This window comes from Leiobunum rupestre, chromosome 7, assembly GCF_980474605.1.
Source record: "Leiobunum rupestre chromosome 7, qqLeiRupe1.1.hap1, whole genome shotgun sequence".
NCBI classification, from domain to species: Eukaryota; Metazoa; Arthropoda; class Arachnida; order Opiliones; family Sclerosomatidae; genus Leiobunum; species Leiobunum rupestre.
In genome coordinates this window covers 46,142,866-46,424,162 of record NC_143390.1, presented here as the reverse complement: position 1 = coordinate 46,424,162, position 281,297 = coordinate 46,142,866, and the positions used below count along the sequence as shown (strand labels likewise).

General features: G+C 34.8%; 3 protein-coding genes across 11 annotated transcripts; 1 reads left to right on the top strand and 2 right to left on the bottom strand.

Moving 5' to 3' along the window:
• Positions 1-10,465: 10,465 nt before the first annotated feature.
• LOC149936540 (uncharacterized) lies at positions 10,466-12,615 on the bottom strand. Of its 3 annotated transcripts, none has more exons than XM_090152785.1 (6): positions 12,183-12,615; positions 11,924-12,108; positions 11,565-11,868; positions 11,189-11,497; positions 10,663-11,121; positions 10,466-10,589 (listed from the first exon to the last, which is right to left on the bottom strand). In XM_090152785.1, exons 4-5 carry the CDS (start codon positions 11,433-11,435, stop codon positions 10,808-10,810), a joined length of 561 nt encoding a protein of 186 aa, XP_090008911.1. In that variant the 5' UTR covers positions 11,436-11,497; positions 11,565-11,868; positions 11,924-12,108; positions 12,183-12,615; the 3' UTR covers positions 10,466-10,589; positions 10,663-10,807. The 3 variants fall into 3 exon arrangements, with proteins under 3 accessions (XP_090008911.1, XP_090008912.1, XP_090008910.1); XM_090152786.1 differs by having other exon boundaries at positions 11,946-12,108; XM_090152784.1 differs by having other exon boundaries at positions 11,952-12,108.
• On the bottom strand, positions 11,974-14,450 carry LOC149936539 (uncharacterized). Its single transcript, XM_090153688.1, has 5 exons — positions 14,210-14,450; positions 14,012-14,146; positions 12,875-13,947; positions 12,183-12,260; positions 11,974-12,108 (listed from the first exon to the last, which is right to left on the bottom strand). The coding sequence occupies exons 1-5, from the start codon at positions 14,355-14,357 to the stop codon at positions 11,974-11,976; spliced, it is 1,569 nt and encodes a 522-aa protein (XP_090009814.1). The 5' UTR covers positions 14,358-14,450.
• Positions 14,451-96,723: 82,273 nt separating this feature from the next.
• Positions 96,724-272,700, top strand: grh (grainy head). Of its 7 annotated transcripts, none has more exons than XM_090180608.1 (17): positions 96,724-96,871; positions 186,841-187,146; positions 201,066-202,638; positions 219,731-219,897; positions 230,370-230,461; positions 231,559-231,629; positions 241,536-241,647; positions 242,817-242,911; positions 243,024-243,080; positions 255,809-255,910; positions 261,824-261,890; positions 264,013-264,131; positions 265,685-265,779; positions 265,846-265,946; positions 267,868-267,977; positions 269,216-269,280; positions 270,812-272,700. In XM_090180608.1, the coding sequence occupies exons 1-17, from the start codon at positions 96,795-96,797 to the stop codon at positions 270,927-270,929; spliced, it is 3,327 nt and encodes a 1,108-aa protein (XP_090036734.1). In that variant the 5' UTR covers positions 96,724-96,794; the 3' UTR covers positions 270,930-272,700. The 7 variants fall into 7 exon arrangements, with proteins under 7 accessions (XP_090036734.1, XP_090036737.1, XP_090036735.1 ...); XM_090180611.1 differs by having other exon boundaries at positions 230,370-230,467; positions 265,712-265,779; XM_090180609.1 differs by having other exon boundaries at positions 230,370-230,467; positions 267,892-267,977.
• The last annotated feature ends 8,597 nt before the right edge of the window (positions 272,701-281,297 follow it).

Genomic DNA, 281,297 nt, shown 5'->3' with positions numbered 1-281,297 from the left:
TCAATTAAACCAAAATTTCGTACTCTATTAAATACGCTTCCGATAAAGCTGAAGGTCTAATTTTCAATAAGGCGTAACAAGTGTCGGTGGTTCTGTGGTAGAACGTCCGCCTGTCAATCAGGAGGTCTCGGGTTCAAATCCTGCCCAATGCGGTCGCAAATTGATACTAAGACGAATACCGTGTACAACTGGTGGAAACCCTGCCATTGGACGTTGAGAGGTAGCATTACACTCAGTACTCGGTCCGTCCCAAAGTCATTAAGAAGAAGTTGGAGAGAAAACGCCCATATAAACACAACAGACTCAACATGCACAACCATCAGAACACAAACACAACAAATTCAACACTCACAACCTACGCGTAAACATTACGGTGAGCGAAAAAACACCATCCAAACCAAACCGCAAATGCATCCGTTAACGCTCACCGTCACACGGTGGTTTTGCCAACCCTTTGAGAAACTGCGTACGCAGTGATTACACTTTGCACCGAAAATGCGAACGCGTTCGCAGGCCTGACAGACCCACAGACCCACAGACAGACACGCTGGTTGTATAACCCCTCCTAGGTGTTAAAATGCGTTTTTGACAGGTACATTGCACCTATAAGAGCTCAATTACAATTTTGAAGGTGTTACTATGTCATTTTTGAAGTGTTCAATAACATCGTTTATTAGTTAAAAAACCATGGAAAAAAGTGATGAAGTTTACAGCACGGCAAACCGGGCGCAACGGTAAAATGATCGAGACAATTTACAAAAGACGTTCAGTATAACTAAAGCAACGCAGCACCGAACCGCCTACACCTAAGACGTAATTTTAACTGCGATTGAGAGCAATAATGGCCGGGCGTTTTATACCGAAAACCACGCGCGACGAAAAGTATTCTTATCTGCTAAAAAACAGAATGGCGGAGAGATAAAATATGTATGAAAAACTCTCTGATTATTGGTAGCTTAAGAACAAAAAATACCTTCAGAATCTCATTTTTCTGAAGTGATCACCCTCGATGAAGATATTAGAGGTTTAGAGCTTTATTTAAGCCGTAACAGAGTACACCCCTTAGAATCAGGGCGGCTCCAAATGGAGCACAGCAAGTAATTACAAAATAAAAATTGAACAAAAATAAACTATAAATATAAGGAACGTATCTATATAAGGAACGTATCTATATAAGGAACGTATCTATATAAGGAACGTATCTATATAAGGAACGTATAGACGAGCGAGAAGCAAGCCAAAGTTCATAATAATCATCGGACCAAACTCAAGTAAGAGAAAGCACTGGTAGAATCGATAACTTCCTTCCTAACTTTTAACGTCTATGACCTCCAGCAGGACAGGATAGATTGTACAGTTCTGGGACACCAGTTCTCTGCCTCCAGCCCCAACACGACCCCGAGGCTATGGACCTGATTCTTCGTCCTCCACTCATCAAATAATTCATCTTGGGCAGTACCTGGACAAGATAGGATAACATGTACCAAATCCTCACTGGGATGTCCACATAGGAGGCAAGCTGAGGAAGAACCATCCAATTCATATCTCCTCGTTCCAACGAGAATCGACCCTGTACGTGCCTGGAAGAGAAAACCACCGCTGAACCTACCGTCGTAGCATGATTCCTTCGCTGGCTTCTGTTTGTGTAAAGCGTACACCGACAGACTTTTCTTTCCTTTAACAAGAGCACGCCAATTTTGCTGCCCCGCAGCAGTGACTTCCCTCACAACTGTCGTAACCCACTCGTCATACGTGGTAGCAGTACCCCGACGGGTCCCAATGCCGTAGCTACGGTCGAGTTGCGCAACTCTCATTGTCCATGCAGTTGGATAACCGTTGGACCTGATAAAGTCTATCATTATTTTTGCGATTCGAGCTTCTGGCATAAACTTTAAACCGCCCAAGAACTTCAGCTTGTTTTTATCCTCCTCTGTTCCATAGAACTCCAGCCCATTTCACCCTGAACTGCAACGTTTGCTGCCATTGGCCCTGTATTGAGTGCAGTGCGTCCCACCTCACGCTGCACGCGCTCAAAGATCTTATTAGTTGGCTTGGAGTAACAAATAACCTCGTTGGCATATGTAATCACTGGGACTGCCACGCTCTTACACAGAGTCCGTCCAACAGAACATTTATTGTACGACGATTCCGCCAAATTCCTTACCATCCAACGTAGCTTATTACACTTCCCGATTTTGTCTTTTTCCATTTGGGCAAGGTAAGCTTCCTGGGCCATCAAAGTAACTCCAAGGTAAGTATATTTAGTAACTCTTTGCATAGGCTTGCCTTGTAACTGATATCCCGGTGAGACGGTAGACATAGGGCTTGTACTCAAAAAGTTGGACTTGTCGATACTAAAGGTCAAGCCACGTCGGGAAGCAAAACTTGAACAAATGTCCAGTAGCCTACACATGTCCGTATGATTATTCGCAAAAAGCCCCACGTCGTCGGCGTAGAGTAAGCATCCCAGCTTAAAGTTCGAGTGAAGTCCATGAATTTCCGCTCCAACGTTCGCTTGTCGGATTTCAACGGCAAGATCATCCAGATAAAGAATAAACAGCATAGGTGACATCGGGCAGCCCTGGCGTAAGCCCAAATGACTCTCGACCCTTCCTGTGCACTGTTAAAAAAAAATTGTTCCAATTTGAACAAATCGCCGTTCAGAAGGTTGTCCCTGTAACAGAACGCCATTTCGTTCTAATATGAACAAAAAATATTCGTTCGATAAAGAACGATGGTTGATGGTTCAATATTGAACTTAGATGTTCAAATTAGAACGTTTTGTCGTTCGCGGTGGAACGCTTTGTCGTTCGCCGGGGATCATTTTCTTGTTCGCCGCGGAACGCTTTGTCGTTCGCGGTAGAACACTTTGTCGTTAGCCGTGGATCATTTTCTTGGAATGCTTTTGCTTTATCGTTATCGAATACACAGAGTACATAAAGTTATTGCTTTCAACGTTATAGCTCATGTCTCCTGCCGGCGGTTCATCACGCGAAATTAATAAAAGTAATCTAACCTCACCCATTGCCCACATAACAGAAAAGAAAAACCAGGCCTAAAACTAGATTATTTGAATTTAGTTCCAACCTCAACTACAACCATCTTATTAAGCTTGAAATATCTACCACGACAGTGATATGCGTTAAATAAATAAAGCCTTTTCATAGCGCAAAAGATATTACATTTTACGCCGGGAGTAGTGGCTCACTCCTGTAATCCCAGGCGTCCGGGAGGCAGAGTTTGTGGATGGTCGTGTGAGGACGACTACCAATTCCCCAACGGGTGGTCGGAATACTTTCGCCACGGGTGTCCCCACCCCTGTCCCCACGTATCCCCCCGTTGGCGTGGCCGTTACACATATCTCGCCCTGTTTAATCAGATGGTGTTTCGCCGGGCTCGCGGTCTTCTCAGACTCAATCAGCCTTTCTTCCTTGAATAAAAAAAATATTTCATTCACACTGTTCATACAACTTCATTACAACATGTTCTAACTCACCCTGTAAACTAGGACGTTGCAAAAACCGAAAACGGAATTTTCAACAAATACTTGAGCGGAGCGAGATGCAAATCCGGTGGTTAATTAGGCTTAGATTAATTAAACTCAAGTAGAGAAAGGAAAGCGAGATAAATAATTTAGTTTTTAAAGATTACTCTTTATTTCAATTCGTTTGCATTAATGAGTGGAGAAACAGTTATAAGATGCGGGGAACGACTTGCCGGTGTGGAATCTGAGGTCGACGTCGACGTGGCAAATTGTTTAAATGTTCTTTTACGTAAAATTTCAAAGTAAATTTTTAAACGTGTTGTTTTTTTTTAAATAAAAATATAAATTTCAAAACTCATTTAAACGTTTTGTTTTTTTCGGTCAATAAAAATATAAATTTAAAAATTCATTTAAACGTTTTATGTTTTTCGGTCAATAAAAATATAAATTTCAAAACTCATTTAAACGTTTTGTGTTTTTCGGTCATTGTCAGCTGTTGAGTCTTTTTAGTTTTACACGAGCCTAGTATAGGATAGAGTAAAACTCCCGTAGCCGCTACGGTCCCCGCCACCGACGCCGCCGTTCGCTAACACGCCGTTTTCGAACGCCACGGTAGGATTCTCACCGTCCGCAATAACGTCGTTCTCTTACGCCACGGTAGAATGCTCCTACGCTCGCGCTTTAAACCAGAGAGGGAAAGGCCGTAGAAAGCTAGCCATATGCTGCTATAGTTATACCAGCTTTTCATCCCTAAAATTCACGCGGTTTAGACAACCAACAACCTTGCAAGTCAGGCAATCGGGATTCGGCGATCTTCTGGCGTTTCCGTCTCTGGCGTTTGGGCGTTTTCGTTCGCACACTGTTTCCGCAACAGCGCTTGCCTCGCGCTTCCATTCGGGTGGGGGAGGGTAAGATATGGCGACTCTCCCACCGAGCGCTCCTATCTATTGTTGGCGACTCTTCGGAGCCCAGCCATTCTGTGGAATTTGGGAACTATGCTATCACCTTCCCTGAGCCCCTAGGTGTGAAGGGAGGGGAGGGGGCGGTATGGGTTTTCGTAAGTGCATCTCTAAACGTGGTGAAATCGCTTCTGTTGGTTTTTTAACCCTTTAGCCCAACCACTCTGGGTAATTTTTGAAATTGTCACCCCTATATTTCCCACAAACATATTTCGAGCGGTTCCCATATTACCCACAAAAATATTTCGAGCGGTTTTTCTCGACCGTTTATTTTATTTGTTCATGTTTCCGTTACCGGTTATACTACTATTCGTGTGTTCGTAAAGCTTTGCTCGAGTGAAACTATTATTTGGGACTGCCGGGCCCACTTGTTTCCCCTCTCGTGGCTCCGTCAGACAGCAATTTTCTGGCGCCGGCTCTTCTGGAGTCGTTTTTCCCCCCAACACGACCGATTAACCACTCTTTCCCTTTCGACTCGTTTTCCGAAACCCCACTTTTTTTCCCCCCAATTCATCGCAGTGAGAGAATACCAATTTTTTTTAAAGCGCGGAACAATCACCCGTTTTTCCCTCTCGAGTCGTTTTCCGAAACGCCCCTTTTCGTTTCATCCAATAGCTTCTCTAGGACCGGACAGCCACTTTTTCTGCCAGTTTCCACAGTGAGAGCTACGCTCAATAAATTACTACGAGTAATAGTTTAATCAACCAGTACACTAACTTAAAACAACATAATAATGTACGAAAAAGCAACCTATAACAAAGCGCACTCTAAACCACTCATTTATTACTTTATGGATGTTATACTTGTTTGTTACTTTTGGCCATACTAAGTTTTCCGCAAAATAGTGTCACACTTATTTGTTACTTTTGGCCTTACGACAGTTTCCGCAAATATAGTGTCACACTTATTTGTTACTTTTGGCCTTACGACGTTTTCCGCATAATAGTGTCACACTTATTTGTTACTTTTGGTCATACGTTGAAAGTGTCCAGCTTATATGTTAGTACATGTACATGAAACCAATACAAAGAAATTCATATAGGATTGTGTGTAAACCTGTTCTAAGGGGAACGATCTCCTAGCTATGGGAACGAATCTATTCTATTGTTAGTTTACAAGCTTTCCTCCAGAGGGCGAAAGAGCATTCGTTCTTATTTGAACGAAATAAAATATCTTGAACACACCGTTCTCGGTTACATACCTTTAGAACGCTCTCGTTCATTTTTGAACAGACTGTTCTAAGTTGAACGTCTTCTGAACGAATTTTTTTAACAGTGTGGTAATACCGTCCAGGCTGTAGGTATAGTTACAGTGGGTATATAAAATAGAGATGTCATGCACTATTTCAGCTGGGAGACCTTTTGATAACAGACTTTTCCACAGGAGTGACCTATGTTCATTAGGAGCCGCGCACTTGTCAGGCCGCATATCACCAGGCACCACAAATGCGTCACCACAGTCCCTTTCTATGGAGGCAGTTAGTTCTTCCTCTATATCACGCATATATTCAACTATTCGGCTCGCTATCGCAGATTTTTCGGCCAGAAGAACCCCAGATTTCGAAGAGATTACTTAAGGCGTAATGGCTGATCGTCTCGGACCATCTCTGGCATATAGAATTCACGGATTCCCCTGAAGTGCTAAATCTTGTTGAAAACATCCAATTATGCTACTCTCTATTTCTTCGAAGTGAAATGTTCTTCAAATTTTTCGCCATATTTTTCCAAACCGATAATCCGTTCACAAATCCATTAGTTCTAATAACTTACATTAAAAGAAAAACCACTGTTTCATAGTGAATAGGTTTAAAATATTTGTATTTAAAAATATCAAAACGACTAGTTTTAACCTTGTCACTATGCAACAGTGGTTTTTTCTTTTAATGTAAGTTATTTAAATGAATAGGTGTTAGAACAACATAAAGAATTAGTTCTACTACTTAAAAAATGACTGGAACAAAAGCAATAAACTGGATTCTTTGCAACTGAATATTCAGCATTTGATATTTGGCGTATCAAGAAGAAATTAAACCGCGACTTTACCTACCAATTAAAGTTTTAGCTAAACTAATATCCGCACTTCTTTTAATTTGGCGGTAAATTTCACTCGTTTAAAAATTAATTTATCGTCATTAAAAAAAGATACAATTTTACGACTGATATTTTTGAGTATATTTAAACTTGATCTTTCAAATAGATCCAAGTTTTACCCAACATGGACTTTTCCTTTAAAATAAATAAGTTTCGACTACAATCGTCTTAAATCAATAGAAATTGACTAAAATAAATCTGTCAAACTACCAAAAGTGATGAAGGACCAAAAGTAGATTAACTGAAGAAAGACTACAAAATAAGGTAAAGTAAAAACTAATTTTATTCAATTTTATTAATGTTTCTCAAATTACCCCAAAATGTTATAATTTTACCACATTATAGACGATATTAGTTTTATAACACGATTTAATCCAATTTTAAACATTTTAGGTCATTTTACCCAATATTTTATCGTTTTACAAAAATGTAGCAGATATTAGTAGTTTTAACACAATTCTACCCATTTTTTGTCATTTGAGCGAATTCCGGTTATTTTACCCAAATTTTAACATTTTACCCAATTTTAACACAATTTTATTCAATTTTATTAATTTTTGGCTGTTTTACTCAATTTTCTCAAATTAACCCCAAAATTTTATAATTTTACCCCATTTTAGACGAAATTAGTTGTTTAACACGATTTAATCCAATTTGAATCATTTTAGGTCATTATACCCAAATTTAGTTTTTTTACCCCAAAATTTATCATTTTACCCAATTGTAGCCGATAATAGATGTTTTAACACAATTTTACTCAATTTTTGTCATTTGGACGAATTTTTATTATTTTACCCACATTTTATCATTTTACCCCAATTTGATTATTTTACCCCAATTTTATCATTTTACCCTATTTTAGACGATATTTGTTGGGGGGTGTACTGGGGTGTAGTGCCTCGAAACACACAACTAGCTGAGGGCCTGCCTGTAAGGCGGGCTTCTCGGCTAGTCTATATAATAAAACTCTTTTCGTGGTGGTTTTCTCCCTCGCCACTGAGAAGAGAGGCGCCGCTGTCGGTGTGGTCTGCGGATCGGACTGGGGATTTCCGGACAACCATATCACGTTCTCTTTCCGTCTTTCACCCGTCGGTTTTCTCCCTCGCCCCTGAAAATCGAGGCGCCGCCGACGGTGCGGTCTGCGGGTCGGACTGGGGGTTTGTGGACAACCATATCCCGTTCTCTTTTCGACTATAGACAGTGGTAAGTCGGTTCTCAAGGAGTCGTTTTCTGTTCGTCATGAGGGGAAAGCAAATCTGCCATTGAATACAGCGGGTTTACAGGTAAGTTTGGGACGAGGGAAAAAGGCGAGTTTTTTGGGATTTTCGCGGGGGGAAAAGGGAAAGGAGTGCCTTAGTGGGGGAAAGGCTACCACGGTAATTCTCGCATGGCGAAAAGGGGAAGGCGTGCCTTAGTGGGGAAAAGGTTACAACGGTAATTCTCGCTTTACTGGGTGGGGTTTGGGACGAGTGTTTTTGAGTAATTTTGGTGGGGAAAAGGGTACCATGGTAATTCTCGCATGGGAAAAAGGGGAAGGGAGTGCCTTAGTGCGGAAAAGAGTACCACGGTAATTCTCGCATGAGAAAAGGGGGAAGGAGCGCTTTAGTGGGGAAAAGGGTACCATGGTAATTCTCGCATGGGAAAAAGGGGTAGGGTTGTCTTAGTGTGGAAAAGGGTACCACGGAAATTTTCGCATGGGGAAAAGGGGAAGGGCTGACTTAGTGGGGAAAAGGGTACCATGGTAATTCTCACATGGGAAAAAGGGGAAGTGGTGTCTTAGTGGGGAAAAGGGTACCACGGTAATTCTCGCATGGGAAAAGGGGAAGGGGTGTCTTAGTGGGGAAAAGGGTACCACGGTAATTCTCGAATGGGAAAAGGGGAAAGGGGCGCCTTAGTGGGGAAAAGGTTACAACGGTAATTCTCGCTTTACTGGGTGGGGTTTGGGACGAGTGTTTTTGAGTAATTTTGGTGGGGAAAAGGGTACTACGGTAATTCTCGCATGGGAAAAAGGGGAAGGGAGTGCCTTAGTGCGGAAAAGGGTATCACGGTAATTATCACATGGGAAAAGGGGAAGGGCTGCCTTAGTGGGGAAAAGGGCACCATGGTAATTCTCGCCTGGGAAAAAGGGGGAGGGGTGTCTTAGTGGGGAAAAGGGTACCACGGTAATTCTCGCATGAGAAAAAGGGGAAGGGCTGACTTAGTGGGGTAAAGGGTTCCACAGTAATTATCGCATGGGAAAAAGGGGGAGGGGTGGTGATGGGGTGGATTGACTATGGGGACAAGGTACCATGGAAATTGTCGCATGGGAAAAGGGGGGGGTTGGGGTGGTTCTACTATAGATTTTTGGGACGAGAGAGATACGAGTTTTTGATCAAAACCACAAGGGCCTGCCCGTAGGGCGGGCTTTACGGCTAGTCTATATTATAAGGAGCGCTTGGTACATTGGTCGTACGTCCGAGCTTTCTGGAATGTTTGCTTAGTCTGTCATGAAGCCAAAGGTGGGGCGGCGAAGAGAAGTCCAGCGCGGGACGGAGAGAGAAGCTGCAGCCTTTCGCTTCGTTAGTGGCTCAACTATAGCCTTTTTAGTGTTTTTGCTTAGTCAGTAAGTGTACCAAAGGTCTTACAAACCGGGCGAAGACAAAGGCGGCGCGGGACAGAGAGAAACCGGGATTTCCTTTCACTTTGTCACTGGTGGTAGTTCGACTAGCCTATAGGCAGAGATAGCGAGGCGCCAACGACACATGGGAAAAGGGGAAGGGCTGCCTTAGTGGGGAAAACGGTACCATGGTAATTCTCGCATGGGAAAAGGGGAAGGGGAGTCTAATTAGTGGGGAAAGGGTACCATGGTAATTCTCGCATGGGAAAAGGGGAAGGGGTATCTTAGTGGGGAAAGGGTACCACGGTAATTCTCGCATGCGAAAAGGGGAAGGGGCGCCTTAGTGGGGAAAAAGGTACGACGGTAATTCTCGCATGGGAAAAGGGGAAGGGGTGTTTTAGTGGGGAAAAGGGTACCACGGTAATTTTCGCATGCGAAAAGGGGGAAGGGGTGTCTTAGTGGGGAAAAGGGTACCATGGTAATTATCGCATGAGAAAAAAGGGAAGGGGTGTCTTAGTGGGGTAAAGGGTTCCACGGCAATTATCGCATGGGACGTTCGGGCTTTGGATTAGTCACTAACGAAATCGGGACTGCCTTACCCTGTTAAGCCGGCCGAGTGTTAAAATCTGCGCGTATGGGTAGTGGCTCCTCTTTTTCCACGCTATTCTGTGGTCGAGAAAACCTATTAGCTCGGTTTCTCGGAGTCTTTATACTTAGTCAGGGCAGCAGTAGGTAACATTGTCAAATCTGGGAGGAGGAATGCGGCAAGCTTTTCGACACTCCCGGCCTTTCCGCCGTTCTGCGAGGCGAGGCGGTCTCTTCAAATTTTAAAGGACGAGCGTATTTGTTTCTGTTCGTCAAGAGGAGGGAGCAAATCTGCCATTGGGTACAGGGGTACAGGGGGGTTTACGACGAGAGAGAAAGAAGAGTTTTTATGTTATTGTTGCTCGGGAAAGGAAAAATAATTTTAACTTTGTACGCTTATTAATCTTAAAAGTAAGACCTTGCGGTTACGTTAAAATGTTTTGGTGGTTAGGAAAAACCAACAATAAATTATGTTAACTGAGACTATGTTGCCTGTACCCTGTTCGCCTCGTGATTGAAAGGGCGGGATTGTTGAATTTCAATACTTTTGTCCTTATTTAAATTTATTTTTACATTTACAGTGGTTGAAATTAACAGTGATTCAATATTTAAATAGCTAGATTTTGCAAGGTTAAGTCGTTTCTGTAAGTTTCGGTATTAAGAAAATACGTTTTATCAGAAGTATATAATATACTTTTATTTTATTGGTTTTAAATCTACAGAATCAATAAAACACTTTGTAAATAGGGCATCATAGTGCGGTTGCATTAGATAACAATGTCATTCACAAAATTATGTAGGAAAAATACATTTTAGTGACCATTTTCCAACATGTAGGTGGTCCTTAAAAGGGCCGTTTTTTTGGTTATCCTCACCTAAACAGTAAGCAAGGTTTTAATATGATGATGAAATTTGCTTTACCAAACTAACAGCTAATACTTGTCTTACAGGAAAACTATATCCATTCCTTGACTATCCAGATGTACGAAGGGTTTATATGGTTAGTCTACTCCTTCTGCAGCGGAAAATGCACCCTGCCACGGAAAAAGTGTGCTCTACGTTGGCACTGGAGGCTGGAATCCCGAGGATTCATCTAGTCAACTTCGCTAGGGTTGGGTACTTTCCCCGATGTGATCTCCAGTATTCTGCGGGGGTCGCACTCCACTGGCTGGTTGGCCTCTTCTAGATATCGTGCCAACTCTGAGCGTTCATTGTCTTTGGAGTACGTTCGCTCTTCCCTGGTCCAAGCTGCCCATACTCGGGTCCATAGACCATTTGTAGACTGAATCAGCTCCTCCTGGCAGATGGGCAAGTATTTGGATAGATGTCTCTTAGCTGCTCTCTCGTCCACAGACCGGAAAATAGGGTCTCCATCGACTGTGTTCCAATCAGCGAGTGGAAATGATTCTGTGAAGTTTGATCGTTGATTACGTTTCTAAGAGAAAAAGTTTAATGCGGGATAATATTTTCTTACCAGGAAATAGCTCCATTTTTCCCTCCCAAATGCAGGATTTCAGGAGACCCAGCAATTCTTTTTTAAGCTCTCCGAAGAAGTGAGCGGTGACTGCCAGCACTTCGTTATATACTAGAAGAAGTTGCCCAATGACGAGATGGGCAACTGGCTCTTTCTTTGGAAACACATCTGTGGCCGTTTTGATTGGTTTTAACAGCCCCAAGATCTCACTGATTTGCCATTGATGGTCTTCCGTTGGGAGGGCCATCTTTATGTAATTTGGCCTACTGGAAGCTTCGACTAAGGTTTCCGTGAGAGCCTGTCATATTCCTTATTAAAGAAATAATAATATCGTAATTAGTGAATACACTTGAAAAATGATAATGGTGTAATCTACCAAAGTTAATCGCTCCATCGTCGTACATATGGAGTTCCATCGAGTTATCACTTGAGCCTTTAAATAGAGCCCCTGTGGACTTTTCTCGGAATACCTCGCTCCACTTTGGCGAGTGCCTCAAGAACGTCACCCAATCATTGACCAGCTTGATAATTGAGTGCGCTATTGGATCTTCTTTAATTGCTAGTAATTTAATTTACTACGAGTTGTAGCGAATGGCCCACGCAATGCGTTCTTATCCACGTATCATGGAGTTTTGGCTCACCGCTTCCCCTAGAAAAAGGCCCAGGTGTTGACTCGTCATCTGCGGGTAGAAATATTTGAAGCGTTGTGTCCCAAGCCATAAAAGTTTCAAATACATATTAGGATAATCTTTTTCACATCTACCAAGAAGATGAAAAACTTGCAGTCATCTAAAGTCCACGCTTGAAAGCTCCAAATCCAACCAATCAGGATACTCTACATCCCAGGGCTCTTCAACAATGTCCAACATGATGATGGCCTTGGTGATAATGGAAGCGTTGTCAGCGCACGCGCAAGAAATCTGGAAATTAAAATTATTTCTATATTTATATCTATATACGTATGTATATATATATTTTAAATAGTAGCTCTTACCAAAGAAGGCTCGAGACCGGTATCAGCTAGAACAGCCTTAATTTCTTCCAATATTGCCTCGCCAGTATGACTTCCTAACTTTTAATTATCTTATTTTAATTAGAACAAGTCTAGATTTTCATTAATATTGTTATTATAAAGATAAACCGTCCATAGCTTTAGAATATATTCAGAGTGAGGTGTATGTAGCTGTATTTTAATCATTTTTTTTTATTAGTGAATCTCTCAATGCTTGAAATTTTCAAGTATGTTGGAGAAAGGGCATTTGAAATTTTTCCTTTCAAACAAGGAAGATGGTCTTGTTCAAACTAGCCGACCAAATAGAGAGCCACATTCATTAAAGTAGAAATTTAAGCATGATGATGGAAAACAACAAGAAAGTGATAAGATTAAAATAACTACTATTTTTAACTATTAGAAAGTGATAGAAATAGGACTGATACCAATTGGTATAGTTAATATTTTAAAAATTTGCCAGAAAGTATTATCTAAAATGTTTTTATAAAAGGTGAAAAACAAATACACTTCTTCAATTAAATTCATTGTAAATTTACAAATGTATAATTAAATTCATTTGATATAAAAGATGAACTGAGAACTAATAATTAAAATGGATTCATAAAAAACAATTGGTATTTTGAATTTTAGTCTTGAAATTTGTCATCTGCCAGAATTGGTTTAAGTAAATTAACTAAACCGCATATGACAGTAACAATTTCATCACAGTAAGGAGCTAAATCCAGGTCAAATTTATCATTTAAAATTTTAAATAATTTAATTCTTTGTATGGTTCTTTCTACATGTACACGAGCAGATGCTATTTTTTGATTCTTACCACTTTCTTCTTTAGTGAACTGAGATTTTTTCCTCAAAAATGGAGGAATATGCAAAACAATGCCATTAGCGGAACATTCTTCTTCGAAAAGAAATCCTTTATCAACCATAATCGCATCTATAAATTGTTCACGTTGGTTTATGACATCCTTGTCAGTGACTTTACCTCCCCAGGGATTGCTAACGAGCGTGGTCATGCCAGAAGGCGAAACTCCAATCAAAATCTTTATCGTTTTTGTCCCTTTATAGTGACTGTAGGTAGCCACTCTGTCATGAACTGCGTTAGGTTTCATCATAGGTACCTCTGAACAATATAATGCAACGAGAGTGTTTTTAAAGTCTTTAAAACATTTGGGAAAATTAGCCCTGATACTTTCTAAACTTGGCCAAAATATATTTGTTTTTAAAATTTCAAAAAGAGCGCAAAGTGTTCTTTTAAAGTATGTTGATATTGAACGATTGGAAACTACAAATAATGAAGCTAAAGCGTCAAACGACAGATTAGACTTGAGCTTCATTAGCGTTAATAACACACGGTCTCTCACAGGCATAACAAAATCAGCTAGGTCATTATGGTTTTCTAGTCCTAAAACCTCATTTGAAAGACTATCAAATAGTTCTTTTCCAATGCCAGTAAGAGAAACAAAATCGCCATTAGTCATTCCATTACTAGAAAGTCCAGTTCTTGACGTTCCAGCTTCTTTCTTGCTTTTATCCAAATAAACTTGAATTCCAATTGAAGATTTCGTAACTTCTGGCAAAGCCTCATGAACGTTAGCGTTTCCGAGTTCTTCCGATGCTAATTGAGCAAGAATAGCCAAGTTGGAAAATGTTGAAACATCAGGACTTTTATGAGGAACTTCAGTATTCAAATTATCAGAAATTATCCGAGAATTTTTATCACCAAATGATGATGACGCAACAGCTTCACCTAGAAATAAGTCAGATAATTAAAATCTATTTGTTTCACAAATAATATTATTAAATACAAATACCATTGGAGCAATTTGCACAACGTTTAGCTCTTTCTTCTTTTCCTTTAATGACTGTGGCTTCGGAAATTGACCTACATGGCAAATTTGTACTTGGTATGGCACTGCATTTTAGACGTCTTCTCACAGTTTTCCCATCTAGATAAGATATTTTAATTATTATTGGATTTAAGTTTTTAATAAGTAATATTTGTCTCTCACCTTTTCTTTCTAAAAAGTCTTCATCTTTGAAGTGTGCACTGCAAATCTGTGCCCATTTACTAGGCCTCTTCCCCGACTTTATCTTATTCAACCAAAGGTTTAAAAGTTTCTCCTCATTCGGGAAATTGTGAAAGGATAAAAACGACATTTTCTCTTCGTCATTATCCTTAATTTTAATCTTTTTAAGTGCGGTATTATAACAAAAAGGTACAGCACAATTTCTGCCACCCCTAGGCTTAACTTTCGCCATGGCAATCGTTTGTTTTTGATCAGCGAAGTGAGCGGGAAAGCCCGCTAACTAGGGTTACGACTGCAGCGCCACATATACCCGTTTCGCTTAGTTAAATAATTATATCTTCGAATTTTTAAAATTTTTATTTTTGATATGACAGAATTTTATAGATTATTGTTTGTCTGATATATTTTTAATTAACCAAAAATTGTATTTTTAGAAATTATACTCTCAATATCTCTGGCAGTACCTACTTCATATTAGTTAATAATAAATAAAAGTTTATTAGTTTTATCATGGTTTTATCATGAGTTTGCCCATGGTTTTATTAAGGACTCTAGGAGAGTAGGTAACGTAACTATTGTCAATTATCCCTAGCTTCTGTAACCGAATAGTATATTTATTCACCGTGAATATGGAAGTTCCTACTTCTTTTAAATAATAATTTATTCGTTTTATTATTTAAAGTAAACAATAGTTTATTTGTCATATAGTTTAATATAAAACTTAATGCAGTTTGAAACGAATTAAATATCGGTGTATTTAAATTAAATCAAATACCTAGTTTAATGCAATTTTTAATTAATTAGATTAGCTAATTAACATAAAGAGACGCAATTGTTATTTTCGGGTAGGGGTAGTTATAAACGTTTTGCTTACGCGGCTTCTTGTTTTTGAGAACATGTCGACAACGTTCTATAGATGGCGCCACGCTCTCCATATTTCGGTAAAAATAAAGGTTCCTATAAGTACAAACGAGCTATAACATTTTCTTGATAATTCTTTTGAAAACGTTTGGTATTATTCTTATTTTAAACAAGTGTTTAATTTTCTTCAGTTATTTTTAAAATTAGTTGTATTTCTACAAATATCCAGGCGCATAAACCCATTTTAAGGTCTTAATTAAGGAAAACATCTAACCCTGCAATATTGCTTTTCGTCCCAAAAAATGATAAAAATTTACAGCATAATCCAACAGCAAAGCAGTCGTGAAACGTGATGAACTAGGAAAAGGGTCTTATCGTTTTAAACGATTCTAATTATGTTTAACAAATAAGATCAAGCGGTTAAATATGATTGAAAGGGTCTTGTTCCGTATTTTCCCAACCGGGTATTCTTTATTTTATTACAACGTAAATTCCCTACGATAAAGAAACAACAAGCGATTATAATTTAGCTCGGAAAAATGATTTTTAGAGCCGTTAAATTCAGAAATCGTGATCTCTCGGACATTGAATGTAAAACGATGAGGTGAAACAAACTGCTCAACAATGACGTTTACCAAAACGCCCAACTCATTTTTATTTTGTTTTTCTATAATAATTTTAAAATTATAACGAATAAGACGCCTTGACCCATATCGAAATAAATGCTAGTGTTAGAAGAAAAATGATGGGATTTTTTTTACTCTTTAATTTTCATTGTTTTACTTCCGTGACCTCAAGATTGAAATAGGGGGCGTTGGGGTGTAAAGTTTGAGTCGCGGTTTCCACGTTCGTGTGATGGCTCTGTGGTGTGAAAGTGGATAATTTCGTGAACTTGTTTCGCCAGTATTGGGGTTTTTTATGGGTTTGAGAATATATTTGAAGAAAGGTGTCCTATGACTTGGGATAGCTGACCTCATGTTTTTATATGCTGTACCATAAGTGGATTATAAACCTAAGTATGGCTCAGTACGAATTCGGTTAATGATAGTCTGTCGTGGAGTGATTGGGAAATAAGAAGTTTCCGAACAAGAAACTCGTCCCTTCCTACTCTTTCCATTGGCAAATTAGTTAGTTAGTTTGATGGCGAGAAATACGAGCGTACACGCGTTTAGGTTTGATATTCGGAAAAAACTAACTTCTGAAATGGAGCCAGTGTTTATAATAGCTATTTTTATCTTCCGATTCAATAATTCGTCATTATTTTCCAAAAGTAAGAGTTATGTACACGTTTTAAAGCATTTCAATTTTCAATAGGCCTTGGCTAGTCCGTCGAAAAGGCTGCCAGCGGACCGTCGGCGATATACCGGGCATCCTCCAAATACTAGGAGCAGTTGTACAGGCTAGGGACCAAGATTTTTCGGCCTAAATCAGAACCATTTTTTAGAAACGGAATAAATAGGAAATAACATACTAAGCATGGGGTGTTAGTCACTGCGCGTGCGCAGAATGGTTTTACGGAAGTTGTATCTGCAATGGAACTATTGCAACGCTGGCTGGTCAAAAAATGGTTGCAGCGACACCTAGTTTGTCCGAAATGAACTACAATTTCCTCTTTTAAGCCTAGTGTTTCTAATCGATTTGTCTGCTTTAATTTAATTTCCAGTTATTTAAATAATGTGAAAAACAGGAGATAAATTCGTTATCTGAGGTTATCAGATTTACAAAAATCGTTGAATTTATTAGGTACAAGCTAGAAAAATAAGATATCTGGACGTGTCAGCTCGAAGCACTTGCAAATAGTGAACTGGCACACTTACGTCAATACTAGTTATAAACTTATGGTTCGTGCATAGGCGTATTTTTAAACTTTTATGGGAAACCAATTGGACTACTTTATCTGCTTCCAAATCAGGCTAGTTATTTTTTAGTAACTTTTATCGTAAACTCCGAAATTGCAGCTCGTGTTGTCTCGTCATTATTTACTGTTTTATCGGCCGGGATTTTCACATTCCTCAAAAAATTCGCTTTTACGCTAAGCTGAAGTAAACGTTTTTATTAAATGTCAAATGCTGAAACCTTGAACTGTCTTTTTTACACGATATTTTATACTCAGTTGCAATCTTAGACAAATTAATCGATATTTCTTTTGAAGAATTTCGAATTTAAACTATTTTAAGTTTCTGTTTATCAGTGTTGCCTTTATACGATGAAATTAAATCAATCGCGTATTATCATAAGTAATATAATAGAGCTAAGTATTACCTCAAAGCATATTTTTTAAATGATTGTCTGTTTCGCCAATGACAAGATAAATCATAAGGACTGCCAATTCTCCACGTGTTGGTACAAGGTTTTGGTACTACCAAAATTCCGCCGTTAGATTAGTTTACAGAGCAGCCAAGGCCTAATCGAAATTGAAATAAAGATTACTTAGGAAACATTTTTATGAATTATTGAATCAAAACGTAAAATTGGATATAATTAACACTCGCTTATTAGGTGATATCATAAATTGCAAGGTATACTGGGTAAAATTTCTTTCGGGAAACATTTGAGTGCCATCAAACGGTAGAAACCTTTAAAAATAGTCACGTGGTTATAAAATTGCTTTAAAGTTTATCGTTGAACAGTTACTTCTAGCTTCATTAAATAAATCTTTAAAAATTTAACTTTTAAAGAAAGTCATACTTAAAATTTAGCGGTAAGTTATGTTTTTAAATATTTATACTTTTTTAAAAGAAAATAAATTAATTTGTTTAATTTAATTTAACGACGACTCGGGCATAAGTATTAATATTGTGATAATTGTGACTATAAAATTGTGTTCTTACTTTACTTATGGTATCCTTTAAAATAAATTTCTTTATTAGAATTTATGATCCCATCTAAGACTGTAACTGAGTATAGATTTTATTTTTCACTTTTTGCGCATTTCGCCATTAGCCGAAATGTTTGCAAGACAGAATAACTAATCTCTTCGGAATTTACTTAAGGTCAAGGAAACGAAGCTAGAAGCCTTTCTCGTACCAAGAATTAATGGACGTTAGCAAGGAATATGTGGCTGCTACCACAGACCAACTACCCCAAGAAGGACTTGCAACCACCAACAAAAGGTTAATTAAAAGTGACGCGGCATTTCAAATCAAATCAATTCAAATCAAAAGTATTTTATTATTTAAGAGTTAAGTCGGTTGTCAAAGGGCCAAGTCTTCAAGCGACTTATAGGATCACACAGAAAATAAGCTTCGTGCGTAGTTTAAATTTTGTTCATAAGTATCGCCGCCTACCGACCGAGTTTTAAATTGAAAATATGAAAGCTGTCTGCTCGTTCAAAATTCTCTCTGCACAACAGCTGAAAGTATCAAGCGAAAAACATTGATTATCAAAAGTCGTCTGCTATTTCTTCACATATTTAGTTCGCGGATATTAAGGCAGATGGCGCTATATGTCGTGTACGAGCCAGCTTCTACAATACATTTTTTATTATCGCGCGTGCACGTGAGAATTATTCATTTTACAAAAATTAAACAAGGAAGTCATGCACGAGCCAGCTTCTACAATACATTTTTTATTAACGCCTCTACTTGCCGTGAGATGGCGCGTCTCTTAAAAAAGCCGCATCACATTCGGGACATAAAAAATTGAAATTATCACCAGCGATACCTGTCCCTCTTGGGGTAGGTGGTTTATGCTGCAAATAAATCTTCTGTTTTCATGATATCTCGTTGATATTCTCCACCTCAACGGATAGAGATAGCCAGTGACCTTATTACAGTGTCTTCCCCCTCACACGGGAAAGGGGGGAAATTTTACACTAGGAAAGGTGAAGGGGCGTGGTTTGCAACGAGGGCATCACGAGGCATACTTTCCGCGCTCTGCCGAATACATTATACTTTGAAATAGTGCTCGGAATTGTTTATTCGTTATCCACAAATTTTCCGATTTATTAAAAAACGTTGGTAAAATTTTTAACTTATTTAATTATGTTTTTTACGCAACCAAGCATTTATTTGAATAAAAGTGGCATTTATTTAAATAATTGTTTGTTTAATTTAAATAATAGGCTTATTCACTTTCGATTATTTAAACATTTTACAATTTTTATTCAACTATTCGTTATTTAAATAAATATTATTTAAATATCGCCGAGCTTATTTTATTCTTGGGGAAAAATTAATCCCGAGCACTACTTTGAAACCTCTGTACTTAGATATATTGAAAGGCTAGACCTCCAAAATGGGCTCTGAATTCAAGAAAGGTGTCGTGAACAAAGGTGGGATCGGCTTTACCCATTGTTCTTAGGTTGTAATTTTGGCTTTTTTTTCTTGTGAACGCTGTATACGCAATTGGCCCACTCCTTGGTAACATACATTAGTGGTGCCGGACCCATCCCAAGAAAAGACACCGCAACACACCCATGCTTTGATAATTATCTTAAATAATAGCCGAACATTTTTCGAAGATATTCCCTCGCAAGATGGTTACTCCAACTCTATACACGAAATCAATGTTACCTTAGACAACTTAAGTGGTTAGCACTTAACATTAATAAACATCAGAGTAAGTTCATGGCCTTAGTAACCCACAGATAAAACATGATCTCTTACGGACTTGGCACTCAAACCTAGTTAATTTACGGTGAAAAATTTCCTTTTTTGTCCAATCGTTTGTCCTTTTTTTGTAAAATCATTTTCAAAACAGGGTTTCCATGATTTTTTTTTATGTAAAAGCGGATGTTATTACCAGTGAGGTGATAGAGGTACTTTAAGATCAGTAAGAAAATATTTTTATGAAAATACAATTTTTAAAATGACGTTATAGGGTTTAAAAGTCGCTCGATGACTTAGGCCAAGGGTATTAGCCTAGCTGTTTATTATTATTATTATTATTCTTATTCTTACCCTACTCCGAAATCCCGGAACAAGCGAAAATAAATCTAATAATATTTAAGTAAGTATATGCATAAATTTAATAATAATAATAATAATAATAATCAGCTAGGCTAATACCCAAGGCACCACCTTAGGACTAAGTCGTCAAGCGACTTTTGAAGCCATTAATTCAGGTGGCCGGGTTACAATGCGTAGGAGGGTGGTGGCAAGCCCTGCATGCCACGCGTTCGAGCCAACAGCTCCCTACACTAACTATTACTATTTATTATTGTATTTCGCATAAGGGTGCCAATAATTCTTTTAATAAAGTAACGTGGCCTTCTTGTTTAAATGTGGCTCTTACTTTTACAAGTCTACGAGCGCGCGCTACAGTCGCCAGAGAAATATAGGTTTTTCTAGCGCTCGTGCGAAGAATAAAGCTGGGTCTTATGACGTAAGAGCAGCATTTTAACAAGATCACTTTTAATTTTATAAAATCAACTATTGTCTATCTTACACGTGTTAAATTTTACTGCTCAAGAGCCATTTCAACGATGACCACAAATTGTTTGTAGATTGAAGACTAAGTTATTAGTATCTGCTCTTTGTCTCGATTTTCAGTAACTATTTCGATTATTAATTAAGTGACACACTTATGGGACATAATTTATAGAATATGAAAATTCGTTGATATTTTTAAAAGGTTCTGAGAACGTAAAATATTGAATAAATTAAGATAGTTAAGCAACGTTCAGACTAGTGCTTCCAAAGGTGAACAGGTTATTCAGATCTTAATTTTCAGATTTCTGAAGATAACAAGTTAGATCAGGTTTAACTTTTATATTCCCACTACAGACCAATCAGATTTAAAATTGTATCTGATTCAATGTCTCAAGCCGATCTGATAATATCTGAACGTAAATGAGGAAAATCTGATATTTAGAGCTTTCCATAAAATGTTCGTTACGGTAATAGGGGGAAGGAAAACTGTTTTTGCAAGGAGGATTTATATCAACGTTATATATATTACTCCTTGTTTTTACCCTCGCTCTGTATGTCGTCTGCAAGTATTTACAAAACACGGCGAATGAAAATAAATCCAAGTGATATTAATAAATTTGTTATATCAAATGTTTAAAGTATAAAAGTATTTCGTTTACTTAACTAGTCATAAAAGAGGATTTAAAATAACGAAAAATTTAGCAGGGTTTCAATTATGTTAAAGAGTTGATGTTTATAGCCTCAGGTAAAGATTGTTGTTTATCATAAAATACTAGCTAATAAATATACTTTCACAGAGTTCATATGAGTATTGAAATAATAATTCATTTAATTAGTTTAATTTTAGTGGATGACGTAGAAAAACACCGTGAAAGCACGTAGAAATATTTTATGGAAAGGTCTATTATTTTCTCGGTTCAGAACTTCATATACCCCAACTTTGAGCTCGGGGTTTATATAAGAAATATCCGTTTTATTTGTTTTTATCCATCACCGAAAATTATCTGAATAAACTTAATTTATGGATATTAAATCTTTTTAAAACCGCAAATAATATCCATAATTAAACAGTTAAAGCAAGTGTCAGCAGATGTCGCTAGCGTCGAGCTCAAAACAAGATGCTTAAGCTACATTTTGACCCAAAAGGCGATATATATAAGTACCCCTCGCGTTGATTGACTCGTTTTTAAATTCGACAAGAACTTAAATTATAGTAAATTTTAGCAATATATTTTATATGGGATATATTATTTAGGTTAAAGTCCACTAAGTAAATATTAAGTTGTCTAATTATAATAATTATAAATGGTTCTCTGACGACGTTATTGTTTCGCTATTTTGAATTTTAGTTTCCTGTGCCATTAATAGATGGCATTACGCTCTCCAGTAAAGTCGTTTTTTTCGAAGAATCTGATGGATTCATTGGCATCTCTAATAACAAGGGCCTTATCATAATACAGGTGGCCATGATAGAGCCGACAGCTGCTTTAATCGAAATTTTTATGAATTATCGAATATTTGGCGGTTAATTTATCTGTTCCGTCTAGTTCTACCACAACTGTTATCTGAGAATCGGTTTAAGCACTAGTTTAGACTATGCAATTTTATTCATAAGAATTAGTGGGTAATGTCCGTTGTATCAATTAATTGGGACCACAACGTTGTTCACAAAAAAAATGCATTTATATCAAATTTTGGTGGACGCGATAGTACCAAAATTGTCCACACGAGGGCTAACGTTTTGGAGTCCTCCAATGGGATTATACGTGTTAGGATTATTATTTTCTTCTGCTACTGTCTATGCTATAATATTTCCTTGTAAAATTTGGAAATTAGGCTTAGCCGTCGAAATTATTTATGCCAGTTGGACAAAAACATAAGGCATTACCTGCCATTTCAATAATAACAATTTAAAAGCAGACGACGAGTCAAAAGTTTCCAAGTGACGTCATGGAATTTCGTTTGTAAAATTTTAAATAGTTGAATACTTCAATAAAATTTTAGCCACAAAATTTTATTACCTACTCGAAAAACGTTTATGTAAAATGCTAAATACACTCTCCATAACTCAAAATGCAAAATGAAAAACGCAAAATACTTTCTCCATAACCAAAATGCCAAATGTAAAATTCAAAATTCTCTCTCCATAACTCAAAATGCAAAATGTAAAATGCGAATAGCTTTCTCTATAACTCAAAATGCAAAATACAAAATTGGTTTTTCTAAATGCAAAATGTAAAAAATAAAATGGTTTTTGCAGTTCAAATTTAAAATATAAACTGCATTTTGAAAAACCATTTTCAAAATGAAAAATGTTTTTACAAATGTACTTTGTTTACTTTTACCACTAACTGTGGTAACTAATTATTAATTACTTACCACAGTTAATTTGTAATAGTCAATAATTAATTATTATTATTAATTAGTAATAATTACGTAGAGAGTTCAAAACCATCCGCGCAGCCAGAATGGGAAATAAAACGGTGGTACTGTACGAATGTTCGTCTGCTAACAGCAATATTATATAGTAAGCAGACGATGAATCAACGGATTCAAAGCTCCCGCGTCAGTGACGTCACTGAATAGATTAATTTCATTGGTTGAATTTCAAATAGTTGTATATCTCAAATAAATTTAACACCCTAAAAATCGGTCACCAAAAAGTGTACCAACGTTTGATGTTCAAACTGTTCTAGTAAATAGTAAGTAATATGCTATAGAGACAGATACTTCATGGTTTAAAATAAACTTTTATTAAAAAGAATATTTTCAAACTGTTCTATTCACTACCAATTAGTTGGACAAATTTGGTCGCCAAACTAATTGGCCTTTAAAAGTTGTACAGTCTGAACGCCCGTTAAGAATTTGAAAGACCGCACGTTAATATTTTGTAACATTTTTGTTTGTTGAGTATAACGCTATAGACGCAGTAGCGTTATTTGCTTCATCTCTGCAATCGGAAACGGTAAAGTGCCTTTTTCCTCCTTCAACCTGCGCCCCTCGCCTTGATGATGGCTGTGATTGTTGGCCAACGGATGTTGGTCTTTCGTGACTGCTTATATTTGACAATCAGAAAAATCAAGTTGAACGACTTTTTAAAAATAGCCTCTGTATTATCTTATAGTAACTGATACAATGATTTTTATTGGGTAAATGAACTTATTCTACTAAATTAAATTAAATATAGAAGTCATATGATAACACGCGCTACTAATTGTCTTTAACGTATAACCACTTCTGTTAAACCTGGTGACAGAAATGTTAAATTAAGTGAACAAAAATAGATATTTAACATTTAACGTATATCTATTAGTTAGCCTCCTAGAAAAAAATGTACGACATATTTTCCTGATTTCTAAATCTTTCTAATAATTCCATGGTATTGCTGTATCCGATATTTCTCAAATAATTCCGATATTTTTCAAATATATCATATATTTTTCAAATATATCATATATTTTTCAAATATATCATATATTTTTCAAATATATCATATATTTTTCAAATATATCATATATTTTTCAAATATATCATATATTTTTCAAATATATCATATATTTTTCAAATATATCATATATTTTTCAAATATATCATATATTTTTCAAATATATCATATATTTTTCAAATATATCATATATTTTTCAAATATATCATATATTTTTCAAATATATCATATATTTTTCAAATATATCATATATTTTTCAAATATATCATATATTTTTCAAATATATCATATATTTTTCAAATATATCATATATTTTTCAAATATATCATATATTTTTCAAATATATCATATATTTTTCAAATATATCATATATTTTTCAAATATATCATATATTTTTCAAATATATCATATATTTTTCAAATATATCATATATTTTTCAAATATATCATATATTTTTCAAATATATCATATATTTTTCAAATATATCATATATTTTTCAAATATATCATATATTTTTCAAATATATCATATATTTTTCAAATATATCATATATTTTTCAAATATATCATATATTTTTCAAATATATCATTTATTTTTCAAATATATCATATATTTTTCAAATATATCATATATTTTTCAAATATATCATATATTTTTCAAATATATCATATATTTTTCAAATATATCATATATTTTTCAAATATATCATATATTTTTCAAATATATCATATATTTTTCAAATATATCATATATTTTTCAAATATATCATATATTTTTCAAATATATCATATATTTTTCAAATATATCATATATTTTTCAAATATATCATATATTTTTCAAATATATCATATATTTTTCAAATATATCATATATTTTTCAAATATATCATATATTTTTCAAATATATCATATATTTTTCAAATAATTCGGATATTTCTCAAATAATTCGGATATTTCTCAAATAATTCGGATATTTCTCAAATAATTCGGATATTTCTCAAATATATCACATTTTTCTCAAATATATCATATTTTTCTGAAATAGTTCAGATATTTCTAAACAAATTCCGATATTTCTAAAAAAATTCAGACATTTCAGAATATTTCGGACATTTCTCAATACTTCGGATATTTCCCGAATACTTCAGATATTTCTCGAATATTTCAAACATTTCTCAAATACTTCAGATATTTCTCAAATATTTCAAACATTTCTCAAAAAGTTGCGATATTCCTTAGCATTACTTAAATTGCCTAATTTTATGATATCCTGAAATAATTATTTTAATTTATCGCTACCTGTGGCTAGACCATAGGATGTAACCGAATGGTAGAAGGCAATCATGCCATAAACCGTACAAATCTATAATGAAACAGATTTCCCTTATAAGCCGAAGATACGATTGGATAAAGTTCTGAACAGAATGCTGCTGAGACTGTCATCCACAACAGGAAGTCTCATTTTAAGTATGGCAATGTCTAACTTTAATGTTGTTCACTTACCTTTTTGGGGGGGCATCAAAGTGAACTCGAAATTATTGTCTCTAGATTCGATTTGTTGTGAAATGGAATTGAAAATTGTTTATGATGCTATTTAAATGATTTTTCAACAATAACAAGAACGCATTTAGTTTACTGAGAACGCAACAGCCTACCCGTTAACAGAACCAAGAAGTTAATAATAAGTTTTATTTAGTTACTTATTTACATTGAAATAGTATTGCCTTCTGTCTGAATATTTTTCTTTACGCAATAATTGAGAATCTACCAACTATTAATTAAAGAAATCGTAAAATTTGGCTTTGAATTAAGTTGTACGAACTAAATAATGATTAGTAGATCATTTTTTAAAACAAATTTTGATTGTTTTAATTACTTAAGGCCATTAACTTAACACTTATTCCCAAAGCCAGTGGATGAAAATTTATTTCCCCTCTATCTTGGGAAGAATCGGAGTGGTTAGCACTTTCGCCTCGCCGCAAGAGGAGCCGGGTTCGATCCCAACTGGTGGCACTGTGTGATTACTGTGCATTGAGTTTGCAAGCTCTCTCAACACTGGTTTAAGGAGTTTTTCCCCGAGTTCTTCGGTTTCCTCTTTCCATAAAAATAGTGTTGTTAATTTTCCGGAAAAATAAAATGCGGAAAATTTTCCAGAAAAGTTTCCGGAAAATTTTCCGCAAATCGGAAAAATAAAAATTTTAAACATAAATTACCTTTTAAGGGTTTTTAATGTTTTTAACTTTTTATCGATATGAAATGTATATTATCAGTAAACATACTACAAAACATTGATAGCGTTGCATTGTTAATCAGTTTAAACTAGTCTAGAGGTTTAGTTTTACTTTCAGATTCGAAAAAATGAGGCGAAAATACCGCTTTATTTCAATTTGCAAACCATATATTAGACTAATCATGGAATGAAAACTTTTTTTCTTTTTTTCGGAAAAATACGGAAATTTTCCGGAAAAAGGCCTCGGTCATTTTCCGGAAATTTTCCCGAAGGGAAGTCGGTCTTCACAAGATAAGGAAATTTTCACCCCCCCCCCACCCCAACTTTCGGAAAAAACTGATTAAGCAGTAAAATAACATTTTTATTTTTATGTTTTAATAAAAACTTATTTGTGCAATAATTCCTGTTTTGTCTATTTAAAAGTAGTAGATCCTGATGGTGGATCTGAAAAGTAGATTTGCACGTTCTCAGTCTACTAAGGAAGTTCTTCGTTTTATACACCTCCTATAGCTGGGGTACCCGGTATTTTCCGCGGAATTATGCCTATTTGTATAACCGAGGAAAAAGCGCCAGTGACGAACCTCCGAATTAAGAAACTCGGTCTTGTGGCTAAGATCAAAGTGTAGTTACTTGTATATAGCGGATATACCTAATTATTAAATTAATTCAATTAATTCGAGTTGTTTTGCCACGTAGCTGGGGTACCCGGTATTTCGCGGGGAGATATGGCTATTTGTACCGAATATAACCAACTGGCTAATGATAATATTAACCAATTATACGTTGATTACATAATAATGTGCCTTTTATTATTATACGGCCTAGTGTCTATAGAAGAAGGATTTTGACAAAAATTGCATCAATTTAAGCTTTTTTCGTGTGTATGCTTTAAGAATTAAGAAACTCGGTCTTTTGGCTAAGACCAAAGTGTAGTATCTTGTACATAGCGGATATACCTCTATTATTAAATTAATTCAATTAATTAAAATTATTTTACCTAACCATCGCCAACCACAGTCAGGGTACCATAAAATGGTATACCAAATGTGGTTGACCAAAGTTGAAAACTGTAGATTCCTATAGCGGACAAACATGTATATGTATAAATAGTGTTAGTTTTCCGGAAAAATAAAATGCGGAAAAATTTCCAGAAAATTTTCCGCAAATCAGAAAAATAAAAAATTGAAACATAAATTACTTTTTAAGGGTTTTTAATGTTTTTAACTTTTTATCGATATAAAATGTCTAATATCAGCTACATTAGTTTTACTTTCAGATTCGAAAAAATGAGGCGAAAATGACGCTTTATTTGCATCATGGAATGAAACTTTTTTTATTTTTTTCGGAAAACTGCGGAAAATTTTCCGGTAGAAAAGGCCTCGGTCATTTTACGGAAAATTTTCAGCGGAAATTTTTTCGACTTAATAATAATAATAACCAGCTAGGCTAATACCCAAGTCTCCACCCTAGGCTTAAGTCCTCAAGCGACTTTTAAAGCCTTTAATTCAGGTGGTCGGGTTACAATGCGTAGGAGGGTGGTGGAAAGCCCTTCATGCCACGCGAGCCAACTAACTATTACCGTTAACCTCAACAAGTTGTTTTTACTTACAACAATATATACAAACAAACACTCATCTTTAGATATTATTTTTAAGTTACTTTTTAAGTTACTTATGATAGCTACGTCCCAGAAACGTAAATCAATTTTAATGACCGAATTAGCTCACTTCACAAACATTTTGAGTGAAGAGAATTGACGTAAATGGTGTTGCCCATCTTGTTACCCTCTTGAATATTTTTGGCAACGTCTCGGGGGCCGTTAAGAAAACGAAGGGAGGCGGTGGTGTGTCCCACTGTTGGCGTAGGCCAAAAATCTTTAGCTTTGCATGGCTGCGTCTCTCCGCCCCGCTGAGAAGCCAATAACCTTTTTCTCCGTCTCCATTCAGAGCCCCGCGTTGCCACCCCTGATGATATTTCAACTACGCTCTCTTCGTAGCGCCATCTACGTGTTACGATAGCAAATAAAACCGCGAAATAAATTTCCATAAATCCGAAGAATTTTTTTAGTATTTTTATCTGGGGTTTTTATCTGCCGATACGTCTAAAAAGATTAAAACAAATTACGTCAAAATTTCGTATCAGCTACGACCTACGTACGAAATTTTTGTGTTTTTAAAATGGGCATGGTTAACTTAATTTGACCGTCTTTTTAATTAGGATTTAGATTTATAAGAGAAATTAGATTTTTTAAGGGACACGCCTTTGCCATTTTTTTTTAATTTAAAGCGAAGATTTGATAGGGGCGTGTGTAGAAATCAATTTGATGTAATAATTGCTATAAAAAACATTGTCTGATGATAAATATATTTGGTGTTTGTTATAGGTGTGGTCATAAGTAACATAACATCGTACGTTTGCCCGATAAATATACATCACAAATTTTTATTACAGAGCAACCAATACTTGATAAAAAAAACTATTACAAACAAGTCAAGGCTTATTTAAGGTATATTCCCATTCGATCGAAATCCCATTCGACCGAATTCAATATGTTTCCGAAATATAGCCCAAAAGGCGGATTCGGTTCATTGGGACCTTTTGTTTTGTTTTTTACTTCTGCCCCGAGATATAGCAGGGTACCCAAAAACGTTATACCTAAACAAAATTGCTACAGGTGTACTAACGGTAAGGTTAGGTTAGGTTAGGTTAGGTTAGTCTCTCACTTCCCTAGGGTGGCGCGCTTTTATAAATATATTTATGCTTTGAACTTTTTATTTATATCAAGAATACAATAATTCGAACAATTTCATTTTTTAATGTGAATGGTTAAGTTTGTAGCAATTGCGTCGAGTAAGGCTAACGCGACTTCTACATTCGAATCCTCCTTTGTGAGCTATTTTCTCCATTTTAGCTAACTGGCTCCAATAAGACTATCAACACTTATTTATATAAGAAGTAAACCTATTTAAAAAAACGTCTCATAAAAACGAAATTTGATGTACTATAAAAAATAATATAAACTTGCAAAATTGGGCTGTAAACCGCACAATTGGGGTATTTTCGATCGATTGGGGCTCAATGTTAAATCGTTTTCGAACGAATGGGATTTCGGTCGTATGGGACCAAAGCTTATTTAAATTCGAAATACTTCAAAAAGTAAAACTAACGTAATTTTGTAAAAATTAGGGTTAAATAAAAAAATTAAACATTAATGTCACTGTTATAAAGATTTGAAGGTAAATATTTTCAAACTAACCTGTCAATGATTCTGCAAACAAAGAACCACACTTCCGTTTATTAAGTTACTTACGGTGTGGGTAAAAAAAGGCTTGAGACTTTCCTCACAATTTAATATTGTTGCAATTTCTCACAGATGGCATAACAATCCATAAATTAATATATATTTTTTCGGAATATCATTTATTATTTTGGGAAAATCTTGAGTCAGTGGATCTGTATAGAAATAACGCTATACATGTATAGCTTAAAGCGCAATGATTAATGTTGCAATATTCGGGGAAATTTCCGAACCAACCCATAACCCACAGTGTGAGTGAGGGGAAAAAGCTATTTATTTTTTAATAGCTTTCTTCCTTTCATAAATCACATGACCAGCCCAATAACATACTTGTACTTTACGTGTAATACCCTTACTCAAAAAAATTTAGTCACGCGAAAGATATTTTATTAATCATCGATTCAGTTTGAAACATAATTATTGAAGTACGTTCTTATATTTTACTGAAATTAACTTTACAATATTTAATTCTTATTTACGTCTGGTGAACTTTATTTATTCGTAAACTTCGTTGTGCGACGGCTTTGAGGGTTACCAAAACTAAGTCGAGAAAATAATTAGACTAAAGCGCCACCTAGTTGTCGAGGTGTCAATAATAAAAAGTAATTTTTTTGCAAAATAGCTGAATGTAAAATTTCAATCTATTTATTTATTTTTTTTTAAAGTAGAAACAACGAATTTTTAAGTGCACAAGATAATTAAAAATTCGTTGTTTCTCCTTTTTAAAAATAAGTATATCTGTGCAAGTCGCTAAAAACTTAATCAATAATCAATTTCAATCTATTTTTCAGATTAAATAGAGCCACCCAGCGGTCAACGAAAGAAGCTTATCAACGTGTCGTAGACCCCTAGCGGACAACGAAAGAAGTTTATCAACGTGTTGTACACATCTAGTGGTCAACGAAAGAAGCTTATAAACGTGTTGTAGACACCTAGCGGTCAAAGAAAGAAGCTTTTAAATGTGTTGAAGACACCTAGCGGACAACGAAAGAAATTTATCAACGTGTTGTAGACACCTAGTGGTCAACGAAAGAAGCTTATAAACGTGTTGTAGACACCTAGTGGTCAACGAAAGAAGCTTATAAACGTGTTGTAGACACCTAGTGGTCAACGAAAGAAGCTTATAAACGTGTTGTAGACACCTAGTGGTCAACGAAAGAAACTTATAAACGTGTTGTAGACACCTAGTGGTCAACGAAAGAAGCTTATAAACGTGTTGTAGACACCTATAGTGGTCAATTTGTTTTAGACACCTAGTGGTCAACGGAAGAAGCTTATAAATGTGTTGTAGACACCTAGCGGTCAACGGAAGAAACTTATAAACGTGTTGTATTTTCATAAATTTTAAAATTACGTTACTTGGAAATATATGTAAAATTTAAAAACACAAGAAACAAGTTGGCAAGCTTCCCAAAATATACCTCTCCTCGGAAGAGTTTTTAATTTTCAGTGAAGCGTAACTGTATCCGTGGTTCTGCGGTAGAACGCTCACCTGTCGTTCAAGAGGGCTAGGGTTCGAATCCCGGCCGATTAAAAAATTATACTTCACCCAATGACATAAAGAGGGCGCATTTGGAAAAACCTTTTCCCTGATTCTAAGAAACTGCGTACGCAGTGATTACCCTTTGCCCCGAAAATGCGAACGCGTTCGCAGGCCTGACAGACCCACAGACAGACCCACAGACAGACCCACAGACAGACAGACAGACACGGTGATTGTATAACCCCTCCTAGGGGAGTTTGTCCCCTCGGAGAGGTAAAAAGTACTGCTATTTCATGGATGTGGTATTTTCGTCTGCTAATCATGCATTTTGCGATTTATCTTAGTAGAATAAAATTCAGAATCTTATGGCGTCTGATTTGTAAAATAACCTTTTTTATTGACTAAATATTTGGAAAATATTCATATTGTGCTTCAAATTTCTATCCAAAGTAACTGTTTCTTTTGACTGTGGATCTCGACATCTACTTCAATGTTTTATCTCTAAATGATACTTCGACAACCAGGAGGCGCCACGACCAAAGTGAACATGGCTCAAAGGCAGAGTTTCATTACTTACATATTAATGGCTTCATATAGTTTAGTTGATATGTTCCTTTACAGCAACGCATTGCCAATTTGAATATTTCTTTTATTTTTCGTGGTCTTATCGCTTTTGAGCCGCCGGGTATAGCCGCGTTCTAATTTATTATATCTTTTGGCCAAATCTGAGACTGAATTTTGAAGGGGAACGGTGATTATTATATACACCAAAAAACGTATTTAGGCTATTGAGAACGTTGAGTCTACCATCCTGACTCGCTAGCAATATCATAGGTCGGCAACACTTTTGGTCTCCAGTCTCCACTGGAAGGTTTGGTATCTAGTCTGCGGTCATCCAGTCTCCACTGGAAGGTTGGTCTCCAGTCTCGGGTCCTCCAGTCTCCACTAGAAGGTTAGGTCTCCAGTCTTGGATCCTCCAGTCTCCACTAGAAGGTTGGGTCTCCAGTCTCGGCTCCTCCAGTCTCCACTGGAAGGTTAGGTCTCCAGTCTTGGATCCTCCAGTCTCCACTGGAAGGTTAGGTCTCCATTCTCAGCTCCTCCAGTCTCCACTAGAAGGTTGGGTCTCCAGTCTCGGCTCCTCCAGTCTCCACTGGAAGGTTAAGTCTCCAGTCTCGGCTCCTCCAGTCTCCACTAGAAGGTTGGGTCTCCAGTCTCGGCTCCTCCAGTCTCCACTAGAAGGTTAGGTCTCCAGGTTTGGATCCTCCATTCTCCACTAGAAGGTAAGGGCTCCAGTCTTGGATCCTCCAGTCTCCACTGGAAGGTTAAGTCTCCAGTCTCGGCTCCTCCAGTCTCCACTAGAAGGTTGGGTCTCCAGTCTCGGCTCCTCCAGTCTCCACTAGAAGGTTGGGTCTCCAGTCTCGGCTCCTCCAGTCTCCACTGGAAGGTTGGGTCTCCAGTCTTGGATCCTCCAGTCTCCACTAAAAGGTTGGGCCTTCAGTCTCGGGTCCTCCAGCCTCCATTGGAAGGTTAGGTCTCCAGTCTCCACTAGAAGGTTGGGTCTCCAGTCTGCGGTCATCCAGTCTCCATTGGAAGGTTAGGTCTCCATTCTCGGCTCCTCCAGTCTCCACTAGAAGGTTGGGTCTCCAGCCTGCGGTCATCCAGTCTCCACTGGAAGGTTAGGTCTCCATTCTCAGCTCCTCCAGTCTCCACTAGAAGGTTGGGTCTCCAGTCTCGGCTAATACAGTCTCCACTGGAAGGTTAGGTCTCCAGTATCGGCTCCTCCAGTCTCCACTAGAAGGTTAAGTCTCCAGTCTCGGCTCCTCCAGTCTCCACCGGAAGGTTAAGTCTCCAGTCTTGGATCCTCCAGTCTCCACTGGAAGGTTAGGTCTCCAGTCTCGGCTCCTCCAGTATCCACTAGAAGGTTAGGTCTCCAGTCTTGGATCCTCCAGTCTCCACTAAAAGGTTGGGCCTTCAGTCTCGGGTCCTCCAGCCTCCATTGGAAGGTTAGGTCTCCAGCCTCCATTGGAAGGTTGGGTCTCCAGTCTGCGGTCATCCAGTCTCCATTGGAAGGTTAGGTCTCCATTCTCGGCTCCTCCAGTCTCCACTAGAAGGTTGGGTCTCCAGTCTGCGGCCATCCAGTCTCCACTGGAAGGTTAGGTCTCCATTCTCAGCTCCTCCAGTCTCCACTAGAAGGTTGGGTCTCCAGTCTCGGCTAATACAGTCTCCACTGGAAGGTTAGGTCTCCAGTATCGGCTCCTCCAGTCTCCACTAGAAGGTTAAGTCTCCAGTCTTGGATCATCCAGTCTCCACTGGAAGGTTAGGTCTCCAGTCTCGGCTCCTCCAGTCTCCACTAGAAGGTTAGGTCTCCAGTCTTGGATCCTCCAGTCTCCACTAAAAGGTTGGGCCTTCAGTCTCGGGTCCTCCAGCCTCCATTGGAAGGTTAGGTCTCCAGTCTCCACTAGAAGGTTGGGTCTCCAATCTGCGGTCATCCAGTCTCCATTGGAAGGTTAGGTCTCCATTCTCGGCTCCTCCAGTCTCCACTAGAAGGTTGGGTCTCCAGTCTGCGGTCATCCAGTCTCCACTGGAAGGTTAGGTCTCCATTCTCAGCTCCTCCAGTCTCCACTAGAAGGTTGGGTCTCCAGTCTCGGCTAATCCAGTATCCACTGGAAGGTTAGGTCTCCAGTATCGGCTCCTCCAGTCTCCACTAGAAGGTTGGGTCTCCAGTCTCCGATCCTCCAGTCAACACTAGGAGGTTGGACCTCCAGTCTCCATCGCGACTAGAGGCCTCTGGTCTCCAGGTCTCTATAGATATCGCGGGTCTCGGAGGCCGTAGTCTGGAGGTCGGAGCCGCCGATGTATGGCTAGCGTGATGACCTAGGCTCAGCTCTTAAAGGGAAACCCTGCCAATTGTATAGCGCCGTCTAGTATCGGTAGTCAGAACGATATTGCTTTTTATTTAATTATATAATTATTTACCGACATATTTGATTAAACTCTTAATTAAATTCGCCACTAAGTGATAATTTCATAAGTTGCTGATATTTCGCCTGATAAACAGACGTTTTGTGTTATAAGAGCAAATCATCTGCAGCAGTTTATAATAATAAACAGATAAGATTCAGCTATGCTAATACGAAAGGCACCACCTTAGGCCTAAGTCATCAATGGACTTTTAAAGCCATTAATTCAGGTCACAATGCGTAGGAGGGTGGTGGCAAGCCCTACGCAAGCCCTGCGCAAGCCACGCGCGCCAACAGCTCCCTACACTAACTATTACCGTTAACCTCAACAAGTTTTTATGGAAGGGGAAACCGAAGAGCTTCTAACGTTGGCCATTACGTAAATTGTTAAGGCTAGCTAAAGCTGAATTTAACGATTTAACTAACTTAATTAATAATATTACGTAGCTTATGATTTCATAGCAAATTTCCAATAGATGACATTACTATTTCAATTTGAATTTCTTTATTCTGTAAACGGGTCAACTCGAACGTTTTCACTGACATAAATACGTTCTTGAACACCTGTGTACTACGCTAATTTATGCCGATAATCCAAAAAGTCGGGGGCCATTTTTTTTCTGCGGGTTATACAATTTGGTCCTTAGCTTGTGTAAGTTTTCGCTGGCAAATGCTTCTAATGATTTCCTAATGGTTTTCTATCACTCGGTACGAAGCTGGGATAATCTCCGTTACATGCAAATCAGGCTTATCTAACTTCTCTGAAATATCGTCTCGGACTTCTCCATACGATGAGTGTTTTCCACCGCTCTTTGAAATATAAGCCTTAAATTATTTTACAGTAGGGTCTTGAGAATTTTTAATTATCTTCACGGATATCGTGCTGTAGTTCGTAGAGAAAGGTTAGGTTGAAATCAATACAAGAATCCCAAAAAAAAACTACCATTTGGAAGCTGAAATATTATTTAAACCTTTGGTAAATTATTTATTTATTTAGATTTAAGAACAATGACTATGTTTTGAGCACCATGGTCTAGTTCAACGGTTCCCAATTTGTTTTTGCTCTGGAACCCTAAATTATCCACCTAATTCTGGTGGAACCCCAACTTATTTTTTTTACTTATCTTAAAAGACTTTTGACACAAACAAAGATGGCCGCGCGGCGAATTTTCGGAACCCCTGTGACCCCTGACCCTTCCGCGGAACACCTTTTGGTCTAGTATTCCCACGTCGTTAGGTTAAACGTCACCCGATGTTTTTAAATCGCGTCGGAATACGTCAGTAATAGGGAACCAATGAAAAACCGCGTTGATTTGATTGCGATTTAAGGGGAGGAGCATACTGCAAGACCGTGAAGTGGATCATTTCAACAAATTCATTCTCAGTCAGAGTAAATAAATACCACATGGCTTTTAAAACGATACGTAAAATCATTTAAATTCGGCCTGGTTAGGATATCATTCGAAAACCATCTTTTTAAAAGATAGAAGGTGTTTGTTTTCTGATAATATGCAAATTATGGAGCTATGGTTTCTTTTTCCAGGATGCTGGGCTTGTTGGCGTTTCAATTAGTTTCTGTTTTGATATTCAAAGGAGTGCGAATTTGAGTTGAAAGTTCGAAATCGTGGGCTAGAAAATGAACTTTAACGAAATTGAGGAAAATTATTTTCAATAATCTCCATACGTTTCCTAAAATTATCTTAATTGAAATTTGTTATGGTACGGTTTACCAGTTTCCTGGTATCACCTTTAATACTATTCTGTTTATTTTCCTGGTTTTATAATAAATTGAGTGTAATTGTAGCGCATTATATTAGATAATGAAACTAATACTTTTTGTCTCTATTAAGTATATTTTTGAAATATTTTGACTGGCTGGAAGGTTTTGTTGTGGTAGCCTTTGAAACGCGTTAGTTTAATGAATTCTGGTTGTCGTTTTTAGAAAGATAACAATCAGTTTTCGTCAATAGTTAATCCTTGCCAAGGAAAACTTTCCTAGAGAGATGCCAAGCGAGCCAGCGTGAATATTTGGCGTTTTCAACCCATTCAAGCGCTAATTTCATCGACGTTGCGTCATTTATCGCGAAAATCTCTAAGAAGGGGGTATGGAGGCTATATAAGGGGAGTTAATAGTAACCGCAGGACGTATCTGTGGTTCAAGGACAAGGTCCGATCCATCTTCCCATTTTGCGTCTGAAGGATGAAAAAACCCTGATTGACTAGGATCCGTGGCTGTAATGTAGAAGTGAAAGTACATTTTTCCAAATCCTTTCATTGAAAATCGGCGATTGCGTAAGTGGTTAGTTGGGTGCTTTTTTAATGATGTAACCCCCGCCCTTGGCTGCGTGCTGTTTGTGTTTAGGAGTCCTTGAAATTGCTGAAAGTGAACGAGTGATAAAAGCCCATTCAAAACATTCTTACTTTTAAAATCCATTGCGTAGAATAATTAGAGAAAAGTCGTGCATTTTCTAGCGTACATTTTTCATTGGTTAGACGCTTTAGCGCCTGCTGCCGTCAGAAGAGGAAAATACTTAAATTGTCATCCCCCTTTCCGTAAAACGTTCAGCGTAAAGGCTCGTCCAATGAAATTTGTACACAACACTGCGTTAGCGTGTTTAAAGGCTAGCTGCGTTCTCCTTGTGTTTGTTGCTCCTAGATTCTACAAAGTTTTAATTGTAAAAATATAAACTTTTTCATGTGGAAGTCGTTTTTTTTAATAAGAAATCTTCCTTCCACCAAAATCTGGAATTAAATTAGGGATCAAAGGGAGTTTTCGCGATAAAAATAGGGTAAAATAAGGACCAAATATTTTAAAATAGGAACCAAATAGTTATCAATGTAAAGCAAAAAGTTCTTTATTTGAACTAAATTCCAAAACACCGCCTTAGGATTCAAAAATGTTACCAAGTTTGTGGCACCACCTTGTGTACTATGATCGAACTATTTTATCGTTAATCCTCTGCTTTGATTATTTGGTAAACTGTCCTTGAGCAGATGAGTAAACATATTTTAAGCCCTGGATTACATAAAAATATGGTGCTTTAGTGACCAAATCGCGATTTTACAGTAGATTAGGGACCTTGAAGAAAATTAGGGACTTAAGGTAGCTTAGATACCTGGTGCGAGCCCTGTTCCCGCCAAAAAGGTTTAAATGGGCGCCATCTAGTTAAAATAAAAATATTAAAATCAAACCTCTAATGGCGTCCCTTTAAAGGCCGACTACGTAAATCTTCGGTTTACTCTGTCTTTCACTGGAAGTAGGCTGACTGCATGGCACACGTGTATTGCAGTAAGCCTACTTCCAGTAATAGACAGAGTAAACCGAAGATTTATGTAGCCGGCCTTTAAATCCGTTTTTGTGTAAGCAATTTGTCAATCAATCTATTGCTTTCCATTAACTTTAGGTTATAATAAGCAATAACAAAATAATAATAATAATATTTCGTAGTTTCTCTAATAATGTAATGGTTAGGAAATGTTTAATAAATCTACGTTTATTTTAATACTCAGTATTAATTATTTTTACACGCAACGCTGGAACAGTTTCCCACTTCAATGATTCGACGCGTAATATGGTAATTATTTACACTTTAGTTCGTTGCAAAAACTTTTATTCGTAAAATTTCAACAAATACAAATAGTTTATCCTTAGCTTTTTTTATGTAAAATATTTGTGAATTGCAAAAAACCTCACATTTTACATTATCCTAATCTAGTCTGACCCATAGTGAAGTTTAAAAAAAATAATCGAACCAATATTTGATTTATTTTCATTTTATCGAATTTCCAGATACGTAGAAAATCGTGACACGCATGCCAAAAATTTAGAAGTATCTTTGGTGAATTTTAAGCGGAGTTAGCAGACATTCTAGCAAGGATTAATATACTCGGAAATTTGTTCATTCTCGCTAACTTTCTATTAATTCGTGGTAGCATTTTTATCTACGCCCGTTTTTTTAAGAAAAGGGAGGGTGGGGGGTTGAAATAATGACTTTCCCCCAAATAGATTTAGCTTTCCAAGTAACGCCAAAGACCCCTATTAAACTTTGAGAGTGATTACGACACCAGGGGCGATTTTCACATTTCAGAATTTCATATCCCCCTTAAGAAAGTTTCTCTTTAATTTTTCGGATAGGATAAATTGGAATATTTAGTTGGGGGGGCCTGAAATTAAAAAAGGGGGTCCAATTAATGAAAACATTGACGTCATTTTCCTTTCCCAGAATGTTTCTTATTTCTTTTACCGCGTGAAATAATGATCTACGATATTGCATGCCTAATTAAAATAGTGATATAATGGGGCTCTCGCGTTTCAGTTTTTTTTGCCCCTTCTCCCCCCCCCCCTCCGACACTTTTATATTTTTTTGATATAATAAAAGGGTGTCATTTAATGTACCTGTTGATTTATAAATGATCTCAAGTAACAGGGTATAATTTGAATTTGTATCGAAAGATTTTATTTCTGAGGATTAAAAAAAATTATTTACACGCTGTAATTGGAGGGATTATTTTAATCAATGGTTTTATAAAATTCAGTCGGACTTTCGGTTAAATTGTAACGTAACGTTTGGGGTTTTGAAACTTTTACAAATGTCACCCGAGGCAAAGAACTGACTTTGACAATTGCCGTCAACAGAGACTTAAAAGAGGATCTAGCGAGACCTCAATTCTTAGCCCCAAAACAACGGCTAGTTTTGACAGTTGCCACGCAAAGGAGAACGTAGACCCGAAAAAGGAATTGATATAGAGGCAAGTTTTTTCTTTCCTAATCAGAGGTAATGGCGTCCCGCATTCTGATGGGCTAAACCAACGAAGGAGGAAAAGTTTTTGAAAAGTCTCCATCACGAGAAAATCTCTTTTAAAAGCCATTCCTTCCATCCTCAAACCACGAAAATGGAATAAAAAAAATAAGGTTCCCCGTCTTCGACGCGGGGTGGACCGTAAATTGCTAGGGGATTCTTTGATGGCCTCCACTCACGAGGCACGGCTCGCCAAAAAGCTTATTTGAAAAACACTCGAGGAGGCTCGTAGAGAGACAAGACGTATCTCGTCTACTCACCTTAAGGTGACCTTGGTTCGAAGACCCCTCACGACGACGCATGCTTGGAAACACACCTACCTAGTCTTTCTTCTAGCAGCGTGCGGATAGCGCTGCTGCAAGAAAATAAGGAAAAAACGATTTCCATCCCACCCACCACCTTACTGTAATCTTCTATCTAGGGCCTACCCCCCTTTCTCACGCGCTATTCGGGGAATTTCTTTACCTGGGGGGGAAAGGTAGAATCGGCGTACGAAGGAGGGCGTAATAATGTCCGCCATGATGCGTTTCTCTCGTCAGCCACTACGAACAAATCTACGCTAAGCCTCGCCATCTTTCGACGAAAGAGCCCGTCGATCTCGAGCCCGAGATTCCGTTCGAGAAATACACCTCAGTCTTAAAAGATATAATTAGATATATATATATATATATATATACGAAAAATAGACTTTTTTAAAGTATCGAACGATATAGAGAAACCTTTCGGCGGTGGCAACGTCAAGGAAATTGAAGGAATGGCCCAGTGTTGGCGAGGCCCGTATCCTACGCCCAATGAAAACTAAGCGAACGCGTCGATCGTTATACGTATCCGACTGGTGCGCGTGACCACGGCGGTACTCGAGACAATCCGTCGTTATTCGCGGACAATTACGACTAGTATAAGCGCGGAGCCGACTTCTGGACGTTGTGGCTGGTGCAAAGAAGAGCCCGCGATTTCTAGATTTACTTTTTCCCAATTGTTGTCAGGGAGGGACCGAAAGTCGCGTGGCCTACTTAGCGGGGTCTCGGCGTTGTGGAAGCCGGAGAAATTTCGCCCAAAAAGCGCGTCGCGAGGGGGTCGTCCGAGGAACAGGTTCGGCCAGGGGGGAAAGAGCGCGAAAATCGGAAAGGCAGCCAGGTAGAACCAGCTCGACGAGAGCGCGCACAGGCGAAGCAACCGGACCGGATTCGGACGCGAAACTCGGGGCCTTCGCCGTTGCAAAAAACAGAGCGCGAGGCCTAGCCCGCCATACGGACGAAACAATGGAAGTCGAAGAGACAGGTTTTTCGGGTTTTGAGAAGCCCGAGACCGAAAGTACCGCTACCGCCGCAGCCGCGACCGAACCGGCTTCTTCACCCACCAGCGAAGACGTCAACCCCGAGACGACGGCCAAGGAGACTTCCGGCGAACCGTCCGCTGACGGAAACGGGGGTGACGTCGCCCTCGAACCGGTGGCCGACACCCCCGAAGAGGCGCTCGAACCGGTTGACCAGCTGGCTTCCGGACCCGAACCGGCGGCGGACATCGAGAGCAATCCGCACCACGAGGATCAGCTACGGCGGGAGGAGGGGATGCCGGAATCGAGCGGCTCCATGTTGGTGGTGGTTGTGGCCCCCCCGACAACAACTGGTTTTGACAACGGGTAAGTCGACCGATTCTCTAGGCTTATTCATCTTTGCACCCGAGCATTTTTTGCCGCGAATCCCCCAAAACGGAATAAAAAGGTGTAAAGTTTCTCCAAACCAGTATTTTTAAAGCTGGTTTGTTTTGTTGGTTGGCGAGCGCTTCATTCGGATCGCGCCGCTCAACGAACAAAGTGCTCCTCCATCGCCGACCACCTCGCGCCCAATTTATATCGGGGGGGGGAGGACCATAGCCCCCCCAATTTAAACGCCATAGGTCCCTCTCCCCTCGTAGTTCACAATGGCACCTTATTCGTAACAGGAACGCGTTGACCCACCTGTTGCGCTGGTTGAATAATAGCTCAGGTAGTATCAGGTGCTTCGAGAAAAAAATTCGTGATTTGATCCCTCTTGTTAAAAGTTTATTTAAAATTATACAATTATACCCGAATTAGGAGCAAGTATATAAATTGTATTTTACGTGTTAAGTATGCGTCTTTCTATACTGCTAATGTTATTCGACAGAAACAAGGTCCTTCGCAGGCTTACGCTGATTTTTGCGAAATACTTTTTGAAAGAATAACTAGCTTAAGTCGAAATTCGTTATAGATGTGACTTTCAACAATTACATAGAGAAAATACCGAGGGGTCGGACACTTGCCATTATTTTGTACGGGATTTCGGGATTTCGTAGAGATTTTGGTGATTTTATCATTACTTTTTGAAGTGATTTTGGGATTTCAATGTTAATTTACCACAGAGAGAGTTAAAAGATTTTGCGATTTTAGACAAAGTGTACAGGATTTTGGTAAATGTCCGACCCCTTGGAAAATACAGCTTTTACACGAGTAAATATCCTAAGGCAGTGAGCGTAAGGTTTTTATTTTACCTCGTTAGGTGGTAAATTGTCAGCCGTATACGCATTTACGATGAAGCCGAAAATTAGCTTCCTTTGAACCGTGCCTCTAGCTTGCGAAGGTACATGTTTCATCTTAATGACCTAGATACTTCTTTGGTATGAGATATATTATTAACTTCTGGCGTGATGTAGTTTGAGATGGAGGACCACTATTCTATTTTGGAAATCCTTAATTTTATGTATTCATATTATATTATATATATCGATCTATTTTGGAAATGCTTAGTTTTAAATATTTATTCTTTATATATCTATTTTAATATATATAATACTATATATATATATATATATATATATATATATATATATATATATATATATATGAGCGAAGATTCACACTTACCCAATAAAACGTTTTAGATAACTATTTTTCAAAACCAGCGTGAAAAATCGCTTTGTGTTGGTTCGGGAAGCAACTCGTCCAAGTCGGTTCGCTTAGAATCGCTTTCAAAACGACAAGGCGGGGAAGTAAAATTGCTCGTATTTTCAAAAATAATGGGAATAAAATACTAAATAATGTCAAATAATATTACTGTATGCATAGTAAACATGATTAACTAATTGTTTTAGGATACATTTTAGTTTTTTCAAAATTCTGGTCATAATTTGAAATGACGTTAAGCCTTGGCTATAAGCGAACCGGGATGAAGCGATTTCTCACGTGTCGGCAGTGGCGGCGCTAGAGGGTAGGCCAGGTAGGCCACTGCCTACCTTAAAATTTTGAGGGGCCCCAAAATCACCCTATAAGGGGCCCCAAATTGATCTAGAAAGGGTCTCAAAATTGTCCCAAGAGATAAAATTATTTATAAATAACAATGAAACAAATGTCGATAATGTATTTAGAAATATTTTAGGTATCTCCTAGTAAATAAAACCAGTTCTGTTATATTTGGACTCGTTTTACTGTTGTTAGAACTTTTTTGTTCGTCATGTTCATCACTACTTTATTTTATGGAAGTACATGTATTTCGTTGAGAAAAGGGGGGTCGCGGGTCGGGGGCCCATTTATTTGGTTTGCCTACCGTCGCGAAAATTCCTGGCGCCGCCACTGCGTGTCGGCGGTCAAAACTGACGTTTAAACCGACCTAAACTGGGTTTTAAGCTCTAGTGTGTTGGTGTGACCCTGGCTTATGTCTCATTGACACCTGATTACGTAGTTCATACATACACCGCTAACGAATTTGGCACTGTGTGTAATTTCCAGGTAACGACGGCGACTTATCTTCATTACCAGCTAATTTTTGTTTGAGACCAAGGTTTACTGAAAAATTAAAGGGAGATTACTAGTTGCAAATTGCAATTATGTTTCGTCTATTTAGTCGATGTTTATATGGCCTTTAACATAGGTGACATAATGAAGTGTTCCTTGATATAATATTTACGTAAAATTACGAATTGTATGACTTTGTTGGTATAACACGTCCTTGCCTAATTTCGATTAAAATTCCTACGTGATTTTTGCCAGTGGATTCTTGAAAGTTTCAACAACGCGTTCAGCAGCTGTTGTCTACCATTGTATGTATACCAAGGCCTAGTTCTTTCGCGGGCGAAACCCTTCGGCGCCCAGAACGACGAGGAATAATACAACGGTGCCTTTTCACTATTCCCTCGCTACTAAGCCCAAAAATAAAATTCCGAATAGGAACTTTAGGTCACGTAAAATCAACATTGGAAAAATTATATTTTCTTTTTATCCTTGGAGAAAAATTTCTTAGTTTTGGAATTTTTATATACATGTATGCTGGCGCCACTAAGGCTCTTTCGCACCTAGGCTAGGAAAATAGTCTAAATAGAACCCCTCCACTTTGTTTTGACATTATTCGGATATTTTGAAGACAATTTTGGGATATTTTGATGCTATTTTTAGTATATTTTAAATCTATTTTTTGCACATTTTAAAGCCATTTTTAGCATATTTTAAAGCCACTTTTACGATATTTAAAGGCAATTTTCAGGATATTTTGAACGATTTTGAAGCCGTTCTTAGGATATTTGGGCAATACGATTTTGAGGCGATTTGTAGAATACTTTGAGACAATGTTTAGGATATTTTGATACTTAGTTTTAGGATATTTTGATACTTAGTTTTAGGATATTTTGATACTTAGTTTTAGGATATTTTGATACTTAGTTTTAGGATATTTTGATACTTAGTTTTAGGATATTTTGATACTTAGTTTTAGGATATTTTGATACTTAGTTTTAGGATATTTTGATACTTAGTTTTAGGATATTTTGATACTTAGTTTTAGGATATTTTGATACTTAGTTTTAGGATATTTTGATACTTAGTTTTAGGATATTTTGATACTTAGTTTTAGGATATTTTGAATACATTTTTAGGGATATTTTGAGGATATTTTGAACACATTTTTAGGGATATTTTGAGGATATTTTGAACACATTTTTAGGGATATTTTGAACACATTTTTAGGGATATTTTGAACACATTTTTAGGGATATTTTGAGGCCATTTAGTTAACGATAAAATTAATTATTACTTTTTAAGAAATTACGATAAAATTAATTATTAGTTTTTAAGAAATTACGATAAAATTAATTATTAGTTTTTAAGAAATTACGATAAAATTAATTATTAGTTTTTAAGAAATTACTATAAAATTAATTATTAGTTTTTAAGTAATAACGATAAAATTAATTATTAGTTTTTAAGTAATTACGATAAAATTAATTATTAGTTTTTAAGTAATAACGATAAAATGAATTATTTGTTTTAAGTAATTACGAAACAATTAATTATTGGTTTTTAAGTAATTATGATAAAATTAATTTTTCGTTTTTAAGTAATTGCGATAAAATTAATTCTTAGTTTTTAAGTAATTACGATAAAATTAATTATTAGTTTTTAAATAATTACGATAAGATTAATTATTAGTTTTCAAATAATTACGATAAAATTTATTATTAGTTTTTAAGTAATTATGATAAAATTAATTATTAGTTTTTAAGTAATTATGAGAAAATAAATTATTTTTTAAGTGATTACGATAAAATGAATTAGTTTTTAAGTAATTACGATAAAATTAATTATTAGTTTTTAAGTAATTACGATAAAATTAATTATTAGTTTTTAAGTAATTACGATAAAATTAATTATTAGTTTTTAAGTAATAACGATAAAATTAATTATTTGTTTTTAAGTAATTACGAAACAATTAATTATTAGTTTTTAAGTAATAACGATAAAATTAATTATTTGTTTTTAAGTAATTACGAAACAATTAATTATTGGTTTTTAAGTAATTACGATAAAATTAATTATTAGTTTTTAAGTAATTACGATAAAATTAATAATTAGTTTTTAAGTAATTAAGATAAAATTAGTTATTAGTTTTTAAGTAATTACGATAAAATTAATTGTTAGTTTTTATGTAATTACGATAAAATTAATTGTTAGTTTTTATGTAATTACGATAAAATTAATTGTTAGTTTTTATGTAATTACGATAAAATTAATTCTTATTTTTTAAGTAATTACGATAAAATTAATTCTTATTTTTTAAGTAATTACGATAAAATTAATTGTTAGTTTTTATGTAATTACGATAAAATTAATTATTAGTTTTTAAGTAATTACGATTAAAATTAGTTTTTAAATGGTCAACATATAGGATTGGGTAATATGAGTGCCCCCGTCGGATTAATCTAGTGGCTTTTAAATAAGCCCCTTTTAGAATATGATAAAATATATGCCCCTTAACCCCCGCGGCTTGTCGCCAGAAAGAAAGGTAACTTAAAGAGTGGAGTGGCCCCATGCGCTATATTCAACTCACGCTCTGTCTTGCCTTTTTATCTCGGATAATATTTTTTTCCTTTCTGCTCTGGCCGAAATAAATTTCTAAATTCCTTTTCAAGAAAAACCGAGCTCATTTAGTACGAAAATTTCGTGGCAAAGGCCCATTTACCAAATCGCTGAGCTAGCTTTATTTTCTCTCTTGTCAACTTGAAACGTAGGTCGATTCCCCTTATTCGGTATTAAATCACGATTAAATGGTCGTGATTGCGAGCTTCGATTTTGATAATACGCTTTATTTATGTATAGGGTGGGGATCTTATATATTTTTATTGGTGGAAATCGATTAAAATGGCGAACAATAGACCAGTCGTGATGGACCAAATATCTTTTCTTCGAGATGGCAGCCAAAAATCTTTTTTTAGCTTCGGTGGCGCGTAATGCAATGGGAACTGGGCGAGGTCCTGATTATTTTTCTCTGACGTTGGCTCTTGATGGAGAATCGTGATTCCAAGATTTCATTCGCCTCTGTTTTTCGCATTATGAGACAATATACCGGGTGTTTCAAAAGGTTACGCAACAATTTGAAGGATTTGTAGGAGGTGAGTCGAGGGGTCGGACACTTGCCATTATTTTGTACGGGATTTCGGGATTTCGTAGAGATTTTGGCGATTTTATCATTACTTTTTGAAGTGATTTTGGGATTTCAATGTTAATTTACCATAGAGAGAGTTAAAAGATTTTGCGATTTTAGACAAAGTGTACGGGATTTTGGTAAATGTCCGACCCCTCGAGGTGAGTTGAGAAGTATGACTGTATTTTTCCCCATTTTCCTACGATGAGTTAAAAGAGCGCCAGAGGGCTTCAAAGTGTAGCCTACTATCCCATGGAAGTAGGCTGCAACAAGCGAAAAACCTACCTCGATTTGTTTACAAAGTCCTTTTTTACCTATCACACGAACCCAAACCTTAATGTTCGCGTTTCCCTGCTGCTAGGTTTTGCGCTTGTTGCATCCTACTTCCAGAGGCTAGTAGGCCGCACTTTGAAGCTCTCTGGCGCTCTAGGGAAAAACAGGCATACTTCTCAACTCACCCCCTACAACTCCCTAAAATCTTTGCGTAAACTTATGAAACACCCTGTATATTTGTAGCCATTTTTTTTGTAAGCGCGAGGTTTTTTTTTTCATTTTTGAAAGGTGTGTATGTTTGTACCTATACCAAGAATTAATTTATTTATACTTAGGGAAAATGAAAATGTGGGGACGATTTTTAGCGCTGTTCTTAATCCCACTCACGCTCTACCAATAAGTTCCACCCCCCTTAAAAAAATCAAATAACCGGGGTACTTCATTGGTTCTGTCGACTCGATTGTGGGAAAGATTCGACCATGATGGCTGCGGACCGTCTAAACATAGTCCTCCTCTCTAAGTATAAATAAATTCATTTTTACGTCTACCTTATCACGACGGCGGAAATCGTAAATTTGGCTACTAGCCTCCGATGGACACGAAATACTAATCCTTGTGTCGGTTTTATAATGAGAAGTGGATCCCCATCCATCAATGATTTATACATTTACAATTTCTTTTTAACCCTTTTACAAATTTCAAGACACGTACAGGGCTCAGACAAACATGGAAATCAGTGAAAACCTGGAAATATCAGTGAAATTTATTTAAAGCAAAAAGTCAGGGAAAATGAAAATTTTCCTGAAAAATCAGGGAAATCAGGGAAAATGATTATGAGAACTCCAAATTATGTGCAATTTGTTTTAGTATTTTGGAAATTATTACTTAGTATTGAATTCATACGTTCAATCTTGACTATATTATATTAGAAAGTGTAACAGTAATGCTTTTAACATTTTAGAGACCTATATTGTTTTAAAAAATACACCTGGAAAATATTCAAAACTACCCTGGAAAACCTTGAAATATCAGGGAAAATGGTTTTTGAAATATTGTATGAACCCTGACGTAATCGATTTTGATGTTGCCGATTCAGATGCGTTATAAAATAATAATCAGCTAGGCTAATACCCAAAGCTCCACCTTAGGCCCAAGTCATCAAGCGACTTATAATGCCTTTAAACTGTGGCCGGGTTACAATGCGTAGGAGGGTGGTGGCAAGCCCATCATGCCACGCGAGCCAACAGCTCCCTACACTCACTATTACCGTTAACCTCAACAAGTTTTTATGGAAGGGGAAACCATGGATAGTAGATTTTAGAGGATCGGTAAAAAGCCTGGTTTTTAGCCCCCGTAAACCAATCACACGAAGGGAGTCGGCCAAGGTTATTTGAAAAAAAAAAAAAAAAAACAAGTATCGCTAAGAGTGGACGATACTGTTCGAAAAAAGAAAAAAGAAAAAAAGGTATTTTTTCACGTTTTTATAGATTAAATATGATATACTAAATATCAGTTGATAGTTTTTATTGAATTAAAAAACCAAAATTACGTAACAATATCAACCGCATTAGATTGCCATTTTGAAATTTTAAGATCACGTGGTACAAACGACCTTGCAAGACTCCCTCGGAGCTAGGAGCAACAAACACAACACCCCACACAAGGAGAACGCAACCCGTCAAAAGTCGTGGATTTTCTTGTGTACATTTTTCATTGGCTAGACGCTTTAGCGCCTGCTGCCGTCGGAAGGGGAAAATTCGGAAAATTGTCTTCCCCCCCCCGCCCGTAAAACGTTCAGCGTAAAGGCTCGTGACGCTCATCCAATGAAATTCGTACACAACCCTTCGTTAGCGTGTTTAAAGGCTAGCTGCGTTCTCCTTGTGTTTGTTGCTCCTAGCTCGGAGTCTCTCGAGCTGATTGATACGCGGGGAGAAATAAAATGCACTGGGGAAGGCTATCGAAAACATGTCCTCTTAATTTACTGTCCATAGGGAAACTGAAGAGCTCGGGGGAAACCCCTTATACCAGAAGGATGAGAACTTGCTAAATCTACGCAGCAGCAGCTGTTCCGAGTTTTCACCTAGTACACAAGCTGGGATCGAACCCGGCTCCTCTTGCGGCGAGGCGAAAGTGCTAACCACTCCGCCACCTCACTGTATTAAAGCTAAGGGTTACTGTACAGATAAGAGTTATCATAAGTAACAGATTAAACGAATTCCGTACATTGTCACCATAGGTTTTGTTCGTTTCGACAAATATTTACGGAGGTTATTAAATTTAAAATTAACAAAGTTAATAATAATAATAATAATAATAATAATCAGCTAGGCTAATACCCACACCTTAGGCTTAAGTCATCAAGCGACTTTTGAAGCCATTAATTCAGGAGGCCGGGTTCTAAGTTAATAAGCTTGGTCTTCGCTTTGTAGAGGTCGGGGATGGTTAACTTTTATTCAATAGATAAAGCTCTCAAAATTATTCGTAAAATGTTTTTATCAAGTAATTTATATTTCTGTATTATCCGATTAATTTTTTGATAAATTTGTAAAATTAATCGGAAAATGGGCGTTTTTTTCGATAAAAAGCTAAAATTTTCCGAATATTACATGTTTTTTAATCATTTTCCGAAATATTAACCGGTAAATTTCTTTGTTTACATTTTTTCCCGAAAAAAAATAAATTTAAACATGGCTAATGATTAACCGTCCCCGACCTCTATCGCTTTGTTAATTCGGAGTATTATAATACACTAACACCTCTGAATTCAAAGGGGTATTTACGCTTCTTAAAGTATTATTTAATAACAGAAGTTTTGAAAGTTATTATTACTATAAGTAACATAATATCCTCCACAAGTGTAACAAAAACTCGTCATTCGCTTCCGTTTTCGCTTTCAAAATCTGAAGTATGAATCCACTAACCCCTCCGAATACTTATTGGTATTTTTTCTTATTATTTTCTTACTTTTGCCATAAGTAACTTAGACCAAAGTATGCCAAAAAAGGGTGTTGGTTAGTGATTCGTCAGTTGACGAAATTATTACCAGGTTAGTTTGATGCCCATTGATATTTTTTCAATTTTCCATTTATTTTCCCTTTATATGGTGATAAATGAAACATTAATAATATCAAAATTTGCGTTGGGATAATATTATGAATCAAACCTATAATTATTACTAATGCTATTACATAATTGCGCGTATGTAGTAGAAAGTAAATAACATAATTTATCTAGGGTTTGAAAAAATATCGATTTATAAATCGTGTCGCAATATTTATACGCTGCCAACGCGACAATTAACTGTGGGTTGTGATTGCGAGCCCAGCCCAGTTGAATAAATGTTAACTAACTCGCGTACCTACGTGTATCGCGGAGGGTAAAACGAAATTTGTTTTAATTCGTTTTCTACCTGGTCTAGATTAACGAAAAAGATAATTTGAGAGTTTGAGCGTAATTAACTTTTCTTTTTCTTAACAGGAAAAGCGTAATTGAACCAATGTATCATTTTCCTCTCTTTGTAAATGTATAGCAGGCTTAAATCTGTTACCCGCCTCTTGTATTATTTTGGGTAGAGTGTTCTGTGTCTTAAAGAAATTAGGGCATCCTGCGACTTTTATTTAGTGACATCCCGAGGGGAACTTGGTGGTTCTAGATAGAAAATTAAAACTTTGTTTTCTCTCGTATTCTGGATACGATTAGAATTGGCTCAAATGCTTAATTGCATATTCAGCGCGCGCGTTAATCAATTGTTAATCGCTCCACTTTGCGAACGTTGCATGCTGCTCGATATTTCCTAACGTTATTAGCGATTAGTTACGGCTCTGTAATTCTCCCTTAGACGAGGCGTTTCTCCCTTATTAAAATCACTTGTTTTAATTTTTATTTTAATTCGCGACGACTATCGACACTTGACCAGCATGCTGTACAAAATATTAAATAGTTGAGCCCAACTATAAAATATTAAATAGTTGAGCCCAACTATAATAAATTAAATAGATGAGCCCAACTATATATTATCAAATAAATGAGCCTAGTTATATATTATTAAATAGTTGAGCCCTACTATAAAATATTAAATAGATGAGCCCAACTATATATTATTAAATAAATAAGGCCAGTTATATATTATTAAATAGCTAAACCCTAGATCAGCCCAACTATATATTATTAAATAGTTGAGCCCTAGACTAGCCCAACTATATGTTATTAAAGAGTTGAGCGATAGACGAGCCCGACTATATATTATTGAAGAGTTGAGTCCTAGACGCACCCAGATATATATTTTTAAATAGTTGAGCCCAAGATGAGCCCAACTATATACTTTGATGATGCTGATACGAAATTTGATAGTTCAAATATTAAGGTGGTAAAAATTATACTACAATAAGCAGGTACCTAAAATTAATTGAAATTTTCAAGATTGTGTTTTCACGAACACGAAAATATTTTCGTAAGTGATCAATGCATCACGCTAATTCTTTAGTGGACTTTCTAACGAAGAAACGCGTATTTCTCGAACGATTCGTGATGCAGAACGAAACTTCTTTTGCACACTTTTTTTTTCGTGGAAAAATTGGAATAGTTTTTACTTTCAATGAAAACGTGAAAGTTGTTCCGCATGCTCCAGTGGTTACGACGAAAATGCTAAACTATACTTTTCTCGTGATTCAACGCTATTTTTACAACAAGTAAAACCTTTGCATTTCATCTCGAGAAACATGTTGACTGATTTTTACCATCGTTTTCAAGTTTTTATATTTTCTTGTTTAAGTATACCAGTAGACATATTTTCAACCATAAATTTTCGTAAGATTTATCGCTTGTGCACGAGACTCGAGATCTACATCGTGACCGTTCTACCTGTCACATTTGTCATTCTTTCAACGTGTATTTTCCCCAATCCGTATTTCTCTTTAGCAACTTGGTCATCAACCGCCTCACTGTTCACCCGTCGGGTGCTTAGGCATTCCAACCACGAAATCGATTCGGAACAATGGGTTTTTTCTCTCCACTTCTATCTGTTATTTAGTGATCCTATTGCATTCCTTGATTAATAGTCTGTCGTGTTGCTAAGAAGCCCGCGAAGTATCATTGCGTTCTAACTTAGAAGGTTGGAATATTTAACCACTATAGTCCATCCTTGAATTTTTTTCTTACAAGCTCGAGGATGTATATATCGGGACATAAATAAAGCTGATTGATGTTGACCCGCATTTCCCGCTAATTGATTTTTCGGACCCCGGACCGCACTTTCGAAGTACCCTTTCCTTTTTTACTAATTTAAAAGTTTCCAACAAGGTTATACTTATATCTTTCAACCACGTGTTATCTTTAAAATAATTCCTAAAAGCGTTTACAATCTCCGAGATGGTGATGGGAGTTTCAATTTATGGAGGGTCAAATGAACCAATCGTCGATGGTGCGGACGACGAAGGTGCTGTTCGCGACACCGTTCAATGGTGCTTTTACGTCCAAACTCCGCCCTTACATCCCTTGTTTACTTTAAAAATTGTGAGTTATGTTCCTGGCCAAAACGTGATAGATTACCCATGGATATTTCTCGAATGATAATGAACGTACCGTTAGTTTGATCTTTTTCTATAAAATGATAATTTTATAGCAAATGAAATTCCAGTTTTACAAGTCGATCAAGACCAATAGGGCTCTCGCGCGTCGTGTCAGTGAAGAAACTTGAAAAATGGCTTTCAACCGCACTCAACTTCATAACTATTCGACAAACAATTTACGGGCTGAACCCAAAATATTCTAGTTTTCCCCGTTACATTCCAAACCCTTTTTCTTTGGGTCGAGATAAAATAAGTTCTGATAATGTTTCGAACACCTTAATAATCAACGTTTATTATTTGTAGTTTGATCTTTAATGACGGGGCAGGATTTATAAGAGAGGGACCTGTTTTGGCACTAATATTTTTAATGTTTCGTCTGTTTGGAGAAGAGGGGTTAAAGGTCGCCTTCTTCGGTGATGTTTCGAAGGTGGGCGTACGGAAAGTGGTCGGTCGCGGACCCGGAGAGAAAATGTATTTCAATTTGATAATGTCGAAATTGGAAAATAATTTGAAGGAGTACATCTAGGAAATCCGGGGGACAAACAGTATGGTTTCGTCATCGTTAATTATTTTGATAAAATAGGGGCGTTACGGATAGAAAATGATTTTTCCCGACGAAGGGGTACTAGTGGCTGGGAAATTCCCCTCTTAATGGTGACTGATTACTGAATACCGTGTCACTCTCTCACGAGGTCCAACGCAACCATCATTTATTAAATTTAAATATTCATTCTGTTTGAATATTCCACTTTAGTTCACGAAATAAAGTGTCGTTTTAAAAATTAAATTACGCTCTTCGTGTCGTTATGTAAATATTTTCGTTTACTTTTGAACAATAGCTAAATTTACTTGGGAAAGTAATTTTTCTCAAAATTTGCCTTTTTTGGGGTATTATTTTGGGAGGGTCTTTGACACAATTGGTGGTCTTATATTTTAAAGATATTTTATAATTTATATCTTACTAGAAAATACCATTATTTACAATCTTTCTAAGACTCTTATATGAAACAAATGTAGCTTTTATCTCTACGGAGTGTAATTTACATTTAATACCGTAGATGCATACTTTATACGAGATATAAACATATTACATACCTCAAGTTATATTGAAATTTATTTTGAACTTCTGAACTCGATAAGTCTATAATCTGCTGAATTTACGTTTGCTAAGCAGAAAAAAATTTAGCATTTTGCAAACTAATCGCACTGACCTCTACAATTCTTTCTGCCCAAGTTATTATGCAATCAATTTTGAGTTTAGCACAGAGCACCCTAGTGCTCAGTTAGGTTTCTGTGCGAGACCATCGGGTTAAAAAAAGCTTTATTAAAGGCCTAGGTTTTTTTCTGCCTGTCACCCTTTACGTTTACTTCCCGCCAAACAAATACCCTGGTGGTAGGCCAATAGCGGAACACGTTGGCCTACCACCAGGGTATTTGTTTGGAAGGAAAGTAAATTTAAAGGGTGACAGGCCGAAATAACCTAGGCCTTTAAGTGTCTTACTTATGTATATTACGTGTCTTACTTATGTATATTACGTTTCTTACTTATGTATATTATGTGTCTTACTTATGTATATTATGTGTCTTACTTATGTATATTAAGTGTCTTATGTATATTAAGTGTCTTATGTATATTAAGTGTCTTATTCATGTATATTAAGTTTCTTATAGCTTAAGCGGATTAAGACCCCGTGTCATACTTATTTAATTATATTACTTATGCTCTATGTAAACTGAAAAGGCTAATTGTGTTACTAAACCAGTAGGATATTTATCAGCTTGCTAAAACGAATAATATTTTATTTTCAAAATTAACAGTTTCCTAGTGAAATCACCTTCTAAAAATAAAACCTAATATTTTTTGCATTCAAGCTTTATTATACTCTCTATTCAACAAATCTAAAAAAATGCCGCCAATTTTTTTGTGTGACAAAGCAATGAGAGGCCCATGAAAGAAGCTCGCATCGATGCGCTATTTTTCATGTACCTCCTTTTTTACGAGTCAGTCACGGTCTGAGAACTTTAGACGATTTTCTAACAAATAGTTAGAAATAAACCGTGAGCAAACCCCGCATCCAGGCCTACGTCTAATATATATTAGGCCTCTATCTCTGTCTCTGCGCTACCATAAGTAACATCATGATTATAAGTGTGACAATCAACGATTTAGGTTCGTGATAGTTTGTGTTAATAAGTGTAGAGAGCTGTTGGCCCAGGTGCCATGATCCACCACCCTTCTACGCAATTTCAGTCTTGACTTCACAAGTCACTAGCTGACTTAGACCTGTGTGGTTCTTTGAGTATTAGCTTAGCTGATTATTATTATTATTATTATTATCGAAAAATGTCGATCGCTATGAATTTATGCCTTGAATTATAAACGAAATAGATGTTGTAAATATACACTTATAAGTTCCTATTTAATAGTTTATCATTATATTAACATAGTAAACGTTATTTTTTCTATTGAAAGTCTTCCAATTTTTAATACGTCTTGACGGTTTCTTCAAATAGGCTATTCCTTAGTTACTTTTCAATTCCAAAGACTAGTAACAGCTAGCTGAGAGTTTTCAATATTTAGCCACGTAATGATTTATACGTGGTGCCTTGGTTAATAGCCTAGCTTTTGATTATTATTATTACTATTATTATGATCATTGATGAAACAAACTATAATTACAGATATAATCGTCGCGAGAATAGAAAGTGTCATACTTATACTATTACGTTACTTATGGTACTAGACGAGGGAGGGAGTGGATTATAATGACTTCTGGTCCCAACACCGATTGACCCATTTTTTGCTCACTGAAAAAAATAGAAGAAAAAAAGCAATGCAATGCATTGGACCATGTCCACCTGCGTTATGTATTGAAATACATATTTTTAGCGGCATGCATCATTGTCCGCATTATATAATGCGGGTTTCCAAGGGGAATTTTTCTATTCAATGTTTTTCCCCATTTTCGAAAAAATTTGGAAACTTTTACTAGCCAAGGCCTAATATTTATGACTCGCAACAGGTTGTTTATAGACTGATATTTTGAAAATGAGCGTTTTTTTCGGTAACACTGCGTGATAGCTGCCTTTCAGAAGAATCCGTTTTTTTTAAGTAGCTATGATTTCCCTAAATCGCAAAAGCGATTGTAGATGGCGTTTGTTCGTTTATGCTGGTACTACAATTTAATATTTCTTTAGACTTTGTTTTTTAAACAATACATGACGGACAAAACTGTATTGTGTTATTTTACTAGTACACAATACCATCTCGCATCATCACGGCAATCGTAGTACACTGTAATTTATAATTTTGAACTTATTTCTTCATTTTTATCGGTATTGTTTTGAAATAAAGCAAAGTGTAACGATTAAGTATTGAAATCTGAGGGACATAAAATGTTCCGCTTAAAACATTGATTGATTTTGGAATATTATATACTGCCTTAGTTATATATGCTAGAAATAAACCTAAGTTCTCAAGAAGGGAAAAGTACCAAACAATATTAGGATTATGTAGGATAATGATGTAGGATATCGAGATAATGTAGGATATCGAGATGGCGTAGGATTTCGAGATAATGAAGGGTATCGAGATAGGGTAGGATTTCGAGATAGTGTAGGATATCGAGATAGTGTAGGATATCGAGATAGAGTAGGATATCGAGATAAAGTAGGATTTCGAGATAGTGTAGGATATCGAGATAGTGTAGGATATCGAGATAGTGTAGGATATCGAGATAGTGTAGGATATCGAGATAAAGTAGGATATCGAGATAATGTAGGATTTCGAGATAAAGTAGGATTTTGAGATAGTGTAGGATATCGAGATAAAGTAGGATGTCGAGATAATGTAGGATTTCGAGATAGGGTAGGATATCAAGATAGTGTAGGATATCGAGATAGAGTAGGATATTGAGATAATGTAGGATTTCGAGATAATGTAGAATTTCGAGATTGTATAGGATTTCGAGATTTAGTAGGATAATAATAATAATAATAATAATAATAATAATAATAATAATAATAATAATAATAATAATAATAATAATAATAATAATAATAATAATAATAATAATAATAATAATAATAATAATAATCAGCTAGGCTAATACACAAGTCAGCACCTTAGGCATAAGTCATCAAGTGACTTTTGAAGCCATTAATTCAGGTGGCCGGGTTACAATGCGTAGGAGGGTGGTGGCAAGCCCTGCATGCCACGCGATCGAGCCAACAGCTCCCTACACTAACTATTACCGTTAACCTCAACAAGTTTTTATGGAAGGGGAAACCAAAGAGCTCGGGGGAAAACCCCTTAATCCAGTGGGGAGAGAACTTGCAAACTCAACGCAGAAGGAGTTGTTCCGAGTTTTCACCCAGTGCCACAAGCTGGGATCGAACCCGGTTCCTCTTGCTGCGAGGCGAAAGTGCTAACCACGTCTATAAAAATTATTAATGTCCTCGATTCGTCTCAAATAACTATAGTGGTTTTCTTAGATTTAAAAAATCTTTCGACTATATTGAACATGACAGACTTATAAAGAAACTATATATAATGGGAATTAGATGTCCATCTATAGAATGGATCAAATCGTACCTAACTAACAGAACAATTCAGACCAAAATTAATCACGTAATATCTGATAAAAAAATATCAAAATATGTCGCCCCTCAAGGTTCCATTCTGTCCCCAATTTTATTTAATTTATATATTAATGATGTCTTGATGTTATTTAATTATGACCCATTAACGTGGTATGCCGATGACCCGTTGTTACTAAACAGTCAGAAAAATATAAACCTTGCAATTCAAAAAAAACTAATTAAAACCTAAAATGTATTAGTAAGTGAATCTAGAACTAAATAAATCTAAAACAGTGTGTATATAAATATCAAATAGAAATTGAGGGTCATGGAATAAAGCGAGTTTAGTGAATACAAATATTTGGCCCTATGGTTCGATGAATTTCTATCCTGGTCAAAACATGTGGACACATTGCTAAAACAATTTCCCTCTCTACTATATATCTTATTTCACTTAATCACCTAATATTTAGTAAATTAATTACGATACATCTATACTATACTCTAATCTATCTCTATCTAAATTATTGTACTTTTATTTGGGGTAATACATTACAAGACAACATTAATAGACTACTTTTGTTACAAAAGCTAATTATTCGCACTATTGATAAAAAACCTTTCTATCAATAAATAATATATATAAATATAATGTACATAAAAAATATATATACCATTTCACAAATTATTAACTACAGTTCATTGGTATTTATCTTTAAATATACAAATAATGACATTCACAATGAATTTAATTTTAATAATACAATTTCGCATGATTTTCGAAAAACAAAAAGTCTTTTAATAAAACAAATTAAATTAAGCCATCGGCTAAATTCTGTTTTCCATAAAGGTGTGATTTTTTCACTCACTAAAAATTGAAATTATAAAAGTCAAACAGAGTTTTAAAAATACTGGAAGGAAGTACGTCCGAAACTTTTTTTTAGATATAACGTTGATACTAACTTATAGATAAACTAAAAAAACCTAATTTGTTGGATTGTTTTGCCTGTACTGGAAATAATTATGTTGTTTCTGAATATTTTTTGTGGTTATTGTTACTTTTATTCCTTTTTAAACTTTTTTATAGTTAAAATATTTAAGTACCTACTTAAAATGGGCTTGAAAGTCTAAAAAAACAGTCTGTATTAGAACTACGCTGTAAACTAAATAAAAATTATTATCATTATTATTATTACGGAATGTCCCCAAATTGCCCTAAATCTTCGAGATAACGTAGGATTTCGAGATAACGTAGGATTTCGAGAAAACGTAGGATTTCGAGAAAATGTAGGATTGAGGGATAATGTCGGATTTCGAGATAACGTAGGATTTACGAGAAAACGTAGAATTTCAAGAAAATGTAGGATTGATCGATAATGTCGGATTTCGAGATAACGTAGGATTTACGAGAAAACGTAGGATTTCGAGAAAATGTAGGATTGAGGGATAATGTCGGATTTCGAGATAACGTCGGATTTCGAGATAACGTAGGATTTCGAGTTAACGTAGGATTTCGAGATAACGTAGGATTTACGAGAAAACGTAGAATTTCGAGAAAATGTAGGATTGAGGGATAATGTCGGATTTCGAGAAAACGTAGAATTTCGAGAAAATGTAGGATTGAGGGATAATGTCGGATTTCGAGATAACGTAGGATTACGAGATAACGTAGGATTTCGAGTTAACGTAGGATTTCGAGATAACATAGGATTACGAGATAACGTAGGATTTCGAGTTAACGTAGGATTTCGAGATAACGTAGGGTTGAGGAATAATGTAGGATTTCGAGATAAATCACAACCACCAATCACTACAGTCACTTACTACACCTACAATAGTATTAGCGGCGTCTGTGTTTTGGCGTGAAAAAATTCTGTAGTTAAATTACCAGTGATACGTAATTATAATTTAAAATATAATATATAATATATATAATTTAAAAAGGCATAAATTTATAGTAGAGGGAAAGTGAGGGCGAGGCTCCGATCCCAGGTTCAGGTTTAGGTTCGGGATCGAAATCCGGGATTTAAGGGATGAAATGGGGGTAAAATCGTCGAAAAGTCAATGTATTTAGGGTATTTCTCGCGACGATTTGTTTTCCCGTATATCAACATATTGTGTCCAGGCCAACTTGTTCATTTATCTACGCTTATCTCGAAAGATACTTGAACGTATATCTTATCAAGTTTTATCGTACGGAATAAGTTGAAATGATGTAAAAATTGATAACCTAGGCGACGCGTGCGCAGATTACCCCGGGGGACGCGGTTAATTTGAATTTAAGAGTGTTTTGACGTCATGGAATATTCGTTGTTAAAGTAGAATGGAAATATTTTTAAACTTCATTTTAATATCATTGTAGTATGCTTGACACTTGAACCAATCTCACGAGTATTTCTTAAAACGAATATCTCGATCGCGTTTTATCGTACGAAATAAGTAGAAATTATGTAAGTTGTATGATTAATAACCTAGGCAGGAAGATAGCGCGCGCGTGCGTGGATTACCTGGGAGGCGTGGATTACCTGGGAGGCGCGGATTGCCCGGGCGCGCGGTTAATTTGAATTTAAAACATGGATTCCCTCTCCGAAATAATTCATGTACCCAAAATTGGACCGCAAGTTTTTTTTCTTTTAGGGGAATCTCTATGGGAGTTTAACATTACAATAAAGCTAATAGGTCCAGTTTGGGGTACTTTTGGTCCGAAATGGGGTACATAGGGCCGAAAATGGTGACTTTGGTCGTTTTAAGGGTACTTTTGTTCTATTTTGGTCCATTTTTGGGTACATCAGAAAAGCAGTTGGAAAAACGAAGAGCCTTATTTTTTTTTTCCCACCCATCTCCAAACTCCAAAAATTTATTGCTTTAATTTATTTATCGCTTCCGTAGGTATAAAATAAGATAAAAACCACTTACCTATATTTTAATTACGGTAAATTAAAAATACTTAATTAGTGTACTAAGTTACGTTTAAAAGAACCTTTTGTAACAATTCCAATATGTAAATATAGGTATAAGGATTGAAAAAATACTTAAAGTGGTTTTACTGATAAACTCTAAAGGAATTTAACTTTAAAGGGTATCTTAGATTATTGTTTTTAATTTTATTCAAGTTGAAAACGTATTAAGAGTCCTTCAAAGTACTATAAAAGGATTTTATTTACGAACTTAATTCATATTTTCTTCAAACTTTCAATTCGCTTTTATTACTATTTAAATACGGTAAAATATAATTCTTATACACAAATATAGTCAGAAAGATACTATAAAACACTAAAATTAAAATTAAATTAAATTTGTGTGGATAAGATTTGTAAATATCATTTTGAAACTAATAACTTTCACGCTTTATTTAAGTCAAGCCAATAAAAACAATTACCTATATTTTAAATACGGTAAAATATAAATACATTTCCGATATGTAAATAGGTAGAATAACACTATGAAAAGTTCCTTTTTCTTCTTTTAATACGACAACACACAACTCTGATACGCAAATATATAAAGAAAATATAAAAAAAAATTTACTCTACGTTCGATACGTTAAAATACATTTCCGATACACAAATATAGATAAAGAAATACTATAAAATGTAAAAAGGTAGAAAAATACTACACATTAACCATTATGAATTTAAGCTTACAACATCCTTCACGTATAGAGCATAACATATATGTTCAGAGTCGGCTTGATTACTAAAGCGAATAACACAGAGACGTTTCCGGTGTAGTCGCGTAGGAAGAAAAATACTACAACACTCTCTATACTCTACATTCAACACGTTAAAATATACTTCCGAAATGCCAATATAGGTAGTAAAATACTACAAAATCTCTATACTTTACCTTCAATACGTTAAATTACATTCCAATATGTAAATATAGGAGGAAAAATACTACAAAAGCCTCTTTTCTTGGCGTTCAATATGTTAAAATAGATTTCTGAAATGCAAATGTAGGTAGTAAATACTACAAAATCTCTATACTCTACCTTCAATACGTTAAATTACATTCCAATATGTAAATATAGGTAGTAAATACTACAAAAGCCTCTTTTCTTGGCGTTCAATATGTTAAAATAGATTTCTGAAATGCAAATATAGGTAGTAAATACTACAAAAGCCTCTTTTCTTGGCGTTCAATATGTTAAAATAGATTTCTGAAATGCAAATATAGGTAGTAATTACTACAATTTAAAAAACGTTGGTAAAAAGAATATCATTTTAACTTATGTAATTGTGTTTTTTACCCAACCAAGCATTTATTTGAATAAAAGTGGTATTTATTTAAATAACCAATAGTTAAATAAAAATTGTTAAATGTTTAAATAATCGAAAGTGAACAAGCCTATTTTTTAAATAAAACAAACAGACTTTAGAGTTGATAAGATTTGTAAATATCATTTGAAACTAATAATTTTCACGCTTTATTTAAGTCAAGCAATTACATTTTTAAAAATGAAAGAAGTTAAACAATATAAAAATTTGTAAATATTGTAAATATTTTTAGGTAATAAAGAAATTAAGAAATGTTTTAATTAAAATATCTTTCATTTTCTACTACATTTTTAAAAATGAAAGAAGTTTAACAATATAATTATTCTAATATAATTTCAAAATCAGGTATTATTTAAAGTACAAATGCATAATTTAGTGAAGCAATTCTTATTTAAATACTTTTATTTAATTAATTTGTGTATCTGAAATGTATTTATTGAAAAATAAGTGGGTTTTACTATTTATCACGGTTTTATATATATATATATATATATATATATTGGAATTGTTACAAAAGGTTCTTTTAAACGTAACTTAGTACATTAATTTATTTTGGAAGTTCAAAACGTATTAAGAGCCCTTCAGAGTACTATAAAAGGATTTCATTTACAAACTAAATTAATATTTTCTTCAAACTTTCAATTCGTTATAATTCGAATTTAAATGAAAACATCATGGATTATAGGTGCGTAATCTACTATTAGACCGAACGGATTAAAAAATACTTAAAGTAAGTGGTTTTACTGATAAACTAAAGGAATTTAACTTTAAAGGGTATCTTAGATTATTGTTTTTAATATTATTCAAATTCAAAAAGTATAAAGAGTCCTTCAAAGTAATTTAAAAGAATTTTATTTACGAACTAAATCCATATTTTAGAAGTTAGTTTGTATGAAATACTTACTAATACCTGAAAAATGGACTTTAGAGTTGATAAGATTTGTAAATATCATTTGAAACTAATAGTTTTCACGCTTTATTTAAGTCAAGCAATTACATTTTTAAAAATGAAAGAAGTTAAACAATATAAAAATTTGTAAATATTGTAAATATTTTTAGGTAATAAAGAAATTAAGAAATGTTTTAATTAAAATATCTTTCATTTTCCACTACATTTTTAAAAATGAAAGAAGTTTAACAATATAATTATTCTAATATAATTTCAAAATCAGGTATTATTTAAAGTACAAATGCATAATTTAGTGAAGCAATTCTTATTTAAATACTTTTATTTAATTAATTTGTGTATCTGAAATGTATTAATTGAAAAATAAGTGGGTTTTACTATTTATCACGGTTTTTTTATATATATACATATATATTGGAATTGTTACAAAAGGTTCTTTTAAACGTAACTTAGTACATTAATTTATTTTGGAAGTTCAAAACGTATTAAGAGCCCTTCAGAGTACTATAAAAGGATTTCATTTACAAACTAAATTAATATTTTCTTCAAACTTTCAATTCGTTATAATTTGAATTTAAATGAAAACATCATGGATTATAGGTGCGTAATCTACTATTAGACCGAACTAATTAAAAAAATACTTAAAGTAAGTGGTTTTACTGATAAACTCTAAAGGAATTTTAGAATTTTCTAGAAGTAAAACTAAAACGTAAACCAAGTTTAAAACGAAACTAATAACTGGGAGAAAGGTTGAAGTAAGTAATTTTTTTGATTTTTCGTTTTTTAATTTTTGATTTCCCTATATTATTATAAACTAAATTAAATATAATTTATGAAAATTTGTGATAAAAGATCTGCTCCTTCGTGTTTTACATATATTTAAAAACTCGAGATTTTAATTAATTGTTTTCAAAGCATGAAAAATATAGCAGATCCTTTGATTTTAATTGTAGTTAGTAGTTACTTAAAAAAAAAGTCGCTAGCTGACTTGGAGCTGGTGTAGTTAAATTTTAAAAATGTGTATTTTAAATTTTGTTTGTAAAAGTTTTTTTTGAAAAAGTTTAGTATTATTGCAAGTAAAATTAATAGTAATTTCAATTACTTTTTTAGTTTTTTTTTGACAAATATGCAAACTATTTAGTTATTTCAAAAACAAATACGTCGAATTATTTGGTATTCGAAATACTATTGGTTAGTTTTTATATCTTTAATTTTATTTTTCAGAACAATTTATCTTTGTCTAGCTTCTTCTAACTTTAATTTAGATGGCCTTAAAGCCAAGTATTTAACAAATTTTGTAACCAAGTAGATGGAGCTTTAAACAATTTTTCTGTCATGTAGTCAAGGAAATGTTCAAATATACGTGTATTTGGTCATTTTGATGGTCAAATAGCCCAGTATGGAACTGCGAGATGATAGTCAGACATTGAGACGCGGGTGGCGCCCGTGCCCCAGCGTCCGCGCCAGCCCCGTCGGTGCCCCATTTCACATTTCAGACGTCGACGGAGGCTCGGGGCACCATCAGGGCGAGAAAAATTGTTTAAAGCTCCATCTACTTGGTTACAAAATTTGTTAAATACTTGGCTTTAAGGCCATCTAAATTAAAGTTAGAAGAAGCTAGACAAAGAGAAATTGTTCTGAAAAATAAAATTAAAGATATAAAAACTAACCAATAGTATTTCGAATACCAAATAATTCGACGTATTTGTTTTTGAAATAACTAAATAGTTTGCATATTTGTCAAAAAAAAACTAAAAAAGTAATTGAAATTACTATTAATTTTACTTGCAATAGTAAAATACTAAACCAAATGTATAATTTATATTTTATTTTATTTAATAAATTTAAACTATAATACTAAACTTTTTCAAAAAAACTTTTACAAACAAAATTTAAAATACACATTTTTAAAATTTAACTACACCAGCTCCAAGTCAGCTAGCGACTTTTTTTTTAAGTAACTACTAACTACAATTAAAATCAAAGGATCTGCTATATTTTTCATGCTTTGAAAACAATTAATTAAAATCTCGAGTTTTTAAATATATGTAAAACACGAAGGAGCAGATCTTTTATCACAAATTTTCATAAATTATATTTAATTTAGTTTATAATAATATAGGGAAATCAAAAATTAAAAAACGAAAAATCAAAAAAATTACTTACTTCAACCTTTCTCCCAGTTATTAGTTTCGTTTTAAACTTGGTTTACGTTTTAGTTTTACTTCTAGAAAATTCTAAAATTCCTTTAGAGTTTATCAGTAAAACCACTTACTTTAAGTATTTTTTTAATTAGTTCGGTCTAATAGTAGATTACGCACCTATAATCCATGATGTTTTCATTTAAATTCAAATTATAACGAATTGAAAGTTTGAAGAAAATATTAATTTAGTTTGTAAATGAAATCCTTTTATAGTACTCTGAAGGGCTCTTAATACGTTTTGAACTTCCAAAATAAATTAATGTACTAAGTTACGTTTAAAAGAACCTTTTGTAACAATTCCAATATATATGTATATATATAAAAAAACCGTGATAAATAGTAAAACCCACTTATTTTTCAATTAATACATTTCAGATACACAAATTAATTAAATAAAAGTATTTAAATAAGAATTGCTTCACTAAATTATGCATTTGTACTTTAAATAATACCTGATTTTGAAATTATATTAGAATAATTATATTGTTAAACTTCTTTCATTTTTAAAAATGTAGTGGAAAATGAAAGATATTTTAATTAAAACATTTCTTAATTTCTTTATTACCTAAAAATATTTACAATATTTACAAATTTTTATATTGTTTAACTTCTTTCATTTTTAAAAATGTAATTGCTTGACTTAAATAAAGCGTGAAAATTATTAGTTTCAAATGATATTTACAAATCTTATCAACTCTAAAGTCCATTTTTCAGGTATTAGTAAGTATTTCATACAAACTAACTTCTAAAATATGGATTTAGTTCGTAAATAAAATTCTTTTAAATTACTTTGAAGGACTCTTTATACTTTTTGAATTTGAATAATATTAAAAACAATAATCTAAGATACCCTTTAAAGTTAAATTCCTTTAGTTTATCAGTAAAACCACTTACTTTAAGTATTTTTTAATCCGTTCGGTCTAATAGTAGATTACGCACCTATAATCCATGATGTTTTCATTTAAATTCGAATTATAACGAATTGAAAGTTTGAAGAAAATATTAATTTAGTTTGTAAATGAAATCCTTTTATAGTACTCTGAAGGGCTCTTAATACGTTTTGAACTTCCAAAATAAATTAATGTACTAAGTTACGTTTAAAAGAACCTTTTGTAACAATTCCAATATATATATATATATATATATATATATATATAAAACCGTGATAAATAGTAAAACCCACTTATTTTTCAATAAATACATTTCAGATACACAAATTAATTAAATAAAAGTATTTAATAAGAATTGCTTCACTAAATTATGCATTTGTACTTTAAATAATACCTGATTTTGAAATTATATTAGAATAATTATATTGTTAAACTTCTTTCATTTTTAAAAATGTAGTAGAAAATGAAAGATATTTTAATTAAAACATTTCTTAATTTCTTTATTACCTAAAAATATTTACAATATTTACAAATTTTTATATTGTTTAACTTCTTTCATTTTTAAAAATGTAATTGCTTGACTTAAATAAAGCGTGAAAATTATTAGTTTCAAATGATATTTACAAATCTTATCAACTCTAAAGTCTGTTTGTTTTATTTAAAAAATAGGCTTGTTCACTTTCGATTATTTAAACATTTAACAATTTTTATTTAACTATTGGTTATTTAAATAAATACCACTTTTATTCAAATAAATGCTTGGTTGGGTAAAAAACACAATTACATAAGTTAAAATGATATTCTTTTTACCAACGTTTTTTAAATTGTAGTAATTACTACCTATATTTGCATTTCAGAAATCTATTTTAACATATTGAACGCCAAGAAAAGAGGCTTTTGTAGTATTTACTACCTATATTTGCATTTCAGAAATCTATTTTAACATATTGAACGCCAAGAAAAGAGGCTTTTGTAGTATTTACTACCTATATTTACATATTGGAATGTAATTTAACGTATTGAAGGTAGAGTATAGAGATTTTGTAGTATTTACTACCTACATTTGCATTTCAGAAATCTATTTTAACATATTGAACGCCAAGAAAAGAGGCTTTTGTAGTATTTTTCCTCCTATATTTACATATTGGAATGTAATTTAACGTATTGAAGGTAAAGTATAGAGATTTTGTAGTATTTTACTACCTATATTGGCATTTCGGAAGTATATTTTAACGTGTTGAATGTAGAGTATAGAGAGTGTTGTAGTATTTTTCTTCCTACGTGACTACACTGGAAACGTCTCTGTGTTATTCGCTTTAGTAATCAAGCCGACTCTGAACATATGTTTTACTCTTTATTCTACGAGGTTTAAACATACACCATTTCAGTACATTCTTAACTTATTCCATACGCTATTTAAAACACATGCAATAAAGATAACGAGGAAACAAGTTAACTCTGAACATATATGTTATGCTCTATACGTGAAGGATGTTGTAAGCTTAAATTCATAATGGTTAATGTGTAGTATTTTTCTACCTTTTTACATTTTATAGTATTTCTTTATCTATATTTGTGTATCGGAAATGTATTTTAACGTATCGAACGTAGAGTAAATTTTTTTTTTATATTTTCTTTATATATTTGCGTATCAGAGTTGTGTGTTGTCGTATTAAAAGAAGAAAAAGGAACTTTTCATAGTGTTATTCTACCTATTTACATATCGGAAATGTATTTATATTTTACCGTATTTAAAATATAGGTAATTGTTTTTATTGGCTTGACTTAAATAAAGCGTGAAAGTTATTAGTTTCAAAATGATATTTACAAATCTTATCCACACAAATTTAATTTAATTGTAATTTTAGTGTTTTATAGTATCTTTCTGACTATATTTGTGTATAAGAATTATATTTTACCGTATTTAAATAGTAATAAAAGCGAATTGAAAGTTTGAAGAAAATATGAATTAAGTTCGTAAATAAAATCCTTTTATAGTACTTTGAAGGACTCTTAATACGTTTTCAACTTGAATAAAATTAAAAACAATAATCTAAGATACCCTTTAAAGTTAAATTCCTTTAGAGTTTATCAGTAAAACCACTTTAAGTATTTTTTCAATCCTTATACCTATATTTACATATTGGAATTGTTACAAAAGGTTCTTTTAAACGTAACTTAGTACACTAATTAAGTATTTTTAATTTACCGTAATTAAAATATAGGTAAGTGGTTTTTATCTTATTTTATACCTACGGAAGCGATAAATAAATTAAAGCAATAAATTTTTGGAGTTTGGAGATGGGTGGGAAAAAAAAAAATAAGGCTCTTCGTTTTTCCAACTGCTTTTCTGATGTACCCAAAAATGGACCAAAATAGAACAAAAGTACCCTTAAAACGACCAAAGTCACCATTTTCGGCCCTATGTACCCCATTTCGGACCAAAAGTACCCCAAACTGGACCTATTAGCTTTATTGTAATGTTAAACTCCCATAGAGATTCCCCTAAAAGAAAAAAAACTTGCGGTCCAATTTTGGGTACATGAATTATTTCGGAGAGGGAATCCATGTTTTAAATTCAAATTAACCGCGCGCCCGGGCAATCCGCGCCTCCCAGGTAATCCACGCCTCCAAGGTAATCCACGCACGCGCGCGCTATCTTCCTGCCTAGGTTATTAATCATACAACTTACATAATTTCTACTTATTTCGTACGATAAAACGCGATCGAGATATTCGTTTTAAGAAATACTCGTGAGATTGGTTCAAGTGTCAAGCATACTACAATGATATTAAAATGAAGTTTAAAAATATTTCCATTCTACTTTAACAACGAATATTCCATGACGTCAAAACACTCTTAAATTCAAATTAACCGCGTCCCCCGGGGTAATCTGCGCACGCGTCGCCTAGGTTATCAATTTTTACATCATTTCAACTTATTCCGTACGATAAAATTTGATAAGATATACGTTCAAGTATCTTTCGAGATAAGCGTAGATAAATGAACAAGTTGGCCTGGACACAATATGTTGATATACGGGAAAACAAATCGTCGCGAGAAATACCCTAAATACATTGACTTTTCGACGATTTTACCCCCATTTCATCCCTTAAATCCCGGATTTCGATCCCGAACCTAAACCTGAACCTGGGATCGGAGCCTCGCCCTCACTTTCCTTCTACTATTTATCATGGATAAATCATAAAAAAATGCGCGGCTTTTGGGCGTAATTTATGTATAGTTGAATTTATCTTCCAAAATGTATAGCTAATAATTATTTGGTGATCCATTGCTAGTTAGGTTAATGCATCGTTCGTGATTATATTAAATTTCCTAAAAAGGGCCTGTCACGTTTATAAAAAAATTTACGGGCGAAACAATAGCCCGCTTTTCCGTGTATTATTCTTCAGGATTAACTGCTGAAAATTTCTCCCAGATAGCCCGTGGCCAAAATATTATTTCTTCTATTTTCAAACCGCAACTCCGAGACGAGTAAATTCTAGAGAATACCCGCGTTACGGAAACGTGAAAGGTGGATAGAATTAACATTTATACGTAATAAAAATATACTCTTTTGTCTTTTTGCGCCCAAAAACCGGATCACGAGCTGTTGCCACAAAGCGTGAAGGATTCCTTAATTTCCTGGTATACCTTACGCAGCGTGTTAATTGTAGGATTCTGGTAATTTCGTGTCCGCAAAGGACGTAATTATATTATTAAATGTATAATGCGGACCAAAATTCCAAAACACCCGTTTTTTTAAAAGTCGTTCCTGTATAAATTAATAGTATGCAAATTTGTCCCCTAAAAAAAGCAGTTTTTAAATATTCAGCTCAGGAAGAGTCCATTTCATGTGTGGGAAAAGAATGGGTGCACATTTTATTTCGGTGTACGTGTGTAAAAGTCTGAGACGTGATTATAAATTTCGCGTCACGAAACCGTTTTTGTTTATATTTACCGTTCAGTTGTAGACAACAAAATGTCATTTCCTTTGTACACCCATTTCATCCACCCCCCAAAAGTGGCGCTGATGCCTTTGTAAGGGAAATTTTACTAAAATTTGAATTCTGGTCACTGCCCATTTTCTTCGAAACTATGATATTTTGTAATCGTACGAGGAGTTATTTCTAATGTAGGACTAACCAAAATTGGCATAGAACTGCAATATTTATTTGCTTACTGTTCAAGTTTATTTGTACTGCAGGTAAAAAAAATCTAGGCCTGTCTGGTTGGCCATGTTTCTGAACGTACTTTCATATGCATCATACAAATGTCTAAGAAGACTCAAAATTCATACGCGTGTTCAAGTTATTGAGCAAAAAAGGGCATTTTAATTTACCCTTCTATTGGATCCAATTTTAGTCTGTGGTGCGTATTATTGTTTAGAAAATGGCTTGTCATTCTAAATTCTACAAATTAAAACAACAACTCTAAATTCGACCGCTAACCCATGAATTTTCTAGCTAAATTGCGGTAGAGTTTTTTCCATTCGAGCTTTGGTGAACAGTCCGTAGATTTCGAGGTTGTTGTTACAAATATTTTTGTTTTGGCGCCTACTGAAATCCCCTCCAGCTTCGGGGGCTTAAACTATTTTGGGGTTTTTGGAGCGTGTTTGACGATTTAATAGTTTAGTCCATTCTGGGGATTTTATACTTTTGATACTGTTAAACGGTTTCACAATTTTGAGCTTGTTTGTTGAATTTTTGTGGTTTTCTTAGGGTTGTTAATTTTCCGGAAAAATAAAATGCGGAAAAATTTCCAGAAAATTTTCCGGAAAATTTTCCGAAAATCGGAAAAATAAAAAATTTAAACATAAATTACTTTTCAAGGGTTTTTAATGTTTTAAACTTTTTATCGATTTAAAATGACTAATATCAGTAAACATACTACAAAACATTAATAGTGTTACATTTCAACCAGTTTAAACTAGTCTATAGGTTTAGTTTTACTTTTAGATTAGAAAAAATGAGGTGAAAATGCCGCTTTATTTAAATTTGCAAACAATATATTAGACAAATCATGGAATGAAAACGTTTTTAATATTTTTCGGAAAAATACGGAAAATTTTCCGGAAAAAAGGCTTCGGTAGTTTTCCGACTTACAACACTAGGTTTTCTACTTTAGAGACTTTTATCCAATGCAATGGATTTTGTCGTTTTTATAATATGGTTTTGTAGGGGTTTGCCTTTTTTTGACGTGTTTAAGCTTTTTTTCAGTCTTTCTTAGTAGCGAGGTTTGGCATGGGGTGGCGGAGTGGTTAGCACTTTCGCCTCGCAGCAAGAGGAGCCGGGTTCGATCCTAGCTTGTGGCACTGGGTGAAAACTCAGAACAACTTCTTCCGCGTTGAGTTTGCAAGTTCTCTACCCACTGGTTTAAGGGGTTTTTCCCCGAGCTTTTCGGTTTCCCCTTCCATAAAAATTTGTGGCATGAAGGGCTTGTCACCACCCCCTACGCATTGCAACCCGGCCACCTAAATTAATGGCTTCAAAAGTCGCTTGATGACTTAGGCCTGAGTCGGTGCCTTTGGTATTAGCCTAGCTGATTATTATAATTGGTTTTTGACATTAAGGCTAGGTATGCAAATTCCTATGATTCTAAGAGCCATGGCTCATCCGGCAGTTAGTTTGGGTCCCGTAAATTCTAGCTCCGGGTCTGGCAGTATTAATTATCGTTATACGAATTGGAAACTAAATATTATTTTGCATATTTGAAAATGACGATAATGATCTAGAATAGTCATTGAATTACCTTGGGACCCTGAGGCTGTTTTTTGCCATTTTCCCAGCCATTTTTATTGGAATTCGTAATTGAAACTCCCCTCTTTTGATAACGTAATGATCGGGAAATTTTATCTCATTTTTTTTAGTGTTTGGAGTGTCGCGGAGCTCGCGAAATACCAGAATCCTGGCGTTTAAAAGCGAGAGACACCCATTGCATTCCTAATGTCCCAGCAGTCGCCCATAAATGAGCGAAATTTCGGCATTATGTTTTTAAATTAACGTCTTTTCGAGGGGCGGGTTGGAATAAGCTAATTTGCATCTAACCTTAATTAAGCTGTTAATTTTTTTAATTCAAATTAGTTTTCTGCAGGATGCGCTGTGACGAAATTAGGGTCTTTTGTTGATTACATTAAGGGGCATTTGCCCATGCTACTTTTGGGAAATGTTCTTATTTTATTCTGAGACTCTCATTAATAGACCAATTTTATTGTCATTAATTCAGGTGGTCGTGGTTACAATGCGTAGGAGGGTGGTGGCAAGACCTTCATGTCGCGAGAACCAATAGCTCCCTACACTTATTAAATATCACTTACTAATTTTTTGGTTAAAATGTAAACAAAAGGGGATGGAACAAAAGATTAATATTTAAAGCCATAGAATATTCACGGTTGTAAATCCTACTGAAATCAATATATGTAGTCTCTATGAAGGCGTTTTCCCGGTTGGTTAGGAATTTACAGAAAGATCTTGTTTCCCACATAAATGTTGTGAAGATTGGTTAATCACAGTTGCAAATCCTACTGAAGTAAATATAATATATGTAGTCTCTATGAAGGCTTTGTCCCGGTTGGTTAGGAATTTACAGAAAGATCTTATTTCCCACATAAATGTTGTGAAGATTGGATAACCGACCCGTCGAATGGTGTGGCAAGTGTTTGATTGAGGAGGGACTACAACATCTCCATTTACAAGCGTCAACCCAACGACTACCGTGAAATGTATCCGCAGCCCTAGTTTCTCTACCAATTGCTTTGGATATTTCCCTCTTCTCTTTGCCAATGCACGTTTCGCGTGTGGAGGCGGTGTACGAGCTTCCCTCCCCATCAGCGTATGATGTTTTTACCATCTTTAGTTGAACCTTCTTATTTATATACCTCGGCGAAACTAATTAATTAGGCTTATCGAAGCTGTAGTTGTGTTTTTAAAACAATTTTACCCTAACTGTCTGTGTAAGGTACTATCATATGCAACATCACCACTCATAGGAATTCGTAATACATAAAATTGCAATTAGACAAGTAATAATATTAACAGAACGCGTTCATTTTCCGGAAATTTCAGTGTAATTAAAGTTATAATTAACTTTATTTTAGTTTATTTTTATAGAAATTTTGTAATAAAAATTGGTCTTCGATGAAAGTTATCTACTTTATTTATATTTTACTACATTCACTCAATATTTAAATGTGTTAAAAATGCATAACAACTACATGAACCGTCATTTTGTAGATTATCACTGTATATTGGTATAGAGCAAGCCACAGCCCAAACCGAGTAGCACTGCCTAAGTGTCAGACTTTCAAAAAACATCAAAGAATAGTTTCCAGGATTTTGGCTCCCCTTTGGCGTCAATAGTCCAAGGTTTTTACTAATTACTTGCCTCTGGCCGCCTTTGGTCATATGAGTTACGTTTATTTTCTGCCATTGCTATAAATATCATCAGAATGTACCATTTCGGTAAATTTAAAAGTGCGGTAACATTATACGTGGAATAATATTTACGATAAAGGAGTGGTGGAGATCTACAACGCCGTTCTTATTTACGTTTCTGGCGCTTAATAGCACTTGGCATTTCTGAGGCTTACATAAGCTGCGCAAACATTAAAAATGCATTAAGTTTCTCCTCATTCTCTTAACGTCTGCTTTCAAAGATTGTACGTTGAAGAAGCGAGCGTTAGAAGAAGTACTACTAGAGAGAGTTGGATCTCGAGGAACCTTCAACAAGTTCAAATACCTCCTCTTTCTCTGGCAAGACGTCGTACCCCTTTGCCCCCTTTTTGTAAATACTTCCAGAGAGAATATATAGACAAGAAGATTTGGCTTATTTCTGAAGGGTTTGTTTTACGTTTTTAACCCGATGATAATCCATCAAAAGTTTTATTTTATACTTAGACGCTGCATAACAAACTTTTGTAGTTTCGGAACGCCATCTAGGAGGAACCCCATCGCGGTCTTACAGCGCCACCAACGATGGTTCTGTCCATTGTTCTTTCACTTACCTAGCTTGCAAGCTGCCCCCGTGTCATTGTAGCGTACCTTCGATGTCTGAAAGTAATAGATTAGCAAAGGTCATGGTTGCGCTTTCTTTATCTCCTCGTCAATCATCAATTTGTGGCTAAAATACTAATTACGGGTCAATTCAAAATATTGAAATTGTCAGTTGATTTTTAATTTTTATCGCAAAAGAAAATACATAGCATATTCCTTATATTATACGTTATTTCTATCGACATTTTGACATCTAGTAACTCTGGAAACATTCGAGATATTTTCTATTAGGATATGTTTAGACTTAAACTTTCTATAGATATCTGTAAGATTTCATAAAAAGTACATAATTGAATTTAACCCGGCCATCTGTTTAAAGGCATTAAAAGTCGCTTGATGATTTGGGCCTGAGGTGGGGCCTTTGGTATTAGCCAAGCTGATTATTCTTATTAATATTTTTATTTACGTGTTGAAGTTGAAACGCTGTTTCAAGTAACCATAAAGTAACTGGTAGTGTCATAAATATGTTTAACATAAATGTTTCACCTATCAATCTTTAATTAGTAATTGTTTTACTTAAAGGGGAACGGCCAAGCTTTTCCAAATATGGCTTTATTTCCGAATCAAAAGATTAACAAGACGTTCAATATACTTTGTCTTGAAAAAATAGCTTTTGGCCCAAAAGGTTGAAACGAAAAATAACGCCAGGTGTTTGAATTTTCGCCGCCATCTTAGGGGCTGACGCTAGCGCCCCTAACCCCGTATGAGCGATTTGCGAACTATCCTAACTTTTAAAATCGCGCAATTTAGGCTTAGGTCTCTTATAACTGGAACCCGCCGCGCGTGCAAAACAAACTTTTTGCGTCTTCAGCAGCGCGCGCTTTTACGTTGTTTTTCTGTCTCACCGACTTCTCACCAGGTGTCGCGGTTGACGCGCGCTTTTCGATTTCCCGAAATTTCTTTATTTTATTAAAAATTAGCCACTCAATATTTTTTGACGCGGTTTTCGCCATAAATTTTAGTTTTTAATGGGCTATAGGGCTATCTTACTGGTTAAAGCTTGACCGTTCCAATTTAAGAGCCATATCTAATGTTTGCTAAGTCCTTAGGCATAATACTTGCTTATTGCCTTGTCGTCATCGTGAAGTGCATTTTGTTTAGACAGAGAAGCTTATTATTAAGTTATGACGCAAAATCAACGTCACTCCAAACACACATACCTATTGGTAATTACGTCGGCTAACTCACACTCTTATGGAACATTACTTTAAACTGACGGTTTTGTTTGGTATAGGGGACTGTTCCCACAAATCGGTTCAATGTCTCTTGACATTTCAAAGAATTCATTGAGAGCATTTCGGTAAAACAACGGCGGTATTACAGAGCGCGTACCACCCTCGCCTTGTTCGAAAATGCGCTCATTATCCTTGATGGGCTTCAGAAACTGCTCCCTAGTACCGTATTTTAGGATATTAGCGAACTCAACTCATTTACTTAGCATATATGCAAATACTTTTCCCGCTATTTTTAATAGAAGTACTACACTTAGAAGTAGGTGTGCCCAACCTTATTTAGCCCAAATATTTGTGAACCGAGGTCTTGTTTGTTTCTGATCCTCCTTCGTGTCATTTCGCTCAGCTATTTCGAGTGGTGCAGGGCCCGGTGCACTTCAAAAGGATTATCTTTCTAATTATCTTTCTCAAGAGATAACTTGGAACCTTTGCCAAGTACTTGAGCTCCGTTCGTAATCCTGGCATAGGTGCGCGCTTATTCGATTACGAAGAAAAAGGCTCGTGAGAAAATTTTAAGTTTTTTGCGAATAATTGGGTAGCATTATGGTATTTTTTCGGTCTCTATGCCCTTAATCGCTGCGGTCATTTTATTCATTACGTTCCACGGCACCGCGTGAAAGATATTTGAATACACATTAACCGCTTACGTTATTATAACTAGATTAGCTACGCTTATTATCATTGTCGTGCCATTATTACTAAGCCTGTAATTTGTTGTTGTTAGAAAGTTGAATTTGTTGGTTAAATATGCTTTATGTTTCCTAGATGTCTATCTTGTAGGAATGTTATGGGAGCTTAAATTGTTTTTCTGCGTTGCGCTCTTAATGGTTTAGTCTCGGTGAAGAGAACGCTTGGTTTCAGTGAATTGATTTCCTGATATGTCAGTATTTGAATAAAGGATATGTTTGAAGTTTAATTTTTTTATCCCTAATGATGTAATTGTAAAGTTTAAAATTTCTACTGCCCAATAAAGTTATTTTCAAAATTTAAAATATAAGTCCATACCGATGCAATTTTCAAAATTTAAAATATATGTTCCTACCGATGCAATTTTCAAAATTTAAAAATTACCTCCCAACCGATGCAATTTTCAATATTTGAAAATTATCTCCCAATGTTGTAATTTAAAAATAAAATTATATTTAAAATCTCCAATAATAAAGTTTTCGAAATTAAAAATTTATTTCCCAATGATGTAATTTTTGAAATTTAAAATTTATTTCCCAATGATGTAATTGTTGAAATTTAAAATTTATCTTTCAATAATGTAATTTCCAAAATAAAAAAATTATTTCCCAATCATGTAATTTTAAAAAAATTAAATTTATCTTCCAATAATGTAATTTCCAAAATGAAAAATTTATCTCAAAATGCTATAATTTAACAAAAAAATTAATTTAAACTCCCCAATTTTGTAATTTAAAAAAATTAAAAATTTTATGCCAATGTTGTAATTTTTAATATTTAATTGTCGTCCAGATCAGAGTTAACTTTCGGAGACCAAATACAAATTCGTACTTCAACTACCAACCCGAGATCATTAGCAGCGCCATCTCTAAAATTGTAGCTTAACTAGTCGTCAGAAAAGAAGCCATTACGCAAAGATGGAATCGACTTCGTCTCGCGTATGAATCTGTGAGATGTACTACGGCATTTAGAGTAAAAATGCCAAGAGGCGATCGTGGGTGTTGTAAAGTGACTGAAGTGTAAGCAAGGTTTTTTGGTCCCACACAAGTATGAGGAACCGCGCGATAGGTTGGTCGCGAAATGACACCCTTTTTAGGGTTATTCCCTATTTTCGACGATGACTGTCTATTCATGAGTGCGAAGACCTCCAGCAACGTGGTTCCGCTTACACAGAGCCATCTATTAAATCTATACGACAACATAATTCGTTACAAGGAATGAACAACGGTTTGAATGCAAATGTTAATCATGGTTGAAGCTGGATTAAACTGAATGTAAATTTCATTCGAAATTTGGGCAGATCAAAAATTTTATTTTGATTAAAATAACAATCCAATTAAGACTTATGAGATACAAATTTATTTCCATTTGACCAAAATTATTTGAATTGAATTCCACAAACTGAATATAAACACTTTCGTTACTAATATGGTATATTAAATTTAATTTGAACATTATATCCAAAATTGGGCAGTTGCAAATTTGATTTTCATTAAAATTAGAATCCAAAATATTCGGTGAAATTACAATTTACACGGCTTTATTTTCAGTTGCTCAAAATTATTTTGATCCACTTGGTTCCAAATTTGGTCGTCTTTAAGCAACCGGTCCTTGGGGTTTTTATTATTATTGTTGCTATAACGGTTTCTGCGTCATTGATTCATCCATCCAGTCATTTTTGCGTAGTAGCGAGCAGCGGTAAATCAAGTTTTGGCCGCGCAAAACGATGATCTAATGTTGCGTAAGGTGTAGCTGACTTTGAAAAGAATTCTTATAACGTGTTTTTTTATCCCCCGGCAGCACACGAGTCGTTTCCGTTCGTTTTTGCCAAGTGTATACGCTATTTCTAGAAAATCTAGTTCACTTTCGCTGATTCGAGCGTGACTTTCCCGTTAATTCTAGGGTTTTGCTCCTAAAGTAGACCAAAGTGCCTGCGAGCCAGTTTCAAGTTGCCAACTTGATTTTTCAAGATTACCAGAAGTGGTAGTTGTAGAATTTCGTCAACCTTGACGTGATTAATGTAAACAGAAATGATAATAATAATGTATAAACGGCGAAATGACTTGTGGCGAGACTTTTTATTTATTTGATCAAATAACATTTCAATGTAAATGATTAGCTTGTAATCAAAATTTACATCTATAAATCATTTCTTTTTTATTCGTTTACTTCGAGGTTTACTTAGATAAACAAAAAACTTACTTAGTTGACCACTTGTATAATATTAACCAAATTTCTTATTTTGTTTACTAATAAAACCTAGACCGTGCTTATTTATTTTCAATCGAAAAACAAAACTTTGCTAAGCTGACCACTTGTAAAAACTAAATTGAATTCATTATTTGTTTACTATAAAAAATCATGCTAAATTGACTACTGGTATAAAGTAAAAAAAAATTGGTTATTTTTTTTACTATCAAAAACAAAAACTGTGCTAAGTTGACCACTCTTAAAAAATTAATCAAATTCCATACTTTCCATTATACGTTTACTAAGAAAACAAAAATCATGCTAATTTGACTACTGGTATAAAGTAAATAAACTTCGTTATTTTTTTTACCATCAACAACAAAGACAGTGCTAAGTTGACCACTCTTATAACACGAATCAAATTCCCTATTTTCCAATTATACGTTTACTAAAACAAAAATCATGCTAAGTTGACAACTTTTATACAATAAATCAAAGATTTCGCGATTAAAATCCATCGTATTAAAATAAGTAAAATTTATATCTTGTCTGAATGCTTGGATATTAGTTTTATTTTTAAAGAAGCGAGTCAAAATGAACGCCAATGAATCATACGCGATAGAATGGGAAGTTAATATAATTAAGTACCTGGGTTTTTTGTAGTGCCACCAAACAGACACGGCATTAGGGTAAAGCGGCTATGTAGGAAATAGAGAATGTCAAGAGGCGCGCTTAATCAAAGCTACGGGCTATTTAAGTAAAAATCTTTCTTCCTTTTTGCAAGCAGCCCTTTTTTCCAGTGACAGCTTATTTCACCGAAAATAAAATTAATTACCGCCCTAGGATTCTTCTATGAAATTTCGTTTTCTGCACTGGAGGGCCGAAACGCGTCTACCAGGAAAAGCAAATCTCGCTTTCCAATAAGGATGTTTTTCGTAATTTAAAAGTATTTTAAGAACAAAAACATTTCGTTGTCTATATGGTCCCTAATCATTTCGTATTTCTAACAGACGCGTTGGTGGGCGCCTTCAACCTCGTCCTCTTTTCGCGTCTCTCTGGGGTCTCCGATTTATTATTGGAAATTTCCTAATAACGCTTGCTTTTACGAGCAACTATCGTAACTTTTCGGCCGCTAAGGTCAAGGATAAATTCGTCTTCCTAGCTGAACTGTCAGAAACTTTGAAATTAGGCTTTTTTTAGCGGAAAATTATTGCGAGTTACGAGTCAAGTTAGGGTGGACGAAATGTTACTGAAGTCATCCCATATTTTCAACGTTCTTTGTAACTGACGGGCTAAATTCGACGATGTCACGACAAACTGGGACAACGAAATTACCGTTGATGACTTCAAATCGATGATGCTAGTGCCTGAAATCTTTGAAATTTCTCGTTCGATGCTAGGCAATATTTCTAACTAGACCAATACAATTGTTGCAATATTAACTGTGGGAGTTATAAAAATTGAAAACCATTACTTTACGAAAATTACACGTTCCAAAATCCTTTGTATCCAACTGTAATCAAAATCATCAAATTTGAATTCAATTCTTTTTGGTATCAAATAATTTTGATCAAATCAGAATAAAGTTCAATTTTAATTTTCTCAATTTTGGATGTACGTTTAGAACCAAATATGATAATGTCTGGAATCTTTAAAAATTATTGTTCGGTGCAAGGAGATATTTGTAACATGACTGCAACATTAAGTACGGAAATTCTAAAATTGAAGAAGGATCTTGCCTCATCGTTTATGTAGATTGAAATTGGAATATTTCCGGAATGAAAATATACAACAACCGGGTAAATGTGAACAAATTGCAATCTAGCACTAAGTAGAAATCAAAAGAAGACATAGCTGCGTGGATGAGTCATATGTGGGTTCGACGTCGTGCTTTTAAAATTTCGGTAGTTTGAAATTAGTTAGTCACCCCCAACAAAAAGCAACATTTAAAGGTGGGTGGGTTAGTGTAGTTAATAATCCACGGGGAAAGCAGAGGGCAGGAAGAAGGCAATATTTTTAGGAGGTCCTGAACGATTACGGCAGTTCTTCTTTTAGATTAATGCGCTCGTGTCGGGCTTCGGGGCATTATCGCGTTGACCCTCCGTCGGCTCTCTGATCCCCAAAAACAGGGAGGGGAGAGACGGATACGGCCCCCCGTCACCTCTATCTCGTAGGTATAAAGTACTTCTGTATCTTAACACGCTTTTATTACCTTCTAGTAAATCGTATCCTGGTGCATAACTCGCAACGAAGATGAAAGGCCAAAAATACGGAAAGAAAATTTTTTATTTCGTATATAGATACTTTTAGTTTTCTTTTTCATTTTAAAGAAATGCTCCTTCTGGCTATTTTGTTGAAGACTTGCTTTTTTAAATTAGTCGAGTTTGGACTGCGAATTTAAATATATTGTATTTACTTATTATTATTATTATTAATTTAATTTATTGGTGCATTTTAAAGATTTTACAAACATGAGAAAATGAATACTACACCTTCCCAATCCACATAAGTTAAGAAACTTGTGCGTGGTGGGGATTTAACTAAATTATTTTAATAGTATTAGTCTTCGAAGAGGCAGTATTTTTTAACGGTATATATATATATATATATATATTTTTTAACTTAACATTCTTTTTAGTATACATGTTAATTATAAAAAGTAGTCAATTTTTCTAGACCATAATTCATTAACCATTTTTGAATTTTTTTTTAAATACCTGAACATTTATACAATTTTTGATATCAACGCTTAGGATATTATATAATTTAGGACCTAAGTATACAGCATGCTTTTGACCTATTGTTTTAAACATTTTTTCGGGTATCAGATTTTTATCGGTAATAAAACGGGTATTATATAATGCATGCGGAGTTATAGTTCTATTTTTAAACTTGTGTATTAAAACGTGTGTATGGAGAATGACGTTGCTTCCCATTTCCCTCAAGTTTCAACGGAATCACCCCTAAAAATATTATTTCGCAGTCATTTAGTATAAATTTAAGAGTAACAAACACAGCACCCTACACAAGGAGAACGCAACCCGTTAAAAGTCGTGAATTTTCTTGCGTACAGTTTTCATTGGTTAGACGCTTTAGCGCCTGCTGCCGTCGGAAGGGAAAAATTCGGAAATTGTCTTCCCCCTTTCTGTAAAACGTTCAGGGTAATGCTTGGTTTCCACTAGCGCGCGTAACGGCGCGTCGCTCAACTTTATGACTCGCGCTAGTGGAAACCAAGCACTAACTTTCGTCCAATGAAATTTGTACACAACACTGCGTTAGTGTGTTTAAAGGCTAGCCGCGTTCTCCTTGTGTTTGTTGCTCCTAGATATGAATAAATACATGATTGAATTTCCTGGCGAAATTAATTAAAATTGTAAATCGTGATATAATTATCCTATTTCGTTCCAAGTGATGAGAAGCTTATATTATTTGGCACCAGGTTTTCATCCACCACACAAATACTATCGCAATTTAAATTCCATCGCTAGAACCGATATTAGTTAAAATTGCACGGCGTGTTTTGATTTTGTGATTATCATCATTGCCTCGTCTTCCCAATCTATAATGGAGGCTTTTCTTATTCAAGGAGAAACTTCATTGTAGCGCTTTTTATATCTCGCAGCTATTCGTCTTAGGGCCTACCGCAACAAAGCTCTCGCGCGCCATTATTATCTCCGTATTGAAAAACTTCTTCGTCTTGACAGCTTTGACAAATGAAGCCAATTCACTGGGCGCATACGTTTGGGGGCCACGATTATGTACTCGCGATGGGCTGTTGGCCCCCACCACCAATTCGAGCTCTGGACAATGGGTACCGCAGTCGTAGTTTCCTTCTCGAATCAAATGGCCCATGTCCCACCTTTATTTTCAGTTTGGACCAGGTCTATTAGAAGCTGGAGCGTAATCCATCGTGGTCAGACCGCATTCTCGGATGGTTCTCTAACAAAATATTATAATTTCTTCAGAATCCAGATGAAAAAAATTAGATTAGTTCGTATTTTACGCGATAGATAGCGCCACGAATTCTATTCTTTAGCCTTTCGAATTGCAATTTCTTTATCGAAAAATAGGGTTTATATATTTGAATAAAATGTCTGTCTGAATTTTTTGTCCGCTATTAAGCCTCAAATTTTATTTCTGATTTTAATAAAAACATTCACGTGATACCATACGTTAGCCGTAGATACGACACCTGGAAACCGGAAATGGAAAAAATAAAGTGTAACTTCTTTTGCGACTAACATTGGGTGCCGTTAACGAAATGACAATATTTCAAGGCGGCTTTCTCGGTCTCTTTGAAATGAATAGACTTTTGTAGCTCAAGGTTTATTTGCGATAATTGGTGGGACCTCCTCGACACCCCCCAAAATCTTCTCCGAAAGATTTATAATTCTAAAATATGTGTCTCTTTTAATGGGAACGCCAAGCGCCAAATAATCGCCATTTGGCTGAAATTAAAGAAAAATAAAACCAAAAACATTATAGCAGACATAAAAATTTATCTTATCCGCCATTGCAGTGTCTCGCTCTTATAGTGTTAGTTTACGAGCCCCCCTTCCCCCCCCGTGCGGATTAGAAGTAAAGCACTTGCCATTCCTTAAAATGGTCATACAATTCCCCCCACCGATTTCCCTCTTGCAAGAATCGCTTCCAGACGAACCTTGGGATGGCTGACCCAATTCCAGACCGATAAGCACAACCATGCATTAGAGACACCTTGCTTGTAGTTAAGACTCGTCGCCGAGAAACAAACAAACAACTGACGTTTGAAAAATTTCCCCGCACCACGAAAAAAAAGTAAATTTACAACGCATAAATTATCATAGCTCCTGGTAAAACGTGACTGGCAGTTTTCGCTTTTAAATCAAAGAAATACTTTCTCCATAATATCTAGTCGGATAAAACTAAATATTTGCATACCTAGTTAACTCGGTAATCACAATGAATTATAATTTTTATTTTTTATTTTACTTCTTAAAGGGAGTATAACACTAGCAGGGAAGGTCAAGCTTCCACAAATACTCACTCGTGACGCGACAGTCTAGAACGTAGTAGAAAATCCTACCAAAATGGTATTTATATCCCAACGATATTTCTATGAGAAATTGGACTTTTCTACTACTTACTAGATTGTCTAGTTTGACCTTCCGTGGTAAGTTCATACTCCATTTAATTTAACTGAAATATAAAAATTAAATACCGTAGTTGCAGTTTGATAATTATAATAAAATTTGCAGTCTAATAATTTTACTAAAATTTGCAGTCTAATAATTTTACTAAAATTTTCAGTCTAATGATTTTACTAAAATTTGCAGTCTAATAATTTTACTAAAATTTGCAGTCTAATAATTTTACTAAAATATGCAGTCTAATAATTTTACTAAAATTTGCAGTCTAATAATTTTACTAAAATATGAAGTCTAATGATTTTACTAAAATTTGCACTCTAATGATTTTACTAAAATCTGTCTGTGGCTCTTAACAAGGACATTGATTTTCCGCGTATAGGCTACCGCAAATGTAACAATTTAAGCTCGTTGACCTTTGACACCGGCGTTAATTTGGTACGGAATCGAAAGGGCCGTTAGTCTGTAGTTTATTTTTTATATTATTAGAGGAGGGTTTCAAGAACAGCTGCTCGTAGCCAAGCCGGGGCAAAACTCTCTAATTAAGTCCTTTGATCTCTTTTTAACGAAACGACTGGTATTGTTTGTAATTCCTGCACAAAGCAAACGTGTATATACATTTCGGTAGTACCTCAGGGTGGACCGAATCGTGATTGAGTTTTTTCAGCTTCCCCGGTCAAATCGAACAGTCGGGTTTCCAAATTTTCTCGCACGTCTTCGAGGGGCGCTGCTATCGACGAAGAGGGAAATCCCGCGTTGATTCTTTGTTTTTCAGACGGTCGGGGGGTCGGAAGCGAACGGACGCTAATCTTCTTTTATAATTAGTTTTAAACCGACAATACCGTGGATGGGAAACCCTTTGGAAAGATCTTCGAGGCACCATCGCCCGTGCAGAGGGGAGGGCTGGAATAATAGAATTCTTTGCACCCTTGGAGGGGGGTAGAATAGCCAAGGGTTTCAGTTGGAAACGTCTAATAGCGTCACGATTATCGGGCCTTAATTAACCGTAATAAGCGTGAGTAGAGCCCCCATCGAGGACCTCGCTAATTTTCAACTCTTCCAAAGCTACTTTCATTCAAGAATTATCCGCCAGAACCCCCAAATTATCGTTCGACCAACTGTGTACTTTCATGCGTGATCGTGATTTTAGGAATTGATGGCACCACTTATTGGGTTATTATAATTCTACACTTTTCTTCTTGTTAGAGGCGATTTCTTACTTCCTTAAGTTTTGGTGCCCTTTACTACATTTTTCTATGAACAGAACTCTGAATATTTTAAGGATATTTCTTGGACACATTTAGTATACCTTTAGAGCAATTTTAGTCTTTAGAATCCTTCCATGTCCTAAGCGCTACAGCCTGAATAGCTGCAAGAGAACCAGGGCCGGATTAAGACTTCATGGGGCCCTAGGCCATAGTTTATTTTGGTGCCCCCCTTTCAATAGCGAGCGAAGCGAGCTATCCGCTTCCTCAATTTATAATTGAGAAATGGAAGGAAAATTCATTTTGCTGCCAGATTTAGTATGTCGTCAGACGTCAGAGGCTAGACGGCATTCCGTCAGAGAATGTGACAATCAAACGTTTTTGGTTCATAGGGGTGGACCCATTTACTAAAATTACTCCGATATATTTTGTGAAAAGCAAATGATGAAAGTTTTGTACTTTTATTTCTTTCGAACCCTCTTGGTGCCCCTTGTAGGCTTGGTGCCCTAGGCCCAGGTCTATTCGGCCTATTGGTTAATCTGGCCCTGCAACACATACAGAGTATAAAACAGCTACAGGTTCGAACAGTTAAACCAAAAACGAATGAATGGAAAGTTTTGATCTATTTTTACATACTCATTTTTTATTTTTGCCGCAACTATCAGCGTTTGTAGCAGTTCGAGCCAGTAGCAGTTAATTACTCTGTAACTGTTTGGGTGTAGCTGCTCACGTGTAACTACCCAGGCAGTAGCTAATCAGGTACCATAGCTTAGGTATTCTCAGGAATCCATAAAGCTACTAGGAATAATTATTTGGTACTTTATGGGCGGGGCTAATAATGCGGCCTTTCAGATTCTCTCAAATCAATAGCTTACGTACCTCTTTTGATTTTTGGTTATGTTTTCTAAATATTCAAATTAATGATCAGCTAGATAAATTTTTAATGACATTTTAAATCAATTTAAATTTTATGGAACATTGTACATTTGCTATAAATTTCTGAGGTAAGTTATCCTGCGACTCATCGGCTTTATAAATTGACCCCAAACTTCGGTCGGAAAACGAACCGCCTTTCTTAAATTCATTTTGTTATTTTATTGTAGTCAAAGCCTACGTCGTTCTTATTTTACTGCTGGCCGCAGCTGAACGAAATCTGCCAATCGAGAAATTTAGCCGCGACACACTAAGTTCCGCAACAAATTTCCATAGGGGATACGGGTAGATAACCATTATGGATTTTTAAAAAAAGGCATTTTGAAAGACTTTCTCTCAAGGTTTTTATTCAGAATTATCTATACAACTTTCAAAAAGGCTATTAAGCTTCTTAAACCGTCAATAGAACTGTAAATGATTCTATAGAATAATTTCTGTTTTAAAACTCTTTAAATTACGAATAATGTTATTATACTTTTATAAAACTAAATATTATAATTAATGGTCAATTAATATTATTAGATTTTGGAATGATTGGAGAGTATTAGATATTTGATTTTTTGATAAACTAACTTGTAAGTGTTTTTCAACAACACTTATCGAAATTAATTTAAATCTCCTTGAAAACTGTTGGTGCGTAATTATCTCTTTAAATTCTGCTAGATCTCCAATCAAGGTCGAACCATTGACAGTATTTATTTCCTACTAAATACCTTTACTATTGATTTTACTTCGGATACGAAGTTGGAATATAAATCGAACTTTTAAAATTTCGAATCGTTTGGAAAAATTTAACCCATCCGCGTCGAAATACTGACTTGAATTCCAAAATAGAACTGTTAATTAGTTTTTTCGACACATCCATTTCCAGCCTCCCCATTTTAAACCCCCTAAGTTTCTATCATTATCCGAGTTTAAAAACATCGTAACTTGAAAAATCAAGTTTGGAGGAAATCAACTTTAAAGTTTTGGAAGCCTTTTCACGAATCGATAATTTATAACATACACATTTTAAAAGTTTGAATGAGATAATAAAATTTTAAACATTGTTTAAAAAACCCAAAAGTTAAGTTGTTATACAAAAATAGCGAGTTACTATATTTTCATTTGAAATTTTAATAAAAAATATCGTATTTTGAAGTTACTATAATTTTGAAGTTGACTTTTTCCGTATTTTTAGTTCAAGTTAAAATAACAATTTGAGCTAATTTTCATACAAATTATGTCGTAACTTCCAGTTACTATAAAAATTGAGCTACTTTTCAAACTATATTATACTAACTTCAAGTTATCATAAAAAATTACGCAACATTTTCAAACAAATATTGCCGTAGCTTTGAAAAAATTAAGAGTTATGATATTTTTAAACCAAAATATTTGTTAACAACAAGTCACTAAATTCGTGGTAAGTTCTATTGTTCGTATAATAAAATTGAATGAATTATGAGAAAAATCAGCGCTTATACTTTCAAGAAAAATGTGAAGATAAAATTAAGAGCTACGCTGTTTTCAAATGGAGTTGGGCGATTTTTAGCGCTTGAAAATTCCATATAAATTCTTACGCTTTTTAATTGGACGGGGAGTTTTTTTGGCCATGGAGTATTAACTACTCTCATTATAATTTCCTCCTATTTTCTGTTTCTCTTCATTTCTCATTAACATGGACAATCGTCCCCAATGTTTATATTAAATGTCTTCTGAGTAGTATTTTTGACGATATGTTCATTAGAAGTGAATTTCGAGTGATGAAAACTTTCTCATGGGGTGTTCAATTCTATACGGTATATCGTATTTAATGAGGATTGCGTAGTTCTAGTTCTGTAGTATTTTTTTCATCCCTCGCTTTTTAATAATTACCCGAGGTTGCTGAGTTTATATTGCATTTCGCCCGGAGCACCACGATTTATAATTTTTCTCTACCTCTTACTAAATTGGTCCCTCTGTTATTCTATTTTATAATTTTCACATTTTATTTTAACTAGAAGCCTTAATATTCCTTATTAGAGTTAATGTTCTATATTAAACCGATTTTTTTTAAACTTGAAAAAGTTCTTTTAATTGGCGAAGATAGAACGGATTTTTGTTTTGTTTTAACGCGCTAACCAACTCTAGACTTCTCAAAAAAGTTGAAATTTTAAAAGTACATAATTTGATATTACTTTCTTTGCTGTAATGTGTAGTTTAATAACATTGGTTTTAAAATAAGGTTATTTTATTTGGTAGAAAATATATGATTTCTAATAATATTTTTTTGGAAATTTAATTTTAAAATTGTTCATAGCATTGGCTACCATCAAGGTGTAATACGTTTTTGCATCAACCTAATAGCTGACTTACTAATTCTTTTGGAAAATTTAATAATAATTTTCTTCATCGTTTGGCTAAGATCAAAGTGTAGTACCTTTACGTATCAGCTGCTAAGCATAATTACCCACGTCCAACCGTAAAATTCTTGATATTTTCCCAATCCAATAATTAAATTCAATATTCAACTAAATCTTAGTATAATTAAAAATTTAATCCCGCTATAGAAAACGCGTATGTAGATCGTGAAGGATTAACAGTCTGCGCAAATTAAAGCTACTCCTATACGTTCCCCGTAGCCGTTTCCTAGCGCTAGCTTAGCTTATCTATTAAGGTAGAGCCCTTGAAAAATCTAAAGAATGAGCCGTAGATGACTATTACCTTCAACTTAATTTGCAATCTCGCGCTATTGTTGCACTTGCAGCATTTCACAGAGCTTTTATAATAAATTAATGATTTCTTGAACCGTCGTTGGAGGTCGCCAGGGTCGCGCTTCCTGGATTCCCGACTGAGTTGTTACCTTCCTCCGCCAGGGTACGCCATCGTTTTGTATCTGAAAGAGGAGATAGAGCTTTTCAATGTATACTAATGGTTAGAATTCGGCCGCGTTGCAGTCATTAAATGTCACTGTTAACGCGTTCCTTTTGTGTCTATTGAATATCATTGATTTATGCTGTTTGGTTGTTTACAACCTTCGACGGGGGGGGGGGGAATTCAGTACTTAATGTATAGTATTCCTAAAGGCTGTATTTTTCGTTGGTCGAACAACAATAAATTGTTTTAAATGAATCTCCACTGTACATTAGTTTTTATTATTTTCGCCGAAGACTATAACAGCAAAATTCAGGATTCTTTTGAGGGGTTTCATTTTATTTTATAAAAGAAAAGAAGTGACGAGTTTCCAGACAATGCCTTTCCATATTGAGTATTTTTCTCCGATGCAATATATTCTTGGAGTATTAAAAAGCTGTCTTCGAAATTAAAAGAGTCGACAGAAAAGGACCGATTGTTTGCCGTTCTTGTTGTTTCTTATCGTCGAAGGAATGATTTAATTCGTAATTCACATCCGTGTTGGAGAAAATCAATTTAACTGGCGTACGTCCAAAAAAACGTTCGGAAATAACGGTAACTTTAAGCCCGGGAATTTTTAACTGGGTCCACCCACCCGATAATTTAGAAATTCCTATTGAGGTTAAGGTAAATCGCTTTTTAAATAGTTATCGTAGGGTGTCATAGATGTCGCTGCGATTACGTTATCGATATTTTTAAACATTGCTTTTATTGGGTTTTTCTTCGCATTTAAAGTAGTTGAAGTAATTTAAATAATATCTTGCGTGTACATTTTGGCGAACGTAATAATTTATATGATTGGAATTTTGTTCTTTATTGTGATCGATGTGATATTTAATTTTAGATTTTTTTGCTTTTAATACTTTAATATATATTGTGGCGATACCTATGGTGGTTTTCCTGTGGCAGATACTATTATATCTAGTAATAGATGGAACGTCAGTCGCTCCGTTTGCGTAAACAATAATATTGTATATCGTTTACCTTCGTAACTTCAATAACTTGTACCTGTAATTTTTAATAAGTTCTGATTTGTAATGAAAGGGATAGTGTTTACTAATAAGATGTATTTCTCGTCGAGGTGTATAAACTCCAAAGCTAGCCGCTCAGTGTTCCCTACGTAACTTATCTTTTCTACCTTCCACAAGACAATGTCGGCGTTAGGAAGCCAACGGTTGAGGACGCTATCAGAGACACGTTACTAAGAGCCACAAAGCGTCTATTTGTATTGTCAATGATGCGTGACCAGCAAACTTCCGGCACATTTGAATGTGTCTTTCCTGGTGTTATATCATTTCGTCCGAGTGATTTGACGCGGGACACTGATTCCCAGTATTTAGCTAAAGAGGCAAGACCATTACTTCTTCTTTTTACTTTTATTTTCGTTAGCGAATATCGCGATAGACTCGTCATTACCATTCGCAACAACACCCCGACGCAACATTGCGTGTCGAAGTATAACGTCACCTTGAAATCTTATTCTCAAGGGTGTTCGATTTCTTTCCGCCAAAGGTTACTAAGTTAAAGAAACAACAGTCCCTAGCTTAACAACAACGCTTTATTTAATAGTAAACGCAGCTTGGTAGCGCTTTCGCTAACTGTTTTGACTTCATACAAGTTTCATTTGAGCTGGTCGCGATTGAAGAATTGCCGAACGACTTAGCAATTATTTACTTGAAAAAAAGTGAGACTTTGGACCTATTTTTTCTAGATCGTTAACTGTATGTTTTTCGTGACCACCAGAGCACATTGTATGTGTAAACTTGAAATAGGCTATAGTGTATGTAGGCTAGCGGGTTACGAGAGGGTTAGGCATAAAGATAAATTGTACCCCTATTTATGTGACTAGCTATACTCATCTTAGAAAGGAAAACATTCTAATAGAAAGATTTCTTTTAAATATTACCGAAAACGTTTTTTTGAAGCTTAGAGATATTTACTACGTTGAGACGACCCGTGGGTAATCAGTGTTAGGGAAAAAATGGGATGCAGGGGTAATTTGATTGAATCGTAAAGGTAGGAATATACTGAAAGACTTTGAGGTGGATTAGGAGAACCTTTAAATATCGTGTCAACATGTTCATTATATCCCTAACAAGGAGAGTACCCGAGGTGTTTATTGCCGATTTTGTTCAAAGTTGGGCATACTGTAGACCTATATGAGTTATGAAATTTCCCAAAAGGAGACGTTGCACTACCCATTCGATTTGCCATAGCAACCAAAAATGGTTTTGACCACTTAAAACAAAATAAGATTTTTTTCCTTATTTTACCAAAGAATTGTTACAATTTACCCAAACTTGATGAAATTTACCTAAATGTGTTCCAAATTACCCATTTCGTGATTTTATTTTTTTTTTAAATTTTCGTAGGTAGGATCGTGTAAAACCGAGAAAATCGCATGCTTTTTTAAATGGAGATTTTTTTGTTTGAAGTGGTCAAAAACATTTTCGGTTGCCATGGCAAATCGAATGGGTATTGCAACGTCTCCTTTTGGGAAATCTCATATCTCGCCCGACTTTGAACTAAATCGACAGTAAACACCTCGGGTACTCTCCTTGTGAGTACATACAAATAAATGCATTCTTGAAAGTATGCAATTGACTTCACTGGATGTTACAGCAGTGCAAGTACATTGATACTGAAACTTCAATCAGTCAAATAAAAATTGAAATATTTGCACAAATTTTAGTAAACTTTTTCAATTTCTGTTGTTGCAACTAGGGATATTGGAAAACGTGTAAAATATTTCGTATATACGGGCTTGTGAAAAATATTTAATTGTTAAGATATTATTCGGGTTGATTTCGAATATGAAATTTAAACTGTGGACAATTGCCTATTAGCGTCACTTCGTTCGTTTTGTGACAAGCCATAATATTTAACCGTCCCCCGTAGCTATATTATGAGCCTTTGGAATGTAACTTAAGTTTTAATTAATCGTCAATTTAAGTTCCTGGAAACTTCGAATTTTGCTTCGTAGGTGGCGCTAAAGTATACGTTTGGTCAAACTTTTTTTTAATCCGTTGTATGATTTGTATATTTTCGTTTGACGTAACGAGTACATTGTTCCGCTTTCGGGGTGATTCTTCGCTATTCCGTGACTCGAGGCCATTTTTCATTAGGTATTGACAAGGAAAGCAGAGCCGCGCATTCCAAGACGAATTACAGAAAGAAGCCAAACTTCTATCGGCGCCAGGAGCGCCTTTCGAGGGGGTGTTTACTTCCGAGGGGCGATCCACTTCGAAAATAAATCTTCCGATATTTCTTTAATATTTACGAAATATTTCACAAAAAATATATTCAATATTTCTTAAATATTTACGAAATATTTCACAAAAAATATATTCAATATTTCTTAAATATTTACGAAATATTTCACAAAAAATATATTCAATATTTCTTAAATATTTACGAAATATTTCACAAAAAATATATTCAATATTTCTTAAATATTTACGAAATATTTCACAAAAAATATATTCAATATTTCTTAAATATTTACGAAATATTTCAGAAAAAATATATTCAATATTTCTTAAATATTTACGAAATATTTCAGAAAAAATATATTCAATATTTCTTAAATATTTACGAAATATTTCACAAAAAATATATTCAATATTTCTTAAATATTTACGAAATATTTCACAAAAAATATATTCAATATTTCTTAAATATTTACGAAATATTTCACAAAAAATATATTCAATATTTCTTAAATATTTACGAAATATTTCACAAAAAATACATTCAATATTTTTACTGATTTATCAGGATTTCTGATATTTATCCTGATTCCTCGAGATTTCTAATATTTATCCTGATTTATCGGGATTTCTAATATTTATCCTGGTTTCTCGGGATTTCTAATATTTATCCTAATTTTTCAAGATTTCTAATATTTATCCTGATTTCTCAAGATTTCTAATAGGTATCCTGATTTCTCAAGATTTCTGATATGTATCCTGATCTCCCGAGATTTTCATTATTTCTCCAATTTATCGAGATTTTCATTATTTCTCCAATTTAACGAGATTTTCATTATTTCTCCAATTTATCGAGATTTTCATTATTTCTCCAATTTATCGAGATTTTCATTATTTCTCCAATTTAACGAGATTTTCATTATTTCTCCAATTTATCGAGATTTTCATTATTTCTCCAATTTAACGAGATTTTCATTATTTCTCCAATTTATCGAGATTTTCATTATTTCTCCAATTTAACGAGATTTTCATTATTTCTCCAATTTAACGAGATTTTCATTATTTCTCCAATTTATCGAGATTTTCATTATTTCTCCAATTTATCGAGATTTTCATTATTTCTCCAATTTAACGAGATTTTCATTATTTCTCCAATTTATCGAGATTTTCATTATTTCTCCAATTTAACGAGATTTTCATTATTTCTCCAATTTATCGAGATTTTCATTATTTCTCCAATTTAACGAGATTTTCATTATTTCTCCAATTTATCGAGATTTTCATTATTTCTCCAATTTAACGAGATTTTTCAATAATTATACCGATTTTTTGAGATTTTAAAATTTTTTCGTATTTCTCAAATTTCTTATATTTCTCCGGATTTCTTAAATTTCCTATATTTCTCCGGATTTCTCGAGATTTTTTATACTTCTAAGAATTTCCTTAACTTCAAATATTTATCCGGATTTTTTTAAGTTTATTATATTTCTAAGAGTTTCCTAAATTTTGCATATTCTTGGGGAATTACAAGATTTACAGAGCTTCCTACGGCAATTTCTCGTCTCTTGTTCGACAGATTTCTTAAGTGGATAGCCCCTCTTCGGCCCAAGTAATAGAAGGAGTATTTGGTCCTCGGCGTACGGGGTGTCACAGGGGATCTCCGCCGTTTTTACATAACACTTATAATGGGCAGTATTCCGCAACAGCGTATCCGCCATCGCTTTGACAGCGTCGTATTAATCCCAGAGAAAATACTTATTATAAGAAAAATGTGGACGCCGAACCAAACTAAATGTCACGATTTATTTTTGCAATGATTTATTATTTTTTTTCTTTGGCCTTTTTTCCAAACGGATAAAGATTATTATTCAACGTTTGTTACTCGGCTCTTTCAGAGTGAAACTGATTTTTGCAATATCGGTCTTCTTGATCTCATTTATACTTATTCTTATCATATTTAAATAGCCTGATTATAATTCAAAAGTGTTATATTAACGTTATTGACCCCTTTAGAAACGATAGATCCGTTTCTTAATATTGTTTGTGAATAACACTGATTTCTTATTGGTTAATGATATTGCTTTTAAGTTTCCATCACACGGATCTTCCTTTTCAGTTTTTTCCCCCGCAATACACCTTGTTTTTATTACCCCCCTAAGATCTTGTTTTTGTTTTTTTCCACACAAAGTATTTGCTTTTAGTTCTTCCCTTTCAAAGTCCTTGCTTTTAGGTCTTCCCTCGCAAAGTCCTTGGTTTTAGGTCGTCCCTCACAAAGTCCTTGCTTTTAGTTCTTCTATTTCAAGTCCTTGCTTTTAGTTCTTCCCTTTCAAAGTCCTTGCTTTTAGGTCTTCCCTCGCAAAGTCCTTGCTTTTAGGTCTTCCCTCGCAAAGTCCTTGCTTTTAGGTCGTCCCTCGCAAAGTCCTTGCTTTTAGGTCGTCCCTCACAAAGTCCTTGATTTCGGTTCCTTCCTCACAGAGACTTTACTTTCGGTTCTTCCCTCACAGAGATTTTGCTTTCGGTTCTTCCCTCACAGAGACTTTGCTTTCGGTTCTTCCCTCGCAAAGACTTGATTTAAGTGGTTCCCCCACAAAGTTTTGGCTTTTATTTTTCTTTAACAAAAACGTGGTTTTTAGTTGTTCCTCCACAAAATACCTTGCTTTTAGTTTTCTACCACAAAATACCTTGCTTTTAATTTTCTCCCACAAAATATCTAGCTTTTAGTTGGTTCCCCACAAAGACCTTTCTTTTAGGTTTCCCTACAAAAACTTTTCTTCCCTAAACTAGTGACTTATTATTCTGAAAAGAATTTAAGTATGTCCCCTTGAGCTTAAAAAAACATACCAATCTTGAAAAAATATTGGCTTAATGTCAAATAAATGACCTTTTAACTGGAATTTGTAATCTTCGCGAGCGCACGTAAGGAATTAGAAATTTCTCTCAAATTAAAAGTTGTAAAAAAAATGAATTTAGTGAAATAGGATTATTGACCGACGGTGTTGCCATCTTTCTTCGTTTCCTATCAATAGAGAAAGCGCGCTTACACCTTTAGAACACGTCAAAAAAATATGTTGAAAAAATAAACTCGACGGTAAAGAAAATAACTGTAGAGTTATAAATCTTATAGATTATAAAAAACCTTTTCCCTTTGGTCAGACGTTTTTTTTTGCTCACTCTCGAGTAAACGGAGAGAAGGGGCAATCGCTTTCGGGATAAGATGGAGAACCATGCCAGACACGCATGTACGCCCTTTTAAATACCAGCCTTACTCTTTTACGGCGAGAAAGATTGCCACGTCATTAACGTTGCACTCAAACCATCATGGACGAATATCGACTACCGATGTAGCCTGAAATCTTAGTTGTTGGGAAATTATAGATTTCCAGGAAATATTACGTGGTCGGGAAGTATTATAGTTGGTCGGGAAGTATTGTAGTTGGTCGGAAAGTATTGTAGTTGGTCGGGAAGTATTGTAGTTGGTCGGGAAGTATTGTAGTTGGCCAAATATATGTTATAGTTGGTCGGGATATAATAGATTTCCAGGTAATATTAGGTGGTCGGGAAATAACATCGTTGGTCGGGAAGTATTGTAGTTGGTCGGGTAATATTGTAGTTGGTCGGGAAATATTATAGTTGGTCGGGAAATATTATAGTTGGTCGGGAAATATTATAGTTGGTCGGGAAATATTATAGTTGGTCGGGATGTGTTATAGTTGATTAGGAAATATTTTAGTTGGTCGGGAAATATTATAGTTGGTCGGGAAATATTATAGTTGGTCGGGATATGTGTTATAGTTGATTAGGAAATATTTTAGTTGGTCGGGAAATATTATAGTTGGTCGGGAAATATTATAGTTGGTCGGGTTGTGTGTTATAGTTGGTCGGGATATGTGTTATAGTTGATTAGGAAATATTTTAGTTGGTCGGGAAGTATTGTAGTTGGTCTAAATATATGTTATAGTTGGTCAGGATATAATAGATTTCCAGGTAATATTAGGTGGTCGGAAAGTATTATAGTTGGTCGGGAAGTATTATAGTTGGTCGGAAAATATTGTAGTTGGTCGGGAAATATTATAGTTGGTCGGGTTGTGTGTTATAGTTGATTAGGAAATATTTTAGTTGGTCGGGAAGTATTGTAGTTGGTCAAAATATATGTTATAGTTGGTCGGGAAATAATAGATTTCCAGGTAATATTAGGTGGTCGGGAAATAATATAGTTGGTCGGGAAATATTGTAGTTGGTCGGAAAATATTGTAGTTGGTCGGGTTGTGTGTTATAGTTGGTCGGGATATAAGTTATAGTTGGTCGGGATATAAGTTATAGTTGGTCGGGATATAAGTTATAGTTGGTCGGGATATATGTTATAGTTGGTCGGGATATATGTTATAGTTGGTCCGGACGAATATCGACTACCGATGTAGCCTGAAATCTTAGTTGTTGGGAAATTATAGATTTCCAGGAAATATTACGTGGTCGGGAAGTATTATAGTTGGTCGGGAAGTATTGTAGTTGGTCGGAAAGTATTGTAGTTGGTCGGGAAGTATTGTAGTTGGTCGGGAAGTATTGTAGTTGGCCAAATATATGTTATAGTTGGTCGGGATATAATAGATTTCCAGGTAATATTAGGTGGTCGGGAAATAACATCGTTGGTCGGGAAGTATTGTAGTTGGTCGGGTAATATTGTAGTTGGTCGGGAAATATTATAGTTGGTCGGGAAATATTATAGTTGGTCGGGAAATATTATAGTTGGTCGGGAAATATTATAGTTGGTCGGGATGTGTTATAGTTGATTAGGAAATATTTTAGTTGGTCGGGAAATATTATAGTTGGTCGGGAAATATTATAGTTGGTCGGGATATGTGTTATAGTTGATTAGGAAATATTTTAGTTGGTCGGGAAATATTATAGTTGGTCGGGAAATATTATAGTTGGTCGGGTTGTGTGTTATAGTTGGTCGGGATATGTGTTATAGTTGATTAGGAAATATTTTAGTTGGTCGGGAAGTATTGTAGTTGGTCTAAATATATGTTATAGTTGGTCAGGATATAATAGATTTCCAGGTAATATTAGGTGGTCGGAAAGTATTATAGTTGGTCGGGAAGTATTATAGTTGGTCGGAAAATATTGTAGTTGGTCGGGAAATATTATAGTTGGTCGGGTTGTGTGTTATAGTTGATTAGGAAATATTTTAGTTGGTCGGGAAGTATTGTAGTTGGTCAAAATATATGTTATAGTTGGTCGGGAAATAATAGATTTCCAGGTAATATTAGGTGGTCGGGAAATAATATAGTTGGTCGGGAAATATTGTAGTTGGTCGGGAAATATTGTAGTTGATCGGGAAATGTTGTAGTTGGTCGCAAAATATTGTAGTTGGTCGGAAAATATTGTAGTTGGTCGGGTTGTGTGTTATAGTTGGTCGGGATATAAGTTATAGTTGGTCGGGATATAAGTTATAGTTGGTCGGGATATAAGTTATAGTTGGTCGGGATATATGTTATAGTTGGTCGGGATATATGTTATAGTTGGTCCGGATATATGTTATAGTTGGTCGGGATATAAGTTATAGTTGGTCGGGATATATGTTATAGTTGGTCGGGATATATGTTATAGTTGGTCCGGATATATGTTATAGTTGGTCGGGATATATGTTATAGTTGGTCCGGATATATGTTATAGTTGGTCGGGATATATTATGGCTAGTCGGGATATATTATGGCTAGTCGGGATATATTATGGCTAGTCGGGATATATTATGGCTAGTCGGGATATATTAGTATCATTGGAAAAATCAGTCCATCCGGATAAATATTAGTTTTGTCAATTCGGAAGTATTAAACAGATTGGAAATCTTAACTCGGTCCAAAAAAATTAGTGTATCCGGAAATTATAGTTAGTACACAAATTTAGGTTGATTCTGAAATGAAAGTTGGTAGACAATTTTTACTTGAAATTGGACCACACAATTTAGTGGACCAGAAAAAATAGCTAGTCGCGAAATTTTATTAATCGTTCGACTGAAAAGTTTAAAATAAAAGTATTTAATAACAAATACGAACCAACAGTAGACTAAAATGCATAACTTACATTCCCGTCGCTTTTCAAGGGCGCAGGCTGAAATTTCTATTTTCTAAAGGTAGATATGAAAATGCACGGGTAGAGCCTGATGTGATACCTGGGCCAACCCCTCTCCACATCCATGAAACGTTTTTTTTTTGTTCATTCTCTATTTTAAATGGCGACCACGAAGTTTTTCTATATGCAATTTACTCGTGACAGCTTATTATTTTTTGTGACCCAGAGATTTTGATTTGGTGGCCCTAGCGCAACACTCTATATCTCTGACCACGCCTTTAAAAAAACCCGTACGATTCTATTGTTAATTTTCCATTTAGACGAAGTTTAAAATACTATCGGATTACGCAATGGCTCTCCGTCGTTTCATCCATATTAATTTTTTGCTTATCTACAATATCCTAACCTTTGAAAAATCACCGCTCGAAGGCTATACACTTTTTTTTTTGGAAATAACGTAGGGTGTAGGTTCGAATTATGGCCACAAATCTATTGTTGATCCGGAGGACGAGGTGTGCCTAAAAAAGTGTATATAATATATCCCCACTGTTTACGTTCGCGCGATAATAGTGGGCCCTATTGTAGCGAGATTTTTTTAGCCGGGAAGCGAGTGTATTTAGGGGTAGAGGGGTATTATACGGCCACAGCGCCCCCTTGATGAGGAGCGGTTTTTATTGTGTGGGCGTTAGTTTGACCGAAGAAAGTGCTTTTTTTGTTACCTGGTTTTTATACACTTTCGTACGGAAAAGGAGAGACCCTTATCTTCTATACGAATAGATGTGTGGGAATTTCTGCGTAGTTTATTTATTTCCCTTTTGCGTTGCGAAATTTCGCAACAATGACTAATTCATGGAAACGGGTGTTCAATAAATAACAGTTTCTTCTTGAGTCACACAATAATAATTCTTGTGTGTGGATGAAAAACAATAGGCTACTGATCTTTCTCCGTTGTGGGTACCGCGACGGTTACGAAATGCTCGTGTTCATCTACCGGTATGTTGTTCATCTACCGGTATGTTAAAATCTATAAATATTGAAACTTTTAGCCATGGTTTATTATAAATTGTTAAATTTTAAAAAAAGCTGCTACTTCATAAAGTTTTTTTCTAAGTCATGAAGTAGCAGCTTTAAAATTTAACAATTTAATGTTAAAAATCTGTTGTTCTATGTCGTAATCCTACTGCCCCAAGTACGAGTAGAAGTTTTAAACTACAGAATTCACCTTGATCTGTAGAATGTTTGTGCGGGCTTCGACTTTCATTTAATAAGCAACCTTTCCAGAAGAGCTATCCCGTTTTTCTGCCAAACTCTTCCGTAACCTCATAAAACTTTTGCTCTTCTCCGAACACAACCAAAACACAAATAAAACCTAAATTTTTACGCAATTAAAGGTTATAATTTAAAGTAATCAAAGAGAGATTCGACCGACACATTTATAAGTGTCAGTTAACTAAAGCAGTTACGAATGTTCAATTAGTAATCTGTTTTAAGAAATAAGGAAGTATTGAAATAATTAATAATTAATGGAAAAATCCAACACAACTATCATCAGTTACGTCTAGTTTCTGATAAATCTTTCGTCAGTAATGTGAAATTAGGTGATCCACAAGAAATATGGAACTTGAAGGAAACGTATTAATGTTCTGTCATGGATCGATAATCCCCGTAATGGATTGGTCATAAATCAAGCGATGATTGCGTTATAGAAAGATAGTATATATGGGCACGCATTTAAGTGACTCGTGTTTAAAACTAGCAAACGTTATGATCGTCAAAGGGTCAACGGTTGACCCCGTAAAAACATTCGTATAGGCATCCAACCGCGACTTGACCTTTCGGTTTTTGGAGGCTCCGTCTGTATGTGCGTTGGAAGGTGCGCGTTGGGCAGAACCGAGTTTAGAAAGCGCACGAAATTTCGAAGGACCCCCTTCGCGTTCGTGTAAGAAGTCCACCCACTACATGTTCGGCGTCTCGGGCGCGGTATTTACTTGTTTAGCTCTCGGTTTTAGCCAACCATTCTCGACCTTTGACCTTTTGAGGAAACGAACCGACTTATTTCGGTAAACAATCGTCGTTTTCTCGACTATCTGGGCAAACGTTCCCAACTCCTTTTTCAGGGTGAAACGTAGCTCTTCTTCCTTCTCGGTGGCTAATTCAATATTCGTAGTTTTCGCGGTATCGCTTCCACCAACGCAAATAGTTTCTTGTTGAAAAAGAAGACAAGCGGAAAATCGAGGCTGACTCGTTGCTCGTTTGTTCGATATACTGTCTCGATGTTGCGGAGATGACCCGGGTTTTTCCCCCTATCACTTCCAACGTAAAAAATAAATAAAAAGTTTAATTTGTAAGATAACATTCTCGACGCTGTTCTCCAAGGATCTCTTAAATAAATCGAGATTAGAAAACCTTTGGCGGCCGGCGGGGGCTAAGCATCACGACGTCGCTTCTCGTCGAATCAACCAAGGACACGCGCGGTCAACCCTAACCCTGTATTGCTCGTAATACCTAATCAGATTCTTCGCATTTGGGGCCCGTTCACACGCGGAACACCGATGTACCCCTGGGACGATGTAACCAAAAATATAGAGGGATCTTTGTTAGTTAAAACATTTAAAGGTACCGAAGGGTTAACCACGAACCTCTGGGACAAAGTTGGCAAAGTATAAAGGGATCTTTGACACTTGGAACATTGAAAGGTGCCGAAGTGTTAACCACGGACCTTTGGCACACTGTTAGAAAGGTATAAAGGGATCTTTGACACTTGGAACATTGAAAGGTGCCGAAGTGTTAACTACAGACTTTTGGGACACTGTTAGCCAAGTATAGAGGGATATTTGACAGTTGGAAAATTTAAAGAGGCCGAAGTGTTAACCACGGACCTTTGGGATAAATAAAGTATTGATAAATCTTTGACCGTTGGAACAAAATAATAATCCAATAAGTCCTGCATGCCACGCGAACCAACAGGTCCCTGCACTTACTATTACTGTTAACCTCAACAAATTTTTATTGAAAGGGAAAACCATATATCTCAAAGAAAAAAACGCTGTAACTAGAGGTGCCAAAGGGCAAACCACTTCCTAAAAATTTGTAGACCTATTGCAGGCATATGAAACTAAGTACAGCCTTTGGTAATGCTAAATTCGTAATCAGTAACCTAATCAATTCAATCAAAACTACAGGTTTGTACACCTATTACGGAAATGTATCAATCTCTCGAAAAGTGCTAACACTTTCTTAGAGTTACAGCTAATTTCCAATAAAACCTATTAAGTTAAGATGCAAGAGTTGAAAGTTCATAATCAACAGTGGTCGGATCATGCTTTCATTCAATGCGAACCGAACTCCAAAATCGATATCAAAATAGATACAGTTTTCGTACTTCGCTACGTAGATAACAGAATGTCATTCGTTACATTATACCGAGAAGCACGTGGTTTAACTTTAACACGCATCTCTTTTTTATGACCTATCCCTGGTAGATATTTCAAGGCTGCTTCTTGTAGCGTTTGCCTTAGAAACACAGGTGAAAAGATTGATTTCGACCTTAATCGAGCTAGTCATTTTACAATCGACAATTTTCATTTTTTTTTCTCTCAGAGGGGGGAGAGGACATTTTGTTTACGGTGTAAGTCACCAGAGGATGTTCGCGTCAGTTGAAGCCCGATCTTTCGCAACGTCAGAAGATTATAACGTTTACTAAAACAAAGGACTCAATTTCTTTTTCACGCACGGCGGACTCGTTAGAACAATTCGTCGTTTGAAATCTCCGTATTCTTTTTGTTCGAAATATCAATTTATTTTTTTCCATAAAGAGGCGCGTAGCGTTGATAAAGATAGCGGACGAGGCGAACTTGTCCTCGTTCCATATAGTCCAGGGATACGTAACCGTTTCTTCCGCTTCAGGGTCAAGTTACCTTGGTCCGTCACGCCATTGCGCCTATCTCGAATGAGTTCCCCTTGTGTTTTATTTCTCTTCTACTGTTAAAAGGGGGGTTTGATTGTACGTTCACCTTATAATGATATCTCTAGTATATCTATAGTATTCGTACCTTTACAGCGGGTTTAATACAACTTACTAACTCGGGGTATCCTTCCTGGCGTAATGGTCTTTTTCCTATATAGCTAATCTCCCAATTTCGAGTGACGGTTAGCTTCTTCCTCGTACTTGGCGACCGTTAGCGGAACTGGTAGACAGTCAACTAATGTACGTCCTATAACCGGGTGTGTGTACTGGTGAGCCTTTTTCCAAATTCGGGTTTTGGCACAGCTTTCACCTTGACTTTCACGTCTACGAAATACCAGTTATTCAGAAAGAAACTAGATCATACAAATGTACTTCTCGCACCGGATTTTAAAAATATTTCGTTGCTTAATTACTTTTGCACACGCTATCTAGGAAACAGAAGTCCGCGATGACATCATTTCGTGACGTCATTCAGATTTCCGGTTTAGTTTGATAGTTCTGGTAAAACTGACTCCTTACTGATGGTGTTTAAGAAATGCTACATTGTATTGTTGGATTGACAATATTGTATATTTAACCCATTTAAATGTATCTATACAATTTCAATATTTTTAAGAATTCTTTAAAATTATTTTATTTTTAGTTTCACAGCCCTTTTAAACATTTTTCATTGAAATTCAAAGTTGCTAACATTTTCAAGGTCTTTTGTAAAGAATTATTTTTAGAGCACTTTAAAGGATATAGAAAAATTTAGACCGTCTATAGAGTTCTATAAGTTTTCATAGAAAGTCTACAGAATAGTTTCATTTTTGTATATTAATTTGTTTTTGAATTTTTTTTATAGAAACTCTATAGAACAGTAATCCAAATTCTATAGAAAATTTTCAATAATATATACGGATTTATAATAATTTGGAACATTTTTCTATAGCCATTGAAAAATCCTTAGACTTTTCAAATATTTAAGGAGCACTTCGAAGGATACAGAAAACCTTTATATCAAATTTAATAGAAATTCTGTAAATAATTTTGGTGAGGAAGGGCTTGCATTTGGTATGTTAATTTGTTTTTTAACATTTTCTATAGAAATTCTTAAGAACTATAGCCCGAATCCTATAGAAAAATGTAAAAAATGTTTTTTAATTTTGCGCAATTTTTCTAAAGCTTATTGAAAACGCAAGATCTTTTCTATCAAAATATTTATAAAGCCTTTTTGAAGGATATAGAAAACCTTACACGTTTTATAGATTTTTATAAGTTCAAATAGAAAGTCTATGGAATATTTTTGTTCCATTTTGTAGGCTAATTTGTTTTTACTGGTTGGATTTCTAAGGCGTTCCTATTTGAGAAGTGGCATGTATTTAAGCGAGGGGGGGGGGGAGGACTTATGAAAAATATTAAAAATAAAGAATATTTGAGAAATACGCGATAAAGATCCAGATACAATGTTAACTTTGATAAGCCGCTCGAACAAAGGAGGTCAGGGATTTTTGGTGGAGAAATCATGCTTGGGATTAAATTCCGAAATTGCTTCACGATATGTAGAATATTGTTTTGAACATCTAGCATGAGATAAAATGTAAACGATGTTGAAGCAGCGTGTGAATCGTTTGCCAAAGAACAGGCTTCCTCATTATCTTGGTATTACTTTCCCCGATAAATTACACTCCTGGCGGAGTTAACTAGCGAGGTGTTAACTTCTTTTTTTTTGTTTACCCAACTTGATAATAACGTTAGATCTCAACACCCACGACCGCGGCGCCAAAAACACAATGGAAAAAAAGCTTTAATAGATATATTCCCTAATCTTAACATTCGGTCGAAATTGAGTTTGTCGTTAGAGAAGTGTAATTGTTACTACGAAGTTATGATTACCGTCCTTGGGAAAACCGTGGATGGTGGTAATTTGTCCCTGGTGATACCATCGTGATATCAATTTTACAGAGAGCAGTGATAGATTAACTTAAATATGTACGTAGATTTGCAAACCGGGACAATTTCCTTTTCGATTTCAACTCTTTTAATATAAATTTTATAAAGTTCTAGTTAACATCTCGAGTTATATTTTGTTGTGCCCACGAAAAACTAGTTCTTAAACATTTATCAGGTCGGTGGAGTGTGTGGGCAACGAAGGGGTCAATTTGGGGGTCACGATGGGAAAAAGGATCAGTATCCGCTCGCATACGAGAGTCCGTCATAATCCTACGTATCTGGTCGGAAAATCTTTGGCATTTCGCGGTATTGGCTCCCATTCTCCCAAAAAGCGAAAGGCTCGTGACTGACCTCCATATTTCGCCGTTTAAATTTCGCATTGGCTCGATTCAATTTCTAGAGTGACTGACAGTGAATTCCCGCTTCGAAAATTCGACGGAATTTTGCGTAGGCAAAAAATAAACGCTTGTTTTCCCCTCACTAGAAAAACCACGGTTTTTTTTGGAAATTGGGGGAGGGGGTTACGTTATGTATATTTTTTCCTCTTTTTTTAATACCCATAATCCCTTTCTTCTCCCGCGGTGAACTTTATTATTGGGTGTGTCCAGTAGGTAAGCGGACCGAAACAGTTTCTGTCAGCCGCTTAACGTTAGAGTTAGTAATCTCTATTTGTGGTTGGATCTCTAGTCCGTAACCGGAGAGTCGCTCTCTGTATTCAGTACCACGTGTGCGCGCGTAGATGGAGGATACGGTACTGACAATCGCGGCACGCCCAAACAACACCCTCTGCCGGCCAAAAATTGTGCCTAATACAAATTGAATTTATAAATAGCTAATCATAATCTTGTCTGTTTTTTTTGATAATGTAGATTGGGGGAAAATATATACCTTTGAATAACCAGCCGTTTAAATATATGTATATATATTGTATAATAATATTTTTTTTCGACTCTTTGGGTGGAGGCCAAAATTGATTTATAAGCAAATGTGGGGAGATGTAATTTTAGATTTTCCAAACGGGATACTAACTTTAGATAAAACGCCTAAAGCCTCTGTAACAATTTAATTCGTTACATTGTTGACGTCTCTCACGAAATATAATAAAGATATTAAGTTGATACACTAGAGAACGGGTTAATTTTTTTACACAAATTATTTTAACACTCGTCAAGAATCAATTAAATTATTTGTATAAAACTTGAAATTAAAAATATATAAATTAATTAATTATAATTAAAATGCACGGATAAGTTTCACACTTATGTGTATAATGTTACTTCGGTAGTAAGTAATTTTGTACTATTTTTCAAAAAGTTAAAAAACTAAGTTAAGAAAAACATTTGACTAATATCACCGTTCAAGACCAGGTGGCGCTACTAGCTCTATAAACTCCGAAATCATGGGCGTATATATTTTTATCAAATTATTTATTAGGCGCATTACAACATCACAATCTCCATCTTTCATTCTATCGCTCCCCCCTCGTTTTAAATTCGCGCACAAAAGACCTTATCAAATTTGATTAAAGTTAATTTCACCTCCGGAATATTTTTTACTTCGAGTTAACGCCTAATACAATCGGTTTAGCGAAAATTACCTTGAGTTTAAGGACGAAATTTGCCAATAGAAAATATTATCGACGGCGAAAGGAAAGCTAGTACGTGATACCCAGGATCGAACAACGCTACACCTATCAATTACTCCGTAACAAAGCTCGATTAGAAAAAGAATAGACTATAACTTTCGGTTGGAGAAAGGGAGATTTCGCGAGCTGCTACGAAGACCGTGCTTTAAAAAATATCGAACAATGCATTGGCTTTGATCCGAAGTGGGTCTCCACTTCGCCCTAAGGCCCTCGACGAATTTATGTTTTTTTTTGTTAAATTCTTTATTTTGGATATATAACGCTTATCGGAAAGGGAAATTTCCCGATTTTGGGGAAATAATAAGAATTGGGCTAAAAATAAACATGACTTTTTCGCTAAAAACCCCGGCGGTTTTCATATGTTGGAAATTGGTCTTATAACAGAACAGTTTGGCTGCCGTATTGGGAACCCTTGCTTTTGTAACTCGTTAGATTTTCCTGTACCAACGTTTTATATAGACCTTTTATGAACTCTCGTAGAGGTATAAGGTTTTTTTTTATAAACTATAAAGCGTCATCGACATTTCTGAGATTGTCAAAAGATAGTAATTTCGCTCATTTATTTAATCAATAATGAGAACGTCCATAGAAGTTATGCAATATTCTTTAGAAATTATGCAGTATTCTATTCAAATTATGCAAAATTCTATAGAAATTATGCAACGTTTTATAGAAATTATGATAACGTCTATAGCAGTTATGAAAAATTATATAGAAATTATAAAAACGTATATAGAAATTATGCAAAATTATATAGAAATTATGAAAACGTCTATAGGGATTATGCAATATTCAATAGAAAATGTGAAAATTTCCATATAAAATATGAAAATTTTAATTGAAATTATGACAAATTCTACAGAATTTCTATAACAAAATATTTTCTACGATTAGATTACCTAGAATTAAGTGAAACCCATTTTAGCTAATCTTTGTTTTAATACAGAAGCATAAATTGCCCTTCAAAGCCTAATGTATTTATATATTATAATGCATATAATTTTGGGATTAGTAAGAACATATATTTGCGACTTGTCAATATACATGGTGCCCTTTGATCCCTCCTGCACCATTTCGCAACATTAAGTTTCCATTACTCGAAGTCGCTTTCCCTTGACATTTTTGAAATATCCAATTTAATTGCTCTCTAAGCCTACTTTTATCGTATTGCTTATTGTTTCGTTTCATTTCCATATTAAAATAATTGATAGAGCGTAATACCGCGCTCAGCGACAATAATAATCAGAAACTTTGTTTTCGTATCGGAGCCAACCCTATTCACTTCATAATAGGACTTTAATTGCGATTAAACCAAACCGAAGCCTGTTTTTACGCAACCGTATTGACCATAATAACACTGGGACGTTTCAAGATAATAGAAACCTCAATAATTACGTATCTCTACTTCATGAGAATCCCCACCTAAGTACACTTAACGTTTGAAAATATCCACTCATTAATTTCCAACAATTTATTTAAATGATGTTTAAGGGGGAAGAATACAGTAAAAGCCTCTTTTTCGTTCAAGCTGAACGTTTCTGTTTTAACAATTAAATAATTGAATTATATTTTTCTTATTAGGCTGAACCTTCCTCTAGTACTTAAAATAATTTTGATAATTATAATATTAATAGTTAAAGAGATATAAGATCCTAACTAAAGGGTAGTTTGGGTGCTTGCCCAAATTGTTTAGCTCCGGGGGTCCGAATTAAAACGTAATAACTTAATTACTATTAAATTTAAAATTGTCAAAATTATTTTAATCGCTAAGCCAGAGGCTGTTCTACACATAAATATTAATTTTTTAAGTTAAAATACAAAATTAAAAGAGTTCAGCTTGAAATAGCTCGAAAGTAGACAATGGCCACTGTAGTCTTCCCCCTTAAAGAAACGCAACTTCACTTTCGTGTATTATCCAGAATGTAATTATTGAAACTTAGAGATATTGACTATCCGTGGGCATCATGGGCTCCACCCCAGCTTGTGGCACCGGGTTAAAACTTGGAACATCTGCGTAGAGTTTCCAAGTTATATCCTCACTGGTTAAAGAGGTTTTCCCCGAGTTCTTCGGTTTCCCCCTTCCATAAAAACTTGTAGAGGTTAACGGTAATAGTTATTGTAGGGAGCTGTTGGCTCGCGTGACATGAAGGGTTTGCCACCACCCTCCTGACCGACTACCCGAATTAAAAGACAATAAAAGTCGTTAGAAGACTTGGGCATAAGGTGGTGCCTTGGGTATTAGCTTAACTTATTATAATAATAATAATAATAATAATAATAATCTAAGACTTTAATCTTAGAATGTGTAAAAATGTGAACTTAAGATGTGTTAAGATTAAAAAAAAGACTATGTAAAGCAATATACAAAATTGGAGACCTTAAATATGTATTTCTGTTAACTTAGAAAATAGAACTGTAAAAATATGCACCTCGAACTCTATATAAATGTAAAGCATCAAACTGAAATAAAAGACGTCCTAACCTGAAATAATAATAATAAGAAGAAAAATATAATCGAACTTTCATTCCTAATTTCGAGGAATCAAATAATATTTGAATTCAAACAAATAATTAAGGAGTAACTATTAATATTGAAAGAGAAATTGCCTTGATTGTATCCCGGTAATTCATCTCACGATTTTAAATAATAATGACCCGTTAATTAATGATTTTTCGGCGGGTTTTAATAAGTAGGGTGGATACCTTCCATTTCATGGCTTAGTTTTTCATTAAAAAACGATATACGCCTCGCGGCCTAATTGGGTTGCTTACTTTGGAACTGAAACAATAAAAGTTACAGACTCTAATGGTACAGAAATATTTTTTTTTTACCGTGGTTTGTGGTCTACATGTATTTCAAAACTGTCGCAAAGTTTTGGGAGATCGTAGGCTCGACTATTGAATATTTCGAAAGACAATGGTTCGTTTTTGTGAAACTGCCCAGCCCCTGAAACCACAAATATTGCCAATGTGAAACGATAAGTTCTTAGTTAATTGTTAATTGTTTGCTTTTGTCGTAATGACTTTCAAAAAACAAGACCTGTTATTATTTGTAATAATTTGAGCTTTTCGTGAGTGCATTAATACAAAGTCAGTAGCGTAGCCAGAAATTCCCCAAGCGGGTCAGACGATGTAAAATATCAGAGGAGGGTCAAGGAGGGAGTGAAATTTTAGTGCGGTCAAAGCCACGCCCAACGGGGGTTCTAACCCGTCTACGCCACTGGTCCTAGTAGAAAAATACTGTGTTTATAAATGGACAAAAATTGGACATATTTGTTGAAATAATTCGAAAGTGTATTTATAAATTAGACGAATTCAACAGATGTCTAAAATATATCCGTAACTAACCAAATTACAGACAACAGTGCTGCCATACAATATGTCCGGTTGAGTATTTCATGACGTCATCGAAGAAAAGACCAACTATCTACAATATCTGACTGTTCTCTTTCTGTTAGACCTAAAAATATTAACATTTAAAAAAAATAAACTCAACATGGTATGGTAATTTTTAAAGTTCACGGTATTAAGGTATTTAAGTACTTTAAAAAAAAGTATATAGATCCACGTTCTTCCTAAGACTTAATTATCTCTGAATCGCCCCCTATTGGCTAAAATATTCAGGAAGATCACTAGACTAAAAATAAAATAGAAAAACTAGCTTAAAATTATGTTACCATTAAAAATATATATTTTATAATTCAAAATAACTCTTGTAAACTCTATAATTTGGTAAGGTTGTCATGATTCAGGGGCCGGCTACGTATAGGGCTAGCGAACAACCTATTTTCTCGTCGTGGGGGCAAGTTGACTCACATTTTGGACGGGTCACTTTCGAAAATATTTCCTCGCTGAGTACCGAATTAATATAAGCTTACTTTTGTAAGAGAGATAAAAAAAATATTTTAAAAATATTTTCCGAGTAATTTTCCCCTTAAAAAATAGTGGGACCCCTTTAAAGAAATTGGTTTTAAAAGCTTCAATTAAGCAAACAATCTTATAGAAAAGTGTCTAGGCGTGATGGTCTGCGCGCACACGAATCTATAATTACTTCTCTTTTAAAATATCAAGCCGTTTTCGCTGTAGAAGGGGCTCGCTGGAGTAAAAAGAAGCAAAAAAAAACATTCTGAATAAATGTTCTGACCCAAAGGTACAACGTGCCTGCGGTTCCGACATTTTTGGGAAAATATAATTTAAGTTTTTCCTTCCTTAGAGAGTGTCTCAGCGAATAGGGTTCGCTTTTCACGAATTCCCCTTGTCTGCTATAAAAAAAATATTTTTTCAATGGACTAGAAAATTTCCCCCTTTTTTGATAAGGTTAGAAATTCCGACTTTGCTTTTCAGTGAAACCAAGAATAACTATGTTGGGGCGATTTTTAGCGTTTCTTCCAATACCCCCTCATGTTGGAATATTTCACTTTGCCTTAAAATTTATGCTTTAAAAGTATTAATCTGACGTATGCGTGGCTAGGGGGAATTCAGACTAGGATGTTATTCTGACGTCATACGTCAGTGACCGATGACGTCAACTTAGGTTTATTTTTGTTGTGAAAATTGATATCCTAATTTAGTTATTTTAGAAGCCGATAGATGGTGGTGCTATTATGGAAATTAGCAGTTGCGTGACTTACTCTGATAACATTGTTGGATATAATATCGAGGTTAACGCGGAATTTTAGCAGTTTCTTCTAAATTATTTTTCTTATGCAAATAGAGCACATTTTAAAAATAATTCAAATTGCGTTTTTTTTTCAATGATTTCCGTTTATAATTTTTCACAAATGTTTCCCTCTTAGATATTACTAAGAACGTATTTAGTTATCTAAGAACCTTGAGCCAAGGCAATGCTGAGGACATTCTATTCGGAATGACGATGTACTTAAATATGCTTGTACAAAACTATGATATTTTTATTATGGAATTAACCAATCTATTAAGCCCGGTTCACACTTACCCCTAAAATCGCTTCGTTTTAGATAACTAGTTTTCAAAACTAGCGTGAGAAATCACTTCGTGTTGGTTCGGGAAGCAACTCGTCCAAGTCGGTTCGCTCAGAATCGCTTTTAAAACGACGGGTTAGTAATTGCTCGTATTTTCAAAAATAATGGGAATAAAATTCGAATTAATGTCTAATAATATTACTGTATGTATAGTAAACATGATTAACTAATTGTTTTGGGATAAATTTTAGTATTTTCAAAATTCTGGTCATAATTTGCGATGACTACCTTTGGTTACAAGCGAACGAGGGTGAAGCGATTTCACACGTGTGAACCAAGAATTATCATCGGCGGTCAAAACTGGCATTCAAACCGACCTAAACTGTGTTTTACGCTCTAGTGTGACCATGGCTTATGGTATAATTGTATATTTACCATAAAAAAATTCCTTAGTCTTATTCTAATAGGTAAAATATATTTAAACTTAGGTTTTCGGTAGTTAAAAAATAGTTAATTTTTTTATTATTCTGGACATTAAATTGACCACAGACCACCTACCCCACGAATAGGTGGTCTGTGGTTTGACGTTTAAAAAAAAAATTGTAAAAAAGTAAGTATTTATAAAAAAAAGCTGGGTTTTGCAACTCCCAGATGGCACTACGTGCGTATATTTTGGCACAGTCATTCTGAAAAGTTTAAGAGCGTGACAGCAAGAGCCATTGCCACCGTCCAATGCTCTTAGAGACTTAAATACGTTCTTGATAAGACGCTTTTTTTAAACAATGATAAACGTTTCCTTTTCAATTCTATTTCTAGTTCTTTTGTTTTGTTACGAATAAACAAACATTTCTTATCAGTTTAAACGTTTCTCCTACGATTTTATATTGCTCTAGCTCCGCGGCGTGCGCGGGATATTCTCGCTGGTATTTATGTGGGTTGGTCGTGATTTAGTTGCTCGGATGAGCCCGGTAAATATCACGCTATCTTCCAACGTGAGTTGCTTCTCCGAATGAAATAATATTTAAATTTATTGTTAGATATTGAGGGAGGAGGTTTTTGTAAAATAAAATAAAAAAAAATCGGAAAATGGGGGCACTGATGTATTTTGGCGAAATATGTAAAGGCAAGAAAAAATTTAAGATCTCGATCTATATGAGAGAGAGAGAGAGAGAGAGAGAGAAAAGTGAGCCAGTTTGGAAATCGTTCCGAAAGGAGACCCTGACCCCTTTCGTCAGTATTTGTTTTTCATCCAGTCTGTTTCGGCAGTCGGTTTAAATATATGTATTTTTTGAATAATGGGTGGACCGATTTTTTCTTCTATCTCTCTCTCTCTTATTATTTAAGATATAAACGCGAAAAAAAAACTCAAGAGATATATCTCTCGATCCAGAAATTGGATCGCTGGCTCACGTTTTCTTAAACTTTGACATTTGAGATGGAAGTGAGTTCGCTGTAAATTCTGGGCGCATAGAAAAGGCGCGCCTTGAAATCGTGAAGAGTTTGGCCGATGTTCTATTTTTAAGGTTGAGCTCATATTATCGTAAGTAACGTAATAAACGGAAGTACGACACTGAACGATTTCTGTTGATGATAGTGATTAGTGGCGGAGTGGTTAGCACTTTCACCTCACAGCAAGGGTTCGATCCCAACTTGTGGCACTGGGTGAAAACTCGTAACAACTCCTTCTGCGTTGAATTTGAAAGTTCTTTCCCCACTGGATTAAAGAGTTTTTCCCCGAGCTCTTCGGTTTCCCCTTCAATAAACACTTGTAGAGGTTAACGGTAATAGTTAGTGTAGGGAGCTGTTGGCTCGCGTTGCTTGAAGGGCTTGCTACCACCCTCCCCTTTAATGGCTTTGAAAATCGCTTGATGACTTAGACCTAAGGTGATGCCTTGGATATTAACCTAGCTGATTTTTATTATAAAAAATAAACAGTTACCTGACACTTCCAAAGACTAGTAACAGCTCTCGGATAGTCCTCAGTGAACCGCCACGTAATGATTTATATGGTCAATGGCGAAACAAACTATAAATTATTAGCTTCGGGAAAATAGGTGTATGCTATTTATGTTATTATTAGTGAAGGGTATGATTTCGATATTTTGCACTATTGACGTTTCGGTCAAGCTTATTGTTGTCTTCGGTCAAAAACCAAAGTTATCATTTGTCCTATCCTTCGGTCGATAACATTGACGACATCGTCGGCAAGCGGCGTGTTTTCCCAGTTTTTAACCTACATATTTGATTTTGTTTTAAACGTTAAGTTAAAAAAGAACATGATATATTATTTCGCGAGTAATTTTCGACTTTTTTTTTGTTTGGGGAAGGTGGGCTGCTTGTACGCCCCGCACCCGGAACATACGGTTGCGAGGGAAAAAACCCGAAATCTGCATCTTAATAGGTTCCGAGCGTTGTAGTTGACGAAATGAAGACTCCGCGAGTTCAGTCAGGGCGTGGGCGCCGCGTATCTTAACTCCCAAAAACTTATAATCGTCTTTATAATGAATATACTCCTAGAAGATCTGAAAGATTCATCCGCCTCTTAACGGAAGTTTGTACAGAAAGACAAAAGATACATTCGCTTCTCCAGCTTTTATTACAAGATGCCTTGTCTTATCTTGGCATACTAAAACATATTCGGTAGTTACGGAGGAGTCCGGGAGACCACGAAAACGAGTAACACACCTATTTTTGGATACGTTTTGGTCCAAATTATCGCGCTAATGAACTCGGTGTTCGTTTAAATGTGTTGTATATTTTTGGGTTCGATGCGGGTACCTCGGTATGATATTTCTGCTTCGCGTAGTTTTGGAGGTATTTATAAATTACCTTTAATATTAATAGCCTTTTCGGTTGATTCGGAGTGCATCTCGGTACGAATCTCTTTGGAATTTGAGAAATGGGGGTCGTATCTTGATGTTTGTGACCTTTTTCACGACCTTTCGGTACACAAGCGGGATACTAAATTCGGAGAATTTTCTCGCGGAAAAAATAAAAACGATTCTCCGCCTCTGTAAATCTCCGCTCATGTATTTATCCGCTCACGTATGATAAAAGTATATTGCTCGAGAAACGAGTTACAAAGTTTGAAAACATTTAAAATAAAATCTGTTTTCACCTTGGAACCGACGGATGTAAAATTGTTGCTTCCGTTTTGTATCGTAAAATCGAATAATTACTTAAAGTTTTTTTTTTATTCAAAGAAGAAAGGGCTGATTTGAGTCTGAGAAGACCGCGAGCCCGGCGAAGACACCATCTGATTAATCAGGGCGAGATATGTGTAACGGCCACGCCAACGGGGGGATACGTGGGGACAGGGGTGGGGACACCCGTGGCGGAAGTATTCCGACCACCCGTTGGGGGATTGGTGGTCGTCCTCACACGGCCATCCACAAACTCTGCCTCCCGGACGCCTGGGAGTAGAGGAGTGAGCCACTACTACCGGCTACTTAAAGTTTAGATAAACAAAAATGGTTGTTGTCCATTGTAGAGCTCGGTGAAACAGATATATTAACCGCTAAAATTTCGATTAACCATAAAAATTACGATTAACTGTTTATTCGTGGATATTATCCATACTAAAAAGCAATTTAACATGTAAAAATAAAATATTTTTTCGGATAATTTGTGGATAAATATGTGTTTTGGATAAAAATAAATAAAGTTATTAATTCGGTTCATTGGGACCTTTTGTTTTGTTTTTTACTTCTGCCCCGAGATATAGCCGGGTACGCAAAAAACTTTATACCTAAACAAAATTGCTACAGGTGTACTAACGGTAAGGTTAGGTTAGGTTAGGTTAGGTTAGGTTAGTCTCTCACTTCCCTAGGGTGGCGCGCTTTTATAAATATATTTATGCTTTGAACTTTTTATTTATATCAAGAATACAATAATTCGAACAATTTCATTTTTTAATGTGAATGGTTAAGTTTGTAGCAATTGCGTCGAGTAAGGCTAACGCGACTTCTACATTCGAATCCTCCTTTGTGAGCTATTTTCTCCATTTTATTTAACTGGCTCCAATAAGACTATCAACACTTATTTATATAAGAAGTAAACCTATTTAAAAAACGTCTCATAAAAACGAAATTTGATGTACTATAAAAAATAATATAAACTTGCAAAATTGGGCTGTAAACCGCACAATTGGGGTATTTTCGATCGATTGGGACTCAATGTTAAATCGTTTTCGAACGAATGGGATTTCGGTTGAATGGGACCAAAGTCATATTTTATACCTATCTCGAAACAATCTATATAATCTCTGTCGTTTCAAACAAAAAGCTAAGAACGTCTAACTACGCGTCGATTCGGCCGTCTAGACAAATAAGGTGATCAAGGATTTACGCCATCCCCAGACATAACATCGAAGCCGATCTTATCAAATAATTCCGTCTAATTTTATCTTCCCCGGTACACTCTATACACTCTCTGTTTACCATATTGACCCAACCCGGCGTAAAGTTTGTTTACGACAACGTCTTTTTAAGTTACGTCTTGTCATCGACTTCTTTGAAGACGCGAAAAATCGGCCGCCCTTTCCAGAAACGTTTGTGTAACCCTGGCCGGTCTCCAATTGACCCTGCGTGGCACCGTAGTAAATAATAACCAAGATATAAGACCCATACGATATTTTCTTTATGAGGGACACAATATACCGTAGCTAGGAAGGGTGCTCTGAGAAAAACGGGCCGAATGCGAATTGCTCAACGCTCGGGCCACATTCCTGGGCTCGACACAAAAGAAGGTTCACGCATTATTGCGTTCTAGTATTGCGTATAGACGTGATATTCCTGACATTAGCATATTGGAAGCGAAAGGGGAGAGAACTGGCCAACCCATCCTCGCACTTCCGTCGCTGGAACCCTTTCTCAAAGGATTATTTGGACGCCGTATGCAAATTCGCCAGAGAGAACTGTTCTTTACCTCCCGTTTTATTGTTGGAGCCGATTCTATTCTTCCCAGGCGGCGCTCGCGGCATCATTCTGGCAACCATGTCGAACCCTTTCACGCGCCTCCGTGTTCCAGCGATCCTCGCCGAGGACTTTCTCCGTGTCCTCCAGGTGCGCGACGCCTCGGGAAGAAAAACAGAAGGTTTACGTCGTCAAACCTTCCGAGCTTAACCCTTTTGCTTATCTTACGAACCCCGCCTATGGTGCCTGGCGAAATTCAAACGCGCCAATTCAACGATTTTCCTCTTTCTGCGCTTCGACCATCACCATCCATCAGACGCCAGAGACGTAACCCATTGGCGTGCCCATGCCTGCCGACTCGACAATGGAAACCCGCGTGTATAAATATTTAACTGTCGAACACTTCCTTTTTGGCCGCTCTGACTAAGCAAGATCGAAGCGAAGAGTAAATGCTTTTAATTGCGGATCCGCTTATAAACGCGTATACATTCGTAGATTTAGCCGAGCTTTTGTTACGATTTGAGTAATGGTATTTTCCAAGATGTCAGTGACGCGTTGTTCAACCGTTTCCTTTTCGTAATCTCCATCGCGATCGGTGCGTTTCTAAAGGATACGCGCCTCCAAATCCCATCCCCAACTTTCCATCTGTAATAGATGGTTATTTAAATAATGTCACCTTGACCAGTAATGCCACTAAAGGTAGAGTCAGATAGTCTTATAGCCTAAGTGGAATTTCAAAAGGGACAACGGATTTGATGTAATAAGGGGGAGCATTTCTGAAATTACAACCAAAGTAATTGTTAAAATAGCCAATATTCAATTTGAAACGAAATATAATAATTAAACCCGCTACGACTGGTTCTTGAAAGTTAGTAATAAAATTAGAATATTAAATTTTCAAACCACTATAAGAGCGACAAAAATTTGTATCCTACTCTTAGTGCCGTTACTGACCTTGACCATGTCCCGTTCAAGGTTAAACAATCCGGTATACGGATCGTTTATTTTTGTATTCCAATTAGTAGATCATTTTTCCATTAGTCTAGCAAACAGCCGGTTGCATTTCGTATTCCTCAACAACGTAGCAATCGCAGCTTTGATCCACAAGTTCGTTCGTGCCCCACCCCTTAAAATCTGCCGTCGTATCTTTACCATTTAGTATAGGGACGTAACGGAGCAAAATTCAATTTGGAATTAGGAGCATCTGTCGAGTGTGTAGGAACTTAAAGACGGGGGTTGTTGTTCTTGCACGGTTTTTTATTCCGGGGACTCGTCTAAGCCATGGTAAGCCCCCCGAAGAAGATCAACGGTGTACGTATTGTGCAGGGGGCGTTGATGGCCGTCGGGGGTTTTCAAAGGGGCGTCTTGGGGGGGGGGGTAACGCGGGGATTTAGCGTGGGAACACTCCAGCTTTCACTTTCGAGAGGTATTTTTTTATAACCGCTCGTTTCAATTCTTCCTTGTTGGTGATGCCGTAATAAAGGTCACCTCGTGAACGCGGAAAATAGGTGCGTGAACCGTAGACGGCCCCTCACCTCGCATCCCGAGCGCCATCTTGTAGTGATAGCCCTTACTGCCTGCCGTCACAGATGGATTTTCTCAGCCCCATCTCCCCCTCCCGTATTTCTTGTCATTAAATAGTTGAATCGACGCTAGATGGAGGGTACAATCTATTCCATGGAAGTCAACGCCTACGTTGCTGTAACTTACCTTTCTTATTGATTGCTTAAATGGACGCTTTCGAATTAAAGACGAATAATGATTTTCGGTTAACCGATTTATGAAGCGTTTATCATCAAATACTTGGCACGAGTTTTGAGACGAAACGGGCACGTCCAATTTAATCCTATATTTGAATTCCACAAATAATCGCAAACACCTCAATTTGAATATTCACTCTTTGAAATATTCATACATAAATCATTTCTATTCAATAATAGAAAATTGAGGGGAATTTTAACAGAGGGATATTTAAGGGATTCTGAAATGTAACAACTAGAAATAATTGCGCGTTTGGGAGCGGTGCTGAGGTCCGTTTGAATTTTTTCGATAATAGCTCGCGTCATTATTCGTGCTTATACATTCGTAGAAAATCATCTCAATTTTTATTCGCGTTTAAATAAATTTGAAGAAAATAATAAATTCTCTAGAGGGAATAAAAAAATATATTTTTTTTATCGATTTCCTCCGAAAGATGGCGAAGTTACATCCGCCGTTATTAGCCCAGAGTAGACCCGGAATTTTTTTTAATATTAATGTTATGCACGACTGACGAATTTCGCGTTTACTGGTATGTATATATACGAATGTTATTATTCAAATGAAAATGCTTTCGCTATCGTTGCTTCCAACGCGTGAATAAATATTTCCATTTTATGTAAAAATCTGCGGAGAAAACTTCGGCGACTGGGTGACCAGGAATCTAGCGCTACGCTCTTCATCCGAAGCGCTTTTAACGCGTGGATGGTCCCCGCCTTCGACAACGCTACGTATACCCCCCCCCCGCCCCGCCCCGAGTGAATCGATTGTGGTACCAAATGTGGAACGGTTTTCCTAGTTTCCAAGCTCGCTGTGGCAGACTAGTTTTGGGCAATGTCAAGGTGAAGAGACACCCCATTTTCCACTTTCTTTTCTTTATCAAGTTCTGGGTTGCTGCGAGACTGATGTAGGAAGTTGTCGATTTTTATTGAAAGGAGGCCCGACAGTTTAGAAAGTGAGCTCCTCTAGCCTGTTATGAATATAAAAAATACATCCATTTGAAAAGGAGGTATTTGTGGGTTATCTAGCGGTACCTTATGGAGCAGGTTCGGTCACTCTCACCCTACCGCTTCCGTTTCGGTGCCATTGACTCGAAATTCTCTCGATTTCCACTTATTAACGACAATATCGTACGTTCGATCGTTATGGTTTATTTGATAACGAAACTGAAATTATCGGTAACAAAATTTAATTATTCGATAACAAAAATGCAAATATTCGATAAGAAAATTAAAATATTCGATAAGAAAATTAAAATATTCGATAAGAAAATTAAAATATTCGATAACGGAATTAAAATATTCGATAACGGAATTAAAATATTCGATAACGGAATTAAAATATTCGATAACGGAATTAAAATATTCGATAACGGAATTAAAATATTCGATAACGGAATTAAAATATTCGATAACGGAATTAAAATATTCGATAACGGAATTAAAATATTCGATAACGGAATTAAAATATTCGATAACCGAATTAAAATATTCGATAACCGAATTAAAATATTCGATAACCGAATTAAAATATTCGATAACGGAATTAAAATATTCGGTAAGAAAATTAAAATATTCTGTAACAAAATTTCAGGTATTCGATAACAAAGGTAAAATTTAAAGATCGAGACTGAAAGTATTAAGTCGTTGCAAAGTTTTTACGGACTAGACCGACCTTGAAAGTATTGCGTGAAAAATATATAAAATATCAAATTGAGGCGTTATTTCAATTTCGTATTTGTGTGGCGTGTTTCTAAAAATAATTCTACACTCTATAGATTCGAAGAAAAAATAAATTTGAAAGGCCCGAAATACGCGTAAATTGAATAGGGTCGCCATATTGAACACCGCCTTACGAAGGAATCTTTTTCTGTATAAATAGTGTATTTATAGCATTCTTTGATTTTCAAGAAAACGGTATTACAAATCCGTGAATTTGGGAATAAACCGTAACCTTTTTTGTTTGCGATTTTCTATTCATTCAACGCGTCATTGTAGATTCCAAAAGGATTATTCTTCGGGAGACGGGGCTATAGCCAGGATGACTAAAAATATAAAACCCTTCTCTTGTATATTTATAAACAGTCCATCTTCTTTCATGGTACGAACGAACAGAGCCACTAGGGTCGACCAGAATGTTGTTTGGGAATGACTTTAACAGAAAAATATCAGCGAATCTCTTTTTTTAGCGCGCCTTTTTATTCCTTTTTTTTTCCTATTGGGAATAAAAGTTGCGTAGTATTATTCTTGCGGGGGCAATAATGGTTCGAGTTGAATGATAAATTCTTCGTCTGAGACCCCCTGCGTTTCTTTTTAAGACTTTTTGTTTCGGATTGGCGCTTAAAAATTTGATCCTTGAACCTTCATTACCTGTTCATTCTTCCTGCTTCTTTTGAACTTGAAAGAATGGACGCGAAAATGGTTAAAAAATGTTTGTCGACGGATCCTCTGGCAACGAACGGTTCTGTTGTTGGCGACTGAGCTTTATATCGACAGCCACCGACCAAAAGTCGTTAAGTTTTTACGCGTCGAGTCCAATGGACTCTCGTTGCATCTAAAAGACAAAGATTATGGGCCTCTTCGCGTCCGATTGTTAGCCAGTTTGACCCTCCGCGGAGGTTAAAAGTTGTTGAACGAATCTTGCGGATTTAACAATGGCTTCGTTCCCACGAAAGCGTCGCGTGTTCCTTCCGTAGTTCGCCATTTATTCAATTTGCAATAATGTACCGTATTTTAGGTAATTATTTTTTTGTAGTTACGCTGGACTACCGACGGACAAAGTAATAAGGTCTATGGATTTATTTTATTTTCCTCGTCAGATTTGAGTAGCTTAAAATATGAAATTCTAAGATTTGTATATAAATCTTTCACCGAGCAAATGAAACTCTATTTACGCTTTAGATAACGTTCAGTTTAAAGATAAAATTAAATCCATCACAGAAACTCGAAACAAAATTCAATGTCATGTCAGAAATTTTCGTTAACTTTTCTCGATCGCTTTAGAAAATTAAAGTTCTGAATAATTGTTATTTAATCCCTCTTGTTATAAATTGGAAGGCATCGGGGGGAAAAGCGAGAGAGCTTTGTACGTGGAATAGGTGACAATGATATATCGCCAAATTCATTTCGCAAGCGGGCAACGCCGCCTTGTGGCGATAAAAAGAGCTAGAGGATTTCCTTTGTCCCGTTTGATAATCTTCTCGGTTTTATTCGTTCGGAAAACCCTTTTGTAGTGTTGCCACGCAGAAAAGAAAAAAATGCGCGTATATTTGAATGCCCTCCGTTTTTCCTTCTCTAAGCAAAACCCTTTTATATTTCACATTCCTTCTTAGCATACCAGCAAGGCTCACTCTCAAATATTTTCTGAAGTCGTGAAACAGCCGCGTTAATAACGACACAGAGATAAAAAAAAGGTCCCCTAGCTGTATTTTACGATTTGTTTACTTCGGATTAATACGAAAATCGTTTCTGAAAAAGACAAATTGTAATTTAGCCAACCCAAATTCGCATCCATTTTATTCATTCGTGAATCGCGAATTTTAAATTGACAATACTATTAAAACCAAAAACTATTTTAATAAAGCAGTTTAAAGGCAGTATTAGGGGATTCGAGTTGGGATCTACCAAGGCACAGATACTGAAAAGGTTTTAAATCTAAAGATTTTTCGATTAATTTTAAAAACTGAAATATATTTTGTTATATTTCATAATTGTTCTAAAACAATTTCCACTGAATTTCCTGGTATTGATCGTTATACATATTTATCTTACGTAAATGTATATATTTTAAATCCCTTTTCTTAAAGCATTCCCAGGAAACTCAGAGGGGCCCCAAATTGGGATTTCTGAACACAATATTTAAGAATTTACTTTAGTGAATTTGTACCTAAAACTACTAAATGGAATGTAACTTTAATGACAAATGCGTGTATTTCGGATAACCTTTACCGTATAAGGCGAATAAATTTCATATTTACGGCCTTCAATATTTAAAGTCATCAACAACGATTTAGTGTTATTTTTTCCAGCATATGGTCCATAAAACAAACGATTCGATTCAGTTGAAGAATTAACTGCCATTTTTTCCCTGGCAAAGAGTAATTGTCATAATCTTCGCTGTCCTTGAGAGTGGTGTCCGAGACCACCATTCTCGGCTATTGCCAGTAAACAAAAGAGCGCGGTTTCGGTGTGATACATGACGCTCTTGGCACACCGCGTTCTCGTTTGTTCCCGAAGGCCATCTCTGTGATTCCCTCGCGTGAGCAATCTGTGCTAGATATTATTATATCGCGTACATAATCCTGTCAAGATGGCAGTCGAGCGTAAGGGTTGTTATTATTCATAACCCCGTGTACCATTCCGGTACATCAAACAATTACTGGCTTTCTTTCCTCCTGGCTCGACCAGACGATGTAGACTTGGCTGTGTCGGCGTAGCTTAGCACCTGGTTGAAGAATGTTTGCGCCATTTGTTCCACGGTGTAGGATGAAATTGCGGCGCGAAATTTGGCACGGCGATTCGCGGTCTGGAAATGATTTCCATTGAAAAGGGTTTTCGCGGTCGCCCTTTATTTTGGTCCTTCTTATCTACTCTTCTTCCCCTCTAACCTGGTGAAATTTTTAAATAACGCCCAGCCCATATTATGTTTGTGCATCTGTCTGAGCTTCTCCAACTGCTCTCCCCTCGCTGCTGTCCCTTTTATCATGACTGTGATATCGAAACGTTTCATCGCGTTTCGTAATATTTTTTTTGGCTACCCTTCGCGAAGGATTTACATTGAAAGTTTTGGGTTGGGTTAGAATTTCGCTTCTCCAAATGGCTCGGGTTGGTCGAAAATAGAGCGTAGGGCGTTGATTTTCTATTTCTACCGGGTATATTGTTCAAATTTAAGCTCTGATGATTCATTCTAAAGCGTTGTATTTGCTCAAAGAGTTAGATGAATAAATTTACGCTGGATTTCTGATTTAAAAATATATCTAATAATTCCATTTCTGTATTTTTAAATTTCCAGATATTGCCCAATATTTTCGATATTTTATCAAATATTTTCGATATTTTATCAAATATTTTCGATATTTTATCAAATATTTTCGATATTTTCGATATTTTATCAAATATTTTCGATATTTTCGATCTTTTATCAAATATTTAAGATATTTTCGATCTTTTATCAAATATTTTCGATATTTTCGATATTTTATCAAATATTTAAGATATTTCGCGAGGGGACGCTGATAACAAGGGTGTAGCTATACCTCTACTCAGTTTGATGTGCCTGTAATCGGTGTACAGATTTCTGGGAAGTGATTCACCCGTCGATAATTCTGATTTTTCTTAGAGTAAATATATTTTCCATCATTTCTCGAGATTTCTCTGGATTTCTCACATTTTCTAGATGTAAAAAATTAATATTTCGATTTCTAGATACCCAGATTATGTGGCTAGCCCCTCGTACATACTTAATTGATTTATATTATTTGAAATGCCGGCTTATGATCAGATCTTCAAAATTTTCCTCTGCCCGACCATGATTAAAATAACAACGGACCAAGTGACAACTTATCGTATTGTTAAAAAGTCAACTTGAAATAGTTCCAGATTGAAATAGATTTATACTGAGGCAATTCTCAGACGATCGTGTCAATTGTTTATCCTTCTCTTAAAATATAACTGCTAAGTAATGATAGGAAAATAGACTTCCGCTCACCCAATCGGTAGGGAGCCTATTGTTTCACGTACAATTTCGTCGATTTCAATCTGCCGTAGCCCGTGAAGCGTGTATGGTCAACACGCTGAGTTGGGAATACAATTTAGGCGTTTAATTAATTCCTAAATTGATCACGGCGTCAGAAATTACCGGCTGATGAGAAGGAACATTGGTCGCTAGAGAAGAGGAAAGTTTGAAAGCGAAATGGAGTTTGCTCATGTGTGCCTAGAGGCAAATGCCCTAAAGCGCATTGTTCCTTCCGTCATTATTGAGAATGGACGAGAGTGAAATTATTTCTAGTGAGGGAGACTCAACATTCGGCCATTCTCCCCAAAGTACAAATAAATAGATTCTTGGTACGGACAGAAAATGTTTCGTCTTCGTAATCGTCATCAGCGATTCCCGCCTCCTTTGGTCTTAGAATGATGACACGGTTGCGAGCGCAGCACGGAGGATAACCACCGGCGTAACACGCTATTAGCCAGCTATTCCGTGCCTGTAACCAATTTGAATGATTCCACGCTCCGCTGGCCTATCTATGGAATAGAACATATAGATATAACCATAAGTAACATATTAAACATAAGTATGGCACAGAATTCGATTAATGATAGTCTGTCGTGGAGTGATTGCGAAATAGGAAGTTTCCGAATAGGAAACTCGTCCCTTCCTACGACTCCTTCCGCGTTGAGTTTGCAAGTTCTCTCCCCACTGGTTGAAGGGGTTTCCCTCGAGTTCTTCGGTTTCCCCTTCCATAATAACTTGTTGAGGTTAACGGTAATATTGAGTGTAGGGAGCGGTTGGCTCGCGTGGCGTGAAGGGTTTGACAACCACCCTCCTACGCATTGTAACCCGGCCACCTGAATTAATGGCTTTGAAAGTCGCTAGATGACTTTGGCCTAAGGTGGTGCCTTGGGTATTAGCCTAGCTGACTATTACTATTATTTATAATTAATACTCTTTCCGTTGGCAAAATAGTTGGTTAGATTTATGCCGAGAAATACGAGCGTAGACGCGTTTAGGTTTATAATAATTTTTTATCTTCCGATTTAATAATTCATCATTATTTTCCAAAAATAAGCTTTAATAACAACTTTTGTAAGCGTTTCAATTTTCAATAGGCCTTGGCTGGTCCGTCATAAAGGCTACCGGCGGACCGTCGTTGATTTTTCGGGCATCCTCCAAATAATATTAAGAATTCGCGGAGAGTTGTCAGTCCGTCAGTATAGGTAATGGCTTACGTTGTCATTGGCGAAACAGACTATCATTAAAAATTTGCATTGGTTGAATAGGAATTAAGTGTCATACTTATGATTATTATGTTACTTATGATATGACGTATAAAAATATATATTTTTTTTACGTATGCGCGGAAAGAGAAACTTTCCTCTTTCCGTGGTTCGATGACGTCACGGTGACGACCTTGAATATTTTCGTGGAAATATTTTTTTATTTCTAATGTATTTTTTTATGGGCATTAGGAAGAATGCTTAAAGGAGGGCTTTGGGGCCGAATTCCAAAGAAGAAAGTTAGGGCGGGCGGGAGGGAGGGGGAATTATGATTTTAATGGTACGTTGAAAGTCGAGCAAACCAGCCAACCGTAACAATATAAAAAGAACATTCTTAATTATCCACACAAAATGTCCACTGTTGCCTAGATTTGAGAGTCGAATTCTAGTCAGACTGGCCGGCTGTTCCGACCAGTATTTGTTAGGAAAGCGATCAAACGGTATCCTCCGTTATCACCCACATTCACCTCCCGACCAAACCAACTGTGTCCTCCTGCCACGAACTACATGAACGAATCGAAGATGTTCTCTATGAAGGTGTCCCCCCCTCCATAAATTCAAGGTCGAACGCGGGTCACGAACCTCTTTATACGGGGCGAGGGTCTCCCTTGGTCCCAGGACAATGTCAAGGTTTCTTTCATTTTCGCTGTCTGCCCGGGCTTTTTTTAAGACGAGGACACAATAGCCTCTAGTCCAGAAGGACCTCCGAAGATGGCAGGTTATAGATCGGTGTCTTTGGGTTTCTGGGCTATAACGGTGTCGGGGTTTCACTGGTTTTTTTCTCGAGATATATCCCACTTTTCTCAAAATCTGCCCGTCCACTATCAAAAGTTGTTTGTAAGAAACGGCGGAACCCGCGTGTGTGCTGAATATCGAGTTTTCATTGACGCTTTTTTTTCCCTTCTCCCTCGACTACTTTCTTTGGCCCGGGGAGAAGTCTTCAAGGTCCCGCGGGAAGAATACCCGGGTCCTCCTTCCGCCATTACATTAGTACGAGCCCCATCTAGATTACCACCATCGGTAATCGCGACGACTATACCTGTTTTTACGATATTACTACCGTCACAAGTAACGTAATAAACGTAAGTATGACACGCGTTATTATCCCAATATTTATATAGAGGAAAAAGTAACGAATGCTATAATCATTTTTTAGTTTTTTCCAATTGTTTGTTTATTATTAATTTTTGAACTTCGGCCCTAGTGCTATAATGAATTGTCACACTCATAATAGTGTCTACACCTGACGAAGAATCATGGTGTTTTATTGTATTTTGCTCCTTTTACAAGCAATTAAAGTCATGAGAATTTGTCGTAAATAATTTATTTTTATTATATTATATATACCATGACCAAGAGAAATCCCATTGTTTAACGAATGCTAAGTTTGATATTATCATAAGTAGCGTAATAAAGATAAGTAAAACCATAAGTGTATACATAAATGTGACACTTCCTATTCTTCACATGCAAAAGTTTTACTGAGAGCTATTCACAAGACAGAATGTATTACGAGCTTCGTCACCGTTTTGCGTCCGCTTGCTCCCGCGTCACACGTAGCCTTTGACAGCGCCTCGCTAGGGGGAAATTTTCTTCTTGCGACGACGTCAATCCGTTACTAGCTCTCAGTAAAATGTTCCCCAAAGTGACAAACTTATGAAACATTATTATAGATTTATGGTAAAACATATTCTTCTGACGCTAATTTTTTTAAATTTTTGTCTATTTGATCAATGACAATATAATCTGAACGTAACTTAGGACTCACAAGTCTCCGTGAGTGGTTAATAGTCTTTGGAACTGTCAGGTTATAGACCTAGTTATTTTAGAATTTTAGACCTAAATGAGTTTCAGCAAGTATTTATTACCATCAAACTAACCACACAATAATTTTATTAACGGTTGAAGTATGGAATTTAAGGCAATAAGAGTCGCTAGATGATTTGAGCCTAAGGTGGGGCCTTGTGTATTAACCTAGCTGATTATTATTATATTCTGATTACGCAATCACTCTGCGACAGACAATCATAAAGATAAATCATTCAGTGTCAAACTTATGGGTATTACGTTACTTTTGCTACTGAGCCACAACTATATAGCTTATACTCTTAAGAAGAAACCTCGACAGGTTTTTTCGCCAGTTTTTGGTGGTATGCGAGCCAAGGGGGCGTGAACCGTTCTCCGTGACATTGTTTTCTTATTGCCGGAAAGATGATCAGATCTTGGGCGAGGTGAAGAAACTTTACACGCTAACCCACTTGGCCTACTACTTTTTTGGTCATTACCATATACATTTCGTGCTTAAACATACGGTATCAATTCGTGGAAATTGTGGAATCTTGCCAAAATTTCGACTAGAGTAATTTAGGGATGCGCCGATATATCGAACAATATATCGGCCGATATTAACAAAAGTTACTTATCACAACAATAGTGTATATGATAAAATCATTGTAAAAGACGGTTCGGTACACTGTCATACCATTTTATTAAACAATTTCAGGAAAATAGGTTTGCCAAAGCATATCCGAATATATTTATTTTTATTTTACGTGATACATATTTTCTATCACAAATATCGTTGTTTTTTATTTGTTAACACTCGTAACTTCTTGTATAAAAACGGTATGATCTAGCTTCTGAGGTCTGGCGTACGTAGTGCGGCCAATCAAATAAAATATTCTCATTAATTAGATAATTGATAATGTTCTTTTTTTAAATGTTTTTCTGAAAATATTTTTCTAATACCGGTATCGGCCAATATCGGCTTCGGTTAAGCCGATATTGGCCGATACAGATATTAGAAAAATAGAGTAATTATTGATGTAACGGAGAATTTATGATTCGATAACTGTTAAAGCGAATTAATTACAGTTGTATTTGACATCACTAATCCTTTTAGGACATTTAATTATTGGTCCACGGGAAATTTAACGTCTACTAATATAGCTTAAGGGCTTATTAGTGTCCTTGTAAAACTTTTCCAAAGGCCAAGTTAATAAAATTGGCCTTCTTTATTTTTAGTTCCAGTATATCGTTTTATTTTCGAATTAACACTAGTATAACCAGAAGTATATAATATAGAGTAGAGAGAAGTATCCGTCTTCTAATACCGCTAATGGAATTCGCTTGAAACGTGTATCTTCGCAAGCTCCGGCTGATTTTGCAAAATACATTACGGAAAGGAATATGGCACATGGCAAAATACTTTATACAGTACTTTTTTAAATATCCTCGGAAAAATATGGTTTATAAATAAGTAAATGTACTTATTCAGTATCATTTTTACATTTTATATCAACAGTGGTGCTTCCGCGTGTTGGAAAATTAATGATATATGAAATTAATGATGACTTTAAAAACGGTTTAAATTCACAGTAAAATTTATTTCCTTTAAATAAATTTTCTTTAGAATTTAAACCGTTTTTACGTTTCATTATGAACGTTATATATCATTAATTTTCCAATACAGCGGCTACAATCCTGACTTTCATCATTGAACCCGAGTCATTTGGTTATGAACCGTGGGGAGGGGGCTCCCGTAACCACGAATTCATCCCTGGCCATTAAGGCCCCTTTGCGTTTACCGACAAAACTAGTTTCGACCGAGTCATTGAAAACGGATTAAGCAACTTATTATGATTGAAATTTCGAGCGTGTAATTTGACTAATTGGCAAAACTAGACGGTTATTTCGCGATCGAGTCAGAGTATAAAATTGACGTAATTCTACGGTACCCCTTTTTTTACGTAACCTCGACCCAAACCGGTCGCAGTCTTCTCCTTCCATTTAGCCAGGGTCACATCAAAATCTTAAGAACGGTACGCGCCATTAAATCAATATAAACTTGGGCTAGAAACGACGGTGTGAACGCGACTATAGAGTCTCGAAATTTGCCCTTACAGTTTGTAATCTAATGATTAAAAAAACGCGTGAAAACGAATTCAGCCTATTGCCCGTGTATGATAAATAGTTCTTATTCATAACATTTTCTACCCCGGCTTATACATCACACATTACCTTATACATCGTTAACTACGTGTTCAACAAACCGTCCTAAAATCATGAATACCTAAAAGAAGACTCATTTTTTTAACCAAAAAAAACGAGCCTAGCGAAGTATATTTTTTTCAACCAACCATTTTTTATAAATTTTTATAGCGTCGTTAATAATTTCTTTATCTTTTACGCCAAGCAAGGGCTGTAACAGTTTAGTAGTTAATCGCTAGACGTAAGTCCAAGTAACCAAAAAAAACCTTTTGTTTGGGTAATATCTTTCATAAGGTTTTATGACTTGAAAATTCAGTGTCATTGAAGAATCGCTTCTACGTCTTCCACGACATACAGCTTTGGCGATCTTTTGTGCCGGCGGACGAGTAATTGTTCAGCCATTTTCGGATTTTGGCTTTAATGGTAATTTTTCACTGTCCATAAAAAAATTTTAGGATTAAAGGACCCCCCTTTTTCTTTATGTAGTCAACATTTTCCGCCTCCGTGTTTTACTAATACCGGGACAAAACAATGTTTACAACTCGCAGTTTCAATCGTTTATTTTAGGATGCTTCGCTTAAAATCCCTTTTCATTCTGATTGCTAGAAATTTTATTGTTCACTCTTTGTAGAGTTCCGCGAGCCAAGTCATTGGCGAATGCTTTATGAACGGGGAAATATTATTTTTAAACAGTGAACTTTTAAGAGTTTATCATTAATTACGACTTTAGTGGTATTTATTCTGATATAGCCGAAGTTAAATTGTTCGGTGAGTTATTTGATTGTGGTAGTACAATGGACATCGTTCGATTCGAAGTAAATTTGAATTTAATTTGGGACTTACGGAGTGTGATAGGGATTAACTATAAATTTAACCTTCCTGCAATGGAGATATGTTTTTAGCATTTATGGCTCTTCTAAGATTTTCAGATAATTTATTATTTATTTTTCAGTAGTTTAGAGCATTTTCCAATATTATTCAGTAGTTCAGAGCATTTTTTTAATATTTTTCAGTAGTACAGAGCATTATATATTTATTTTTCAGTAGCTCAGAGCATTTTTTAAAAAATTTGTTTAGTAGTTCAGATAATTTTTTAAATATTTTTCAGTAGTTTAGGGCATTTTTGAAATGTTTTTCAGTAGTTCAGAACATTTTATTTTTATTTTCCAGTAGTTCAGAGCATTTTTAATTATTTTCCAGTAATTCATAGCATTTTTAATTATTTTCCAGTAATTCAGAGCATTTTTTATTTATTTTTCAGTAGTTCAGAGCTTTTTTTTTAAATATTTTTCAGTAGTTCAGAGCATTTTTAATATTTTTTTTTGGCTCAGAACATTTTAAGTAAAAACTGTTTTGGAGTTCATAGCATTTTTGATAATTTCTTTCGATGTATCAAGAACAATTACTACAATAATTAACAAAATAATTAATTGATGAATATACTAGTGCTTAAAGGGAAACGTTTCTTTGTAAGGTCTTAGATGGATGCTTTTTTCGTAAGATATATATTATAAGCTTCTGGTATCACTCCGTTTTCCTATTTATTACTCAACGCTGGGTCAGTTTACTATTAGCATGGCAAAATTTTAATGGTATTGCAATCAGTTTTTCAGCCACACCTCACGCAGTTAATATATTCAAAAAGTTCCAACTTGGCTACAGGATAGTCTTACGTGAAAAAACATTTTTTGTTACATCTTTAAACAAGAACGTATTTATGTCAACGGAGAACATACGAGCCTACCGTTTACAGAAGCAAAAGGTAACACTTAAGTCTGACTTAAAATCTCAATTAAAATTGAATCAATCAGGCTATCTTTCGGGGACTTGTCTTAAAATGTTTCTTTTTGGGACGCAATAATATGGAATTTTCCCAAAAATATAATAACAATAATAATAATCAGCTAGGCTAATAGCCAAGGCACCACCTTAGGCCTAAGTCATCAAGCGACTTTTGAAGCCTTTAATTCAGGTGGCCGGGTTACAATGCGTAGGAGGGTGGTGGCAAGCCCTGCATGCCACACGATCGAGCCAACAGCTCCCTACACTAACTATTACCGTTAATATTTGGCTATTAATGCTGAATTAAATAAAATAAATCGTTAAATTCATATTAGATTATTGTTGTGGGAACTTAATTAATTACCGAATTTAACCTTTCAATAACTAATTATATTGAAAGATAAAGGAAAAGATACTAGATGGCGCTATACAAATGGAGAATTGTAGGCTCTCAGCTGGAGCATGGACCAGGAATCTAAGGGGACTCACTTTTCAGGCTTTAAAAATCACGGTTAATTTTAGTTCAATGTGGACAAACTTGGCGTCGCTGAAGTTGATTTCCGACGTAGTGTCGTAGAGTTTTGACCAAATGGCGCCGTTGTTGTCAGTTAAATGATAAGGCTTAGTAAATCTTAGACCTTTTATTTTTGAAATTGGTTCTTTAAAAGTTTAAGTAATGTAATTAACCATTGTGTTAAGTAAAGATAACCAGTAAGCCGCGTTTGTCTGAGGTTTCTTTTACCAAATTCACTGGAATCTATTTTATTTCTAATTAATGAGCTAAGCCTAACCTAACTTTCTCGCACGTACTGTCGCGTAAGCTCCGACTTAGCCTCTAGTAGTGATAGATGAACAGAATTCTTGAGGCGCTTCAAAGCGGCTAGTGTACCTCAGTGGGCCTTCCGATTTAGGCCACGCCTACCGTGTCAAAATATCGGGAGAAGTGAGTCCCCTTAGATCCTTGGTCCATGATTCGGGAGAGGAGCTTGGGCATAAGTGGACTAGTTCGTTACCCGCAACCTTAAACGTTGATAATTGTTTCCTATTTGCGCCATTGTACCTCTGTATATTTGAAATTAACCTTACCGGTTATTACTAGCAAAGGCTATAGTATGCTCGTATTTCTTCCTTCTTACTCTCAACGATATAAATACTATGGTAATAGTCTCCACTTTATAGCTTATTAATAGCCGCTAGGAGCCTCCTAAACGTAGTCTCTTTTTCCCCGCTCTTCCTGGGAAGTTGGGGGCTATTATCTGTCGGACGTTCCGCCGCATTGCATTATGGTATCTCGGAAACTAATCGGAAGGTTATTAATTATCGCGGTGGAAACCCCCGAAAAAAAAACCTGTCTTGAAATCTTCTTCCTTTGAAAGAGAGGGGGAGACAATAAACTTAGTTTTACAGGTAATAATTTCCCAGTGGTGCTTAGGCCGGGAGGCTGATTGGAGGGCTTCTTGAGCGAATTAATAGTCTGGAACAGTATGCTCCTAGATTCCAGCCAGATAAACGTTCAACTAAATCTTCGAAAAAAGGACCACTAGTTTAATCCTATCATACACTTATTTTTCTTGATTTAACTGTAAGTTAAAAAGTAAGAAATGTAGTGGCTTTTGAAAGGTTTAAGTTTGAATGATTAGGTCTATTTTAAATAGTTTTTTTTAATGGTTAGATATTTTGAAATACTTTTTTAACGGTTAGATCTTTTGAAATACTTTATTTAATGGGTTAGATCTTTTGAAATACTTTTATAATGGTTAGATCTTTTGAAAATAATTTTAATCATTAAATATTTTGAAATACGTTTTAATGGTTAGATCTTTTGATATACGTTTTTAATGATTAAATGCTTTGGAAATATTTGTAATTATTAAATCTTTTGGATTTTTTTAAGATAAATTTTTTGTAATGTTTTTAATGGTTAGATGTTTTGGAAAGTAAAGTATTTGTAACGATTAAATCTTTTGAAATATATTTTAATGGTTAAATCTTTTGAAATATATTTTAATGGTTAAATCTTTGAAATACTTTGTTTAATGGTTAAATCTCTTGAAATAATTTATCTAATGTTTAGATCTTTTGAAGTACGTTTTTTAATGGTTTGATCTTTTGAAATACGTTTTTTAATGGTTTGATCTTTTGAAATACGTTTTTTAATGGTTTGATCTTTTGAAATACGTTTTTTAATGGTTTGATCTTCTGAAATATTATTTAATTTGTTAGAGTTCTGAGGGAACTGGGTGGTTGGGTATTTAGGAAAGTGTTTGATTTGGTCTTTGGAAAAGATTTAAAGAACGTTATCTCTATTTTTATCAAATCTCGTAATATTTATAATTTTACAATTTAGAATCTCCAGCATGGTCTTGTTTATGAAATGTCTCTAAACTTATCTCTCGAAAAGTGCCCTTTAAAATGTCGTCGCGCCGTCCGGGCCCGGAGCTAAAAGGACGACCCTCTACACCCCGGACAGATACTGAGATAATCGAACCAAAAAATGCGATTAATGATTTATCCCCTGGCGTTAATAGCGCGAACTAAAAGACTAAACGACCGTATTATACCACCATCTTTCGCTCTCTCTAAAAAACAAACGTATTTTTATCATTATGGAATATTTCGTCGGAAAAAGAAGAAATTATATGTTTTTTAGTGGAAACCGCCAAAATTGCCTTGGGAAATGAGATCGTGATGAGTTTTCAAATTGTCCTTTAAAAGTCTACTAGCATTCCCTCCCTCCCAACCTCCCCCCTCTTCCCCGCCATTTTGCGGGCCCAAAAAGAACGAATATTTAGCTGCAATAAGTACTCGTGTGTTCATAAAAGAGAACTCATACGATCGTGTTGACCTCATCGGATAATTTGACCCCTATGGAGATTCAATTAGTAAATTTTCTATAGTTAGAAATAAATCAATAGTTGATTATTTTGATGTATTACTTTTTGACCTTAGGGTGACCTCTAATGGGTTTGGTACGGTGTAAATGTAATTATTAGAAGTTTTGAAAAATATTTTACTTTTAATTTTTATTTGAGTTTGAAAGTCCACATATTCAAATCCAGGTGTGGTAATGTATTGAAATGATCAGTGAATTGCGTTATTTTAGGGCAGTGGCGTAGCCAGGGGCACAGTGAACACGTGCCCCCCGAAATGTATGGTCGTACGTGCAAATCTTTTGTTTTTTTACTTTTTTTTCAATGGTGTGTCGCTCCCGATTTAAAATCCTTCCGAGTGCTGTTTTTGGAAGGGAGAGTAATATTTAGTTCTTTGGACTTTAGATTGTTGCACTCTATGGCTCGAGAGATGGTTATAGTCTTTGATTATGACATTAATAACAGATAACTATCACCAGCTATATTTAACGTGTTGGTTTTAGCGATGAAGAAAAATCAAAGTTTTTTGTCACATCGTTTTTGGAGCATAATTAGATAATGATAATTTTTAATTTCGCAAACTCTGAGTATATGCGTGATCAATTTATTGTTAAACTCATGCATTTAATTACATATTTTATTTAAATCAAGTTATCATTTCCTCTTCAATGTTAGCTGGCCACACATTACGCGAGGGTACTAGTGTTAGAACACTTCTAAAGGCGTTTTAGGAACATTAATATTATTAATAACATTATTTTTTCGTAAATATTAACATAATGTAATTAAAGGCACCGATATAATAATTTAGAGTATAACGCTTTGAATGACTAAAACATGTAAATAATATTAAGTTAAAAAAAATAAAATCATTAAGGTGATTTTCCCCGTATCAATTATTAGAGTCGCCGAAAATTAGCTATTCCATCCACGACGTTTTAGGCATTAATTAATGGTAAAAAAATCTGTTTCTAATGACCGTGGCATCGGCGTCATGAGAAGGAAGATCGGTACGTCACCCCTAAAAGCTCTCTCACTTTTTCATACCTGGAGTAAAAATGAAAATTTCACCATTTGGAAAAGATTTTAAAATGCTATAAAAGACAGTCTTATGACCCCTTTTAAACGGGCATTAGTGAATTTAATTTACCCCCGAAGAAATCTCGATTAATGGAATTCCTAACAAAAATAAAATCAAATTAAAGGGAATATAACCCCTCGTGGAATTTTGGGGGGAATTAATTTGTTTCCTCCAGCTAGGACGGAATTATAATAGAGCCTGAAAACATTTATACCATAGTGTAGCAGTTTCCTACAAATGGACTGAAGGGGGAATACTACAGTGGTCAATGTCGACTTTCGCGCTATTTCAAGCTGAACTCGTTTAATTTTGTATTTTAACTTATAAAATTAATATTTAAGTGTAGAACAGCCTCTTGTTAAGTGACTAAAATAATTTTGACAATTTTAATTTTAAAAGTAATTAAGTTATTACGTTTTAATTCGGACCCCCGGAGCTAAACAAGTTGGGCAAGCGCTCAAACTACCCTTTAGTTAGGACCTTATATCTCGTTGACTATTAATATTAGAATTATCAAAAAGGTTTCCAAAGAATAATCGACGTTAATTTCAATTTAATTAAGCGTTCAGATTTCAAATTTGTTAAAGTAGTTAGTCGATTTAAAAATATACCCCCTTGTTTTTCACGTTTTAAACCCTATTTAAAATTAATCGTTTAGTCACGTCTAAAGCTATTTCTGTCTCGTCAGGTATTCCGCATTACCATAAAATTTCACTTTTCGAAATCAACTTTCTAGAGCCTTACATGACTCCTAAAAAGTAAGCATCAGCGTCACAAGTGGCAAAAAAATGAAGCGTTGATGTTCCACAGCTAATACCCGAGGTAATATTCCCTTTAAAACGGATGCGACCACCGAGTTTGAACAATAATAAAAACGAGATGGCGCCAAAGGGCCTTCCCTTTTTGCCCCCTCCCTCAATTTCTGAAACGTTTCCGCTTCTATTTTAATTTCTCCAATTTCCATAGCCCTCCGCGTTGATACGATGACCAAGGCTTCCTTTTTAATACAGTTTGACTGTGGAAGAGAGAGAAGGGGACTATTTTCCCTCGCGGCTAGTTACATTCTGACACGTTGGAAAATAACGAAGGTATTTTGGAGCTTGCAAGCCCGAAATACTTATATATATAATCTACATACCAATTTTTCTCCTTTATTTAAACACGCTAGAGGCAAATCTACGCTCTATCCCAAAGTTACGTAAGTCACCAGTAGAGGGCGCAGCGTTGCGGGATATAAGTACGCCTACCCTCTACGACGCTGTAAGGTCAACTATCCGCGACGCGTTTTCGATTTTTTGGCCGCGGGCATTTTAACTTCTCTTCTATCACACCGCGGAAGGTTCGACGCCATTTTTACGTATAAAATTGGCATCGTGCCTAAGCGAGATGAACGCCATCTTGCGGCAGTCACTGTCCCAGGAGGGGGAAGATGTTGCTTTCTATACTAGACGAAGCGTAAAAACTGTAATTCGTATAATTACGACTTGCTATAAAATGGGAGAAAATTGAACGCGTGTTAAAGTAATATTACGTCCGAAGATGCTCAGCGCGTCCCGAGATTAAGTAGTCGTCTTTTACCTCATACGCGTACGTGCTGTTTTTGGGAATAGCCTTTACGAAGGGATGCGTAATCTTCGATTTTAATATTTAGTAGACAAATGTAATTGAATTGAGGATAGTGTCTGTTGCAACCATAATAATCCAGGGTTAGTACACGACCTAGAATACCTGGAAAACCTGGAAAAGTCAGGGAATTTGAAAATGTTTCCAAAAGGTTAATGAAAAGTCAGGGAATTTGAAAATGTTTCCCAATGGTCAGGGAATAGTCAGGGAAATTGAAAATGGTCCGAAAAAATAAGGGAATTTTAAAATGACCCCAAAAACAAATCCGGAAAATAAATTTTTGAAAAATGTATTAAAAATACATAATTAACATTTTTTTCAAGATTTTAACTCAAAACATAAATTTATTCTACAAAAATGGTCAGGTAAATTTGGCAATTTAGTCAGGGAAAACCTGGAAATGCCAGGGAATTTTATTCCGGAAATTTTGTACGAACCCTGTTAAATCGATGTAACTATTGTACCATAAGTAACACATAAACATAAGTAAGACCCTTCTAATTCTCTCGACGTTAACATTTTAAAGATAGTATGTGTAGACTGCTAAATAACGAACGTTAAGATTTCTTTAGGCACTAGTAACATAAAATACTTCGTATTCAACTAATTTTGGCTATTTTATTGGTTATGGTCATTTTTGCCAACGACCCTTTAAATCATTATATATGGCTAAGGACTGAACTATCCACTAGTCTGTGGAAGCCATGGTTTACTGAAAATTGAGACGCTTTCAACAGTAAAAATAACGTTTACTTCATCCAAAAAAATTAGAAATTATTGAATCGTTTCAGAAGGTGGTTATTTTCAAATTTGAAACCTACACGAGTTTTCGCATGTATTTAAGGCGATCAGACTAGGCTCTCATTACTTCCGACAGGAATCCATACCTCTACTTGGAATGCTTATCCTGGCGTATCGCGTATGGTAAGAACACTATGACTTCTTTGGCCCCACCTACGAGAAAAAAAATCGCCTTTGCGCACGCTCCCCTCTCACGTAGTGGTTTGTTAAGTTAACATGGTCTCGTCAAAAAAACCGTTAGCCACATCGAGACGAAAATCTGCGGCGATAAGTATTCCAAGTGGAGGTATGGATTCCTGCTTCCGTTAACGCAATGAATCCTCGACAAAATAGCATCATCTGAAATCGTTCAGCGTCATATTTAAAAATTATGTTACATATGATTATAGTAGAATGCATTCAAGCCACTATAGGAATCGTACGGGATGAGATTTCAGTCGAGGTTTGGGATGGATAGAGAAATAAAACCAGAAACCGGGTCGAGTTGAGATGAGGTTTATTAAATACTAATAGTAGATGGTTTTGCAGTTTTAAATTCATTCTTTAAGGGAGAAAATTGTCTGTTATCACGCACTATGCAACTAGTTTCTAAAATGTTAAATTGGGTGATTACGATTTTTGGTTTTAAATCGATTGCGTACGATAAATATTTAATTTAGATGCTGTGTATGAAATTATCTCATTAAGATAGTAAATGAATATTCCTTTCCATCGCGTGTTTGGTAGCTCTTGTCACTTGCTTTTGCTGATTATTTTGAATCACGCAACCATGCAGAGGATTGCCTTTTATCATCTTTCATAAATAGTGCGAGTTTCAAATATTATGATCGGAAGGCGCTGCCACGAGATGGCGTGATATCGTGATCCGCCAAATCGAGAGACGTCCAGAAAGATGAAGTCGTCTTCTCGAGGGGCCGGACATTCATTAAAAAACGAACGGGATTTGCCAATCCAGTGGATTGTTTGGATGTTTCACTGGATTTGTGGATTTTGGAAAAATCCAACGGTATTTGTATTTTTTTGCTGGATTTGTGGATTTTTCTCTTGGATTTTGGGGATTTTTTGGATTTTCCCGTGGATTTTGTGGATTGGTGAAAAATCCAGGATTTTTAAAATCCAAAATTATTGGAGGAATTTTTCGTGGATTTTCAATTCTTCTGTGGATTTGTGGATTTTTCCAAGTATTTTGTGGATTTGTTAACAAATACAGAATCTTTGCCAGATTTTTCTGTGGATTTTTCGCTGAGCGTAAAGGGATTTTTCTGAATGTCCGACCCCTCGCGTCTTCTCATATTTTCTTCGGTTCCAAATGTCCTTTACTCGGGATTCAATTACCTCGAGTCACGCTAGTTATTTGGCAATTTTTTGTTGTTTTTTATTACGCGATAGTTTGTAAGGATAGTGACTTTATTAAATAGGATCTAGCCCATCCTCGAATAAAGGTGGATTTCGCGGAAATATCGTTTCAGCGGCTCGAGTGTGAATCTGCTATATTATAACAAGAACCTACGGTTCGTTGTTCCGATGGTGGTGCCAGTAGACAGAAATTTCAAGTATTTTTCCCTTTGGAATCTTTTGAAAAACATTTCAATCATTGACTGATAGTTGGATAGCGTGGCTCGTGTCTCTCTCATTCGGCTGGTCTTGTTTTCGCCGAGACGATATTATTAATAGGTGGAACACGCGGAAAGTGACAAGGTACAAGACAGATGGAGAAATTCCCTTTTGCTCGAAAGAACGCTATTACGTATAAGATCGAGTCACTGACCAAATGACTTTTGTAACAACAGCTTGTACGTTGAACTGATAGGGTAGTCTCTCGCAAATTAATTCCGCTAGCCGATCCCTCTTCGTCACCAACCTCTTATTTGTCTCTTAAGTTCATCTCTGTTTGGACACTTGAGGGATCCTTCGAAAATCGACGATGAAACAATTCCTCGAATTGGTTCAATCATTATTTGGGCGCAATTTGAATCTCTGCCTTTGTGAATTACGGGCGATATTCCCCGCCTACTGGGAGAGAGAGAACCTGATTGGACTAGGAGCGGAGGTATCTTCCCCTTTTAGTTGGTGGAAGATAAGAGGCGTGGTTTTTCTTCCGTAAATCCAGAGGTGAACAGGTTGCTGCTTGCACATTCTCATTTAAGGTTAATTCATTCACGTGTTAATTAATTTTAATATAAATTTGGTTTTAACTTAGACTGAAAATAAACGACGCACCAGTGTTCCTCAAAAGCCAGTGGCTAATAGTGTAAAATTGGCAAATAATGGCTAATAAAGAAAAATTGCATTTCAAAGCTTAAAAACGTAATTGGAAGAATTTTATTGTAAAAATGTGTTAGTTTACACTGATCTTACAATTTTAGAATTAATTGTTCCAAAAAATTTACAGACTATAATAATAATAATCAGCTAGGCTAATATCCAAGGCACCAACTCAGGTCTAAGTCATCAAGCGACTTTTAAAGCCATTAATTCAGGTGGCCGGGTTACAATGCGTAGGGGGTGGTGGCAAGCCCTTCATTCCAACAGCTCCTTACACTAACTATTACCGTTAACCTCTAATGTTACTCGGAATCTGACCATTCCTATGTATATGTATTTGCCTTAAAGGCCGACTACATAGTGTTTCGGTTTACTCTGTCTTTTACTGGAAGCTGGCTCGCTTCAAGACACATGTGCTATAACTATATAGTCGGTCTTTAAGTAGCCCAAATCTAAAATTTCTGTGTTAAAATATTTTTTATTTTTTTTATAATTTTCTGTGGTAAAAATATTTATTTGTCACTTTTGTCCAGTCCAGAATTTTCCACTATGTTCCACAATATTGTCCACCTGGAATTTTCCACCTCGGAACACAGTGACGCACCCAATGTTAATCTCGAGTTTCCTAATGGCAACGAGTCGCGAGCGTCCTCTGGTAGCGGAGGTTAGAAATATATCTACTCTCGCTTCACGTAATCAGCTCTGAGTTCTTGAAGATTAATCAAATAATTTCGTACAAAAGGTTCCGAATCCCGCCACCACGTCGCTGGCTATCAAACGTTCCTCTAAGCTAACACGGCTCCCTATTAAATGTACCATCCCCTTAATTGTTTGTCTAAGGTTTTAATCTTGCCTGAAAAATCATGAAATCTCTCCCGATAAAACAAATGTTTAAATGTTTGGATTTTTAAATGACTAGGTAGATATTGTTTTTCAAAAGAATCTTCAAACCTCTAATAACGATCTAATTTGAATAATGATTATTGGGGATATTCGCTTCTTTTTTAATTGGCCCTAAATTTTTTCCGAAGGAAGGCGATTTAATCGGCGATATCTTTAGCGTCTTTATCTTTAATAAATATAGCGTCCATTGAGAGCTACCGACGTCCAATGAGGATAGGTCGTTCACCTTAATCCACGCACTTATAACGATACGGCCATTTTTTCATCTCCCGTCTCTCCATCGGCGTTAACCTCACTTAACGATATATTTTTTCGCGGGTCTTATCGTCTATCTGGAAACCATTTTCTTCCTCCGATGGTAACGATGAGATTGGACTGAATAAATTTCGGCCGAAAGCGGGAAAAAAATCTATAAATTGGCGGGCGCCCAGGGCTCCTCCGGACGCGTCGATGTCAGGGACACGTAAATACGCTACCTGGAGACAAAAATTTTGAGCGTCACCCTCCCATTTTGTTTCTCAGGAACGCGGCAAAAATATCCCATCTTCGTGTAGGGCTCTTCTTGTTCTTCTTGGGAGCATTTCTCCCGATAGTGTCTTCAAGCGATTTATGACTACGAGCCATAAATGGGAAAGTATTTCGCATTTTTTCTGCGCTTTTTCACGACATTTTTCTACGTTTCTCGACCCACAGATGGCGCGCGAAACCAATTTCATTATAAAACGATTTCACGTTTATAAAGTACTTTTGTGGAATTTTTGGTAATTATTAAGTATAGCGTAAGTAACGCAATAAACGTAAGTATGATACTGAACGATCTCCTTAACTGACAGTCTGCCTTTAATATAGTACTCGTCATTGGGAAAAATTACTGTTGGGGATAAGTACGATTGAAAACGCGTTTAGTTCTAACATTCCAAAATAACCAACTTTGGCAAAAAGGTTGAGTTAATTTATAATAGTAAATTTTATGTTCCGATACAGTTTTTTAATTATATTGACAAAGTAATAATTTTTTTTACATTTTACCTGGCACTTAAAATTACCAGTCTCAACTCACGGACAGTAGTCAGTTCTTAGCCAGGTAATGATTTATATGGTCATTAGCACAAATATTAATATTAACATAAGTGTATAATATTGTTTCATAAGTGTGACACTTCCTATTATTCACATAAAAAAAGTTTTACTGAGAGCTATTCACAAGACAGACTGCGTTACGGGCTTCGGCACCGTTTTGCGTCCGCTTGCTAACGCGTCACAAGTAGCCTTTGACAGCGCCTCGCTAGGGGGAGATTTTCTTATCGTAATGACGTCACTCCGTTACTAGCTCTCAGTAAAATATTCCCCAAAGTGACAAACTTATGGAACATTATTATAGACTTATGATATTATTATGTTAATAATAATCACACGCTATGTTTATAACGTGCATTGCAGGTTACTTACGATGTAGCAAAAATTTGCTGGAGAACACGAAGCCAGAAGTAAATGAACCGAAGTTATCGAAAGTGCGCTCAGAATCGGAGGGTGTTTTTTTTATGAAAATGATGAGAAAATCGAGTCAAATAAAAGCTAATTTCCATCTCCGTCATTTGACGCGATAAATTGCACCTGGGAATTGTTGGTATAGCTATTTCTATGTATCAAAAATGGTTTCATAAAAACAAAAACGTTTTTTTCGGCCTAGGAACGCGCAAAATTTCAAATTCAAGGTAAAAATGTAACTTCATAAGGAAAACGCCTCCAACATGGGAAGTATAACAGTCTGATAACTTCGGTTCATTTACTTCTGACTAGTGTTCAGAATTGTTTATTCATTATCCACAAATTTTCCGATTTATTTAAAAAACGTTGGTAAAAAGAATATCATTTTAACTTATTTAATTATGTTTTTTACGCAACCAAGCATTTATTTGAATAAAAGTGGTATTTATTTAAATAATTGTTTGTTTTATTTAAATAATAGGCTTATTCACTTTCGATTATTTAAACATTTTACAAGTTTTATTCAACTATTGGTTATTTAAATAAATATTATTTAAATATAGCCGAGCTTATTTTATTCATGGATACAAATTAATCGACTGCAGAGCACTACTTCTGACGAAGCTTATTACGTTACTTATGACTATAGCAGGTTTAGCGTTCGTTACATGGCTGCCCCAAAGGCTTTTTCGCTTTGAAAATGCAGTTACATAGCGGTTATAGTTAACTCGGCAGTAACGTTTTTGGCTTGGAGACGGAATCAGTTGGAGAGTTGTCAGTCGGAAGGGGCGGTAGCGGGTTATATAGTTTTTAAGACACCCTTTGTTAAAACGAATAAGAAAGGGGGCTCTTTTTTATTCATTGTAATTAAAACGAGAAAAACCAATTAGGCGGAAAAGACTTTGCCGAAAGAGCGACACCCGTGGCGAAGTCGGGAAACACAATTTGTGTGGTCAAAATAGAGATTTTTTTTCGTTCTTTCTAGCCCCCACCTATCCCCCCAGTCGCTTCGTTTCTGGCGAATCTAACTAATTTATAGCTACATGCGCCTAGAAGTAGCCGACTGGTATGTACCGAGGCACGAAGCGCGTGACGTGACTGCACGTGCTACGCCGCGCACCGACCGTGATCTCTCCGCGGCTCTTCCACCTTACGACTTGCTCGGGTCGCCTCTTCTCGCTATAAGTAATCTTGGCCAGCCGGTTCAGTTCCCATTTACTCGCCTCGAAAGTCAACCTTACCAAAATGCTGGATCAATTTTAATTATATCCCAATATTGGGCTGATACATATTTGCAGAAGAAAATAGGGGGAAGTACGCTTCTAGTCAGCTTTGGAAAGGCGTCACTTTTCACGAATTTTCGCGGAAAAACGGTTTGGCGGGAAATCGAGGATGAATACATCGTTTAAAAAATCAATTTTTCTTAAATAGAACAATTGTAACATAATGTCCTTCTCATTCTCTGCTAATTGAGCTAAGGTGTATTTGCTTTCGTCGTTTATAGCCGAGTTGAATCAAAACAAAAGTGGAACTACTTTTTCAGTTTGGTTTATTATGCGTAAAAAGGCATTTTCGTGGGTCACACGACGACTTCTATGGCTCAAAGCTACAGATACGTACTTCCCCTATTTTCTTCTGATATTTGATAAGAATAGAAAATTGCCATCTAAAATGTGTTTAATTTGATAAAAATTGGTGGATCTTAAAATTCATTTTGCACGTGAAAATAGGGTAAAAATGTAGGTAAATAAGCCTGCTATACCTCACAGTGTAAAGGTACGGTCACGTGCAAAAACGTAATTTTGAAATCGGTCAATTATATCGGATTCTGAAATATAATTACGACAAATACATGTATAAAAGAGTAAATTTTTTGGGCGCGCGTTCTTGATATATCAGAAAATTATGGCTCGCGTGGAAATTGAAAAAAAGCGCGTGCTGAAATACTTCAACCATACGACAGAAAGTAACCAAATCATATGATCTTTTTCGGAATTACCTACATACGCGATTCAACTTAATTCCAATGTGATCCAAAATATTTGATTGAAACGGATTTCGATGTGTTTCGATTCAGTTTGGATCTAAATTTGGACGAGGGATCGAATGGTTTTCGTAAATGGATTTAGCAGGAGGGTCCCGTATGCGAACTCGATTGAATTGAAATTTTTTCGACGGGGGAAATCCGACGATGGTCGGGGGATTTTTTCCGAAGGGGAAGAGCTTGGGTGATGGTTACAAAGAAGAAGGTTCTACGCAGTCAATATCTACCTGCCAGCAGTGGCACGGTGGAGAGGGAGGTTTGCCAGCGATGGATATGTCAGGTGCCGGTCAGCGACCCGATTTTTTGCCCGTTGGAGACTGACGGAGAGAAAAAAACTTTAACCAGCATACGAGAGCTTTCGGATGTTGGTACTTGAATATCTTAGTTATTACGCCCATGGCTGCCCCCTTACCTAGACTTTCTTCAACCAATCTTTAAAATGTCTTATATATATTCCGAAGACGTTAGTTATTAGGCTGGCCCTAATTGTATATCTTTCTCAGAGTGTGATGGATTCGCTATTAAAAGACTATTGATTACGGATACCCGTAAAGATAAAGTTTTCTCCTCAGTTCAACATCGCTTCTGGCCAATGGGGTTTGATTTTAAGCCTTTTGAGGATAGCCTCCGAATAAATTGTCAGCTTACCCCTTTGGTATACCGTCAACTGACGAGGTTAATCTACCCTTCTGCGGGCTCATATTCCCTTTAAACCCTCTCGCTGCCACTTTACAGAATGCTAAATTTTAGGCTAAGGAAAAAAATCAATAATTTCCAAAAATTTCCTGCTAAATAATATCTTTAGCCGACACAATAAGCAGACTAAGCTCGCTCTAGACAACGCTTAGAGGGATACAGTCTGTTCACGATAAAGCTATACGTATAAGGAGACTATACCCGAGGTGTAACACACCGATTTTGTTCAAACTCGGGGGTTAAGTAGGCCTTAATGAATCATGAACATTTCCAAAAGGAAAAGTTTCAACTTGCATTAGTTTTGCCATGACAACCGAAAATGTTTTTGACAACACAACATGGGATTTTGAAAAATTCTAAGGAAATTTTTCCAAAAAATTAAAAAAATATTAAAATGCAAAAACTAGAAAATATTTATCAAAATTGACGAAAAAAAAATAAATCAAATTTTCCATGTTTTTTTTTCGGCAAGGAATTTTCCATTTTGTGTTGTCAAAAACATTTTTTGTTGCCATGGCGAAACTAATGCCCGTTGAAACTTTTCCTTTTGGGAATTTTCATGATTCATTAAGGTCTACTTAACCCCCGAGTTTGAACAAAATCGGTGTAATCTCCTTGTTAGAACTACACTCATACCCGTTTTCTATAACGCGAGCTTAACTTCCTTCTTAAGGTGGTTTTGAATGTTTGCCAAATTTGTTTACTTTTTACTATTCTTTTTTGGAGATAACGATTATATCATTAAGAATTAATGCTTTAATTAAACGCGTGTCGAATCTTGGTTGTGGATCTGGGCCCGTTTTTGGCACGTAAATTGCGTGTCGCTGAAATTAGGAATGTTCGGTTTTTTTGGCACTTCACTTCCCGTTTTCACTGAATATAGGGGTATAAATTATAACGTTGTCATTTTGGGCTGGTCAAATCTTTTACCCTCTTTTACCCATTTTTTTTATAATACATACATGTACATAATTGTAAATTGCCAAAAGTGCTTAATCTGATCCACGCCAATATAGGTGTGGTTCGTATTACCGCGGATGCGGAAAAATTAAACATATATTTTTTACCCATTAAAACATGCTACCCTAAATGATTACTGTGTAGGAAATATGTCTGTTTTGGTATTGTCTACGTGGACTGTAACAACAAAAGTTTATATTTTTTTAAATGTAAGTGTGGAACATTTGCTAATCTTCTCGTGTTTGATACTTACTTACAAGGAGAGTACCCGAGGTGTTTATTGCCGATTTGGTTCAAAGTCGGGTAAGATGTAGACCTATATGAGATTTGAAATTTCCCAAAAGGAGACGTTGCACTACCCATTTGATTTGCCATGGCAACCGAAAATGATTTTGACCACTTAAATAAAAAATCTCCATTTAAAAAACCAGGGAATTTTCTTGGTTTCTCCTACGAACTTTTTTTTTTAATTTGAAAATCACTAAATGGGTAATTTGGACCACATATAGGTAAATTTCATCAAGTTTGGGTAAATTGGAACATTTTTGGGTAAAATAAGAAAACAATTAAATTTTTGTTTTAAGTGGTCAAAAACATTTTCGGTTGCCATAGCAAATCGAATGGGTAGTGCAGCGTCTCCTTTTGGGAAATTTCGTATCTCATATAGGTCTACATTACGCCCGAATTTGAACAAAATCGGCAATACACACCTGGGGTACTCTCCTTGTTAGAGCCATTTCTATAATGGCCACAAATTGTTGGGTGTACTTAATCAGATTAAGTCATTTTAGTGAGCTGTCTTTATGTATTTTTGTATTTGTGTATTTTTCTCGCTGCGTGAGATCGGATCAAATATTATGTATTTATTTTGTCTCAAGATAAATGCAGAAATCTAAAATTGATTTTGATATTTTGGTACTGATTTCCAGATTATAATGTTGATTTCATGATTTGAAGATTAACTTTAGCGGCAGCCCTTGTATAGGATTTTGAATTTTATTTCAAGATTTTTCAAATATTTTTTTACGTTACAATGTTTGGAATTTTGAAGACTGTCCGACCCTCGTGACTATCATAAATTTATTTCAACAAGCTGACATACTTACGAATAATAATTATAGGCTTATGATATCATCAAATGATAACAGTTTCTAAGATAGGCCACTTTCGAAGAGATAAAACATTTTGGATAAACCACGGCACACCCTGATTTCAATCTATTACTCTTTGGATTCTTTTAAACGCGCGAACGCCTGTAGAGGGATATGTAAGAACTCTCGAGAAACCGTTGGTTCAAGAATGTTATTTCACGTGGGTCTTAACTCATGCCAAGATTAAGGACACCTGTGTATACGATGAGCGTTTTATTTTATCACAGCTGCCACCTCCTCCCCTCGCGGTAATAGTTACGGCCAAGAATGTGTGGGCAGCAGCTCTTGTTCGCCTCGTGATTCCCTTGATTTAAACCACGCCCCTCCGTCTTTGACTGCGCTATCTTTTCACCGGGGGAAGACACTCGCGGGCTCTCTATATTCGCGTAGGCGGAGCATATCTCCTGGATATGATGAAATCGGAGGTTTTAAGCTGTGGCCACACATTAAATCCGAATTCTTTCTTGTTACGTCTTAAAAAGAGATGGTAAATGAAAGATTTTTTTATTACATTGCGAGGAGATTTTTACCGGATGCGCCCCCTCCCTCCCCCACCATTTACACAGGCGTATTTGATGAAGAACCGAAGCGGGCATCTTGAGTTTTTGGATAGTTTTCGACGAATGGAGTGTAAAGGTGTACGAGAATTGTGTCCGTAGGATGGCTTTTGGATATTTCGTAGATTGGATTGTATAAGTCAATTGATCAGATTTCTAACAAGGAGAGTACCCGAGGACAGTGTTTATTGCCTATTTTGTTCAAATTCGGGCGTAATGTAGACCTATATGAGATATGAAATTTCCCAAAAGGAGACGTTGCACTACCCATTCGATTTGCCATGGCAACCGAAAATGTTTTGACCACTTAAAACAATTTTTTTTTAATTTTAAAATCACGAAATGGGTAATCTGGACGACATTTAAGTAAATTTCATCAAGTTTGGGTAAATTGGAACATTTTTGGGGTAAAATTGTAAATTTTGTTTGGGTAAAATAAGGAAAAAATCTTATTTTTGTGTTAAGTGGTCAAAATAATTTTCTGTTTCCATGGCAAATCGAATGGGTGGTGCAACGTCTCCTTTCGAGAAATTTCATATCTCATATAGGTCTACATTACGCCCGAATTTGAACCAAATCGGCAATAAACACCTCGGGTACTCTCCTTGTAATTAGGTATACGAGTTTTCTGGATCCAAACAATGTGCGGATGAATACAACGTGACCACGAATGAATGTGAATTGATTGATTTAAATTTAATTTAAATTATCTCGCTTTATTGTTATATTTTAGGCTATTGCAATTTTTGAGATCAAACGTGATACCTAGGACGGGAAATAGAATCTGGATTTTAAAATGATTTTTTTTTAAATAAAACAATAAAAAATTAAAAGTATAAACTGTTTTTCTTGACGTCACGAGCTCAAGCTTTTGAGTACTTTATTGGCACGCGCGTTTCGCACGTGGACTTCAAATTGCAAAATCAGTATAGACTACAGCGCGTGCTCTCTACGTTCAATAACTATTGCTAGTGACGTAGAAAAAAAACATTTACACGTGACCTCCCGTATTCTATAGAAACACCTGTCCAAACTTTTTTAGGTTTCATATTCATTTTGAGATTTTAGAACTTGACTTTACAGATAATTTTTCTAGATCTTTCGATTTTTAAATTTGCTTTTTATTTTTCTAAAATCTATTTGAGGAAAATTAAAGTTTTGTTGGTCTATGATAGAATTACGAACGAGTTGAATTAACGGGGAATATATTTTGAATGAGTAATTTCTTGCAAAATAACTAATTGTGTTTCATCCCAGAACTAAAAAATGTATATGCTGATGAAACATTTAAATTTCTTACCCTAATAGTCTTCGAGATACCAAATGCCTTAATTGATATTGCAATACTTCAAGGGCTTAATTTTATATAGCATTGGAATTTTTTACTTTAAGCATACGGGACATAATAAATTCGCAATTTCTGGATCATTAAATGTAAACGCGCAACTAATCTTAGGTCAATTTTAAGAGGACAAATCAAATTACATTAGAAAAATTGCATTACCATTACAAGTGATCAGATAATAACCACCCAAGTTTAAGCAAACAGAAGAAAATCGAACAAGTTATTTATGTCATACGACGTGCCCAAAATATAGGCACTGTAAAATATAACCAAACCACGGTTTTGTATTACACTTCTGTAAGGGACCAATATGTGTCCAAATTCGCCACCAGCAAATGACACCAGAAAATTAATCCTTTCTTAAGGCAATTTAAAGAACCACTTATAGCGCCCAAAATTATGACAACAACAACAACATTTGGATTAGCACAGTAGTTCCACTAGAAATGTATATCGATGTGAAACAAAAACGTCCGGTAATCTGACGCCTGCGTGCGTAAATAGCCGCCTACTGAAAACAAATACGCTGCCTGTTTACTTAAGTATTTTTACACTTTAAACAAAAGACGTTATTTAATCCCACGACTGATTTCCGACTTTTTGCCTTCTACTAGTTTCTCCTCAGCTACAGCCACACGAGTGGGTAAAATGATTTAATACTGCGCTGCAAAAATAGATATTCAAATTTATTCACACGAATGTAGAAAACAATGAGAATTGTAGGGTACACGACGACGAAATTGCACTGAAAATAGCAAAATGTCTTTAATTTTGTAAATATTTCAAAAACAAACTATCCCTACATACACTCTAAAAATATGCCAATTGCGTTCATTTTTGAACACTAGCTTTCATTTTTAAACACCTCGAATATAGTTAAGCGTGCAATTATCTTGACAGCATGCAAAGCGACGATTTTTACCCTTTAAGCTTTCAATTTCGAAAACAATTGTGTCAAGTACGAATCCCCCCGTCTAGGAAAAATAATATATTTAAAGAATGGGTTAACATTTTTTTCACCGAAGAGATTAGGAGCTAAGGCTAGGGGCTAACCACTCTTAGAAAGTCTGTACACCGGATTACGCTTAGATTAGCACTGCCAAAGGCAGGGACTTCAAAGACTACGTGTAATCCCATTAGTACAGTCAAAGGTACGGCTCTGTACACCGATTACACGGAGTGATCAGCCCCTCGAGCTAAGGTCACATCTTAATTTCCCATCACGGTTCCAAAAAACGCGTCGGTCACCGGTTGACGGGGGAGGGGGGTATTTGGGGACGAACCCTTTTGGGTGCGTTATGGCAAACTTTCCCCATTCTCAACTGTCCGGTTTATTGTGCAACAATGGCTTTATTAAAAATACTAAAATCTAAGATGAAAATTTGTCTTTCCAGCAAACTCTTTTATTGTAACAAAGGTTCTTTTTAGCAGGCAAAAATCTAGCAACCAATAAACTTCTCGTGTTGGTCGCAACGTGGCTTTAGGTAAACTGAAAGGACTAATTAAATGAAAAGATTAAAAGAAAGATGGCGGCCCCCATTCAAAAGGACCGAGAAACGTCTATAGATTCCACGTTCGAAAAGTGAATAGTCATCTTTAGCGAGTGCATGTCGAATTTTTGAGTCGCCCTGGCGAACTTAACCAGACACTAAAAGAAGCGAAGGAAGTCAGTACCCCGTGTTTACTTAGAAACTTTGGAAGGTAATAACCCCAGAGGTAAATACAATCATCTTCCTTCTAATAGAAGACGCGCTTTTTTCCTCGTGGACTTTTAAAAATATCGTTTCATTTGGAAAGGTTACTGCCATTACAAAGTTTCCGGTGTCTCAAAAGATAGATGGTTTTGGCCATCCAAACGACTGACCTTTCAAAACCACGGGTCAAGCTTTTTCTTCCTCAAATACGTGAGACATTATTTCGCGGTCTTAACCATAAGTAACATAACAGTCATAAGTAAAACCCTTCCTATTTGTTTAATGCCAATTTCTTAGAGTAACTTTTTTGAACACTGACACTCGCTCAGCTCCGACTAGGACCTGCAAGCGAACTGCACATTTTATCCTTACTAGTAGTTTATTTTACCTTGGGCATATTTACACGGTGACCTAGATTGCGCAATAGCTCCGAAACAAATTCCATGATAACCAGTGTTGCCGAAACTGGTACATTTGTACTTTTTCGGTACGATTTGAAATAACCAAGTACAAAAGTACAATTTAAAATTTTAAGGAGAATCTTAGTACGTTTCAGAATTTTGGGAAATTTTCCTTCAAGGTGTTTCAAAACCGTAAAATTATGAGAAAAACGACTGCATATTTTTGTAAATCTAACCTAGTCAGGAGCGACTAGGTTAGATTTACAAAAATATACAAAATTAGGCATTTGAGACACACATGTTCAAAGTTACCAACATTTGATTGTACCACATTTCAATTTAAAATTTAAACATTTCTGAGAAAAAATAAAGTTAAGCGCCATCTACTAAAACTTTTTGGCATTAAAAATTTACAGAAATAGGTGGCGCCCTGTTTTTTTTATAGCAAAAGTACAAAAAGTACGTTTCCGTATTCTATAAAGGTACATTCAGAAAATACCTAGCGGCAACACTGATGAGAACTTTTGATAATAGGCGAAACTATTAAGTAAAATTGAATGAACTTGTTAAAATGGGAAAACAAAATCACGTGACTACCATATCACAGTCAACTTCGATTTGGTAACTCGTGTTCATAGTTGGCCGTGCGAAGGTAAAGAAAACAATTAAACTTTCCAGATACTGCAGACAGCTAATTAACTTCCACCTTTCTATTACAAAATGTTTTAAATAAAAATAATAATTTGATAATTTAGATCCAAATTTAAACCGCCATTAGCAAAATAAAATGAATAATAGTTCGTATTTAAAAGGATAGATGGCGCTGCAGTTCTCCACAAAGTCACGTGACTACCATATTTTCAGCGCCCCTGGACTTAATACTTATTGTTATTACGTTACTTATGCTTAAACCGATTTAAAATTGTTCCTTTTGACGAATTTTATTTCGGAGAAATATTTTTAATGGAAGGGGTAAAATCTGTTTAATCTGGAGATCTGGCGGCACTGCTTGAGACTACTTGAAAATGGGATCATATTTTTCATAAGACACGACGATGGATGGTCTGGTAGAACAGGCTTGTAACGAGCATCCCCTTTCTCCCGTTTCTTCGGTTTTCGCCAAAAGAATCTTCTCTCCGTGAACCGGTCAGAAACATGAATGAAAGTTTTTGCGTAAACCGTTATGAAACGGTACGACCAAAGAATTTATATTATATGAAAAAAAAACTTGTCATATGAGTTTTTTTTCTACTCCAATTTTGGGGGAATAGATCTACGGTTTCCTTACAACCTTGAAATTCCAGAAATATCCGATTATTATTTGTGTTTTAACTTTGTGAATTGGCTATTATTGTTTAATCGCGAGGGAAGGTATTGATGACTATTTAGAAAAATTTTGAAATTGAAAATTCATGTTACGTTTCTAAAAATCAAATAAATCTCTCAGGCACAAACAGGTATAGGTAGTAAAATATTTCATAATTTTTCTTATATTTTCAAGGTCTCATAATTCCACTATTTTCCTATATTTTCCGATTTTTGAGGAATTTTTAGCAAATTTACCACTTGCAATTATTTGTTTTGATATAAATGGCAATCAAAAACGACACAGTTAGATAAAATTTCGAACAAAATAACCACCCTATTATTAAACCAAATTATCTTTAAAAACAGCGTGTTTTCCCTTCGTAAGTATGTGGAACTTATATTTCTCTGTAATTTCAACAACCATTATTCTATATTTTCTTATTTTTCCTTAAAATATTTTGAGCTTTTTTTGTGGTCATTTTAAACAGAAAAGATATTTTGTGATCGCTCAATTGTTCTAAAATTAATATTTCTTATTTTTCCAATATAATATTTCGAACTTTTTTGGTGTCATTTTAAACAGAAAAGATATTTTGTGATCGCTCAATTGTTCTAAGATTAATATTTCTTATTTTTGCAATATAATATTTCGAACTTTTTTGGTGTCATTTTAAACAGAAAATATATTTTGTGATCGCTCAATTGTTCTAAGATTAATAATTCTCATTTTTGCAATATAATATTTCGTTTTCTGTGGTCATTTTAAACCGAAAAGATAATTTGTGATCGCTCAATTGTTCTAAAACTAATATTTCTTATTTTTCCAATATAATATTTCGAACTTTTCTGTGGTCATTTTAAACAGAATATTTATTTTGTGATCGCTCAATTGTCCTAAAATTAATATTAAATTAACCGCGAACAATCTACGGTAATGTGAACGGAACATGCATTGGATTTCATATCCGCTTGAAATATATTATAATTTGGCGCGAACATTTTTCAACGAGACCGTTGTGAAAAATGAACTCGCTGGAGCATCTTCTTAAAAAATAACGCCTTCTCGGTTCGTAGTCTTTTGGGCTTTATCGTGTTCGATGCAGAAAGAGTAAAGTTTAATGATTTATAGATTTCCGTTCATGATTTTTGAGGATCGTGGCCTCCTCTCTCCCCGCGCGCCCAAGTTCAGCTGTCTTCACACTCCGGATGAAAAATATCGTATATAAATTACGAAATTTGCGTTTGGAGGAAGTGCTCGCGGTCGAGATAAAAATTCGGACAGCGGTCATAAACCCTCCTTGCCTATACTCGAGTGTATATATGGTACAATATGTCGAAATACCTATCACATTCTCGTTTTTATAACGTACCCTAGCACACACAATACCTTAGTACGCTTCGTGACGAGATAGGACGGTGCAACAATTTGGATACAAAGCCACATGCTAATGTTCTTTTTCGAGCGAAATGGACGTAACACTTCGTGCTTCTGATATCGCCCTGTTCTATTAATAATGAAATGCCAGTATCTCAAAATCTTATATAAATCTAACAATATTAAAATGATTCAAAAAGAGTAAGAATTGTTGATTTTTTGATATTTCAAAAGAATCGATTTATATGATAAAAATCGATCTATTTGATTTAAAAGATTAAATCGGATTTTTATTTATTGATTTGAATTATTTTTTATTTAATTGATATATTAACGTTCAAAAACTTATTTAAATCCAACAATATTAAATTGATTAAAAAAATTCCATGTTTTAGTCATGATTGTGGATTTTTTGATATTTAATCGATTTATATGGTAAAAATCGATCTATTTGATTTAAATTGGATTTTTATTTATTGATTTGAATTATTTTTATTTTATTGATATATTAACGTTCAAAAACGTATTTAAATCCAACAATATTAAATTGATTCAAAAAAAATTCAATGTTATAGTCAGGATTGTTGATTTTTTGATATTTCAAAAAATCGATCTATTTGATTTAAATCGGATTTTTATTTATTGATTTGAATTATTTTTTATTTATTGATTTAAATTTTTTTTATTTTATTTTATTTTATTGATTTATTAACGTTTTATGCTTCTTATTCTTGCCAATTTTTTTAATGAACCGGTAATGTAAATTAAAATTAATTTTAACTATATGTAATTACTATTTAAAAACTAAATTTAATTTAATTTGTTCTGAATTTACATTACTGGAGAACGCACTTTTGTACATTTTCATAAATATATAAGTATAGCAAATTAGCAGCTGATTTAAATCAATTATTTAAAAAAACCACTTGATTTAAGTCTCGATTTTAATAACTGACTTAAATAAAAATTATTTAAAGTCCTGAATTATTACTGAATGGTGCTAATTACGTTAAAATGAAGCTAGTTACTTATTTTAGCAATGTTTTCCCTTTAAAGATAGCGTTGGAGTGAACGTACTTATTTTTGTATAGTTTTAGAAATTCGAATCTCCCGAAATTTCTCGGAAATTTACATTAAAAATGACCTTTCTCTGATCAGTCATTTGCATTATAGGACCACTTTCAATGACCTTTTACCGATAAACTAAACCTCCTAAATGATTAATTTAAATCTAAACGGATTAAGTTTACTTAATAAGATAAGACGCATTGATTAATAGGAATATAAATTAGATAGAATGTGAATATATATATTTATAGTCTCAAAATCGAAAACCATTTCCCCGATTGGCTGAGTGAATATCTCCCGGGAAGAAGCATTCAACTTGGGAAAGTGCACGCGCGCTAACGTTGACCCGTCGTGTAATTTATTGGCCCTTAAGTCTATCCATTTGGCGTCGAAAGATATACTTTTTAGACCTAAAAACTTCTCCTTTTTAAGAAGAAATTTATCAGGCTAGCGAAAAAAGATAAAATTTCGTGGTCCGGCGTCATATATATCTTTCGGTTTCGCATGGTTGCCTATAGAAGCGCGCGTTGCTCTGTAATATAGGGTTTTTTTTGAAAATCGAATCTCCTTTTTAAAACTCAATCTGCGGATTTAAAAGTCAGAACTCCAAAAAATCGTATCCGGATCACGGCGAAAGGTCTCGTTTTTGGGCCCAAGCAAATTTTATCTTACGCGCGGTTTCAATGTAGACGTTTTCCCTCGACGGTGTCCATTGTTGGGGGAAGTTTAAAGACAGGGTATTCGACCGATGGACATCAGACCAAAGTACTCGTTATGGCTGACCGAATCCACTTTTTTTTTCCCATGTCTCGAGGGTGCCAATTCAGTCATCATTTCTATAGAACTATAAACACCCCCCTCCCCGATACTTGTCAAATCTATCTTAACTCTTGGGCTTCCGAGATATTTTACCCCCCAATTGTTTGTTAGAGGAAAAATATTTCGAATTTTCGTTATAGATTTCTCACTATTATTACGTCAATTGAAAAAGATGAAAGGTTTGAGCGGTTATACGTGGTACAGCCACCATCGCTTGTGGCGTTATATACGTTCCTGTCACAGCCTTACGTCACTTATTATACATTTAAATTATCAGCCACGACCTTATTTCGTTACGCACGCGCTTTCTACTTAATCGTGTCAATCAGACGCGAGGAAAAAGGGATGACGTAATCCGATATGACGGCATTTTTAACAGTTGACTTTTCAGTTCCTCCAAATCTGATCTTATATCTGTTTTGAGCCTCACTATGACCACCTCACGATTGTAGGTGGTTATTTTGGAAAATGCCTTAAATGTTCCCGCTGTCATCTACGCCGTTTTGAGTGTGAATCGACGAAGGCTTCGACAGATTATAAATATGCAGATATAACTACAAAACGATACTCATTTACCAGATAAACTTTTAAACAAAACATTGCAAACAATGAAATAACTATATCATATTGATTTCGTTAATATTCTATTTAAAGTTTCGTTATATTTTGAAATATATTATCTTCACGTACGGTACCTTAGCTATTCACGAAAAATAAATGAGACTGGAGATTTACATGTAATTACTGCCGTTTCTAAATGCAAGGCGATATGACGCCTACCAACGAACAACCGTCATATATCTGTTGTCCACCATAGTATTTTAAAAATGGCGGCTTCAACTTGTTGGCCGTAATACAGAGTCCAACAATCTAAATCCAATTTAGAACATAACTCATTTAGAAGGGATATGGTATAACTAGGTGGCAAAAAAATGTACATCCTGTAAATAAACCACCACGTTAGCAGTATTATCGATTCATGGCTAATTCAAAATGGCTAGGCCTACATTTTGACACGAAACCCAGTCTAAATAAGTGCAAATAGCCAATACCCGCGGTTAAAAACCAAAGGGATACAACTTTTCTTAAAAAAAGAATGCACTTTAATTTTGGGGACAAAAGTTTTATTGCGCGAATGTCGTAAATATTTTGTTTAAAAGGTGAAAAGGTGACTAGAAGGCATTGGCGACCTGGTCTCTCGTGTATAAACACCGTATCTCATATCGCGAACAAAAGACGACGAGAAACGACAGAGACATGTAAACTTTACTGAGTTAGATTCCCCGTAGATCAGCGAGACATTTTTAAAAGATGACAACATTAAGTCCCCGCCCCCCCTCATTTTATTGGTATCCCCGTTTCGATCCACCAGTTCTAAACAAATGCAAATTTCCACGTCAATATCGATATTTTTCGGGGCGCCCCCTTATTTCGCTTTCCCCCCAAACCGCGGCATTGACTGATATCGCGTCAAATTCAATACTCCATTAAAGAGTTTATTTCTTCGTCGCGCCCTCTTTGAAATATATCCCTCGAACGGTTATGATACGAAACGCTTTGTAAGCGTACATGTATATTTTTAAAGATACTAGCGTTATCGCGAGTGAAACGTTCATATCCGGCGCGTGACCGACTTGTTTCCTTTTCACCCCTCGTGACGTAACGCGAGTGAATGCAGCCGAAGATGGCGCGGGTATCCGCGACTCTTTCTTCTCCCCGCGGAGCTTTTTCTGCGAGGACACCTTGCCGCCGCCTTTTCTTTCCACTCTGGCGGTCAGTCACCTTTCGCTTCTCTCGCTCTCACTTCGTTTGTGGCGCTTATCAGCCTTCGAGTGACTTCACGGGTGACGCTTAATTTATGGACATTCGCGGAAAAGCGGACGATTAAGGACTTTCAATATTCGAGACTGTTTTTTATCTCCTTAGCCCCAAAACACATATCAACATTTAAAGTTTCAGATCCACTGTTAAATTTCAGATTCACTGTTAAATTTCAGATCGATAGCTAAGATTTCAGTTTGAGAGTAAAAATTTCAGATATGCAGTTAAAATTTCAGATATGCAGTTAAAATTTCAGATTTGCAGTTAAAATTTCAGATATGCAGTTAAAATTTCAGATATGCAGTTAAAATTTCAGATTTACAATTAAAATTTCAAATTAACCGCAAAAATTTCAGATTTACTGTTAAAATTTCAGACATACAATTGAAATTTCAGATATACAGTTAAAATTTCAGATCAATAGCTAAGATTTCAGATCATTAGCTAAGATTTCAGTTTGATATTTAAAATTTCAGATCATTAGCTAAGATTTCAGTTTGATAATTAAAATTTCAGATCGATAGTGAAAATTTCAGATCGATAGTGAAAATTTAAGATCGATAGTTAAAATTTAAGATCCATAGTAAAAATTCCGATCCATAGTTAAAATTTAAGTTCCATAGTTAAAATTCCGATCCATAGTCAAAATATAAGATCCATAGTCAAATTTAAGATCCATAGTTAAAATTTAAGTTCCATAGTCAAAATTTAAGATCCATAGTCAAATTTAAGATCCATAGTCAAATTTAAGATCCATAGTCAAAATTTAAGATCCATAGTCAAAATTTAAGATCCATAGTCAACATTTAAGATCCATAGTCGAAATTTAAGATCCATAATTAAAATTTTTAGATGAACAGTTAAAAATGCCAACAGTTTAAATTCTAGATCAATAATTTAAATTTAGAATAAAAAAAAAATGTCAACAGTTAAAATATCAAATCATAAGTTTAAGTAAGTTAGTTTTAGGAGCTTAATTTGGGAATTAATCTTGTAATCAATAATACACTTATTGGATTTTAATTTTGAAAATATATACATGAATATTTCAACTAACGTATTGTGGAGAAATTAACCATTAGGGACAGTAGAAATGGTTATTTATTTGTAGTTTACGTTTATTAGGTTATACGATTCTTTTCTCCAGACAAATTTAATATCGGGAAACTTAAAACATTTACAGCAATTACAGAGATTTCAACGTGCTCTGTTTGAAAAATATTGAAGAACCAATCCAATACTGATAGCCTTATGCCAAATATATTTTGGCAATTTCGAGTTTTCAGCAATATATATATATATTATATTATTATACATATTATAATAACAATAAAAAACAAGATGTCACGGACATTAAATACACACAATCCCCCCGATAAGAAAATATAATTTAATTTTTTTTCTTTATCATCTGCTACATTAACTTAATAAACCCAAGAGGAATTTTATCGAAAATGAACTTTTCGAGTTACCGGGTTTTGGAAATAAGCTAGCGAAACTCAAATGTTTTTGGAGTTAGATGGCGCCTGTACGAAATTCAAATATCACAACAGTGCGTACCCGGGTTTGGTGTCCCACGAATTGGACAGAAATCTCACTATATAAATAAAATTTATAAATGCAACCGAAAATGTAGTTCAGAAATGATCAGTACTAACGAAAAATATAATTTTTAACCAAGTCGATCTTAATTTAAATAAAATATGTAGATTTTAAAGCGAAAAATGGCAAAATTATTAATTTCTTGGGCTCCGATTCAAAAATTTATAACTGGTTACCGAGGTCATGATATATGCTTTCGATTGACATATCACTGACCCTACTAGACCTAATTGTTGAAGAGTTATGTGGAATTCGGCAGCGGCGGCAAGGGCATCGGCTACACGGTACGTGAGACCAGTACACACATATTTAAAGTCAAATATCGTCAAAAAGCAGTAAAATAAGCAAATGACGAAGCTTCGTCCCCCGATCTCCAAAATTTTTAACGAGCTACAAAAAGGAATGATATTTCGTTTCGATTGAGATATCCCTGGCCCATCTAAGCCTAATTCTTGAAGAATTATGTGGAATACGGCGGCATCGGCTACACTGTACGTGGGCCCAGTAGTTAAAAGGTTTAAGGAGGCTCTGGTCACCTAAGGCGTTGCGTGAATCGTATAATTAGGGACGAAATGCGTTCGAGATATTAACCATCTTCCCGAAACCCTTAGGCGTTAAAAATCGAAATTAAACCGGAGAAAAAAATTATATCCCGCGTGAAAAAAATAAATATGAAGGGGGAAAGGAAAGTAGGGGTGATAATTGTTCCCAATGACACAATCTAATCTAGCCTAATCCAACGACTTTCCCTCCGCAATATCGTGACAATCTCATCCATTATTATGTTTACATTTTATCCCCCATTTGGTTCAATCGGTTTTACATCCTGGCCAAAGAAAAATTCGTGCAAAATGGCGAATCACGGATTTGTTATAGACCGTTTTCACGTCGCTCTTTTCATTGGGTATTGGGAGCCGCCATTTTTTAATTTTCTACAAGACGCGAAACGCTGACGTTCTGTCACTTACGCCAATGGCCGCTCACGTAATCGTTGGAGTATTAAAAAGGTCTATAAATCTCTCCGATAAGAGTCGCTTTAGGCTGAATGATTTCGCGTCTTCCATGTAGAAAATAATAAATAAGTGGTATTTTTTTCACCGGCGTCCCACACACGAATTTTAGGAAGATCTTCCAGCGTGGGCTGTTCGGGACCTTTCTCATTCTACCCCTTTTTTAGTTCTGAGCCTCATATATATGGCGCCGGAATTATACTCTGATAAAGAGACGCGTTTCGTAAATATATTTTCTGGATGACACCATTATCAAAGGTAGAGTGGATGTCTTACAAATTGACTCGCTTGTCTTTGGGCGCTGTCTGTTCTAGAAATATGTAGGTATCTATTAGAAATTAAATTAATAAATAATTAGCTAAATTAGTATTAAATTAGTAAAATTAAGAATTAAATTAAAAATAAACTAAATTAGTATTAAATTAGTAAAATTAAGAATTAAATTAAAAATAAAGTAAATAAGTAAAATTAAGAATTAAATTAATAATAAACTAAATAAGTATTAAATGAAGAATTAAATTAATAATAAACTAAATTAGAATTAAATAAAGATGTATGAAATTAATATTAATTTAACATAAATGAATATTAAATTAACTAAATTAGTGATAAATTAACTAAATTAGTGATAAATTAACTAAATTAGTGATAAATTAACTAAATTAGTGTTAAATGGACTAACTTAGTGTTCAATTCACAAAATTTGTGTTAAATTCATTAAATTAGTATTGAATTAAATAAATTAGAATTAAGTAATTAAATTAGAATTGAATGAATTGAAGTAAATAAATTTGTATTGAATCAATTAAATTAGTATTGAATCAATTAAATTAGTATTGAATCAATTAAATTAGTATTGAATCAATTAAATTAGTATTGAATCAATTAAATTAGTATTGAATCAATTAAATTATTATTGAATCAATTAAATTAGTATTGAATCAATTAAATTAGTATTGAATCAATTAAATTAGTATTGAATCAACTAAATTAGTATTGAATCAACTAAATTAGTATTGAATCAATTAAATTAGTATTGAATCAATTAAATTAGTATTGAATCAATTAAATTAGTATTGAATCAATTAAATTAGTATTGAATCAATTAGTATTGAATGAATTGAGGTAAATAAATTTGTATGGAATCAATTAAATTAGTATTTTAATGAATTGAAGTAAATAAATTTGTATTGAATCAATTAAATTAGTATTGAATTAAATTTATATTGAATCAATTAAATAAGTATTGAATTAAAATTGTATTGGATCAATTAAATTAGTATTGAATTAAATTTGCATTGAATTAATTAAATTAGTAACGTGGCGTTTTTAATGTGTTTATACTGTGTAAAAGTGGTTGATTTAGTAGTATTGAATTAAATGAATTTGTATTGAATTAATTAAATTAGTATTAAAATATTACTGGTGTACTTTGCTCCCCAAATATCGTTTCACTATTGTAATTGGCGACAGCGCCGGACTATATTTTGATATTTGCCAACTTGTTTCGTTAATTTTTCGAACGAAAAACCTCCCCTTTCTTGTCAACCGCGCTGTCTCATCGGTTCGTGAAGTCATATTAGATGCCTAGCATACAAAACAGCGTGACTAAGGATCGTCGCTATGTGCAAATTCGAAACGCCATCGTCTACCAACCATTTCAACCCCTGTAAAATACCAACTAAAAGTGAAAAGACATACGTTATAGATTTTCCCCGCGCCTCAAATTTTTATTGATAAGAACCTACCTACGCTTTGCTTTTTTTCTTGGCTTTTATTACTGGATTTTTTTTTTAAATTTCACTAAATTCGCTTTAATTTTGCGAAATAATCTAGATTAGCTTCTAAAGAGAAATTCAAGATAATTTATTTTAATTTGAATTTCGCGGTGAGACAGATAAGTCAGCGCAAAATCGGAATTTCTCCAAATATTTTATCAGTTTGAAATGCCAGATTTTATTTTAGTTATTAAAAACGACAGAAAGAATTAAAAATTTTCAGGTGTAGATTAAAGATTATTTTCGCGTAAATATTTTTTTTTGCGTTTGCGGATTTAAATATATAAATTTTGAACATTTTTTTTTTATTTTACAACTTTGGTTAAATTTTGTTACAGAGGATTATCTGATAACATTAAATTGTTTTTATTTAGTTTCATTTAATGTAATTTAGAACTGAAACTTTCAAATTTAGTAATGTAAGTTTAAGATTTTGACAATTATATTTTTAGCTTCCAATTTACTTTGCAAAAGTAAATAATTAAAGTATAAAAATCAAAAATTTTAATTGTTTATATTTGATATTTTAGGTTTATTATTTTTTTTTTATTTTCCATGATTTTTACAAATATAATTTTTAAATTTTACATTTATTAATATTATTAAATTTATCTAATATTATTTTTAGCATTCAATATAAATATGAAAACCATAACTTTTAATAACAACAAAAAAGTGTTTAAAAACTGTTTATCGGTAAATATTTACTTAGTGCCAAATATGGTTACCGATCCCTTTTATTGCGCAATATTGCGTTAAAAGTGCCTATTTTTAGCGTTCAATACAATACGAATATTATAGGTGTCATCCTCGCATTTTTATATTGGCCAAAGCTATTCACCGAAATAAGCGGGGCTATAGGCGAAAAAACTCCCCAACTTCCTTGTTTCAAATAACTCGAGAGAAGAAAAGATAAAAAATATCGTAAAACATAAAAGATATAAAAAACGGTTTGTTTAAAACGCGTCGCGCCCCTATCGTAAGAGAGAAAATTACCGAAGCTTTTATTGACTTTTTCTTGGTGGCGCCATCCAGCGGCGAAGAGCGCGCTCACCTGGCGGTTTTTATCTCTCGGCTATTTCTCGAATCATTGCCGAGCGTCTAGCATCGACGAAATTTCTTGGCCGCCGTTCGCGAAAGCCGACGCCGGTGTCGAGAACTTCCTGCCGTGTCTGGGACGTCCTTTTACCGTCGACGGAATTCGCTTTCTCGTCTACCGTTTTTGCGTCGTGCGTGATTTTATTAGGCCTTTAATTTAATTAATTTACAATTTACCGATACTCGGACGTCGCTAGTGCCGTGATTGTCGCTAATTGTGACCGTGTTCGTACTGCTAAATTATATTAAATAATGGATTAATGTGTCATTTACGGATACCTAATCGAAGCACGTAAACCTAGCCATCATGACCGATGTGTTACTACACTGTCTTCTGTAAGTTTTTTATTTTAAATTACTCATTTCAATCGCTTTCGTTTTTTTATAAATTTTAATTTAGTATGTTTCGTAAATAGAAAGTTTAATTAAATTAATTATATTCGTTTTATTATTAAATATCAAAACCTCGTGGTTAAAATTAGATATTTATAAATGAAACTGGTTAACTTAACTGTGAATACGGCACCGGTGTCTGTAGGGGGCGTAAGGTTGCCGAACAGGTTAAGAAGGGTTGGGACCGCAAATGGGGGACAGGAGGGGGGGGGAAACCCGATATATTTACGTCACAACTGCTCTTCACGTGTAAACAATGACTATAGCCCACTTTGTAACAGGTTGAAAAGGTGGACTGGCCCAAGTAGTTTTTTCCCAAAATTTTACAATTTTTTTTATGCAGAACCGTGTTTTGCAAATTTTCCGCGGGCGCGCGGGGGATTAAACCCCCCTCGGGGAGAAAGCTCAGTGGGGGGTTTGGGGAATCCGCGATGCACCTGTTTCTGACAATGGGGTAAGAGGGGTACGATCCCCTCCTTATTCAAATAAAGAGAAAGGCGTCGATGTGTAGTAGTTCTCGGAAAAAAGCTCTGGGTTTTTTTTAATTGGGCGCGAAAGCAGTGAGCGTGCTTGTTTATGGCGTTGGTAGTAACACACTGCTTTAAATTTCAACGCGTGGTTGATTCCGAAAATGAATTTTTTGTTACCCAGACCGAGAAATATATGGCAGTCTTAACTCTTAATAATATCTAAAATGCACACCTTCCTAAGAAATATTAATTCTACACGCATGAATGATTAATTTTTGGGTTAGTTATTCTGTAGGCTAACTTAGTTTTTTCTATAATTTTTTTTATTAGTGTTTATGCGGAGATGTAAAATTATTAATTATTATGACCTGAGGTTTTTATGTATTTTATTTTAATAATAAATCTTATAAATTTTAATATTTCGTTTATAAGCTTAACCACAAAAATACCTGTTTGTATATTTTGGAAAATGTAATTTTTAAAATTTTAACGTTTTTTTTAAACTCTCAAAATATTTTAATATTTTTGCTTTTATTTCAAACTTTCAAAATATTTTAATATTTTTGCTTTTATTTCAAACTTTCAAAATATTTTAATATTTTTGCTTTTATTTCAACCTTTCAAAATATTTTAATATTTTTGCTTTTATTTCAAACTTTCGAACAAGTATTTTAATATTTTACGTTTATTTTAAACTTTTGAACTACAATTTTATTATTTGGCTTTTACTTCGAACTTTCGAACAAGTATTTATTTTACGTTTATTTCAAACTTTCAAAAAAATATTTAGTTTATTTCAAACTTTCAACTCAAAATACATTTAGTTTAATTCAAACTTTCAACTCAAAATACATTTAGTTTAATTCAAACTTTCAACTCAAAATACATTTAGTTTAATTCAAACTTTCAATTCAAAATATATTTAGTTTATTTCAAACTTTCAATTAAAAATACATTTAGTTTATTTCAAACTCACAATTAAAAATACATTTAGTTTATTTCAAACTCACAATTAAAAAATATGTAGTATATTTCAAACTTTCACTGAAGTATTTAGTTTATTTAAAATTTTCAATAAAAAAAATTAGTTTATTTCAAACTTTCAATAAAAAATATTTAATTTATTTCGAACTATGAGTAAAGAATAAATATTGCATTTATTTCAAAACTTAATAAAGAATATTGCATTTATTTCGAACTTTCATTAAAGAATATTGCATTTATTTCAAACTTCAATAAAGAATATGGCATTCATTTCAAACTTTCAATAAAGAATATGGCATTCATTTCAAACTTTCATTAAAGAATATTGCATTTATTTCAAACTTTCATTAAAGAATATTGCATTTATTTCAAACTTTCATTAAAGAATATTGCATTTATTTCAAACTTTCATTAAAGAATATTGCATTTATTTCAAACTTTCATTAAAGAATATTGCATTTATTTCAAACTTTCATTAAAGAATATTGCATTTATTTCAAACTTTCATTAAAGAATATTGCATTTATTTCAAATTTCAATAAAGAATATGACATTTATTTCAAACTGAATAAAGAATATTACATTTATTTCAAACGGCTAATAAAATATTTTGCATTTATTTCAAACGGCTATTAAAATATTTTGCATTTCAATCTGCTATTAAAATATTTTGCATTTATATCTGCTAATAAAATATTTTGCATTTATTTTAAACTGTTAATAAAATACTCAATTTTCAGTAAAATATTATTTAATTATTTAAAACTCCCCAACAAATATTCCACACACTTTCCAAGAGATGTATTTTTTTACCGAACGTGACGTAGAACGCCTGGTATTTTTCCATCAGCTAAAATTATCCGTCCAGGCTAGAGCCTAGAGTCAAATGGCAAATGGAGGTATACTTGGAAAGCCGCGAACGGTCGACGTGGCATTACTACACTAGCCTTCGAGTAGAAATCACGTTTCGTAATTGCACGCGATTCAAGGCGGTAAATAGTCCTTCGCTATTTAAATGATTAGATTTCTATTATGCGTGTACGTTGTCAGTTTAATTTGCTTTCTTTTCTGCGACTTTTTAACGTCGAGGGTCCTTAAACTTCGCAGCCACGCCTCCAGAGGGAGTTTCCACATTGGAAAATGCCCATATTGTGTTCGCCATTTAATACTTTAAAAAAATTTATATTGTATCTTATGACGTTATATTTTTCCTCGGTATAATTTACAACGAATTTTTTTTTGCCTACACGTATTCTTGCTTTTGTTTTGAGGTCGTCTTGACTCTAAAATCTAAAGAGGCGCCTGCTAAAATGAGGCTATTAAATAACCAAAATATAAAGTCACTATTGTTTGCATTTTACGGGACAATTTTGGAACCGGATGTTTCATGAAAACATAATGCAATGATCTTACTAAAATTTGCTGTAGAAATACTATAGAAATGTAATCGGATTTATTTTGAAGAGTCTACGGTATAAGACAATAATCTAGGAAACAAATTCTATAGAAGCGATATAGAACTGTAATAGAATTTATGACGAAAGTTCTATGATATAAGACAATGACGAAAAAATTTCAATAGGACTATAATAGGAATTCGGAATAATCTATATAATTTCTATAGAAAATATTTAGAGAATAAATTATTTTCTAGCAATTGAAGAACCTAGAAATTTTCTATAGAAATATTAATAGATAAAACCAAAGAGCAACTTTAGAATTTATATCACGGAAAAGTCCAGAAATTTAAAAATGAGTATTTTAATATAATTATTGAATCCTTTACTTATATTGATAAGTGTATTTGGTCAAAATATTTGCCAAGAACCAAAACACGGTGAATTAGGATCGATAATAGCTTTCCGTTAGAGATTGTAATGTCACCTTAAAGTTACCTATAGGCGCGGCTTTAAATTTCTTTCCTTTTGAAGTTTTTAAAAAATGAGTGCGTATAATTAGCTCTAATTTTAAAGTACTCGGTGTGTTTAGCTTTCTAAGGTTAGACACATTTGACATAATTTGAAATGCCTCTAATGGCTTTTATACTGATAAAAGGGTGCGCGGTGAATGGTTTTGGCACAAAAGAAATCATTACCATTGAACTAATTTTTACGGGAATCCCTGTGTTTTTTGCGTTGCAAACCCCACTCCCCCCGCAATTGGGCTTGTCTGCTTTGCATACGCGCGATTGTTTGACAACCACAAGGACAGGAACATATACTGGTTAAGGTTATTCAGACTTATGTTTCGAAATATTCAAAAACGTACTTTGTCAGTTAAATTAACAGTCAAAAACTTTAAATTAATTCATTTCAATTCTATAGCTGTAATTTTTTAAGAAATACGGGTGGTTAAGGTTAAATATCAAAGCGAAATGTTTTTCAGTAACAAAAAATACATATTTTTAAAGGTTCTATAAAAGATTTCGATCCTTTCGTAAAACTTTTATTCATTTTAATAAATCTTATTTTAATATAAAAAAAAATCGAAGGGAATTTTAATTTAAGATGTCATAGATTTTTATCCATTGAAAAGACCTTAACCTTTAGATTAGTCGTACATAAGTAATTAAATTTTCGGTATAAAATACCACTTCAGTATTTATCGAAAGCAAATAGTTTTTGTAGAAACGAATGGAAAGGAAATAAAATACCAAATATTTCCCTTTTCTGATGGTAGATGGCGCACTAGTCTCTGCTCTTGCACAAATACAAAACACGGTACGGTTTCTATGGTAACTTAACTTTATCAATACTATTAACTTTAAGGAACGGATGGTGACATAAGCTCACGAATATTAAATTATCAGAAACGCAGTGACTCTGTCTAAACGCATCCTTACGTTAATTAAAGCTTTCAAATTCCCAAAAAATTAATTAAACTTCACCTTTTCCGGGGTGGTGGGAGGGTGGGTAAATGCCCTGTAATTTTATTGGCCTGATTTACGATTTGCAAAAGTATGATATAACTAAATTTTTAATTCCTTGGTAGGTACGGATGTTTGGGTAAATAATTTATCGGCTTCTCAGCTCGTGATTGTCACGAGTTTCACCGAGGGAGTTTTGTTTTTATTCTCGTTTTGGGTAATATTTTTGCCTTCTTAGCTTTTAAGGATGTAAAGAGGGTGTGGATAACGGGCAGATTGATTACCCTCTTATCCAATCAGGGGCGATCGGGCGCGAAAGTGGGCGGGGTCTCTTTAAAGATAATATTACACTAGCTCTTAAGGGAAAAAAAGGCCAGCGTTTTAATTTTTGAGAATGAGCAAACTGTTATAGTTTGTATAAGTTTCAAATTAATTTCGCAAACACGAAACAATTTTTGAGACTTTCCGACTGTGATTTGGGCGCTTATTTTCAATTTGATTTTGAGATTTTTTAACTGAATTTTGCCAACATTTCGAGATTTTCAATAAGATATCAAGATTTTTATAAAATATTTTTCTGTAATTTAGTTTTATTTCAACTTTTAAATTAAAATAATATATCTAATTTGTTAATATTATATGATATTAGAGGAATTAGCTTAGTTATTCTCATTTAAAATTGTATGATTAGTTTTTTTCATTTTTAATTGTATGATTAGTTTTCTCGTTTATAATAGTATGATTAGTTTTTTTCATTTATAATAGTATGATTAGTTTTTCTCATTTATAATTGTATGATTAGTTTTTCTCATTTATAATTGTATGATTAGTTTTTCTCATTTATAATTGTATGATTAGTTTTTCTCATTTATAATAGTATGATTAGTTTTTCTCATTTATATCAGTGATTAGTTTTTCTCATTTATATCAGTGATTAGTTTTCTCATTTATATCAGTTATTAGTTTTCTCATTTATATCAGTGATTAGTTTTCTCATTTATATCAGTTATTAGTTTTCTCATTTATATCAGTTATTAGTTTTCTCATTTATAATAGTATGATTAGTTTTTCTCATTTATAATTGTATGATTAGTTTTTCTCATTTATAATTGTATGATTAGTTTTTCTCATTTATAATTGTATGATTAGTTTTTCTCATTTATAATTGTATGATTAGTTTTTCTCATTTATAATTGTATGATTAGTTTTTCTCATTTATAATTGTATGATTAGTTTTTCTCATTTATAATTGTATGATTAGTTTTTCTCATTTATAATTGTATGATTAGTTTTTCTCATTTATAATTGTATGATTAGTTTTTCTCATTTATAATTGTATGATTAGTTTTTCTCATTTATAATTGTATGATTAGTTTTTCTCATTTATATCAGTGATTAGTTTTCTCATTTATATCAGTGATTAGTTTTCTCATTTATATCAGTGATTAGTTTTCTCATTTATATCAGTGATTAGTTTTCTCATTTATATCAGTGATTAGTTTTCTCATTTATAATAGTATGATTAGTTTTTCTCATTTATAATAGTAGGATTAGTTTTTCTCATTTATAATAGTAGGATTAGTTTTTCTCATTTATAATTGTATGATTAGTTTTTCTCATTTATAATTGTATGATTAGTTTTTCTCATTTATAATAGTATGATTAGTTTTTCTCATTTATATCAGTGATTAGTTTTTCTCATTTATATCAGTGATTAGTTTTCTCATTTATATCAGTTATTAGTTTTCTCATTTATATCAGTGATTAGTTTTCTCATTTATATCAGTTATTAGTTTTCTCATTTATATCAGTGATTAGTTTTCTCATTTATAATAGTATGATTAGTTTTTCTCATTTATAATTGTATGATTAGTTTTTCTCATTTATAATTGTATGATTAGTTTTTCTCATTTATAATTGTATGATTAGTTTTTCTCATTTATAATTGTATGATTAGTTTTTCTCATTTATAATTGTATGATTAGTTTTTCTCATTTATAATTGTATGATTAGTTTTTCTCATTTATAATTGTATGATTAGTTTTTCTCATTTATAATTGTATGATTAGTTTTTCTCATTTATAATTGTATGATTAGTTTTTCTCATTTATAATTGTATGATTAGTTTTTCTCATTTATAATTGTATGATTAGTTTTTCTCATTTATAATTGTATGATTAGTTTTTCTCATTTATATCAGTGATTAGTTTTTCTCATTTATATCAGTGATTAGTTTTCTCATTTATATCAGTGATTAGTTTTCTCATTTATATCAGTGATTAGTTTTCTCATTTATATCAGTGATTAGTTTTCTCATTTATAATAGTATGATTAGTTTTTCTCATTTATAATAGTAGGATTAGTTTTTCTCATTTATAATAGTAGGATTAGTTTTTCTCATTTATAATAGTATGATTAGTTTTTCTCATTTATAATAGTAGGATTAGTTTTTCTCATTTATAATTGTATGATTAGTTTTTCTCATTTATAATTGTATGATTAGTTTTTCTCATTTATAATTGTATGATTAGTTTTTCTCATTTATAATAGTAGGATTAGTTTTTCTCATTTATAATAGTAGGATTAGTTTTTCTCATTTATAATAGTAGGATTAGTTTTCTCATTTATAATAGTAGGATTAGTTTTTCTCATTTATAATAGTAGGATTAGTTTTTCTCATTTATAATTGTATGATTAGTTTTTCTCATTTATAATTGTATGATTAGTTTTTCTCATTTATAATTGTATGATTAGTTTTTCTCATTTATAATTGTATGATTAGTTTTTCTCATTTATAATTGTATGATTAGTTTTTCTCATTTATATCAGTGATTAGTTTTCTCATTTATATCAGTGATTAGTTTTCTCATTTATATCAGTGATTAGTTTTCTCATTTATAATAGTATGATTAGTTTTTCTCATTTATAATAGTAGGATTAGTTTTTCTCATTTATAATAGTAGGATTAGTTTTTCTCATTTATAATAGTATGATTAGTTTTTCTCATTTATAATAGTAGGATTAGTTTTTCTCATTTATAATAGTAGGATTAGTTTTTCTCATTTATAATAGTAGGATTAGTTTTTCTCATTTATAATAGTAGGATTAGTTTTTCTCATTTATAATAGTAGGATTAGTTTTTCTCATTTATATCAGTGATTAGTTTTTCTCATTTATATCAGTGATTAGTTTTCTCATTTATATCAGTGATTAGTTTTCTCATTTATATCAGTGATTAGTTTTCTCATTTATATCAGTGATTAGTTTTCTCATTTATAATAGTATGATTAGTTTTTCTCATTTATAATAGTAGGATTAGTTTTTCTCATTTATAATAGTAGGATTAGTTTTTCTCATTTATAATAGTATGATTAGTTTTTCTCATTTATAATAGTAGGATTAGTTTTTCTCATTTATAATAGTAGGATTAGTTTTTCTCATTTATAATAGTAGGATTAGTTTTTCTCATTTATAATAGTAGGATTAGTTTTTCTCATTTATAATAGTAGGATTAGTTTTTCTCATTTATAATAGTAGGATTAGTTTTTCTCATTTATAATAGTAGGATTAGTTTTTCTCATTTATAATAGTAGGATTAGTTTTTCTCATTTATAATAGTAGGATTAGTTTTTCTCATTTATAATAGTAGGATTAGTTTTTCTCATTTATAATAGTAGGATTAGTTTTTCTCATTTATAATAGTAGGATTAGTTTTTCTCATTTATAATAGTAGGATTAGTTTTTCTCATTTATAATAGTAGGATTAGTTTTTCTCATTTATAATAGTAGGATTAGTTTTTCTCATTTATAATAGTAGGATTAGTTTTTCTCATTTATAATAGTAGGATTAGATTTTCTCATTTATAATAGTAGGATTAGTTTTTCTCATTTATAATAGTAGGATTAGTTTTTCTCATTTATAATAGTAGGATTAGTTTTTCTCATTTATAATAGTAGGATTAGTTTTTCTCATTTATAATAGTAGGATTAGTTTTTCTCATTTATAATAGTAGGATTAGTTTTTCTCATTTATAATAGTAGGATTAGTTTTTCTCATTTATAATAGTAGGATTAGTTTTTCTCATTTATAATAGTAGGATTAGTTTTTCTCATTTATAATAGTAGGATTAGTTTTTCTCATTTATAATAGTAGGATTAGTTTTTCTCATTTATAATTGTATGATTAGTTTTTCTCATTTATAATTGTATGATTAGTTTTTCTCATTTATAATTGTATGATTAGTTTTTCTCATTTATAATAGTAGGATTAGTTTTTCTCATTTATAATAGTAGGATTAGTTTTTCTCATTTATAATAGTAGGATTAGTTTTCTCATTTATAATAGTAGGATTAGTTTTTCTCATTTATAATAGTAGGATTAGTTTTTCTCATTTATAATAGTAGGATTAGTTTTTCTCATTTATAATTGTATGATTAGTTTTTCTCATTTATAATTGTATGATTAGTTTTTCTCATTTATAATTGTATGATTAGTTTTTCTCATTTATAATTGTATGATTAGTTTTTCTCATTTATAATTGTATGATTAGTTTTTCTCATTTATATCAGTGATTAGTTTTCTCATTTATATCAGTGATTAGTTTTCTCATTTATATCAGTGATTAGTTTTCTCATTTATAATAGTATGATTAGTTTTTCTCATTTATAATAGTAGGATTAGTTTTTCTCATTTATAATAGTAGGATTAGTTTTTCTCATTTATAATAGTAGGATTAGTTTTTCTCATTTATAATAGTAGGATTAGTTTTTCTCATTTATAATAGTAGGATTAGTTTTTCTCATTTATAATAGTAGGATTAGTTTTTCTCATTTATAATAGTAGGATTAGTTTTTCTCATTTATAATAGTAGGATTAGTTTTTCTCATTTATAATAGTAGGATTAGTTTTTCTCATTTATAATAGTATGATTAGTTTTTCTCATTTATAATAGTAGGATTAGTTTTTCTCATTTATAATAGTAGGATTAGTTTTTCTCATTTATAATAGTAGGATTAGTTTTTCTCATTTATAATAGTAGGATTAGTTTTTCTCATTTATAATAGTAGGATTAGTTTTTCTCATTTATAATAGTAGGATTAGTTTTTCTCATTTATAATAGTAGGATTAGTTTTTCTCATTTATAATAGTAGGATTAGTTTTTCTCATTTATAATAGTAGGATTAGTTTTTCTCATTTATAATAGTAGGATTAGTTTTTCTCATTTATAATAGTAGGATTAGTTTTTCTCATTTATAATAGTAGGATTAGTTTTTCTCATTTATAATAGTAGGATTAGTTTTTCTCATTTATAATAGTAGGATTAGTTTTTCTCATTTATAATAGTAGGATTAGTTTTTCTCATTTATAATAGTAGGATTAGTTTTTCTCATTTATAATAGTAGGATTAGTTTTTCTCATTTATAATAGTAGGATTAGTTTTTCTCATTTATAATAGTAGGATTAGTTTTTCTCATTTATAATAGTAGGATTAGTTTTTCTCATTTATAATAGTAGGATTAGTTTTTCTCATTTATAATAGTAGGATTAGTTTTTCTCATTTATAATAGTAGGATTAGTTTTTCTCATTTATAATAGTAGGATTAGTTTTTCTCATTTATAATAGTAAGATTAGTTTTTCTCATTTATAATAGTAGGATTAGTTTTTCTCATTTATAATAGTAGGATTAGTTTTTCTCATTTATAATAGTAGGATTAGTTTTTCTCATTTATAATAGTAGGATTAGTTTTTCTCATTTATAATAGTAGGATTAGTTTTTCTCATTTATAATAGTAGGATTAGTTTTTCTCATTTATAATAGTAGGATTAGTTTTTCTCATTTATAATAGTAGGATTAGTTTTTCTCATTTATAATAGTAGGATTAGTTTTTCTCATTTATAATAGTAGGATTAGTTTTTCTCATTTATAATAGTAGGATTAGTTTTTCTCATTTATAATAGTAGGATTAGTTTTTCTCATTTATAATAGTATGATTAGTTTTTCTCATTTATAATAGTAGGATTAGTTTTTCTCATTTATAATAGTAGGATTAGTTTTTCTCATTTATAATAGTAGGATTAGTTTTTCTCATTTATAATAGTAGGATTAGTTTTTCTCATTTATAATAGTAGGATTAGTTTTTCTCATTTATAATAGTAGGATTAGTTTTTCTCATTTATAATAGTAGGATTAGTTTTTCTCATTTATAATAGTAGGATTAGTTTTTCTCATTTATAATAGTAGGATTAGTTTTTCTCATTTATAATAGTAGGATTAGTTTTTCTCATTTATAATAGTAGGATTAGTTTTTCTCATTTATAATAGTAGGATTAGTTTTTCTCATTTATAATAGTAGGATTAGTTTTTCTCATTTATAATAGTAGGATTAGTTTTTCTCATTTATAATAGTAGGATTAGTTTTTCTCATTTATAATAGTAGGATTAGTTTTTCTCATTTATAATAGTAGGATTAGTTTTTCTCATTTATAATAGTAGGATTAGTTTTTCTCATTTATAATAGTAGGATTAGTTTTTCTCATTTATAATAGTAGGATTAGTTTTTCTCATTTATAATAGTAGGATTAGTTTTTCTCATTTATAATAGTAGGATTAGTTTTTCTCATTTATAATAGTAGGATTAGTTTTTCTCATTTATAATAGTAGGATTAGTTTTTCTCATTTATAATAGTAGGATTAGTTTTTCTCATTTATAATAGTAGGATTAGTTTTTCTCATTTATAATAGTAGGATTAGTTTTTCTCATTTATAATAGTAGGATTAGTTTTTCTCATTTATAATAGTAGGATTAGTTTTTCTCATTTATAATAGTAGGATTAGTTTTTCTCATTTATAATAGTAGGATTAGTTTTTCTCATTTATAATAGTAGGATTAGTTTTTCTCATTTATAATAGTAGGATTAGTTTTTCTCATTTATAATAGTAGGATTAGTTTTTCTCATTTATAATAGTAGGATTAGTTTTTCTCATTTATAATAGTAGGATTAGTTTTTCTCATTTATAATAGTAGGATTAGTTTTTCTCATTTATAATAGTAGGATTAGTTTTTCTCATTTATAATAGTAGGATTAGTTTTTCTCATTTATAATAGTAGGATTAGTTTTTCTCATTTATAATAGTAGGATTAGTTTTTCTCATTTATAATAGTAGGATTAGTTTTTCTCATTTATAATAGTAGGATTAGTTTTTCTCATTTATAATAGTAGGATTAGTTTTTCTCATTTATAATAGTAGGATTAGTTTTTCTCATTTATAATAGTAGGATTAGTTTTTCTCATTTATAATAGTAGGATTAGTTTTTCTCATTTATAATAGTAGGATTAGTTTTTCTCATTTATAATAGTAGGATTAGTTTTTCTCATTTATAATAGTAGGATTAGTTTTTCTCATTTATAATAGTAGGATTAGTTTTTCTCATTTATAATAGTAGGATTAGTTTTTCTCATTTATAATAGTAGGATTAGTTTTTCTCATTTATAATAGTAGGATTAGTTTTTCTCATTTATAATAGTAGGATTAGTTTTTCTCATTTATAATAGTAGGATTAGTTTTTCTCATTTATAATAGTAGGATTAGTTTTTCTCATTTATAATAGTAGGATTAGTTTTTCTCATTTATAATAGTAGGATTAGTTTTTCTCATTTATAATAGTAGGATTAGTTTTTCTCATTTATAATAGTATGATTAGTTTTTCTCATTTATAATAGTAGGATTAGTTTTTCTCATTTATAATAGTAGGATTAGTTTTTCTCATTTATAATAGTAGGATTAGTTTTTCTCATTTATAATAGTAGGATTAGTTTTTCTCATTTATAATAGTAGGATTAGTTTTTCTCATTTATAATAGTAGGATTAGTTTTTCTCATTTATAATAGTAGGATTAGTTTTTCTCATTTATAATAGTAGGATTAGTTTTTCTCATTTATAATAGTAGGATTAGTTTTTCTCATTTATAATAGTAGGATTAGTTTTTCTCATTTATAATAGTAGGATTAGTTTTTCTCATTTATAATAGTAGGATTAGTTTTTCTCATTTATAATAGTAGGATTAGTTTTTCTCATTTATAATAGTAGGATTAGTTTTTCTCATTTATAATAGTAGGATTAGTTTTTCTCATTTATAATAGTAGGATTAGTTTTTCTCATTTATAATAGTAGGATTAGTTTTTCTCATTTATAATAGTAGGATTAGTTTTTCTCATTTATAATAGTAGGATTAGTTTTTCTCATTTATAATAGTATGATTAGTTTTTCTCATTTATAATAGTAGGATTAGTTTTTCTCATTTATAATAGTAGGATTAGTTTTTCTCATTTATAATAGTAGGATTAGTTTTTCTCATTTATAATAGTATGATTAGTTTTTCTCATTTATAATAGTAGGATTAGTTTTTCTCATTTATAATAGTAGGATTAGTTTTTCTCATTTATAATAGTAGGATTAGTTTTTCTCATTTATAATAGTAGGATTAGTTTTTCTCATTTATAATAGTATGATTTTCTAGAGGTAATTTTTTATATTTAAAGGGAATATAACCTCTGGTATTTCTGTCGCCCTCCGAGGGTTCCAATATTGTCCGCTGCCTCCCATGGCTTTTCTCACCTGCGGCGCTGATAATCGCTGATTGTGATGGGAATACAGGAAATTGATGGGGTCTTCCATAAAGAACGCGTTGGAGGTTCTATTCCCTTTAATAAAAACATAAAAAAAATATTTTATAGTTTATATTGAATAATATGCTATTCTATTACTTAATTTTATAGGGTATGGGTCTTTGAAATTATGCTAAAAAATCTATCTACATTACGTAATTTATGATCGTCCCCTAAATCTTTTTTATTACGTGTCATTAACAATTGATAGATGGCACTGAAAGCTAATAAATGATACCGGCGCTATACTGTATCGCCATCTTTCGAGCATGGCGACAACCTCTCGCTCTCCTTGAAAATAAATGTATTCGATGATGGCGAACTTGGTATCTTCAGCGAGGTGTGACGAGGTGCGAATGTCCCGGTGAGCTTTTGTTTCCGTTTTCCGCAAACAATGGCATAAATTAAATGAAAGGGCGCGTTTGCATACAGGCGCGGAGACAGCCCTAATTTCCCTCCTCCCCAAAATATTTCCCTTTTAATTGTTTTGAGCGGCCCATTAAATATATTTCAGGCGTTTTCTCTACGAACGTGCGGTTTCAATGTTAGACATATTGTTAAAATTTCGAAATTGACCGCCTTTTCTTACTAAGAATTAAAAATTGATATTTTTCAAAAAGGGGGTCTTACGTAATATTTGATCGCTGTCTGTCTCTAATTTTGCATATGTATTTGCGTATACGTAAATCACCATTTTTACACGCTTATAAAGGGGTGGGGGCTACTTGTTAGAAGTGGTATAAGCACCCGCCAAGTCACGATTCTAATATGTTCTTTTCCACGAAATAAGTTTCAAAACTTGAGAGCGATTCCAAACGCCAGCGAAAAGCCTGGATTTAGCTGTATACGTTAATAAGCGGTGATTGTAGTGGAGACGTGTGGGTTTGGGAAATTTAAAAACATTATTTTAACTTTGTAAGGGTTGTACCTTCTCGGTTGAAGTGTAAAAAGTATTAGATAATTTCAATACACCATTGAATTTAGTTTTTTTTTAATAAATTTTTATAAAAAGGGTGAAATGTTCTCGCCCTTTTGAACGAAACGGAAAAATGTACCGAGTATCTAGGTATCTCCTGTGAAAAATACTTTACATTTTTTTTTTCGATTGATACAACCAGAAGTATATAATATAAACATTTTAAACAGTAGACATATCGCTGAAATGTTTATTGTACAAGTTCCCACTATTTTATCAAAAAAAAAAAAAAATTTGGTATAGAAAATAGTACTGTGGAAATATGTTATTACTGTGGTAGTGTAAAATTATACGTAGGAAAAATATATATCCCTACACTATGTAATATTACTATTTTCTGTATCGAGAATAAACGTGGTTATTTTTCAACCGGTTTTCGGGATTTAACAATAAAAATATTACTTTTTTACGGCTTAGACGGATACTTATCTCATAAAATATAAACATTATATACTTCTGATAGAACCTATACCGAGGGGTAAAACACTCTGCGAGCTCGGTGTACACTGCCGTACCTTTGACAGTGCTAAATGGAACTTGCGAACTCTTGAAAATATGTACCTTTAACAGTGCTAAATGCACGAACTCGGTGTACAGATTATCTGAGATTGTCTTACCCCTCGACCTATACTCAGTTGCAACTTTAGAAAAATAAAATTTGTAGTAAGGAAATTGAAATAATATTTAAACGGCAGAAACTTTATAAGGGCATACTCAACACTAAATAAGGTAAACTACCTATTTAATACGATAAATAATCAATTAACGCATACAAATGATGTAAATTCTCCTAATAATCTATATGCTAAAGTTTGATTTTGATTCTTAGTCGTATAAATTTCTTAATATTATCGATTTCAAATGTATAATTCGCTTTTAAGCCACTTAATGTATTGGGATTAGCAGTGAAATTCAAAAGTTCTTGGAACTATTTACCGGAAATGCGTGTAAATAACCATCCTCGTTTCTATACTAAATTAATTTTCCCTTTTTTTCTAAGGTTACAACTCGAATACATAGATGGCGCCACGAAGCTGCCGTAAAGAAACGGCTAATTTAATTTTCCAAAGAACTAGATTACAAATTTTCTTCCAGCCCATTAGGCGCATACGTAAAAGCGATCTTAGCAATTTCCTCGTTCTGTAATTGGTGAAATGTGGAAAGCCAATGGCGTTTGTGTGTGGGCTATAAGCGCCTCCTTATTCGCGCTATATTATTCCACGTCATCACTTTCGAGTGAACTTCCAACGCGGTTTTCATCAAATTATTTATCCTCCTTCGGTTTAGCCATTGTCAAAGTTTGCTCTCCGCAATTTAAAAGTAGATTACCGTTTGTGCGTATAACGTCAGCTAACTTCGAATTTAATTTTCTTTAAATTGCGATTCGTTGGATAATGTCTGTTATTTGGCGTGGCGTATTCGATTTTGGAAATTTCGTCTCGTAAGTCGAGGTTGAATTTCGCAAAAACCCTTCTTCGACGTCTGACCTTTTCGTTTTGTTTATATCTTCATTTTAATGCGCGCTACATGCCTTTTTCTTTGATTGCCGAAATATGAGAGCGTTGTAAGATGAATTTATCTGGTCAGGGTTTCGTCATGTTTTTCTCTCTATCGGGCCAAGGATCCCCTTTCGATTTTGTTAATTAAACAAGCGGATGACCCTTTAATTGTTCGTCTCATTAAATCCGACTCCCTTCCCCCTATTTCTTCCCTCCTTTGATGTCCCCCTTCCTTTTGTTCCTTCCCCCCACGTCACTTTTTGTTTCTTAGGTCTCCTAACCAGTTTATTTCCCAGACTCAGTTTCTATATTTCGCGATAATACGTTTAAGCCAGTTGCAGATACGATTTTACTTCGCGGATTTTGCCCCAGATGGCGTTGGCTGTCCCGAATTGTTATCTTTCGTACGATATTGGATTCGAGACCAGTTTCTAAGATTTAGGGTTGAGACGAAGTAATCGGAATTCCCAATGAGTGAGATACTTTAACAAAGATGAATTTTATTTATAAAGTTAACGTATTTCTATATTATTGAGATGTATCAAAATTGTTTATTAATAGATTTTAAACAATTATTTAAAGCAATTCGAACTGAAATATAACTATCTCTTAAGTTTAAAGATATGCCCAAAATTTAAGTAATTAATGTATTTTAAATTATTTTTGTTTTGGAAAAACATTAAATAACAGTTTATCTGTTATTGAAAATAGATTAAAAATTTTAACGTTATAATATATAATTATATTTGTAAGACATTAAATAAATAATGTTTTTGGTTTTCGACGTCTCGACCTCGCGGTAAACTAAAAAGTAAACTATTTCATCTTGGCTTATTAAATTCCCCAGTGAACATTACGTACGCGTATTTTCTTGGCAGTCTACCTAGCTTTTTAATTGAGGCATAAAACATATCTACTTCTAATGAGGGTACAGGTAGAAATAGCTTAAGGGTCCTCCTAATTGCGCCGGTTAATTGCACCCTTCGCGAGTCGCCGTAACATTGTCAAATCCCTCCTTAAATTACCACTTGAAATTATTCTTCGCCTTAATATTTCTCGTATTGCCATTGTAGTAATTGCGAGAGCGAATTATTCTAAATACGCTTCTGCCGCTGCAGCTTTTCAAAGCGCAAAAAGGAAAAAGGTGCGAGCCTTGAATTCAAAATAAGCGCTATTTCTTCGCGCAACCCCAAAATTATTACCATTTTGAAGAACCTATCCCAAATTTAGTTTCGGGACTTTTTCAAAAATAATACTAACTTGGTGAAAGTTCTCTGTACGACGTTTAACGAGAAAGTATTGAGGTTAACAGAAAATGAACAACCGCCATTATAAGCTATATTTTCGTGAGTCCCGGACGGAGTGCTAAAGCCTGCTGTCAGAAAAGGGGAACGATTACAAGAGGAGGGGCGTGGTTTTTAACGAGGGAATCATGAGTCCAATACATTCTTGAAAGTTAACTTAAAACAGATTCTGGTTTATATTTAAATCTTTTCTTCTGACACGCGCTGCAACTTATTTTTAACGTAACTAACGCTTGTTAGCCTAAGTTGGAGATCGGCGTTTGAATAAGAAATTATCCAATTATTTATTTTTATTCATAACCGCAAATTATCTAAAAAATATACGAAAAAACCGATTATTTTGGCATGTTAAATCGTTGTTTATTCGTATAAAATGTTCATAAAAAACAGTGAACCAAACTTTTTATGGTTAATCGAAATTTAGCCGGTTAATTTATTCGTTCCGCCGACCTCTAGCCTAAGTTTCCGTTAAACCTGAAATTAGGTGATCCACCATAAATATGCAGCTTAAATTATCCATTTAAAGACGGTAAGATGTATCTCTTACCAGTTTTTAGAAAAACATAAGCTATATAATTATAAATGTTAATCCATGGTAATTTACAATTTATTTGAAAATATAAGGACTGCTACTTCATGGACTTCAAAAGCTTTTTAATATCAAAATTAAAATTCAATTTAATTTTTCTTTTGTGAACTTTCAGCCAGTATACGATTATTAAAAAAAAAATAATTTTGATACTAAAATACTTTTAAAATCCCTGAAGTAGCAGTCCTTTTATATATATTTTTAAATAAATAAGCTATATTGTTTATTGTAATCAAAAACATAAACGGATAATTTCGAAAAAAACTTTAATATTTCAAAAATTCAAAATGAATTTTTATAATTGAGATAATTTTGACGAATATGCTTTTTTTTCAAACGCTTAAAAACTTACAATTTTTTACAAAACGAAAATATATCTTTTTAAGTATCATAAAAAATCTGCTCCATATATCTGAGAATTCGTTTTGAATTTTTAAACGGAACAATAATGAATAGACTTTTTTCACTTTCATTGTTAGGCCCTTTTTTTCCTGGTATAATTCGTCCCTTAACTACGACAACGAATCTAAATAATTATAGCAACCCTTCTCAACAACAGCATTGCGCTCGCGTAGGGTTTTTTCTAACTCTGTTTGCCCAAAAAACCAAAATAATTACGAGTTAAAGAGATATTATTCCTCCTACGTTTATAAGATCACCCCCAGATTAAGGTTTTCTTCGAAATTTTTACAATATGGTTCCTGGCTTGTTGTGGCGCACCGTGGTAATAATTGGTCCGACCTAGTAATCTCGTAAATTCCCTCTTTTTTGGACACAATCGGTCTTTGAGACGTCAACGCCTATTTGGACGCCAAATCGTGAGAGTTACCTCGCTGAAATGTTTTTCCCTAATCTTGTAAAACTCTTCCTCCGATTGTTGCTTGAATTCTCATAATTATTATCACCTTTAAAATAATGCGTCACCGAAACTACTTTTCAGTTTACTTAGAAGTCACTCGAAGTAGCGTATGATTCTGAGAATTTAAATTGGCTAGTTTGAAAAACCCATACCGGCGTTTCAAAATTTAGGTTAGCTACTTAGACGGTGACGTAGTTTCACCATTTGTAACGATTCCTATTTTTTCCAGACCTTCAAGTAGTTACATCAGTAAATACGTATTTAGTAGTATTTTAATAGTTGCTTAAAATTTTCATTAAAATCGTCCCCATAGAGATCACGCTAATAGGAACTTGGAACAGAAAATCTTTTAGTTTGGACAGTATATAGATAAACCATGGACCAAAATACAAAGCACAAACTCAATATTTGACTTTCACTTCGGTTTTGGTTGGTGGGAACAACCAAACTTTAACCGAAAACTATTATGGTCCATTTTTATCAACGACTAATAGTTAACAGGTTTAAAATAAGCTAGTTACGGTTAAAACAAGTCGTTAGTGTTTTTTCGATTAAGGTATCACCCCCTTCAAGTCGTTAATATCAAATTTCCATCATTCATATAATTTTCCAAATTTAGTTTGAAAATCGTGGCCGTCACCATGGAAACTGGGTATTATAAAATCTCATTGTTTTCCTCGGTAATCAAGATTCTGATATCAATTATTCTTTCGTCAATTGAACTTTCAAACTCTTAATGGTATTTCTTCTTAATCTGAATAATTTGGGTGAAAGCTATACCTCAACATTATAAGTTAATTTCTTGGGCAATAAACGTTGATAGAAATTTAGGTGGGCCACATTATCTTATAGCTTAGATATTATTATATAGCTTTACGAATGCAATCATCTTAATTTTTTAACAATTGGGGAAGTATAATATAATTACGATTGAGATTTCCCCATCGAGAACGCGTCGAGGAAAACCTTAATAACCAATTAAAAGAAAATAAAGCTAAACTAACCCTTTAATGAATTATCTTTGGTTTGTTGTGGATCTACTAATTAAAAAATTTATACATAATAGAGAAGAATTAATTTCCCCTTAGTTGTTTTTACATTTATTTCCCCCACAAAGTAATTGTTTTGGGATAAGCGTGATCTAAATCCATGCCATTTGCATGTTTCGATAGAAAGTAACTTTAAATTTGATTAAAAAGAGATTATCGTAATGGATTTTAAATGACCGACTTAACATTTTCGGCCATGTTAAATTCCCCGTTTTGAATTATTCATTTCGAACGATGAACTTTATAGAATAATATTGATAAAATTTCTATCGTACTGTAGAATATAAAATATTTCTTCGTTATTTGTACGCGTATCAAAAGCTGTAACAATGGTTTATATTTTTTTCCCGAAGATTTAAAAAGTAGGCCCACTTTACACCGATCGTGAGGCGTCATTTATCGCGGTATTTGGTGATTCTTACGCGGCTAGATATAGCCTATTAAAGTATTTGAATGCTTATGACCCCTTTTACGAATTTGCGCCGACGAATAGCGAAGAATTGAAACTCTTTGATCGTCATCATTTGAAAGGCAATTTCATGCCACAACCATATTGAACAAAGTCTGTTATTTTTCACTTTATTCGTAGTTGTTAAACTTAGCGCGTCTGACCTTTTGACCTCGACTGACGCGATAATTGGTCCCGGCTCATTGCTAAAGGGAAAATCACGCGATTTTTTTGATTGGATTGACGGGTGCATCAAAAATGTTCTTTCATTCCACGCCTTCTTTGTGGTGGGCTTATCCATTTATGCCAACGAAGATTTTGGCCAAACGCGTTGTCATAAACGTCTTCTTAAAATTACCTCTCGTGCCGCCATCTTTCGGGTGTTACCGCGTTGTTTATTTTTTCGGAAAATACCGCGTGATAGGATTTAAATTTTTGTCTGTCACTCGTTAAAAAATCAATTGGATAGCTATTGTATGCGAATTCTCAAACGACGATCGGTTATTAATCTTGATCAATTTATCGCAAATTTCCTTTTTAGAAACTCAAATTACGCAACGTTATACTGGCCAGCTTTCAACTGATTTATCTCGAAATTTCGCACCTTTCCAAAATTTGCATCGAAGAAAATAAGTTATTTGTGATACATCTGTTTAGCATGTTTTAATAATCATTAATCAGCTAGGCTAACACACAAGGCACCACCTTTGGCCTAAGTCATCAAGCGACTTTTAAAGCCATTAATTCAGGTGGCCGGGTTAGAATGCGTCGGATGGTGGTGCCAAGCCCTTCATGACACGCGAGCTAACAGCTAAATTTTGTTGGTTCCAAATAAGGTGGAACACACATACAGATTGATTAAAGATATTTTCGTTAAATTCTATTACCAAAATTAATATTAAAAGGTTGAAAAATGCTGGAAAAACGTTCAATTTTGGAAAATTTTTAATGAATCCTAATTTTATTTCCATTAACACCGTAAATAAAAATATTCCCAAGATAAGAATTATTCTCTCTTAAAATGATCGCAAATAGAATATTAAATTTCAAAACTTTATTTTGTGGCAGCCCGTAAAAATCTGGAACACTGTACTTGAGAAAAATGGAAAAAGATTGGCACTAACGACCGTATTTGTTCCGTTACATTTCTAATAACAGATTGAAATCTCCAAGGCTTCGGGATTTCATAAAGTTGAAGTTGAAGCTAGTATAGTAAAACGAGCAAAATATGCGTAGGTATAAATGCGGGGGTTTTCAGTTAGTTCCCCTCTGTTTATTGCTATATAGCTTTGGGTCGGACCATCGAATGATACTTTTTTTTTCTTGAAAATGATCGGCTTTCACAAATTCTTTTTTAAGAAAAAAATCGGAAACGATTTGTGGCGAAGCAAGGACACTCGTTCGAATTGACGAACCTTGAATTGTTTGGTTTATTTTTTCCTCTTTCAAATAACTATTTTTCTTACATTTAATATAATATCAAGAACATATTTAGGTTACTGAGAACAAAGCGTCAGTCCGTTTAGAGAAACACGAAGTTACTACCTAGAACAGACTAAAAATTGCAATTCAAATTGAAACGCTTATTTTTAAATATTTTTTATTATAAGGAAAATCGTTAAATTAAATAATTTTTTAGTTGTACGAATTAAATTAAAATTACTGATTATATTTATTTCCTCGATCGAAAAATAAAAGAAAATGGTTTTGTGATATGTAGATGGCGTGATACAATTGGAGGAAAATGGAGGGTTTCGGCTTGAGGGAGGAGCTTAGGTAGATCGCGTTCCTGAACGCCTACGTTCTCAATAAGATAAATACGTTCTTGATTATAAATATCCTTAAGATTTTTCATCCGAAATTCTGGGGAAATGATAAATCTATTAGTGTCTCTTTATGATCTACTAATTGGATCGGTAATTTATCGTACAAGCAATTAAGAATTTAATTATTTTTTATCTGATGAAAACGTTTCCATAGAATCCAACACCATTAGCGAAGTTAAGGTAAAATCAGTTTTCATATAGTATTAGTAAAAATGGAAAAATTAACTGTTAATACCTATTTTTAAATTTCATATTAATCATTTAATTTTACAAAAACGGAATTAAGTAGAAAAATATCTTCTGTTTCTATGGAAACCAAAACTCCAGATAACTAGTAGCAGATTTTTAAAAATAATTAATTCGTTACATATTAGCATTTATATTCATATTTCCCGGTAAGAATTTATAAAATTTGAAATAACTCAGTAACATGGAGATAAGCATATCCTTCGAATTGTTATATTTATTTAAGTACGCGTATTTCCAAACATTTATTTTTCAGACCGAAATAATTAATACGTTTTTACCAGGAAATTCGTACCCTCCGATCCCCTCCCCCTCCAAATTCATATTTTAGGACCCTTTCGAGCGTAGGACCCTTTTTTGAAAAACAATCTAATAATTAGAGTGCTAGAGGGGCTACCTGCCAATTGCGCCCAGGGTAGATAAGGAAACCGAAAATTATGGCGATCGTATGAAATATTGACATTTTTATAAATCGATAATTCGGCCCTCAGGGTGCTGCCATCTGGGGTGTGGCCACTCGGCTCTTGTGATATTTAAATTACCAAAACTGTAGCCCCCTTAAAAGATTCAACGAGACCATATTTTAGCTTTGCTGGTGGGCATATTTTTGTCGAGTTCCCCTTGGATAAAATAGGCAATTAACATCCCCCCTTTAATTAAAGCTTAGCTACGTCTACACTTTCTTAATTTGCATTTTTCAATTGTCAAAATATGCTAATTTTTATATTGAACTATTTACGCCAAAGCTAGAATGTGATAATTTAAATCCCAGGGTTTAGTAATTTTGCGGACAGACGTAGTCTGCGGTAATATACGGTCTCTTTTTTAAAGAAATATACCCTCGATGTAAGTGTAAAAATTACAAATGACCCGCATACAAATTAATATCGGCTCTTTGCGGAGAAGGTTATAAATGAAATACCCTAAAAAAAAGTCGTAATTTTGTTAAAATTCTCGTGTGGTATCGCGTTGGAAATTGTCACCGCCTACCATCCCGCGCCGTTTAAGGCTGCACTCATTAAAATACTACGTGTCTGTTACTCTATTAAAAATGTATTTAGAAATCTCACGGGCTTATGTGGAAAGTAGGGGCTGGAAATCATGGAGCAAGGACCAGAGTTCCACCCTGAGAAAGTGGAAAAATTCGTAACATTTTTATTTATTGCCCCGCTACGTGTTTGTGTTTCTTCGGTTCCTCGTTTGGGGGAGCTATCTACCTTTCTACGCGGTAGAAATATAACCAGCTGCCAAACCTACGTTTTTGTAATTTTCTAATTTATAACTATAGGTATACTGTGAGGGTTTGGAAAATTACAATTACCTTCAAATTCATGTTAAATAATGAATTATTTTAAAATCTGCAGGCTATTTTCACAGCGATAAGTATGGCTTTAAAATCTTGCCATGTTTAGGGACATTCCTAATTCTTAAATAATATAAGCGATGTCGTTCTTGAAAAAAATCATTGATTTAAATCACACAATGTATTTAAATGGAGGAATAAAAAATGGCATAAAATAGGTTTTTTTAAAAATTAAAATACATAGAAAATCTGAGCAAACTAAAATATTAAATAACTAAATTTAGTTAAGATTATATTTAATTCAAGATTAGCTAACTGATAAAAGTAAAATATCCGGTAATTATACAGGAAAAGAGCCATATAAATCAATTAATTTAATAAAATATAGAAATCAGATTTAAATTAAAAAAATCGATTAGATTTAAATAAAAAATATCAAAAAAGTGCCAACCCTGCTTTGTAGTCTTTAAAACTATGATGGAATAAACATGAACAAAGTTATTTAACACGGAAAATTATATTTTTTCCACTAGAAATCTTACAACATGACAAGCCAGGTCAACCGTGTTTGTAATAATACCCTGTGGCTAATCGATCTTCAAGATTTTATGATCTATGTTTAAATACGAACTTGAATTCGACCTCCTGTCAACTAATTACGTAAATATACCGTTTGTTTCGCGATTGCCTTCACCTGTGGCACTTTCAGCGTGGTCGTGAACTTACGACATCACTTGAAAGAAACTTTACTGTTCTGTTAGATTGGTAGACAAGTCGGACTTAGTTTTGGCCATGTTTGTTGTTAAATTTCGACGTCAGACGCTGAATCAAAGTCAGAACTTTGTTTCATTAGACCCTAGGCTCGACGGGGCGCCAACTCTTAGCGACTCTATCACGGCGATATGGTGGCAGGAACCTTGTAACGCCATCTATTAGGAAGTGCTAGAAAATCGTTGATTACCCCTATCCCCAGCTCGCGGGCATTTCTATTACATTCCGGGCAAGAAATATCCTCGCATCCGTCAGAACGAAACAGTTTTCCTAAATCTTCCACGGTACTATTTATACCTGTCTACCTTTTCAGGACGGTTTGACGTTGATGGCTTCGCAAAACTATTTTCGAAGGAAGAGAGTAGCGAGATGAGATGGAGATGACCTAACCCGATTTCACCACAGCCCCGCTCTCCTAATAAATGACGTCGAGAGAGACCCACCTACTTAAAAGCCCCCCTTACCAAATATAATAAATTTTCTTGCCTTTTGAATTACAACCGAATATTCCGTTAAAATTATTTTCCGCGAATCTAGAGTTTATTTTTAGAAATTAGCGCTTATACTCGATTGTTTGAGTGTTAATAAATTAAATAATGAATGATTTAATATCATCTTTTAGGATCATCTGGTAGTTGAATATTCTAAATTGGGAATTTATTTGGTAGTTCCGAGCTAAATATTTATTTTCGAAGTTGGGACCATAACCCAGTTAAGCACAATAGTCTAGAAGTTTTGTATTCTTTTTGGGAATTAAAGGGTCGAAACAATGAGGTCTTATTGTTAAGAATGGTTTTAGAGATACGTTGAAATAAAGGGTGCAGTTTAAATGGTAAGTTTATAATGAGGTCGTTTGAATCTTGACCCGCTAAAATATCCAATTTCACTATCAAATTTTGTATAATTGTTTAAAGGTGGTTAAAACGAAGACAATGGGAATATGGGTGACCAATATTTTCGCATAAACCGAGCGAAGCGAGCGGTACTCCTTGTAAATTCGAAATAATTTTGTTAGTTTGTGAGTTTTGTTCTAACACGAAAAAGGTTGAATTTTTAGTAATATATCACTTGATGTATGTTTTATTTGGTGTATAGTTAACTTTTGAATTTTGGTATTTGCGCAAAATAGTAGACTTATTAGGAAATTTGACAAAAAAATATTATTAAGCTTCCTCGTTGTTTCGCTAAGATCAAAGTGTAGTATCTTTACTATTTAACAGTAAATAAGAAACCGTAACCAATGAAATATAATCCACAATATAATTTGTATAATATTTCCTTAGCGCAATCACGAAATGGTGAATAATCCTTGGAATTTACCAAAAAATATCTGGCTACACTGCCATGATTAAATTGAAACGGAAATGATATCCGTGCCCCTTTTTTTGGCATTCGATAGACCATTTTTTGCTCACCTTATGTTAATAAATTATTTGTCCATTGTAGCGCGCCACGCCCACATTAATTTTGGTAACTTCTTAAACTGCCGAGTGGTCGCTATCGTAGTTGTCAATATAGACTAGCTGCATACTTAACCTGACTGTCGGTTCTTAAAGCGAGTTAAGGGCGACGTACCTTCAACTTATCTATTAAGTGACATATCCTCGTTCAGATTGAGAATTATATCATAAACTGTGGATTTGAATCACGCGTTTATAGTTGGTAGCTGGGAAAAATAATCTACATTCCCACATTTAACGGAAGATTAAAGTGGGTTTCTCTACAGTCAATGAAAAATAAGTTCGCCTACTGCTGAGTTTTTTTTTTCGTAATCGGTCCATATACAAATGATACATCACTAGGCGTGGGGGAAATTGAAATTATAAAAACAAAGAATATTTATTATCTGTCCGCTACTTTTTTGTTTGCTTCCACGCGGTATAATTTAAGTAAAACCCCCGCATCCTGATTCCGCTAGTAAATGGAGTTTGATACAAGTCGTATTTTACATTTTTTATTTTTAAGTGATTAAATTTAAACTCATTTTTAATTTAACATAAACACGGTTGCCACCAATCAGGAAAAACTGCAAATATAAAATTAAACGTAATAATAATAGTAATAATGAATCAAAAATGTCGTAGAATTTCAATAGGTTTTTGAAATATTAGAAAATTTTTGGTTAAAACATCAACTTTAAGAATCACCTATACGCTAAATTATAAGTTTGATACAAGTCGTATTTTACATTTTTTATTTTTAAGTGATTAAATTTAAACTCATTTTTAATTTAACATAAACACGGTTGCCACCAATCAGGAAAAACTGCAAATATAAAATTAAACGTAATAATAATAATAGTAATAATGAATCAAAAATGTCGTAGAATTTCAATAGGTTTTGGAAATATTAGAAAATTTTGGTTAAAACATCAACTTTAAGAATCACCTATACGCTAAATTATAAGTTGATAGAAATTCATTAGCTTCTGATAAAAGTAACATGGTATAATTTTGGCCTTAAAAAGGTCAGGGAAAATCGCAGGAAATTTTAAAATTGTCCTATAAAGTCAGGGAATTTTAAGAATTTGTAAAAATTCAGGGAAAAGTCGGGGAATTCAATTTTATCTTGGCACTTTTTGAAGATAATTTTACTCTAGATCTATGACAATTTATATGATTATCATTTATTTCCTTTAAGTTTAGCTAATTTTTTCAACATTGCAATATCATTTTTACTGAAATATAAGTCCATTTAAATTTATTAACTTCTGGTAAAAGTAAAATATTAAATAAAAATTTTGGCCTTATAAGTCAGGGAATATCTTTTAAAATGGTCTGGGAAAAGTAAGGGAATTTTAACCTAAAATTTTGTGGCAACCCTGTTTTAAAAAGATGGTATTATGATATTTATTTTAAGATTAAAATTAAAAAAAAAACTTTATTTACACAATACAGTTTAAATCGTAAATTTATACAATTAGATGATATTTATCATTGACAATAAAATTTTAAGATATTTTAGTTACAAAAAAAAATACGAATATTCCACAAACTGTATCTCAATTTGCGTATTTTTATATCTTTACAGTAAAAACAAAGAAATAGCTGAAGAATTCGCCAACGGTCAGCAGATAGTATTGAGTGGTCACCCTGAGGCGAGGCTCGTCTCCGAGATGCCCGAAGGGGACGAGGGCTGGAGGGCCTATTACGAGCACCCATTAACCGCGGCCACCACGGCCATGTTGAACGTCAACAGCGGAAATGCCAATCAAAATGACGACCAAAACAACGCCGCGGCGGTGGGGCTTCTGTACGAGTTCTACAAGCTGCCGCCGATGGAAAAAGGCATCGAGAAGGTTCTGGCTGAGAAGATCTACTCTCAAGAAATATGGAAGTAAGTCCGCGTTACAATTGGTCGTTCAAAAACTGCTTACGGGGAAACAACAATGTTCCTTTAAAGCCACCTTTTTGGAGAAAAGTCCAGGCCAGTGGCAAATTGGCAAAAAGTGGAAAATAGTGGAAAATTGGCATAAATTTGGCAAATAGTGGAAAATTGGCAAACATTTGGCAAATAGTGGAAAATTGGCAAAAATTTGGCAAATAGTGGAAAATTGGCAAACATTTGGCAAATAGTGGAAAATTGTCAAACATTTGGCAAATAGTGGAAAATTGGCATAAATTTGGCAAATAGTGGAAAATTGGCAAATAGTGGAAAATTGTCAAACATTTGGCAAATAGTGGAAAATTGGCATAAATTTGGCAAATAGTGGAAAATTGACATAAATTTGGCAAATAGTGGAAAATTGGCAAAAATTTGGCAAATAGTGGAAAATTGGCAAAAATTTGGCAAATAGTGGAAAATTGGCAAAAATTTGGCAAATAGTGACAAATTGGCAAAAATTTGGCAAATAGTGACAAATTGGCAAAAAGTGGCAAATAGAGCCTAAGAAAGAAAAATTTCATTTCAAAGGTTAAAGTAATTGGAATTAAATTTTTAAGAAGTTTTTTGTAAAAATGTCTTAGTTTACACTAAACTTACAATGTTAGAATTAATTATTCCAAAAAAATAAAGACTATTCTAATGTTAATCCGAATCTGACCATTCCAATGCACATATATTTGCCTTAAGAAGCCTAAATCTGTAAAAATATTTTTAATTATATTATAATTTTCTGTGGTAAAAAAATATATTGGCCACTAAATTATCCTTTGTCCAGGCCGGAATTTTCCACTATTTTCCGCACTATTGTACACCTGGTATTTTCCACCTTGGAACACTGAGAAACAAACATTTAGAGCGAAGCCATTAGAGGCTCGATTATAATGCTTTTATAGATACTAGATGGCGCCAGCTTAAGCTTTTGGGCGGGAAATGAATTAATACTGATTTATTATCAAAGTACAACACTATTTAAAGAGAGGATTTACCTTACAGCAATAATGTTTTTATTTACAAACATTTTAAGGAGTTGTAGGGGGTGAGTTGAGAAGTATGTCTGTTTTTATCCCATTTTCCTACGATGAGTTAAAAGAGCGCCACAGAGCTTCAAAGTGTGGCCTACTAGCCCCTGGAAGTAGGCTGCAACAAGGGACAAACCAAGCAGCAGGGAATTTCGAACATAAAGGTTTGGGTTCGTGTGATAGGTAAAAAAGGACTTTGTAAACAAATCGAGGTAATCAGCGTAAAAACTTAAACAGTATTTAAAGTCCCTGCTGCTTGGTTTTGCGCTTGCTGCAGCCTACTCTCAGGGGCTAGTAGGCCACAATTTGAAGCTCTCTGGCGCTCTTTTAACTCATCGTTGGAAAATGGGGGAAAAACAGGCATACTTCTCAGCTCACCCCTTACAACTCCTCATAATTTTAGCGTAACCTTTTGAAACGCCCTGTAGAAAGACCTACCAGGAAAAATTCGACACGTCTAGAAAAAATAGTATTGGGTTTTAAATAATTTAAAATTTCTGGTAAGATTTTGAATATTTAAAAATTAGTCTCTAATGGCTTTTTCCTTGTCTAATCTGTATCGGACTATTGACTTTCTAAACATTATGGTTTAACACACTGTCTCGGAGGCCCGCGGGATACTTGATTATCGAAAACTATACTTAAAACATAATCTGGGAAAAGTCCAAATCGTGTATTACGTATTATCAATTCAATAGTGACCAAAAGTCATCAGTTTTTACAAAATCGCCCCGTAGGTATTGTACAGAAATAATCCGTAATTAAATAACTATTATTAACGCAAATATTTGATGGGCCGGAAATAATTATTTGGGTCAATTTTTACCATTGATGTAATATCTTTTGGGCAGAGGCCCGCGGGAATCACAACATTCAAAATGAAAGGATCTTTATCGAAATATATCAAATTCCCATACTAAATACACACCTGTGTCAGTTAGCCAAACCCACAAGTAGAGTATAATAAAATATACCGTCTTAAGATGTTTCCACTAATTAACTTTCTTAAAAAAAATATCATTTGAAGAAAAAAAAATTCTTCGTATTGCCATAACCCACGAAAGTGAAACTATTATCAAATCTTTAACCTGTTCGTTTTGGCGATGAGAATTATGGCGGTTTAAAAAAAGTATTTTGATGTATTCTGTAATTAAGCAACAGAGGCCGTTCTCCCCGAGCTAATTTAGGAAAGTTACATAATGGATGTACGGAGACAGTCCTAATTACAGTCTCATCCTTAAATCATTTATTTAAAGAAATTTTCCCCTTCTACCGTCGTAAGTTATGCGGGTTATTCCGTAGAGATGGCGTCCTCGGAGTAATATTCTTACAGGAAATTCGGTCTTGGTTATAGCTCGTGTTATATTGTTTTAATTTTCTCCCTTATAAGATTATAATTGAGGAAAGGAATAATTTTATGGTCTATAGTTAATTTTTTTTTCGTTATTTATCAATTTGGGTAATTTGCAAAAAATAAAAAGAACTAATACTCTTTATGGAAGCGAAAAATGTGATGGTAAAATAATTTGGTGGTGTGACGAGGGGCCCCCCTCTGTCTTTAAATATGGACATTATATTAAAATAAAAAGAGCAAATGATTTCGTCATTAGGGGTGCTTTTATGGGAAAAGACGGTCATCTCATCTCTTAATCTGAAGTTGATTATTTGGCTTAAAAAGTGGCCAGGGTGCGATACGAAGCGTAGTCAAAGGTCATCCACACCGTGCTCCGATCCTCGCACTTCCTCGCATTGTCCGCGCTCGTGTCAAGACAAACAATTGAATATGTCTATTTAATCTATTAACGTTCTAATCTGAGCGCCATTTTGAAGTATTGGGGACTCATTTTTAGAGTTTAAAAAATTTCTAGCAGGTATAACCTAGATTATTATCAATATTTTTTTAAATTTGATGGTATTGAACGCGGCTACAGGCAAAATTGCTATTGGATAGGTGTTGCAGTATGCCTGTGTTTTATAAGTTTAATATAAAACCTGTATGGATGTTCAATGAGGAAATATATATAGTCGGGTTACTTTTATACTTACGACGTTAGTTGCAACCTTAGTAGGAAATATTTCTATTACAAATCAGGCAAAGAAACTTGCCACTTATTTGGTAAATTTCGAATTTGAATCGTTAAAAATTATACTGCTCCAGTTATCTAAATTCCGGTAAATAAAGTCAACAAAAACAATTTAAAACCAATTTCTCCATAAGAAAATTGTCCCTTTTCTAAGGTTACTGTTGAGTAACTTAATTTCACCTTTATGCGTTAACTAAATTTCTATTAGTTACGCTTTGATGGACGCTCTATTAAAGTAAAATTAACGCTCAAAATCCAATCATTTGGAAACAAATCAATTTATATTTTGAATTCCCCATTTAAAAGCTATTATTTGTAGACCTACTTACGCTAGGTACGTCTTTAAAGAGACAACAAAAAATCCTCCCAAGTATTCAATTAGATTTATTTCCCACCTTTTTTTTTGTCCATAAGTCTCCGGAAGTCAAACTTTTAAAAATAACAATGCAAGGAGAGTCGTTCGGTGTATTCCCGCTAAAATGCAAGTTGCGGTTCAGTAGGTCAGGAAAGTAAAATCCCCGCCAGAATGCGCGCCTTACCAACATTTTTTTATTCCACATTCACAGGCTTAAACATTAGAATTAAAGTACTGTTTCTGATCCATAGCGAGCGCTGTGTCGATCCACCCGACCTACAAATATATACAATCGAAAATACCAATAGGGAATAAGTAGTTTAAACTTTCATTTAAAAATTCAGTTAATAGGTTTCTTCGCGTTAAGTATGCTGGAGCGGTGTTTGGCTTTTACCCCCTCCCGAAAATCACTCGAGCGTTTCCCCGTATAAGAGTTATTTTTTCTTCACTAGAATTAGAAAGTAAAGTTTCCACCCCTTTTTCAAATCGAGAAACCGGCAATCAAGGCACTATTGTAGGCTTCTGCTGAGAGATCATTCGAAAAAAGTAAATAAATGAAGTGAAAAACCTTGAAGATAGTATATAACGTCGAATTGTCAATTTTACGGATAGTGGGTTTTTTTGTCTTCGAAGACAAACTTAGAGGACTGTTCACGGTATTACGGTTGTGGTTAGTAGAATCTACACGCTTCAGGGACAATCGGTACTGTCCATTTTGGGTCCTCTAGCTGCTACGAATTTAAGTAATTTTAGGAAGGTTTAATACAAACGTTTGGGGTTCTGTTTCCCCCCTGCGTCGATTATTTCTTTTTATAAATCTGTCTCGACTAATGGAAGGTAATTGCGTTTTAACCGGGGTGTATTTTTTCACGCGGAAGTTGAAAAATATAATCGTGCAGTTGGTATGTAATGTTTATGGCGGGTACCCCATATACCTCGAAGTTGTGAAGGCGTGCAAAATGACGACGTGCCACAAGGAGGTGGTGTCGCGAGCTTTAACAGTCGCTGTTGGCCTCGACTTTTATTAGATAAATATTTAGCCCGTTGTTGTCGGAAATATACGGTATAAAATTGGCGATCTGGAATGCTAGTTTCAAATTTAAAGTTATTTCGATTGTGATTTTACATTTTCAATTTTTTGTCGAATTTGACTATTGAAGCGTTGATTATAAACGGTGGAAAGTGACTTTTACCGAAAACTATCAAACTTCATTTGGGTCGTGACAGGTTTTTAGTTGAAGAGAAAATAACCTTACAATATTTCGGAATTTATTTGGTTTTTGTCAATTACGAGTCATGTGGGGATGATAAAGATTTTTTTTTCCAATTACCTACGATTTTTATATTTATATTGAATAATTTCGTTTAAAACACCCACTCTTTTTCGGTAATTACGCATTTCTGTGTTTATCTGTTGTTAATTTATCATGATTTGAACTCGTGAGGCCAACGGATAAAATAATCCCGTTTCCTTAGGGAATCGATCAAAATATTCATGACTTATAGTATTTTTTTGTTTATAATTCGAGTACAAGATCATTGAAAATTCACGTGAACGAAAATCCTTATCTTGGATGAAAACATGATCTGTACCGGAGAGGTTTTGTGTGTATTTCCAATCCTGATAGACACCGTATCCGGGTAAAAATATAAAAATCTACGAAATGACGGGTTTCTCGATTTCTGGCTATTGTGAACGACGTTTTTAATATCACCTACTCGCGTAAACTCAACGGAAAACGCAGTTGCGGAAAATTTTGAATGCGAAATAACGAAGACTTAAACCGGGTTTAATTAAGAACCACTACTACTCGGGTTATTGGTTGTTGTTTTGCTCGATAACTCCGCGGGGTACTTTGCGAATGAAACCGACGATATTGAGATGGCGTCCTGGGGTTTGAAGAGGTCCTATCACTTTCGGTTGTGATGTGTTTAATTGATGACTAAAGAACCCAAAACGTAGTGTTTAGTTGCACTACCGTTTCTTCAATTGCCTAAGGCGCGAAATTCTGTTACAATATATTTAATTCGTATAAATTAGCCGTAGCTTGCGTGAAAATTAAATATTATTCGCTTCCGGGTCAAAGAAACTATTCTTATTAGTATGGCGTGTTAAACTTTGACCCCTTGATCACGGCCTAGATTTTCTCGAGCTTGCCTTAATGTAAAATAACATGTCTAAAAATAATTGCGAGAAAGACGGTTCAAAGAAATTGGATATCTTTTTATATTTTCCTTCATACAATAATCCAAATCATACTTAGAACGCCGATTTTTGCCGAGATAATGAAAGTGTCCAGGAAGAGAAAGTAATTCTGGGACGACACGATTTCAATTTCATTCTTATTCCAGCAAGAGGCTGATATAATTACGCACAAAACCTCTTTTCAATCGATACATAATGTGGAAGATTATGAATTCAATATATTGCCAATCTATAGAAATGACGCCAATTACTCGATATATTTGTGTCGAACTCGAAATTGGGGTCTCTTCTAATTTATATTTATATTCGTATTGATATTGTTGTTGATGAGCTCATGTTTACGTATGTTTTCAATTATTTATCTCGCGGGTTTTTCCACGTGTCACGACTCTCCGTAACAAAATTACACGCATCCCCTTGTCAAAGTGTCAGGCCAAGTATTTAATGGGTGCCTTTTGATGTAAATGGTGGACGTCTAAGCAAACATTCTAGTGCCAGTTACCACGCTGGGGTATTTTCCAAGTTTTCAAGCGATTTCCCGATTAAAGTTTATTTTATTTTATGCTTTTAAACTATGCAATAAATAAATTTGGTTTTTATTCACTAGGTGCTTCATTACGGGTAAATCCTGTATTGCGAATATCATAAGTAACATGTAATTCTTAATGTTACCATAAAATTATATCGGTTATGACAGTTTATCTCGGATCGTTTACGTAATAGAAACTATTAAAACAGGAAACTCGTGACTCTTTGTTGGCAGAATTAGTCGTATGGTCCTATAATTTCTATATAAAATTCTATATTTTCAAAAATGTCCTATAACATCCTTTATTTTTAGAAAAATCGCTAAAAAGTCATATATAACCCTATAATTTTGTTATTTTGCACATTTCAAATCAAATCCTATCACTCAATTAAATTGCTTATACGATGTGGTTCTAGTCTCTACTTTTGTTATTGTTAATATGCTTAGCTACTAGTATATTTTTGTGATAAAATGGTTAAATAGTTTCTATTTTTAAGTGAAATTTAAAGATTTAATTAACTAAGTATAGATTTTGTTTTTAAATGCATAAAGTTAGTAAATGAAATAGTATATATAGTCCTATAAAATCCTAAAATTTTGAAAAAAGTCTGATATATTTTTGGATTTCCAAAAATATTTTAAAAATCTTGGCGTTTCCCGAGATTCCAATATTTTTTAGTATTTCTAATATTTTCGATATTTTTTGTGGATTTCTTGAGTTTCAAAAATATTTTATTTTATTTATCGCCACTTGTACACCAGATTTCGTAAGTGACTAGTCAAGTACTTGGCCAATTTAGCTTTTTCTCTTGAAAGCATTTCAATTTAAACGAAGCTTTGGATGCTCTGTAAAAACGTTTTTTGGCAGTTGCAAAGACTAGTTGTTAGTACGTAGCTGCGTGCAATATTCATTATTTAGTAGGAAAATTAAAACATGCCATTATATATAATACGTTATTACATCTCGTAAGAACTAATTATTTTTTGGATGTAATTTCGGTGCTCTAGCCAAGTATCGAAATATGTACGCTAAATAATAAGAAATAATTTAATTTACATTAGCTACTTAAAATTAATTTCCCCCCTACCGTATAAAATTAAAGATCAATAAAAAAAACTATTGGCGTGTGGTTCACGTATTCAGTCAAAGTCACACTTAGACAACGTTATTCCCTATTTTTAATTATCACCGATGTAGATAAACCTGAATTTCTCGACGATTTGTAAAGATTAATTTGTAGTCTATTTCGATTTTTTTCCGATATTTAATTTGGTTCAAAACTGGATTCCTTACAAATTAAAACTTAATTTGCTGACGTCTTTCGTTTAAGTTTGAGTTATATACTTACACAGCCATCCTAGAATTTTATATCGAAAACTAAATTCTAGTTTTTAATAACCTTGGTTTCTTTTACAAAGAGAATAAGGGTATCAACGTCTTTGATACCAGTAACGTCACTTTCGATGGAAATAATCTGGCAACAACCTGAAAATCTAGAAAATTAACGTTTCGTATATCACCGTTAACATCGAATTAACTGATAATAAACGCGTTTTAATTAACAATTTATTTTATTACCTTTCAAATTTAATTTATTTTATTACCTTTCAATAACAAAATTTAATTTATTTTATTTTTGGTTGAGGATGAAAATTGTGATTTATTCCCGCGTGTTCTTCCCCATCAATAAGGTCTTAAAACGCATCTTTTCAATTTTCTGGACATGGTGGCACCATAGTTTTTTAAAAAATCAAGCAGGAACTTCAAATTAAAAACAAGATCTTAGTTGCCAACCGTTAGAAATAACTCCCCCAAAAAAGACATGATGTATTGGTTATACCAAAGAATTAATATTGATCGAGAGGAATCTGGTTGATAAACTTTTATTTATATTTATTACAAACACGGGTTTAAAACGTGTATCGTATTTACAAAACGTATAATGGAAATTTTTAAATTCCTTCTTAAGCGTATCTCATCTGCCCGCGTCAAATAATTAATGAAACGTACGAAGAAAATCAAGAATATATTTTGACCCTAAAAAGTTGCCTTCGGGCGGGCTTCAATGTCACGTCACTCGGAATCTGCAAGAATTAAAACGCTTCCAGTTAACGAATTTAGCCCGCGACCAATCAGATTTTCTCTCGCGCAGTCCGATCCGCGGTAGCTTCCAACTCGTTAAGTTTAAAGAAAAAAATAAATGTTTGAAACAAGGAAGAGATTTTGAGTTTTAAGAATATAGACGTATTTCTTGTATATCATTTCGAAGGGATTGCTAATAAATGCCTCCGGAGTGACATCTTTGGCAGGATGGTATTTATAAGTAATTTAACTATACACACGAGCTCCCGTATTGTCTGTCCAAAAGGTCCATCGCGTTTCCTTGAGATGACTTTTACACCTATATCCGTGTTTGGTTTTTATTACCTATAGTTAGAATGTAATATTTATTTTTATAAAGATGGTATTGACGTTTCTAGAGTCAATTGAGACCTGCAGTGTCAGCTGCTTAGAGCTATTAAAATTATTTCAAATTCCAATAAGTTCGATTAACAGAAACCCATTAAATATTAAATGATTTTTTTTTAGAAATTGACGACTTTAAATAATTTTTAATAGACAACGATTCCTACAAATTTCCCTTGATAAAAAAGCCGTTGGAGGTCGCTATTGAAATCAAAAACGTCTATTTTGAAATAACTGATGGGGGTTGGATTTCGTATCATGGCTCAACATTTTATTTAATTTTGTTTTCTGGGACGAGTTAACCTTGAAAATATGACGGCTTAATCGTTATTTGCATTATTTAAGCCATAATTTATACGTGCTTCCAAGACTTACATCCGGCGATACGGCGGCTACAACGCCACCCTAACTGCATAATTTGCACGCAACCCAAAAGAGTCGCCAAGCTGAAAACTTAAGTTTCATTACATTAAAATAATAGCGATAAATAATAATAATATTAAATAAATTATAATATTTAATTAAAAAAGAGAAGCTTTGTCGCACGCGTACGGTTCCGAAATCTTAGCATCGTGTGTTGGCTTAATAAGATGACAATCTCGTCTCCCTAAGCGGTATTGTTGTAAGAGGCGCATAGGCGCCATCTAGATTTCCATTTATTTATTCCGAAGGAACCACGCATCTCTTGATTCGTTTTAATTTCTTCTCTAGCTGGAGCCGAGAATCTATTTGCGGCTCTTCGCGAACTGTCATTTTCCAAATGAGCCCCCAAGAAACGCGAAGAAGCCCTATGTAATTATCATTCCTCGGCATCTTCCGAATCGCTTCGGGCTGGCCATCATCTAAAGTCCAAGTCTCCTCCTCCTCCCCAGCGCCATCTGACGTAGAAGAATTTAATGACCTATCCTTAAAACAAAAATATACGATTCAAATATACGTAATATTGGAGAAAGAGATGAGAGAAAAAAGGTTTTAGTCCAATTAAGTCTCCGGGACTAATCACCTTTTTCGCTTCGTCTTCTCTACATTATCTAATATCAGACCCATTAGAGGTGTGTCGCCCCCTCTCGTGTTTCGATTCCCAAATTTTCTCATGATATATTTATTGCGTACGCTTATATTATGGTTTCTGGGGAATTTAAATATATATTTTTTTAATTTCTTTGTGGGAAAATTTTGCTTCATTTTCGGAATAGAATTAAAGAATTGTATGGGACATAATGAAGAGTTTAAAACTTTAAATTCATAAGCTGATTTCGGTTTATTTTCAGCATATAACTTATGCAGCTATGCACCTATAGTTACTAATATTTCGTAATGAACTGGGCTTTTATTTGTTATACCATAACAAAGCTTTGCTATAGAAATTTAATATACACTTTCAATGTGAATTTTATACTTTTTCTATTAGCCAGTAAAATAAACCTAGTGTTAACGTAGTTTTCTCTAGAAATATTCATACTCTCTAGAAATTTATTAAGCAGTTTATAGAAATTTATTAAGCAGTTTATAGAAATTTATTAAGCAGTTTATAGAAATTTATTAAGCAGTTTATAGAAATTTATTAAGCAGTTTATAGAAATTTATTAAGCAGTTTATAGAAATTTATTAAGCAGTTTATAGAAATTTATTAAGCAGTTTATAGAAATTTATTAAGCAGTTTATAGAAATTTATTAAGCAGTTTATAGAAATTTATTAAGCAGTTTATAGAAATTTATTAAGCAGTTTATAGAAATTTATTAAGCAGTTTATAGAAATTTATTAAGCAGTTTATAGAAATTTATTAAGCAGTTTATAGAAATTTATTAAGCAGTTTATAGAAATTTATTAAGCAGTTTATAGAAATTTATTAAGCAGTTTATAGAAATTTATTAAGCAATTTATAGAAATTTATTAAGCAGTTTATAGAAATTTATTAAACTGTTTATAGAAATTTATTAAGCAGTTTATATAAATATATTAAACTGTTTATAGAAATATATTAAACAGTATATAGACACGTATAAAATACTCTAGGATATAGAATACCTTCTACTTTATATTTCTATACGACTTCGTAGAAAGTATATAGAAAAGTTTTGTCTTAAGTATATAAATATTAAATTTAATTTATGATCAATTTTAAAGTAGCCCATCGATAAGGGGAATAATGTATAGAATAAATCCGCGTATGCCGAACACGATTCTAGTAAAAAAATCAAAACATAAATGAATGTAAATTTATTTTAATGCGAGGCGTGTTAAACAAAAGAGATACATTGGCGGATGCTTGATTTAATTCTCCTTCACTGGCTCATCATCTCCTCGGAAAAGGCTCGATGATTTTGGCGCCGGTCGCTGAACCCTCTCATTTGATATTCGAGAGACCATCTCTCCGCGTTTTTCTATGATCCATCCGCGAAGAGTTCTTCGATGAGAGTTGTCAGTGATGGCCCCTTGTTCGCTTTGCACCCTTTCTCACCGCGAATACGGAGCACATTGCTTAAAGAAGGGAGGGAGGGGGGTTTCCAAATTAACCTTTCAACCCGATCGTGAGCGAAATTTTGCCGGTAGTCGTGATTGACCCATATGTATCGTTGTGTGATCCTGGCCGAACATATTATGTTGTATAATATCCCGATGAAACGCACGCCTCGGGTTTCGCCAGCGATACCTCGTATTTATTATATATTTCCCTCGAAATATTTGCCCTGTTTTGCATAAATTTGTGTTTTATACTCGTCAAAAGTCAGTTTGAATTTCGGTTCTTTGGAATATATGCAAAATTGGAGGGATTAGTCTCTCGATAATGTTTTTATTTACCTTTTTATTATCAAAAGAACCTTATTACGCCAGGAAAGAGCTCTTGTTATATTTCAATAGAATAAAAATTCTTTCTGGAAAAGAGTCGCTAGGTACTCTAGTTACTTTTTCGTTTTTGTTTATGTAGTTGAAATATTGCAGAAATAATAATAATAATAATAATACTAATCTGTTCAATGCAAACACGAGCAAAATTAAATTTTCGACTATTCGATTTCTTTGAAATTTTTACTTAATGATTTCTTTAAAAAAAATTACTTTACGATTTCATCAAAATTTTTCAATGTTCCAATTATTTTTAAATTTTAAAATTCCGAATATTTTTAAATTTTAAAATTCCGATTATTTATAAATTTTAAAATTTTGATTATTTTTCAATTTTAAAATTCCGATTATTTTTTAATTTTAAAATTGCGATTTCAATTTTCGATCATTTGAAAACTGACGTAAATGTGTTTAAAAGTATTTATATATTTTTTTGAACATAATGGTCCAGCCTGATGTGTGGTCGGTCTTTATCCACTTCATTTCGAACATTCGCGTAAATGTTCCAATAACAAAGATCTTTCTTTATCCCGGAAATCGAGCGTTTATACAAAATAAATTCGGGTTATCTCCTCAAAAACCACACGCGTCCCTAAACCTATCATTTATTCCTACAAATTAGAATACATAATTTTATAAAATTTCCCCCATTCGCGGCCCATTTCGGTTCTTGACCTTTTTGTTTACAAAAGTCACGCGCGGGTCAAAGATGCGCCAGTTTGTATATTTCTCTCTATTCTGCATAATTTATTATTTTCATTTTTCCTTATTTCGAAAAATAATGTAGCTTTTGTTTCGTTACGTTCAAATTCGGTAGAATTTGTTTATTAATTACACGATAAAAAATCTATTAAAAAAAATTGTAGGAAGTAGCAATGGTCCGGGTTAATGGTTTTTGCCGAAAAAAAACTGTATAAACCAATCTTCTGCAAAATCAGGCCCCCCAACGGAGTTTAAAAAAAAATATTTAGGATAATTAAACATCCTTTTAAGTGTCCATTAGTTTGTATACCCGCAGTGGTTCAACGCCACTCCTAATCGTTTAAATACTTCCTCGGTAAAAGAGGGGGAATCTAACCGATGCTGAATCACAACGAACGTCTAAGGTAATGGGTAAGCTTTATTAAAAAAGTGTAGTAAAAAAACCGGATAAAAAAGAAGTGGGGGTTAGGGTTTAAATTGAAATGCTTCCCCCTCTTCTACAAACTGTATTAACCTATTCACGGAGAGGTTTTATTTTTAGAAAAATCCCATAATATAACTTTTTTATATCCACATTGACTCCCTTAAAGAACTCGATCTATAAATACAATAGAAAATTGAAAACAATTACTTTATTTCTCGCCCGTTTCCATTTTCTTCCGTTTCGAAATGGTGGCGCTGTTACGGAACCTTGTCAATGGGGTAGATATTTCTTTTAAACTAAAATGAAATATCTCCCGTTTTAATATAATTTTTATTCCTCATTCTTCGATGAAAAGAAAAGTTGGCTCTTTTTGAATCGCGATTGAGTAAATTTCAATGAACACTCTCGCGTTTTCTTTGCCGCGGCAGACAATGCGCTTCTACTCAATCTACTTTTTCGGAAAATAGGCGAGTCGCCAAACTCGAAAAACTGAAACTCAGATTATGTAAGTTTTCCCCGCGGCTTCCCCGAGACAGTTTTTACTAAGGTTAAAGTTTCCAATGCCTTTTTTTCAGTACGCGCGATAAACTGTTCTATTCCCGTACTTACTGGCTTACGACTAGTGGCTAAGACACCCTTGGTCTACCTGTATTCGCGCCAGAAAGCTATATTAAAAAAAATGTAAACAGAATGTATATAAAATTTGTAAGAGAAAAAATCAGTTGGCCTACCGTATGTTAGGGAATCCGGTTTTTCTAAACCATACTCTCCCGTTGTTTGGTTCTCACTCTTTATCATTATCGTCATTTTCGTAATAATGCGGGTTGATTTTTTATAATATTATTTCGCAATAAAGCCGGGGCATGGTTGGGGTTCTCTAACTGGCCGGGTTGACCAAAAAAAAACTTTCCACTTCCCTCTCAGTCGCTGGCGCAAAGGGTTAGCTCAAGGAGAAAGCCAGAGAATCGAGTGAGTGAACTAGACACCTATATTCGGCTACTACAATTCCTTAACGTATTAGTTCCAGTTTCGACAGAGCTTCGCCTCGTAACGAAGGCGAAGCCGGGACTGGTAAGGTACGGAATCTTCAATCCCTCCCCTTTCTTTTTTTTGATCCTTCTCCTCTCTCTCGGCGCGCCGTTGTAGCGACTGTTCTCAGAGAGATTTCTGGTGAGCGGAAAAGAGTCTTCCCTGATTCGGTTCTCTCTCATACGATCGTTTCTGTTTCCTTCAACAGCGCCGTGACGTCACCGAACGGAGCGCGATTAGTTCCGTCTAGCCCGTCGTCAGCGGATCGCTCCAACCCGTCGTCTACCCAAGTCGTTTCGAATCTCGCCGGTGCTGGTGGAGGGGGTAGCGGAGCAAAACCGGTCATCGCAGTCGTCTCTCCCTCGACGGCGGCTGACCTAGTGGCTGCGGCTGCATCCAACGACATCGTCGTCGAAGCCGGCGACTCTTCGGGACGTTCTTCCTCGGTGCTCGAGCCGGCAGAAGGGGGACAGCACCGAGATCCCTCGCCAACGGAGACGCTCCATTCGAACAATAACAACGGCGTCGATCATAGCGCGGATACGACGCGCGTCTTGACCCAGTCTGACGTCGACCTTTATCTGAACCGGGCCGCCGCCGCCGCCGCCAAACGCGAACAGAACGAGCTGCAGCAACGAGGCTTGACTTCAGTCGTCCATCAGAACAGCAACCATGGGGGATGCCCCTCGCCTCGTGACTCGCCCCCTTGCGTGGTCATCGTGAACCCGGACTCGCCCTTGTCCGCGGACCAGCGCCACCACCACCTCCAACAGCAACATCATCAACAGCAGCAGCAACACGTGCGCCAACACGAGGTGCGGGTGAACGGTATCGGACAGGCCGTCATCATAGCTCCCGGGGGTGTCATATCGCAGGGTTCGCCCGTCGTGGTGGGACCCGGAGGTCACGTCTCTCCCGTCGACGGATTATCGGTGGAACTCGCTCCCCGTCTCGTCTCCCCGCATTCGGACATAAACAATCACCATCAGCACGCTTCCGTTCTGAACCAATCGGTGGGAGTCTTAGTGATCAAGCAAGAGACTAACCCGTCTTTGAACGCTTCGAGACTGCCCAGCCCTTGCAGTCCCAACGCGACCGTCCTGGCCCCGACACCGCCGACCCAGGAACAGATAAAGTCCGAAGGGCTGTTGTCCTCGCCCTGCCACACCCCGGTGGACTTAGTGGCCGCCACAGCGCCCCTGGCCCCCTCGGCAGTCGCCGTCACCGGCTCTCCATTATCCGGGCCGTTGGGATCTCCCGACTCGGGCAAATCCAACGACATGAACGGCAACGGCTCTCAGGGCTCGACCGTCATCTCGCTCAGCGCCGCTTCCGCTCAACCCTTCCCGACGCAAGTCTTCGCCAACATTTCCAGCCAAGCCACCTACGAGACTCTGGGCATGGCCCAGTACGGCGTCTTGACCAACGCGGCCGTGGCCGTGGCCGCCGCGGGAGCTCCTCCCCAATACGGCACTCAGACCACTTCGTCGTCGTCCAGCCGAACTGCCCCGAACAGCGTCTACACTCTGACCCCCAGCGATTATTACAGAGAATATTATTCTCCCTCGACCACGCCTACTGACCAATATCAAACTGTTCGCCAACACTTGGCCACTTACGGTGACGGAAACGACAGCTCGGCCTTTGTTGACCGCTACATCCGGCAAAACGGAACTACCTACAAGAGTAGCCTGCACGGATTGTCCGTTGACCTTCCTTCGCCGGACAGCGGCATCGGAGAGGCCACCATCACGCCCCGGGATAACGCCGGACTCTCTCAGGTAAGAACTACCCTTCATTTTACTCTCTTAATATCCACCCGAAACTACCGCGAAAGGTAGAGGTGAATCAAATTTACCCATTACCCGCCTTTCGCGGTAGTATCGAGTGACCGTTTCAAATCTTTAAGTCTATCATTTTCGTATCGCAACTTACAAATTCAGTTTAATTTTCTCGATTATCAAAACTTACAAATTCAGATTAATTTTCTCGATTATCAAAACTTACAAATTCAGTTTAATTTTCTCGATTATCAAAACTTACAAATTCAGATTAATTTTCTCGATTATCAAAACTTACAAATTCAGTTTAATTTTCTCGATTATCAAAACTTACAAATTCAGTTTAATTTTCTCGATTATCGAAACTTACAAATTCAGTTTAATTTTCTCGATTATCGAAACTTACAAAAACAGTTTAATTTTCTCGAATATCGCTAAATATCGCTCAAGAACTCCGCTAAAAATGCACGTTCTAGCGAACGTGCGGTCGTACTTAGAGAAATTAAAATGTAAACAAAAGAGTCCCCCACTTAATTTCCCGACGTCTCTTGCAACCTTTTAACGGCGGAATCAGTCTCGATTCAAAGCCGGACGAAAGGCGGAACTGATAGCGCTAAAAATTCAATGGTGGCTTTAACTCAGCACGTTCCAAGCCCAAATATTTTAATTAATTTTTGCGAAATCGAATGCGAAAATTTTCGTTTTGTACATTCTCGAATAATCACGTTTGAAGAAATTTAAAAATTAATATAATAAAAATAAAAAGCCCACGTGTGCGAAAAAAAATTCAACCTAGTTTTCACTCTCGAAATTAACCTAGCGGAACCGAACGAATAAAATGTACGCAAAGTTTGAATGGGGAGTGAAAAAATAGCCACCCCCCTTAGTGTTTGCCACCTATCCGAAAGGCCATCTCATTAGTAGACTTCAAACATCTTTAACCTTAACTCTCTATTTAACTCTGGCTTCGGGTTTAAAACCTGCTTTTGGAAAAAATTTTGGCGCGTCATGACTAAACCCGCCTATTAGCTCTCCCCGGTTGTGTAGAATCAGATTCTTTAAAATCAATAGTTATCAATATAGAAACGTAAGCAATCTCTCCTGGAAATGAAATTGACTATTAAAAATAAAGTTTTATCTCAGTTATTTTATAGTCATGAAATCTTGTTATTATCTTAGCACCTTAACTTTTACATGTCATTAGTGATTAGAAAACATTTGTCTTTATATTTAATAACTCTTGTGCAAAAATATCCAAATTGAATTTAATATAATTAGGGAATACTCATGACGATTGAAAAATTTATTTACAATTTTTACAATTGAAAACTAAGCCTTAATACAGGCTTAAGACACTTTTAAAAAATATTGTACAAGTTCCTTTTGTGTACGTAGTCAATATTAATAGTCATTGGAGTATAAAAATTAGTCCATACTTTAATTGATATATTAGATCAGCGGTTCCCAAAAGGTGTTCCGCGGAACCCTGGGGTTCTATGGAAGGGTCACAGGGGTTTGTGTCAAGTGTCTTTTAAGATAAGTAAAAAAATGAGTTGGGGTTCCGCCAGAATTAGCTGGATAATTTAGGGTTACATAGCAAAAAAAAATTGGAACCGCTGTATTTGTAGGGTACATTAAGAGACAGACGAATAGACGTAACTCAATAACCACCTTTTTGCTAATCAGTCCAACAAAACAAATATCGAAGATTTTTCTAACCCCGGACCGGCTATGACGAGCTGGGGAATGTACAAAACGGCAAATTTGAAAATTCGTTTTTCGCACGACTGCTATGATAGATCGGTGTTTGCTATACTTGTAAAGCAACTATTTTTGTTGATTTGTACAAAATAAAAGCCAACCGTCTATAAATTTGTTTATCGCTTAGGCTACTATTAGCCTGGAAAAAATATAGTTTGTGCCCCTTTCATATTTTTCGTACTCTCCGGGTCCATGGTCAAAAGACACGACGTGGTCTTCGCTGATAAAAATGTTCGCGATATGGAAGCGGTGCGTTTTTAGGCCAAGCACGAAATTTGTGGGAAAAAATTGGTCGTCGTTTAAAACCGCTCGTTTAATGTTGCACGCCCTCTGACGACCTTTCGAGGAACCAAAGAGTTTAATTCTTTTTTATGGCCGCCAAAATTGCTAAGGTTGTTATTTTTCTTTCGGCTGGCCCCTATTTTGTGCCGAAATCTCAGTCTCTCACCGAGTTACAAAATACACCCTAGCACCCTTTTACACCTTATTCGAGAACTAAAATTCAGGGCTACCCGTATTAAATATAAATTATCTCTTGTGATTATTTTAAAATTGTTTGATTATTTTAAAAGATAGATTTAATTGCTTCATTTGTAAAAGTTACGTTAAACGATTGGCGCTAAGAAAATTATTCTTTCAATTTTGCAATAATTTTAACTGTTAAAACTTCGTTACGAATGGAGAAAAAGCATAGAGTAGAAAACAAGATCATGGTGGCATCTAGGAGCAACAAACACAACACCGCACACAAGGAGAATGCAACCCGTCAAAAGTCGTGCATTATCTTGTGTACAGTTTTCATTGGCTAGACGATTTAGCTCCTGCTGCCGTCGGAAGTGAAAAATTCGGAAATTGTCTTCCCCCTTTCCGTAAAACGCTCATCATAAGAGCTCGTCCAATGAAATTTGTACACAACACGGCGTTAGCTTGTTTTAAGGCTAGCTGCGTTCTCCTGGTGTTTGTTGCTCCTAGGTGCCATCTACCAATTGAGCCTACGACTAAATTGTCATCTCCAAGATGACATTAAGATCCCCGCCTTTGAGTCGTGACCGCCATATTGAGTAAATTAATCGCGAAATTGCAGGAAAAAGTCGTAGAAATATTTTAGATGAAATTCTAAATATCTCGAAACGACTTAATGGTCTGAAATGGGTTGCGTTTAAACAACGTGTCTTCAAAACAAATTCGATAAAACGTAATTGAGAGAGGGTGTAGAAGCTAAGCGCGCGCGAAAACGTGGTGAACGAAAATCGTGCCAGGCTCGGAATTATTAAGTCGAAAACTCTTCCCATTTTTCGAACGTACGTTTCGACCCCCGTTTAACCTCTAAAAAAGAATGGAATTAGCTGGCAAAAAGTCCCGATTGTGTTTGTGTCCCTTTCGCCATCAAGATCTCGGATAATTTTCTTCAGCAACCAGAAAATATAATAAGAAAAATAAGAAACGAATAATTTGGAAAGAGTTAAAAACCATTGTTCCGCACCGAAATTGAGCCTCTCAGTTTAAATTATTTTTTGGCACTTTTCAACCATTTTCTCGGCGAGGACATTATAGGAAACGGCCAAAAAATATTCTTATCACAGGAATTTTCTGACCAAATAATTTCTCGCCCACTGCTTGCTTGGATGTGTTTTAATTTGGTGGAACTTAACTCATTTTGATAGCCAGTTGAGAGAGTTTTTTGGTGGGAAAATTTCTTTCTGGATTATTTCAATTTAACATAATTGGTTTTCATCCAGACCTGTTTTTACAATATTTGTCTTATCTATCCTCGAAAATGCCGCTGGTTATTTGTCGGGACCCGTTACAAGGTTTTGGGAAAAATAAATTTCCAAGATTTAAGATATATTTTGCACCCGGATTCGGACCTTAATCGCGCGTTATAATCGACATTGTTGACAGGGCTTAAATATGGTTTCAATTCAACTTTATTTATAAGCGATTTGAGATTGAATTACTGCATTAACGCCATTTGAAATTATTTAGCTACTTTTAAATGCTCTAAATCGTTGAAATTAGGCAGTTTTCATAATCAAATAATGACTTAGAAAACGGTTTAACCAGGAAGAATAGATTTTAAAATAAATTTAGTCCAGGGTTTGTACACCACCTGGAAAAACTGGAAATGTCATGGAATTTGACAATGTTTAAAAAAGGTCAGTGAAAAGTCAGGGAATTTGAAAATGATTCCAAATGGTCAGGGAATTTTAAAATTATTCCAAATGGTCAGGGAATAGTCGGGGATTTTAAAAATGGTCCAAAAAAAGTAAGGGAATTTTAAAAAATCAGGTAAATAATTTAAGAAAAATACAAAATCAATATTTTTGAAGATTGTACTCAAAATATTATAATATTATTCTACAAAAATGTTCAGGGAAAATTTGGCAATTTAATCAGGAAAAACCTGGAAATGTCAGGGAATTTATTTACGGAAATGGTGTACGAACCCTGTAGCCTCATAAGTTCATAACCTAAAATGAAATCTGACCTATTAGCGCCTTTAGAAGTATTCCAACAGGGCAACGTTGTGGCATGGCGAGTCAGGTCAATGAATCGCGCGAGGGGTCCGAAAATCGAAAAACAACTGAAATTAGGATTCGTACAAAATCGTCGACATGGTTCTCCAGTCACGTACCATTTTTAATTGAACCCGCTCGATGCAGTTTAGACAGACACCAATTTTCGCATTCCTGTAAATGTGTCGAAAATGTTTGAAAAAAATACAGAAATGAGGAGGGTGGGAAACAGGGGGGTCGCGTGAGTCCGTGCTCAAAGGCGCGATATAACAAAGGATACTTCCAAAAATGTTCGCTTTCACTGGCGCTCTGTTTCATTGTCGGTAAACGCGGCAATTTCGGCCTCATTAACGCTATCCCGAACAATGGCGAGCCATTAATTGGCCGCTACGGACCTGCAGTAGAACGACCCTCTGTTTTTCAGCGATATTATAATACTTGGACGAACAAAACACTGAAATAAAATCCGCTTATTATCCGTCAGTGAAACAAAAAATAGGCTAGGCGTTTATAATGAGCCAAATATTATTTCTTGGGACTTTTCCGTTGTAGTCTGCCATGTATTCTTGGTTTAATGAATAAAATTACATCTCCAAAAATGCACGAAGACACTCCGGAAAACGAGTGAAATAAGTTTAGCTCGTTTTATGTAAATAGTCGTTTATTTGTTTTGTTATACCTAACTAGATAGATTTTAATTATCGTGTTTTTGTACGAATTGTTTACTCCTCCCTTTAGATGAAGCTAATTGGGTAATTGTACAGTAAGTCACTGAAATATTTCTGTGTACTTTACCCAAATTATTCCCGCTGTCCACTACAAATGACCTATTAAAAAAATTAAATTATTTTTCGGTTGTTATTATATCCGAGAATTCCGATCCGGAGTTTGTAATTAAAGAACCTAACGATCTGTGTAGATAAAAACAATTGAGGGGGGTTTACGGTGGACAAAATCGGTGTGTAACGGAACTGTGACTGTTACGAACAATAGTGGTATTGGTTTTCGGAAAAGGCGACGATTTAATGAAGCAAAAATTTAAATTACTGGGTGTTAGTTTCAGTATTGTTTGATTTTACGGTGTCATTCCCACAATCCCACGAAAACAAAATTATTTATCCTTTATTTTCGCTAGAGATATGAGAAAGAAAGAATCGACCCTTGTTTAAACCTGTAACTGGTTGACCCCTGAACTTAGGTTTTTACGAGATAGGGTTCAAACAAACCTGGAAAACATGGAAATATCACCAGAAAGTCAGAAATTTATGAGGGTTCAGAAAAATTGCTTAAACAGTACAAATTTACGTTAACAAGTTTTTCTTATTTAATATTTGGGTTTATTATTTCTCTTTTATATTATAATATGGAACCAATTTAGTTTAATGTCAATCATGATTAGTTCCATTAGCAATGACGTGGATAGTTACATTAGGTAAGTGTTTGAGACATAATAAGATTAATCTTTAGTTTTTATGGATGTTTCACCGGGAGATATCAGTGAGGAAACTTGGAATAAAATCAGGCAAATATCAGTGAGGAAACCTGGAATAAAATCAGGCAAATATCAGTGAGGAAACCTGGAATAAAATCGGGCAAATATCAGTGAGGAAACCTGGAATAAAATCGGGCAAATATCAGTGAGGAAACCTGGAATAAAATCGGGCAAATATCAGTGAGGAAACCTGGAATAAAATCGGGCCTATATCAGTGAGGAAACCTGGAATAAAATCGGGCCTATATCAGTGAGGAAACCTGGAATAAAATCGGGCAAATATCAGTGAGGAAACCTGGAATAAAATCGGGCAAATATCAGTGAGGAAACCTGGAATAAAATCAGGCAAATATCAGTGAGGAAACCTGGAATAAAATCAGGCAAATATCAGTGAGGAAACCTGGAATAAAATCAGGCAAATATCAGAGGGAAAATCTAAAAACATCAGGCAAATATCAGTGAGGAAACCTGGAATAAAATCAGGCAAATATCAGAGGGAAAATCTAAAAACATCATTCAAATATCAGTTGGGAAACCTGGAATAAAATCGGGGAATTATCAGCGTGGAAACGTGGAATAAAATCAGGCAAGTATCAGAGGGAAAATCTAAAAACATCGGGCAAATATCAGTTGGGAAATATCAGGGAAATGGGAAATGGGTTTGCCAATAAATGTAAATGTACGGAACCCGGTGATAAACCCACTCAAATCCCTTCTATTTTGATCGGTGACTGTTCGTCATGACAATAAAATTGTTGGTAAGACAATAAAACTAAGTGTACATAAAAATCATGACTTATCTGCTTGTGTATTTTATCGCGTAACAGCGATTGTTAAGTGTCACTTTATCTTGAAATTAAGTAAATCTAGCGTAACCCACGTTTTCGTAACCGGCGTACGTTAAATCTGAAAATCTCCTTCATGTACACTATCAACTTAATTTGCGAGTCCTTAACTCTCGAGGAAGAAATCGTTATTGTCGTGATAGAACCGTTAAAGGTTTTATATATTTTTATGTTTCGGATACTTTAAAAAAGCGGAAAACTTAAAAAGATAGATATATATATATATATACTTGAGGTTTTTTATATTTTTATTGTAAGTCCATAAAACTATACACCACAATGTAACTTCGTATCATCTAGGATTACTTTTAAAACCATTAATATTGTAAACTAACGAGTGGATGGTGAATAAAAAACCGTAATCATAAAATAAAACAAAAACTTAAAATATTTACAACGTCGTAAAAAAATAAATTGTAGCTAGGGTCATCTAAGTGTATGGGGCACAGACCCCTTTCGGACCAAGAACAATTTGTATAAAGAATGAAGAAAACTAGCGACCTTAGATTAAACAAAAAGATGAGAAGTGTGTGTGGTACCATATTTTTTTTCATTAATAACAACATAATACTAGAACAATACTGTAAAGCTGAAGTTTTTTTCCGTAGCTTATCCCCGGCTAAGATCGCACTACACTTTTTAGCAACCATTGTTGTTTCCTCATTTTGTATTTTTCTTTCCTATGTGGGATAAACTGAACAATAATCAAAGGCTGAGATTAAAGGAATTGTTAATTCTTCTCTTTAGAGAGTTACATTGGCATTTTTTGGGGGGAAGTTCTCGAATCGAAAGCGTGTTTCCACTGGAAGATCGTTATAAGTCCCACGATGAGATAATTTCTACTTGTATAACCTTCGAGGCTGTTGAGGTTACGCGTAGAGACACCTGTACCAAGCTCTCCAGTTACTATTCATCATTGTACGTTTTTCACGCGGTCAATTTCTTGCCTTTGTATTTAAACTATCGGGCTGCAATCTCGACAGAAAATTTTGTTAGAAAACTCTTTATTAGATTTTGATGCATTCTGTACAAAAATTGTGCGAAAAAAGAAAAGTTACAATTCATTCTTGGGAATTTTCTAACGTTCGTGAAATCAGGAAATTATTTCGTGCTGTAGTTAATGTGTTAACGTTCTGCAATCTTAAGGAAATTAAAAGTGGTGAACGGTTATTACGCAATCACTTAATTTTGTATTATAATTGACAACTTAATTCATTCGACGAAAACATTAATGCAACCTTTTTTGAATTTTTAAAATAAAATTCATTGACGTAAATAAACAATATGACAACGCCAAACAACCCTTTGAAAAAATGTTTACAGTATAATATTCAAATCAATCCTAATTTATGTAAAGTTTTTTACCCATGGTATATAAAATCAAAATTTAAAATTAATGATTCGAATATATATATATATATAAATTTTAATTCGTTTTTCGTTGCCCTTACAGGGAAATACTAAAAAAAAAATATATTACTTTCAATAAAACTAATAAAAATTCAACTTTACAAGAGACCGCTCTGTCACTTATTTGACTGTCTAGACAAAGGCTGATGGTGGGTAAAGTCTTCGCCTCGGGGCTAGGGCGGGCTGAACTATAAAAACCATGTAAGGATGATTTGAAAACTCCCTTTAAAAAAAAAACTTGTAAAAAATATATTTATAGCCCGAAGAAATTATTTCTGTTGTAAATTCGCAAAATGAATTTTAATTCTCTTTCCACGATATCTTCATTTTTAATGTGGCACTTAAGATTACTTTCGGTTTTTCTACAAATGATAATTTTGGTCGACGTATCCCCGGGCTGGTTCGGAAGTCGAGATTCCATATCTTAATTTCCGTTTCACCCTGGGCGAAAATATCGGGGGAATATTTCTTTTAAAGGCTTTAATTCTTACGTTTCACGTGACATCCTCTGTGGTGAAAATTGTTTCTTGGATTTACATATTATTAAGAGTGAAACTACCCCTCCCTAGCAGGGTAATTTCACTGTTTGGTGGTGGTGTTTTTTAAAAGGCGGGTCAGCCATTACTATCGGGGTGTTTCATTAACCTCATTTTAATTGTCGGCTAGTATCTGAGATTTTAATGAGAAAAGGATGCCTAGACGACTGAAATGGGCAGGAAATTGAACTTATGGAAATTCATGTAAGGGGTTTTAAATAGGTGTCTGTGGTGGAACTAAATTGTTTTTATTAATATTAGAAAAAACATTAATATATTTTTCCAAATATTTATTATTGTTATTCTTATAATTATATTTTTATGAACCTATGGGTGACATACATTTTTATTAATAAATTATAATTAATTATTTAAAATTTACTCTCCTAGAAATTAATGTTATCTAAAACTAAGTGAAAAGTAAATTTTTATTTTTCTAAAAATGCGGAACTATAAAGCCTGCTACAAAATATTAGTTGTTCTTGAATTAATGTAAATTCTATAACTTATCGTATTATAAATTATTGTTACTTAAAACTGAAAGCAAAGTAATAAGGGTATCCGGTAAAATTGAGAACAGAACCTTCAATATTTAAGTATCATTTGTATATTGTAAAAATCGCAGCGCGTAATTTTGAATATCAATTACAAGTCGTTTTTCAACAACCTCTAGGTTAATACCTTGACATACACTGGCTTCTATTCGTAAACCCTACTTGGAAAACCATAACGAGAAAGTAGCGAACAAAAGGAAGAAAAATTAATCTTTTTTAAATGATTCGAGTGTACAAATCCGTCTTTAGATGGCGTTTCTATCCTGCCTGGGAATATTTTAATGAAAGTTTATCGTAATAGAGGGAGCCGTATTATTTCCCCGCGTGGCTCCCTACTTTTAAAATAAATTCAAAAGCCATCAAGGCTAAATACCGATTATCCGTCAATTTTTTGTTTTCGTCTAATGAGGATTTATTTAGGTCATAAAAAGGATTTTTAATTATTATTTATCTGTCGCGGCTCAGACCGCACGCTCTTTTGGGCGTCCTTGAAAGCAAAACATTGCTTATTTTGCATATTAGTGCTTTCTCTTATTCTTCGGTTTGTCACCAAGGCAATAATAACATTCCCCCCTGCCTTATTCGATGGTTTATTTTATGGGAGCGGTCTCAATTAAAAATCAACATTTCCATTTTCCTTTAATTTTCTCACGCGGAAGGTCCCGGCCTTTTTCCCGCCGTAGCGCCATCTGGCGACGGTCTCTTTCCAACTCTCATCTTCCAAAGACTTTTATCGCCGCCAAGCGCCAACTTTGTAATTAGAGAAAACACGCTAACGCTAATTCGTAATTAATATTTATCTAGTAGCGTTCCGCCTACGTGAAATTAAATTATTATTTTTCGACGTTATTAAATCCTAAATCTTGCTTTGAAGAATTTGATTATAATGAAGATAGATGGTAATTGTTATATTGTTCGGTTGTACCCTTGATGTTGTTGGGTTGTATTTTTCTGTTGATAAATTAAATTATTCGCCGGTTAACCTGATTGGACAAGGTTAGTTTGAGTTGATGTTATCCGTAACAACCAGTTTATAAATCAGAAAATAAGTATTTTGAAATGTTTATGAAATTAAAACTTTCAAAATATATTCATAATGTAAAAATAATGTTATTCGTATTCACTCGCGGTAAGCCTTAAGTGATCTGAACTAGACTAAGTGCTCGGATTTCGATTAATTTTTTCCATGAATAAAATAAGCTCGGCGATATTTAAATAATATTTATTTAAATAACCAATAGTGGAATAAAAATTGTAAAATGTTTAAATAATCGAAAGTGAATAAGCCTATTTAAATAAAACAAACAATTATTTAAATAAATACCACTTTTATTCAAATAAATACCACTTTTATTAAAATAAATACCACTTTTATTCAAATAAATACCACTTTTATTCAAATAAATACCACTTTTATTCAAATAAATACCACTTTTATTCAAATAAATACCACTTTTATTCAAATAAATACCACTTTTATTCAAATAAATACCACTTTTATTCAAATAAATACCACTTTTATTCAAATAAATACCACTTTTATTCAAATAAATACCACTTTTATTCAAATAAATACCACTTTTATTCAAATAAATACCACTTTTATTCAAATAAATACCACTTTTATTCAAATAAATACCACTTTTATTCAAATAAATACCACTTTTATTCAAATAAATACCACTTTTATTCAAATAAATACCACTTTTATTCAAATAAATACCACTTTTATTCAAATAAATACCACTTTTATTCAAATAAATACCACTTTTATTCAAATAAATGCTTGGTTGCGTAAAAAACATAATTAAATTAGTTAAAATGATATTCTTTTTACCAACGTTTTTTAAATAAATCGGAAAATTTGTGGATAATGAATAAACAATTCCGAACACTAATCTGAACCATAGCTATACTTAAATGTCACAAGGATCTTCCATACCCTTTCGTCGGTCCACTTCCATTTTCCGAATCTAACGGTTGCGTTACTTTATGCACCTTAAGAAAACACGCCTCGATGATAACAATTCATTTCAAACGCTTTTCCTCCCTTTGTCAAATCTTCTAAGAAAGCGTCCGAACCTTAAATTGCGTAAGAGGCATACGCAACATTTAACGACCGTTTCTGGGGGAAATCCTCCTGGTTCCTAAAGACCCATCCTCTCAACGCTGTCTCGATCGTCTCCAGGAAGAACAAGACGATGATACTCTGTGCGGAAAATACGCTTTTTAACTTTAGCCCTTCGTGGAGATTTGCGTGACAATGGACTCCTCAGTTTGGAACGAACATTACCAGTACCGGGCCACGGTAGAAGAATCGGTAAAAAATAAATACACGCCTGCAGGACCCCGAAGCTATTGAAGTCGGTACCGCGATATTTGGGGATTCCGAGGGGGACACTTCTCTCACGGTCATGGGTAGTCATCGCGAAGCCCCCGATGGGGAACGCCGCACCAACCATAATAGACATTTTTCGGTATATTTTTTTAAGAAATTGAATTGAAGCCAACCTGTGGATGTTAGCGTACTTTCACTGTCGTTAAAAAAACAGTAGACGATTTGACCTACGATAAGATTTCTCCGCGGTAACTTTGATACGACGGTAAATATAATGTCGGGAGTTACCGGGATGGTAACTTAAGGTGCTCCGAGATAAAGTTACCGTTTGGCCCCTTCAAAAAAACGCCCATCTTTTGTCAGATTGAAGGAATGAGAATGGTCAAAAAACGTTCTTCGTTTCTGCGATTACGAAATGGGGAAGTGTTAAATAAGCCTCCCCCTTTTTTAACCTGCGTCGAATATTTTTTTAGGGTTCATATTGTGAACCCCATCTTTGGGATGAAAAGGGTTACTACGCTCCGGAGCGCGGGACTCAAACCGATTATGATTTCTTTCGGGGGGTCGCTCGGATGGATCCGCGGATTCGGGTGGTTCTCTTACGCGACGTACCCCTCTTGGTTCCTTATCGGTCCTACGCTATTTGTTGTTTCCCATAATGCACAATCGTTTCTTGTTAGAATTGAGAAACTGGGCTCCCATATCTCCGCTACCCGATTTGCATATGCACGAAGACCGTTTTTTACCTCGATTTTCTTAAAAGGAGATTCATTGTTCGCGGTATACCGAAAGAGCAAGGGTTAAAAAGGTCGAGATTTTTCTACGAATGCGATTATGCCACGTCGCAAATGAATAGTTCCGTTAACTCTTAGTTCGTTTTAAATAGTATTGTTTTTCCATGGAACGTTAACAGTATTAAAAATGGTTATTCATTACCGTTACTTAGAGAAAACGCTCTTAAATAATACTTGTAACCAGAAACTTTAAAGGACCACAACGACGGTAGAAAAATTTAAGTTTGAATTTAGTAGCTCCTCCTCTTTTGACATTTGTTTGACCAATCACATAATGGAATTTTTCCGGAGAGACCGCGGGATTATAACCCTTTTAAAGGGCCACACCGGCGTTTGAAAAAATTTGGCCCGAATTTAGCAAGTGGTAACAGATAAGACCCATCCTAGAATTTTTGAAACTATCGCGTGAAACAGGTCAAATTCGCAATTTTTTCCTTTCAAAGTCTGCAACGTTCTGGACAAGAGTAAATAAATGCCAGCGTTACCAGACGTACGATAATTATCGCACAGTGCGATAATTCCATCGACATAGGGCGTTCTATAATTTTCATGGCGTACGATATTGTACCATTATTTCGATAATTTTGCCGCAACGGACGATAATGCACGATAATTTTAAGATTTTTTTAAAAACCTACGGACGATTTAAATTTTATTATTCATTTATTTAACTTCTACATTTTCTGCCGAACGTACTGCGTAGTCCTGAGTGTGAGTGTATTACTCCTAGCTGCTCTCTGTGAGACTCCGACGGAGTTGACGTTGAGAGGTAATATATTAAACATATTAAGTTCAGTTAAATAATGATAATAGGTATTTTGTTTATTCCCTGAAATAAAACTCATGTAGTGCTTTCAAAAAAATCATTTAAATTCAACGCATTTATGTAAGAATTCAAATTTAGCGCCAAAAAGAAATGTGCGATAACTTTACAGGATAAACGATAATTTCAGATTTTTTGGTAACGCTGATAAATGCCCATATTAGTAAATTAATTTTAATGGCAAACTAGGTGGCAGATGGAAAGTTAATCCAGGATATAGAATGTGACCATCCATCAACTCATCCCTATAATATTTGGAGTCTCTTCGGTTACGAAATGGAGTAATTTTTTCCACTTTAGTCAAGGGCGGGAGAAAGTGGAGGTTGTCGTCTTGGAGACGTGTGTTCGGGGGGGGGGGGGGGGCTTGAGCCTTCTCCCCTGGCCAAGCGTTGTTTTTGACCCCTTCCCTATTGTGGGCGCGTTGCTCTGTGAGAGCCCTTTTTCGGTGGGAAAATGTCAAGCCCCAAGATAGGAGAGGGGACTCGATCCCTTCGTACGGTAGCCAAAGGGTTCCAAAGAGACTGAGTTGATCCCAACGCATTCTAGCTACTTTCCGATTGTGAGTCCCTCGCCATGAGAACGCGCCTCGACGTTTTATTGTCAACCATCATCTTTCTCCGTACACTTTTTTTTTTCGCTGTTTGATCTTTAATATCGTTGGCATCTGTTAAGAAGAGGTCTCAAGAAAATCTCTTTGGCGAAACGTTGAACCGGCGTCCCGGAATTTGTAACGGAAAACCAAAGGATAATTTTTTTACTGGGCAAAACTGCCGAAGGGTAGTTATAATACTTATACAGACCTACGCCTTTTTACTCTCAAAACTTAATTTGCATTTTATTAAAAATAATACGTACACTGTTATGTTATCACTGTTTCCGTATCTATTAGCGCAAAAGGGGAAAAATATTTTAAATTTTACTCCATGTAAATGCGCGTGCCTTATTTAGGTAATATCAAAACGCCAGTAATTAGGCTTAAGGAATTCACGAATGAACTTTGAAATTTCAAAGCTTGGTGAGAAAGTGGTGATGAAATCACTCAATTTTCCGCGACCTAAAACGAGTCAGTTACTAAATGGCGTTAACAGTTCATAGTTCGCCAAAAATTTGGCACATTATATAAAATCACGACCTATCGCCTACCATTCTCTCGTAGAGTAATTTATTCTAATTTATGATCTTCGGTGTGAGGGGGGGGGGGGGGGGTCTGGATTTAAACAGTAATCGAATCCTTCTCGCCAAAAATCCTTGACGAGTTTGCCTGGAAATTATCGGTAATAATGTTAAATTTCTTTATTTCCAGAGCACCAGGGATATTATACTTTGTATTAGTTATCAAGGCTAGTTCGATTATATTCTTCTCCAATTATTATATTTTTCTAGTCGCGCGTACTGTATGAAAAATAAGCAATTTTCTTTTTCTTTTCGAGATCATTAAGGCGAGTATTATACTAATTTGATTCTCTCAAACTCGGATTTAACCTTGCAGGATTTTTGTTATTCGTTTGGTATCTTGTGTTTTGCTTTCGCGATTTTTAATTTGAGTTTGATGTGGCCTGTAATGTTTTGGGGGAATTGGATAGAGGTAGATCGTATAATTATGGTTGAAAAATCAAAAATTGTTTTAACGGTATTTTATTGTAAATTAAGTTTTTGTAGTAGCTCTCAGTACTCATAAAACGTTTCTTTAAACTGTCTATCAAGTCTTATACATAATTTTTGTGGCTTTTAAATGTTTTATAGAATAGTCTAAAATATACTACGACCTTTTCATAGTAAAATGATGCAAATTTCTATAAACATTAATACAGATAATTCTATAGATATTATACTAATGTTTCTCTTGAAAGAAGTTGGATTATTATAAAGTATATGCGGATTATTATATAGAAAGTATATGCGGATTATTATATAGAAAGTATATGCGGTTTGTTATATAGAAAGTATATGCGGATTGTTATATAGAAAGTATATGCGGATTGTTATATAGAAAGTATATGCGGATTGTTATATAGAAAGTATATGCGGATTGTTATATAGAAAGTATATGCGGATTGTTATATAGAAAGTATATGCGGATTGTTATATAGAAAGTATATGCGGATTGTTATATAGAAAGTATATGCGGATTGTTATATAGAAAGTATATGCGGATTGTTATATAGAAAGTATATGCGGATTGTTATATAGAAAGTATATGCGGATTGTTATATAGAAAGTATATGCGGATTTTTATATAGAAAGTATATGCGGATTTTTATATAGAAAGTATATGCGGATTTTTATATAGAAAGTATATGCGGATTTTTATATAGAAAGTATATGCGGATTCTTATATAGAAAGTATATGCGGATTATTATATGGATTATCTAACAAATTATTGTAAGGGTATTTTGGTTTCTGTGAAATTATCCTTCCATACAGCATTGGTTGAGATTTGTGCGTTGCGTGAAAAATGTTGTCGGTATTGGAGGTATAATTTGGTCACCGAATTTTAATATACAGTCGCAAATAATAACCCTAAGGGATTAGATTATGATTAACGGGGATATGATATCTGTGGTTTTTGCGCCGGCTCGTAGTTGTAGGTTACCGTCATGGTTAATATATTGTTCTATTTTATTTTCCGATGGAGAATAGCGTTTAGGGCGTGGTCGAAAGCGCGTCACTTTTCATCGCGCTAAATGTTTCTGCTAACATTGATTCGACATTGGTCACCGCAGCGTACATCCGCTATTTTAAAATTACCAGAATTCTATATTATTTATAGCAACCCTATTTTGAGCCAGTGTAAACGCATTTTCATAGGGGTGGTTTTATACAGGGTGTTTTTTTTGCATTAAACACCAGATTAACAAATTTCTGACTTTCATAAAGTTACACTACTCTCCCAATGGAATTCAAAAAAAGTTATTTTAGCTTGCCCAACTTGTCACTTTTTCAAGTCGTATTTTGTCAGTGAAAAAGACGTCTATTTTTTTCGCGCTAACGCTATTTGTACGTTTTCGGTGACGCTCTACAATTTTCTCATTGACAATTTCCTTATAGCACCTAGCGGTTCAAATTTAAATTTTCAAAAAACGTGAAAATATTTTTCGATTTAGTAGCAATTTTAGTAGAAAGTGTCCCCCGGCACGTATAATGTACAGTACAAATTTCAACTTTCTAGAAAACATAGTTTTAGAAAAAAATCACTTTTTCGAACAAAAAAAAACACCCTGTATATTTTAACTTTGTGAAAGCGTAATATTATCAGATTGTTTTAGGGCAATAAGTGAACGATACGTGTACCATTGAGATGGTTGCCCCGGGTAGTTTTCTGCAAAAATTATAATTTATCTTGGTTTCCGGGTATGATAAACATATTTTGGAGTTGTTTGCATTCGGTATAATTTCCAAGGATTCCTAAACACAGCATTTAAAACAATATTAACGAAAAAACGCGCCTAGGAAAAACCTCACGTTTTGCGCAAATTCTCCCTGAAAAAATTATAAGTAACGTAATTACCAAGAACGTATTTACGTTACTAAGAACGGATGAGTCCATCTTCCAGGCTCGCTTAAATAATTAATCGTTGCTTGCTAAAATTAACGATTAGTTTAATTTTAAATCGTTTAAATTCTTATCTTATCGCGGGGCTCCCAGAGTTCCTATAATTCCTATAAATTCCTATAATTTCAATATGCTCCTATAATTTCCTATTTTCTCAAAATTGCTCCTATAAATTCCAATTTTCTAGTTTTTTCTAGAAATTCCTGTAATTTAAAAAATAATGTATAGAAAACAGCGTTAACGATTGGGAAAAATTTGCCTTCTAAATAGAGCTTAGCTCTGGCTTAGGTCCGGTGTTCCCGAAAACCAAACGGTTGGGCTCAGAGTTCCTATAAATTCCTATAATTTCAATATACTACTACAATTTCCTATTTTTTCAAAATTGTTCCTATAAATTCCCATGTTTAGCTAAATTGTTCTTATATAATGATAAAAAATATTTATTATAAATTTCCATCTTTGTTTTCAGATTTTCGATTATTCCGAACTGTCGCAAACTCAAATAACACTCCAAACCGGTGATCAACAACAGCAAGCGACTCCTGGCAACCGAACGCCGAACTCGCAAACCGCCAGACGATCTTGGCACGAATTCGGACGCAACTCGGAATCGGACAAAGTGCAAATACCCAAACTGTAAGTACTCGTACCTTCTGATCTTATCGATTCACAACTTGCTTACAATGGGGAAAGCGTATTTAGTCATTGGTCGGTTTTTATGCTTAGATTTTTACTAGCTAGATGGCGCTATTTCCACGTTTAAAACTATTTTAAAAACAGTTTAAAATTATTAACCTAAATTTAACTCGGGAAAATATAAATTAAAAATAAACCATAAAAATTAATTTTCGTGATTTTTATGTAATTTCAATTTTAACGTTTTATAATGTTGGTGCCACGCGGTAAGACTTCAGGTATTTGAATATCGGCATTAACGCGTTAACCTTGTTATAGCATAGGCCAATAAATTATGGACCATTATATAGTTTATCCTATGGTTTTTACAGCAGCGCCACAGTGTCAGATATTGGAAAGATTTCCACTCAATTATTAAACACGTGTGCAATATAATTAGCGGACCACTTTAGGTCTAATATCTTTAGCTCAGTGTCTTACATTTTTTACGTCCGTGCTTTGTAATTGGGTAGAAATGTTAAGGGATTCTCCCGGTAGGTGCACTGGTGGCGTATGGTGCTCAGCACTTTCGCCTCGCAGAAAACGCACCGGGCTCGATCTCAGTTAGCGGCACTGAGTGAAAACTCGAAACAAACTCCTCTTGCATTGAGTTTGCAATTTATCTCCTCGCTAGTTAAAGTCGTTTTCTCTGGGGTAATCGCGTGTCATGAAGGGCTTGCCAACCAGGGTTGGACACAAGGCACTAGTCACGGCATTTGACTACTAAAATAAATTATCTACCAAATTAATCGATATCTGGGGGCTCACTAGTCAATTTGACTAGAAACAAATTACCTAAATATTCATAAATAATGGCGAATATGGCGCATCACAAATCAATTACATTTATTTAATAAAAATATCACAAAATTCTTGTAGCGCTTGTAGAAAATCAAGTCTAGAGTCCACTGCACCTCATACAAGTTGATTGAGAATCTCTATCTCAAATTAATGCGTCATTTGATATTATCGTAAATGAAAATTTTTAAACTAGTCAAAGATTAGAAAGTTGTAAAAAAATTGTAATCCATCATGTAACTCAAATGATAACAAACTACTATTTTAATTCTGACGGGTAAAGCAAAGTGTTGGCTGTCCCTTCTTGTTTTTATACCCCCCTTTATACCCCCACTAGTCAGTGACTACCAAAATAATTTAAGATAGGAGCCTCACTAGTTAGGCTGATTACTAAAAAAAAAATATCCTTATGTCTAACCCTGTTGCAAACCCACTGCTACACATTATGTCACTGTTTCAAGTGGCCGGGTAAAAGTCTCTAACTGACTTGAGCCTATGGTTGTTATCTTGGATTATTAAGATTTACTTACCATTCATTGTTCAAATAGTTTTGGTTTTTCGAAACTTGGCGAAAGTCTCGTTCAGATTCTAACAAATCTGCCGTTTAAATTTTCCGATACTCGTGAAAAGATAAAAAGGCGTTGTCCATATTTTGACGGAAAAAACACCTTTTGTGTAATTATCACGTAAGAGCTTGTCAATTTTCCTTCCCTCTCTCTCAGGGATTGAGATTTCTCGCGCGGATTTTCTTCGCGTTAATTAAATATGTGGCGTGTGAGTATACTCTCAGACTGCGCGTGGGTTTGGTTTAATTGGCTTAAAATTGTTTCACCTTGGACGCCTTAACTGCCATTTTATCTCTACATAAAATCCCCTTTTTCCCAAAACCTCTGGTGCGCGTACGAAGAAAATGCCCACTCCTCATATTAGGAAGTAATATCACGCGTGTATTTGGTCTAGTTTTTCACCGGCGTGTGTTTCAATAGCGTCGCAAGATGTCAGTTTTAAGGAACCAATGAGATAACAGCCTGATTTTATTGATTTATAAGGGGAAGAGCATTCTGTCAGACCGTGAAATGGATTTGGAGAAACGTTCACAGGGTTGCCAAACGTCAGGGAATTTAAAAAAATTTCCTATGAAGTCAGGGAATTTTAAAAAATTTGTAAAAAGTCGGGGAATTTAAAAAATTTGTAAAAAGTCGGGGACTTTTATGAATTTGTAAAAAGACAGGGGAATTAAGAATTTGTATAAAGTTAGGGAATTCAATTAAATCTTGACACTTTTTAAAGGTAATTTTACTCTAGATCTATGACAAATTCTATAATTATATATTTCCTTTGCTAAATTTTTCAACATTGCAATAACCTTATATAAGTCCATTTAAATTTTATTAACTTCTGATAAAAGTAAAAGATAAAATTAAAGTTTTGGCCTTTAAAATGGTCAGGGAATTTGAATCTCAATTTTGTGGCAACCTTGGTTAATAATCCTATCAAAATACTTATTATCTCTAAGTATAAATATGTTCATTTGTGGTAAAAATAACACCGTTAAAAAATATTAAAAAAAAACATTTTTTCGAAGTCAATACTTGCATGGTTATAACTTATAATAGCACCACTAGTACATAATATAATATGTCCCAGTATACCTTCGCAGGCTTCCAAATACGTTTTGGGATAATAAATATTTTGGAGAATAAATACATCTTATAGCAACGTTTCATGTTTATGGCGTAGTCAAATACTTCACCCGTAAGAAACTTCTATTAAAGTATATTTAATTTGAATGAAACATTTCATTTTAACAGGAAGAAAAATATTGAAGTATTTATTGTTTTACTCTTATTTTTGAAACGTAATTTACTTTCAAGTAGTTTTTTTTAGGTTAACTGGCTATAGTTTAAGTGGGGTCGTGTTTCCTTTTAAAATCCGTTTCTTAATTCGCGAATTGACGGGATTACCAAAATGGTTTGACCTTTTAATAGCCAGAAAGTTCGAACAACCTCACCCGCGTGTTAACATGTTTTCTTTCGAGCGTAGCTCAATTGAGAGGCAGGCAATATTAGAAATGTATAATTTTTTCTCAATTCTCTTTTTTGCCCTAAAGTCAGGGAGCACCTCCGTATAAGTTGTCAAGAGATTTCAACCCACGTATCTCTCTAGTTATTTCATTTTTGATTTTTACCAATTTCCCGTGTTGGTCGCCTGGCAGTACAATTTTCTTCGTAAATTCTTCTAAATAACCTTAATCCGATTAAATCCTACATTTAGTTTTATCGTACGAAAAACACCTAATGCCATCGATGTTTACATTTCATGGCCTTGTTTTTCGAATATTGTTGGAAATAGATTTGAAACTTCCGTCATAAACCAGTCTATATATGTAAATTCTTTAATGAAAGAGGTCTTAACTCTATACGTCCATCTTTCAAAAAAGTGTTTATTACGGGAAAGGTTATCGTTACGATTAACTTAAATTCGTGTCGGTTCAAACGTACACAGCAATCCGTGAGTTTCCAATATAGCTAAATATAGTTTCGGCATTCGTGATTTTGTATAATCTTCCTAATTGGTGTTGTTGATGAAGATTTTTTCTAACGTAATTTGACTCCACGTTTGCAAAACAGTTTCGTGGCTGTTCCTACGAAAAATTCCGGGGTCGTTTGGCTCGACGTTGTCTTTGGACATTTCATTTAGACTTTTTTTAATCAGTTACGGTCAAAGAACCATCTTCTCTTTAAATATAATAACCCTTTTCTCCGTTCTTGCTATAGACGTCGCCATGTTGAGTATTCGAACTTGGATAGTGCATTTTTCACCGTAATGGCGGCAGCCTTAAAAGTCGCAAATACTAACTGCGGAAAAGGGTATAGTTTGTTAGTTGTTGTATAGAGCAGCGATTGAGACAGACAGGATTCTCCAAATATAATTGATCACGATATCCATCGATCGTTCTCTGGAATGCAATTACCGACTCGCACAGAAATTGGTGGCTAGGTTCCGGCACAGCTAGAGTAAAAAGGGTCATTCGGTTCTATTTCGTCGTTGCAGTTCTGACTACTGAGAGTCACAAGTGTTGATGAATTAAAGTTTGGTATACGCTTATCGTCAAAACGTATACTCATGGCGGATGTGGTGTTATGAAACTTAAACCCGATATGCGTGGAAAACCGTGAAGATTCTTAGATTTGTATTAAAATTTTTCTACCAAGCGTTAAACCCTTCTTTAAAAATACTAAAGGTCATTACCATTACCCTGTAAGGTAGTTTGAAACAACACTTTAATTTCTATAATCGAATGTTGAGAGTATGTTGAAATATTTAACCTTCTATATTGAAAATAACAAAAAACTAGCACTATTTTAATTCGATTACTATACCGACCTACTTAGGTCATAATTAAGACCTAGCCAAAACCTTCACTTCTAATGTTAGGTAAAAACTCAAGTGTTCTCGGGGTGATAGCTGGTACCATGTTCTCTTCTCTACACGTAATTCACCCCTGGTTTTTAAACATTCGACCCATAAATTAACTTTTTGACGCGAGGTATAAAGTTCCCCCTTTAATTTCCGGCCAATTTATTTTATACCAAGGTTTAACCATCTATTATACCCATAGGATGGGTTTTTTTTTTGCATGTATGGAAGAAAAAAATTGATAATATTTATATGGGTCAACTTTATATCGTTGCTAGGCCCTAGATCGAGTAATAGAACATGATGTTACGAAGGTGGTTGTAAGTCGCGGCTTATAGATGGTTGGTTTTCGTGTTTAAATATTTTTTTTTGGGTCTTCATCTTCTATATCTAATAGTAAGAAAATCGTGTTCGCATCCGCCCATGCATCCCTTCCGCTCGAAACCCTTGCAATTTTCAATCTTTTTTTTTTATGCTTTCTCGCGGTGAATGTTTTAAAATAAAGGGTACTCGCATATAACGAGGAAACAAATTTTGTATTTTATTTTTGATTTGTGAGGGTGGATATTCCTGGAATACTTCGTAATTTTTTTTCTTTTTGGTTTCTTTGGAGTTTGATTTTTTTTATCTGTCAAAGCAAAGGGTCAAAGGCTAAAGTTCGTTCACTTCCTGATACGTTAAGCTTTCTTTTTATATCTTACGTTGTGTTGGAAAAATAGTCAAATTTATAGGCCGGGTTTTAGCTTGTTTTTCTTTTAACTCTTTGTCAACTTTTATGACTGTCTAATTCGAGAAAGAAATAGGTACGACATAATAAGGATAGGACATTTTGACCGGCTGTCGCGGTGATTTGAATACGATAAAGGAACCTTATTTAACCTTTCTAAGAACTCCCCAACAAAAAAGATAAATCTATAACCACGTTCTTTATTAAATCTTGAAATATGAAATTCATTGATATGGAAGTTCTGAATCCCTTTAAACGAGCCTAGCGCCGCGTTGTAAAATTTTGATCTACCTTTATATTTATAACTTCTTATAATAAGGGGCTCACTAATCGTTTATCTCGTCTGAGCGAGTGTAGGGGTATTTTTAGTTCAAATAGCCGCCGTTATAGCTCCCTGATTGCGTATAACCCATTATATTATTTCCCCCTATCAATCGCTTCCCGATCTCGACTTTGTAATTTGCTTATTAACTTTCGTACAACGACTGTTAACTATCTGTTTCGAGTGTCGCTATGGTAGATTCTCGAAAATGTGAATAATTCATTAAGAAGGAAGACTTAACCACGCTCTCCAAATAATAATATTTGGTATTCTTCCAAATTATTTCCCTGATCGCGATGCAAAAGTAGGCCTATAATTAAAAGACGATTTGGAAGACTCGGAATTTAACAAAACCTTTATTTTTCGTGATTAATAATAATTGGCGATTTGGTGTCGCTTAGCCATTAGCCGAAATCTCTCAACTTTTTTATTTGTCGCCTCAATTTATCGCCATTATTTATCTCGAATTTTAAGAAATGTTTTAAATTTTGATTTTGGAAAATAACAACGGCTATTATCGAGATGGCCAATTACATTTTAAAATACGTAGAAATTGTTTCTATAGCAACCGGAAGTGTTATTTTTTCTTTTGTTCGAGACTAATAGACTATAAACTAGGAAGAACTAATTGAGCTTCTCCTAATAGACTCAGAGTTCGTTGAAAGGTTAAAAATAATACGTTGGGAAGTCCTTTGTCTTTTTTTTTTAAATCACAGCGTTGCGCCCCGCTAATTTTTGGTCTCTTAGTATGATATCAACTGTACCAATATAATTATCATAAGTAACGTAATAATAATAAGTATGACAGACTTTTCCATTAGTTCGTTTTTTCTACCATCTCGATTCGCTACTGATAAATTAGAATCGATTAGCAAATCCATATTCCAAAACGTTTTGTAGTGTTTGTAGGTTTTTTAATTATTGGTAAATCAATTCATTTTTTTATATAATCAATAATAAGGCGTTTAAGATTTTGTAAAAATATTACCAGTTATTTAAATAATCAATTTTCAGTTTGAATACAAAAATTAATCGTAATTTGTCTAAATGAAAGACTAGAAGCTATTTTTAAAGTTTTTTAAATTTTGGCCTGAAATGTTAATTAGAAGAGCTTAGGCGATTACATTTTACGAGGTAAAGTTAACGAATTCGCTATTTAATTATGTTTTTCCCTTTATTTTGGAAAAATAATGTAGTGAAAAATACCCAAAAGTCATATTTTTAGATTTCATTTCCCACATTTTCGCCTAGTTTTTTTATGCAGTAGTATTTTAAATCTTCAAAATAATTTCTAAAAAAGACGTAGACGGCACGCGTGAAATATAAAATCAATAAGGTCCGGTGAAGTTTTAAATTAAATGCTATTTCATTTTTGCCGCTTTAGTTTTCGTATAAATTCCCCGCACGGATTTCTCTGTGCCTTAGTTGAATCTGCTATGTCGTAGTTGGTATTAATTTCGGTATGACGTTATAGTTACAGGTGCTTGACTGGCTACTAGTCATACTCGATCTAGTGGTTGTAATGACTAATATAATGGTTGGTCTTAACTAATTTGTCTTTCGTGTGTACGTTGAAGGTCCTTGTCTGGCGTAAAATAACCATTAATTTCGGTTAGTACCATTTCATGAAAGAGCGCGTATCCACCTTACTAGCATGACTATTTCCTTCATTTTGAGGACGCAATCTAGGGTCGTCCTTGCTCGTTTTTGATTTATTCTCTATTCACAACATCCCGCCATCTAGCCTTGATATTTTGAGAAATTGTGGCCATTTAAAAAAACTAAACAGGGGGCGTTTAAAAAGTACCCCCTTCCAGTCGATAGAGTGAAACCAAATGTGTACCATTTATAATTTTATCCTAAAACAAAACGGCGGCAGCTTTTAAGACGAACGCCGGTAAAAGGAAAATTTCGTGCTAAATTAAAAGTTTTCGTATTTCAAAACATGTCCGCCGTATTTTTATTTAGCTAATTTGTCTGAAACTTATACGTCATTTTAATTCAGGGTTGCCACACGTCAGGGAAAAGTCAGGGAATTTAAGAATGGACCTAAAAAGTCAGGCAAAAGTCAGGGAATTAAATTTGATATTGGCACTTTTTTAAGGTTATTTTTTAGACCAGATATATTACAAATTCTATGATTATCATTTATTTCCTTGAAAGTTTGGCTAATTTTTTCAACATTGCAATAACCTTTTTACTTAAATATAAGTCCATTTAAATTTATTAACTTCTGATAAAATTGAAATATAAAATAAAAATTTTATCTTAAAAAGTAAAGGAAAATCTCTTAAAACGGTCAGGAAAAACAGGGAATAGTCAGGGAATTTGAATCTCAAAATTTTGTGGCAACCCTGTAATTTCGGTTAATCTTATTTATTTGAAAGTATTGAAGTGACTCCGTGAAACAATGAATCAGATTAGAATGAATTTTTTGAAATACCTTTTCGAGAAAATGTCCACTCACCCCTTTTTAGTGTCCAAATAAATTATTTCGCTATTTTAACTCGTTAACGGGGCAAAATTTAATTACCGCGATTTGACAGTTTTCAATTTTTCGATGATAAATCGGATTACTGATCAGTCAGGCGAGAAAATCTTGCTAAATTATTCGGCTTTTTTTTAGAACAGTTTTCGTGAAAATTAAAATTACGCCAATTCAACCCACTCCTCAAAATTTTTAAAATTTATCAGACTTTACAAAAAAATGTGGGTTGTAAATTGGGAGGAAATAAATTAACAAAAACTAATTAAAAATTTCACTTTATTATGTTGAGATGGTTAAGAAAAACCTAAATTTAATAAGTATAGGATTTAAAAATACATCAAATTAGATCCTTAGGACTTCCTTTAGCCTTTTATATTTTGACTTAATTTGTTTTGAATTTGAATTTATCCTTATATTTGAATCGCTGTACAATGTACAACACCCGAAAAGAATCCCAAAAAATGTAGCGTTCGTTATCAGGGAAAATAAGCATTTCTATATTTATATATTACATTTTAATTGAAAAATATATTTATAATTATACTGTAACGGTATAGCACGGAGCTAAATTGTTCTTAAAAATATTAAAAGTAATTTATTCGATGTTGAAATTATATTCTAAGTTTGTTAATACTTAAAATATTGTGTAATACGGCGGTTTGTTATATTTCTATATGGCGTTTAATATACTTCGGTTATTCGAGTTGCATCAAGATCGTATTTAGGTTACTGAGAACATAGGAGCCCACTATCATGGTCATAGCGCAATCTAGTAAAGTTTACATTCGTTTTATGAAATAAGTAGTTCCATTTAACTGCTAATTTAGCTCGTGCAACTTCAATTAAATTTAGTGATTTAATTAATAATAATATAAAATAGTTGGAAGATTTTCATCCCCGATAGATGACCTAGGTACCTTCTGTAAACAGGTGAACTGGTACGTTCTCTATAACCTAAGTACGTTCTCGGTTCAATTAAGTTAGGAGAGAAAAGGGGATCAACATGATTAAAATATTTTCCCTCTTTTTTCCCCCCAATTAAAATTTACAAATTATTCCTTTTTATTAAAATACATATCCTTAAACCTTGGCCAAATTTTATGCCTTATCTTAATTAACAACTTTCGTTTTTTCTTCGTAATAAGTTGGAAATTTAAAAAAATCAAAATGAAAGATAACAATAGCTTATTAAATATATTTTTTTTGTCATATATAATATATTAGCATTATCCCGACCAAAATCAATTTTTATCAACTAATAAAAAATGTTTCCGGTGTATGTGTTCGATTAATTAACACTCTCGACACCAGAGGGTACTTTTTCTTACCTGTAGCAACATTTACCGCGCGTAAGAAAATATTACGCGCTCTTTTTCTTATATATTTTTTAAAAGAGATTCGGAAAGCGGAAGGGAAAGTTTTCGTATAATTAAGAGGAAACTTTAAAATCTTATCCCGGCTTCTGATCTTTGTGAAAACACGAAAATGCCAGGCGTTAAATATCTATTTTATGCTAATTTATTTAAAGGGTCTGTTCTCTGATAATAAGAGAAGTGTGTTTTATATTATGTAAAATATTACAAATAGTCTCATGATTCGCTTTATACTGAAATACGAATAGTCCAGACTGTTAGAATCTGAACTTCGTGACCTTAAATACTGTTTCTTGCATAAGTAACATAAGAACAATAAGTATGACACTTCCTAACGTTTTAATGCTAATTTCCTGACCGAACCTTTTTTTCAACACTGACATTTTCGCCAAGCTCCAACTTGGACTCGCACTCGAACTGAGTATCGTGTTATCGTTCTTGGTTGTTGTGTATTTCGCCATAGGCATATTTAAACCCTAGATTGTTCTGGAAATTTGAACGGTTATAAATATTACATATTGATTTACTTATGGTTATTACGTTACTTAAGGTAACAGTAGTTTCATGTCAGTTTGTTAGTAGGCAGATATCTCCTTGGTTCTTATAGGTACAGCGATAACAATTCCATTTTCTTTGGTTTGGGTCATTTCTAAATCGCCAGTCAAATGTATTTTTCGTAAAAAGCTAAGGTACCCTACGTGAACAGAATATATTTCGAAATATAGTATTATTATAAATGTTTTTATTTACACAATCAATAAGAATAAGATACCGTTATTACACTGCATACAATGGTTTGTTTAAATATTTAACCGATAAAGTAGGACCGTTTCGCAATCCTACTGAAATAGGGTTTTGTATTCTAGCAGAAGTATATTTACGAACGTGGGATTTGTTTCGCAAAATCACCACCTACAATTCGTGACAGGTGATAGGTAATGGCGGTTATGAAGTTATGGTTAAATTATACAACGCCACCTCGCGCCCCATTAAAGAAATAGTAATAAATATACTATATTATTGTTAAGGGTGTGAAACCGAGCAATTTAAGTTGATCTTAACGTCTAGCGTGACTTAAGCGTTTTTTGATTAGACGTATTTTTGATTTCAACCTTTGAATTTGGTGTTCCGCAAACACTTATCTGTTTAGAATTAAGTCCATCGTTCTTAATAATGATAAATAATATTTTCGCATTCGCGTGGGTTGATATAATAATATTTGTACGGCATTGTTGCGAATATAGCATTGAATCTCGTTTTCCTCTCACGAATTTAACGAATTGTCTGTTTTTTCTCTCGTTGCAGCCATTCGGACGTTGGTTTCAAATATTTCTTGGAATCGCCGATCTCAACCAGCCAAAGGAGAGAGGATGATAGGATAACCTACATCAACAAAGGTACCGGTAATGCATCTCAATTTATTTATCTCTTTTCGCGAGGGCACGGTGCCTCTTGACGCTTCTGAGAACTCAATTTAAGCGTATCCTCACTTTCACGTGTCTTACCATAGACCCGCATTTATAACCCATCTGAAACGTCTTAAATTGTTCTCGGAAGAGGCGAGAAGCACCGGCTAAGTAATGTTTCGTACATCCAAGCCTACTCTCTAAATTTAGCCTATTTATAATTGTTTGATCGCGCGAAACTATACTAGAACTGTGTCTTGAAGGGTCGTGTTTGAACCAAAAATCCCCTCACCAAAAGCCATGATCAATAGTTCAAATTTAGATGCAACTGAAATCGGGGCATATCAAGTTTTTATTTCATTCCGTTTGGATCAAATAACTTTTATATATTCGGAATAAATTCGAATTTCTTGCATTATAATTAGAACGTATATAACACTATTTGGAAATGTAAATTTCGATCGAAGTAGATTTGGTATTGAAGATTAAAAATTGCAAACACCCCTTGTAAAACTTTTTTTTTGTACAAGAAGTGGTTTTTGCAATTTTTAATCTTCATTGATTTATGTACAAGTGCCGTACGTTACTTCCAATTATTTCTAATAGATTTGGTATATTCCCAATTTTTAATAAAAATTTAAATTGGATCAAAAATTCTTGGGGTCCAGAATTATTGCTCTCACGTAGGCCCGGGCCCACTCTCGATATAGTTCCGAATCATTCGTATATTTTATTGAGAAACTTAATTGATCAGAAATGAAATTGAAGTGATTTTAGAAGTACATTTAGTTGATAACAAAAATTATTAAAATTTTATTTAACGGGGAGTTTCTAAGTACTTAGACCGGGTTAGGTAACTTTTCGAATTGGGAATCGATTTAAATTTCCAAGGGCCGCCGTGGTGCGTATGGTTATCGGAGAATGAGAAAACTAAACACTCGAACGTCTTTATTTGATATCGTGCGCTCTTGTCAATTTCGTCGACGGCTCGACGCGCTGTCTAGTATAGGCCTTAGTTTTATCTAGAATACTTGGCTTCAAGTCAAACCATCTCAAGATGTCGGGGCTTCCCCTTTGTTTACTTTCAGGGCAGTTCTACGGAATCACGTTGGAGTACCTGCCCGACCCGGAGAAGTCACTGAAGTCTCCCACTGTCAAGGTAACCACACTTTACTTTTATCGTACCTGTCTCGCGTACCTGTTTTATATCGTACAACAACAATGGTGTTAAAAATGGACTACAGAGGGCGTCTTTGCCGATTTTTTCTTAAGACCGGGTTGATGCTCTTGACTCGATCCCCTTTTTACATTTAAACGAAAGTTTGTACGAGGGTTACCCTTCGATGTTTAATCTCTCCTTGATAAACTCATTCGTTTATTTTGCATTCTCCCAATTAAATAGGTTCTTAACCGTCTTCAATTCTACTTAACTTCGTTTTGTTTGATTATCGCGAAGACTCTAGTTATTCTCAAAACGCCATGACAGGAACATTACGGGTTAACGACATGTTGTGGTCGAATTATTAGTTTATCTCCATAATGCTCGGTACTTGAAACAAACAGAAGTCAGACCTAAGTACTCGTTGAATAACTACTGACGTGACCATAGTAACTAACCCCAAACATTTTCCATTTCGTGGATTGACGTTTGTGGCCTCGTTAGATGGAATAATTGAAGACGCGATCGTCAGATAGCGACCCGCGATGGGTGAAAGGATCGGAAGTTTTCCCTCGTAGGTATTGTCATTCTCGACTCGATCCCAGAGGAACGCTTGAGAGAGCAGCACTTTGAAAAACACACAGCGCAGTTCCCCTAAAATATCCCTATATACTCTTCAGTCTATGTTTTAAATCGGCTATACATTGTGTAGGCAATTGCTTCAATTATGTTAATCTAAGCCAGCCTGAAAAGCGTCGCTAATACAGACGGACTTTTTTTCAATTGTTTTACCAATCAACCGCGTTTTGAGAATGCTCGGAATTCGTAGAAATACAAATTGTGGAGTGTCTCGCTACTATAATAATAATATAATAAGATTTTTATAATAGCTTCGTATTCCTATCTTTATAATAATAATAAAGAAATTTCGACAATTTTTTTGTTCCATTCAACAAAAGGTTAAAAGCCTCAATATATATAATTTTGTGATAAAATAACAGGGGGGTCCCCCGGCCAACTTGGCCTAAAAATCGTTGAAAAAAAAAAGGTTTTTATTCTCCTTTATACGGCTAAATTTAAAAAGCCACACCTTGGAACCGAAGTTCATCGTACTTATTATAAAAATTGAGAAAACGAATGTAAGAAAAAATCCCTTAGGGTTAATTGAGGCTCCAGCGAGTTTCTCCCACCACCAAAGTTTCGACTTCATTAAAAAGGGTATTGCATGTCGATTCCTATCCGCATCAATTATGCCATTAAGGTATACGAAAAAAGGTATATTAATGACGATGTAGTTAGATTCTCGAGACTTGGCGAAATGCGAAAGTAATTATAGCAGGTACGGATCATCTCGTCGCTTCTGATATCAAAAGAAAGCTTTTTTCCTGGCTGCACCAAATTACACATTTTGGAATTCATCTGAATTCGACTGCTGGGAAAGTAACTAATTTACTTCGATTTAAGGTTAAGTATACGGTAGTCACCCATTCTTTATTCTGGCAATTAAATTTATTTTCACCTTAACGCATTAAGTGCCATTATTTTTAATTTAATTGGTTTATAGTTCAATGCTCAGGTTAAGTGAGATTCGATCAACCATGTAACCGCTCTGTTGTAGTGACATAAATGTTAATTATAAAATATAATTTAGTCAAATTAATTGTAATTTAAAATTCAGTAAGCAAGACTACTTAATGGCCGTATTATAGTTGCGTGGAAACGGTTTTTTAAAATTTACCACGGTTACCGCGGGAATGGGTGTAAATTATATCTTAATTTCGGTTAGGCTCAGGAATATTTGACCGCAAATGGAATGGAATGGAATGGGAATGTGTTGGAAAACAAATATTTGAATGCGAATGGAATGGAATGGGAATGTGTTGGAAAACAAATATTTGAACGCAAATGGAATGGGAATGTGTTGGAAAACCAATATTTGACCGCGAATGGAATGGAATGGGAATGTGTTGGAAAACAAATATTTGAACGCGAATGGGATGGAAATGGATATTGTTTCAACGGGAATGGTAATAATTTACGCAGCTCTTTCTTGTTGATATACTAGCTATCTCGTTTGTACGAAGTATGTTATCATACACGTTAAAAAATAAAATCACTGAAATAATATAGTCATAGTAGTCAAAATGTCCACTTATACAGCCACATCTCTTGAAACTACCGATTTCAAAATCGGTCGAGTTTAAATTTCGTTTTGACCCGCGGATACTTATCCACAGTAGACGGAGGAAAATGTGGATAAGAAGGGCCATTTTTATTTTAAGTCTCAATTCTTGTTTTCCTTACCCGGTGAAAAGGGTAAATAACTACTTGAAATTTGCGCACGCTACCATCGCTCTATTTTGGTCGAAATGAAGATACCAACGCCGTGTTATGTAAAAATAGGCGCCTAATCTTAATGAATAACCATTCTGTTGAAGGGTTAAGGATTTATAAAGATGTTTAACATTTTGCCCTTATACGAATAAAGCTTCTTGTAAAAAAAAACGATTTACTTTCTTAACGGTTTTTCGTGAGTTTTTCGCCAAGATTTAGCAACACGTTGTTGATAAATTATCTCGAAGTAATAAATTTTCTATTCTTTTTGATATATTTGTATTTCACTCCTTTCTCGCGTGGGGGAGTTGCTAAAGTTTTTTTATTCGTATTAAATAAAGGTACTAAATATGCCCGGCAAAGCCACGATTCCATATAGACTCACGGAAGATTTCGCTAATTCTAGTTGCACGTGCAAAATGTACTTACACACTGTACCCCTATAACAGTTATAAATTTTATTTTTTGCATTGTGTTTTTTGGTATTTTTATACGGGTTATTTTTTTTTCCTAACAATTCCCCCAAATTCAACCGGTGTTGGTAAATATTTTTTCGTTACAAGCGTACGAGTGGTTTATTGTGAAAACTAAATTGAAATCAGACTTCCGCAAATTATTAAATTTTTTGAATTAGAAATAGGTTCAATTGAAAAGTTATAGTAATCCATTCAACGAAATTGAATTGAAGTTAAATCTATTGTTATATCATTTCTATTGAAAGTATTTTCGCTGATCGCTGGAAAAAACAGAATTTCCAAGTAATTGCGATTGCTACAAAAAGTGTCGTGGTTTTCCGTCGATGAAAGGAGTTTCATTCAAACGTGGTTGCCAAAATCCGTCTCCGCGTACGTCTAGAAATCGTCAATAATTGTTTCGTTTTAAATTGAAATTGAAAATCCCAAATTATCATACCGAATTTTGGCGTTACTAAAATGCGAAAAACGTCGATCCAGTAAAGGCCAAAATTCATACCAATTATTCTTAAAATGTATTAGCAATTTCTTATATAGATAATGTAAGGGTCGGCAAAATTTTCGTGTAAAATTATTCCGTTGGCTGTGAAGCCGGCCGGACCATTAACTTACCATTAGATTTCTCCAACCTCTTGCTTTGAACGAAGGATAAAATAAAAATCCTAACGAGTATAAAAAGATTTGGAATATAATAAAGTGCCAATCCCACGCTTCGGGTCAAGACCTTTTTCCAGTATCTATCATTCAAATGTCACGCCAAATTTCCCAAACAAACGGCTGGCATTACCGAGGCGAGCACTTTAGATACTACAATATTGAAAGTTAGGCGAAAAAATTATGTACAATTACTTTTTTATTTTTAACCATACGTGCGTTAAATTTTAAATAACCGGGAAATCGTACGACAAAATAAGGACGATTATGTAAAACTGTATGTACACTACCTCTTAATTTTCTTCACGATTTCTAACGTCAATATTTTCCATCATCAAAAATGAAAGCTTAAAGATATTTTTTTTTAAAAATAGGTCAACAATTTTAATAGTTAACTAGTACCTTTACGGTTTTATATTAAACCTGGTAAGAATTAAGTAGCTTGAGTGATGTCATCATGTCCTAACGCAAGATTAGACATTTTCTCGAGTTACAAAGATTGCCTATATAAATGTGATCAGAATTCTAAATATTTTCTATAGAAATTCAGGGAATTTTACTATTGCCATTGTAAAAATTATAGAAACATTCTAGGTCTATTCTATATAAATATTTATAGTGTCCTATAGGATATAGAAAATTAAGACATAATATTACATGCTATAATACGGAGTTCTAATATTTTCTATAGAAATTTCGATAATTTTACTATAGCCTGCGAATAAACTCTTAATGTTGTAGGTTTATTCTTTAGAAATATTTATAGGGCGTTGTATTGGGTATACAACATTTTGACTTACTATAAAACTGTTATCTCTGGCTTCTAAATATGTTCTATAGAAATTAAGGTAATTTTGTATTAAGTGAAAAAACGTTCTAGGTATTTTCTATAGAAAAATAGCAGTCTATATTCTTCCATAAAATTTCATAGAAAATCTATAAAATATATTTTGACTCATGATCTTTCATAAAGTAGGTTATATAAGTAGACATTCTAAATTTAAACTTTAATCACTTTAATCTATCATAATAGTCCCTAGTTTTTGATCAGGGCGCTCACGCGTAGATATAAAAATCTATTAATCACGTTCGTTGGTATAATAAGTTCTTCCTTTTTCCGATTTACACAATAGGTCGCTTGTATAATGGGTCACCGTGGCACAAAGACTGCGCGTTTTCGGATCTACACTCGCTATAACAATCCATTTAAGATGGTAGCCCATGAAGGCGATAAAATATAGATAGTGGAATAGGAAAAATAAAAATAAAAAATGTAAATTTAAATTTAGAATGAGAATGAAAGTTAAGAGAATTTATTTTCTTTCACTTTTGACCTTTTATATATATAAACGTATATCGTTGGAAGATGGCGCTAAGGTACCATAAAATAGGATTATACCAATTTTCGAAGAAGACCCAAAAAAAAACGAATGGTATTATAGTTTGGTCGTGACAATTAATTGGACGCGGTTAAATCCGGCGCTATTTTATGGGAATCGGGCTTTAGGTGCAGTTAAAGGTAAACGTAGAAGCAGTGTTAGGCTATTAATCAGGATTTAAAGGTTCGAAAATCTGTGTTAAGTCGGCCGACAATCGCGAAGACTATTTTGTTTTCATTTCGCACTTATGGGAATGGGTTCAATATCCGCACCAATAATTGTCACATCGCTACGCAACAAATCCTCTTTAACTGGTACCGTTTTATATTTATCGGTTCTCGAAATTGAATCGAACCCAACCCTTTGACAGCGACACGCGATTTTCTTAAAATAAATTCGATTCTAAAGAATTTAAAAGAAATCACACCGCGTATTTGTTAATAAATTTTTTTCCGTCACAATTCGATACGTATAATTTTATGCTTTTCGCGATTTAAAAAATATTTTTTCTAATCGTGGCGGAAGCTTATATTTTTGGTAACGAAAAGGTGTTATATTATTTTTCTTCAAACTCGCCAACCAAGTCCGCCCTTTTGACTGCGCTAAATAGTTTATACTATTTTATTTATTTGTTGTTATGGTTGTGGTAAACCCAAGCCGCCCCTCGAGAAATACACCGCGCGGTGATGAGCCCAGTCTTGGAATGCGACGACCCCGTTTGAAGACGACATTTATTAAGATGCGGATGATATAAGCATCCTTTTGGAGGGAATTCACGCCTTTTCGTTCTGGTCTCGTTGACACCACCCGCATTATACTCACGAGGTTCTGTTAAAGGTTTCACATAAACCCCAATATTGTATTTGTCCGCGTAACTAAATCCACCCATCAGAAAAATTTCTGTAGTTAAGTTTAAAATTTTAAATTGAGATATCAAAGAACGGATTTCCTGCCGAAGAAATAAACCCATTTTCTATCCTTCAAATGCCAAATAATTCAATAGGTTTTATTTTTATATAACACATATTTTATGTTTTCGTAGTTCAAAGTAAAATGTAAAATCCTTTAACGTATGCGCGTTTGTTTTGAAGTCAGTTTTCTTTTTGTTGTAATCCTTGTTCCGAGATAATCTCCAATGCAAATTTACTTCTGTCTTTGACTAAAGAACATTTTTATTTTAGCTATGTACCACGCTAGAAAATGACAAAACGTACAAACAGCAAGCTATTGAATAAAACATCTTTTAAAAATAAATTGTACGGATAGATAAACAGAAAAAAAAAACTTTTTTTCTTTCCATTGAATTTTGTTTTTCTAGTTTTGGGAATATTTTTCCTTCTACAGGATTGGTTCTTGAGTTTTAACATGATCAATTAATCACTATCTATGCTTAGGAAATTTAGAAATTTATTGCCGAAAATTCGGAGAAAAGTTTTTTCGTGTGAGGACTATCATAAATTATGACTAAAAGTCGAAAATCTTTTTTGTCGAATAAATTTTGCGAAAATTTTCTCGGATCCTACCCGGCATAACGTAATAAAAAATAAGCTTTTAACCCTCGCGTTGAATAAAAACTAAAATCAGAATTTTTCTTACAGTTCATCGTAAGGTTAAAATGTCTCTCTACCTGATGAAGCAAAGTTTGTAGTGTCTTTCGTAGTCGTACGGGGGCGGGATATACCGCTGCGAACTTCCCGACATTTTTTCTTCCATGAATGAAAATCTTCGAGTGAAGTATTAAACAACTGAGTGAAAAAAATATCCGATCGTGTCGCCCCCTGTTGCTAACTTTAGTAACTTAGGTGTTTTTTTATACATACGTATATAATTTGATTTCCACTACCACTAGTCACGGAAGAGAATAAAACCTTATATAAAAATTACAAAAATCGCCCGAACGTTAACCGTCAAGAAATCGTCTTTAAAAACCCCTTTTAGAAATGTTGACCCTTTTCTGTAGGGGCTCTCCTAAGAATTTCGCTGGGAACAGGGCGTAGTGGATAATTCTCATGTGATGACCCCGCAATGTCTACAACGATACACGCGTAACTTAGTCGAGTATTAAAAGGGGTGGTAGAAAAGGTCACGTGGCGTCTCTAAAAATAACAAAAGAGAACCCCTTCTTTGAACCCCTTTAAAAGTTTAGCTTTCATGTCTTTTCATTTGAACGAAAATATAAAAGGTACTATGTTATAAAGGCTTCGATTTCCTTATGTATTTCTTACCGATTTTTTTTATTTCGGAAACTATCGCCTTTTTAAGCGAAACTTCAATTGGAAAAAAATTAGTAGGTCAGAATATTACGCGGGAAGGGGGGTTGTTTAAGGGACAGTTTATGTTTAAGGGGGTATTAATACCGAATATGCGTGGACCTGAATGTCCGCCTTATCACCAACATTTTGAGTCGTAGCTAGACTCCGTAATTATTTTGACTAAGCAAATTTCGTTCGACCGATTTCGAGACGGTTTAGTTTTTTTTAATTAAAGGTAACTTTTCTTTTTTGAAACCTTTTTTGTTCAATCAATTACACGCGATCGGACAAGAGCTACCCAACCTCCGACCTACTTCGATATATTATACATGCTCTCAATTATAGATACCACTCTTTGCTAAAACGGAAATTAAAAAGGAAATAATAATTACCTTGGTTTTTGTACTTTGTCAGTTTTGAAAAACTGATAAGATTTTTATTCAGCGGTATATCAATATGAAAGATTGGGATGATATTACGAAATTTTTGTTCGTTATTAACGCGTATAATGGTCGAGATATACCGAGGTAAACGTGATATCACGAAATTTCCGTGAACTTTCCTTAACTTTTAACCCCTTACGCTAGAAAGTTTAATCATAGTATATTTCATTTGGAACAATTTCGAATCGTGCAGAATTCCTGATTTATTTGTACCAAGATAATAATAATGTTTGAGAAATTGTACAAGATGTGAAGTACATAATTATCTGCCCTTTTATCGAATATCGTCATGGATTAAGCATCTTTGATGACGGTTTGACCTTAGACCAACAATTAAGTGACTTCACACTCAATGTTAAGCCCGTTTTGGCAAATTCCGACCTGTCGCCAGCGAAATATATCAACTCCTATATTCTACTCATGAAGAGCTGTTAGTTGAATTGTAAAATATTTATAGTTTATGAATTATTTCTTGATATAATACTTGACATTTTTCCTATCATTGTTGGGTTTTGTTTTTCATTGCAAGCTTTTTTTGGAATAGCTAGGGACCCCGTCCTGATATGAACTCCACCCACCGCGACAGCCGGGAATGGCACTCGGTTTTTGGAGAATTTGACTATTCATTTTTTCGCACCCCCTAGTTAAAAAACACTCAAGCAGGTAGCCCCGAATCCCTTTTCTTCCCAACGGTGGTAAAATTAAGAACTGTATCTGTAATTCTCAACACTGTGGAAATATATGGAACGTTACAATGGGCGCGCGAACAAGATCCTACATTTAACCTAATGCGTTTTTGATGACTGCTCTCCCCGCGCTCGACTGCCAACGGAGCACGCGAGGATCGAAGCTTTCTCGTTTATCTTCCTATTTTGCCTAATTTCTTCGGCGAGTCTCGTATAATGCCAACACGAGGAAACGCACCTTCGACGGAGACACCTGACTGTACCCTCGTGCGAATTTCGAGGTTAACTCAGACATTTTTTGTCTATTTTGCCCGAAACTCGGAAGGTGAAGGTTTTACGTGATTTCGTCTTAACTTCATTGAAGTTGTTGATGATGCGCCGAGAGAAACTGCTACTGGCACCCGGGTCATTGTACCTGGGTTTCGTGTTCCATTCGTTAGGTCGTCAGACATTGTAGTTTTCGTTTGGCAGGAGGTGTTCCAGCTGATTTATTTGCTTCCTGAGGAGTGTTTGTTGGGTGTAAAAAAGTAAATAAGAAACCCGTAATAATTTTTACCCAGACAATTTTTGTTTTATTCAAAATTTCGCGAAAATATTGTATTTGGGTTCCCAAGTGCGAGTTGAAACCCCGCCGAGTTATCGAAAACCTTTAGAGCTGCAGAATTTAAAATTTCACGCGTTATAGTTGGTGAAAATCCTTTTGTTTACAAAATTGAATCGATAGATATACGCTTCTGTAGTTTCCGAATTATGAAGGTTTTATAGTGAAGTCGTAATGTTTTCTTAAGCGTTTGGATGTAAATATTTTTCTTCATTTTAAAATGAAGCCTATTTTGTGCGATTCTAATGAACCTGAATTAATGGCATTAAAGGTCGCTAGATGACTTGGCCCTAAGAACGTGCTTGTTATTAAGAAATTGGGTGTACAACTTGTAGGTAATCATTAAAAGATTGTGATAAATATGTGTAAATCAATAAAAAACTAAGAAATCTGTGTGAATCACTGAAGCGTTATGATAAATCCTTGGAAATCATCGAAAATGTGTGATAAATCACTGTAAACCAGGGAATATCTTTGTAAAATCATAAAACAGATTACAAACATAAAAATTCCCAAAAATTACAAGTTCAAGTCCATTTTTAATACCATTTATATAGCGCGTCATATATTATATGCAGGGCCCCCAGAGGTCCTATAATTCCTATAAAATCCTATATTTTCAAAAATGTCCTATAACATCCTATATTTTTAGCAAAATCCCCCAAAAGTCCTATAAAATCCTATAATTTTGATATTTTGCCCATTTCAAATCCAACCACTCGGTGAAATTGCTAGATTTAGCTATAGGATAAATTCCTATACCAAGTCATTCTACTTTATACTTTTGTTATTGTTAACATGGTTAGCTACTAGTTTATTTTTGTGATAAAATGGTTAAATAGTTTCTATTTTTTAAGTGAAAATCAAAGATTTATTTCTCTAAATGAAATAGCATATATAGTCCTATAAAATCCTATAATTTGGTAAAAATAGTCCTATAAAGTCCTAGATTTTTAGAAATATAATCCTATTTTTCCTATAAAAAAATTTAAGATTTGAGTGGGGGCCCTGTATATGTGAATATAAATGAAATATCTGTCCGAAAATTTCAAATTGTTAATTATTCGTTTCTTTCCTGGCGCAGTCGGTTGTGATGTTGGTCTTCCGAGAAGAGAAAACGACTGAAGAAGAAATCAAAGCTTGGCAGTTCTGGCACAGCAGGCAGCACAGCGTGAAGCAAAGAATTCTAGACGCAGGTACGTTCGTTGTCGCAAAATGGTCCACCTCCTCCGTTTAATAATCAAATATTCCGTAATTTCCCGAAATTAAATAACAATTTCCTTCTATTTTTGGGAAAACGACCCTGACATTCAACAAACCTTTTACTAACTAATGATATTCAATTTTATTTCTTTCTGTTGGCAATTTCTACTAACATCTATACTAACACTTCGAAAACTCACTCTTCTCTTTTCTAATTTTCTCCAAAAACTAACCGATACTAATATAAAAGGATGTGAGGCAAGTTTTCACTCATTTTTAATTATCTCTTTTGACTAATAATTCCCTAAAATCAAAAGTAAATGAACCGAAGTTATCAAACTGCTATACTACCCATGCTGGAGGCGTTTCCTTACGAATGTACATTTGGACCTCGGAATTTGAAATTTTGCGCGCTCCTAGGCCGAAAAAAAGACGTTTTCGTTTTTATTAAACCATTTTTTATGCATAGAAATAGCTATACCCACAATTCCCAAGTGCAATTTATCGCGTCAAAAGACGGGGATGGAAATTGCTTTAATAGACGCATTCACATATTGCATACTGGGAAATATGCAAAAAGGGGCGAAATCCACCCGAGGTACCTTCCTATTAAATAATGTTTGAGGTAGATGGCGACATTAAAGTTTATGAAAAATAACTTTTTATTTATTAATTACTAAATTATAATACTTTAAATTCTTATTAAAAATATATAATTTTTGTAATTTAAATTAACAATTAATTTTAACAGTAGTTAACACTCTCCGCCATAGATGGCACTATAATACAATTTTAAACTATCAAATCAGGGAAGATAATTTTGTATTTTAAATCTCGACAAAACCGTTCTCCACTAAAAACTGAAAACTTTCAACCAATCGTTGAAAATCAAAATTATGACGTCATAATGCTATCAGAGCGCCATCTACTAACAAATAACGCCATCACCACGTTACCTCGGATGAATTTTACCCCTTTAAAGTTGTCTCTGCCCCTTAAAAATTGTAAATCGATCAATTTGACTCAATTTTCTCATCCTTTTCACAAGGAAAATACCCTCCGATTCCGAGCGCTATTTCGATAACTTCGGTTCATTTACTTCTGCCAAAATGAAATGACTGTCGTGGAAAATGTTTTAATTCGTTTGATTATTGGCCAACAGATACGAAAAACAGTTCGGGAATCATCGGCCAGATCGAAGAAGTAACGCACAATGCTATAGCTTTCTACTGGAACCCATTGGAGAGCCAAGCTAAGGTAGGTTTCTTATTTCCGTAGTAACGCGATACGGTCGCCGAGGTGATATATTTTTGATACTTTACTAAAATATTTTCCCAATTTTTCTTTCTTTTCCCGGTGATCTTTTTAGATCAACATCGCCGTCCAGTGTCTAAGTACGGACTTCAGTAATCAGAAGGGCGTGAAGGTGAGTTCATCCATTGGCACTTCCTTTCGTTCTCCTTATCCGCTTTCAACCATTATCCATTCCTCCGTGCTCGCTTGGGAAGGGGTAGTTAGTATGCCGGTCCATGTCCGCGCTTTAAAGTACTTTCATTGAAGAAGACGCTATAGAAAAATGACCTTTTGAGTTCGACGGAGCTTTTGTGATATAGTCTTACCATCATATCGGCTGACTGTAGGGAAACGGGTAAAGTCTGCGCCTTCAATGTGTCTGGTGAGAACGCGTCTAGATAAAGGCCATATCGACTAACTCGACAGTTAATTGACAGTAGGGAAAACGGGTAAAGTCTGCGCCTTCAATGTGTCTGGTGAGAACGCGTCTAGATAAAGGCCATATCGACTAACTCGACAGTTAATTGACAGTAGGGAAAACGGGTAAAGTCTGCCTCTTCAATGTGTCTGGTGAGAACGCGTCTAGATAAAGGCCATCTCGACTAACTCGACAGTTAATTGACAGTAGGGAAAACGGGTAAAGTCTGCCTCTTCAATGTGTCTGGTGAGAACGCGTCTAGATAGAGGCCATCTCGACTAACTCGACAGTTAATTGACAGTAGAGAAAACGGGTAAAGTCTGTGCCTTCAATGTGTGGAGAGAAAATGCTTCGAGATGATGCTCGCGTTTATTCGCTTTAAATAATATGTGAAAACGTCTTGGAAAGTAATTACTGAAAAATATTAATATTTCTTCCTTCACCCGCCCGCAAGCGTGATTGCTATCTTTTCCATTTGCTTCAGAAATTTTCCAGTTTACTTACGGGCTTCTTAAGAGGCACCTTAACTTCACGAAATATTTTAAACGTGAATAGATCTTTTAATTTTTTTCAACACACTGTCAAAAGTAATAATTTCCGCGGGTCAGATATATTTCACTACGAAGCTAAGCCTCAGCTGATTAAAACGTGTTTAGGTTATTGAAAACGTAGCACTCAACCTTCCCCTGTTATACTTTTTCCCTAATTGTATCGCGCCATTTAGTAGCAGTCGTAAAATTTCCCTTCAACTAGCATTACCGAAAACGTATTTATGATACTGAGAACATTTTGGAAATCAAGATTTAACTTAATCTAGTACCGGTCGTCAAATTTTTTGGCTAAAATTAACTAATTCTTTGACGTACTTAAAACTTGATTTAACGTTTTATTTAATTTAATTAATAATAAATAACATAATAATTGGTAGACTCAACTATTCTGCTAATATAAAACCTATAAAAACAAGGGCTCAACAAATGGTGTTGCCAATTCAATTTCAATTGGGAATTTCAGTACTTTTTGATTATTTAAACGGCTCGAATAGGTGTTTCTATAAAATACGGGAGGTCACGTGTAAATGCTTTTTCTACGTCACTAGCTATAGCTAATGAAGATAGAGCACGCGCTGTAGTCTATACTGATTTTGCAATTTGAAGTTCACGTGCGAAACGCGCGTGCCAATAAAGTACTCAAAAGCTTGAGCTCGTGACGCCAAGAAAAACATTTTATACTTTTCATTTTTAATGGTTTTATTTTATGAAAACATCTAGTATATGTTCTCAGTTATCTATATACGTTCTGGGATTTGTCTGTTATAATACGGTAAATTCTATTAGCGCTTATCACAGAAGTGCGTTCCTATACGGTAAATTCTATTATCAGAAATGCGTTCCTATACGGTAAATTCTATTATCAGAAATGCGTTCCTATACGGTAAATTCTATCAGAAATGCGTTCTTATTATTTTTCTATTAGACTTTCCTAAATGTAGAATATTTGTAAAATTTGGGACCATATATTCGCGGCTATGGTACGGAAAAAAATAAACTTTAAAGAAATAGCGGCCTTTTTAAGCGATTAGTTCCATCAATCAGATGTATCTGAAGGTAACGTCAAAATAATTCAAATCGTGCTAAAAAACTCTTCTTGTGTCCCCCGCACCTTATGAAAGAATATAAATATGCTTTTGTAAAAATATGAAAAACCATACCCTTTATTTTAGCGGTTTATCGTTATGATCTAAATTCGGAATGTAAGTTATTGTTTTCGCAAATCATCGACGAAACCGAATAAAAATATGGTGAATTACGTGAAAATATCTGACATATATTAACTCGCTCCTAGTCAGCAATTTTAACACGACCGGTATTTTATTTGTGTTATAAGGAGATATCTTAAAAATCTCAGTACCCTATTAACTGGAGTTGTTGTTAAATATTTTTCACTAATAATCTATTTTTAAGTCTCGAACTGAGCAGTTATTTGGTCGACCTCATTAATTCATTATCGAACAAAGATTTTTGACGGAGGTTACGCGTTATCCTAACTTGTTTGCGTTGGAAAATTATCTGATAGATTTATAGATATTTCGCGGTAATATTTTATGAATCGTGTGGTATTATATTGGACAATATTTTAAAATTTCGAAGGTCAGGTTATTTAATATTTCTCAAATATGAACTTATCTTTTAAAAATTCACCTTCGTGAACCACGGAGGAACAAACTCAAAATATTTTTTTTAAATTATGGTCTACCATAATATTATCAAAGAAATTATTCAAACAAAAAGGGGGTTAAAAACGCCCTGGCATTTATGGGTAATACAGGCCCGTAACGGCTTGCGCGTACGAGATCCGCGTGCTTTTGAATCGAATTTTTACGATCAAACACGTTTTCTATTGAAGATGTTCTTGCAGCGGGTGGTATTGTATTATTACGACCAGAAAGTACGCGTTTAGCGCCACCACCGGCGCCGCGTGTTTAAAAATTATTTAAAAAGCAAACTGAAACCTCCTACTAAGCCAGCTCCTTTTGACCGCTACCCGCAGAAATTGCGTTTTTCACTTTATAGTCTTATTATGAATAGGCGGTTTTTTTTTCATTTCTGCAATGGTCGATTCGCGGTGTTTTCTTAAGAAAGGGGACCTTATTTGAATAAAGTGCGGAAGATAAAATACGACATTCAGGGCCGCGCGTACAGTTTTCAATGGAGGACGAGTAAATTGTAATAGGTTGTCGAACTAACCGCTGATCGCTTGCACCAATGGCACCAGGAATTTGGCAAGTTTAGACTGGCGCTTTTAAAACATAATTTAATTTTTGGTTCACAACATTCTTTATTGGTGGTGGTTCCAAAAAAAATATATCGGTTCGGGAAATAGGAAAATATATCGGTTCGGGAAATAGGAAAATATATCGGTTCGGGAAATAGGAAAATATATCGGTTCGGGAAATAGGAAAATATATCGGTTCGGGAAATAGGAAAATATATCGGTTCGGGAAATAGGAAAATATATCGGTTCGGGAAATAGGAAAATATATCGGTTCGGGAAATAGGAAAATATATCGGTTCGGGAAATAGGAAAATATATCGGTTCGGGAAATATGAAAATATATCGGTTCGGGAAATATGAAAATATATCGGTTCGGGAAATGGGGAAAATGTAGCGGTTCGGGAAATGGGGAAAATGTAGCGGTTCGGGAAATGGGGAAAATGTAGCGGTTCGGGAAATGGGGAAAATGTAGCGGTTCAAGAAATGGGGTAAATAAATAAACAAAACAAAACAATGAAATATGTCAATCTCACTACTTTACTTTTAACCAAATGTTTTCCTGATTAATAATCGGATTTTATTCTATATTAAATAGGAACAAATATAGGATTAGTTTTGTTTTTTAGCTTCAGTGCACAAACGTATCAATTAAAATAACTTTCTTTATTCGTTGTACCAAAAACACCCTGTATGTGTAATTAGGGAATTTTCAATTTACTGAATAATTTGAACCCTTTTTTATATCGAAGCTAAGGAAATATTTCAATGGTCTATGTTACCCCTAGCCTTACACCCCAGCTGAGCGCGAGTTTCGTATACGAAAGCTTTATAAAATGAATAAGTTGGGGGGAGGGGAAATATATTTTTTGTTCGCATCCACACGATACGCCAATTCATCTTAGTCAAGTGTTAGCTAAGATCTTCGGTGTCGTGATAGCCGCTTGATAATTTTTATGAATATGTAGTGAGTACGGAAAAAGGTGAGGCTTTTTATATAAATATATACTCTTTCAGCATTGCACCGTTCTTACCGAATAAAAAATTGTATCGAAATACTTAATATTACTTAATCTTTTTTGGGGGCTCTTCGCGATGTGGGAATTAGGTACGGTACCTAGGGGTACCTCCTCTCGGTGGTAGGTACGCCTCTTGTAATGAACGAAGCGTGTCGCTTTGGGGATTACTAGGAAGTGTTAAATATACCCCGGTTTTTTTTGGGCTTCATTCGGCAACAACCGTATTTATTTTTTATATTACGAGGCGAACGTTTTAGAGAGGTAATGGCGGATATAAAGTCCATTGTTGCGTCGGCCGTTGCAAACTTTAGGTCGTGACGGTGTGTGGGGTTATCATTATGGACTAGAAATCGTGATGTTTGTCGTATTACTAACTTAAGGAGTTGGTCTTCTTGTTCTTTGTTGGTATTTCTAATTTTAAATGCCTCGGGTGTTGTCAACGTAAATAGTCTCTCGTGTCCTGTTATTAAATGCTGTGCCCACCTAAAATAGGGTTAACGGTTATTAAGATTATTTTTATACCAAGTTGCGTTGTTAGTTTTTATAAATATTTACATCTATATATTGCCTTGTCTCGGAGATATTGCTAAACAAAAATACGAAAACGTCTCGAGAACATTTGAACTTAAATGTCGCCAAAATCGAATAGCCGTTCGGCTGTCCCATGCCAAAACCTTTTAACCAACACGAACGTAATTTTGAGATATTTGACTTTTTCAAAACCTAAGTTATAAGATTTTAACGTGGTTTTTAATGCGAAAATTATAAAATCCAAACACATTTTTTAAATCACAAATAGTTAAATATATATGACTTTTACCTGAAACTTTTACAGTACTTTTGTACGTGAGTTAGTAATACTGATGCGTAAAATCTAATTTTTCTAAAATTTGTTGGTTATAAGGTTTAGCCATGGGGCAGCCGCGTTGTATACCTTGAAATTCCCAATTTCATACGGTTTTAAATCAAACTTGTAAGTGACATTTCCATTGAAATTTAAATACATACACGACTTGACCCAAAATTTAAATAATACATCCAACTGTTTTCGGAACATTTATTAAAGAAATTAAAATGGAAAATATCTATATTCATAATTACGTTAATTCTTTTGATAATTTCCTAACAAAAGAAATAAAATTTTCCCAATTATAAAAATACCAACTCAATAAGGGTTAAATGTTTCGGGCCGATTTTTTTAAACCAGATTTCGAAGTTAGGTTATTATTTCATTATTGTTAGTTAAAAATGTTGGTGGAAAGAAAAACCATTATTTAGAATTATAATGATAAAACAAAGGGTAATTCTTCAAAAAGTGGTAGCGAACGGAATCATTATGTTAAGAAAGGGGGTGAGAAAAATCTGATTATCTCTCTTTAAACCCGCTACTGGGACCCGTCTAGTTAATTAGTTAAACGTGAATTTAACCCGAAGAAGAGGTAACTCGTAATTATAAAGCTATAAACAAAGAACAGTACATCCCGGTTTTAGCGTTAAAAACTTGTTGCCTGTCAAAAGACTGGGTTAAAATTAATGTTCGGAAAAAACATCTGTATCGTGCATTACCCAAAAATGACCTCGTAAACATAATAAATCCTTAGGAAAACCCAATAATCGTATTGTTCATTTGCTTTTTTTTTTGCTCTTTCATAGTTATAAAATATATTCGGTGTTCGTTTTAATTTCTATTTTAACAATTAATTAATTCATTCCGGTATATTAGAGAAAAAATGGAAAATTAATCGTTTTGAAGTTATTGCGTTATTTACAATCTATTTTTCCGAATTTTAATAAACACCTGGTATAAAGATTTTAATAATACGAGAGAAAAAAATGATGACCCATTAATTTTTAATAATAAAAAATTCTTTCGCATCTTTTACCCAAATCTCAGACTAATAAATCATTGCCAGCGTATATTCGTAAAATAAAAAAATTAGGTCTCTAATATTATTCTTACACAACGCGTAGAGAAAAATCTTTTATATTACATCGGAAAATTTAAATTTGACAGATTCGTTTCGGTATCGTTCTAGTTATTAACGCATCAAAAAAAAATAACATTTAATACAAATTCCCAAAACGGAAGGAAATAAGGAAAATAATGAAAAAAAATCTTAATATTTTTTTATTACGCTTTTATCAAAAAAAATCTAAAATTAAATTCAATTTAACAGGATAGTTGTGTTGGTATCTGCGCATAACGGTGGAAGGGAGATATTTTTTTGCCAAACTACCCACAGCGGTATATGTTATTTTAAATAAAAGATTAGATTTGTAACAGTAATAAGAAAAATTCGACAAGCTAGATATTCATTCCTCAGGTATTCGTTCCGCTTCAGTGCACCTTTAGCCAAGCGTGCGTGTCGACTTTCATTTCGAATAACTTTTTAATGCTTTTTAAACGCCGCTAAGGCTTAAGCGCTTTCCCGCGTTATCACGAGTTCCTTCGAGTTAGTTCCGCCAATACGATTGGTTAATTTAAAACCACGTGGTGATTAAAAAAAGGCACTCACGCTTAAGCCTTGTCATTCTACTCTATTGACAGCCATTAATTATTATCAGTCTTTAGCGGGATTTTGTTCAATTCCGAGATAGCCCTCGTTGCCTACGCGATTTTCATTTATTACGGCAATCAAACACGAGGGGGCTGAATTGACGAAGAAGGCCCCTAGATGTCGTGGTGCGCTCAGAAAGTCCGATGATTGAAAACCTTTTCAACTACTCTTTTTTTTTTAATTTAAAAAACTCTAGCTTTTGCTAATTACGATTTTAATTTTTCTTCTCACATCATCTACACCGTTTTAGTCCGGCGCGTCATTGATGGCGCCGGAATGATACTCTGGTAAAAGGACCAATTTCATACATTTCGTTTTGGTTGACACTTGCAACAAACACAGCACCCCACTGCCCACACAAGGAGAACGCAACCCGTCAAAAGTCGTGCATTGTGTACATTTTTCATTGGTTAGACGCCTAGCGGCTGCTGCCGTCGGAGGGGGAAATTTCTCAAATTGTCTTCCCCCTTTCCGTAAAACGTTCAGCGTAAAGGTTCGTCCAATGAAATTTGTACACAACACTGCGTTAGCGTGTTGAAAGGCTAGCTGCGTTCTCCTTGTGTTTGCAGTTGCTCCTATCTTGCAGTGGCGTAGCTAAGACACTTTAGGCCCCCCCCGCGAAAAATTTCAAGTTTTTAGTTGGTATCTAACAAGTTATTTGATGGCCCTGAAGCCCTCCTGCATTGCGGGGTCGGTGGGGGACTTATTTACGCCACTGGACACTTGCCTAAAGGTAGAGCGGTTCTTGAATATCAGCCAACTGGCTATCAGGATAAGGTAGTAGAGTATATAGAGGGCTTTTCGCTTCGCTTTGTCCTTGTCAGTTTTACAAGTATATATATAGTGGGATTGAAAGTAAAATTTTTCACTTAAATTAATATTAAATTAATTTAAGCGCCGGACTATGCTTGGTCTTTGGCAAACTTGTTTATTTATAAGATAGCGTTCGAAGTGTGCTCTTTTCATATCCTTGTTGAAAAAGGGGTGGTTCCGTTCGAATCTGTTATGAGGGTTCACTTTAATTATATAGTTTTTGGGAGCTTATCGCCTTTCAAAATTTGTATTTTAAATTCGGGTCTTCATTTTGTACGTTTTCTGGGATATTATGGGCGGTAAATAAGCGAGTTTCAATATAATCTGACGCGTGCGCAGTTAGGCGACGAAGCAGACTTTGACGTCATGCTTCAGCGTGACCTTAGTGAGCTAATTACGTTGGCTTGCGATTTCTTTAGTTGTAAAAAGTACCACCCTAATATTCATTTCTAAAGCCGCTAGATGGTGGTACGTTTTTAAGAGGTGCATTTTAAGCAGAAACGTTACCATTCCCGCCCATTCCCGTTGAAACTATATCCTGCCCAAACCATTTCCGTTTAAATAAAAGTTTTCCAACCATTCCTCATTTCATTTGACATAGTTTTCTATCTTTCCCATCCATTACCGAACTCTAAATAACCTTTCCTATCCATTACCGAACTCTAAATAACCTTTTCCATTCGTTTCCGAACTCTAAATAGCCTTTCCCAAATTCCCATCCATTACCGAACTCTAAATAGCCCTTTCCCATTCGTTCTCGAACTCTAAATAGCCCTTTCCCATCCGTTCTCGAACTCTAAATAGCCCTTTCCATCCATTACCGAACTCTAAATAGCCATTCCCATTCATTACCGAACTCTAAATAGCCATTCCCATCCATTACCGAACTCTAAATTACCTTTCCCATCCGTTTCCGAACTCTAAATAGCCCTTTCCATTCATTTCTGGACTCTAAATAGCCTTTCCCATCCATTACCGAACTCTAAATTACATTTCCCATCCGTTCTCGAACTCCAAATAATCTTTTCCATCCATGCAATAACTCTAAATAGCCTTTCCCATCCATTCCCTAACCGAAAATAAGATATCAATCTGATTCTAGTACGTTGCTGGGGTATTTCAACGGCTACAGCAACTGCGCTTGTTGTAGAGTTAGAGTTAAATAAATTGGTTTATTTCGTGTTCCAACTTACAAACGGTCACGACAACCAGCCAACCAAAAGGCGTCAAACTAAATTTTTGTAATTTGTTTTGAGTCGAGAATACTTTTATGTTTTGACGAAGAATTTCTATTATAAAATAACCCTATTCGCAATGCACAATCCAGATAAATCGTGCAATAGATGGCGCAATTTAAATCGGATTGAAAAATGAGTCAAGAAAGGAGTTTCCATATTATAATAAACCAACGGACAAAGAAATGTTTTTCTCCCATGCGATTTCGCTGGAGGCCTCCGGGGGTACTCTTTTGGTCCTCGATGTCTTCCGATTTATCACCGAATGTCATCCATCTTTGATAATACAAGGAAGGGGCCCACTAACGCCATCTCTGTTCTTTTCGGATGATTAATTCGGTCGGAATATAAAAACGAAGGCGGTTTTTTTTATTTAAAAAAGTGAATTTGACAGAAGCCGTGCAGCGCCATCTTTTAAAATAAATTACAAATTTTCAGTTCCTCTTTCACTCTAGTTTCGACTGGTTGGGCATTCGGGTGAAATTGAGAGCTAGAGGTCATTTAGAGGTGACGACGGAACTGATACGCGCACGCTATTAGTTGTCTCCCTCGAGGCAAATACATATTTGTTTACTCAAGAAATCAGATTTGATTTATAACACTAGTATTTTATTTATAAACTACCCTTGAAAAGAAATTGAAAACCAGCGCTAAGCCTTGGTTTGTAAAAATCTCGAAATTTTTTATCTATGCCTTGAAGGCGTAATGTGGGGCGAACATTCCAAGCAGTCCATCTTATAATTTGTTTCGGTTTCTTCCTGTTTTCCAACGTTAAGAAATCGCCTTTGGGGGATACGCGTGAATGACGCCGCTGTTTCTTGACCAACGCGTCGGCGCGGTTTTCGTATTTTGGGCGCGTGCTTATCAATCACGGTTCTTTGACACGTGACGTCACAACACCCTGGGGGCGCGCGAGAGCATTTTTTCTCTTTTTTAATAAGGTGGCAGTCCTGTCATTAAATAGTTTTTTCCCGGCTCGGGTCGAACTGCCATTTCAATACCGCGATGAGTAATATTTCGTAGATCGTTTTTTATAAAGAACCACCCTTTTGTATCAAATCTTATTGTAGTATCGAATGAGGTTTCATTCTAACGCCAAAGCCCGCCGCCGGTAATAGCCGGGTTACTTATTAAATCTTAGGTATTTATCAAAACGTTAGACGCGATTTTGGGGAGTGGTCTGCTAGTTCTTCCGCTACGATGGTCAAGAGTAGGAAAATGTATATATTTTCTTTATCAAAAGGATTCTCCCGTAATTATAGTAGCTATATAAGAAATCTATTTGAGTTGATAGACGTTTGTAAGTGGTAGGAATTTATCTTTTTCGCGTCGAGTCTAATGCCCCCTCGCGGTGGCGGGAGGCGCTTTTTTGTTTCTAGTAACTCTTTCAATAATGAAACGGAAAAATAATGGGAATTTTTGTCTTCCTGGCAACGAACGTTAAACTGTTAATTTTGTTGTTGGAACATTTCCCTGTTGGTCTGTCAAACTGCCCTATCCGGGTTTGCCTTCTCACGAGCTAAATTAACAGACCCGACCTGAATTCCCGTAATTTTCCGAAACCATATTGGAGAGAGAGAGAGAGAGAGAGAGAGCTATTGTACGGTCGTGTTCCTAACTTCAAAAGTCGAGGTCATTCGTTTGCTTGTTAACTCTCTTCCAACATGAACGATTTATCGTGTTGCCATAACGCGATGTTCTTAATTTTGTATTCCACGCTACACCTCCAATAAATTTACCCTTCGAAAATTAATTGCAAACACAAATAATAAATCTACTTATCATTGCGGTAACGCTGCTTTCTCCAAATTAATCTGTCTTAACTTCCTGATAAGTCTGTTATTTATTTGCCCAGATAACCAATTTCTAATAAGAACGCTGGTAGAAATTTATAAAAAATAACGTAGCTTTGTGACCACATCATAAGGAAGATAATGACATAAGTATGACCCTTTCAAGGGGTCTGACATTTGCAAATTTTGCGTACGGAATTTTCCATCGCAAGGTTATTTCAGCTTAGATTAACAATAGTAGTGCCTACCTGGATATATCACTCTATCGTTCCGCGTGCAATTGCGAGTGTTTGTTACGGGTTCTGCCTTGTAGAAGGCTACGTGTTACGGGAGTTTCGGAAATTATCCGTTAACTTCGCCGAAGCGGCGCTGCTGTCGCAAAATCAATTTGGTGGTCAGATTTTTTCCAAGTTATATATCTAGGTAGGCACTACTATTGTTAATCCAAGATTTCAGAGCCCGATTTTCGTTTAGATTTGTTTTTTTAGTTAGATTTCAAGATTTTGAAACTGATTTCTAAAATCATTTTTATTTAGAGTGTAGGGGATTTTTGGTCCTATTTTTAAACGCGCTTTAACTTCAATACTAACTTGACAGTAATTTATTCCAATGAAGGAAGTAAAGATGGACGAATTTCCCGTTCGACGATCATTAATATAAATCTTTCAGTGTCATACTAATGTTTACTCCGTTACTTTTGATCAAACCTATTACCGATGACTTCCTGGTTTTGTAAGACGTGGTACCTTAATGGGAGCTATAATGTAACGGAATGTTGATGTTGTAATAAGTTTGCGTTTAATATCGCGACCCTTTTTGGCCAGGTGGTCTTCTCGGGCCAACGACCTCGGAAACGGACAACATTGAAACTCTTTGTCAAGTCTATATAACACACACTCTCTCCAGACCTGTATGAAGAGTGTATGGCCCCCTAATCCCCGACGAAGATAACCCACAAAAATAGTTTTAAAATTACAGCCTTTCTCGTTTATTCAAAGTAGTCGCGCTTTTGAAGTTGAACGCCTCAAAATTTTCTTCGTTTTCCTCGTCTTTTAACGCGGCTACTTTTCCTTTCAAAATTACCCCTTAGTCTTCTCACCTAAAGCCGATATTGGCGTGGAAGTATCACGTTGATCGCCCGCGTTCGGATGGCTGGCTGGCTGGACGGACGCGTGAGGAAAAAATGGCTTATTTCTCCTGAGTAGGAAATCACGGGTTACGCTCCCTTTTCAAATAAATATCACCCCATTTTAAAAGGATAAGAATACAGTAATAAAAGTTAAATTTAAAAAAAAATTTATGGTCACTAATAAAACGACCACTAGGGTGACTTCCTCAACTCGTCGGGGTAGACGGTCTTACGGCGCCAATTTTATTGATAAATAGCTTTTTTTTATTTCGGTCAAAATCACACTTATTTCTCCCAACAATTAAAAGAAAACTTTTGTCATTAACAAAATGGGCGTTACTTAATTATTCCTCTTAACTAATTAACGCGAGCCTTATTAGCATTGGATCTTTTCGGACCATTTTTATTTATACTACAGCCGAGGCTTAGGCGCCATTTATGGAAAGTTAATATATTAAAGGGAAATTAGATTTAATAGTGATTATACCGGGAAGGAAATGGGAGCGTAGCCCCCGAGAAACGTCGTCCGCATACTCGATGCGGAGAACGTGTAAGGCCTAGCGGGGAGAAACGAAAATGAGTATAAAATTCATAAGCGTTTGCCAAGTCTTAACCTTGGGGAGCTTTTAAAACCACGCATTTTTTAAGCGCCAAGGGTTAACAACCCAAGACGATTTGAGCCTTTGACTGGCATTCCACCTTCCTCTCCCCTATTCGTTGCTGCGGCGTCGGAGAAGAATATTACAGCCGTAACCGATTCGCGTCGACACCATACACACTACCATCCCTGTTGGCAAATATTATATAAAAGTGAAAAAGATAAACTGAAATAGCACGGAGGTTTAATTTCATATTCAAAATATTTCTTTTACTATTGAATTTTCTCCGGATTCGCCATTTGCATGGTATGATAAACCTTGAAAGTTTCAAGAGTGTTAGTTTGAACATTTTTGCGGTGTTTTTAATAGTGGGTGCTTTAAACCCGCGCAACCTTTGGTGATGGGGTCAATAATTATTGTGGCGTATATCATAGATCATTTCACTCAAAATTCGATTTACTTTTTCCAAAAATTATTTGCTAATCAGTCGCTAATTAATGTTTTTTTTGTTTTGATTTTTCGTAGGGTTTGCCACTTCACCTTCAAATTGACACTTTCGATGACTACCGAGAGGGAAGCACGCCAGTACACAGAGGGTATTGCCAAATCAAAGTATTCTGTGATAAGGTAAGAGATCGACCATTTTTTCCTCCCTATCCAGATATGGGAGGGGCCAAATGTATTTTCAACGCCTTAATTAATCTAATGACGTTGATGGTGTCAGTTACCGGCAACTCTTGCTTAAAATTACCTTTCAATATATCGATTTTTCACTTGTACTGCAAACGAAACCACGCCCACTGAGGTATTTAGAATAAGTGTTGTTCTTTTCAATAGAGACATGTATTACATTCAAATGTAATATGTCGATGAACAACTTGTTTTACAGTATCTGAAACTGTTGATTATAAATCTAATAAAATTGAACGAGGAGCTACCGAATTATAATTTATAATTTTCCATAGTTTATAACGATTTAAGTTAGGACCCGCCCTGATAATTTCGAAAGGGTAAAATTAACAATCCAAATATCGCTACTAAGTTATTCAAAGTACGGAAATTTAGCGTAGTTTACCTTAAGGGTTATCGTATTACGAGTAAAACCTAGAAAAATAACGATTTGAACTAATAAAACTTTCCGCTTTTTATTTTCAAATTGACGGATTTTTTTTTGGCACGTTGATAGTCCGCGTACTACAATTCTTATCACGTCGGTATAAACCGCGAGACAGTGTTTGATATAGGCGTCCATTCGCGTTAGTATTTGAGACACGGGAGGTCCCTAATATACAAGAATTAAGTTCTCCGTCAGAGTTAGTCCAATCCGCGGCACTGCAACCGTGATTAACATAGAAAACATCTTACGTCGATAGCCTCGCAGAAGTACCGCGTTTTATAGATTAAGATTTGAGAGAGAGAGAGAGAGAAAAGTGTGCCTCAGGCGTAGAAGCGTTGTATCGTAGGAAAAAAAGCATTGACCTGGCACACAAAATGTATTACATTTACAGGGCGTTTTCATTCGAACTTAATCTGTATCTTTTGATAAATACACCGCGCGTGTACTCTTCGTCGGTTGGAGGTGTGTTTGCTAGTTTGATAGTTTTTGGCATCCGTACCCAGAACTTAGAAAGATTCGTGGTTTCAACGTAGATTTTTCACACCCAATATTTTTTTTCGTTCTCTAATTGTACGCCTTGTAATGATTTCGTTAGAAGGGTTTAAATAGGAAATTAGACGCGTTATTGCACGATTTGGCAAGCCAAATGGCGAATGTAATTGAAATGTTCGTCGTGTTTTCCCCCTTTTTCCAACTACCGTTGACGCCTTCAGTTTCTAACTTTTCGATCGGCCATCCAGCCAGCCAACGTGGTTCGAACGATTACTTTTTGATTCCGGTCTCGAAAGTAAAAATATAAACTTCTAATGGTCAATGGTATCCATTAAGATGGAAGAATTCGCTTTATTTTTGAACGTATTAGGAGAAGAGGAGGAGTTAGGTTGAGGGACTACCGCCGCACCCTCTGTCGTAATTGATAGGAACTATCTTCCCTCTAAAATCAAATTTATTTTTAGGAGGGGTACTCTTTAATAATAAAAAATAAACCTACTAAGAATCTTTTCGGTTTTCTTAGATTAGTATCTAAAACTTTGCTTTGTATCCTCTATAATTATATTTTTATAAAATTATACCGTATTTTGAACTTAGTGTATGTAAGACTGCAAATTTCAATGAAATTCCTTAAAATATTTTATCCCAATAATAGGTGAAAATAGTCAAATGTAGAACCGTGTGGAAAAATTGCTGGTTTTAAATGAAATAAGTATACGGAGTACATTTGGTATCGTATTACGTACAACCGCATCCTAACCATATTTTAAAAATTCCCTTCTAAAATTAATAAATTCTAGACCTTATGTTTTGACAGATTATAGTAATAGAGATTTTTCTACAGTCATGGTACATCGAGATACCAAATAAAGTAAATAGTATTTTCATCTTGGCGGCTCTGTAACGATGTTACCCTTTCTAGGGGCACAAAGAGATAATAGATCTGCCCTGGCAATTTATTAGCGTCAACCATTCGTGGTATTCTTCGAGATAATGAGCGCCCAACCCTTTTAAGAATGCCGTAAGAGTTTAAAACTCGCTTATACTTTTGTAAATACAGCGAGACTAATCTTGCTTTACGAGCCGGGACTAACAAATATTTATTCTTTTAATTTATGTACAATTATTGTATTTAAGAAAATATTTCTATATATTTATCTATACTGTTATTTACGTAACGCCAAACCGGAAAAAAAAGTTAAACCCTTATTAGATAATATAATATTAAAAATATAGAATTAGTTAATCTTTTCAATTAACATAGCGCCACCTGGTGGCCAATTCCAGAAGTACACTTAGCTGATGGATTTTCGTCTGGTTTTAGAACGAAAACTTTGCTTCGGTGACTCAATGCAAATCGAAAAGGTTAATTAATTACTTAGACGGAATAGTTTTCTAAACGCGGGTCAAACTAATTAAAATTAAGTTCGAATAACCCGGGATGGGGATTTCGGGAAAATGGGAGTTCAAACCTTGAACTAGATCCGTTGGTATCTTTCTCGTTTCGAGCTGTCAAATTGAAACAAAAATCCATTCTGCAAAAAGGAATGGAAATAACTGGAGGCGAAAACCGAAAAAGCTTTTTAATGATTAATGAACCCTGTGATGCGCGCGAGGAAGTGTTGGGAGCTTGCAATGATGGAAAACCTCCGCGTAACGTTTTGTCTTGTCCAGCTATGGCTAAATCGTAGGTCGCTCGTTTTCCTTTTCCATCTCTAGATGGCGTTGTTCGGCAAATTATTTTCGGCAACTCGGATCGATTGGTAACGTTGTTCACGATATCGCGGGTAATTTCTAAGCGTTTAATTTTTTATCTGGCCGATTATGTAACTACAATGTTGAACTGCGGAATTTTTTATTCTTCCCTGATAGATAACAACAGGTTATTTATTGTAAAATAGATGGGAATTTGATCGCTTCTTTCAAAAACGACCTTCGAATCGTTGGTCACGATTGATTTAAGAAACTTATTTCTTCGAAGAATCGCCTGCATTTAATCGAGCGTTATCTATCGGTAATTTTCTTACACTTCGGATCGATTATAGGAAATAAGACTTGTAGCTTTGCGAAATGTTCTCTGGTCACGGCTATAGTTAAATAATTAATACGGACGCTACATCTAGTAACAGAAAACTGAAACTTTCCATACGTTATTTGCTTGTCTGCCATTTCAACAAAACTTAAATAGTATCTTGCCTTCGATAAAATGCTGTAGATGGCGCCACAATAAATACATAAGTGAGGTAATACGATCTGCGCCAACGCAGTGACTACCGCACTATCTATTAACAGAAAAGTTAACTGTTTATTACATAATTTCCTTATTTCTACAAAAATGAAATAGTAAGAGCTTTCGGAAATAACGATTTATTGTAGAAAATTATTTTCCTTATAGAATTCGTTACGAATGTAATCTTTTCAAATTTAGGAATTATCGATTACGTAATTTTTTTTAAAGTTGACGCCAAAAAAATATTGGATGAGACTTATCACAAATTAGTCTGATTGTTTTTTTTTTGGGGGAATTCTACCCAGAAAATGTTAAAATTCCGTAGAAATATTCATGTGTCACCTGTACTTAAGCCTAATCTAATCTAAAGGAACTTTTAAAAAAAATGAGAGCAGTCTTATACGAAAGTTTCAATCTCATTATATTTTATTTTAACAAGAGTGTGTACCAAGTAAGTCTTGAGCTTGTTTGTCGGTTGCTTAAAGTTTAATCTTCTCTACATTTTTTTCCTACTTCTTATCTGTCTCATTCCCTGTCATAAAATAAAACATTCTGTAAAAAAAAATATAGGAAAGTATCTTTTTAAGGGTCCAAATATCCTAAACATTCTACGCTCGATTGGCTCTCCGAAGATTTATTCTCATTTAAAAACCTAATCGCTTTGACTTTTAAAACGCTATCCAAATTTCGTTGAAAAAAAAACAAATGGGAACGTCACCTTCATGAATGTAGATAGGTCTAGTGTAGAAGATAAGTTAGGGGTAAAAAAAGGGGGGAAAGTAAGTAAAATGAAGTCTGTTCGTACTATAATTCCTTGTCGATCGGGCTAAATGAAAAATATGTTTATAGTACATGTGAAATTTAGACCAAACCACTGGCGCTTAAATTTCGTTAAACGACTCGCGTTTTAAAAATCAGGGAAAAGTCGGGGTTTTTAAAAATCAGGGAAAAGTCGGGGTTTTTAAAAATCAGGGAAAAGTCGGGGTTTTTAAAAATCAGGGAAAAGTCGGGGTTTTTAAAAATCGGGGAAAAGTCGGGGTTTTTAAAAATCGGGGAAAAGTCGGGGTTTTTAAAAATCGGGGAAAAGTCGGGGTTTTTAAAAATCGGGGAAAAGTCGGGGTTTTTAAAAAACGGGGAAAAGTCGGGGTTTTTAAAAATCGGGGAAAAGTCGGGGTTTTTAAAAATCGGGGAAAAGTCGGGGTTTTTAAAAATCGGGGAAAAGTCGGGGAATTTTAAAAATCGGGGAAAAGTCGGGGAATTTTAAAAATCGGGGAAAAGTCGGGGAATTTTAAAAATCAGGGAAAAGTCGGGGAATTTTAAAAATCAGGGAAAAGTCGGGGAATTTTAAAAATCAGGGAAAAGTCGGGGAATTTTAAAAATTAGTCTAAAAGTCGGGGAATTTTAAAAATTAGTCTAAAAGTCGGGGAATTTTAAAAATTAGTCGGGAATTTGATCTTGAAAAAACTGTGGCAACCCTGTAATAGTTATTGATGGTCGGTTTTAATTGGAGGTCCAATAACATTCTTCAAAATTCGACGCTATTCCGGCAAAGTTTAATTACATTCTGTGGAAACCTCAAATGGCAGCTTTAATGAACATGGCGAAAAGGCTTTTCTCTTCCACCACCGCGTGGAGACGCGCTGCTATTTTAACATTATCGCACCGTCTAATGATGGTTCTTCAGACCTGTAATCACTTTTGAAGCTTAAAACAGCGGCCCTAATTAAATTGAAATTGAAATTTGCAGCAGTTCTAAATTAATGACGCGGTTTATACTCGGCGAAAATGTGCTCAGAGTTCAAACGCGAAATAATGGTTTATATAAATAGCGAGCTGGGAAAAACTACTCCCGCTTGATTTTATCAGGGGCGTAGCCTGGCTCCCGAAATTTAGTGGTCGACACTCCCGTCGCTCCTCTCTTAAACCTGTTCGTACTTCCCAGCAATGCGTCCGACATTTGAGTTTATTTTAAATAAAATTTCGGATTTAATTGCGCTAAGTACCGCGTACATTGGGTCAGAAATTTATATACGTGTACTCCAAGCAAACACAAACCTATTTATGTTATCTAGAACGTTTTGTTATGCAAGTAGTTTAACTGAAAATCGCAATACCGATTGCTATAGTAACGCCATCTGTCGGGGAACTTGTTGCAAAATATTTTCTCTTCAAACAATAATTGATAGTTTACTTACTATTTTGATATTAATTATTAATTAAATTAAATCGTAAAATTAAATTAATTAAAGTGGCATCTAGGAGAAACAAACACAAGGAGAACGCAGCTAGCCTTTAAACATGCTAACGCAGTGTTGTGTACCAATTTCATTGGACGAGCCTTCACGCTGAACGTTTTACGGGCAGGGGGGAGGGAGACAATTTCCGAATTTTCCCCTTCCGACGGCAGCAGGCGCTAAAATGTTTAACCAATGGAAATTGTACACAAGAAAATACACGACTTTGCGTTATCCTTGTGTGGGGTGCTGTGTTTGTTGCCCCTAGGTGGCATCAACTGAATTAAGATATAAAAGGTACTTTTCCGTAACTAATTTTATCGAAAGATCAAAGAAAAAGTTCTTTCGACCGATTCTAGAAGGGGAAAACGTTTGAGAGTAGTCTAGTACTTTCTCGGTAACCTAAATATGTTCTTGGTATTAATTTAAAATACTGATGTCAATGTGTCTCGTTTTTCTTTCTGCAGGGAGCGGAACGTAAAACAAGGGACGAGGAAAGGAGAGCAGCCAAAAGGAAGTTGACAGCGACCGGAAGTAAGTGTGGGACTCCGTTTTGTTCCTAAATCCGAGAAAGTTGATAAGTTGGCTCAATATAATCTTCCCCCGACTCTCTCGCTGCCCACATCGTTCAACCCTTTCATCGAGACCCCAATTTTCTTTAACCAATACAGTTCGAAACTACATCCTGGTAGAGATTAAGATATGTCAGGGAATTCACCTTACGCCGGGATATATGTGCTAAGGGAAACGAAGAGCAGGAACAAATATTTACTTTTTTAGAAGGGGAGAATGAGATCCAATATTTATTAGAGAATATTGTTCAATAGAAAACACGCTATGTATATTTTATCAAAATTTTCCTGCTTTCAAAATTCTCTTATAAATGGTAGCTATCATTTACGTTCGGTCCAAAGGTGAAATTGGGCATATTCTTCCACCCAACCACGAATGAACGGTAAAGTTTTAGAAAAAAAAAGGTACGAAATTAATTCCAATTTTTAGTGAATAGCATTTCGTGATACCTTTCGAGGTTTCGCCTTGAACGTTTTTATTTCGTCAAATTTGAACCTACGGGGTCGCGCGCTTAACGTATCGGAACCGACCAGCCAGCCAACCAGGAAAGATCGATTAATCACTTTTCGAACAAATGAAACAACAAATTAAAAATTGAAAGTAAATAATAAACAACGCGCGCTATTGAAAATTAAACGCGAAAATTTGATTTCTTACTAATCTATCGCTTTGGGCTCTAAACTGGCCGAGTGGTAGATCACGTTTTTGGGTGGGAAACGTCCTCGTGATGTTCACGGGCGCACTTATACTTACATTTTATATTGCGAAAGGCGTTCGAATTTTTCGGTTATCACGCGCAGCGGTGATTAAGACTTGTTTACCTCAAGCAAAATGAAAAACTAATTATTTCTTTATTTTGTCATTTTTTTTCTTCGACCAAAAGAAAAATATAAACAACGTAATTAACCGTCGGTATTAAATTTCCCAACGTGATGCTAGGATTTACAACGGTGTGTTCCCAAAAAGTTTTATTACTTTGGTTGGAATTTCTAATGTATTTCTCTGATTAAACGTATTAGGCAGAATCTAAACGGGTTAAGCACGTACAAGAAAACGCGTGGTGGGAACTTGTACGGTAAACAGTCCGTGCACAGTATAAAGCAAAGTCTACACGCCTACGAGGTTTCTACCGTGGGTTTAAAGGGATTATGTACCCTCCTATTTATGGTGAGTCAATAAATTTCACCAGGTATTAGCAGACGCTTTTTCGATTAAGTTTCTACTCCGTTTAACCTGTCTGGTTTGGTACCTTGATGTTGATTTTCTAAAAAATTTGATCTGGGCTTCGGGATTTTCAATTTAGTCTAAACTTGTATTCCTTTCTTCGCGAGCCCTTTCGTACTTTTATTGGTTTAGTATACAAATAAATGGCAAATTGACTCGAATCGTTAAGATTCCACGAGATTTCGTTTATATAGAAAAGGGTTGAACGAGGAAAAACGTTTGTGAACTACTTATCTAGATACTCGGGAGTTCCTATCCCTTGATCAACATGATTGTAGTACACAGCGTACGACAGCCAAAAAATTATCGATCTCAGAAAAAATTATTGTATGCCTGAAAAATGGCGGTAGATTTAAATTGTGTGTGAAATAGTGACGTTAAACTTGTGAAATCAAAATTTTTAATAACACATGAAGTTCGACCGATTGAAAACTTATGTTTAAAAATCGCAGTTTTAACTGGTTTTCAGCCAATTAAAAAAATTATCGTACGCGTGAGCTGAATTATCGAAAAATGCGTACTATATAGTACGCCATAAAGAAATATAGTACGTCCCAAAAATTACATAGAAATTATCGACGTGTACTATAATTACGAGGGGCTGATCACTCCGCGTAATCGGTGTACAGAGCCGTACCTTTGACTGTACTAATGGGATTACGCGTAATCTTTGAAGTCCCTGCCTTTGCCAGTGGTTATCTAAGCGTAATCCGGTGTACAGACTTTCTAAGAGTGGTTAGCCCCTCGGATAATTATCGTACGTCTGACAACGCTGATTTATGCCAACTTGTTAACTTTTAACTGTTTCTTTCGTCCGGGTTATTAATGGTCATGTATTTTTTTCCACGAACTTCCAAAGGTGGTCGTAAGAAGATGGAAGAAATGTACCATCCACCGATGGACAGGTCTGAATTCTACTCCATGAGTGATCTCTTAAAACCACCTATTCTCTTCACGCCCAGTGAAGACCTGGAAAAGGTAAATTAACATCGTAGACCTTACAGTTCATTCTTCCGTCCTCGCGGAGATAAACTTAATCAGGAAGATTGTTACCGCGAATAGGCGATAGCATTAATTGTTTTGGTCGTAGCTAACTGGTTAACAGGGCCGTCTTTACGTGATTGGGGGCCCCTGGGCAAAGCGATACGCGGGGCCCCTAATAATTCCAGACAATTTCTTAAAGGCCTAGGTTTTTTTCTGCCTGTCCCCCTTTAAATTAACTTATTGGAGCACAAATACCCCGGTGGTAGGCCAACCGCTGAACATGTTGGCCTAATTTAAAGGGGGGCAGGCAGAAGAAAAACTAGGCTTTGAACCTCCAATGCAAAGTCCATCGTCGCCCTAATCTTCAAATATTGGTTCAAATAAAAAAATGCGACGGTCTACACCGTCTATATCACGAAAAGACATGTTTTAGATAGTTTAAAAATTTGTAAAATGTAAATAGACAATACTAATATTTAAAAAATGTGGAAAACAATATTTGTAAGATTCATCTTTTTCACCTTACAAAAGTTGAAAATGGGGCCCTCCAGAATCTTGGGGCCCTAGGGCAGTGCCCTATTTGCCCAATGGGAAAGACGGCACTGCTGGTTAAAAGGATCCCGGAAATTCGTCATAGCACTGCCAACCTTTATAACGCGCTTTCGCGATCGCGGTTGGCCGTGGTCAAAACTTAGGGGCTGCTTCAATACGCCTAAGTTAAAAACGTGTTCTAGTCTTAAGTATTTCATTTTGTTTACAATTTTCTAGTCGGAGATTTAACATCGCTATCACAATAATAAAGCTAATGCCCGAGTCGTCGTAAAATTAAGTTTAACAAATTAATATTTTTTCTATTAAAAAAGTATAATTATTTAAACTGTAAACCTTAAAGCAATTTTATAACCACGTGACTATTTTTAAAGGCTGTTACCGTTTGAGGGCGCTCAAATGTTTCCTTGCAATTTATGCTATCGCCTATAAGCTGAAGATGGCTCGACGCGGCACTATGGGGTGTTCCCGCCATAGATATAGGAAACTTTTATAAAGGTCTAGATAAAATATTTCAAAGGGAGTGAATACGGAGGTGACAGCTAGCAGAGACGCGTAATTTCTGCCGGCTCTCCTTAAAAGGCGCTATCTATCGGTAAGAAAGCTCGTGCTATCGTCGCGAGAGCCATTGTCTCCTGCTTAAAAATTATACTAGAAGTCACCAACAGATGGTGTCTAAAGACTACGGCCTGCGGAAAGGTCAAGCACTTGGTCACGTGCCTTACTCTGTGTCTGCTAGGGGCAATTCCGTATTTTATGTTAGGCTTAGACGCCCAGAAATTTATCTAGACCTTTATATACATTAATATAATTTCTTACATCTATGGTTCCCGCTGACGCGTTCCAATTCTACACGTGTCACCGTGCACGCGTCGCGCGCCGTTGTTAAATCGAAACTGGAAAGTCGAAGTAACAATCTTCCTTATTAAGAGGCGTTCTTGTCGAGTAATTGCGTCAGGCATAACATATCTTGGATGGTTTCTATTACGTCACTATAGAAAGAAATTTCTACAATCTCTCAACAGATGGCAGGCATGGAGCTGTCATTCTATAACCAAGCGCCGACGCCCACGACGCCTACCGAAGAGAACGGGTAAGCATTTCAAATGGACCACGATAACCGTCGACTGTATAACTAATCAATTTGAAATTTTTCCAGCCTCGACCGACGAGAGAAGATTGATACCAGTGCCAATACCATCGACCTGAGCTTCGCTCAACCACCCGCCAAGAGGTTAAAAACTTACCCCAACGATAGAGGTAAGCCCCGTTATTCCTTAATTTAAAAAGGGGGGTTATGATATCATTAGAAATTGCTTTTAATCGCTACTTTTTTGGTTGGTGCTTTGGCTTAGCATGATAACTGGTTAAATCTTGGTGATTGGGTATTTACTAGGGAACCTTCGCTATTTTTCTCCATTATTTTGAAAAACATGACCAATTGCGAGATTTGGCTCTTACGGTGACGGTGGCTATTTTTATTAAAAAACCATTGAAGAAAACTTACAAGGAGACATCCCGAAGTGTAACCCACCGATTTTGTTCAAACTCGGGGGATTGGTAGACCTTCGTGTATCATGAAAAATCCTAAAGGGAATTTATTCAATGGGCAACCGTTTTGCCATGGCAACGAAAAATGTTTTTGACAACACAAAATATTAAATTTTCCCATTGAAAATAACATGGGATTTTGACCTCAAATTGATCAAAAGTTGATCAGTTTTGATGTTTTTTGTCAATTTTTATCTATTTTTTCTATTTTTGGCATTTTAGAATTTTTGAAATTTTTTAAAATTTTTCACAGGGGGCCCCTAGGAATCGATCAGAATCCCATGTTATTTTCAATGGGAAAATTTAAATGTTTTGTTGTCAAAAACATTTTTCGTTGCCATGGCAAAACGGTTGCCCATTGAATAAATTCCCTTTAGAATTTTTCTACCAATCCCCCGAGTTTGAACAAAATCTGTGATTATCACCTCTGGTCGTCTCCTTGTTAGTGTTTGTCGGTCCTCAAGGTCTACGCAGTTGTACTTCTTACGAAATAAGAATATTTTGGAAACAAATAGACCCATCTTAATGGCCGATACTTTTTAATATTCGGCGCGAGTAACTCGAGTGGCCTTTCCCCTCAGAGACGGTTAACCCTTTGCTGAAGTGAGGAACGTGATCATCGTGAGTAGGCGGCGATGTATTGACCCTATCGTGAAATACGTCGAGGAAGAACGAAGTACACGATTACCCGAGATCCCCCGTAGTTTCACGTTTCAACAAAAATATATATCTATTTTATTCTCGCTTCCTTCGTATTACCGCAATCATTACCGCGCCGGTAATTAAGTAAACAGGTGTATGTTACGCGAGATCGAAGAACCAACGTAACGAGTACTTAACTCCTTAAGCGGCAACCTTAACAATTACCATATTGCGAAAAACCGATCCCCAGCTTGAAGGTACAATTTAATGCAAATTACTACGGCTTTATACGAAAATAGCTAATTTTTCGTGGAATTGTTTCAAAGGGCCTTCGGCTTCAAAATGTCCGTTTCGCGAATACTTCGATTTGACATTTTTTTTTCGTGTCTCAAGTAATGGTATTAACGGGTCGTTGTCGCGTCCTCGAGCCAAACTTGTCCGCAAAAATTCGCCACCGACCAAAATTATTTTTACGTCTTTTCCAAGGCGACGTGACGTGAAATAATAAAACGGCTCTGAACCCCGAATAAATTAATCGTTTTAGTCCAAGCTGCGTAGACCTTAACTGCCCAAAAACAAATTAATATATTGGCTCGGCTGAGCCGTTAAAGGTAAGTGCGTTGTCGTTGAGGACGCGAAAGTTAGCCGCGTTCTATAGCATGTACACCGGCTCGTTTCTTCGGCCCATGGCCCCCTACAATCCACCCATACCGTATATGTTACGTGTAGTGTCTTTTCTTGAGTTGCAACTGGGTATAGGTTGTTTCCTCCTATATTTTCACCCTATCTGAGAACGGCGGACCAAAATTGCTATTTGTATACGTTAACCGATTACTCATTTATCTCGGCGAGGTCTTCGTTCAACCTTCGATTGTTGAACGAATGAGTTTCCGTTGTTCGCGATGAATGGGTGGACGGTTAAACGCTGTTTATCTTGTAAAATATCGAAAAGAACGGAGCAGTGTCCCGACTGCAACCCTTAACGCAGAATCGCTTTATTTACTTAACCCAGTCCTTCTGTACGCCAAACGGGATTCCGAGGAAGTCTTTCACGCTCTTCATCTGGTCCCACCGACGCTGGCAGGCCTAGCGAATGCGGTAAGTTCTAATACCATCCTGAAAACCCACCGCGTGACGTCACTCCCGGTTTCTTAAAGGGCCACTCCGCGGCGTTTGACGAATCTGGGTTAAAATGTATTAGCTCCTCCCTTTCCGTATCTCGTGATAGCGAACGACGGTGTGACCCTTTAATTAAGACTCAATGAACACCTATACTCTGTTGCATATTCAAGGCCTGACCGTAATAACGATACGCTATGGTAGCCCGTTTCGTAGGCTTAACAAAATGGTGTATTGTCCTCCTCCGAAATTGCTTGGCGCTGGTTTTTTGGTTAGCCTTCGATTCGCTCTCTGGAAAACGCAACGCGATTGTTTTGGCTTTCGTCGAAGATGCAACAGGGAATACGATGTTCGGTGTTTTCGGTACGACGTCATCCGGATCTATTAGGCGGTAATTTGGTTAATCCGGTGTATTAAGCGTAGTTTGAGCGAAATAAAACATTTAATAGCCATAAAAGTGGTAACCTCGATTGGTCCAAATTTATTCAACCTTAACCCTGCAAATTAAGGTACCCGCATGGGACTTCTAAGTACCGCGTTAACTTCCCTCGTTTTATGTAAATCGGATGACCCTTCGAATAATGGATGGTCTGATAATGAAGGTTCCCTACGCAATCTAGAATTCCCATAAGGATTGAGTTCCTCGTTATCATCCGAAGACCTTGGGCTAGTTAGAAAACGGCGAATTCGTCTATACGGGACTTTTTGTCATTTCGCGCTAATTGCCTCTTTTCGGTAATGATTCTGCTTATACAAAATACGTGATTGTCCGAGTTTTTAGCCGTGATTTTTAAAAGCAATAAAAACCTGGAGATAGAGAGGAACGTTTATTTAGACAAGTCGTCTGTTACAAAGGGGAGTTCTTGTTACGACTGCACTCGGATCGGTCGTGCTTGACCCAGTATTTAGAAATTACCATTCTGATGGGAGAAAGGACTTCAATATATATTTTTTCATAAACGAAAGTGCTATTAAGCGGGGGGCATTATTATCTCGTCTTAGTGGAAAAAATACCTTTAATGTAGGTGAGAATGGTTACGCGTATAGCTTTGTTGTTGATTTTCCTCGACAATGAGGTTCTTTATATCAAATTTTTTATTACATTGTTATTTGATATTTGGATCCTTTAACGAAAGTCGTTTTGGGGTGGTGAATTTCGCGCAATTTTCTCTTGCTTATTGTACCAATTGTTAATTGATGTTTTCTAATTTAATCAGATCGAGAACAAGTACGATATTGGAACCAACAGTATCCGGAGTATCTACAAGCGCTGTTCTAAGGGGTACGTTTTCTTAAATGACAATAAATATGTTAGTGCTCTTAGACTAATGATTGTAATTGAGATTAAACCCTCGACTGCGCCTTTGAGATAAAACTCTCGACTGCCCCTTTGAGAATAAACTCTCGACTGCCCCTTTGAGAATAAACTCTCGACTGCCCCTTTGAGAATAAACTCTCGACTGCCCTTTTGAGAATAAACTCTCGACTGCCCCTTTGAGAATAAACTCTCGACTGCCCCTTTGAGAATAAACTCTCGACTGCCCCTTTGAGAATAAACTCTCGACTGCCCCTTTGAGAATAAACTCTCGACTGCCCCTTTGAGAATAAACTCTCGACTGCCCCTTTGAGAATAAACTCTCGACTGCCCCTTTGAGAATAAACTCTCGACTGCCCCTTTGAGAATAAACTCTCGACTGCCCCTTTGAGAATAAACTCTCGACTGCCCCTTTGAGAATAAACTCTCGACTGCCCCTTTGAGAATAAACTCTCGACTGCCCCTTTGAGAATAAACTCTCGACTGCCCCTTTGAGAATAAACTCTCGACTGCCCCTTTGAGAATAAACTCTCGACTGCCCCTTTGAGAATAAACTCTCGACTGCCCCTTTGAGAATAAACTCTCGACTGCCCCTTTGAGAATAAACTCTCGACTGCGCCTTTGAGATTAAACTCTCGACTTCGCCTTTGAGATTAAACTTTCGACTTCGCCTTTGAGATTAAACTTTCGACTTCGCCTTTGAGATTAAACTCTCGACTTCGCCTTTGAGATTAAACTCTCGACCGCGCCTTTGAGATTAAACCCTCGACCGCGCCTTTGAGATTAAACCCTCGACCGCGCCTTTGAGATTAAACCCTCGACCGCGCCTTTGAGATTAAACCCTCGACCGCGCCTTTGAGATTAAACCCTCGACCGCGCCTTTGAGATTAAACCCTCGACCGCGCCTTTGAGATTAAACCCTCGACCGCGCCTTTGAGATTAAACCCTCGACCGCGCCTTTGAGATTAAACTCTCGACCGCGCCTTTGAGATTAAACTCTCGACCGCGCCTTTGAGATTAAACTCTCGACCGCGCCTTTGAGATTAAACTCTCGACCGCGCCTTTGAAATTAAACTCTCGACCGCGCCTTTGAAATTAAACTCTCGACCGCGCCTTTGAAATTAAACTCTCGACCGCGCCTTTGAAATTAAACTCTCGACCGCGCCTTTGAAATTACACTCTCGACCGCGCCTTTGAAATTACACTCTCGACCGCGCCTTTGAAATTACACTCTCGACTGCCCTTTTGAGATTACACTCTCGACTGCCCTTTTGAGATTACACTCTCGACTGCCCTTTTGAGATTACACTCTCGACTGCCCTTTTGAGATTACACTCTCGACTGCCCTTTTGAGATTACACTCTCGACTGCCCTTTTGAGATTACACTCTCGGCTGCTCTTTTGAGATTACACTCTCGGCTGCTCTTTTGAGATTACACTCTCGGCTGCTCTTTTGTGATTAGACTAAGAATTAATGGAGTATATTTTTTCCATACAGAATTACGGTACAAATGGATGACGACATCGTGAAACATTACTGTAACGAAGACACCTTCATAATTGAGATCATCAAAACAGAGGAGGACCTCTATGATATCACCCTTGTCGAACTATAACGTGGGGGATTTAACAAAACATAAACTCTTCCCATCCCCCTAAAAAAAACATATTATAAAGAAAATATATAAATTTTTCTTAAACCCGTTTTTAAAAGAAATTTAGTGTCAAATAATTGCCAAGTACTTAAAAGAAAAAAATCAGTTGCTTGGGATATTTTATATTAATTTTATTTACATATATCCTTCGAAGGACAATGTTTTAAGGGTGATAAAGGTCTTAATTATGCAAAAAGTGTTTATGGGAGAGGTCCGGTGCGAACAAGTGAGAAAGCGACTCGTGTTCATCATCCGAAACTAGAACAAACCGTAGCACGCCACAATGTATTAATTCGCCACCGAAAACAAAAAACGTGATTTCGTCAGAATTGACAACGAAAGATATTTTGAACTCTGCGTTATAATAAAAGATACGCGGTGTCTCGAGTAATACTACGTTTTGCAGTATACTTAACCGTTTTTATTGTAAATAATTGTTCAGTATTGTTTTTGATTCGTTTTCTAAAGAGGTTTAAAAATGGTCAAATGCCTCGAATGTTTTTCCAATGCATTCCATATTCTTCAAATTTGAATATTTTTTTTAATAGCCAAATTAAATTGAATGGAATATTTTGATTAGAGTTAATTTTAGTTCATCTTAATCATAGTTTCATTCCCCTCTTTAAAATATTATATCAATAAATAAATTTTTGATAATTTCTAAGAGAAAGCCGATAGTTTTTCGTAATTCTACTTAATTTGAGGTTAATATTATTTTTATATAAAAAAATCAATAAATAAATATTTTTTATGAATAAGAAAAAAAAGAAATCGTATTGATATAGGATGTGTCAGCAATAGATATTATAACAAGTAATATAACTAAAGTTTATTTTTCCCTTTAGTCAAAAAAAAGTTTGTTTTTTGTCGGTTAGTGTTTTTCTTCCTAGTATTGTGATCTGCTTTTTATATTTTTATCGAAACACGTAAAAATTGTCCCAAAAAAGAAATTTTAATTTGTTAAAATTAAAAATTCTTTCACCATTTTTTTTAGCATTTTGTTTTTACAATTACGCTTAAAAAGTTAATTGTTCTGAGCTTTGTGGATATCATTATTTTCTACATTAACTGCCATAATTTCGAAAAAAAATATATTTAAAGAAATCGGCATTTATGTTAATTTAACATTGAAATGATGACCCGTAAATTAACGATAATATTACCTAAAAGTTAAAAAAAATAAGTACAACATTGTTTTAAATTGCCCATTCACTACAGCGTTTTTTTCCTAAGAACTTTTGACAAAAGTTAGAAAATATATATTATATATCGTTTCCGCAGTTTATTATAATATGCCCGAAAAATAAAAATATATTTTAAAAACTGCCGAAGGACGAGAGTGAAATAAACATTTGAGGTAATTAGAAAAATTAAACGTCCGATTTGGAATAATCGTACAACGTATTCCAGTAATATATTTATTTTCATAAGTATTTTTGTGTTCAAAAAAATCTATATAATCACTCAGAGCGCGCGTACGTTGAAATCGGCCGAAATTTGAAACTGGCTTTCTTTGAATATTTAAAGAGAAAAAAAATGGCCATTCCTTCAGAGATAAATTGGTGTGATTCGTCATAAATGAGCAATTATACAATTATACAATTATTTCGTGCCAGACATTAGTACTGAGTCGAAAATACTCAGTTGTTTGTGTATTTCTACACGTTGATTCTTCTCGTGGGATATAAAATTACTGGGAAATGTTTTTTTAATAAAAATTTTTATTATCTAATAGACGACTCCTTTTTTCAAACTTGTTCAGGGCGAAATATTTTTAACTTACGAATTTAGCTAATTAATTTCAACTAATTAAGACACTTCATTTCAACTAACTAATTTAGACAATTCATTTCGACTAATTTAGACAATTCATTTCGACTAATTTAGACAATTCATTTCGACTAATTTATCCAATTCATTTCGACTAATTTAGCCAATTCATTTCGACTAATTTAGCCAATTCATTTCAACTAAATTAGACAATGCATTTCAACTAAATTAGACAATGCATTTCAACTAATTTAGTCAATTCAGTTCAAGCAACTAATTTAGTCAATTCAGTTCAAGCAACTAATTTAGTCCATTCAGTTCAAGCAACTAATTTAGTCAATTCAGTTCAAGCAACTAATTTAGCCAATTCAGTTCAACTAACTAATTTAGACAATTCATTTTAGTAACTAATTAAGCCAATTAATTTCAACTAACTAATTTAAACAATTCAGTTCAAGCAACTAATTTAGCCAATTCAGTTCAACTAACTAATTAAGACAATTCTTTTCAGTAACTAATTAAGCCAATTAATTTCAACTAACTAATTTAGACAATTCATTTGAACTAAGTAATTTAGCCAATTCATTTTAACTAATTTAGCCAATTGATTTCTACCATAGACGAAGAACTGGTCAACTAACTATTTTAGCCAATTTAATATCTAACTGATTTAACCAATTTATTTTCACTTACTAATTTAGCTAATTTAAAGTGTTGGTTGCATGAAATTTTAGCTATGGCTAATTAATGATTCATTAGAAAGAGCAAACATTTTATAGCAAGTACAGACAATTTCATCAAAATCGGTTGAGTGGTCTTTGAATTATTATAAAAAGAAGTCGAAATGGTGGAAATCGAGTTTTTCTAAAATTCTTCTCGGCACCCGTGACGTCAGAAAATGCGCAGCGTATCATTGGCTAATTGTCTGTAATACATTTCTTTACATCTGGGATTAAAAGCAGGTTGATTTAACACCCAGGAAAAAGTTCTACGCAGTAGTATTTGAAATAGGCATACACAAGCCTACGTAGTAGAAAAACGATATGAAACCGAAGGCTCTTTGTAAATAATTCTTAAAACGTCGGGTCGCGCGCGCGTAAAAAAAATATTTTTTATTTCGATAATAAGCCTAATATTATGATTAAAAACCTCTGGTTTGAAAACTTCTACAAGTAAACAGAATCCCTCCACTTCAGTTCCTTCTATTTTAGGGATAAAACTACTGCTTTGATTTGCCCCAAATTGCTCGTGCTACGGAGGAGAGAAATTCGCCGAAAATTTCAGGATTTTGGGGAGCGAAAAAGGTCAGTTTCGGACTCAAAGCTAATAAATTTGTTTCGACAATAACATTTTTGGAAAGAGAACGTCCTGGGCTTCAAAACAAGCCCGCATTCATTCGTTTTTCTAACTATCGATTTTTCGTGCAACCAACACTTCAAATTTCAAGACCTAATTAAGCAAAGTTATTTCCACTGGCTATGTTAGTGAATTAATTTCAACCGACTAATTTAGCTAATTAATTTCAATTAAACTAACTAATCGGGGTTGCCACTGAAAAACGTGGAAAGTCCGGGAATTAATTTTGAACTAATTAAATTTTTAATTAGAAAAATATGCAGCAGAAATTTATTTGCCTAGCTCTACAGATTAATTGCAATTAAATTGTAAGGTTATGATTTATTTTACTTCGGGGTAGAAAGTCCTTAACAAAGCATAGTAATTAAAGAAATGAATTAAATTTCAACAATAAGGGAATTGTTTCTAGTTATATTTACCTATTCGTAGAAATAACGAACTTAATTAAAATTTGGGTTTAAATTCCAAAATCCAAATATTACCTGATTCCTTTATCACCATGCCCTAATAAAAAATATCACTATTATTTCAGCATAATATTTTTCAATATTTATACTTTCTTTCAAATCATTACCAGGTTACGGCTTTCTGATGTTTTCCGACGTTTTTTCATAATTCGTTTTCTAAAACTAAATGCCAAAAGTAATGAAAAATTCATGATCATCTTCATCAAGATTTTAAATTTTTTGTGATATTCTGAAGTGTTTATTTCTGCTGTTGCATTTTACAATACAATTTCTGTTTCTGTATCTTTAAATCTTTGGAGTGCTTATACTACTTACAGGGTGTTTTAGAAGGTTATGCAAAAAAATTTAAGGAGATGTAGGTTGTGAGTTGAGAAGTATGCCTGTTTTTTCCCCATTTTCCTACGATGAGTTAAAAGAGCGCCAGAGAGCTTCAAAGTAAGGCCTACTAGCCCTTGTAAGTAGGCTGCAATGAGCTTAAAATTGTACTACAAAATAATAAAAGATAATATAATAGCAGAAGTAAATGAACCGAAGTTATCGAAATAGCACTCATTATCGGAGGGCGTTTTCCTTAAGAAAATGATGAGAAAATCGAGTCAAATAAAAGCTAATTTCCATCCCGGTCTTTTGACGCGATAAATTGCATTTCTATGTATAAAAAATGGTTTCATAAAAACAAAATTTCAAATTCGAGGTCAAAATGTAACTTCATAAGGAAAACGCCTCCGACATGGGGAGTATAGCAGTCTGATAACTTCGGTTCATTTACTTATGATAACATCTAATAAAAATAAATTACGCGGTGTGGATAGCTTGTTGCTGTTATGCTAAGTATCTCTATTTGATATTAGAGAGGTCGAACCCGGCTCCTCTTGCTGCGCGGTGAAAGTGCTAACCACTCCGCCACCCCACATTAGCTGGACATGCGTCAGATTTATAGCCTGGTGTACCAGTAAGATTCAAACCACACCACCGGAGGTCTATCATCATCATGCCCTACGCCAGCGTCCACAAGCCCGGACAGGGGACAAAATTAGCATGGGTAGCACTGATGGCCGCACCCTTGACGCAAGCCGCTCAACCCAGCAGAATCATTTCAATCATTTCAATCGTGATTTAATCAGTTCAATCACGATTTAATCATTTCAATCATGATTTAATCATTTCAATCACGATTTAATCATTTCGATCATGATTTAATCACTTCGATCATGATTTAATCACTTCAATCATGATTTAATCAGTTCAATCATGATTCAATCATTTCAATCATGATTCAATCATTTCAATCATGATTTAATCATTTTAATCATGATTTAATCACTTCAATCACGATTTAATCATTTCTATCATGATTTAATCGTTTCTATCATGATTTAATCATTTCAATCATGATTTAATCGTTTCTATCATGATTTAATCATTTCAATCATGATTTAATCATTTCAATCATGCTCTATTCATTTCAATCATGATTTAATCATTTCAATCATGATTTAATCATTTCAATCATGATTTAATCATTTCAATCATGCTCTATTCATTTCAATCATGATTTAATCATTTCAATCATGATTTAATCATTTCAATCATGATTTAATCATTTCAATCATGATTTAATCATTTCAATCATGATTTAATCATTTCAATCATGATTTAATCATTTCAATCATTATTTAATCATTTCAATCATTATTTAATCATTTCAATCATTATTTAATCATTTCAATCACGATTTAATCATTTCAATCACGATTTAATCATTTCAATCACGATTTAATCATTTCAATCACGATTTAATCATTTCAATCACGATTTAATCATTTCAATCACGATTTAATCATTTCAATCACGATTTAATCATTTCAATCACGATTTAATCATTTCAATCTCGATTTAATCATTTCAATCTCGATTTGATAATTCAAATCTCGATTTGATAATTCAAATCTCGATTTGATAATTCAAATCTTGATTTAGTCATTCAAATATTGATTTAATCATTCAAATCTTGATTTAATCATTCAAATCTTGATTTAATCATTCAAATCTCGATTTAATTATTCAAATCTTGATTTAATAATTCAAATCTGGATTTAATCATTCAAATTTTGATTTAATCATTCAAATTTCGATTTAATCATTCAAATCTCGATTTAATTATTCAAATCTTGATTTCTTCATTCAAATCTTGATTTAGTCATTCAAATATTGATTTAATCATTCAAATCTTGATTTAATCATTCAAATCTCGATTTAATTATTCGAATCTCGATTTCATCATTCAAATCTTGATTTAGTCATTCAAATATTGATTTAGTCATTCAAATCTTGATTTAATCATTCAAATCTCGATTTAATTATTCGAATCTCGATTTCATCATTCAAATCTTGATTTAGTCATTCAAATATTGATTTCATCATTCAAATCTTGATTTAATCATTCAAATCTCGATTTAATTATTCGAATCTCGATTTCATCATTCAAATCTTGATTTAGTCATTCAAATATTGATTTAGTCATTCAAATCTTGATTTAATCATTCAAATCTCGGTTTAATTATTCGAATCTCGATTTCATCATTCAAATCTCGATTTCATTATTTAATCTCAATTTTAATTATTCATGATTTAAAATAATCAATCAGGATTTAAACTTTTGAGGGTGCCTTAAAAATCCTGATAGTGATCTGCTCCTCGTTTCACACTAATATATATACAGGGTGTTTCAGAGAAGTGTGGCACAAATTTACCTTTGGGTAACAAGGAGTGAAAAAGGTTTTAAGAATAGTTTTCCTAAATTGGCCGTCAAAAATCGGCCCCAAAACGTCGAAAAACGTCCAAATGTGCAGTTTCAATTATTCCTTGGACGGTGGACCCAATTTTTCCTTTTACTAAGCATTTAGTTTTTTATCGAAAAATATAAGAAAACGATCACTAGTATCAAAAGTTCGTTATTAATTGAAAGAAGTATTCTACGTGTGGAAATTAACATTAACAAGGTGTTTCATAGTGACCTTGTCAATTGAATTTTACTTCGAATGCCATAAGTACAAATTTATAAGTACAGATTTAACTGAATGTACAAAATGGTCACCTGGGGCACACGCAAATCATTCTTGAACCCGTTCGAAGATTCGAGACGTTCACGAATTCGCGAAAGAAAACTATGGTTGCGCTCCCTAACGGTGGCGGGTGGAACTACTCGTCGGAGGTCAAATTTAATGCACTGAGGAAGCTAGCAAGCTAGAAACATACGCAGACGTTGACGTAATTAGACCCCTTATACGGTTCGGCACCGTTGAGTCATCTCGACCCGTTTCGGTCGCGAATAATTTCACAGCTATCATTAATGTGTTGTCGTAGGTTGTCAATGTGTCGGACGTAAGTCTTGTGTACCAATTTTTCAAGATGTCCCCAGAACTAAGAATTGGGTATGGGTAGAAATTCGTGATATTTAAGTAACAAGGAGTAAAAATGTCGTATGAGATAAGTGAATAAAAATGTTTACTAGCAAAAGCTTATTAAGAATTAGCATCTAGAAGTATGCTATCGTTACGATTTAAAATAATTACAACGTGATTTATATTACCAAAAGACACTGTAAAAAATACATTTCTTTATGATTTCTCAGAGGTTACATGTACTGTTACCTAACAAAATTACATTGATCATTGGCGTGTAGGCAAGCTTGGACGCGTCTTCGGAATACCAAGTCCTTGATATGACCCCACCATGGGTTCAAATCAGGAGATCTGGCTGGCCATGCAACAGTTCCGCCTCGACCTATCCACCTCTTAGGAAACTCGGCATCAAGATGCGCTCTAACCCGAAGGCGAAAATGAGGGGGTGCTCCGTCGTGCGTAAACCACATTTGTTGTCTTACTGCTAGCGGTACGTCTTCAAGTAGCTCTGGTAAAGTGTCTTGAAGAAAGGTTAAGTACGACTCACCAGTTAGTCTTGGTGGTAGAAAATTAGGTCCAATTAAATGGTTGCCAACAATTCCGCACCAGACGTTGGAACTAAGCTGCACTTGATGTGGCCTAATGGTAGTCGCGTGCGGATTTCCTTGCTGCCACTCATGACGATTATGTAAATTGAAGATTCCGTCACGGGAAAAATTAGCCTCGTCAGAAACTAGGATCGTACTTAACCAATTGACGTCGTTAGTCTGCTCCTGAAACCACTGACCAAATTCGACTCGTCTTGGATAATCGCCCTCATTGAAAGATTTAACCTTTTGTTAATGGAATGGATGGTGTAATATCCTTTATATTAACGGAGTACTATTTTAAACTTCAAAATTATCGCGCACGTGCATGGAAGAATAAAAATATGGGGGGGGGGTTTCTTAATAAACTGAAATAAGCTTAGTTTTTATGTAACCGTTATCCAGGCCATACACAATAAAGTTTATCTCTGTTAATCATTTAATTTTTTTCTAAATAACTGCTATTTGAAGACATTACAGGTGGTACTGGTGTCCTTCGCAATTGACGTTCAACTTGCCTCGTACTGGTCCTAGGATCATCCTCGAGGATAGTAAGTCTTCTGGAACGTCTCCTTCCGCAGTAGCAGGTCCCGTGGGTTGTATTTTTACAGTTTGTTTTGAGCATCTGTCAACCGCCGTGAACGTTTGTCGATTTGGAAGCTGTCTTTGAGGAAAGTGCTCCTGATATAAGCGCCACTCTTCCACCGCGAGCGAGTCCATAGATATGATGCATGTCGGAATATTCTGCATTCGTGAAGTACGCCATAGCATAGCAGGTTTAAGATATGAAATGTTAATTTAATTATTGAGGCCCCTCAATTTATTGCCCGTCCAAAAAAAACTATTAGAACATGTGTTGTAGACTAAACCTGTAGACTAAAAACATTTTTTGTGGGTGACTATTTAATGGGACCATTAATTACATTCAATGTACAAGCATTCGGGGGAAAAACACGGAGATGAGCTGGATACGTTCCAAGGTGTTGAATTTGTACTTACGTATGGCATTAAAAGAATAACAAGTTGGCAAGCCAAAATATACCTCTCCTCGGAAGAATTGTCCCTAGTGGTATTAATTTCTCGAGATAACCCTTAAAGATATATCTCCGCAATTTAGAGTTATTTGTTAAAAATATTAACTCATTTCTATCCCGCCCGGTATAAAATTTTAATTATAATTAAAATAATTGAGACGAAACGACCAATTTTAATTTATTCAGAATATCATAAGTTAAGTAGTTACAACAGTAAGTTAGACGTACTATAACAATGCACAATTGAATTAAACCCTTTTACAGAACAAGTTTATCAGTTAAATATAATACGAAGCAAATTTTAATGAAAGAAATATCTACAGAGGCTTTTTGGAATTACTCGCTTACGAAATACTTGCCGCATCTTTAACGCTCATTTTATTTCAACACTCGCCCTTGATGAAGATACCGTAGATATCTGGTAGTGGACGACTCGTTCACTTCCTGTTGACGTTGTGACGCATACCACATGAAAAAGACCAATGCCGTCCAATTTCCAATATCATATAATGACTCGCACACCCAAGAAATCATTGAATGCGTTAGAAATCGTAGATATCCAAATATCCACACCAAATGTATTTACAAGAAGCAAAAACCTTACCATCAACAAAGCACAGAGAGCCACTTGACTAACCGCCAGCTCTTAAAGCAATTCACGTTAAATTATCTCCTTTGAATTAACAGAACTATATATAGGTCGTTAAGAAAGTGGACCACCCACAGGGTCTACCCTTTAACCCTCTAATCTCGGCTGACTGCGCTAAAACAAGATTTAACCTTTAAAAAATACCAGATTAGGCCTTCATAAATTCATTAATAAAAAAAGACTTTATTACCTATTATGCTTACGATGCCTGTCTTAATTTCAGTGAATCTAAGCAGCTATCGGTGGTTCTGTGGTAGAGCGCTCGACTGCCAAGCCGAATGGTCTGGGTTCGAAACCTGGGTGGCGCATTTGTTTTTTATCAATAGAGAAACGCTAAATTAGAATTTCTTCGATGCAATAATTTCAATTTCAATTCTATTTCAATTAAACCAAAATTTCCTACTCTATTAAATACGCTTCCGATAAAGCTGAAGGTCTAATTTTCAATAAGGCGTAACAAGTGTCGGTGGTTCTGTGGTAGAACGTCCGCCTGTCAATCAGGAGGTCTCGGGTTCAAATCCCGCCCGATGCGATCGCAAATTGATACTAAGACGAATACCGTGTACAACTGGTGGAAACCCTGCCATTGGACGTTGAGAGGTAGCATTACACTCAGCACTCGGTCCGTCCCAAAGTCATTAAGAAGAAGTTGGAGAGAAAACGCCCATATAAACACAACAGACTCAACATGCACAACCATCAGAACACAAACACAACAAATTCAACACTCACAACCTACGCATAAACATTACAAAAACGTAATACACCAAACCGTCACGACGGTGAGCGAAAAAACACCATCCAAACCAAACCGCAAATGCATCCGTTAACGCTCACCGTCACACGGTGGTTTTGCCAACCCTTTGAGAAACTGCGTACGCAGTGATTACACTTTGCACCGAAAATGCGAACGCGTTCGCAGTCCTGACAGACAGACAGACCCACCCACAGACCCACCCACAGACCCACCCACAGACCCACAGACAGACACGGTCGTTGTATAACCCCTCCTAGGGGACTTTGTCCCCTCGGAGAGGTAAAAATACTAAATTCAATCATTCT

Coding starts and splice junctions, on each gene's coding strand:
- LOC149936539 (XM_090153688.1), bottom strand. CDS start 14,357: ATGTCGTTTTTATCCTTTCACAATTTCCCGAATGAGGAGAAACTTTTA. Junction 14,147..14,209: donor AGACTTTTTAGAAAGAAAAG/GTGAGAGACAAA, acceptor TATCTTATCTAG/ATGGGAAAACTGTGAGAAGA. Junction 13,948..14,011: donor TTGTGCAAATTGCTCCAATG/GTATTTGTATTT, acceptor ACTTATTTCTAG/GTGAAGCTGTTGCGTCATCA.
- LOC149936540 (XM_090152785.1), bottom strand. CDS start 11,435: ATGGCCCTCCCAACGGAAGACCATCAATGGCAAATCAGTGAGATCTTG. Junction 11,122..11,188: donor AAAAATGGAGCTATTTCCTG/GTAAGAAAATAT, acceptor CAAACTTCACAG/AATCATTTCCACTCGCTGAT.
- grh (XM_090180607.1), top strand. CDS start 96,795: ATGAAAAACAATAGGCTACTGATCTTTCTCCGTTGTGGGTACCGCGAC. Junction 242,912..243,023: donor CATTGGAGAGCCAAGCTAAG/GTAGGTTTCTTA, acceptor TGATCTTTTTAG/ATCAACATCGCCGTCCAGTG. Junction 243,081..255,808: donor GTAATCAGAAGGGCGTGAAG/GTGAGTTCATCC, acceptor GATTTTTCGTAG/GGTTTGCCACTTCACCTTCA.